This window comes from Pinus tabuliformis, chromosome 2_1 (genome assembly GCF_031772625.1).
Source record: "Pinus tabuliformis cultivar Carrire ecotype Pingquan chromosome 2_1, CPIR1, whole genome shotgun sequence".
Lineage (NCBI taxonomy): Eukaryota > Viridiplantae > Streptophyta > Pinopsida > Pinales > Pinaceae > Pinus > Pinus tabuliformis.
The window spans coordinates 572,480,479-572,768,836 of NC_142299.1; the positions used below are offsets into that span (position 1 = coordinate 572,480,479).

At 35.3% G+C, this 288,358-nt stretch overlaps 2 protein-coding genes and 1 pseudogene across 2 annotated transcripts; all 3 read right to left on the reverse strand.

Moving 5' to 3' along the window:
- Positions 1 to 15,229: 15,229 nt before the first annotated feature.
- Positions 15,230 to 234,506, reverse strand: LOC149201741 (beta-glucosidase 22-like; annotated as a pseudogene).
- LOC149201742 (uncharacterized) lies at positions 194,060 to 195,677 on the reverse strand. Its single transcript, XM_089403667.1, has one exon. The coding sequence runs from the start codon at positions 194,975 to 194,977 to the stop codon at positions 194,060 to 194,062; it is 918 nt and encodes a 305-aa protein (XP_089259793.1). The 5' UTR covers positions 194,978 to 195,677.
- Positions 234,507 to 253,891: 19,385 nt separating the features above from the next.
- Positions 253,892 to 258,735, reverse strand: LOC149201743 (beta-glucosidase 22-like). The gene is made up of 13 exons (XM_089399809.1): positions 258,564 to 258,735; positions 258,400 to 258,463; positions 258,256 to 258,314; positions 258,030 to 258,105; positions 257,868 to 257,939; positions 257,672 to 257,759; positions 256,075 to 256,336; positions 255,601 to 255,716; positions 255,290 to 255,510; positions 255,057 to 255,085; positions 254,859 to 254,961; positions 254,674 to 254,782; positions 253,892 to 254,489 (listed from the first exon to the last, which is right to left on the reverse strand). Exons 1-13 carry the CDS (start codon positions 258,705 to 258,707, stop codon positions 254,204 to 254,206), a joined length of 1,629 nt encoding a protein of 542 aa, XP_089255935.1. The 5' UTR covers positions 258,708 to 258,735; the 3' UTR covers positions 253,892 to 254,203.
- Between the last annotated feature and the right edge of the window lie 29,623 nt (positions 258,736 to 288,358).

Below are 288,358 nucleotides of genomic sequence, written 5' to 3' on the forward strand. Positions count from 1 at the left end.
AAAGTTATCGCTGTAGTGTTGGGTTTGTGGGGAACCCCACTAGTATCAGAATTGCCCTCATCGCACTAAAAACTAGGCTCACTGTAAGCATTCAAGAAGCCTCTATGGTAGGGGAAGTGGCCACAAATATACCAAAGATTAATGCTTCTCTGGAAGATCATCAGGCGGAATATCAGGCCACCATGATAGAATTTGAAGGTAAGATAGCTAACCAAATTGTGTCTATTTTAATTGATCCACAGCAAGTCTTAGTTATGTTAGTCCAAGAATAGTTGAGTTGTGTCACTTGTTAAGTACTAAGTTTAAAAATGCATGGTTGTTGCAATTGACCACTAGGGAGAAACAGAAGGTGACAACCAAGGTGGAGAGTTGTCCTGTGGAGATTGGAGGGAAATAGCTTAAGGTAAACCTGAATATATTACCTTTATGATATTATGATGTGTTAATAAGAATGGATTGGATGGAAGGACATTGGTCCCTAGTAAAATGTACAAACAAAACCATCAGTTTCCTCACAAATGAAGGAAGTAGACAAGAAATTCAAGGAATTAAAAGGAATGTTAAGTTGTTGTCCATCTCCTCTAATCAGCTGAATAAATGCGCCAGAAAAGGCTACCAATTTTTTTCTATTCAAGTGGGGTAGGCTAACACCAAGGATAAGTTAGTTGCTTTAGAAAACATACTCTTCATTCAGGAAATTGTTGATGTATTTCCTGAAGAGATACCAGGACTACCCCAAAAAAGAAGCATCGAATTTACTATATAACTCATTCCTGGAGCTACCCTGGTGTCAAAAGAACCGTAACGTTTGAGTATGCCTGAGATGACTTAGCTTAATTTACATCTATATGAATTATTAGACAAAGGCTATATCCGATCGAGTGTATATCCATGGGGAGCACCAATTTTATTTGTGAAAAAGAATGACAAAACAATGCATCTATGTATTGATTATAGATAGCTAAATAAACTAACTATCAAGAATAAATACCCTTTGTCGCTAATAGATGACTTATTTGATCAAGTTAAAGGTGCTTTGGTATTCTCTAAGATCGATTTACGATTAGGTTACCATCAAATCAAAATTAAGGACGAGGATGTTTGTAAGACTACCTTTAGGACACATTACGGCCATTATGAATTCATTGTGTTTCCTTTTGGGCTTACCAACACGCCTGCAAACTTTATGAGTTTAATGAATGGGATTTTTCATCCCTATTTGGATAAGTTTTTTCTGATTTTTATTGATGATATTCTCATATATTCGAAAAATGTTGAAGAGCATAAGGAACATTTGAGAATAGTCCCGCAAACCTTAAGAGAAAATTAGCTATTTGACAAATTTAGTAAATTTGATTTTTTTAAGGAACAAATCCAGTACTTAGGACATGTAATACCCTCTGAAGGGATTTTGTTTGATCCATAAAAGATCAAAACTATCCTAGAATGGTCTATTCCTAGAAATGTTGCAGATATACACTCCTTTATGGGTTTGGCTAGTTATTATCAACGTTTCATTGAAGGATTTTCTAGAATTTCTTATCCCATGATGTCTCTGCAAAAGAAAGGAAGAAATTTTAAATGGAAAGTGTGAACATTGTTTTGATCAATTAAAAAATTTATTGACGACTTTCCCTGTGTTAAAAGTTGCAGAACCAGAGAGGGAATTTATAGTGTGTACAAAACGCTTGTCAGGAAGGGGTGGGAGGTGTCTTAATGTAGGTTGGTAAAGTGGTCACCTATGAATCATGAACATCAAAGGAACAAGAGAAAATGTATTCATCATAAGACCTAGAACTCAATGTTGTAGTACATGCTTTGAAGTTTTAGCGCCACTACTTCTTGGGTAAGAGGTTTCTATTAATGATGGATCATAGTAGTCTAACCAGTTTTTTAAACAACCTAATCTGAATGCCCGAAAAACCAGGTGGACTGATTTCCTGAGTGAATTCGATTTTGATATAAAACATCTTAAAGGAAAAGAGAACTGTGTGGCTAATGCCTTAAGCCGAAAGCTACATTATGTGTATGAAATTAGGTACCATCAAATTGAATTTCATATATCTGAGCAACTTAAGGAAGCTACATTTAAGGACCCCGAATATAAATTCTAGTGGAAGCAAACTAAATAGACACAAAATTTTGGAAACCAATTCAAATATGGTATGAATGAGAAGGGTTTATTAACTTTCAATGGAAGGCTCTATGTACCTAATCCAGTAACCCTTAAGCAAATGTTATTGGATGAATTTCATCGTAGTCTTTATGCTACCCATACTGGGTATCAAAAGTTATTTATTGTAGTCAAAAGAGGATACTTTTGGCCTGGGATGAGGAAACATGTCACAAAATATCTAGCCAATTGTTTAGAATGTCATCAAGTTAAGGTTGAACATCAACACCGTGTTGGTTTACTCCATCCACTTCCTATCCCTAAATGGAAGTGGGAGATAATTACACCAGACTTTATAACTGGATTACCTAAAACCTAGAAACAACATGACTCCATCATGGTGGTGGTGGAAGAATTAAATAAAAACTCTCACTTCATTCATGTTAAATCTACTTATAAAACTATGGAAATTGCAGATATTTTTATGAAAGAAATATTTTGGCTACATGGCATGCCAAAAATGGTGATTTCAGATAGGGATGTAAAGTTTACATCTACATTTTGGAAATCCTTCTTTAGAGGATTATGTATTCAAATTAATTTTAGTACCTCCTATCACCCTCAAATAAACAGACAAACTGAGTGAGTAAATCAATTTTTGGACGATATGCTATGAATGTACGTAATGCAACAACCAACCAAATGGGAGGACTACCTCCATTTGGTTGAATTTTCCTATAACAACAACTACCAAGAATCATTGGAAATGAGCCCATATGAGGTATTATATGGAACTAAGTGTTGAATACCTACTAACTAGAGTAGTCCAAAAGATAAAATGGTATTGGGACCCAACATGTTAGTAGAATTGGAGTTGGAGGTAAAGAACGTCCATCAGAATTTGAAGGCACTTAGGATAGGCAGAAAGTGTATGTAGACAAAAGAAAACTTACAAATAATTCCATATAAGAGATCACGTCTATGTTCGAATAAAACCCAAGAAGAGCACCCTATAATGGGGTAGCTGCTCTAAGGTAGCACCTTGCTATTTTGGACCTTTCTAGGACTTAGAAAGAATAGGTACAGTGGCCTATTAGCTTGCTCTTTCAAGTTATATAAAGGTTCATAATGTGTTTCACATTTCCATGTTAAAGAAGTATGTGTATGATTCCAGACACGTTATTAACTACAAAGATATAAAAGTAAGTATAAATGAATTCTGAAAATGCATATATTGATGATTCAAAACATGCAAACTAATGATTTGAATGATGCCGACAAGTCAAACCGGATGGGGAATTTCTAGTAGAGCCTCTGCATATTCTCGATTGGAGAGAAACCACCATGTGGAAGCGAGTTATCACCCAGGCTAAAGTGCAATGGAATCACTTTAGCCCAGAAGAGGCCACCTGCAAGGATGAGGTTGTCATGCAACAAGAATATCCCAACTTGTTTCAAGGGCAAGAATGAACATCAAGGATAATGTTCTGCACGAGGGGGAAGATGTAACACCCTCAGATGCTGAAGTAAATTCCAGAATTACTGCTAATATTTTTATTACTGTTAGTTGCAAGTAAAAGAAGGAAAACAATTTATGAAAAACAATAATAAATTTTATTATGTGATAATTCTAAAGAAAATATATTAAGAAGTGGAACAAGGATGAGGACACATTAACTAATTAAAAACTTCCAAGAAACAGTTGAGGATAGTTGTTCCTTTCATTTTGAATCTTGGAGATAAAAGATCTGTTAAGGAATTATGGGGTTAGCCATTTGAAGGAGGCGTAACCGCCTGAGGAAGGAAGAGAATGAATGTGAATGCTACTGGAGCATTGTCTTGAGCTGGTTCTGGGCTAGTGTAAACTCTCTAGTCAGAGGAAAATTTGAATGTTCTTGGCTAGACTAGGAAGTCCTGAGGTATGAGAACTTAACATGTAGAGTTTAATATTCAAATGTGTTCAAAAGTGAAAGTTGGGGGGGAACCTGGACGTAATTGACGGTTCCATTGGATGGGAGCGTACTCGTCCTAAATACACTTTCTTAAAAAAATGAAGAAATCAAAGATAAGTATGCCATTTTTGTGTTCAAATTATTTTGTGATCATATACTTTATTATCTACTGTACAATTTTATAGGAATTTAAATCTTAGTAGGGAAGCATTTTCTATTGAGTAAAGAAGCATCCCTGTTGCTTAATGGTTTTTTATTATTGAAAGAATATATTTTCTTAATATGAATTCTGTCAGATTATGTGAGTTTTGTGCTTAATGGTAAACGTGTAGAAGGAAAATGAGACAGGGACCTAAAAAAGTTATTATGCATGAGTCATGATTACATAATGGTGTGAACAACCGATAGAAAAGTAAAGCAGTAATATAAACAGTGACCCTTGGATCAAATGTTGCTAATAACTAGAATTGCTTAAAGAAATGGTGCAATGTTAAAATACAACAACTATTGGTGTGAATCTGATAGAATACAAGTCCCAATGAAAAGGATAATTTTGGGATTGTTTCTACAACCCATAGATTTCCCTGTTACCAAGGAGAAGAGAGTTTTAACTGTAGGAGATGAAACATATTAAGGAACTAGAACTTAGTGTAAATCTAGCTTCATAAGCAAAGGAAGAAAACCCTTGAGATAATAGTATGTAAAGTAATGGGGGTTATGACTTGAAACTCCATCCAGGTATTACAGAAGACGAGACGACACACCTTAGTAGACGGAAAGGAAAGGAAATAACATACTCTAGCTTTATTGTTATATATTTCTAGAAGGGCACTGTGTAAAATATCTGATCCGTCCAACGTTTCAAATGGGAACCCCATCCATCATCAGGGACCAAAGAGAAATCCTGAGAGTGAATGAGTGCTAGAGCACATTTTTATAGTTGTTTTCTAAGTCTGAGCATAATGGGTTTGGTGGTTACGTCTGCCACCTGGGTTAGCTCAGAGGATAAGCTATTTCCAGTAGCCTCACACACATTCCCAAGATTGAGACCAACCCTATAATGATTAATGAACTGCTAATTTGAAATAGAAACCTTTCTCCCATAAAAATTAAATTGTGTACTCGCAATCCCTACTAAATAAATTAACTGACAATTCGCAGTAAATCCGGACAACTCAGGTTGGTATAAAACGCATAAATCACCGGAAAACTTGGTTAATGATTATGGCATGGAAAAGAACACCTTGGGCTAATAATTGACTAAGGAATAGAAATTTATTATAACATGGAACAGTTAACTACATGAGCACTAATACCCTGGAAAGGGTGAGTGGATATGTTCACTCAAAACCTCAGCAAAATAAATGTATATTGTTAACCTAATACATAAATATTAGATAGCGAAACTCTGTAGTGAAAGCATACAGTAATTATCAAATTCTAAATGAACTAAACCTATAGTGAGAGCCTGTCATTAATTAACCAAACTTTATTCTCACAGGGTTGTAAATAAAAATTACACAGAGAAGGATGTAAATAAAACAACCCGAAAACCTGTTACTATAATAATCCTCATGCTCTTAAAGCAGTATAGACAACACACATCTGGTGCAGAGAATTAACATAAAAGAAGCAAATTTGTGTAAACTAAGTTTATACCATATAAGTTAATTAGTTAACGATGGCATAGTAGAACATGGAACCAACTCGAACTGAGAATCAAAAATAGAGATATGCACAAATATATCATTAACTTGAAAACGAGAAAAAACAAAGATAAACCCTCGGTGCATAATAGTTTAGAGCAGGGAAATTGCAAAGGATTGCATAGACCTTGGGCCAAACCAGCAAGCGAAGAACAAAGGGGTCTCAGGACTGCCCAGTCCTTTCATAACCGACAAGATTTATACATTTATTTAATAGTAAACCAGGTGAATCCCTTAACATTATTGAGTGGTATTATGACCATACAAAACCAAAGAATGCTTATAATGTAGCCAGAAGCCAACCTGGTCATTCCTGAGGTTGGTCGCAACCAAAATCTTCAAACCAGCTACCATCGCAAAACCCCTAGATGTTGTCTGACTTCCCTGTAATGGAGAACCCAAAACCCTAATTAGTTGTTCCAGAGAAAAAATTAACAATTGAAGTGCATATAAATTATGACTTGATAAAAACCCTTGTTACCTGAGTCTGCTGTAAGGAAGACAACTCCAATTCATGGCCCGAGCAACTACAAGAGAGGAACCAAACATTCTGAGCTATGACAGTCACCAGTCGATTTGGGATGGGAGAAGGGACAAAGGACAACCTTCTGTCATGATAAGCCTAGGGAAAATACTAGTAAACATGTCAAACCGCCAAGTAAGACTAAGAAACTCTATGGCGGTGGTATTGGTGAAATACTGTGACGAAATCTGGCTAGTTTTCAAGCTGGGGAAGCAGGAGAGAAAAGGGGTTGTAGAGCCATTTTCTTGATGGAGCACGCAGAAAATGATCACCCTCAACCATCCGTTTGGAGGCAGCTACCCTAACTCCAATTCGAGACACATGAGACGTTAGATCCTCCAAATCAACAACAACCATAGGATAGCTTCCATGTGGTAGTCCACGTTGAGCGCACCAGGAGGGCATGAGGAAGGCCTTGAGAACCATCTTCACTCGATCATTAAATATATTTATGAATCATAAATATCAAACTGTAATAACCAATACACTTAGCCTTAATGAATAACAGTTTTCGCATGAGCGATTGATAATCAATGTACTTAGTTTGCTAATGAGCGATTATATGATTTGACTATTTCATCAATACAATAATGGAGTTATGGCTATATATAGTATGCAATCTAATACTGATGATGGTTAGTGATTAGGTAGCCTTTTACAAAAAAAAATTGACCTTGGGTAATCAGTTAGTTGTTACGATTTCATATTAAATAATAGATTTTTATATAGAGAGAAAAATAAAGTAATTCGATTAAAAAAATTCTTACATTTTTATTTTTCATAATGATGGTTATGTGTAATTTATTCTATTCTTAATATGGAGTTGATATGAGAAATTAAAATATATATTAATAACAAAAAAAATAATGTAGGTTATAAATCAAATATTTGGAGATGCATGTTTGAACAAAAGATTGTAACTTCAAAATATATATAGAGAAAGAGATACACATTTCTTATTCTATTAATAGGTTCTTTTAATTCAATGTATGAAGGAGATTTGCAATTTTTCAATGCTTAATATGTACACTTTAAAAATATTAATTTCACACTAAATAATAAAATTTTATATCAAATTTATATAGAGAAAAATAAAGTAAATTAGATTACAAAATTTATTATATTTGTATCTTTCATTGTAAGAAAGATATGTAATTTATTCCATTATTAATATGAAGTTGATATGTAAGATTTAAAAAAATATGATACAAAATGAAAAATTTTCCATAAAGTAATTTTGGTATTGGGAGCGATGGCTGGGTTTTGGGCGCTTAGGGTTTCCGCAGAACTATTTGCCGCCGTCGACGCCTCCACAGCTTTGGATGATGCCGGATCGGATTGGAGACCGGCTGCGAGACACACAGCGCTGGAAGATTTCTTCAAGTTGTGGCCTGGATCCCTTAACGGAAAAGAGCAACAGTTTTCGAACCATATTAAACAGGTATCTGTGGTTTTTCCCCCCTCCTCGGCACTTTTCGTTTTCCACAGGGCGACTCTGCACACCCCTCTTCTTCGTTCGGGGTTTTACGCTTCAAATCTATCGATCCACACACTGCCACAGGTTGTTTCGCCCTCCTCAACGGGTGTTTCTCCCTGGATAGTTAGCCCTGACTGCGGAAATGGGAAACAGAGTAGACTGCCAAATCCTCTGCCCCTTCTTGTTTTTCTGGGACGGCTTGGAACAGATTCGCCCTCCCCTGTTCTCAAAGAAAGCAGATCTGGCTCGTATATAACAGATCTGGACAAAAAACAAAAGACGAGCCTTCTCGTGAGTTCAGATCTTATGCCTCCCATCGGCCCAATGAGGGGCGGCATCAAACGACCGATCGGCCTAACAGCGCATGGCGGGACAGAGCCCCAAATAGCAGTAGTTTCAGGGGGTAGTAAATCTATTCCAGCCCTCCAGGACCCAGAACAGGATCGAACTCAAATTTTCATCAGGATCCTGTCAGGAAAAACTATTTGCAAGCAAATTTGGACAGGATCATTGATAAAAAATATAAAAGAGGAAATACAAGCAGATACAGGCATCCCATCAAATCTGCTAAGCTTGATACATGCAGGCAAAATCCTGCAGGATATTTTTACAGTACAGCACTATGGTATTGATCGAGATTCAACTATCATTGTAAGCACAAGGCTGAGAGGAGGAAGCTCTGGCCCAGGCCCAAAAGGTATAGGTTCTTTTAAAGATGCTGTCAAAGGGAAGGGGGAAGTCAAAAACAAGCCATCATCAACTCCAGATCTTCCTGGTCCCTACATTGTGGAGCAAAGACCACAGATTCCTGTTCTGCAAGTCGACATGCCTGAGGTAAAAAAATTTCATTCTGATCTTTCTTCAACGGCTGTCATATGCAGATTTAACGGGTTTTGGCCTAAAACAGATGCTTTAAGACAATGGATCTTCGCCACATGGACCCCAAACTGTGACATCCATTTGTGCTCCAAGGGCTTTTTTATTGTAAAATTCGACTCGGATAAGGAGAAAGATTTTGCCCTCCACGAGGGGCCATGGTTCTGGGGCAATGCTGGTCTATTCATGACCCCCTGGTTCCCGGGTTTTGACCCCTCCACTATGGTGGTCTCCAAAATGCCGGTTTGGGTTAGGCTCCATAACTTACCTTTACATTTCTGGTTTCCTAATGTTTTTGCAGCAATAGGGAATGCCATAGGTTCTTTCATCAAGCAAGATGTGGAAAGAATAGAAAGAGGCATCCACACCTTTGCCAGAATCTGTGTGGAGGTTGATCTTAGTCAAGGGCTTCCTGACAAAATAATTCTGAACTACAACAACTCTCAGTGGAAACAGCCTCTTGATTATGAAAACACGGCTTTCAGATGTCGAGGCTGTCAACAAACAGGACATCTACATAATAACTGTCCGCAAAACAAAAGAGAAAACAGAAGGAATAAGAAACAAGTCCACAAACCAAGAGGCTGGCAATGCACAGTGAATCCAGAAGAAGAAATAGAGGATGAGGGGGAGCCGGACCCCCCATCCGAACAACATGATGATCCTATTGGGGAGAATACCGCGGCTGCCACACCCACGGCAAATAATCAGGAACATCTGTCCTCAGATTCCGGAAAATTTACTACATCAGTAAACAAGAACTCAAAGACACCCCAAAATCAGGGAGAGATGACAAGCACGGATCCAAGCATGGGAGGCACCAAACGGCATCATCTCTCAGATACTTCAGACTCAGACAAAGAAACAGGCTTTCAGACTGCAGAAACTCAGTTAGTCATTGCTTCAACCGAGCCCACTCAAGGAGAATGGCGCAAGGTTGAAAAGAAAAAGGGGCGAAAGACTTGAAGCCGCCGGCAGTCAGTTTTTTTCCCTCTCTCTCCCCCCTCTCTTTCTTTCTCTCTTTATTCTTTGTGCACGTTAGTCCTCTAATGTTGCGTGGGGTGCGAAAGCACTCGAGCCCTTGTGGCAGCCTACGGGAAGCTTCTATGTTTCTGGAAATGCTCAGCATATGCAATGTAACTTTTTATTTTTATTAATAAAAAGTTCGGCTTTTCTTCGGAAAAAAAAGATTTAAAAAAATATTAATAACAAAAAGAAGTTTAATGTGGGTAATAAATCAAATATTTCAATATGCATGTTAACTAAATATTTTAACATCAAAATATATATAAAGAAGAGCTAAAAAGTTATTTATGTTAATAGATTCTTTTTAATTCAAGGTAGGAAGGATATAATATGTAGAGTGTTAAATTTTAATCATAAATAACATATTTTAATGTCAACCATGTATACATTGTATAAACAAGTGAAAAATAAAAAAATTAGTTATAGGTAAAATATTTTATTAATGTGTTGCTCAAAACAAGCATAGATTCATCTTAGCTCTACATTTACCAATATCCTAGAGGAATAAAATATCTAAAGTGAAAAAATTCCTCAATTTTTCTAATCAAAAAGAGGTTTGTATTTTATGATGGATCTATGGTTCTATGCAAATGAAATACAATAGCCTTAGGCACAAATGGAATATTTTAGTGTCCATATTAAATAAAATACTTTATGTGAGAGAAATAAACCAATTTAAATTATCATTATTATTATTATTATTATATTTTCGCTTTCCATTGTGAGAGATATGTAGTTTATATATAATATTTAAAAAATATACTAATAACAATAAAATGTTTAATGTGGGTTATAAATCAAATATTAGTAACCATAAAAAGTTTAATGTGAATTATAAATCAAATATTTAATTGGCTAAGAGGCATTCTACAAATGAGTATGAGATATATGTTGTAGTGTCCATAAATCAATAAAATCATTTAAATATTGGCTCAACTTTTAGGTTCCATAGTTATGTTCTAGTTTTCCATTGACACTTTAGTATAATTTGTATTTACATTTTTAATATTTGTAAATAAAATGTATCCATAAATCAGTGTAAATATTTAAATATTAGCTCAATTTTCAGACTCTATCATTATGTTTTAGTTTTTCACCTAACATTTTAGTATACTTTGTATTTACAGTAACATTTTAGTATACTTTGTATTTACATTTTCTATGTTTGAAAATAAAACCAGTATAATATATTTTGAATATATCAAAACTTAGAACTTATTATTATTATTTCTCAGGAGGTAAGAACTTGAATTCACATAATGTCACGACACGGCACATTGAATGATATTGAAAGGAGAAGATTCGAATCACGTATTATAGATCAGTCGACTTTGAACATTCAGGCCTCCGTTTAGGCTTTGGTGGGTAGTTTTTTATCCTATATATTTAAAATTGGTAAAGTTAAATTCTTTTGATATTTTTATTTTTTCTAAATTGTATTTTTAAATTTAAAAATAATGGACTCATATTCGTTTTTTTTTAATATTGGAAATTGTGCACACTCATTGTATATACAAATTTAACCATTTAAAATTGTTAAAACAATTTTTCAATATAACAATTTTTTAATAGAATTTTAACTTGATGTAAATTCCACAAGAAAATCTATTATAAAAAAATTTTAAATCTGTCCACTTAAAAAATAGAGATTTAAAATTTAGTATATAACTTTTTTTTAAATGAAATTTATATTAAAAAAAAATACAAAAATATAAAATATATTAAAAAATTTCATCATAAATAAATAATTTTTCTTTTTTATTTTAATAAGTAAATTATATATGTTTATGAGAGAATATATATGTATATATATTTAATATTTAAAATAGAAAATTAAATTTGGTTTTAGATAAAGATCAAATCATAATTAAAAGTATTTAAAAGTTATATATAATTAAATTATGATTATATATATAAAAGAGAGTAGTTTTTTGTTTTAGGTATGGAATCAAATATTAAATATTATTAAAAATATTTTTTTTTAGAGACAATCTCACTAATTATTATAGGTAATATGAGTTGTTTAAGTTTTTTTTATATTATTTATATTGTAATTTTTTTAATTCTAAAATAAAATTTAAGATTGTTTTTATCAGTTAAGAAATTATTTTCTTTGATAGTAAACTTTCCAAATTATTCATGGGTTATTTTAAATGGTGTGGTTTTCTTTGAATAAAGATAATGAGTCAACTCACTAAGTGGTCACTAGAGGCTATACAAGAATATCAGCGAACCATTAATCAAAGAAAACCATGCCCCCTAAAAGAAAATGTTTTTTCCTTCTTTTTTTTAAATGGTATTGCATTGGATAAGAGTTAATTTCTGTCAAATGTAGAAAAACAAGTTAATGGCCCGAGTTATGTGGAACGAGTGAAACTCTAGGGCTTTGTAGATTATCTACCGATGAATTCAAGCAGCATGATTTTCTTTGAATAAAGATGTTGTGTCAACCTTAATATTAATAGGTAACATTAAGACTTTAACATTACTAGGTAACATTAAGCGATAAGTGGCAAAATCTATTTAATTCATTTGTCACCAAATAATTTTCACTAATGTAACCTAATTCAATACCATTATTTAAGAAAAACCACACCACCTAAAACTATTTTTTTTTTTTTTGGAAAGTGATAAAAATTATCAAAACTTAGTGATCAACCAACAATTACAATTACTAGATGCTATATTTTAATGTATATTAACTTATCCCAAAAAACAATCACTTTTTATTAAATAATATCATTCTTAAAAATGTTTAATTTTAATCTCTTATATATAATTTAAAAATGTGAGGATTGAAATATGGAAGGGGAGGGAAGAAATACAAGGATTAAGAGGGACTAGTAGAGATTCATCTCACCCAACCCATTTGACGCACACAACTGAATAGGTATGGGAGGTAGAGCAATGATACCATCATTTGCAATTTAAGGAAGCTCAACAATATATGCTGACATTCGAAATAAAGGTGGTAATAATCAAATAATAACACTCTCTATAGATTATCTTAAAGGAGATGTAGGATTAGATCACAAACTTGATGCACTTGTAAATAAGGAACACAAAATTATGCAAGTTCATGGAATTGAGGTGGACTGTGAAGATGATTGTGGCTCTGATTTTCAAAAAAACCTAAAATTCCCAATAGGAAACCAACCAAACTCTTAAGATATTTGAAGCCAAGTTTGATCTCCTATGTACAAGACTCTTTAGAGTGGATTTCGTAGTTGCTCTAATGACAAAGGATGACCTAAAAAATGGTCACTGAATCAAGTTTTGGAGGGTCACCACATAATCCCATTCTCTTGGATGAGGAGGAATCATATTCAAGCCCAGTAGTAGCAACAAAGGAACCTATGAAACTATTTAAGGCACACCACATAGAGGAGACAACCCCAATAAATATGGACCTTTAGCCTTATGTGGGATTTACTTTCTTTTTTATATTCTTCTTAATATCCAATATGATGTGTAGTGATAGGCATGTGGTTGGGTATCACCTCAATATCCTCTCTTTTTTTGGACATATGTGATGATTATTAGTGCTTCCCAAAAGTCATTTTGAAAAATAGGGACCCATTTAAAGAAATTGGAGGCTTACCACATAAACTTGTTCTTTTGGATGAGAAAGAACCATATTTAAGCTCGGTGGTAGTAATGAGGGAACATGTGAAATTGTTAAGGCACAAGACAATGGAGAAAACGATGATAAATACAAATCTTTAGCTTAATGTGGGCTCAACTTTATTTTTTTTGTTCTCCTTAATGGTTAGTATGATGCATAGTGATAGTTGGGTATCAATCTCGATCTTTTATTTTTTGTATGGATATATGTGATGATTACTTGTGCTTCATGAAACTCAATTTGAAAAATAATCAGTTGAGGAGTGACTTGTTTCCCTACTTACAATAACCCTAGAGCACTATGATTATATCTCTTTAGGTTTGTATAATGTCAAATGTAATACAATGTTAGCTCTCTCTCTCTTGCTATATATATATAGACACACACACACTCTATTCATTGTAATAATTATCTTATTAGATTTGATTTCAATACATAAAATAATAATATGATTACTTGTATCATCATAAGAATTATTTTATCAAAAGATTATTAGCTTCATTGGTTGTGAGAAAAAGTTGCTATAGGTTCATTTATAAACTAGACTCATGAACACCATGCTTTTTTTAAAGGTATTTGTATTTTGATAATGGACATCATTAATGAAGATTGAGCGTTCTTGAATCCATACTCAACTTGTATCCAAGGGTGACATCCATGAAGGTCAAAAGATGTACGACAAATTGTGGATGTCACTAAATGAGTTGTATGTTCTTGGGGCTATTTAACTAAGTTGAGGGTGAATAGTGGAATAAGTGAGACAAAAGAGGGATAAATGATGTACTAAAAATTGTGAAACCAAATGGAGACTTGTATCTAGTAAGAGGTGAGACCAAGGAGGTGTGTAAGATGTAGAAAACCAAGATTGAGTCCAAGGGATGGGATGAAGAAGAGACAAGATTTGTAGGAGAAATTGTGGAGATCATTACATGAGTATTCGAACTGTCAAAATCATCTTGGGTACATGCATCCAACAAGGAGGAGGCTAAAGAAGGTTAGAAATGTTAAGGGGGGATTATGGAGGCCATTACACGAGGCTTGCATGTTGTTGATACCAGATTGAGATCTATATCATATAATGGGCAACTTAACTAAAACAGTGTGGAACATGTAAGGAAGATTGTAAAAATAGCTATACAAAATTTTCACTGTTAAAACTAATTAAAATTTGTATCTATAAATATGTATAAAAAAAGTTGTGAAGATATTGTATAAAAATTGTGTATTGTTAAATTGAAAAATAAAGCTTTTATAGATTTAAAAAAAAAAAAAGTTAAAATATGTTAAAAAAATTATAATTGTATAAAAATTATATATTTTTGAATTCAAATAAAAAATTATAAAAAAACTCAACATTAAATTACTTACTCCATAATACATCTCATATTGGTAAAATTTTAAAAATCATAAAACCTAACAAAATTATGACTTTATTTTAAATTATTATTATTAATGTTATCTGTAAAAAATTAATTAAATTATTATTATTAATGTTATCTATAAAAAAATAATATATAAGTTACACATATACACATTAGAAAAACATGGAACAAGATTATTAACCATAGAGATTTACCATGGAAATTCTTAATTTGTAAATGAGTTTTGTTATAATATTATATCTTAATACCATAACTTATCAATCCAGTATGTTCCAAAAAATCATAACTCAGTTCACACTTGTTTATATAATATTTTGATAAAAAACCATAAATATTTTAGAAATAAATCTCAACCTCTAATTTATGTATATTAATATAAATATTTTACAAAATCAAATTACATATTTCCTAATCGGATTAAGAAACGTATGACTAATTGAAATTATTGCAACCCAACCATCTGTCCATTCTGAAACATATGGCAGAGATATCGTTATGTGTTGTATTATTCACAGGATTCGTATCCATTGTAATCTATATCGTTGAAGCTCACATTCTAAATTGCTTAAGGAGTGGTTGTTCTTTCCTAGAGGAGTGGACGTTGAAAGAACTGTTGGAACAAGATGGTACGACAAGCCGATGATCTGTGTATCTCTTTAAGAGATGAGTGTACCAGCGAACAGAAAGAGTTCCGTACCGTTTTCAATCTCTATCATTGAAATCCACGTAATACACCACCGTCAATGAAACTCCACACAAAGTATCCACGGGCGTTCGACCCATTCCTTCACAGACTTCCACTCCAATTTGGTAAGCACTCAGTCATCACATCTTATGTTGTCAAACAATTTCATAAAATAAATATAAATTTTTATCTTAAACAGTATTTTATCCAGCAGGGAGATGAATAAAAAATATTGTTTTAATATATTTAAAGAAAAAAATTAAGTAAAATTAGAGAAAATTCCCTAAGATGAATTTATACTCTTACAAATTTAATAAAGAGACTTGTCTCCTTAATATGTTGTAAAAACAAAAATGAACAAAATTTTGAGTTGGAATGTGATATGGTAATTCGTTATTGTACCGGACAGCTGCAAGCAAGCTTTCAACGTAACCATGGAGGTAGGCTACCCTTGGCTTATCGTTTAATGCGTCCACAAGTGGAAGAGATTCATTGTTGGGCCGCCCATATCCTACTCATGGATGTGAACACAATTTAGAACATGATCATAGAATTTTCGGGACTGCGGTATAAGCACAAGAACATACCGTTTTCATAAATTATTAGTGGAGGATTATCATAGTGTATGTATTCCAATAATGTTTGTTCTTAAAATAAGATAATTATTCCTATATAAGGAGTTAGCTAAACATAGAGAGTTAGTTAACTGAGTGATTGAGTATTTGAGTGTTAGTCAAGTCGAGTTAAGTGATAGATGTGTGGTTGCATGTGGATGCATGTCAAGGTGAGTAGCTAGTTAGAAAAGGATAAATACCCTTCACTGGGTTCATTGTAAGCATCATGTTTTGTGTGATCAATAGAAGAGCAGGAGCTCGTGTTTTATGTGTGAATAATTTATGCTTTGCCTCCTACGCCTTTCCAACAAATTGGTATCAGAGCGAGGTTATCAAAACCAAGAAGAACAGATTTGTAGTAGTCTGTGTGAGAGAAAAAATATATTTTTTCTCTCATTGTTTGAGGGTTAACGCACTTTATAGTGGCATACAGGGCACTATAACGCTCTCAAGCTTAGAAAAAAGCCGCATTAACAGTAAAAAACTTTAATAGACTCTATTGTTGGATTAAAGACCCACCATATTCCAAATATCAATATGAGGAAGTTTTATGGCAAGAATCTCTTAACATGAATATTACAAATGGAGCAATATTTTGATCTCCATAATATGCAAAACACACAAAAGGTACGTATTGCAGCATTATATTTAAAACCCAATCAATTTGTATGGTATCAATGGATTTTTTCTCGTAAGCCATTTTCCACTTGGTCAATTTTTAGGGAGGAAATGATAGCACATTATAAGGATACAAAGAGAAACTCCTTCTTTAGCCAATTGATAAATCTCAAACAAAAGGGTTCAATGGCATAGCACATTAAATATTTCCAAAAATTGAATATAAGAGTAAATGATATTCCAGATGAGCAAAGGATTGATGTCTTTATAGGGACTTTAAAGGATAACATCCAACATGAGGTCCGCCATTGGGAACCTAATTCATTGGAGAAGACATTCAGGTTAGCAAGAAAAATTTAAAGAAAAAATATGGAAACAAGGAAGCCTACCACTCACAACTATAAAGATGGAAGTGTTATTGCTCTTAGCCTTCCACAACTTACAAGGTTTACACCACAACAATTGGAAGAAAAAGGATCAAAATGGCTTTGTTACAGTTGTTATAGAAAATACACTAAAGGTCATAAGTGTATTGAGAAAAAATTAATTTACATAGATTCGAAAGAGGAGGAAGAAAAGGAACAAGAAATGTTAAAAGAAGAGGATATACACCAAGAACCAACCCTAGAGAAATAATAAATGAATCCAATCATATCTTGTAATGCATTGACGGGAATTACCACTCCTCAAACTCTCAATATAAAACGACATATCAAGAAGAAAATAGTAATAATGTTGATTGATTCAGGTAGTACCCATAATTTTATTCATTGTAAGATAGCCAAGGAATTGAATTGCTTCCTATATCCAACACTAGAGTGTCAAGTGATGGTTGCAAATGGAGGAACCATAAATTTCTCTAGCTATAAAGTGCCATAATCTCAAGTTATCCATGGGAGAATATGTATTGAATAGTCCATTTCTTTCCATTCCAATGGGTGGTGTTGATGTTGTAATAGGAGTCCAATGGCTACAATCTTTGGATATGGTAGCTTTTAATTTTCAAGAACTTTTCTTGAATTTTTTTGGGAATGCAAGGAAGTTGAATTAAGGGGTATCGTAGGGAAACCATGAAATATAATTAGCTCTAATGGACTGACAAAGCTTCTAAAGAATTATGTCCACTAGAGGTTCTAACATTGGGGGTGTAATTGCAGAATTATATCCACTAGACATTCAAACATCGAAACTATCTATTTCTCTAGATCTCCAAAAAGTCTTAGATAATCATTCTAACATTCAAGCAGCAGAAGATTACATCTAGCATCAACAACAAGTTCTCCAACTCTTAAAAGATAAACTCATTTTCGCACAAGATAGAATGAAACAATAGGCAGATCAACATCACAACGAAAGAAGTTTTGATGTAGGTGACTGGGTATATTTATGACTACAACCATATAAACAAATGTCCCTCAAGCAAACTAAGAAGGATAATAAATTATCACCAAAGTATTATGGTCCTTACAAAGCGTTGTAAAATATTGGTACTATGGCATACAAATTGGAGCTTCTTGCATCTTCCCGAGTGCACCTATTTTTCTATGTTTCGTGCTTAAGGAAGGTTATAGGTTAAGAGCTCCCAGTTCAAACAATATTTTTAGAACTTGATGAGGAAGGAAAAATCATATTGGAACCTGAAGCAGTCACATAAACAAGAACTTGATAGCTACGAAATCGATCAATTTCAGAGTATCTCATCAAGTGAAAGGACTTACCCGCTGAATATTCCAAATAGGAGGATGAAAATTTTATACAGAAGCATCCAGAACTACTCAAGCGTTGAGGACAACACCTTGTTGAAGGAGAAGTGCATGTCAGCTCCCTATAATACTAGTGTATTACCTCATTTTTATTGTCATTGTAGCCCCTTTATTGTTATTTTTGTTCCCATATAGTTCCCATATTGTTATTATTGTGCCCCATAGAAACCCACTATTGTTATTTTTGTACCCTTACATTATTATTGTTATGTCAGCTCTGATTATATTGTGACCCTTTAGACTCCTATATATAAAAAGGAGGTTTTGTCATTTGAATCATCCAAGAATTGTTCATTTGTGTAATGTAAAGAAGGTTTCCCCTTTGAAGAGGCTAATTGTGAAGTCGTTGATCTATCTCTTCTTCTATTTTGTGAGTTGGTTGCATAACACCATTGGTGCTTGCTTACAAAAAAAGAGAGCAATATCTAGATATTATATTTTAATGTACATAAACTTATCATTTAATAATTATTATTCGAGGAAAATGATCACATGATGTGTACTAATGGTCTATTAAACTATTATTTATGTCTGAAAGAATGATAAACACTTAAAAATGTTTAATTTTAATCTTATATATATGAAAAAAAAAAAAACACATAACTATATATCTTTCCAAATTTTTATAATTATGTAATAGTATGATTGAAAATAAAAGATGTTAGCATATTATGATCTTCTCTTTTGAATCAACACATGAAGTTTGAAGTAATAACTTTGAAATAATAACTTCTTTTCCTATCTAAATAATGATTTGTTTAAACCATATTTTTATTAAAAATTTATAAAATATAATTAAAAATTTATTATTCCATTTATAATTAACCATATATAAAGATTAATAAAATTAATATTTTTTGCATGGCTTTGTAAAATGTGCATACAATTTAAATACATGGATTTATACACACACATATTAATGAGAAGTGGATTCAAGGAATTACTTACAAAACCTCTCATGAAACCTCGCTTCACTCTTAAAAGATACATTGGATTATGAAACGTTGGCTCCGGCCACATGTTTTTTCATTTCCATATAGCAATAAAATGATAGGGTTTCGCTCTCATATGATTAAGCACGGTATAATTTAACATTTTGTTTCCAAATAATTTTGTTAAATGTAGTTTATAGTAATTAATATTGTATTTTATGATGTAGTATAGATATCCACTTCTCCATTTACAAAAAGGAAAGATTACCTAGAAGCAGTAATCTTTTACTTTTAGCTGTAACTTTGAAGTGAAGAGGTAGGTATGGGAGGAGGAATTTTCCTCACATAGTTCATTTTATCTGTTTAGTGATTGGAAACTAGATACTAGCCTAGATTTTGATTGGAAACTATATACCAGCATAGATCCATCTTAACTCTAGATTTATCAAGCTCTCTTCTCTAGTGATTGGAAACTATATACTAGCTTAGATCCTTCTTAAATCTGGATCTATCAAGCGCAGAGAGGGATCAAATCCATGAGGTGCAAACCTCTTTTTTGAGTGAAAAAATGGAATAAAGATTTACACCTCAAGAGATTTGATCCCTCTCAGAGCTTCATATATCCGGAGTAAAGATGGATCTAGGATGGTTTAATTATTAATTTTATTTTTTGTTTAATTTTTATTTTTATGTAATTTCACTAAGTCAAAATGTTGTAAGTAATTTTTTTTTTTTCTTTTTTTTTTTAATGTAATTTGAGTGAGTCAAAATGTTTAGATAAAATAATATAATAGTACATTACAACATCTCTTCCGTAGTGGGATGCAGAGTGTCTTTGGGCCCAAAAATGTAACTAGCAATTGCACCACATGTTGCAAAGGAAACGACAAAAGGCGGTAGGATAGTGAAGAGTAGATCCTTGTTATCAACCTAACACGGTCATTGATCATGCATCACATGCCTTAAACATTTATTAGAAGCAATTTAAGAAATCAAGGGCCACTTGTTATTTTAATGGAGTTGCATTCTCCTTCGCTTTTTATCCTTAGCAGTTTTGTTTAAGTCGAACCTATGTCGCTTCTAAAGCTAGATGTTTTTTTCCATTTTCTTCAATCCCTTCATATTTTGGGCATGTGTTTGTTTCTGGAAAGAATCTTCTTCACTTTTAAATCATCATCTACATGTTCTCTGCATAAATATGCCTCATTACTTAAGTCTGATATAATTGTTTTTCAGTCTGAATAGATTTCATTTTTTTGGGACGAAATTTCTTTTATTTGACACATATCATAGTTATTTTGCAAATATGGCTCTATTATAAGCTAACACATTTCTGTTATTTTCATGTTGCAAGTCGAGGGAGTTGCATATACCAATTCATTTGACTGATCTATATGGAATGTGGAGTAGACATTTTTATGTATCTAACCTATTTGTAAAATTGTCTCCATATGGATGTGCTTTTTTGAAAAGCTAATAGTAGCAGTGTTTTTCTTAGTTATAGTCATAAGGAAGATTACACTTTTGATTCAATTCATTGTAAAGGCACTAAATTTTTTATCTTAAAAGAACTTGTTACATAGCATTCTTGTAATTGATATTCTATAGTTATCTATCAGTTTGTAGATCCCATATTTCTAGGGATCTCTATATCTATTGTTCTATCTATTATTGTACCTCTTTGCAATGGTCTAATGAATGATAAATTATTTTGAGCTTTCTCCATCCATGTGTTGATATGCAAGGAAGCATCTATGTGTTGACTGATGATTTTGTGCCTGATGGATCTCTTTGGCTTCATGGTTAGTTGGATTTGTGTGTGTTTTGTGGTATGAAATATGGGATCACATATTGCAGGAGTGTGCTATCTTGTGTTAATTCTTAGAGAAACAATGCTCTCCTCCCCATCATTAATTCTCCATCATCTTTAGGTTGTTTTTCCCACCTTATGTTGGTTGTCGGTGTTGTTGCAAACACAAAATTTGAACAAAAAGCATGTCCATAATATGTTGGCTGGTATGTTGCTTGTGTTGAAGCCTTGAAGATAAGTATTTTTAAGATGGGTTGGAGTTTCAAGTAGGCAGTGGTGAAGATTTAAGAATATTAGGTATGAACTTGAACATAATTTTGCTGGGAGTGTTCATAGGTTTGGGAAGGTTGAGCCCAAAACATTTTGGAGGCTTAAGGTCTAGGACATTTAAATTATTCAGTTGTAGCCAATTTCTTTCAAGTTATCGCTTAGCATTTTTAAGTTTTTGGAACCATTTCCTTTTTATTGGAAATCACTTTGTCTTCCACATTCTTGACTATAATTTTGAATTATATTTCTCTTTCTTAGCCAAAACATTTTGAAATGAAGGAAATAAATTATTCTGCCCTGAAATGAGTTTCTATATTGAAATTCAAAGTCAATTAATGTTTAAAACCTTTACTCCATTATGTGAAACAAGTCACAAAGAATATGAAAAATACTTGTGGTGTCCATAATTGGTATGCAATCTTTGTACTGAAGTATACAAACATATTTTGGCCATACCTCTGCTGAAAACAAGAATTAGTAATGATGGCGCTTCACATGGTTGTTGAAATTGCTAGTGTCTAGTATGCATATGTCAACTTATAAGAAATTATCTATCATACCTAGTGATATAGCTTGTTGTACAACAAATTAAGTATGATATTTTTAAATATCAAACAACCATTATAATGATAGATGATTGGATTGATATTAGGAAGAGACCCTCTGACAAACATTATTTGAGGGTCTTAACAAGGCCTTTGGTTTTGAGCTGCTAAATATTCAAAAGAGACACAAATGTCTTATGGAATCCTTGTTTTGTGTAGACATAATTTTGGACCCCTTGGATCATTATAATTCAAAAGGCAAGAAATTTTATTTGCAACCACCATGAACTGATATAGAGATATCTTAATGCCCACTGATCCATGTTATGGAATCTTCATTCATTTTCAGTGTATGATAGGGGTGTTATAGTTCCTGACCCATGTATGCCATCCTCTTCATTCTTTTTGAGTGTATGATTGAGTTGCAAGAGTGAATTAAGATTATTTCTAGTGACCAGTTGAAATGGTGCTAGCAAAAAATGGAATAGGGAAATATGAAAACATAGGATTTCGGATGTTATTTGGTGGAATGATTGTAATTACATTGTTTCGTGACGTTTCTAGTAATGGAGATGGTGCATTATGAAATTCTAGATTACCCAAGTTTTGGGGAGATATATGAGGCGTCCATTAGGAGGTGGCCCTAAAACTGCATGTAAAGAGCTTGTAGACGTTGCAGTATCCAAAAATTCTCAAGGTGATGTTACTGTGATGATAGCACAACTTCTAGATTTTTGCATTAAAGTTGCATGTAAAAAACTTGTAGAGGTTGCACACTTCAAGAAATTGGAAACTAGTTGGGTAAATGGTGCAACCTGCTCCATGTTATTGGTGGCTTGTTGGTTATACAGGGGTAGAATATTCTAACTCACGAAAAGTTAGAAAGGAATTTGATCAACCAAACTTTAGAAATCATATCAAATCGTTACCATAGAACTTGTTTCTTCTTGCAACAAACTGTGAAGCTTTCAATAACCAATTGAGAAAAGTGACCTCTCTCTTTATCCATATAGTCAATGCACATTTGTCTCTTGAAATCATAGAAATCATGCACCTCCATTAACTGGATAAGTCTATAGCCAAAATAGAGGGTTGTATGGAAAAGTGAAGACATCTTCATTTTCATATAGAAGGGTGTTTGGAAAAGTGAAGACATATTCATTTTCATATAGTAATAGTATGTGCATTAATGGGGAAGTTAAGAATGATGTCCATTGCCAATGTTAGTTCTCTTACATTTATCAAGAAGTATGAACTATAATGATGGAACCAATGAAAATGAGGGGAATCACAAAAACCAACAACATAAATACATATATACATTGAACCTTGTAGTTTCAAATAGAAGTAGAAACAAAAATACATTTCAATGAAATTGGAAGTAGACTGTCACTGACACTATTGGAGTAACATATTACTTTTTCTTCGGAATTGTTTTATTCCAGAATCTGCAATGAAAATAAATATGACCTTTCAAACAATCCAATCCAGTATTCTCAAGGTAATCTTATTTGGATTGTAGATTGCAAAATAATCTTGAAAATGTTGAGGCAAGTAGTTGTCTTCACTCTTGTCTAACAAGATAAAGATGATGCTTGCCTAAGCCAGTGTTCTCTTATTAACCTTATTTGAATTGTGAATTACCAATTAATACTGAAATCTAATATGAAGTCAAGTAATTGACTTAACTTATGTCTAACAGAGTTCTAAAATATTCCTCAAATTATTTGAACCCATATTCCAATTTCTTCTTACACCTGTTTCTAAGAAGCAGTAGTCCAATTTCTTCTGACACCTGTTTCAAAAAGCTGAAGGGAATGAAATAAAAGCACCATAGTCCAATTTCTTCTTACACCTGTTTCAAAGGAGTCGTAGCCCAATTTCTTCTGACACCTGTTTCAAAAAGATGAAGGGAATGAAATAAAATATCATGTTATAATTACCACAACCATAGTGCCAAAAGGAATAGCAGTCATCTAGGGATTGATAAAAATGCAGCCATTATGTCTAATGTGAAGCCAATTCCAAGACATACAAAAGGAAAAAGCGATGTTGTAAGTATCATTGACTTCATCAGATGTTTACCATCATTGGGCGAGTACAGGTCTCTGCTCATGTAACAAAAGATAAATGATGGAAGAACATATCAAACAATTAATGTTGTGATAATTGATGCACAAGGAATATATAACATGCAAACTTCCTTTCCTGCATGATGACAAGAAGCACAAGCATAGCAGGTTGTGCACAGTACGCACAATACTCACTAGTAGTGACAAGAAGACCAGATTTTGAGGTGACAGGGGAATGTCTCCATGAACACGCTTCCAACCTGATTATTCACTGTCATTTCTTTCAAAGATTTCTGGATCAGGATGGGAAAAGTGTACATTATGAATCAAGGATATAATTTAACTGGAAAATTGCCTATGGTGATTTCCCAAAATACAACCATTTTTTTCCTAATGGTCAAATTTTTTTATTAAAATGATGAAAATGTACACTAAAATATTAAAATGATGAAAATTCATACTAAAATGGCAGAATTGCATAAATTTAGGGGTGTTCCAGATTTGAAATTCCTACCATTATCATGATCAACAAGACATTATCATGATCAACAAGACAAAACCAGTGAGAAAAATAAGCACCATGAAGAAATTGAATATTGAAAACCAGTGAATCTGGTGTCAATTTCAAAGTGTCATTTTCTTTTAGCATCATCATAAGATCCAAAACAGGGAGGGTTCAAATCACACAGTTCATTTCAACTACCACTACGGTGCAACTCAAAATAATGCCCGATGACATTAACAACTCACCAAATATCTGTGCTGTGTGCATTGATTCCCTCATTGATAGAACCTTGGCAAAGCCAGAAGGGTACCACCTTCCAATGAAGCTTGTCATAACATTTTTTCAGCACTGTCAGTGTTTGATGATACATGGAGTGTCGACTCAAAACGCGTTAAAAACAGGTTAAATGACTACAAATCCTTACATAGTAATTAAGATTGACTTTGTTGATTCATTACGATGCCTATTTTGAGACTTTTATGGTTCTGCCAGACCTCTACGATGTCATTGTATAATGATCACAAGAAATGAAAATGCTTCACGTTCTTTTCTCTTTTCTGAAAAAACCATCGACTGCGGAGCACAATTGTGTTCTATTTTTAATCCATTTGCGCCTCCGCAATCTTGAATCTACCTCAATCTCTGATGCACTTTTCTAAACCACCTCTAAATTTGTGGCATTTTTCAAAATGAAATGCGGAGATATAAAGTGAATTACATTTTTCGAAACCACATCTGAATTTGTGGCATTTTTAAAATGAAATGCATAGATATGAAGTGAATTATTGTTTGAGCGGTTCAAATGGCCAAAACTTGTGTTTTCTCTTAAATCATAAACTCATATTTATTGTACACGGGCGATATCCTGCGTGGCTGGGACCGGGCGTTGTTTGCCTTCCCACCCGGTTTCGACCAGCCATTACATGACGCGTTGCTACAGCTTTGTAATCTTCTAATTGTGTATATTGTGATTTGTAATCTTCGGATATTGTGTATATTGTAATATGGGTTAATATTGTGTATATTGTAATATGGGTTAATATAAAGTTTCTACTGAGGGACTTACCCATCATAAAAAAACTCATATCTTTAAAAAATCAAAATTATTATTTAAATTTTTTCGAAACTACTACTAATTTGTGGTGTTTTTTTTAATGAAATGCAAAGATATAAAGTAAATTAAAATTTCCCAAACCACCTATAAACTTGTAGTGTATTTTCAGTGAAATGAAAAGATATAAAGTGAATTACTGTATGAGTAATTTAAAGGGAAGAATATGCATTTTTTCTTTTTAAATCTATAAAGTAAAAATTATTTTTCTTTTATAGTGTGAAAATTTATTATAATTCAGTTGTTAAGAAGTGGGACAATTATCCATGGTCTATATTTATTATTCATGGAAAACCAGTCTACCTAAAGTTAAATAGTGGGATAACTTATAATAATTTGGTGGTCAAACTAGTAGTGAGACAAACATCACTAGCTGATATCTGCCAATGCAGACCTACTCATGACTGTTATTCAAGGAAAATTACACCACCTGAAATTACTAATGGTGGTCCATAAGGAGGTAGGATTTCTTTCCTACTATATACCTCTGGGTCTTGGACCATTAACATGTTTCCTTCACTCAAACCATAACATGTTTCTTTAACTCAAACTAAAACAATTTTAAGATATCGACAAAAATATATCTCAAATATACTTTTTAATTATATTATTATAATAATAACTAGCCATTGCACCACAATCCCCAAGTTTTGGAGAGATATATGAAGGGCCATTAAGAGGCGGCCCTAAATTTGCATGTAAAAATAATGTAGAGGTTGCAGTATCTAGAAAATCTCAATATGATGTTACTGTGATGATAGTACAACTCCCACATTTTTGCATTAAAGAGAATGAGACTGTAAGGTGATGAAGAAATGTGTTCAAAAGGGTCTTCACTAACAACCATCTAACCCTACCTAGGTGTTGGAACTTAAAAATTACCATACCCTATATTATACCCAGCCGACATGTTGGACCTTAAAGTTACCACACCCTATAATATTGATCATCAGGTAGTGGGAACTTGGGGAAGGGGAGTGGGGAGATGAGTTTTGGACATTAAAATGGGCATACTTGATATTTTATCCAGCCTGGGTGTTGGACCTTAAAAAAATAATTCCCTATAATATTAATAATTACGCAGTGGGAAATTGGAGTTTGATATTTTCGTTCTTTTACGTAAAAATGGCAGACACCGACATCCATTCTGCAAAATTAGTAGCTCTGTTCTGCATCATATTAGAGTGATTGTACAATAAATTTGGATAAAAATGTCAATAAAAAGAGCACCTCATGATTTTTACACAATGATATTATTCAATTTCATAACGCTAGAAAACTAACAAATAATGAACCCTGGAAACACGGGGAAGTCTGTTAATCCCGTAGAAGTGAAGTTAACAATTAACTTTGCTCATACCCTGCAATCAACAACATAAAGATAAATATTGATCCCAAAACATTTTGTAAAAGAAAACTAATTAATACAGTGAAATTGCTTTTATTTAATTTTCATTTTCAAAATGTTCCCATAACAATCTCTACAAAGTTACATATTAGTTAAAAGGAATTGATTCTTCATTGGCTAGTTAAAAATAGCCATAAAACCTTTGTTCTGCATCATATTAGAGCGATTGTACAATAAATTTGGATAGAAATGTCAAGAAAAAGAGCATCTCACAGATTGTTACACAATTAACGATGATGGACACTAACATTTAAAAGACATACTATTCATAGCAAAGAATTATGAATACTTTGGAAAGAATGAAAGCATGACAGAGGCCATTGCAAAAATGAAAATAATGTGGCTTGTGTTCCCATAGCTTTCTGTAATATGCCTCGTGTTTCCAATAACTATCCTGACTGTAGATGGTTAGGATCCCCCGGTTGTCTCTAATGTATTTATGTTGTTTAAAATCACACCTATATGTGCCCAGTTAGCATAATTCCAAATCTGAATTTAAAGATAATAGTTGGTTGCTTATGAGTTTATGAAGTGCTGAGGTTTTTGTTGTGCCTACCCTATGTTGTCTGCATCAAACTCACTGTGCGAAATTAATTCAAAGGAATATGTCCCGTAACTACTTTGTTTTTGTCTATATCAAACTCACTGTAGATGATATTTGACTACAAAGAGGAATCTGATAGAATATATCAAACAACTGAAGATGACCCAACAAAATGGAAATTGACAAGAGTAAGGAGTAACGACATAAAAGATGCAAAGATATGAATCATAGTGTAAGCTACCAAAATTATGAGTCCACCATCAACTTCATTTGGCATAAATCAAGAACGATAAAGTTATGAAGGGTACATATAATAAACCCTAAATTTGTATGTACAAGAAAATTGAAAAAATATCACAACAATCTAAAGGGAAGGAGGAATCACTGTGCTTTGAGTGCCATAGCATAGATATATGAGTTAAATGGCTGTGACGAATTTCGAAAACTAAAACCAACCTGAATTTGAGAAGGGGTTATGTCCCACGACTACATTAGTTGGTTTCTTGTGAGTTTAATTAGTTGGTTTCTTGTGAGTTTGTGAGTTTATGAAGTGTTGAGGCCTTTGTTGCGCTTGCATCAAACTCACCGTGCATGAATTAATTCAACGGAATTTTTCCTGCAACTACTTTGTTTCTGTATGCATCAAAATCATTGCAGATGATATTTGACTACACAAAGGAATCTGATGGAATCTATCAAACAACTGAAGATTACCCAACAAGATGGAAATCGACAAGAATAAGGAGTAATGACATAAAATATGCAAAGATATGAATCACATAATGTAAGCTACCAACAAGAATAAGGAGTAATGACATAAAATATGCAAAGATATGAATCACATAATGTAAGCTACCAAAAGTATGAGTCCACCTCCGACTTCATTTGGCATAAATCAAGAACAAAAAAGTTATGAAGGCAACGTATAATAAACCCTAAATCTCTATGTACAAGAAAATTGAAAAAAACTGACAACAATCTTAAGGGCAAGAGGAATGACTATGCTTTGAGTGTTATAGCATAGATATATGAGTTAAATGGAGGTGGCGGATTCTGAAAACTAAAACCAACCTGAATCTGAGAAAGGGTTACGTCCCACGACTATGTTAGTTGGTTCCTTATGAGTTTATGAAGTGCAGAGGTTTATGTTGTGGCTGCCCTGTTTTCTCTGCATCAAATTCATTGTGCATGAATTAATTCAAAGGAATTTGTCCTGCAACTACTTTGTTTATATCTGCATCAAACTCACTGCATATGATATTTGACTATAGAAAGGAATCTGACAGAATCTATCAAACAATAATCTCACAACAATATGAAGGGAAGGAGGACAGTGTTGATCATATCGTCCTTGTCCTCCTCGTCGAGCTTATCCTCTCCTTGTAAGTACAGCGAAACATCAACAAAATATTGATTGTCGCTTTCTCTACGCGCATTGGAGAGTAAGCTTTTGATTTATTTCATCTCTTTCTGAATTTGTTGCCAAGAAGCTTACATTAATTTCGAATAATTCGAAGGATAACAATGCTGGAAACGAAGAGGTTGGCTGCTAACTTCCCTAGCTACTAACTTCCCCACCTACGCCCAAGCTCCTAACTTCCCCACCTACGCCCACTTATTGGACAGTGTGCTACAGGACAAGCGCCGCAGAGGAATTTCACAACACAAGAAAAATGCTTCACTAGGTTTTTTTATTCTACTATTTCAATTTTTTAGATTTGATTATCCATTCTGAATTGTAATTGTAATACAGGTCTTCAATCCAATGATTGAGGTTACTTCAATGGTCTCACACTAAAATCAATGATGTACAATGGCATGGTATGGGAGGGGAATTGGGTAATAAAATAAAATTATATATGTATATATGGGAGGTGGTTTTTCAACATGTGGTATTAATGAGAAATGGTATTGGTCCATGGTATGGTATGGTTAAGAATATCCATTGTAAAGTGGGGTGAGTATTCATGGTTAAAAATATTGTTATATTGTAAGTTTATATTGTCATTAATTATAATCTTTTTTCTTTTAAATTTAATCTTTTTCTTTTTTATTTTTGAATGTGAAATGAGAGATGGTTTTTGGGCATGTTGTATTGATGGTCCATGGTATTGCCCCATGGTACTGTAACAAAGCCTACTTAAAAGTTAATAATATCTATGGCAAAGTGGATGTGAATATTCATAGTTAAATATATTGTTATATTGTAAGTTTAATTAAGTATTAAAGTTTTTATGTGTTTATTAATTAAATTTAAATATAATTATAGAATAATTATTATATTTTATAAGGTAAAATGGATCTTAACTTATTGTTGCTACTTATAAGTTATATATTTTAATTTAATATGTATGTTATTATTTTCATTTATTTTTATTAGTAAAAATAAATTTACAATGTAAAAAATTGAATTTAATTATTTTTATTACTTTTAACTTTTTATGGATAATACAACATCTCCCCATACTAGGATTAGTTAATAAAAGTATAATTATTTAATTCAAAGTTAAATTTAATAATATTATTATGTTTAATATTTAATTTTATATAATATTTAATTATATGATAATTAAATATATTATATGTAAAATATAATAATAATAATAATAATAATAATAATATTATTATTATTATTAATTTATAATATTAATAATCTTAAAAATATTGCTATTATTAATGTTAACAATAATAATATCAATAACAAGACTTTAACATTAATATTAATAGCAACATTATTAATACTATTGTTTATAAATCTTATAAATTGATATATTATCAATATTAATAATATTAATGTAATAATTAGATAAAATTATATTATTATATTATTATTATATTTAATCATTTTTTAATGTTATTATATTATAATAATTATTTATCAATATTATTAACAAATTGTTATTAGTAAAATTTAATTACATTAATATTAATTTCATAATAATAAAAATAAGAATGACTAAAAGTAATGCCATTCATTTTATAAGATCATTTAATAATATCATTTTATAACGTTAAGTAACATTAACAACAACAATAATAATAATATTAACAACAATATTAATAATAATCATCATTGAATTTTGAAAGGTATGAACCCACTGCCACATTTGAAGAAGGGCTACATTGTGCATACTCTCACCCATTTTAAATATAATTAAGTTAGAGTCAAAAAATAAACTTTCATTATCGGGGATGATTGATAAAGATGTAACCATAATAATGGGCAAAGTATATGTCTTTGTTTCTAATTGTGTGTTGAGTTTGATTGCATTAACCTTTAGTTAATCATCTTTTTGAGTTTTTTCTTTCATAGCTAATATTATTTGGACCAAATTATTTTACAAAATCTAATATTATTTGGACCAAATTATTTTACAAAATCACAAAGTTTGAGGTAGAACAATTATGGTGTAAAATTATGATGTTGTTAAATTGAAACATTTTCATACTTGTATTTAATGTGGTAAAACCAAGTGTCTAGCACAGTTACAAAAATGTCTAATGTCTAAGTTGGAACAGCTAACTCTTAGTTGTAATGTTTGAGCTCTTAGTTGTAATGTAACACTCGCTTAGTTGTAATGTAACAATAGAGTGGTGAGTTTATTTTTCATGTTTATTTATAATTTAATTTATATAATTATAAAAATTAATAAAGTTTGAATCAATAATTATTTAAAAAACTTGAATCAAAGTAACTATTTTCTACAGCAAATTCCAAGCATAAAAATTAAAGATAATAAAATTATAGTATGGATTTTGTTCAATTTTTGTCAACAATTCAAAGGAGTCATGATTCAGTTTTTGTAGTAGTGAATAGGTTTTCTAAAATGGCTCATTTCATACCTTATTATGCTTCTCATATTGTAAATTTATTTTTCCAGGAAGTAGTGAGGCTACATGGACTACCTAGGAGCATTGTTTCATATCTAGACACCAAGTTTATTGAACATTTTTGGATAACTTTATGGAAGTAATTAAGGACAAACTTATCTACAACTTAACCTATCATTCCCAAACATATGGAAGTGGTTAATCAAAGTTGAATAGCAAACATGACATGTGAAAGTACATATGATTACTAGAGACCTATAAACCAATTAGAGCCAAAATAAATAAAATAAAAAAGTTTTAATAAATAAATTATTTTTTTTGTAATGTCCACTTTACAAATTGTTTGTTTAATTTTTAGTCAATAGTGAATTAATTGAAGGGTGAGCAATAAAATTATTTTATTTAATTTTTAGTCAATAGTGAATTAATTGAAGGGTGAGCAATAAAATTATTTTTAATGATATTGTTAGGTTACTTCAAACAGGATATATGATGAGATATTTATTTTAATTTGATTATTAAAATTTATAAGAATGTAAATATATTATTTTTATAAGTTTATTGGTTTGTGTAGGGTTTATTCTCTACCAAATTTTAGGTTCAAATTTCATGAGAGGTATTGAGGATGGAAGTCATCTTTGGAGAAATTAACCAATCCAAGAGACGTTTAAGTTTGATTGAACTTTATACAATCAATAAATATAATAGCATCCCCTATATTAAACCTACTCAACTTTTTAAATCAATAAATATATATTTATATGTTTTTAAAATCATCCTAAATTGAGATTTTTATATATAAGTATAATTATTTTTTAATATATTTAAATTTTTTATTTAATAAATATAAAAAATAAAATAAATAAAAACAAAAAATTCATTTTTTTTGTATATAAATAATTTTTTTTTAATTTTTAGCCAAGAGTGGATTAATGGAAGGGTCACCACATATGGAATGCATTATACCCTCACAACGAGGATAATAACAAAATTATTTTTAAAGATTTGAATGTACGAGAGATTTATCTTGATTTGATTATTAAAATATATATACTATTTATATAAGCTAATGGATTTTGTAGGGTTTATTCTCTACCAAATCTTAGGTTCAAACCTTATGGGTAGTGTTGAGGATGGAAGCCACTTTGGAAAAATTAAACAATCTAAAAGAGCATCTAAGTCTGATTGAACTTTAGCATCCTACATGTATTAAACCTACTCAATCTATTACCTCAATAAATATATATTTATATATTTTAAAAATAATATTAAATTGATATTTTTTATCTATAAATATAATTTAATTTTTTTAATATAATATTAATTTTGTGTTTAATAAATATAAAAAATATAAAATAAATAAAAATAAAAAATTTGCTTTTATATATTTAAAGATTTTATTTTATTTTTAATTTAATTTATTAATATTATAAATATAAAATATTTATCTAAATTACAAATATACTTAATTACTTATATGCAACAATTTACTTATTCTATTGCTTTTACTTTTGCTTTACTATTGTGTTTTTATCATCATATGTTTGATGGAAACACCAAAGAACTGTGGCTGAGTTGGCCAAAACAATTTATGAGTAATACATAATAAGAACTAAAGTATTTTCAACAATAGGAAACAGTTGTTAAACAAAGTTAACATGGTTACTCACCTTTTTCCTCAAAAGAAGAATTCAAGGAAGGCCTAGGGGGCTCCGGAATTTGAAAGAGGAAAATAATAGATTTGGTTAAAAAGCATAATCTTGCCATTAGAAACTCTTTGAGCTGGGTGAAATAATAGATTTGGTTAAAAAGCATAATCTTGCCATTAGAAACTCCTTGAGTTCGGTGAGACAAACCAGTGGGAGATCTGGAGAGAATCTATGAGGGTACTATTGGTCTTGACATTTCAAGATACCCAAATTGAATACAGATTTTATAAATATTGTTTGGAGAGAATGTATAAGGGTATGTTACTTGAGGCTGGACTATTGGTCTTGACATTTCAAGATACCCAAATTGAATATAGATTTTATAAATATTGTTTGGAGGGGAAGTGCTCAGGGAGGGGTGGGGGGTTTGGGGTTTGGACATCATTGCCAGATTTGAGGCTGGGTGGTGAGATCTTCCAATTCAAAGTAGAAGAGAAAATAGATAAGTACCTAAATGTACTTGTTGGTGATTTTGTTTAAATAAATATATTTAACCTGCAAAATGTGGTGTAATTTACACTTCTACAAGTACAATTTAGGGAATTTGTTCAATATGAATTGTTTTATGAAAAAGAATTTGTTATTATGGAAAGTATGGTTGCGAGAAAACAATTTTAGTAGTCATTTAAGGACTTGAACATTATTTTGACAGAATATGAAGGAAAATCCTGAGAACGATCATAAATAAGGTGGGGTAACTGAATGTAGAGGTTGGCCATAAACCAGGTAGCTAAATACATTACAGGAAAAATGTGAAAGAAACCACTGAAAATAATTAGATAGAGACTGCAATACAAATACCAAGCAAAACTGTTGCAAACTCAAAGGTTATTTCTTGTGCCTCTCAGGCTAAAAATATATATCTATAGCCATGAAAGTAATTAGTATGGCCACCAATTGCAACAAAGGAAACAAGTAGCAATGCACAAATTAAAAGCGAGCCCATTAACACTGGTAATGAAACATAAATACTTTACCAAAACAAAATATCATTTATGTGCGACGGGGTGTAAAACCCATATTGTCATTTGAGAGATATTCACACATCATACAGGAAACCCTTACAGAATTAATATTCTAAATAAATTATCTGGAGCATACTTCCAGTCACGCCGATAACATATATTCATAGATAGAAAAATAAAGAGGAGACCCAGTTTCTTTTAAAAAATGATACAATACATTAAACCCTGCTTCGTAAAGGAGAAGAAAGCAGTATACTCTGTTTTGGACTCCGCCGAGTTTTCATACCCACAGTGAATAAAACCCCAAACCTTGACTGAGCATTAGTTGGTGTCTTAAGGGTTTCAACCCATTTAACAGAAAAATAACCCTAATCATGGTTGTGGAGATCTACTATAACCATTCGAACAGTATCCAATGTCGCATGAAGAAATTGCAGCTGGAAGAATATAACCTTATGAATAAATTGCAGCTGGAAGAATATAACCTTACTAAAGAGTGGGGAAACCAACCTGGACAAATTCTGGGCGTTAGAGGAGGGTTAACGGTAACCAAACACATGACAATAGGAAGTGAGACCAGGTAAAACCCTTACCTGCGAATTAACCAAACAAACAGTGGGTTAATTAGCGAAAGGGATCGTAATGAAATAAGAAGGTATGATGAAACCGGTAGTAAATTAGGAATTCCTTACCTCCGACGGCCCCCTGAGGTCTCGGCACCATGAGTGCCCAACTGTTGCACCAGCAAGAGCAGAAATGTCAAATTTTGCATAAAGAAACCCTTGTAGCGATAAAGAAAATGAAATGGTGTCCCTGTAAGCCAAAGAGGTCAATACCTTGCATTGCGTGGCTGATAATACTCCAACGATGCGGTAGCCATGAGGAAAGAGCGCCACCATCAAACGTTGCATCCAAACAATAGTTGGAAAAAAAACTGAGAACCAGGAAATGGTGTAGAAAGTTGGCGTAAGGTATAATCATACCAGCAGCTAATATCCTCATCTTCTCAGGAAATCCCGTGTTCTTGCAGAGCACCTTCAATGCGAACATCACCATCCAAATGATGTTGAATGCAGAGCTTGGGAGAAATCGGTTACCTCAAAACCCTTCATTGAACCCTGATCATTGGATTGGAAATTTGTGATCAAACGACAAGAAATCGAACACGTTTCTACGGTAAATGATTCCAACAAAGCTTCCATAGGATTAACAATGTATTCATTTAATTTGATACCTGCTAATCCCTGAGAATATTCATTGATATCATATTTAGGACTCAATATTTGCTATGTACGAAGTAATAAAAACATTCAATATCCAACATATATATATATATAGTCTATGAATCATGATGTGAGACCAATTTCTCGAACTCGGTGAAATTATTATTATGTTTTGAAGAAAAGATTAATAATTGGAAAGTAAGTAATTTGTTTTTAATGGTATATATGTTACATTATATTAACAGGCTGAAGTCACATGCCTACAAAATAGCTGATTGGACATGGTTAATCTCAAAGCTGGAAAGAAGGGTTAATATCTGGTATCATAAGTATTTTTCCACGGCAGGAAAACTAGTTCTCATCAAATATGTTCTTGAAGCCATTCTGGTGTATTCGATGTCCCTATCTTGGATACTTAGAGGAATCCTCTCTAGAATACAAAACCTTTGTTGTAGGTTCCTCTCGAAAGGTAAGCAAGTGGGAAGGATTTTTTCATGGTCAAAATGGGATCTACTCACCCTCCCAAAGAAGTGGGGAGACTGGGGAATCAAAAAACTAGAAGACTTCTCCTCTACATTGGTGACCAAGCTGGGCTGGCAACTAATCACTACAAATAGCCTCTGGACTATGGTGGCCTCCTCCAAGTACATAGCTCCCCTTAACATGATCGATTGGCTGAGATAGACAAGCTGGAACAAAACAGGGATCTCAGTCATTTGGAAAGTAGTACTAAACTCCTTGCCTCTTATTCGAGATGGGCTCACTTGGAGAATTCAAGATGACAAATTTGTTCGCATTGCGTTGGACCCCTAGATTGGGTGTGGAAATGCCCACAAGTTACTTGAAGAACTCAAGCTCCAACTTATCAACATTGGCATTACACACATCAATCACATTGCTGACATGGAGAGATCCACCTTTCTTCATCAAGCATGGAAATCTCCCCACAGTCTGCTCATTCCTCAACAATGGCACCATCACTGGGAAGACTACACAACTACTTTAGTCAAATATCATATCAGAATAATTGAAGGGGAGGATGAGATTATTTGGGCACATGCAAAAAATGGTTGATATTCACCCAAAGAGGGATATAATTGCCTTGAAAACATACACAAACCACAACCTATAGATTTACGATGGAAGGGCATGTGGAAACTCAAAGAACTGCCTAGAACCAGACTACTCATGTGGTCAATTTTGAAAAACAAGATTCCCACCAGAGACAACCTGATCAAGAGAGGACAGCATGGACCCTTCTAGTGCTGCCTATGCAAAGACTGTATAGAATCGGTGGACCACCTTTTCCTCACCTGCCCCATCACTGCTGATATTTGGAGAACTGTCCTCCCAATCACCCCTTCTCAGACCACATGGAGGGGACAGTCTATCAGGGATGTTTGGACCAATTGGTGGACATCTGCATCCCCATCAAAAGCCAGGAACCTCCCCCTCCTCATCTGCTGGGAAATTTGGATTGCCCACAACCGCCTCATCTTTCAAGATACCACTCCTCACTAGCCCACCATCTCTGCCCGACTTCTGGCAGATTACAACAACATACCAGAAGATGACGAAAATCCACCCTCCAGACATATCATTTCGGAGACCATTGATCACACCCAACCATGGGCTTATTTTGACAGATCAGCGCAAGAAGCAGGGTGTGGGGGTGGTGTCGTACTATATCTAACTGCTTCCCATCACTTTCAAATACAAATGGGGCTAGGAATGGGCACAAATAATTATGCAGAGCTCATTACAGCCAAACACCTCATACAGTTTGCTATTGAAAAACATTGCAGGAACCTACAAATGTTTGGGGACTCAAAAATTGTTTGCAATTGGATCAATAAAACATCAATATGTCATGCATACACTCTGAGGCCTATCTTGGATGAGGTCCATCGACACATTTCTTTTTTTGACAACTTTGCATGTCGTCATATATATAGGGAACACAACACACTTGCTGACAAGCTTTCCAAGGAGGCAGCGGTCCGGCCACGCGACACATGGATGATTCAGGAGCAGAGGAATGGAGACCATTATCAATATTATCATCGCCCTTTTATGGACCATGCAATTTAGGCTCAATTGGAGCCTTTTTTTTATGATATGCATATTATAATACTACAAGTCTATATATTTTACAGATGCATCTATAGACACATATACTCTCTGTGCAGAGTATTTTTATTTTTTGAAAAACAATACATGAACATATCTGAAGACAAAGTCTCCCTGCGTGGAGAACTTATATATTATGTATTTTTCTTTACTTGACAGGCTTACAGCCTCTTTTTTTTTTGCATATGTAAACAATATTTACAACATGTAATTTTCCTTAATATAATGAAAATGACGTTTTTTTTCCAAGGGGAAAAAATGTTACATTATATTAAAAAATCTATTATATGAAATTTTTTACACCCTTATAATCATATAAATGATTTTTAAGTAAATAGTCATTTTTAGATTATGAACTTTAAGTTCATCTACCATTTTTAATTTTCATGGTTAAAAATATTAAATAATTAAATATACATTTTTAATATAAATATAATAATATGTTGTAACCATTTTTTTGAAAATATAATTAATAAAAAATGAATGAAAAAAATTATATAGATAAATAAAATATTCAAATAAAGTCATCTATTTACTATAAAAATAATAATTTAAATGAAACAATATATCTTTAATTTTTATAATATTTATAAATATGGTTTATTTATTATATCTTTAATAATATTTGTATATTAAAAATATAATATTTTTATTTTAAATATATTTTTTACATATTATATATTTTATAATATTTCTAAAGATAGTCTATTTTCTATATCTTTAGTATTTTATAATATTTATAAGTTTATAAATATTTTTTTGTTTATTATGTTTACGATTTTTAAATTTGACTATTTTTTCTATTTATTTAATTTAATTTAAAAGAAATTAATATGAAATGTTTGATTTTTATTAATCAATTGGGAAAGCCATTATAACTTGATTTCGATATTCATATAACTTTATCTTTTTTCCAATTCTAAATTTTTTTTTTAAATACAAATTTTAACTTCATTCGAGACTTCTCCTACAAAGTTGTTTCTCTTCTGTACAATTGAAAATAGCCTTACTTATAAAATTAAGGAAAAAATAATTATTATTATTAATTTTTTAATATTTTTTCATTATTATATTAATTACGATATTATGATTATAATATAATTAAAATATTATGATTTATATTTATAAAGCATTGAAAGAGTCGTGCTTTGAGGCTTTAGTTAAATGAATGCACAAGGAAGGGGTCTGACCTCCCAACCCTAATCTTGAGTAGGCCTAGTCGGGCAATCAAGCATGAGAATCAGTCGGGGCTGAGGTAAGTCCGCATGATTGACAATTTTAGTTAATGTATTTCAAAGAGGTAAGTCCTTATGTATATATTTTCATGTTTAAGAATAAATGTTGTTTTTGGAATTTCTCTGTATATTAAGGAATAAGCTCTCTATGTAGGATATTTATAGATTACAATTTATTTGTTACTCAGTGAATAATTAGCAATGAAATCATGTGGTGGTCTTGGAAATTACATATGATAGGTTACCGAATGAAGGAATAAATATATGTTTTTATATGAGTAATTATTGTATTTAATCTCTGTTTAATTAGGCGAAATTATGTGCATACATTGCCTTCTATTTCGTCCAAAATTTCATATGGTTTTAGTTGTGAAGGATAAATACTAACTCCAAATTAGAATAGCGAACAAGTACCCAAAGTTTTATAATTCTCCAATTGTGCCGATGGATCAAGTTAGAAGTGTGATGTAACACACCTCCTCTCATATCTACCCACTTTCACCAGCTTTCTCAGGGTAAGCATGAGCTGAGGGGCTACTATGATAAGACTCAACCTCCTAGATGACCTTAAGGAAATGGAGTCGACACAACCAGACCTTACTAACCTCTTCTTGATCCCACAGGCCACCCAAGGGTTGACCCACCCTTCCTGGACTATGTCCTTGAGACAACTCACATTTTTGTTGAACTGGATCCCGAGTCACTCCCTTGCCAACCCCTCTAAGTGACTAGGATTCCCTAGTCGCTCACATGAGCCTGCCTAAGTGCAACTGTAGCCTTTTTGTGCTAGTGTTATGCCAACAACTGTGAGATTTAAGGATATTTTCTAGTGTTGGGGCTTAACCTCTTCCCATAACTCTATGAAACTTTCAGAACTCATAACAGATATGAAGACAATGCTTTTGATAACAAACTTGATCAAAGAATTGACCTACTCTGGTCCAATCATGGTTGATATTCAATCAAACACTTGGTAAATATCCAACCTACAAGTCATTAATGCAAGTCTAAACAAAGGGACTGAAAACTTAGTTGAGGTTTAACAATAAGGTTCGATTTCTTCTCACATTAGTTTTTATAACACCAATTAGGTCTTGCATTCATTATTCATTCAGTTTTAAATAAAAACGAGAAAAAAGCCATGACTGAGAATTGTCATATAACTAGCATATAACCAAATAAATAGCAATTAGAGAACAACAATTAAAGTCACGTAATAACAAGTAGATTTATCAATCAAAAGAAAGGGAAACTTAGCTCTTATTAAGCATAGGCACAATCTAACCAAGTTCGAGACTTCCACGAACCACCCAACCATAAATAGGATGAACTAGATCTTTCTTTCAACCAATCACCCATGTGCCATATTCCAAGCATGAATGTGGGATCTCATGGGATAAAACAATCCATAATCAACAAAGGGAATCCAGAGGTTAAACAACCTCTACCCTCACCATACCGTGACTTCACCTGAACCAGTGTCGAGATCACAAAACCACATCGACCTTGGATGCCTTGAAATTTCTTCTCCAATACCTTGAGGAATTATCCTGTCTCCACCCTTACGCTCTGCCGTGTATCCCACCATTACCGGTCAAGGGATTCCTAGGCCTTTGGGAATTTTCCTAAGAGCACCTTACCTGAATCCAAAATCTTCTAGCAATCCAAAGTTCCAATAGAGAAAAGTCCTATCACATCGTGGCTATCAGGAAATGACAAGGCAAGGCTAAAATCCACTGTCAAACCCAGCAAAACCCATGCCAATGACAATAAGAGAACCAAATACCAACATGCACATACCATGCATGTCAAAATGAGTTAGGAAATCATACATGCAGTCTTTTACTTGTAAGTATTCCTATTGAAGTTGCTTGATCCAACTTTTCCATACTTGATCCTTGCTTTCCTTTTCTTTCCTTGTCCTTCCTTTGATTGCCTACTTTCCTTCACCTATTGGTGCTCTTTTCCTCTTTGAGACTAATTCCAAAACTTAACTGACAAAAGGCAACCAACTAATTCTCTGATGTCTTTTTATTAATGATGCCTCTAGTTTCTTCAATTTTCCATTATTTTCCTTCATTTTCCTCCTCACATGTAAGTTGTTACCTTTCACCTCCATTTTCTCCTAATTTCCTTTATTTTCATAAATAAAATTTCCAAAATACATTTTTTCCTTTTCAAATCCTTAATCATTTCCTTTTCCAATTCCCCCTTAGGCATAAACACATCAAGTGATGTCCACTAGAATATTTTCCCCAACATCCATCTTGGAATAAGTGTCCCTTAACCATGGTCTTATTTTTCCTTTATTAACTTTTATTACATGAAATTTTAATTTGAGTTTCTTACAGAACCCTCCCCCTTAGGGGAACACCATCCTTGGTGTTCTATGACACCTAGAACTAGAAAAATTGTTGAAAAGAAAAACATACTACCCATGGAGATTTATAACCCAACTTGTTATAGTATTTACAATAACAACCTGCTTAAATCAAAACCATCATGACAAACATGACAACATGACATCCATACCGCTTATTAGAGCTTTATAACACAACTCATGGTGGTATTTACAATAGCAAGCATACATAATATGTACAATACCAAAAACTCATTTTCCTCCACCAGCAAACAATGAAGGATACATAGCCTGCATCTGATCATTCATCTCCCATGTAGTGTCATCAGGCTCAAAGTGCTTCCACTGCACTTTAACTTTCTTAATTGCTTTGTTCTTGAGCATGAGATGTTTATGTTGCGATATTCCCTAAGGTTCTTACTGGAATTCTCCTTCTTGCTCCACCTGAAATACAGACCAATCAATAACGTGATCAACATCCTTTACATATATTTTAAGCAATGAAACATGAAAAACATCACATACTTTCACTATCAGAGGTAGTGCAAGTTTGTAGGCCATTGTTCCAATCCTCTCAAGGATCTCAAAATGCCCACAATACCATGGTGACAACTTGGCACATGATCCAATCCTCAAGGATATCTTCTTGGGGTTGATGCGAAAATGCACATGCTTCCCAACTTGAAACTCCTTAAATGCCCTGTGCTAGTTTGCATAACTATTTTTCTTACCCTATTGCCTTTATATTCTTCCTTATAACCTGCATTTATTGTTTCATGTCTTCCAACTGGATCACTCCAAATGATGGGAGTTTTACAACTCTTCTCATATAGTGCTTCAAATGGACTCATCCTCAATGAATCCTGATAACCTTTATTGTAAGAAAACTCAACCAATGGAAGGTAATCCTCTCATCTCCTCTGTTGGTGCATCGCATACATCCTTAACATATCCTCTAGTATCATGTTTACCTTCTTTGTTTTTCCATCTGTCTGTGAATGATAAGTTGTAATAAAGGCCAAATTTGTCACCAAACCTACAAACAACTCCTTCCAAAACCTGGAAGTGAAATTTCCATCCCTGTTTGATAAAATATTCTTTAGAACACCATGAAATCTCATGACCTCTCTGATGAAGACATGTGCTACCTCACTAGTTGAATAGGTAGTCTTTACTCGAATGAAGTGAGATGCCTTACTCAACATGTCTACCATAACCATGATAGAATCATGTCACCTCAATGTCCTCAAAAGACTTGTAATGAAATCCATGGAAATGACTTTCCATTTCCATTATGGAATAGGAATAAGCTAAAGAATCCACTTGGACGCTTACACTCTGCTTTCACCTGCTGACAGTCCAAACATCTAGCCATGAATTCTGCCACTTCCTTCTTCATATTCGGCCAATAGTAGAACTTCTTCATTGTTGTCAATTTCTTCCGGTATCCTCGGTGACCTAATTAGGGCTTTACATGAAATTCCCTCAAGATAAGCTTCTTGAGTTCACTTTCATCTAGCACATAAATTTGATCCCTGAATCTCACCAAGCCATTTTCTGTGAGACGGTAATCTACATCCTTATCACATGTACCTTGTTGTAACATGTGCATAAGTTCCATGTACCTTTCATCCTATTGTCCTACCTGTAAGATCTGATCCTGTAAATTTTCCCCATATTAGCTCATTGTTGCAACATGGTTCAACTACACTTTCCTGCTAAGAGCATCTGCAACCATGTTCTCCTTACCTTTGATGTATTTGATCTCCAATTCAAACTCATTGATTGTGGCCAACCATCTAGGTTTCCTGGCATTCAGATTCGGTTGGTCAAACAGATATCTCAACCCACTGTGATCGCTTATCAACACAAACCTCTTGACAAGAATATATTGCCTCCACATCTTCAAGACATTAATAATAGCTACCAACTCAAGATAATGAGTCAGATAATTCTTCACGTGCTCATTCAATTTCCTGGACTCATAGCATATCACATGTCCCTCTTGCATAAGGACTCTACCAAGCCCTCTCTTGCAAACATATGTGCACACTATGAACTCTTTATCTGGATCCGCAATATTTAACACTGGAGCATTCGTCAACAATTGCTTTAACTATTCAAAAATAGTTGCACACTCCTCTTTCCATTTGAACTTCTTACCTTTCCTCTACAATGATGTAATAGGGTAGGCAATGTGTGAGAAGTTCTTGATGAACCTCCTATAGTAACTTTCTAATCACATGAATGATTTGAGTTCATCCACATTGCTAGGATTTTCCCACTCCATGATAGCTCTTACCTTTTCTGGATCTACAGTTATGCCTTCCTTGGAGACAACATGTCCTAAGTAGTGAAACTTTTTCTGAAAGAAACTCCACTTTCTAAGCTTGGCATACAACTGATGTTCTCTTAGGAACCTCAACATTGCTGCCAAAATTCTTTTCATGCTCTTCCTCATTCTTAGAATATATTAAGATGTCATCAATGAATGAAATTAAAAACTTGTCCAGATAAGGATGCAACACACTATTCATCAAACACATAAAATTAGCTGGAGCATTAGTCAAACTCAATGGAAATACAACAAACTCATAATTCCCATACCTAGTCTTGAAGGAAGTCTTGCATATGTCATCTTCTTGATGTGTACCTGATCATATCCTGATATCAAGTCAATCTTTGAGAACACAACTTCTCCCTTCAACTGATCAAACAAGTCATCAATCCTTGGCAACAGATACCTTTTCTTGATCATCACCTTGTTCAATTTCTTGTAATCAATGCACAACTGAGCATACCATCCTTCTTCTTCACGAACAATATTGGTGCACCCTAAGGTGATGCACTTGGCTTAATGTATCCATTATCAAGCATTTCCTTCAACTGAAACTTCAACTCTACTAACTCTTTTGTGCTCATCCTGTAAGGTAATTTTGATGTTGGTGTTGCCCCTGCTACCAACTCAATAGAAAAATCCACTTCCATGTTGGAAGGCAACCCTGGAATATCTACTTGAAACACAGCCTGAAAGCATTGTAGAACAATGCATCTCTTGAATATTTATGCATCCTCAACATCCTTACCCTTGTTATCAGAAATATGAACTGCAAACATTTCACACCATTTCCTGCAACTGCGCTTAGCCTGCATAGTTGTGATCATCCTCACTGATGTAGGATTTTTCTTTCCTTGCAAAATTTTATTTTCCCCATTATCATCTAGGCATTCAATAGCCTTGTTATAACAATCTACTTTGGTCCTGTGAATATACAACCAATCCATACCAAAAATCATATTATATGATCCCAATGGAATTACATTCAAATGTGTTATTGTATACGTACCATTCAATGAAAATGCACAAAATCTTACCCAGTGATGCACTCTCTTCTTAGTACTTGTAGCCAATTGCACCAACCAAGTCTCTCCATGCACTTATTTTCTCAAGCCACACTTATCCATCAAGGAAAGATTAACATAGCTATAATTAGATTTGGGATCAATAAAAATAGAAATAAATTGACCATAGAGCTTACCTTCCATCTCAATAATGGATGCCTCGTGATCTGCTTGCTTGTTTTCCACAACTACATAGATCTGAGGAATACTATGACCAACATCCCCAATTGTTTGCGCCTCTTGAGAACTATATATCTGAGGCCTACCTCCATGGTATAATCGACAATCCTTCTTGCGATGATCTTTGCCACATATCCAACACTACAATGATCCTCTACCATCACCTCTAGTCAGCTGCTCTCTAGGCTACAACCCATGCCCCTTCTTAATTGTATTGAAATTCTTGTAAGGAGCCGCATTTTCTTTCTCACCTGCATCCTCAAGTATTCCCTACTTCAGTAGCCACTTCCCTTTAACTTTCTCATTTCCCTTCAAGTCGCGTTTAGGCTCAACTTTTCACTTTGACTACTCATAATAATGCTTCAATTTCCATATGGCTTCCTCTAGCGATCTAGGCTCGTCAAACTTATTCTGTTATCTATATGTTGTTGGAAACCCATTGATTAGCCTTTGAATCTTAGCCTTCTCATCCTTGAGATAAGGCACATACATCAATAGCTCTAGCAACGTGCTAGGGTACTCATCATCTATCATAGAGCCCATCTACAGCTCATAAAACTCATTATCTTTGTCATCATAGCACCTCTCCGACACGTACTTCTTCTTGAAGAGTCTTTCAAACTCCTGTGGAAAATAAAATTGTCTTCCCAAATTCCCTTGAAATTCTTCACATATTCCCACCAAATATTTGCTTTCCCTTTAAGACTAAAGGTGGCTACCTTTGGTTTCATGTTCTCTAAGTGGCTATGTAATATAAAGAATTTCTTCATCCCAAGAAACCATGCCTATGCATCTTATGCCTTCTTCATCTATCCATCAAATGTATGAGGCTTGAATTTCTTGAAATCCTAAGGTAAATACTCGCCCCTCCTATAAGGATGATGATGATGATGACTTTGATAATGTCTCCTAGATGAGGAACTAGAATGATGCCCATAGATAGCATTCCTCCTGTCATACGTATCTAGTGATTTACCACCTCTAACTGTGTCCCCTATATCCAACCTACCTGTATTTGGACTAAGACCTTCTACCATAGACTCCATTATTTTTCTCTTCCTTCTCTTGACTGATACTCAATTATCCATGTCTTTGTAACCCTGGAAAGATCTAAAGAATCGCGGCATTAACCTCTACCTGCATATCCTGAGCCCTTGCAAGTATTTACTAAGCCTCAACCAACTTTTCATTGTCTGCTTTGCAAATTTTGAAATTTTCCCTCAATCTCCTCATTATATCTACTATACCAAGACAATACTCTTCTCCTTGCTACCCAACTGACCTGTAGGGAGAGTCACGGGAACTATAGTCTACCATTTTTCTCGTCATCTTTGAATCTCTTCTTCCTGCAAGTGTACCATGTCAGATAAACCAAATAGATACCAAAACCAAATGTATACCTTAGTGAAGTCCAGGGGAGGCTTATCTCATATACAAGATCAGTCCACATTAGCACGCACATGTATAATCATAATCATATCCATATAATCATATCAACACATCAGCATAACGACATAGCAACATGATGCATGACCATACAAATTGTATACGATAACCCCATGCATGACAACCATAACCTTGACAACATCATAATTTACACAAAGAGAGCACAACCTGCTCTTATAACCTTGTAACACATCTCCTGTCATATCTACCCACTTTCACTAGCTTGCCCGGGGTAAGCATGAGCTGAGGGGATACTACGATAAGACTCAAACTCCTCGATGACCTTAAAGAAATGGAGTCGACACAAGTAGAACTTACTAGCCTCTTCATAATGCCACAGGGCCCCTAAGGGTTGACCCACCCTTCCCGGACCTTTTTCCTTGAGACAACTTACCTTTTTTCTAAATTGGAGCCCTAGCCGATCGCACAATCCTGCCTCATGTTGGTAGGGAAAGTTCCCTAAGGTAAGGATTGACAACCTCAACAAAGCAGAACAAGATAATTAACAAAGAGCACTCAAGCAAGCATGCCAAACATGTGAATTATTAAATGTGGACTTGGAAACATACTCGGAGGTCCTACATTTGATGATGTTCCGATAGGGTCCAAACCCTCTTCTTCCTCCATAATCGAGCAAGCCTGAAAATCAATTCAAAGAAGCATATACATGATATATAATTCAATTTTCATACATAAATATATGTTAGATCATCATATATAAACATATAAATTTATATTCATGAGACAATAACATATCAGGAACAAGACATGAGCTTCTTTATTGATAATCAACAATAGGTACAGGAAAGGTACAACCTAATCCAAGCCAAAGCACCGATGAAGACTGCCTCCATATACATCTAGCCCGATCCATGAAGACAGCCTCTCTAAAAAATGAAAGGAGATGTTATAAATAGGATGAACATCTTTGCAAAGGAAATTAGGGTTTCCACAAAGACTGGGAGTGCAGGAGGCATGGGAAAATTAGACTTGATCTGGGATAAAAATGGGTATAATGTCGATAGCCCTTATCTTATGTCTTTTAGGCCTACCCAAGGTGTGTATATATACCACCTAAAATTAGTTAATTCAATTGTGTTATGGGCTCCTGTAGGTGGCCTCTTGGTAAAACCTATGAACCCCGCTAAAAAAATAACATATTATTTTATTTTTTCATATTTAAAAAGATATACATGGATATGCAGTTATAGAACCTGCATATGTATGTGCTTTTTAATGGACATACTCACGTATGGAATTTAAAATATTATTTTTTAATATAAGATCAAGTTTTCATGGGAAAAGGCTGCCCAAGGCCATACAAGAGCATCAAGTCTATAGGAGTGCTAAATGATGCTATAATATATGCCCCCTAATATATGAGGTCAGAAGGGGTACATGATGGCCAAAATATATTAAGTATAGAGAGATGAGTCATTCAAAAACCTGGGAGGAGATCACCAAATTCCAACTCATCGAATACCTATGGAAGGAGTCAGAAAGAAAACTCATGTATGAGGTGGGCATACCCATGCTCAGAAGTAATAAATCATGTCTGTTGATCAAGTATAAAGTGGATCTAGAATGTATACATAAGTGAACAAAAGGAGTTGTAGAATACATAATGGATCATCATATCATAGCCACAAAAGAACACAGTGGAGTTATGTCTCAATATCACATATAGAATAATATCCTATCAATGATGAAAGAAGATTGTTTGATCAATGATGCTACGTAACTGATCCCCATAAAAGTACCAAGTCATAAAGGTGGAATAGTGGTACTACATAAACTTGGGAGCCAACATATAGGATGTTTCTATGAAGGACTACAACATATAATGGTGGGAGGTGTCATTGGCAAAAAACAGAAGGAGTTGTCAACAGAGCCAAAATGCTGACACAACTCAAGGTCTTCACCGACCACAGATGGTAAATTTCTACACTATGAGAATAAATGAGTTGAAGTCGACCATGTGATAAATCGTTTGATTACCGATCATTGATGTATATCATTAACAAATGGAAGACAAATCACCAGTAAAGATAATGAGTGTCAAGGTACCCTATTACAATGTAACAAGTGTGAATAAATGTGTTGAAGTTGAACACTTGAAATGATCTATCAATCAGGACACATTAATGTATTCTCATTATCAATAGTGAAGGAGTCTACCACTAATTACTACAAACCCTAAGGTATTGAGAAAAGGACTCTAGACCTTATTCCTAGAGCAATGAGTCGAAGTCGATGGGAAAATATCCACTCGAAGGATGGCATGAAGGAAACCCACATCAACCAGTGCAAGGGTAACCCGCGGGCCAATAATTTGGAAGAACCTGAATGAAGAGAGATGAATTAACTGTTCTAAAGTACATTTCTGGCATACATGAGATTTGGCTAGCACACAGTAGAAATCCTTTGAACCAACCAATAATAAATGCTGACATAGAGGAGAGGAATCTACCAATAGGGTCAAATAGTAACCAAGGTATTGCACGAATCCCAACAAGTGATAATGGAATTTGATGTCAAACACAAGAGAAACCACTTATCTAAAGACCCATGATACTAATCGATGTTTAGCACAAGCTCACCTATCAATGATGTAAATACCGCCAGGGTGTGACTCTAGGTTTACTCTCAGGGAAATTTGTCGACATCGATACGAGCAAATCTTTCAATAAGAATTCAATGGGGACCTCCTTAACCAGCATGAGTGAAGGACCAAATAGATGATGTGATACTAAATATAACTTGACAGACTAGGTATGGCTAACAGAAATGAGTCAAGAGACACTGTAGAATGGCCAACAACAGGTTTACTTCCCTTGAAAAAAATCACGACTCAATGTGACTTTATGGCAGCATAAATAAATTTGTACAAGTTTGCAATGCAAGAGGCATTAACAAACTATCCATGTGATTAGAAGAGATAACCAACCTAAGGAGGACTGACTCATGAACAAGGTTATGGCTTCCCTAAAGCCAGACTAAGTCCCATCCCAATGGAGGAAAGACTAATTTTAAGTTATTTTTTCAAGGGTGACATAACTGACTCTAGTTGCCATAAAATTATGAAGAAACTATCTTGTTCCCACTCTTTTTCGAATATTTTATTTTTTTGTCTTTTTCGTATTTAAAAACCTAAAAAACAATAAAATAATTCCTATAATACAGTGGAGAGAATGAGTTTCAAGGGAAAGTTCATTAGTTTCTGGGACTGTAACAATCTTATGCTCAATGCAAGGTGGCAAATACTGGTCATCGACACAAAGGCTAATGAATGCATGGTTTGAAATTGCAAAAGGTCATGGTCAAAAGTGGCTTATACATGAGTCTAAATGAAATCGGCTTAAGTCCAAAAGGGTACAAGTAGTCAAAACTCAATGCACTAGTACAACTTAACACATGGGATCCTCTAGGGTACAAGGCCAAAAAATAGTGAAGAAGAAGAAGAATGAAACTTCAACGCAAAGTCATGGTAGGACTAAAGAGGACTCCTAAACCTATACAATACTTGACACATGGGCAACATATGTCAGCGAGGATCTAACTAGGAAGCCCATGGAAGGAAAGGATCTACCACTATGTTTCGACTTTATAAGATGGCAAGTGTGATTTTATCCTTTTTATGCCTGTGCTATTCTAGCGATTGCGAGATTTAAGGCTATTTTCTAGGGTTGGGGCTTAACCTCTGCCCAGAACTCTATGATACTTTTAGAACTCATAGCCGATATCAAGGCAATGCATTTGATAAAAAACTTGATCAAATAATTGACCTACCTTGATCTAATCATGACTAACATTCCATCAAAAACTTGGTAAATATGAAACCTACATGTCATGAATGTAAGTCTGAACAAAGGGGATTAAACTTATAAGAGGTTTAACAAGAAGGGTCACTTCCTTCTCACATTAGTTGTTATAACACCAGTTAGGTCTTGTATTCATTATTCATTCAGTTTCAAATAAAAACATGAAAAAAGACATGACTCAGAATTGTCATATAACCATGCTTATAACCAGCATATAACTAGATAAGTAACAATGAGAGAAAAACCATTAAATCCACATAATAAAAAATGCATTTACTCATAAAAATTAAGGTAAACTTAGCTCTTATTAAAAATAGGAAAAACCAACCAGGTTCGAGACTTCCACGAACCACCTGACCATAGATTGGATGAACCAGATGTTTCTTTCATCTAGTCACCCCCGTGTCATATTCCAAGTATGAATGTGGGATCTCATAGGATAAACCAATCCATAAACAACTAGGGGATTCAAGAGGTTAAACCACATCCACCCTCACCATATCGTGACCTCACCTAAATTGGTGTCGAGATCACAAAACCAAACCGACCTTAGATGCCTCATAATTTCTTTTCCAATACCTTGAGAAATTTTCCCATCTCCACCCTCAAGATTTATCGTGTATCCTGCCATTACCAGTGTAGGGATCCCTAGGCCTTTCGGAATTTTCCTAAGACCACCTCACCCAGATCCAAAATCTTCTGGTAATCCAAATATCCAATCAAGAAAATTCGTATCACATCATGGCTATCCAGAAATGGAAAGGTAAGGCTAAAATCCATTGTCAAGCCCATCAAAACCCATACCAATGATAGCAAGAGAACCAAATACCAACATTCACATACCATGCATGTCAAAACCAGCTGGGATATCATACATGCAACATGTTACCTGCAAGTATTCCTGTTAAAGCTACTTGATCCAACTTTTCCTTTCTTAATCCTTTTTTTCTTTTCTTTCCTTGTCCTTCCTTTGCTTTCCTTTTCCTTCATTTTCTTGCCTACTTTCCTTCTCCTCTTGGTATTCTTCTCCTCTATGAGACTAATTCTGAAACTGAACTGAAAAAGGCTACCAACTGATGCTCTGTTGTATTTTTCTTAATGATGCCTCTAATTTCTTCAATTTTCCATTATTTTCCTTTATTTTCCTCCTCACATTAAAGTTGTGACCTTTCAACTCCCTTTTCTCCCAATTTCCTTTATTTTAATAAATAAAATGTCCAAAACACATTTTTTCCTTTTCAAAGCCTTAGGCATAACCAGATAAGTGATGCCCACGAGGATATTTTGCCCAACATCCAGCTTGGAATAAGTGTCCCTTAACTGTAGTCTTATTTTTCCTTTATTAACTTTTATTACATGAAATTTTAACCTGGGTCTGTTACATGTGAGATAGCCATGTGTATGTTTAAATAGTTTTTATCCAACTGTGAAAATTTTTGGAAGGGAGGAGCAGCACTAATGGTAATTGAGCTCTGATAAAATTCGTTGGATATTCATATCTATTGGTAAAAGGTGTAGAGAGCCTAGCTTGATAGAAATCCATTGACTAGTTGCCTAACAAAGGAATTGACTTCTATGGATTAGTGTTTTGAAGTGATCCCAAGAATTGACTTTTGGGGATTAGTGTTTTTGAAGTGATCCCAAGAATTGAAGTCCTCAACAAGTTGTTGAGAATTTTGTGGAATAGAATTTTGTTGCAGCAACAAAGCATTAGAGGGCCAAGGTGTTGGGTGTGTGTTATCTTCTTTCAATGACTAGCTCCATGCACTGTACGTTGCGCCAGGCGTAGCAGGGGGGTCAGAAGGGGGTGGTACACCCCCTGCACAAGGTTCGGGGTAGCGCCCCGGGTAATATTTTTCATGTGGACACAATAATAGTTAGGCAGACCCAATGATGGTACGTGGACCTACCCATGGGTTTTGCACATGGTTTTGGGCATGATGGTTTTCTGCCCATACTGTTTTGCAGATTCAGTCAAGGGAACTACGGTTATGTTCTAATCCATGGTTAATTGATTTGGGTTTATGAATGCTTCGACATGTATTTATATGTATTGTGTAATTGAAAGGAACATAATGAAAAATTAATCTAGTAGTCCCAGTTTTGGGGTCCAAGGAAAAATCCTTGTGCACATTTTTTTTTTGTTCTCGCCATTCTATACATTTTGTTGTAAAAATTCATTTGTAGGTAATTTTTGTATAGGGTTAAAACCTACACTTGGCAATGGTACCTTCAATGATGTAACACCCTCCTCCCACATTTACCCAAGTTAACCGGTCCACTAGGGTAAACATGTGACGAGAGGCTACTATGATGTGATTCAAATCCCCAAGTACAATTAAGGAAGTGGAACCAACAAACACAACCAAATTGACCTTTCCCAGGAGTTACAAACCCTTCAAGAGGTAACCAACCCTTCTAGTTTCTTAACCCCTGAGACAACTTATCTTTTTACTATCCTAGAGCCTCAGTCACTCCCATGAAAAGGCATGCATGTGAACAAATCCTTCTAGTCTCTCCCACGGCAAGGGCATGCCAACGATTGTGGAATTTTCTAGACAGTTATGCAACAATGACCCCATATTTTGTGCCACTTTTTAAGGGTCGGGACTCAAGCCACCGCCCAAAACTTCATGAAACCTTCAGAAATAATAAATGACACTGAAACAAAGGTACTAATGCAAACACTTGATCAATGACTTGACTAGGCCCCTACTATCCATGACAGGAATTTGGTCAAACATGTCACAAATATGGAATCTAATGGTCATAACAACATATCTAAGCAAAGGGTCTCATACTTACCTAAGATTCGTAAAGTAGTGTTTCCTTATCAAAAAAGTTGCATTATCATCTATTAGAACATGTATTCATTTTACTTTCAATTGCTAATCAAAACATGATGAGATCCATACATCAAGTTTCTCATAAAACATACTCATAACCAATAGAAATAACGAGGATATAATAGCCATAAAATCCACATATAAACCAATACTTTTACCATGAAATACCAAGGAGAAAGAGCTCTTATTAATGAATCCAAAATCCAACTAGGTATGGGACTTCTAGGATCCACCTCACCATAGGTTGGTTGTACCAAATATTTCTTTCAACCAATCACTCCCATGCCATATTCCAAGCATGAATGTGGGACTCAAAACTAAACCAAACGAGGTTTCCTGAGGTTTTACCACAATCCCCACCACATCACTAGGCCCTAAACAAGCATGGATGCCATTGAATTTCTCCACCTACACCGTGAGGAATTTTCCTACCTCCTAGTCTCTAGGATTTACTATATATCCCGCCATAAAATGGTCAAGGATTCCTAGGCCTAATCAAGACACCACCCTCCAATATTTATTGTATATCCTATCATTCACCGGTCAAGGATTCCTAGGCATAATCAAGGACACACACATCTAGGATTTACTATATATACCTCCATTCACTGGTCGAGGATTCCTAGGCCCACTGAGGCAAAAAAAATTGTCTTTACCACAATCCTAGTCTGGTCCAAGGATTCCTAGGCCTTGTGTTTATTCTTTTAGATACCACCTTACTCAGTTTTGAAATCATCTGGCAATCCATCTCAACCAAATACAAGAGAACCCATCACACCATTATTATCTAGAAATGGAAAGTCAAGGCTGAAGAAAATTATCACACTTGGAAAAACCCATGCCAATGATAGCAAGAGAACCAAATACACACATGCATGTACCATGCATGCTAAAACTAGAAAGGAAATCACACATGCATATCGATACCTACAAATAATCCCGATGTAGCTGGTTGATCCTGCTCTTCCTTGCTTTATATTTTCCTTTTTAGTCCTTCCTTTGTTTTCCTTGATCTAATGCTAGAGTGATCCAAGGATGCTCTAAGTATCCAATACTAAGAGAGAAAGATAATAGAGAGAGAGCTCCAAAACTAAACTAACAAAAGGTACCAACTGATCCTCAAAAGCCTTTTTATCAATGAGGGCTCTATTTTCTTCATTTTCCATTCTTTTCCTTAATTTTCCTCCTCACATGCAACGTGTGATCACCTTCCCTTTCTCCTAATTTCCACTATTTTTATAAATAAATTACCAAAAAATCCATTTTTCCTTTCAAATCCCTTTACCATTGCCTTTGCCAATTTCCTTAGCTATAATAAAATAAATGAACACCCACACTAGGATTTGTTTCCCAACACTCATCTTGGATTACGTGTCCCATGACTTTGGATATTATTTTTCCTTTATTAAATGGAATTTTTATCAAGGTAAGGTTGTTATATAACCCTCCCTATTTGGGGAACAACATCCTCAGTGTTCAATGACACCTACAACGAACAATACCACTGAGAAGAAAAACAAACTACCCATGGAGCTTTATGACTTAGCTCGATGCAGTATTTACAATGATCAACCTGCTGACACATAAAACAACATGAAAACATAGCAACATGACAATCATGATGACATGAGACCCATACCACTTATTGGAGCTTTATAACACAACTCATGGTGGTATTTACATCCATATACATATGTACATATACCAAAACATCACACCAAAACATATACCAAAAACATTTGCTCAACCAGCGAATAGAGAAGGATACATAGCCCACATCTGATCTGCCATCTCCAATGTAGCTTCATTGGGCCCAAAGTGTTTCCATTGCACTTTAACCTGGTTGATTTCTCAGTTATGAAGCATGAGCATCTTTTTGTGCAATATACAGTAAGGTTCTGGTTGGAATTCTCCATCTGGCTCCTCCTACAACACATACCATTCAATCACATGATCAACATATTTGACATACTTCTTAAGTAATGAAACATGGAAAACATCATGGAATTTCATTGTCATATGAAATGCAAGTCGATAGGCTACTGGTCCAATCCTTTCAAGAATATTGAAAGGTCCACAAAACTAAGGTTCCATCTTGGCACATGATCCAATCATTAAGGAGATCTTATTTGGCTTGATGCACAAATACACTTGTTCCCCAACCTGAAACTCCTTAAACAAATTGTTTTGATTTGCATAACTTTTCTTCCTGCCCTATGTTTCATTTAGATTCTTCTTTATTACTTTCATTTTCGGTTCCATCTCTTCCAACATATATGGTCCTATAAACACCTTATTCACTAGATCACTCCAACTTATGGGAGTATTACAACTTTGCCCATATAGTGCCTCGAATGGGCTCCTCCTTAATGACTCCTAATACCCATTTTTATAAGAAAAATCAACCAATGGGAGGTACTCATCCCATATCCTCTGTTTTTGAATCACATGCATCCTCAACATGTCCTCCAATATCATGTTGACTCTCTCTATCTATCCATCTATATGTTGATGATAAGTTGTGTTGAAGGCCAAGTCTGTCCCCAAACCTGCAAACAACTCCTTCCAAAACTTAGAAGTGAACTTAGCTTCCATGTCTCACACAATATTCCCTGGTACACCATCTAACCTCACTACATCTCTGATGAATAATTATTCCACATCACTAGCTGAATACGTAGGCTTTACTAGAATGAAGTGTGCTACCTTTGTCAACCTATCTACCACAACCATGATGGAATCATGTTTTCTAGATGTCCACCTAGATGCTTACACTCTGCCTTCACCTGTTGGCAATCCAAAAATATAGCCATAGACTCTTCCACATCCTTCTTCATATTCGTTCAGTGATAAAACTTATTTGTTGTTGTCAATGTCTTCTAGTATCTCGGGTGACCTGAATATAATTTTGCATTGAACTCTTGCAAGATAGTCTTCTTGAGCTCACTGTCATTCGACGCATATATCTTGTCCCTAAATCTGACCAAACCATCTATTGTAAGACGATAGTCCACATCCTAACCACTTGTACCCTATTGTAACCTATGCATAAGCTCCATGAACTTGTCATCCTATTTTCCTGCCTGTAAAATTTGTTCTTGCAAGTTTGTCCCATAGAATCTCATAACTTCTATATGATTTACCTGTACTCTCCATCTAAGAGCATCTACAACCATGTTCTCCTTACCCTTGATGTAACTTATATCAAAATCAAACTCATTGATCATGGTGAACCATCTAGCTTGTCTGGCATTCATATTTGATTAGAAAAACAAATATCTCAATCCACTATGATCACCCATCAATACAAACCTCCTGCCAAGAATATAATGCATGTACATCTTCAATGCATGGATGACCATTTCCACCTCAAGATCATGTGTCAGATAATTCTACTCATGTTCATTCAGTTTCTGTGAGTCATAGAATACTACCCGTCCTTCCTATATAATGACTCCACCAAGTCTCTTGCAAGCATTTGTGCATGCCACAAATTATTTTTCTGTATCTCCAATCTTTAACACTAGAGCACTCATCAACAACTACTTCAATGGTTCAAAACTTGTTGCACCTTCTTCTATCCATTCAAATTTCTTACCTTTCCTCTGTAGTGATGTAATATGATATGTAATGTGAGATAATTTCCTAATGAACCTCCTATAATAACGTGCTAGCCCCATAAATGATCTTACCTCATCCACATTTCTAGGAGCTGCCAACTCCATGATAACCCTTATCTTCTATGGATCCACTATTATGCCTTCCTTAGAAACAACATGTCCCAAGTAATGTAGCTATGTCTGAAAGAAACTACATTTTCTAAGCTTGGCATACAAATTATGCTCTCTCATAAATATGAATAATGTTGCTAAGTGTTCGGAATGTTATTCCTCATTTTTAGAATATATCAAGATGTCAACAATGAATACAATAACAAAATTGTCTAGATAAGGACACAACACACTCTTCATCAAGAACATAAATTTAGTTGGAAAATTAGTCAAACCAAATGGGACTACAACAAACTCATAATGCCTATACCTGGTCTGGAAATTTGCCTTGTAAATTTCCTCTTCCTTAATGCATAGCTGATGATATCGGGATCTCAGATCGATCTTTGAAAACATTGTTTCTCCCTTCAACTGATAAAACAATTCATCAATCCTTGGCAATGGATACCTATTCTTGATGGTCAATGATTTTTCAACTACCTATAATCAATGCATAGCCTGAGAGTACCATCCTTCTTCTTCACAAACAACACCGATGCACCCCAAGGCAATACACTTAGCCTATTGTATCCCTCGTCAATCATTTCCTTCAACTACAACTTCAACTCTATTAACTATAGTGTGCTCATCATATATGGTGCTTTCGATGTTGGTGCTACCCCTAGTACCAACTCAATGGAAAATTCTACTTCTCCGTGAGGCGAAAAATCTAAAATCTCTTTTCGAAACACATCTAGAAACTACTGCAAGATCGGGTACCTTCTCAATACCTCTACATCCTCAACATCCTTACCTTTATCACTGGAAATTTGTACTACAAATAACACACACCATTTTTTGTGACTATGCTTTGCCTACATAACTGTTGCCATTCTAACTGATGTTTCCTTCTTCTTGTCGTGCAACATTCTTTGTTCTCCATTGTCATCCAAACACTTAATCACCTTATCATAACAACACACCTTAGTCATGTGAATATACAAGCAGTCCATACCCAAAAGCATACTATATGATCCCAACGACAATAGATTCAAATGTGCTAAGGTAGGCATACCATTCAACTCAAATGCACAAGCCCTTACGTAGTGATACACTCTCTTCTTTGTACCTATAGCCAACTACATTATCGAAGATTCTACATGCACTTATTTATTCAAGCCACACATATCCACCAGGTTGGGATTAACATAAATATAATTAGATCTAGGTTCAATCAAAATAGAAACAACTTGATCACAAATATTGTCGCCCATCTCAATAACAGTTGCCTAGTGATCTGCCTTCTTATTATCTAGCACTACATAAATTTGTGGAATGCTCTGCCCGATATCCCCAACTATTTGTGCTTCTTGTGCATAGTAAAGCTGAGGCCTACCACTCTGATTTTGTGGACAATCCCTCTTAATATTATCCTTACCACATGTCCAACATTGAAACCATCATGTACCATCACCTTATTTTTCTGCCCTCCATGTTATGACCCATTAAACTTCTTGTAAGGTGAAACATTTTCTTTCTCACTTGCATCCCAAGGCCTTGTTATTTTCGGCTGCCATTTACCTTTAGCCTTATCTTTCCCTTTCCAACCTTGCTGAGATTTTGTCTTGTGCTTTGACTACTCATAAAAATGCTTCAATTTCCCAAGAACTTCCTCAAGTGATCGAGGCTCATCATACTCAATCCGATCTCTAAATGTTAATGGAAATCCATGGACAAATATCTGAACTTTGGCCTTCTCATATTTAAGATACGATACATACCTCAATAACTCCAAAAACTTATTCATGTACTCTTGATATGTTATTGATCTCATCTTTAGCTCATAGAATTCCTTAGCTTTGCTGTCATAGTACCTCTCTTACAAGTACTTCTTCCTGAAAATTCTCTTGAATTCATGCCAACTCAATTCTTCTATCCTTATGTCTCTAACCCGCTTCAAATTTTCAACACCAGATGTTTGGTTTCCCTTTGAGGCTGAAGATAGCTATTTTGGCCTGCATATTCTTTGTGTGTTCATGCAACTCAAAGAATTTCTTCATCCCAAGTAACTATTCTTCTGCATCTTCCGACTTCTTCAAATCCCCATCAAATGTAGGTGGCTTAGCTTTCTTGAAATCATTTGGAAAATATTCCCTGTCACTCCTCCTGTAAGGATGATAATGATGGCAATCATAGTGCTTGTCAGAACCAAAACTAGAGTAGAACTTGTGCCCATCATGTCTCCTATCTAGAGTATCCAAAAGCCTTGCATCTCTTATCGTGTCATCCCTATCCAACCTATGCCCACCATGAGATCTACTGCTATATGCCCCATTTTTCCTATCCTCCTACCCATGGTTGATCTAATGTGGTCCTTATCTTTGAAATTTTGAAAAAACTATGAAGTATTGTTGCATTGACTTTTGCTTGTTTTTCTTGTGCTTGAATGATCCTGTCATTATCTACCTTGCAACTTCTTATTTCTACCTTCAAACTTCTCAATGTGTCTGCTAAGTCAGAAGAGGGACCAACACCACATCGCTCATCTGATCAATAAGGAGAGTCTTATGAAATGTAGTCTACCATCTTGTTATTCATCTTTGATCTCTTTCCCTCAAGTAAACTGTAGAAATTTCTCTACAAATCTCACTCTTAGACCATGTAGAAAATTTGCTTGTAGGTTAACCTGATAATGCAATATAAATCAAAGCAGAATACTGTAACCTACTTACACTATAAATTTGTGGAAGCTCAAAGATTGAGTTGAACAATATAACCAAAAGAAGAAGAATCAATCTCACAATACACATGAAAATACTTTGGGGAAAGCCTTAGCTAAAAACCCCACTATCTGTATTATCATACAAGGTGGAAATACATAGGAATTATACAAAGCCTTAGCTCTCACAGCTAGCCAGCTCTCAGTACAATCCTCATAGATGCTCATAGGCAATCTTGGCTACTCTCTAGCCTTCCTCTCTGCCCTCCAAGCTCCTATTTCCTTGCGTTGTTCCTCTGTGATGATTCTCCTTGAACCAAGTGGAACACTCTCTCACACACTCTCAGAACTGCGTAATCCTCAAGGAATGATTCCTTGACTGGATGCATGAGTTTTCTTTATAAGAAAACACATGCAACTGATAGTACAATATGCTTGAATTTAATCTCAACTGGGTCTTTCTCATAATAGACATGCATGAGTTTCTGATGAGGGAATGTTCAATTAACTGTAGTAGCACTAGTTGGATGCAAGCATGCATCAACTAACTGTTAACTCTTTATTAGTTCCTCAAACGGTTTGGAATAAATGGAGTGAACTCAGTAAACTGAGTTAACTAATTACAACTCAAATATAACTCAATCTTATCTCCTAAATTTTAGGGATAACTCTTGCATGACTTCATAAAGACTTCTAACTTGAATTTCTCCAACTAATTAATTTGAAATAAATTAATTAATTATTTCCAAGTAGTTGTTAAGACTAAATTTGATTTCAATTCACAATTTAATTCAAGGACAAATTAAATTAGAATATTCTTGTTGCCATATTTCAACATAAACCAGTTAAGCTAAACCCAAAACATAACATAATCAACATACATCAATATAGTTCATGGGAGGATATCTCATTTGCAATATCAACAAGATTAGCACAATACATGTATAATCATAATCATATCAACATATAACATCAGTTTAACCACTATCCAGTTATCAATCCCTGGTCATACCAACCACATAACATGACCTCATGCATGAAAATTACAACCATATTAATGTATGCATAACAATATATAAGCACTAACATGCATAACCAATGCATAACTGACATACACTCATTTCAACCATAGCCAACAAAACACCATCCACTTTCACATGGCGATACAAATGCAACCATGACCAACACCATGCATACACAACATGAAAATAGACCACAAGCATAGAGAACACATATATGCAACTGACATGAATGCATGACCAACACACAGCCCATATAGTCCAAGGGGTGAACCTAGCTTTGATACCACTCTATAACACCCTCCTCCCACATTTACCCAAGCTAACCGGTCCACTGGGGTAATCATGTGATGAGAGACTACTATTATGTGATTCAACTCCCCAAGTACATTTAAGGAAGTTGAATCGACAAACACAACCAAACTAACCTTTCCCAAGAGCTACAAACCCTTTTGGAGGTAACTAACCCTTCCAAGTGATTAACCTCTAGTACAACTTATCCTCTTACTATCATAGAGCCTTATTCACAACCATGAGAAGGCATGCATGCGATCGAAACCTTCTAGTCACTCCTACAACAATGGCTATGGACTTTTCTAGACAGTTCTGGGCCTGCGACCCTAGATTTTGTGCCACTTTTTCAGGGCCAGAACTCAAGCCACTGCCCACATTAGAGGAATTTTGAGGTCTAAAATGGGCCTCCTAAGAAAAATTTACTACCAAAATAAACTTTGTAAAAATCAGTAGGAGTCAAGATGATGATATCAACCATGGGGAATAGTTCACCATTTTTGGAGTAAAAAGGTTAAAAATTAATAAAATTATAAAACTACTTTTTCAACTCATATTTTCAACTTATCTCCCTAATGTTTTACTCAAATTTCAAGAGGGAGTACTCGTTGGATGAAAAATTTAATTCATCATCCAAAGAGTACCCATGTTGCATACTTTTGATGGACCCTATTACACGAAAAATGAGAAATGCATGAAAAAACTTGATTGCAATCATGTTTCTCATTTATTTCTCATTTTTCGTGTAGGAGGGTCCATCAAAAGTATGAAACATGGGTACTCCGTGGATGAGGAATCAAATTATGCATCCAACGAGTGTTCCCGCCTAAAATTTGAGTAAACCCTTAGGGAGATAAGTTGAAAATACGAGTTGAAATAGTTTTTTTTCCCTCTAAAATTTGATGATATAACCTAATCTTATTTTATTATTTTATAATTTCCTTAGGAGGCCCATTTTATACCTCAAAATTTCCCTTATGCAACTTCATGAAACATTCAAAATTTATAAATGACATTGAAAAAAAAGGTAATAATCCAAACACTTGATCAATGACTTGACTAGACCCCTACTATCCATGACAGGCATTTCATCAAACATGTCACAAATATGAAATCTACAGGTCATAACAACATATATGAGCATAGGGGTATCATACTTATCTAAGATTTGTAAAGAAGCATTGTTGCCTTATCACAATAGTTGCATTATCATCTATTAGGTCATGTATTCATTATACTTTCAATTACTAATCAAAACATGATGAGATTCATACATCGAGTATGTCATAAAACATACTCATAACCAACATATAACCAACAGAAATAAAGAGGCTATAATAGCCATAAAATCCACATATAAAACAATACATTTACATATGAAATATCAATGGGAAAGGGCTCTTATTAATGAATGCAAATGCCAACCAGGTATCGAACTTCCATGATTTACCCAATCATAAATTGGCTGAACCAAATCTTTGTTTCAGCCAATCAACCCCTTGCCATACTCCAAGCATGAATGTGGGACTCAAAACCAAACTAAACCAGGTTTCCTTAGGATTTACCATAATCCCCATCAGATCAGTAAGCCCTAAACAAGCATGGATGTCATTGGATTTCCCCACCTACTCCATGAGGAATTTTCTTTCCTCCTCGTCTTTAGGATTTATCGTATATCCTGCCATAAAACAGTCGACGATTCCTAGGCTCAATGAAGAATCCACCCTACAGAATTTACCATATATCTCGCCATTCACCAGTGAAGGATTCCTAGGCCTAATCGATTGCACACACTTGTAGGAATTACCATATAGCTCTCCATTCACCGGTCGAGGATTCCTAGACCCACCAAGGAACATAAAATTTGGATTTACCGCAATCCCCGTCTGATCCAGGGATTCCTAGGCCTTGTGTTCTTTCTTTTAGAGACCACCTCACTCATTTTTTAAACCATCCAGCAATCCAGCTCAACCAAATACAAGAGAACCCATCACGTCATGGCTATCTAGAAATGGCAAAGGAAGGTTGAATAAAACTATCACACTTGGAAAAACCCATACCAATGACAACAAGAGAAATAAATCTAGACATGTGTGTACCATGCATGCAAAAAGTAACAAGGAAATCACACAGGCGAATTGATGCGTGAAAATAATCTCGTTGTAGCTACTTGATCCGGCTATTCCTTGCTTGATCTTTGCCTTCTTGGTCTTTCCTTTCCTTTCCTTAATTCAATGCTAGTGTGCTCCAAGTATTTTATAAGTGTCTAAGAGTGAAAGAGAAATAGAATAGAGAGACAACTCCAAAAATGAACTGACAAAAGGTACCAACTGATCCTCATAAGCCTTTTTATCAATGAAGCCTCTATTTTCTTCATTTTTCCATTATTTTCCTTCATTTTCCTCCTCACATGCAACTTGTGACCTTTCACCTTACTTTTCTCCTAATTTTCATTATTTTCATAATAAATTGCCAAAAAACCCATTTTTCCTTTCCAAAGCCTTTGTTGATGCCTTTGCCAATTTCCTCAGCCATAGTAAACCAAATGAACACCCACACTCAGATGTTTCTCAACACTTAGATTTGAATACATGTCTCATGACCTTAGTTATTATTTTGCCTTTATTACCTTTATTATATGGAATTTTGGCCAGGGTTGTTACAGATGACTCGAGCATTGTTAGTTGGTTCTATTAGGGTCAAGAAGGAGGACTCAAAGTAGTGATGAAAAGAAGAAATGATATCGACTTTGACTTATGGAAGAGACCCTAACTAGTTGGAGGTAAACTTGGGGTTCTTTTACACATTGTGTGGAGGGGAAAATAAACCTGACTCTTGATATCATTTTTGGGTTGACCTTCTAATTTCCACCAACGAAACCCACAACCTGGAAATTACAAAGGGCCACAATAATATAATATCCATAGGTTGGTTTAATTTGTTAAATGAAAATTAAAGGAATCAAAGAGGGTCAATTCAATTTTGAAATTGCGCCAACATTTGAACTGAGAAGAGAAGTTCCATAGTCTATGTTTGGAAGAGTTGAGGCGCAAAATAGAAAGCGCAAAAAGAGGAAGGGCTTGACCTTCGACCTCAAACTGAGACACAACCTCCCAATTGCTCCATCTCTCATATACTTGTTATTTAAATTGATCTTCCATGAATACAAACGTGATGAATTCAATTTCATTATAAATATGTTTGTAATGGTCTCTTGTTGTATAATTCTAATAAATTGTACCAATTTCAAATATACACCCTTATTCAATGGGACTACAAATATCAACTTTGTTAAATAAATCCAAATATAATAAATAAATGGTATTCTTATTATTATAATAATAGTTTTTACGAATAATTGTTTTATAAAAGACGGAATCTTATTTAATAAAATCATTTTCCATGGTATTCGTTATTTAAATTCATCTACTAGATTTTAGCATGATATATCTTAAAACCATACTCTCTCTTTCTTATGCAATAGTGGATAGCTAAATAACTTTTCAAGAGTAAAATTAATTTCGTTAATCTTTAAATCCCACCGTGCAAACTTTCGACACGGTGCTCATGGAATCAAAAACTCAATTCAAAGTTTACGAAGAGTGGCTCCATACGACTCCATTAATTTTTCATGAGGCATGAAGCATATGCATATTAGGTCTAGGGATGTGTTGAACTAAATAAGAGAGGTCACTTAAAGGAAGATATTTTGCCAAAGTTATGGATAATTAAGCTCCATAGTTGACATTTGGAAGAGTCAATGTGTGAAGTAGAAAATGAAAAAGGAGGGGCTCGAGCTCTGAACATAAATTCAGACCCGACCTACTAATCACTCCATTTAGACCCACTTATATTGAAAATAAACTTGATAAGTATGATTTCATTATTATGCAAAAAATTTTAAATAATTTTATTTTTTCAATACATTGAATTGTTAGATATCATTTTTTGGGATTCAATTGCGTTAAGTAAGTCATTCATCTATGACCATTTCCATGAGAGGTAGTCGTAACTGACTAATTTCTCATGATTTTTGAATAGTCCACTTAGCACTCATTGCATCAGGTGATGGTCACAAGGGTGAAGAAGTGGGATTGAAACTAGTGAAATAAATCACATAGCGTCAATCATCACTTCTGGGGCTTGCACCCAGTAACCAGGACTTCTCAGGAGGTCACCCATCCCAGATTACGTCTGGCTCAAGCGCGCTTAACTGTGGAGTTTTCCCGACAATCAAGCCCACTTAGCTTGCTTGAATTGTTGTAACGCTTATGTGTGTGCATTTACTAATTATTTAAATTCAAATAATATTATGATTTTAGGGCGATATGTACGTCTACAAAGTTCAAAAATAATGGATGGAAGCTTTTAATGATGACAGAGGGGTGAATTCATGAAAATGGGTTAAACTTTTGGGCCAAAGTGGCAATGAAATTTCAAGTTTCCCTCTTTTACTGAATTGAAGCCCACAAACTTCATACAGACATTGTGAATTTTGATTCGGAGTACAAATACAATATGCGAAGAATTATGTTGTTGTCCTAATGATATTTTTTGCAAAAAAAGTTAGTGTCGTATAGTCTCTCAATTTTCCATTAAATGCAATACATGTCCTTGCAAATTTCTACACATCTTAAGAGATATGTGTGTGTTCACGTAGCATAACTTAGTATAAAGTGTGTGTGTGTGTGTGTGTGTGTTTGCATATAGATAAGCATGAGCTGCATAGAGAGAATTGAATTTTCATATTAGAATTTATTTTTTATACAAAATTGTATCTTTTAATTCCTTTTCGAAGTTGGAAAAGTAATATTTCAATTTCATTTTGAAAACATGTGTTTGTGTAAGGTTTTTTCAACTATTTAAATCAAATGAAAAACCAGGAGTACCCTTTTGAAGAGGACTCACAAATGTAGATAGTGGTATTTTTGAAATTTGTTCGTTGTGTATATTTTATGTTATTGATTTTTTGTTTAGCCTCCTTAAAACTGTCAAAAAATAATTCAAGCATTACGTTTAAAATAAATTAAATGAAAAATATCATATGAATTCAAAAATGTCAAACTCATATGCCATTGGATAGAGGATTCCTTCATGAATCCAACATGATCAACTCCATCACCTAAGGAAAAATTTTGACCTATGTCTGATATGGTACAAAATGGTGTTGCAGAAAAGTTCTTAGAGCGGGTGCTAAGATTGTGGTTTTTAGGACCTCAAAGGCTTGATCGAGCACTTAAAATGCTTGATCAAATGTTTGAATTTTAAATTCAAATAACTTGATCGAAGTTTTACTAAATGCCCAATCAAGTCTCTGTAAAAAAATTTCAAATCATCATGTGAATCCCATAATTTCGTAATTTAAAATTTAAAATCAATAAATATCTAAAATTTAATCCTTTAATAATTTAGCCAAATCGATGTAATATTATTTTACTAAAATAACAATTAAACTGGGTCTATGTTATGAACAACATTAAAAAATTTATGCTATTGCACTAAGAGGCTCATTCCTACAACTTGGTATGTGTGTAAGTATGTTTGTCCATGCTCAAAATATACCTTATCATATACCTTGAATTTCAATGGATCATAAATTTTCCTTCCATAAAAGTTTTTACCAGATTAAAATTGTAAATTAAAATTAAAGTTTAAAGATCACATTGAAATTCTAAAATTTATTATAATTTTTGTTATCATGTCATGTAGAATCCTTATTAAATATAATATTAATATTAAAAAAGTATTATTACTATTAATACTAAATTATGAAATCTAATGTTAATATTAAATTTATTAATTTTGGATTAATATAATATTAACTTTAATATAATATAAAATTTGTTATATTATAATATATATTAATATATTAGGATGTATATTGGCACCAAATATATATGGGAGGGACTTGAAAAATACCTAGTAGTAGAGGTGGAGACATAGAGTGAGTGACAAGGGAGAGATGGAGAGAGAGTGTATATGTGTGGGGGTGAGATAGAAAGACAAGGAAGGAGAGATGGAGAGAAAGGGGGGAGAGAATAAGAGAGGGAGGGAGATAGTGACATAGTTGGATAATGAAGAGAGAGAGTGAGTGATGAGGGGGAGATAAAGAGTGAGTTTGGAGAGAAAGGGAGAGAGATGAAGGAAGAGAGAGAGGACTTGCGAAGGAGGGAAAGACAGAGATGGAGTCGTAGGGGGAGAGAGAGGGAGCTAAGAAGAAATACAGAGAGAGAAATGTGGAGATTAGAGAGAGAGGAAGTGACAAGGGAGATGGAGACAGAGGGAGAGAGCAGAGTAGGAGGGAAAAGAAATAGAAGGGGAGATAGGGGGAGAGAAGGGGAAGAGATAAAGAGAGAGGGAGAGAAGGGGAAGAGAGAGAGAGGGAGAAGTGGAGGGAGAGAGGGAGATATATATATATAGATATTGAGAAACAATGTGTATGTTTGTGGGGTGATATGGAGAGATGAACAAGGAGAGATAGAGGGAGATAGAGATATAGATGGAAGGGGGAGAAAGGGAGGAAGAGAGAGATAGAGAGAGGGAGGGAGGGAAGGACAGATAGATATGAAGAGAGAGAGTGTGTGTGCTTGGGGGGTGAGATATACAGACGAAGAAGGGGAGATGGAGGGAGATATTGATATATATGGAGGAGGGAGAGAAAGGGAAAAAAAAATTGCACTAGATGCATTGATTTCAGTGTAGATGTTGATTTCTAATCCTATTTGATTTCTTGCATTAGATGCATTGATTTCCGTGTATATGTTGATTTCTAATTCTATTTGATTTATTAAATTAGATGCATTGGTTTCATTAACTTAGATTTTAATTTCTAATCCTTTTTTATTGAGCTTGCATGAGATGCATTTATTTCAGCTTAGATGTTGATTCCTAATCCTATTTGATTGTTAGCACTAGATGGATTAATTTCAGTGTAGACGTTGATTTCTAATCCTATTTGATTCCTTGCATTAAATTCATTGATTTCAGTGCAGATATTGATTTCTAATCCTCTTTTATTGTTTTCATTAGATGCATTGATTTTAGCGTAGATGTTGATTTCTCATCCTATTTGATTGTTTGCATTAGCTACATTGATATCAATTAGGATGTTTATTTTTTATTTGATGTAACTAGATGTATAGTGTACATTAATTTCAAGGTAATTATATTGATATTGTGCATTGATTTCCATATAAGCACAAAAAAAAATTATTGACGGTGTGCAATATGACTAAGCTATTGTAGATGACCTCAAATGAAATAAAATAGAATGAAACTTATTTGAATAGAACTTATTTATTTCATATTTGAGATTTTTGAAATTGAATAAAACTTATTTCAATCATAAGGAATTGATTGAAATACTTAGATAGCTAAGTAAATTTAGGAAAGTTGATAACATTATATAAAATTATAGAAATATTATCATATATTATTTTTTGACCTATATTAAATTCCAATATGATTGACTTATATCATGTTATGACTAAGCTCTTGTAGATAATCTCAAAAAAAAAATTGAATAAAACTTATTTGTTGTTTACATGACATCTTTTAAAATTGAATAAAATTTATTTCAATCCTATTTGTATTTTTTAATTGAACCTTGAGATAAGAAACTGATTGGAATACTTAAAAAGTTGAACATGCAATGGTATATGGGTAGGTCACAAAAAAAATCACATACAATTTTTTTATTATAATATCGATGACTTTAATAAACAATGTAAACTTTGAAACGGGAACTGATACTGTTACCCGTTTCATAGAGATAGCAAAAAAGTGACCCAATTTCGAAAAGAGGCAATGTAGAACACACATATTTTTTTTACAACATATTTTTTGGCACTTTAATTTTTTTTTTTAATGTACAATACGTTTTAGAATGTTAGTGACTTGCATGCTGATTTAAAAAGGTGGAAATTCGGCATCATGCCCTATTTTTAAAAGACCTATTTTTTTATTTTAAATTTTCTAATATATGAAATGTAAATAATTATTTTCTAAATTTAACATTTTTTGACACTTTAAATTTTTTAATGTATTAAGTGTGGATATTGTTTTTAAAAGTTTCATTTTTTTACACTTTAAAATTTTTTATGTCAAATTTTTGGACATAAAAGAAACAAATATATATATATATATATATAAGAGACAAAAAAAATATAAAAAAACATAAATATATATATATATATATATATATATATATATAATTAAATAAGTAAAAATAGAAAAAAAAAAAAAAAACAATAACAAAAACTAAAAAAATATTAAAAACAAACTAGATTTAAAATATATATATATATATATATATATATATATATATATATATATATATATTTACGAAAATTAACAATTTTTTTTTAAAGTACTAAAATTAAGATTAAAAGGATTAAAAAAAACAAAAAATATACACAAATAAAAAATTAAAAACCAAAAAAAAAAAATTTAAAAATATATATTTTTTTCAAATTTAAAAATAAAATTAAAAAACATTTAAAATTAAAAAAATTAAAATTAAAATTAAAAAATTAAAAAATTAAAAATTATTACTAAGAAAATTTATTTAAAAAAAGTATCAATTCCCAAATACGACTTATTATTTTCACCATTCAATATTTCTCATTATTATTAACAATAACATGTGAAAGCATATGCACATGCTGTAATTTCAATGATTCATTTATTAGGGCTTATATTTTAATCGTTCATTTATTCTTTACTACCTATGTTACTTAAGATAAATTTAAAAATTAATCTAAAAAGACCATAATATTTAGATGGCAAAATAATATTTTTTTGTTTTCTAAACAAATAATTTTAAAAAAACACATCAATCTCTTTAAACAATACAAATTTATAACAATTTAAAAAATCATAATTATTAAATATTCAATACATTTCAAATCTATTATAAAAATATTTTATTTAAAACAATTAATTATAAAATCAAATAAATTACACTCCAAACGGATTTCACTATACCCTTCTCTACCAAAAAAAGGAAAGCATAAAAATCAAATATATTTTTCTTAGAAATTAAGTCAATGCTGTAAGAATAATTTAAATCAACGTCGTTTACATAGAATGTTTATGGTAATAACAAAAAAAATTCCCATGCGCAACATTTCAGCTACTAACAATATTTAAATATAAATAAGTTTGACTGCAATTTAAAAAAAGGAAACTACATCATCATCTTGAAAGTAAGAGGTACGTTGATGGTACACCCAAATTGAAAACAAGCAGAGATAATGCGTTGTATTCGAGCCATGCTCGTGGTAATCTAATTAACACGCTCATGGTAATCTACCATGCCTACCATTCTGTCTGTACTCAGTCGTCATTGATATTTATTGCACATCACTCCATCATTAACATTCCCGAATCTTTTTTTACTGATCAAGGAGCCTCCCGCGGATTCTTCACTCTTTATATTTTCCTGTTCATAGCTTTGTATGGGAAACAAAGAAGCATAAGATGGGCACAATGAACATTCTTAGAGAATTTTAACCATCAAGGGAGGAAAATTCCAGATTTTTGTCTGTCTTCTCATGCTGGCTTGCAGGTTGCAGGGTTTCTGGTGTTTTTCTAGCTATTTTTGGAAGAGTTTGGGGATTACTATATTTTATTTCATAAGAGAAAATATGATTGCTATTCTTATGACATTGTTCAAATGATTGTGCATTGAAGTTCATTGAAATTTTCCATGGTTTTTCTTGGAAGTTCATGAAGTGTTTCATAAAATGTTTTCGAGTGGGTTTTCTTGGAAGTTCAAGAAATGTTTCATTGAATTTGCATAGAATACTAATCACTGGTAAATGGCTAATGCACTTTCCAGTGGGGAGAATTCATCGTGAAATAAAGACTCGTGCGCATGCAAGTATCAGAGTGGGGAGCGACTGCAGCTGTGTACATGGCGGCCATTATGGAGTATGTTACTGCAGAGGTATTGAAATTGGCAGGGAAAGCTAGCAAAGATCTTCAGTTGAAACACATTACACCCACGCATCTGCATCTTTCCATTAGGGGAGACTAGCAAAGATCTTAAGGTGAAACACATTACACCCAGACATCTGCAGCTTTCCATTAGGGGATACCAGGATCTGGACACGATGATTAAAGGCACAATTGCAGGTGGCGATGTCATTCCTCACATTAAAAAAACATTGTTTCAAAATCTCAAGCTTTCCCAATTAAGGTTTTGGACGCTGGGCGATTCTTGGAATCACCCAGCTTCTAAAACCTTAATTGAAAAAAGAGACCAAGATCTGGACACGCTGATTAAAGGCACAATTGCAGGTGGCGGTGTCATTTCTCGCATTAACAAAGCATTGTCTCAAAATCTAAAGCTTTCCCAACCTTTTTCAATTAAGGTTTTGTAAGCTGGGTGATTCCTGCAGCTTTCCATTAGGGGATACCAGGATCTGGACACGATGATTAAAGGCACAATTGCAGGTGGTGGTGTCATTCCTCACATTAAAAAAAACATTGTTTCAAAATCTCAATCTTTCCCAATTAAGGTTTTGGACGCTGGGCGATTCTCGAAATCACCCAGCTTCTAAAACCTTAATTGAAAAAAGAGACCAAGATCTGGACACGCTGATTAAAGGCACAATTGCAGGTGGCAGTGTCATTTCTCACATTAACAAAGCATTGTCTCAAAATCTCAAGTTTTCCCAACCTTTTTCAATTCAGGTTTTGGAAGCTGGGTGATTCCAGGAATCACCCAGCCATCCCCTGGCCACCCCCATAGGTGACAAGGCAGTGGCTGGGCGATTCTCAAAATCGCCCAGCTTCCAAAACCTTAATTGAAAAAGAGGGGAGACTAGGATTTGGACACGTTGATTAAAGGCACGCTGATTTGGTGTATCTTCTTGCTGTAGTCGGTACGCCCATCTGTGTCTGGATTTTCCTGATCCACTGCCCAAATCGCCCAGCTTCCAAAACCTTAATTGAAAAAGAGGGGAGACCAGGATTTGGACACGCTGATTTGGTGTATCTTCTTGCTGTAGTCGGTACGCCCATCTGTGTCTGGATTTTCCTAATCCACTGCCCATTCTTCATTGTCTTGGTGCTAATCACAACCATATTCTGCTTCAGATTCTATTGGATTTGGATAACTTGGGTCGCTTATATAAGCCCCCTTCAGGTCATATTTGGTTGTAAAGCCCGTTATCTATTGGGGGTTTGCTTGTGGGTAAACTCCTGAAGGGTATTCTATTTCAAGGCTTTTTATAACAGTTTTAGGGAGGATTGATATCTGAGTATGTTGGGCAGGAACAAGTTTGGATTTGCTTGATCAATAGTAATAGAAGGCTTCCTGATGGAAAAACAGACAAGTATTCTGGACAGAGATGTAACTTACAACTTTGGATCTAGTGGATATCCTTTGAATTTGACCTCCTCAAATCGGAACACATGATTAAAGGCACAATTGCAAGTGACGATGTCATTCCTCACATTAACAAAGCATTGTTTCAAAATCTCAAGCTTTCCCAAAGCACACCAACCTTTTTCAGTGAAGGTTTTGGAAGCTGGGCGAATCGCCCAGCGTCCAAAACCTTCATTGAAAAACGTGATTCGCCCAGCTTCCAAAACCTTCATTGAAAAAGGTTGGCGTGCTGTGGGAAAGCTTCAGATTTTCAAAATAATGCTTATTATACAAATTTATATACTTAAAATGATATATCTTATGTAATGGATCTTTTTAGCTTTCAAATATACTTTTTATGTTTTAATTTTCTTACATTAAATTATAAAAAAGTGTCAAAATATCTTCCTACATATTTATGGAAAAAAAAAATTAATATATTTTTATTTGTTTTGAGTTTTTTTTTTATGGAAAACACAAAATTACTATATTTTTATTCATTTTTAGTTTTAAAATGTCTTAATGTAGATTTATTGAATCCATTTTCTTTTAAATATAGCTTTATTTGATTTGATTTTATTATATTGAATTATAAAAAACAAATCTATAGAGTAAAAATAAAAATAAAAAAATATACTTCTTAGAAAATATATATATATATATATATATATAGGATTATATTAAATTTTAAAAAAAATAATCAATACAATTTTGTTGGTATGCTTTATTGAAACTCATTTAAATTCAACATTATTACTTTTTCCACTTAAATTTATTTGTTACCCTTAACCTCTTAACACAAGTTTAAACTAAGTTACGAATCGATATGAATAATAAAAATTTCCATTCCAAGAATTGCTACCTTGGCTTCAAAAGGAAGAAAGGAAGTCATGAAAAAATTAATAAGAAACACAATCGAAATTATATAAAAAATAAATATTTTTTTTTTGAAAATATGTTTTTCTTATTATTTAATTCGTTATATTTTTTTAATTCTTCTCTTTTATAAGTTTTTTAAGTGTTTTTTTTTTTTTTTAACATTTTTGTGATTGATTTTTTTTTTTTTGTCTTTTTTGTAAGTTTGATTTTTTCTTTCTTATTTTTAATATTATGTTTTGTTTTTAATATATATTTTTATTTACCTTTTGTTATTTTTTTTACTTTTTATTTTTATTTTTTTCATTGTTTTAATTTTGTTTTATTTTTAATTTTATGTTTTCATTATACTTTTGAAATTTTAATGTTTTTCGGAGTCATGATAAAATCTTTTACACGATTATTTCAAAATGTTGTAAATTTACCCTAGGAAAAAAAATGTTATTCCAACATCAACATTTTTCGTTTTGAGGGTGGTTTTTGCAAAAATTTTGCACCAAAAATTCTTTTTCACTGCCATTTTTAAAACCTGTTCAAAATTGGCTCTAAAAAAAATTGTCCTTATAGTATACACACTTTTCGTTTTTAGCACCGTTTTTCATGTTTTTTCAGGGTTTTTTGGCGAGAGTTCCCATTTTAAGTTTATAGCTCCTGTTTCAAAGTTTACATTGTTAATAATTTATTTTTAAAATTGAATTGTAATAGCATACATGTTGATTGCACTAAAAGGCACTTTCTACTTGTAGCCAATACGAAGCATGACTGTACTTCTTTCCATGCTCAATATTAAATAGATACATGATACATTTTAGTTCATTTTAAGTATCAAGTCACTTGCATGATACTAAGATTGTACTTATATCATATTATGACTAAGCTCTTGTAGATGACCACAAAATAAATAAATTTGAATAAAACTTATTTTTTGTTTACCAAAGATCTTTTAAAATTGATTTTAAAACTTATTTCAATCCTATTTGTGTTTTTTAATTCAACCATCATATATTTTATTTCATTTTAAGTATGAAAGTGACTTGCATCATAACTTAATATTGTACTTATTTTCTTAGTCTATGAAAGTAGAAATCCAACTTGTTATGTTTTTTAATAAAAGATATATATATATATATATATATATATATATATATATATATATATATATATATATATATATAACTAGAAAAATAATTTTAACAAATCCATAAACTTAAAAAATTAATGAACATCCATAAACAATATTAATACAAATCCATAAACTGAAATAATGAATTTATCAATAAACTATCCATTTGAAAATATATACAAATTACAAATATCACATGAACATCCATAAACTGAAATAATATGCATCCATAAACTATCCATGTATAAAAATATACAAAGTTTTTATCACATGTGAATGTGTCACATATGAAATGGGCCTAAAAATATACAAACTATCCACTCTAAGTACCACCATAACTCCTACGTGAGTTTTGTTGTGTAAATTGAGTGTCCATAATCTAGCACTCCAATATAACACATTCAAATTCAAACTAATTAGATCATTATTTGTACAAAATAAAAAAATATGGAAATAAATGATTTTGAACGACATTTTTAATTACATATATGAATGTACTAACCTCACTCGAGTCCAAATGCAAGTCACGTAGGATGGGGCTTTAATGAATTTAGGTTTGGTGCTCCCTTACTTGTGGCTCAATGATTGGGGCCTACATCGATCGACCTGCATCACAAATGCCTCTATACCAAGCATCCCAGCCACGAGTCCACATAATTGTGACATCAAAAACACTATGCATATTAGATTATGTAGATAATGGTAAGGACAAATTATAAATAGTCTACGAATTAATTAGACTAAGCATAACTTAAAAACAAACAAACAAACAAAAATGAAACCTTAAGAATAAAAAAGCTTACCCCATCTATTGGTCCATATAGTTATACGTAGTGACTCTCCTCCACATGAGTGTTATGACGTGGGGTTGGAGGTGGAGCAGAATCCATGGAAACATTCTCTGGTGGAGGATGGTCTAGCTTATCAACTTCCCCCTTGGATGACCTCATAAGCTCATCCATGTTGTTGGGTTGTGTCCACATTTTATCATGAACTTATTAATATAAATGAAATCTAATGTGAACTAGAAATTAATATAAATAATAATGCATAATTTGATAATAAGAGCAAAAAAAATTGCATATATATTTACTTGGTTTGTGTCACGCAGGTCGTGTACCCTCTAAGTGTCACTGATGGCATCATGTTACATACATGCATATGGAAAAAAATTCTCAGCAGGTAAACTCGCAAGCAATGAATCATCACATAAAGGAACCAACGAGTCATGAGGCAATGGTGGTGGTCTACTAATCTCTCCATGCAATGCAATATGCACCCTAACCAATGACGTCTACATGATATCTGCAATGGTATCCCTGGTCTCAGCACCGAGCTACCACGACTCCTATAGCTCTATCGTAAATACCACGCTTTGAGACGGTAGTGGAAACGATCTCAGAGGTGATGGTAAATGTCCAGGGCCCCTACAAGCCCCCTTGCAATCATATGTAAGTCCCTATTGGGTTGTGTTCTATTCTTTCCATGACTACCCCACGCACGGGGGGAGTCAACCTCCCTTGTATGTTGTGCTAGGTGCTACCTAGGGGTCACAGGAGAGGTGGCTACCCCCTTTGTCGGGGGGTATGCAAGGGGACGTAGACCCCCAGGGAAAAAAAATTGGACCCTATATTAGGTGGGCAGACCTACCTATGGTTTTGTGCATTCATTTCACACATGGTTTTGGGCATGATGGTTTTCTGTCCATGGTATTTTTTAGATCCAGTCAAGGGAACTACTGTTATATTCTAATCTAGGCTTAATGGATTGGAGTTTATGGATGATTCGACATGTATATATATGTATTGTAACATTGAAAGGAATATAATGAAAAATCAATTTGGTAGTCCCGGTTTTGGGATCCAGCAGAAAATATTTGTGTATATATGTTTAATGTTTTATGCTCTCGCCATTGTTTATTTTTTGTTTTTTAGAATTCGTATGCAGGTAATTTATGTACGAGGTTAAAACCTACATTTGGTATCAGAGTTGTTTTGGCTTCAAGGGGACGCCTTTATTACTGAGGGGTTTTTTTGTTGGGCCTGTGGTAGACTCTGTTCAATGGGATATCTACGACATCGATTCTTGTGGTGAAAGAAGATGGCGAGCATTAGAAAGATAGAGATCGAGAAATTTAATGGTCAGAGTTTTGAGTTGTGGAAACTCAAGCTGGAGGATCTGCTTTTGGATAAAGATCAGTGGCTTCTGGTAGATCCGGGTATTAAACCAACAACAATTTCAGCTGAAGACTAGGCGAAGTTGGATTAGAAGGCAAAGAGCCCAATATGATTGTGTGTCTCAGATTTAGTATTGTTGAATGTATCAGGGGAAGCTTCGGTGAAGCATTTGCAAGACAAGTTAGGGACTTTGTACCAATCTAAGTCTACGGTGAATAAATTGTTCCTACGAAAAAAGTTGTATAACCTGACGATGAAAGATGGAGAATCGGTGACAGAGCATCTTAACGCATTTAATATTGTGATAAGCCAAATATTATCTGTTCATATAAAATTTCAGATGAAGATAAATGCATCAGTTTATTGTGTTCTCTACCAAATTCGTGGGATAGTCTGGTTGTTGCAATAGGTAGCAATGCAGCCTTACAGTTTGATGAAATAGTCTCATCCTTACTGTCGGAGGAGATGAGATGGAAAAATATGAAGGACCAGAGTGGTGATGCATTTTATGTATGAGGAAGGTCCCAGAACATAAACAAAAATAAGTCCTCGAGTGGGAGATCTAAATCTCTAGGAAAACTTATAAAGGTGTGCTAGAAATGCGGAAAGGAATGGCACTAAAAAACAGACTATAAATTTAAAGCTCCTGAGAAAGGAAAGGGATTTGATGATACTCCTTTTGTAGAGGTGAAAACAACCTCAAATGAATGTGGGATGTGTACTTGGATTCTTCTTCAAGTACACATGTAGATCATGAGGCATAGTTGATTGACTCAAGTGCATCCTTTCACTTCACTCCCCATAGAGAGTGGTTCTACGAGTATGGGAAATATAATGGTGGTGATGTCTTATTAAGGGATGATAGGAAGGCTAGAATCATTGATCATGAAAAATTCAAGTTGAAGTTGCAAGGTGGAAGGATTAGAACACTTTCAGGTGTTCTTCATATTCCTGCATTGGCTAGAAATCTAATTTCTGTAAGCAAGTTGGATGATGCAGGTGTAAAAACAGTGTTCAAGAAAGATACCTGCAAGATGGTTCATGGAGCACTGGTATTGATGTGGGGAGTTTAGAATGGAACTCTGTACAAGCTTCAAGGTAGCATTGTTATTGATGGGTGCAACAGTTCTATGGTTCTTAAAAGTGGAGCAAAAAATATAGTGGTCTATGGAGAAAATACTATGTGATGGCATCAAAGGCTTAGACATATTGGAGAGAAGGGCCTTCGAATACTTCATGGTAAAGTTATGATAGAAGGTATGTTTAATATATCTCTAGATTTTGATTTTGTGAAAATTGTGTATATGGAAAGTAGAATCGGGTAAGTTTCCCCTCTGGTGCTAAGAGGGCGAAACGAATATTAGAACTTGTGCACAGTGATGTGTTTGGCCCTGTGAAGGTTCCATCGCTGGGTAAGTCTTTGTACTATGTAGCATTTATATATGACTTTGTTGAAGCCTCAAAAATCGCTGCGACAACATGGGGGATGACCACCCGGTCTAGACCTTAAAGCAACTCCTTTTCTGTTTGGAATGGTGGTTCCGACAGGTTCAACTAGGTCCAGTTACCTTCTCTCAATCTCCCATGGATTTAAAATATGAATTTCATTCACCAATGTAGAAGAGACATCATATCAACCCTCTTGCTGATGAGGCAAGAAAGTGATCATTAAGTTGATTTGGGGCTCAGCCAAGCCACTACTAAATTTTGCTTGTTTGGGAAGAGGACTTAAAAGAATGTAGAAATTAATCTAAATGCAAACTTATTCTAAGATGCAAGCGAAATGAACTATCTTAATCCTATCTCAATTAGGCAGATATAGATCTAACCCAACCAAGAGCAAGATATTTAAAGTATTGAGATTTAGATATGTCTGGTTTATAATGAATATCAAGCTAATGAAGTAGTTCAATTAACTGACATTATGAATACCGCACACATCCTATTAAGACCTCTTAACTGAAATAATCAATCAACAACACTTAGGAAGAAGTTCTCAGAATGATTTTGATCATTTAATCAGTAACTTGAATTATTAAACAATAATATGCGGAAGAAGTTCACAACATATCACTACTTATTAAACTAGTATTAAAAGATGGATTTATGAGTAAATAGTTACTCAGAAATCAAAATTCAGCCCATAAGAGCAAAGATAAATAATAACATAAAATAGAGACAAATTACCCATACCAACAAAAGTGCACAAATATGTAAGTAAATTAACACAATTCTATCATCATAAAATGAAACCAGCATTTAAAACAATAGTATTCAAAATACCAATTTATTGAATCCATTTCTCCAGCTCTGGTCTCTAATAGTCCTTTACAATGCCTGAGCTTTTTCTTTCAAAACCAGAGCTACAATAGTGAAAACTCTGTTCATTATACATAACTCAAAATGTAAAAGAAAAACCTCAATAATCTCCAGATCTGAGATTCCACTCCTCCCACCTACAACTCTAAATCCTTATTACAAAAGTGCTTTTAGAATTCCAGAATTGCAGAGGAGAGAAGCCCTTATTACATTTTGCAATCTGCTATTTATAATATTTGCAAAGGAATTCTTTACAAAAAAAATTGTTGAAGAAGAGATTTTCTCAATCAATTTTCATCTGCTGAAAATTTCATTCTTTAATTGCTGGAGCATTCTCATTGATTGAGATCTTGTTCTCCTCATATTTTCAACTGTTTTCCTGCAAAAACAAATCAAAACAAAATTAAAATGTAAAAATAAAATCAAAATGCCAAATCTGGAATTAAAACAAATCTAATCAAATTTAATTAAATAAATAATTGAAAGGAAATCCAAGCTTTCTATTGATTCATGTGACGATTTAAATAGCCAAGGATATCATTGACAAATGGATTTGCATTCAGAAGAGGCTTGGGCAAATGAAAATGCAGAAAATAAAGCTCAGGAAAATTAGTTTTATTCAAAATTCGGAGCTTGATCTTCTGCTGGATTTTAGACCTAATTAATAATCAAATCTGTTAATGAAATCTCCTTAGAAATGTTCTCCATGATCTTTTCTTTCCAATGAGTTGTCATGGGCCTCATTTGGCCAAGTAAAACTTAATCTATGAGCCTCCAAAGTTGATGAGTCAAGACTCCCAAAATTATGGAAATTCTGTTGCCTAGGCCAAAAATCAAGATTTGTTAATTAAATTCTAGTCGTAAATTAGATTTTGATTATTTAATAATTAATTCTAAATTAATTATTAACTAACTAATAATTAATTTTAATTAATTATTAACTAACTAATAATTAATTTTAATTAATTCTCATTTAATTAAAAATTAATTAAGTTACAATTAAGTTTAGTTAATGCTAATCTGATATTAATCTAAATTATTTATAGAATCATTATTAACAGAGTTAAATAAAATTTAAAAATTAATTAAAATATTCTCATATTATATTTATATTATAATTTAAGTTATATCAGAATTATAATATAAATTATAATTATGATATAATAATATTATAATGTAAATATAATATTTTAACAAACCATTAGAATCAATCTATTATATAAATAAACCATTAAAATCAATCCAAAGTCCAAACCATACAAACCACTAGAATCAATCATTCCTTATTTATTCATCCACGTGAGTTTATGGAGGGATATGGTGAGTGGAGTGTGACGTGAGGGTGAGTGAGGTGGAGGTACGGGAGGCATAAGGAGTAAAACAAAAAAACTTTATACTAAATTTTTGTACCCATCGCATTTGGCCTCATCGCGTATCACATTTTGATTTGTAAAAATTTTAAGGCTTTTAAAAATTTGCGATAAGACTTTGCGAGAAATTTATTTTCTGCGAGAAATGTTTTTTTATAAGTTTTTTGTGTTCTGGGTCTCGGGGGCTATTAAATTAATGAAGACGAGTGGGGCCCGCATGATTTATTAATCTCACAAATTGAACTATAGCTATTTTGCATTTTTGAGAACCTGGTCTTAGCAATTTGTCTTAAAATAATAAATTGGAATAAATTACGAAGATCTTGAAACATGATTTCATCCGTTGTATGATTTAGATGGGTCATTTTGTAGGACCATTTAGTGAAAAATGAAAAATTAATAAAAGTTAACTAAAAGTCAATATTTACAATGAATGACTATTTAGCTATGAAAGTTGAAATTTTTTACAGTTATTTACATTTTTAGTCCAGGCGAGAAAATGATCAAACTTCAAAGGAGTGCCATTTACAACCCAATTGACCAAATGAGGCGAAACAAGTATCATTGGAAAGCTTGTGAAAAATAAGATTTAATGAAACAATCAAAATGGAAATCTAACAAAAATGAAAAAATAACAAAATTGCAAGATAATTAACTTAATAGAAATCGTAGAAGGTGTTTTAGCCAAAAATTAATAGAAAGGGTCCCCATTATTTTAAGTGAACAAATAAAAAATGGGGGGTTATGTTTTACCACAATAGACATCTCAAGGAATACATGGATATATTTCCTTAGGAAGAAATTTGAACTCTTTGACAGGTTTAAAGAATTTAAGGCTCTGATGGAAAACCACAAAGAGAAGAAAATAAAGATGTTGATGACAGATAACGGTGGAAAGTTTTGCAATAAGAAATCTGAAGAATTATATAAGAAGTGTGGTATAGCACGATAGAAGACTACTCCATACACACCTGATAAAAATTGAGTTGCGGAAATAATGAACAAAATGTTGATGGAAAGGGCAAGAAACATGCTCAGTGGTGTCGGGTTAGGACAGGAATTCTTGGTAGAAGCGGTGGAAACTGTATGTTACTTGGTTAACAGATCACCTTCATCAACGTTGGAGGATAAGACTCCACAAGAGGTATGGATTGGTAAGAAAACTTCTCTTTTACATCTAAGGGTATTTGGATGTGATGCATATGTACATGTTCCAAAGGAGAAAAGAACAAATTTGGATAGTAAATCTGAAAAGTGCATTTCTATTAGGTATAAGGATGGTTTAAAAGGTTATAAGACTTGGAACCCAGAAACAAGGAAGGTTGTGTACAACCGAGATTTTGTGTTTAGAGAGGTGAAATATGTTATTAAATATGAAGTCTTGCCTAAGGAACCTAAGAAGATAGAGTTTGAACTAAAGGAGGAAGAATCAAACTCTACAATAGAAGGGGAATCAAAATATGAAGAGCCATAAACTTTGGTTGTGAGAAGACCAGTTTCAGAAAGAAGGCAGCCAGAAAGGTATAGTCCATCTGATTTCTGTTTAAATTTTTATTTATCTATTACTGATGATGATCCCAAAACTGTGAGGGAAGTAGTAGATTCAGAGGATGGAAAATTCTGGAAAGAGGCCATGGTTGATGAAATGGAATCTTTGCACAAAAATGAGGCTCAGGATCTAGTGGAGTTTCCGTCTGGAAGGAAATCCATTGGTAGACAATTGGTGTTGAAAAATGGCAACAAGAAATGCTAAAAATAGAAGTGCTAAAAATAGCAGTTTGGGTACTAGTGTTGGATTGAGAAACAGGGAATGAAAACTGGAAGTGCTAAAAATAGCATTGCTATTTTTAGTAGTTCAGGATGGCTTCCAATTTTAGTCAATCCCTAGACTAAAAATAGGAAGTAAAATTCGAATTTGATATTAACAGCAGTTTGTAAATTAATTAATTAATTCATCTTGAGTTAATTAGTTAAGGAAAATCAAACATGAAGTCTATGTGGGGACATGCAATAGTTTCTCTATTAATTGAGGAATTTATCCATCAATTAAAGAGATAAGGATGAATTCTCATTTGAGTAGTAATTAGCTGGCTCAGTTAACTGAGTCAAGTCCAGTTATATTAGATTTAAACAATTCGTTTAAATTAAGTAAGTTCAGTTAGTTAATGCATGCTAGCATATAATTGTTGTACTTCAGATAACTGAAGATTCTCTCATGAATAACTCATGCATGTCAGTTCAGACAGAGACCCAGTTGAGATCAGAGAAGGGATAGTGTACTATTAGTTGGATGAATATTTTTCCTATAAAGGAAGCTCATCCATGATGAGGATTTATCTCCTTCAGGACTGCGTAGTTGGATCAGAGGTTAGTGAGTGTGTGAAGAGGCCAATTCACACAAGTGGCTACACTGGACCCCAATTAGAATTGTGCAAAGAAATAGGAGGCTTGGAGGGCAGATCAGGAGGTTTGAGAGAGGCCTTTGACTGTCTATGAGCAACAGAGGTATTGTAGAGAAAGCAGGATAGATTTTGAGTTGATTCTTTTTGTAATACTGGCTATATTTCCACTTGTATGATAATACAAAGTTGGGGTTTTAGGCTGAAGCTTTCCCCGGGTTATATCTTCTGTGTTATGTGTGATTGATTCATTCTTATCAGTTATATGTGTTCTTATTGATATTTCTCATGTTCGATTAAGCTTCCGCTAAATTGGTTGTAGAAGTAGATCAAGTATTTTGCTTTAGTATATTGCATTATCAGGTGATCTATAGGTGGGAATTTCTACAATTGGGTGTTCAATAAGAATATGAATGCAGAAGAAAAGGTGGAGAAATGCGAAGTTCGGTTAGTAGAAAAAGGTGATTCCTAGGTGTCGGGAATTGATTTTGGTGATATTTTTTCTCATGTTTCCATGGTTGCTTCTATTACATTACTTTTATTTGTTGTTTCTTATTTTGATTTTGAGGTAGAATAGATGGACGTGAAGACAACATTTCTTCACGGGGATCTAGAAGAAGAGATCTACATGAAGCAACTTGAAGGCTTTGTGGTAAATGGTAAGAAAGCACTAGTATGCAAGTCAAAAAAGTCTTTGTATGGGTTAAAATAGTCACCAAGGATGTGGTATCAAAAATTTGATACATTTATACGGGGACTTGGCTTCACCAGAAGCAAAGCAGATCATTGTGTGTGTTTTGAATTAATTGGTGACTGTGTTATTTATCTGGTCTTGTATGCGGATGATATTTTGCTGGTTGGAATGACAAAGAAATTATCTAGGATTTGAAGACCCAATTTTCCTTCAAATTCGACATGAAAGACCTTGGTACATTGCAAACTATATTTTGGGCATGGAAATTAAACGAGATCGGGCAAAGAGGAATCTTTGGTTAAACCAGCGGAAGTATGTCAAAACAATATTGTAGAGGTTTAATATGCAAGATAATAAACCAGTGAAGTTTCCTATTCTTGTAGGTGTAAAGCTATCTGCTAAATAGTGTCCCAAGGCACAAGAAGAGGAAGAGGACATGTCTTGTGTTCCATATGAAATTGTAATCGGTAGGCTGAGGTATGCAATGGTTTGTACTAGACTAGACATTGCACATGCAGTGGGAGTATTGAGTAGGTTTATGTCAAAACTAGGGAAGGAGCATTGGATAGCAGTGAAGAAGGTTTTTAGGTATTTCCATGGCACTACTGATTATGGTTCGTGCTACAAAGGAAAACCAAAATTGGATAGAGTTTTTGACATCTATGGCTTTGTTGATGCAGACTAGGCTAGAGATCTGGATCAGAGAATATCTACAAGTGGGTATGTGTTAAGTTATGGTATGTTCTATGCTTATAACAGTTTACTTCTTTTTCTTATTATATTTCACCGATTAGCAATCACATGTACATAAAGTAAAGTGCAGATAGAACATTAAACGATCGACAGAAAACAAACCAAGACAAGAGACACAAGATGTGGCGGCTAGCCAGGGACAAACCCCACAATGTGTGGGGAAACCCTTAGATCAAATCTTCTTTTATCTTCAATAATTTAGCAGAGAGAAATAGTACAATAAATCTGATTCATATCAGCGGTAGCAAACCCTAGATCAGTAGCATCAGCATTAGCGGCTTCATTATCAAACTAGGGCAGACCATATCTCACAAATCGACAATCGGATTGACTTCATTCCACCACCAAAAGTTTTAGCTTCCAGAGGAGGTTCAGATGAACCTACAGCGCAGTTCAGATGAGGAGATCTTCTAGGCCACGCAAGTCAATCTTTGCTTCTGCAGTTGCAGCTTCAGTTTCAGCAGTTTCCGGCTTCAAACTAGGGCAGTCGATATCTTGCAAACCGTTCGTCGGATTGACTTCATTCCACCACCAAAAGTTGCGGCTTTCAAAGGAGGTTCAGATGAACCTACAGTGCAGTTCCAAAGAGGAGATCTTCTAGGTCACGCAAGTCAATCTTTGCTTCTGCAGTTGCAGCTTTAGTTTCAGCAGTTTCCGGCTTCAAACTAGGGCAGTCGATATCTTGCAAACCGTTCGTCGGATTGACTTCATTCCACCACCAAAAGTTGCAAATTTCAAAGGAGGTTCAGATGAACCTACAGCGCAGTTCCAAAGAGGAGATCTTCTAGGCCACGCAAGTCAATCTTTACTTCTGCAGTTGCAGCTTCAAATTCAACAGCTTCCGGCTTCTCATGTGTGGGAGAGAGAGACCCATTTCAGCACAGTAGAGAAGAGACTCATATCTGTGCAGTAGAGAGAGAGAGATCTGATGAGATGAGTGAGTCTAAATGAGGAAAAGTCCTCTTATATTTATACACAACGTTGGTGGGTGAATAGATGCGACTGTTGGGCTTCTGAGCCTACATGAGTTGTAGGTCGGCTTGATAATAATTCCATAATCAAAATAAATTCATATCTCCATGAATACTTATCGGAATTGGATGATCTTCATCAATCATACACCTCTCGACGAGAGGAATCTAATAAAAATATTATTAGCCATGAATAAGATGACCCACATGAAGTTTTTCCCTGGTTGCCAATTTTAACACTCCCTCTCAACCATGGAGAACTTCATCTGCAATCTGTCTATCGGTCGTTACTATTCATCCATCAAATGCACTGCCTTGTACAGCCTGACCCTTGCCCTGCTCTGCTCTATTTTGTCTGTTCTGCTTTGTCTTGTTCTGCCCTGCACTGATCTGTACTGTTTTGTTCTGTTCTGCTCTGCTCTTGCATTGTTATGTTCTACTCCGCTTTTTTCCGAATTATGAAGAAGAAGAAATGATCGAGGATGTATCATACTGACTCAAAGTTAGTCTCAGAGTATGTACCACTAGTCCCAGACCAGTATCAACCAACCCAAAGTCAGCGTCATAGTGAGTACAACTCCAATGGTCCCAGACCAATATCATCCTCCACTGACTCAAAGTCAGTCTCAGAGTATGTACCACTGATCCCAGACCAGTCCCAACCGACCCGAAGTCAGCGTCATAGTATGGTACAACTCCTACCACTGGTCCCAGACCAGTATCATTGATCCCAGATCAATGGAGGTCATCCTAGCGTAGGGAGTACGGTATTTACAACGATGCGTCCATCGGTACTACTATGGTCCCTAACTTCATTTCCCTGCTCATTGATCAGATGAGAGGTACTTCCCATGAGTCCCAGACTGCATGGGTAGGATGCCTCGACAGGAGAACTAATCAATCTTGTCCTCACAGGAGAACACATCAATCCTGCTACAATTTGCCATGGAGAACACATCAATCCAGGCCGCCAAGGAGAACACATCAATCCAAGCCTCACAGTAGAACACATCAATCCTGCTACAATCGCCATGGAGAACACATCAATCCAGGCCTCACACGAGAACACATCAATCCTGCTACAATTGCCATGGAGAACACATCAATCCAGGCCTCACAGGAGAACTAATCATCCTGCTACACAGGAGAGCGAATCATCCTGTTCCACAAGAGAGCGAATCATCTTGTCCCACAAGAGAGCGAATCATCTTGTTCCAGTGTGCACCACCAGGGGAGGGTGAGTCACCCTGTGGTCGTATGTTGCTCCAGTAATAACCGCAAGCCCTCAGAGCTCCCAGAGCTCAATGTATGCAACATGCAGGACCCTTGTACAAGGGTTTCTTACCAACTACAAGTCGTTTGGGAAAATCACAGATTAGATCTTTCCTCGGGGCTTTGACAAGGTGTATCAACCTGTACATCATCTTAATGTGATGGAGCTTCCTTGCTCATCGACTTACCATATCCCAGATGATGTCTATCTGCTGGAGCTACGGGATTCCTCAATAATCGAATCCCACCTCTGGTTGTTACAGAGAATCACAGTGGTATCCAATGTAAATCCAAACAGCTCACTGAATAGCTTTCGCAACCAGACTACCTCACACGAGGTTATGCTAGCAACAAATATCCTGCTTCGGCGGTGCTCAAAGCCATCAACTTCTGCTTCCTGCTCATCTAGGATATTGAAGCAGATCCCAAGGTGAAACAGTACCTAAAAGTGCTCTTACGGTCCACCACACTGCCTGCCCAATCAACATTAGTATATCCAAGTAGTCTCACATCTTCGGCAGTGTATCTTAATCCATGAGAGATTGTGTCCTGAAGACATCTCAGAAGATTCCTGGCATCAATCCAGTGAGGCTCAACCAAATATGAGCTCACAATGCTAACTGCAAAACATATGTTTGGACGGAGGTTCACCAAGAACATCAATTCGAATGAGTTTTTGAAACTCAGAGGCATTTCCCAAGTCTGGTCCAACATCACTACCATATAACTTCTAAAAGTTAAGATCCTCGAGGTAGTCACAGGCTTGCAGTCCATCATACTGAATCTTTCCAATATATTTACCACATATTTTCCTTGAGATAGGAAAATTTCCCTGGCTTTTGCCACACTTCAAGTCCTAGGAAGTAGTGCATCAGTCCTAGGTCTTTCATTTCAAATTCAAAGGCCAGCGCCCTCTTACATTTGTGAATGAGAGGGTCTGCACCTGTTAGAAAGAGGTCATCCACATACAACACCAGTATGAGAGGCTTGTCATCTTCAACCTTAAAGTAAAGGTTAGGATCGGCTTCACTCCTAGTGAATCCCAGCTTCATCAAGTAGCTATCGATCCTCTCATACCATGCTCGGGGTGCTTGCTTCAGCCCATAGAGAGCTTTCTTCAACCTGCATACATGAGATTTTCGATCATAAATCTCAAATCCTACGAGTTGCTCCACGTAGACCTCTTCTTTGATCGAGCCATGCAAGAACGCAGTCTTGACATCCATCTGATGTAGGTTCCATCCTTGTGAAGCGGCAAGGGCTATGATCGAGCGGATGGTCGTATATCTGGCAACAGGTGCAAATATCTCATCATAGTCTATACCTTCCTTTTGGGAGAAACCTCGAGCAACAAAACGAGCCTTATACTTTTCCGTGCTTCCATCTGCTGCATGCTTTATCTTGTAAAGCCATTTTGAAGTAACAATTGTCTTGTCCAGGGTTTGGGAACTACTTCCCAGACATCATTCTCCATAATAGACTCATATTCTACGGTCATAGCATCCTTCCATACTTGATGCTTGACGGCATCTGAGAATGACGAAGGCTCATTTTGTATGATCATGCTCATGATGGTCAGGTATCCTTGATAGCTATTAAGTTTCTTACTTTGACGGAAGGTTCCTCAGGGTGCAGCATGTCCTTTAGCATCATCAAGTATCCCCCTAAGCCATGAAGGCCTCTTCCTAGAAGAGGAAGGCTCATGTGGATGAGAATCTATCAGATCCATGGGTTCTTCTACATCAGGCATTGATTCATCATCCTTTTCTTTCGGTTCCCCGGTGTTGGTTTCTTGAGAGCTCCTCAAAGTCGAAAGATTGTTCACCTTGCGATGAACTTTTCTTTAGGAGTCTTGGAACCCAATGCTTGATGAGGGCATCAATTTTGTACATATATGACGGTGATTGTAGTTTCAGCCCATAGAAACATCAGAAGTCTTTGATCATGTAGCATGGCCCAGACAGCTTCCATCATCGTGCGGTTCTTCCTTCCCACCACACCATTCTGCTCAAGAGTATGTGGTGTAGTAGTCTCCCTCTTAATGCCAACCTCAGGTATGCCTGAGTGAACCAATTGTAATATATCAGAGGTCTTGCTTTGGCTTGAGGGGAATGGTCCCCTTTTGAGCTTTCCTTCAGCACATCCTGGACATACACCTGTTCAGAATTCGGGCATCCCTATCACCATTTGTCTTACACCGAGTATAGCTTTATAATGAAGGGGGGAAAACCTCTAATGCCAAAGTTCGGACTGAAGAGATGTGTCATAAGACATGACACCTAGCAGACTTCCATTGACCTGATATAATGAATCAACACTAAACCCAAGAGTAAAGGCATCTTTAACATTATTTTTCCATATACATACCTTGCCATTGCTGAAGGTTACCTTGTAGCCTTTGTCTTCCGTTCCCGAGATGGACACTAGGTTCTTTTTGAGGTCAGGTGCATTTAATACATCCTGGAATTTCTGGCCTTCTTGAATGCTTGTCCTCTTCCTTGATTCCCAACTCTCCTCTTACCTTTGCTGTTGAATTTGTCATTCCTTTGATTGCCATCAGAGGGATTTTGATCATCGTCCTAGAGTGAGTCCTTTCTATCAGGGCACTCCCTTGCATAGTGACTTGCTTTATCGCAAATGTAACATCGTCATTTTCTTCTAGCCTTAGGTCCAGCCTTTCCTTTTGATTTAGTCAGTTTGTCGTAGATTTCCTTGGAGGTGTCTAGATCAAAGATGTAGGCCACCAAGCGCTTGTCAATAGAGTCTCGGATGATCTTCTTTGTTTTGACTTCTCCATTTTTCCATTTGTTCCAGGCAGCAGCAAATGCATTTGATGAAGGCTCAACAATATTGCCTCTTACATGGTCCAGCACTCCTTGATCTTCAAGGGTTAGATCGATAGACATCTTTCATCCATGATAGTCAGCTTTCTAACGGAGCTTGTCTTCGGCAGGAAAGAGTGTTGAGGACCCCATAGTTCTTTTAGGATAGCCTTGCCAATCTTCTCTTCAATGATTGCTCTTGCTCTTGCTCTTGCTCGGGCTTTGTCTTCACCTCAGCTCTGATACCATGTTAAGTTATGGTATGTTCTATGCTTATAACAGTTTACTTCTTTTTCTTATTATATTTCACCGATTAGCAATCACATGTACATAAAGTAAAGTGCAGATAGAACATTAAACGATCGACAGAAAACAAGCCAAGACAAGAGACACAAGATGTGGCGGCTAGCCAGGGACAAACCCCACAATGTGTGGGGAAACCCTTTGATCAAATCTTCTTTTATCTTCAATATTTCAGCAGAGAGAAATAGTACAATAAATCTTATTCATATCAGCAGTAGCAAACCCTAGATCAGTAGCATCAGCATTAGCGGCTTCATTATCAAACTAGGGCAAACCATATCTCACAAACCGACAGTCGGATTGACTTCATTCCACCACCAAAAGTTTTGGCTTCCAGAGGAGTTTCAGATGAACCTACAGCGTAGTTCAGATGAGGAGATCTTCTAGGCCACGCAAGTCAATCTTTGCTTCTGCAGTTTCAGCTTCAGTTTCAGCAGTTTCTGGCTTCAAACTAGGGCAGTCGATATCTTGCAAACCGTTCGTCGGATTGACTTCATTCCACCACCAAAAGTTGCGGCTTTCAAAGGAGGTTCAGATGAACCTACAGTGCAGTTCCAAAGAGGAGATATTCTAGGTCACGCAAGTCAATCTTTGCTTCTGCAGTTGCAGCTTTAGTTTCAGCCGTTTCCGGCTTCAAACTAGGGCAGTCGATATCTTGCAAATCGTTCGTCGGATTGACTTCATTCCACCACCAAAAGTTGCGGCTTTCAAAGGAGGTTCAGATGAACCTACAGCGCAGTTCCAAAGAGGAGATCTTCTAGGCCACGCAAGTCAATCTTTATTTCTGCAGTTGCAGCTTCAAATTCAACAGCTTCCGGCTTCTCATGTGTGGGAGAGAGAGACCCATTTCAGTGCAGTAGAGAAGAGACTCATATCTGTGCAGTAGAGAGAGAGAGATGTGATGAGATGAGTGAGTCTAAATGAGGAAAAGTCCTCTTATATTTATACACAACGTTGGTGGGTGAATAGATGCAACTGTTGGGCTTCTGAGCCTACATGAGTTGTAGGTCGGCTTGATAATAATTCCATAATCAAAATAAATTCATATCTCCATGAATACTTATCGGAATTGGATGATATTTATATCAATCCTACACCTCTCGACGAGAGGAATCTAATAAAAATATTATTAGCCATGAATAAGATGACCCACATGAAGTTTTGCCCTGGTTTCCAATTTTAACAGTATGTGTTTAACCTATTTGGAGGTGCAATCAGTTGGATGAGTAAGAGACAATCTGTAGTGTCACTTTCAACTACAGAGGCAGAATACATGGCAACCACTCATGCAAGCAAGGAAGCAGTTTGGTTTTAGAGATTATGTTTAAGTATGGGGTTAGTACAATGAGCTATAAGGATAGACTGTGACAGCCAAAGTGAAATTTTCTTGGCAAAGAACTCTGCTTATCATTCAAAGACAAAGCACATTGCTATTCAGTATCACTTTGTGAGGGATATGGTTGAGGATAAAAAGGTGTTACTGGTAAAGGAAGACACATCGACGAATACTCCAGATGCATTGACAAAGTTTGTGAGTGCTGATAAGTTCTCTTCGTGTAGAGAAACAATGGGTGTTGTTGGGTTGGATCAATGACTAAGCTCTCCTATGGCTCCCTATGGAAAGAAAAAAACAAGTGGGAGAATTTTGGGTTGTGTTATATTCTTTCCACGATTACCCCACGCCTGGGGGGGTAGCCCCCCTACACAGGGTCCAGGGAAGCGCCCTGGGAAAATTTGTTTGGACCCTATATTAGGTGGGAAAACCTACCTATGGTTTTGTGCATGGATTTTGCACATGGTTTTGGGAATGATGGTTTTATTTCCATGGTATTTTGTAGATCCGATCAAGGAAACTACGGTTATGTTTTAATCCAGGGTTAATGGATTGGGGTTTATGGATGCTTTGGCATGTATATATACTTTGGTAGTCCCAGTTTTGGGTTCCAGGGGAAAATCTTTGTGTATATATGTTTTATGTTTTATGCTCTTGCCATTGTTTATTTTTTGTTTTTTAGAATTCATATACAGGTAATTTATGTATGGGGTTAAAACCTATAGTCCCAATCCAACTCCATAATAATGAGATCCAGGATCAGTTTAATCTGGCCTCATACGTAACACGAACTCTACATATATGTGCTTCGAAAAATAAACGACAACATGCTCATGGTGTGGGAACTAGCCCCAAACTCTAATGAATCAATCATACACAAAAGGGGTTGCATCAACATTTTTAAAATATTTGAGTGGAATCATACCTTTATATCTAACAAGGAGATTTGGAGGGATGTCGAACAACTCCCCACAAAAATTAATGTTCTTGGTGGTCTATTTCACCACCTCCCAAGTATGTGGGCCTCTAACCTCATGCCTCCTAATCTTATGTATGGATTGTAGGAGGTAGCTCAGTGGGCTCTACCTCTGGTATGTCTCGATCAATCTATTGATGCTTTCTAACATCAAATTCAAACTATGACTATTAGGTGAACTAACAGGGAGGTTAAATAGCTCTTGCGTGATCCATGTATGTTGGGTTGTAACATCCTCCAATTATATATGAGTTGTAGCCTCCTCCCACGGAGAGATTGATGTTGCACTATGATCCTTAGCTTCACCCTGCTAAGGGTCTGAAAATCATAAACATTATTTAACATATATATTTAAAAAATTAGAATCATAATAACATACACATCAAATTTAAACACATCAGTTGAAGATGATTTAAAAATTAAAGACAATTTCAAGAAATAAATGCATAAAGTTTAAAAATGATTTATAAATGTAGGAAGTGTACCTGAAATAGGTGAAGAGGGTGCATTGGAGGTAGCATGAACATCAAAAGAGACATAAACAGTGCCTCTGACACTGAGATTAGCGTCAGAAGTAGTATCTATGAGTGGAACGTGCACTCTACAAGGGTTATGTGATCTATCACGATCCCAACCGTGTATAGCAGATCCCCTGAGGGTGCATTGGTGGTAGCATGAACATCAGAAGAGACATAAACACTGCCTATGACACTGAGATTAGTGTCAGAAGCAGGAGCTATGAGTGGAACGTGCACTCTAGGAGGGTTATGTGATCTATCACGATCCCAACCGTGTATAGCAGATCCCCTCACGATCAGACAGCTTGTATTTGGGGCACATATAGGAGATGTCTCTTCATATTACATATAATACATATAAACTAATACAAGAAAAAAATGTTAACTAAACTATTACATGTAATACATATAAATTAATAAAAAAAAAAATGTTAACTTAGAAAAAATCTTGACAAGAAAACCATTTATAAACTCAAGTTGAACAATCTAGCCTAAAATCCTAAGCTTTAGAGTTCATTTTTTGATAATGTATCAACCAAAGTACTGAGTTCCATGTAAACAAAAGCCAAAGAAGTGATCAAATCTACCTTCACATTTTTTACCATTTCTAAATAATGCATTTTATTCATAGGGCATAAATATGTAAATATATATGTAAAAATTTGAAATAAACCTTGCAAAACTAATAAAATTTCATGCCAACCAAATACTCCAATAGACTTTAAGTTTTTATAATGTTTGACTTTGACACATTAGATGTACTAGGTGCAAGCACATAAAGACAATGTTTCCTATCCAACGCACTACAAAATGAAACAATATAGTACAAATTAGAAAAGAGTTAAAATGTTTTTATTCACTTTAAATGCACTTTTTCATGATGGATTTAATGTACCTATCAATGATGCATTATTGAAAATTAAACTTTTATATATATAATATTTTATTTATATAGTTATGTTATGTTAAATGTTATAGTCATGTTCTACATGTTATGCTATGTTATATTATAGTTATAGTATTATGTTATACATAATTTACAGTTATTTATAGTCATATGCTTTATGTTATATATATATATATATATATAGAGCTATGTGATGTTATAATTATAATAGTTAAATATATATAGTTATATAATTATGTTATGAATTATAGTTATAGTTATGGCACATGCTATGTTATAGTTATAATGTATGTGTGTATTATGTTAAATAGTTATGAAATATATATCTATATATATATATATATATATATATATATATATATATATATATATATATATATAATGTTATATCTTCATATAATTTTTTTTATATAGTTATAGAACTATGTTATGCTATATTTTAAATATATAACTATAATATTTAGATATGTTCATTTAAAAAATTAAAATATATAAATTAATTTATATTTAAAATAATAAAATAAAATAAAATTTATTATTTGATAAATAGAGTTTCATCATGAAAAACTATATTTATCATGTCAATCTCAATCTCCTAATTTATATATTTATTTATTAGTTATAGTTTGATTGTTTTCTGCTTTGAAGTTTTTTGGGGTATATTTTTGGTCAAATTTATTGGAAATCAAAATTGCATTTTAAATAACAAAAAAAAATAAAAATTATTACAGAAAATTCCTAACGAAAAAATTTAAAACCTAAAATAATTAGAAAATAATGTTTTAATCATTCAAAATAAAAAAATTATGTATAATAAGCGTGCTATCATTGCAAGTAAGAAAAAATTTAAAACTTAAATTATAGTTCTTTTGGTGGTTTTGAACTATTTTCTAGGTTTTTTTTTTGTGGTTTTCTAAGTTGCTTTTTGTGATTTTCTAAGTTTTTTTTTTTCGATTTTCTAGGTAGGTCTTGTGGTTTTCTAAGTTTTTTTTGTGGTTTTTTAGGTTTTTCTTTTCTATTTTTTGGTTTTCTAGGTTGGTTTTGAGGTTTTCTAAGTTGTTTTTTTGTTGTTTTGAAAGGTTTTTTGGGTGGTTTTCATTGTTTTGTATGGTAAGATTTTTTTCTTTTCAAATTAATGTATTTAATTTTGTAAGAAAAATGAAATACAAAAGACAAAAAGGAGAGGAAACCTACATTCGCTTAAGTCTCTAGGAAGTTGGCGGGGTTGTTGGAAAGGTTAGTTGGGTTGCTCCATTATCCAATTGCTCGATCGAGCTCCAAATATCTTAGTCGAGCTCCCGTTTGTCCGTGGTTTGTGCAAAAATGACTTGCGCAAACCGTGGGCATGCATTTTAATAGAAAACAAGAGCTCGATCTCTAACTCTCAATCAAGCCCTAAAGGTCGATCACGCGTTGGAACTTGATTTAGCGTTGGGGCTCAATCATTCAATAATGCTTGATCGAGGGTTAGTTTTAGACCCTCGATCGAGCAATTGTTTTAGCACTCAAGGGGCTCCGTCGAGTAGGAAAAAGTGCTCAATCGAGCCCTTAATATGCTTTATCAAGCTCTCCTTTTTTCACCTACATGCACCCTCTCTTTCTAAAAAGTGTAACCCAACTCCATGCTAGCACCTAGAGAATAATGACCGTGACACAACTAATAAAATTCAAACCATTGATTTTGTTGATGTCATTGTTGCAGTGTTTTCTCATGTCATACCTATAACTTAGTAAATTTTCCATGATTATGCCTCTATCGCTGGCTAATATCAAGATGAGAACCCAGGCGTAAAGGTGTAAAAGTTGATAAATACGATTCCATTATTGTGTAAAAAATTGTTAAGTAATTTTATTTTTTCCATATACTAAATTGTTGCAAGGATTATGTGTGTGGATTTACTAATTATTTAAATTTGAATCATATTATGATTTTAGGGCGTCATGTTCATCTGCAAAGTTCAGCGATAATGGACCGAAGCATTTAATGATCACAGATAATAATGGACGGAAGCTTTTAATGATCCATGTACTACAATTCAAACCATGTATGTTCTTGGTGTCATAGTTGCAGTCATGTCGTACCTGTAACTTTGAAAAATTTTCAGGATTGCAATGATGACAAAATAAGACCCAAGCCATTTCATCCAATGAAATGAATGAAAATTAAAATTAAAAGAATTTCAAAAAATAAATTATTTCTTTTTATAAGGTAAATTTTGCATAATACATTTTAATTTTTTGTCAAACACAAAACTAATTCGTATGCAACACATTATCGAATGTGTTATATCTTGCTAGCAGTAGGGATAATAATGTTATTATAGTATATTAATATTATTATCAAAATTAATATTATTGATATTAGTAAAATTTAAGTAAGCACTACATTAATATTAATTGTATAATAATAAAAATAAAAATAAGAATAACTAAAAGTAATATTATTCATTTAATAACATTAAGTATCATTATTGATATTATTTACATAACAACAACAACATTGTTGTTGTTGGCCCTGTTGTCATTGAAAAATTCTCTACAATCTAGCGCGAGGAAGATATGGTCACATAATGTTACATTTAAAATAATAATAATAAAATACTTAAATTAACATATTAAAAAATAGTAATAAAAAAAATTCAATGTTGCCATAAATAAAATAATTCAATTTCCATCTTAATTTTACATCAATTTAATATAGATAATTAAGTATGTATATATATATATATATATATATATATATATATATATATATATATATATCGAGAGAGAGATGCAATACCTTAGCTACTTAACATGGAGTTGATATATGGAATGTAAAATAATATTATTGATATTACATTATGTGTAATTCATTCTATGTTCAATGTACTTGTAAAATTTGAAACAAAAATATATTAATAATAAAAAAATATTTTAATTTTGGTATTAAATAATAGAATTTATATCACTTTTATATAGATAAAAATAAAGTAATTTAGACTAAATTTTTCTTATATTTGTATTTTTAATTGTGACACAGATGCGTAACTTATTCCATTCTTAATATGGCGCTGATATGTAACATTTAAAATATAATAATAACATAAAAAGTTTAATGTGAATTATAAATCAAATATTTCAATATGCATGTTGAGTATAAGGTTTTAACATCAAAATATATGTATAGAGACAAAGAGCAAGAGAGTTCATATTCTATTAATAGGTTCTTTTTAATTCTTTCAATATTTAATATAGACTTGACATTTAACATTTTTTTAAATATAAATTTCGTATTAGATAATAGAATTTTATATAGAGATAAAAATAAGGTAATTTAGATTTTAAAAATTCTTATATTTTTAATTTTCATTGTGACAGAAATGTGTAATTTATTTCATTCTTAATATGGAGTTTATATGTAATATTTAAAAAATATCATTAATAAAAAAAGTTTAATGTGGGTTATAAATCAGGTATGGGGATATGCATGTTGAATAAAAGTTTGTAACATCAAAATATATAGTGAGAGAAAGAGCTAGAGAGTTCTTACTCTATTAATAGGTTCTTTTATTTTTAATTCAAGATATAAGGAAGATTCGAAATTTCTTCAATGCTTAATACACACTTGACATGTACCACTTTAAAAAATATTTTTTTATTATTATTAAATAATAGACTTTCATATGAAATTTATAAAGAGAAAAATAAAGTAAATTATATATATATATATATATATATATATATATAGATATATAATTTTATTTTTCATTGTGAGGGAGATGTGTAATTTATTCCATTCTTACTATGGAATTGATATGTAAAATTTAAAAAATATTAATAACAAAAAGGAAGTTTAAAGTGGGTTATAAATCAGATATTTCAATATGCATGTTGTGTAAATATTTTAACATCAAAATATATATAGAGAGAGAAAGAGCTAGAGAGTTTCAGAGTTTAGACTTTTATGAGATGAGCAATTTTGATATGAAACCTCTGGATCCATCACATTATGTTTTCGAGCCAATTTTTTGAATCAACAAGTGTGGCTTATAATCAGGATGAGAAATATGAACAATTTTCATTATATAAATAGGTGAGAGATGCGGAGAGAGAAAATATGTAGTATCCTGAAGTCAGTCAAAGATCATCTTGACCCATCAAGCATGATAGGAGTGCACTTAATTTCATGCTCATGTGGTGCTCCCTATGTTGGTGAAAAGGGTCAATCAGTTAAGTCGAGGATTTAAGAGCATGTCGCAGACATTAAATTTTGTCAGTCCTACTCCTCAACTCTAACTAAGCATCCTGAGAAAACCAAACACCACATATGCATCAAAAACTTCAGGATCCTAGCAAAACTTGGACACTGTCATCATAGGAAATTTAGAAAAGTCGTTGAAATTGAAAAGTGCTTGGGAATTTTCAATAGAGATGACAGATGAAAAATCAGCAAATTGGGTTCATGTCCTTGCTTTTAGTTTTGATTCCTCCTAAAACAATTCCTAATGTTATTTTTATTTCGAGTTTGATTATGTATTTTTATGTTTTTCTTTTTTTTCCCTCATTTCTCCCTTTATTTAAATAATTTCTCCCTTTATTTAATTTATTTAGCTAGGTAATAATCCTTTTTTTGGCATCGTCACTTTTATTCTATCACTTCCTTTTACTTAAATACATTTATTCCTTTATTTATCAATTATATCATTATATGATTGTTTATATTATATTTATTTATTTTTATTAATCGATATTTATATTTCACGTTTATTTTTCTAGTTTATAACCTTTATATAAGTTATACTATAGTTTCTTATTATTATTTATTTTATTTTATTTTTCTTATTCTTTGACTCATATTAATGTTAATTATTCTTCTAGCATTAGGGTTGTGATAATGTTACCTAACTTGTTGAATATATATATATATATATATATATATATATATTATTTTGTTACTTATATTTAGTACTATATACATATTTATTAAGTTAGCGTAATTTTATTAATGAAAACAAAATCACATGTTGTATATGCTTAAAATACATTCAATCATTCCATTCTAAACTGGTGTTCACATAGCCAAAAGAATTAACTTCGATATGGAGATAAGCATTATCCTTTTCTCCATTTCTTCTTTTCTACCTTTCACCATTCTCCTTGGGACGGAGTGGTCGTTACAAGTGCTAGCTGGGATCCTTCATTCTTTCTTCTATTTTCCTTATCTAAATCTGAGCTATCATGTGCATTATGATGTTTAGAGCCCCCTGTCTCCTTTACTTCAATAATGGTCACTTGCCTTGATGTGTGTGTTGGGGTTCCTGAGTCTTCTTGATTTACTCCTCCCTTTTCTATGTTGTCTTATGGATTATGGGTTTCTTCAGTGGTAGCGGGCACCATTTGTTCTTCATCCACTTCTTCTTCAGGCTATTGTTGTGGGAATTTCCATCACTTGGGTTGGTTTTCTAGTTTCTTCTTCCTTCGAGCCACTTTTTGGCTTTCAGGACATGTGCTTTGTAAATGTCTTGTTTGCTGGCATGCTCGACATCTAAATTTCATGTTCTCAAAATCTAGAAATTGTGTCCAACATTGCTTGTTATGTGTAAGGAGAATACAATCCGACAATCCTTTGCTAAGATCCACCTCCACACAAATTCTGGAAAAAGTGAATATTCGTTCTTCGATTCTTTGTGTGTTTGTCTTAATGTATCTCCCTAGGAGGTTCCCAATGCAATCTTACCCATACTGGCATTCTTGATACCAACATTGTATTGGAATCAAAATCGAGGAACCATGGGGTGAAAAAAAGTCATGCAGAACCCCAAAACCATGAGCCTTCTCACAATACATATTCACATTCCTTAGATGATGTAAACTTTACTATGAAAAATCCCTTGGAACAGAGGTGAATCTCACAATTTATTGACCAAGTTGTGAGAATCCAGTGAAAAAGATCCACTAGTTTTGGCCAAAAACCATTGAACCTGCATATAACAGCTTGTGATTCATAGGTGGTGCATAGATCAATTGTTTCTGTAAGATCTATAGTCATAGCTGGTATTTGATTCAGTTGCTCCACTATGTAGGGACTGGGTAGATTGTGTGCTTGTTCTGGTTTTGCTGAAACTCCATATTTCCCTTTTAGGATGTCTTTGAACGAAAGACCTCCATATATTGGTCCTTGATTTGATTCTAATCCTTTGGGGAGACTAGATCTAGATACTCCTTTTGTTCTTTTTTTATTGTTTGGACCAAGGGAACATCCTTGAAGCCTCAAATTTCATATGATGGTGGATGACAGAAGAATGTTGTACTCTTGTATTCTCAGCTCATCCTGCATAGGTTTGCCTTCATAGATCAGGCTTTAAAAGTGCACCAGAATACCCAGAAAGTGCAGAATACTTTGCTTCAGATGGAAAACATTCTCAGAGGCCCAAACCCAAAATATAATTATTTTTCCTTCTGGGGTTTTAATAAATATTTTTAATGGTGTGTTGTTTCCCCGATCTGGTTCCCATTTATGAGATACACACAGAGTTTCAGTCATATCATAAGCGATACAGGGACCCGTGAGATGCGTTAGGGATTGATATGGAGAAAAAGCATACTGCCGAAAATCCCAGGCACCAGCCATCACTACCCAATCCTTCAAATAAGACCCCCCATTGTGATTTACCTATGAGACATCAGGTCGATAGAGAGCCATGCCAGATAGAGAAAGGACTTCTGGATCTAGTCAAAGTAGAGGTTGATATACTGATTTGATGGCTATATCTGATAAATGATTGCCCAATCTATGTAAGACGCCTCAAATCAAGAAGGAAGATGCCAACTCTGGCCAAAATTGAGGTTGATCAACCATTAGGGGATCGTAATCTACAACATGGTGAATCAAATCAATTAATTGATTTGCAAAAGTCGTGAGCACATCTTCAGACCTTCAGTGGAGACGCTAATCTCCCATCCTGCATTCTCCATTGACAACCAGAGCATGCTTAGGTTGGAGTGCAACATTGTCATAGAACTCTCTCTCAGAAACCCTCGCCATTTCATCTGATATTATACTACATTGACATACATAATGTTTTGTAGTTTCCTTTAGTGAGTTATATATATATATATATATATATATATATATATATATATATATATATATATATATTTTGTAAATTGTAGCTTTTTATTAATCAAAATTCAGATATCAAATATAATTTTTTCTCCATATTTCTCTTTGAGGATTTGGATTTCCTCATTTTACATCACAAAACAAGCCTAGGATAGAGAATCTCATTCTGAACAAAACCTATAAGTCCATTCAAATTTGATAATTAAGACCAACATTTACCCCATAGTTGCGCACCAAAATAGGAACATAGGTCTATCGAGAAAAATATCACATATATTAAATTCAAGATATAGGTGACCGTAAAAATACATCCAGGAATATCAAATAACCAACAGAGGACTAAAAACATTATCAAATGGATGAGGACCCCATTGACCAGGCTAGAGACCAACCACAGAGTCGTCAAACTGAACTGCCGACCATTTGAAACTTTATTCATTCTCAGAAGAGGAAATTTTGGCCAACACTCTCACACTTGAACCCAAAGGTTCCATAATATCTTCAATGTCAGACTCACATGAGATGTGGCCCTCCAAGTGCACCAAGAAGGAATCGGTCCTATCTAGACAAAACCTATGATTTATGAGCATTTGTTTGATGTCTTCCAAGGTGGAGAAGACATTACATCTCTCCAATTGCTTATCCTTAAGAACTAAAACCATAAAAAAAAAAACAAATATATATATATATATATATATATATATATATATATATATATATATATATATATATATAGATATATAAATAATAATAATAATAATAATAATAATAATAATAATAATAATAAAATCATTTTCCAGTATAGAGAAATTGAATTTAGGTATTTCTTCCTTCTTCCTTCCTTTAGTGTGACTAAGGTTAGGAACCCAAGTAGACATATCCTCTAGGAGTTATGAATTATAATGGGATTCATGCTCAATCCCTGCTTGAGTCTCTAAATTATGGATTTCCTTTCTTGTCTCCGGCGAAGCAACATTCGAGTAGGTAGCAGCCGAATCATGGGAAAAAAATTCTTTCCCTTATCTTCCCTTGTGGGGCGATTCCACCACCCCCCCATATAAAATGCATTCTTTGTCTTAGATGCATAATTGTGATGTTGGGGGTACACCTGGACCATCTACTAAATATCTTGTGGCCTGCAAAGTAGCAAGAGAAGGAATTGGATGAACCCACTTCAAGACTAGGCCTTAAGCTAATTATGTCATCCCCATATTGCCAAACATATGTTTCAAACTCAAGCACATTAGCAGAAGAGACAATAAAGGACACACCACCATTGACAAACGTCCCACTCCCCAAAACCATGAGACAATGAAATATGCTCAAATATAACACAAGAACTAGACATAGACAAGACGATTCGATAGCCAATTACCAAGATTCCCAACACAGTACTAAAATATTTGACACATAAATTCCCTTGATCTTTCAATGAAATAGCCACCTCTTGCTCCAAAGCACCCAAAAGATAAAGACCCTGGAAACATTTACACTAGTAGACAACCAAGGTTCGTTGAGTTGTTACAGCCACTAAGGACTACACTGCAATAGATACACACATTAATCCTAAAAGGAGAGACTCGAGTAGCAAGCTTATAAAAGAAAAGCTAACCAAATAAAAAAGGGGAATGACCTAATAATTCGCACAAGAATAAAAATTTGGCAACCTCACCAACTAAACACAATGTCTGGTAACTCATAGCCATAAACAATCCCCAACACTAGGAAAGCTCCGTTGCATCACCCAAATTGCATTCAAGCCATCAACTTATCCACTTCCTGCTTCAATTACACACTCATGCTAAAGCCCAAAGCTCACCACTGACTCAAGTAGGACAAATAACCAACAAAGGGGTGCCAAATACTAGCCCTCACCTCCTCTCCAACCTTCACCAGCGTGCTCCCAAAAACTTCATATTGTCGTAAATATATAGAAACTACCAATTTTGGTAATTCATACCACTACATGTGGGTACAGGTTGCACCCATTGAAGCTTTAAATTCACCTTACGTCTAGGGTGTGGTGGGCACTACCCCTAAATCCCTCATCTCTTCAATATCAACACCCAAATCAAGTGTTATATTATTTATAATATATTAATTAATATTATGTTGTATATTCAGTACGTTTGATTCTAGTTTATTATTTTATTTTAATGATTACTCTTCCTCTAATTTTTATCTGATTTAGCATCTCTTGTTTGATTTTGAACCTCTTTAATTTTCTCTCCTTGCATCTCTAACCTATTTGTCTAATTAATTTTGTTTAGATTTCTCATAAAATTTTGCTGAAGACGAGCTACACTTGTTGGCTCGACTGTCGACTCAAAAACATATCGTAATGGATCCAGAAGTATCATATCAACAAAATCTAGAGAGTTCTTATTCTATTAATAGTTTTTTTTCTAATTCAAGGTACAAAGGAGATAATATGTAGAATATCAATCATAAATAATATACTTTAATGTCACCCATTGATATATTGTATAAAACAAGTGAAAATAAAAAAGTACTTAATAGTTAAAACATTTTATTAATGTGTTGCTAAAAAAAACATAGATTCATCTTAACTCTATGTTTACCAATAGCCAAGAGGAATCAAATCTCTCAAAGTGCAACATTTTCCTCAAGATTTTACTCTAAAAGAAGTTTTCATTTTAAGATGGATCTATGTTGATTCTATATAAATGAAATAGTGTTAGCCATAAATGAAATATTTCAGTGTCCATATTAAATAAGGTATTTTATATGAGAAAGATAAATTAATAATATTAATAATTAATAATAATAATAATTATTATTATTAATATTATTTCACTTCCCATCATGAAGGACATGTAGTTGATACATAATATTTAAAAAATATTAATAACAATAAAATGTCTAATGGATTATAAATCAAATATTAATAAAGATAAAACGTTTAATGTGGGTTATGAATCAAATGTTTTTGCTGCTTAGTATGGGAGAGATGTTGTAGTGTCCATAAATCACTCTAAACATTTAAATATTGGCTCAAATTTTTGGCTCAATGGTTATGTTTGAGTTTTTTATTGACATTTTAGTATAGTTCGTATTTGCATTTTTTTTTATATTTGCAAAGAAAATATGTCCATAGATGAGTGTAAATATTTAATAATTGGCTCATTTTTTAGGCTCCATGGTTATGTTTTGGTTTTCCAATGAAATTTTAGTATATTTTTTATTCACATTTTCTATATTTGTAAATAAAATAAGTATTGTATTTTAATGTATCAAAACTTTGAATTTATAATAGTTACATATAATTTTTATTTTATAAATTTTTATTTCAATAGTTATTATAATTAATTCAATAATTTTTTTTTGTATGATGCAAGAGCTTGGAATTTAGAATGGAATATCTTCTCACATAAGGTTACATGTAATAATAATAAAATAACACTTATATTAACAAATTAAAAAATAGTAGTTAAAAAAAAAAACCACATTTTTTTATCACAAAGAACATAATTCAATTTCCATCTTAATTTTACATCAAGATAATATAGAGAGTTAAGTAATTGAAATTATAAATAAATAAATAAAGAGATTACTTTATAGTATGAGAGAGATATGTAATACCTTCACTACTTAATACAAAGTTGACATGTGGCATGTAAAATAATATTATTGACACTACATGATGTGTAATTCATTCTATTTTAGTTGACTTCTAGTATTTGAAAAAACCATATATAAATAATAAAAATATTTGAATCTATATGAACTTTATATAGAGAAAAATAAAGTAATTTAGATTAAAAAAAATATTATATTTTTATTTTTCATTGTGAGGGAATTGTGTGATTTATTCCATTCTTAATATGGAGTTGAGATTAATATTTCTAAAAATTCATTGCCACTATTTGAGCTTGTTCTTACCTAAGAGAAGCTTAAAGATGGGTGTAGCCCTCCTATTGGGGCTTGGCATCTTGGGGAAGAACTTGTTGGATGTAATAAAAGTGAACATGTTAGGAGTATCCTTTCAATTAGTGAAATACTTTGGAGGAAACGAAATGAGATATTGTGAAATCCATCGCACAATTTATAAGTTAAATATCTAGCTTCAAGAGTAAGTCATCCTCCACTGGTATATTTCACCATACACTCTCTTCTTAAATGAAGATTTGTGTCTTAACATTTCTAAATATTTGAATCTTACCTCAAGATAAGAAGAAGTATATGATCATGTGATTGTTTTCTCCTATAAATATGCTTATCATAATAGCCTAATAATTTGAGGTGCTTTCGAGGTCACTGAAACTTCAAAGGGACATGACCTTGATAAATTTGAACTAAGTCATGTCTTACCATCACCATGCTTCCTAGTTTCATACTTACTTGATTAGTGCAAGGCTTACATCTCATATATGTATGGTGAAGAATTTGATAAGATATGCAACCAATGTTATGGGATCAAGACACACCACATGAGATAGGAAAAGATAGGTCAGTGCACTTGGAATTAATGGAGAAATGTAGAATTTTCTAGAATATTTTATTATTAGATATTGGTTGTGATATGTGTCTTAATTAGTTCTTAGATCCTATTTTGAGGAAGTTGTTCCAAATATGTAATCTTATATGTGTACGAGATTCCTTGCTGGTGAATTGAAGTACTCTGTGCAAGAAATCTCATGGTGAACTAGCCTCACCTGGGAGCTGACCATTTCCTTCATAATTTGTCCATTACTAATTTTGACTTGGTATTAGAGCTTGTGTTACAACTCATTGAGTCTTAAAGCTTGTGGTTTAGCCACATCTTGGAAAGTGACAAAATTGTGAGAGATGAAGTTTATTTCTTATTGAAGTTATTGTGTGTTGGAGGAATTGATTTATAAAGCTCTTGGAGTCTGAAGGAGAACAAAGCCTGTATTGGTGAACCCGAGGTGAAGTCGAGGCTTGAGCTTCACACTCAAATTATGTGTGGATTGCGGGTGATAGTGATGGATTGAGTGCTCACCTTGTTTTCTGTTGAAGTGGCCAGTGTGCATGGTTAAGGACCAACCAACTTATGTGAAGTGTTTTTCGCCGACTGTAAAGTGAAGTTGCATGTACTGATATGGCATGTGTTGAGCATTGTGTGAATACGTTATGAGTGGCATATTTGATCCACGTATTAGATTTATTTATCTCGTTCTATGAGGTACCCTGTGAAGCATGTGCATAGTGTGCTACGAATTAGGGCAGATCAGGGGAAGAGAAGGAGCTTTATCACTGAAGGCCATTGAAGCTTGGATGGCAGATGTTGTGGATGGCATCAACAAAGCATAGGGATATGTACCTATCAACATATGTTGAATTGTTGTGAAGGAGACATCACAATTGTTATGAGAGCTATTTTGAAGACATCATTGATTAATTAGTTTTTTGAAGCCATGAAGAGCTACAAGAGGCCACCTGGAGGATAGTGTGTCTGTGTGGATTTCAACCCTTGGTTGTAGACACAGTGAAAATGTGACCAGTAGATCAAATGTTGCTGCAAGTGCTGTAGTGAGCATGGAGTGCTTCTTGAACTACATGTTGTGCGTATTTGACCAGTCTAGCATGAAAAGGAGTGTGCACTAGCCATTTGATACTATTTTATTCAAGTTGTGAGGAGTTGTTCTAGATGTTTGAATAGATACTTGTTAAAAGAGATCACAAATATTCCATCTTACTAACTGGTGAAAATATAGCGTGAAGTATGTGAAGCAGTTTGAGAGCGAAAGAGTTGACGAAGCATTGTTAGAGTGTGAAGGATTTAATAACTGAGCATTTGTAAGTGTTGTTGGATTGTTGAATAATTTGTGGTAGAATTCTAAGAAGCCTTACATTCTTTAGGCTATTGGGTAATATAGGAGTTGTTTCTGTGAACTCCAGTGCTGGACAAGGTTGTTTGAAGAGTCGTTGGTTAGTTAGTGTGAGCCATGGGAGTTAGAAAGATTGTGTGTGAAGCCATATTTCTTATTGTGGAAAGGAACGAAACATGTGCGTGGCTCGCCCTACTGTGGCCGAAACCTGTGCATGGCTCGTTGTGCTAGAGTCGATAGTTTCACATCGTGACCTATTGTGCTAAAAACACAACCCACTCATTATTCACTTAATTATCATTATGGGGACCCTTTGATTCAATCTTGATTATGTCACTTTCTGATTTCTGAGTTTGGATTGCTTCAATGAGTTTGATTTGTTATTATCTTCCTATCATAACTCATTTGATAGCATTTGGTTTTTTGGTTTCTAAATAGCACCTAATTAAATAGGATATTTTTCATTGTCTTGGCCTTATAGGATGTAAATAATGTATATTACCTTTTTTTTATAAGTTATAGTTCTTTGCAAATATTTATTTTATTATTTAAATATTTTATTTAATTCATTACATAGCCCCTGAGACAAAGAACAAGTCTTATATTACGAATTGGCTTATTGAGAAAAGCAGTGAAAGACCTATTGAAAAGAATGCATATATCAAATCTAATATCAGAGTTTTGAGTCATTAGGACTTTGACATCGAAAGAATCCTTTTGATAATCCCTGATATCAAAGTTCGAACCATATTATGAAGAGGCTTAATAAAATATTTATCCAAAGTTTCGAACCCATTTAATAAAGTGGTTGTAATTCTTTGAATTACACATATCGGAATCCATGGATATTGTAATATTAAATATCTTTGATATAAGCCCCTTTAATATGCAAACTTTGGTTCATAAAACCAAAATCTTTGACATATCTTTTCACCCACTTGCCACATCAGTACTTCTGCTCCCGAATATTGGCGATCGGAGATTTTTAACTGAGCAATATTTTAAAAAATCTAATAGTCATATCCCGTCGATATTCTGAAATGGAAATCCGCTAATATTCTGATAACAAATCCTTCTGATCTTTGATAATCATCTCCCTTCGCTCTCAAATCTTCGATCATCATACCCCTCTGACTTTCGACTTCTGATAGTCCGCTCACCTCCGATATCCAAACCTAATACACTATTTAAAAGGAGTTCAATAAGATATCGTGTCCGCTCCATATCGCAGCCTCCCAATATCGGCGTTTTTCGTTTGTGTGAATTGTTAAAAGTTCCAATATACATTTCTCTTATACCACTCATCTCTTGCCACTTGTCACTTCTAGGGGCCATTGTCATATTAATGGAAAAATGCGCTTGATTCTTATATTGGTTTTGGGCATAATTAGATTTTGTTTATAAAGTTTGTTTTACACCATGGCTAATTTTTTTTTTGTTATAATAGAGATTCCCAATTAATGCCAGTATTGAAATAGATCCAGTCTATCACCAACAAAATTCCTCTAGATGGTAAAGGGATATTGTAATAAAAGAAAGTTGTTGCTCCTCACATGTAATTTCACCTATCGGTTTGAAACAAGCAGGAGACAAGTGGGATCATCCTTATTTGCACAAACCAAACCGGGAAATCCATTCCACTGTGCTTATCTATATTTTGGCTGGAATTCCAATTAAATTCATCTATGTTATAATTAACTCTGCTTTTGAGATATTTGGGGACTGTTAATATTTCCACTATGTATAAATACCCATATCTGTTTGTATAGGAGGGGATTCGAATCATGGAAAAATGCCTTCTCTACTCTACGATTTGGGATTCTAAAAGAACTACTATAATATGGATTAGGGTTGTAGAGGAGAGAAGAATCCCATAACTAAGGAATAGAGAGATTTGTCTTTTACATATATAAATTGTGTATGATGGGCAAAGCTTCCACTATTGCAACTCATGTTTCATTAATGGAGTGTATGAGTTGTAGAGGACTGTTGGAGATGAGAGCAAGGGAATTGGACTTAATAAATTGGTATCCAAGATACTATTGTTTTAATACGGGTTTCATTTTATAATAGCAAAGACTTGTGATTTTCAGTCATATTTGTGCACTATTGTCCATGTGGGTGATTTATTGCAATTCTATGTTGTTTATCTCTGCTCTTATGTGTTTAACTATGATTTCTGAGTGACTACTTACTTAGAGATAAATATTTTAACTCTATCTTAACAAACAACAATATTATGTGAACTATTTCCTTGCATTATTGTTTTATCAGTCAAGTTGTTGGATTACAAATCTTCATCATTTTTGTGAACTACTTCCTAAATGTTGTTGATTAATAATTTTGGTTAAAGGATCTAAACAGGATATGTTTGGTAATCATAATATCAACTAATTGAACTGCTTCATTAACTTGATATTTACTATAAGCCATACATATTTAAATCTCAATTCAATTAGTTATATTTCTCTCGGTTGGGTAAGATTTACATCTTCCTAATCAAGATAGGCTTAGGATTTCTTTTCTTGTCTTACATTCTAGGATTAATTGGTATTTAGATTTAATTCTACATTCCTAGAATTCCCCTCATGCAAGGGCAATCTTTAGAGTGGTTTGGTTGGGCCATAAAGTCAGCTTAAGGATCATTTTCTTGCCTGATCAACAAGAAGATTTGATATGATGTATCTTCTCTATCGGTAGGTTAAATTCATACTTTAAGCTAGTAGAGATAAAAAGAGGGTAACTAGACCCAATTGAACCATTCGAAACCACCATTTCAACGGAAAAGGAATTGTTTTAAGTTCTTGACCAAGTGGTCTTCCTTAAAATGTTGAAAGGCCATTTTTGCCAAACAACATTTTTGGTGCTAGAACGAGGGCCTATTTTAAATTGTTTTCTAGATTTTATTGCATAATTCTAAACTTTGAATTATGGGTTCCTCCAAAAAACCTCCTTGGAGATGCTTTAGTGTATCACAATCAAACACTACTCCAATCAAGGGATTTAAAACATTTTCAAAGGTAAAGTTCAATGGTAAGTCTTCTGCCTTTAATCACATTTTTCAATTCAATTAAAATTCTCAAAAATTTAATATTGATGAGGTTGATCTTGGCAGGATTTTCACATATACTTTGATAGTTCAAGAAAAACAATGGTGTCTTTCACTTCCAGTTGCCTCAGTACATAGCTGGGATGAGTTTGCGGCAATGTCCCTTCAGGCTTTTCAACAATACAACTACAAAAAGGTGTGCAAAAAATTACTTGAATTGTGTAGGAATGAAGGGTGAGCCCTTGGATCAAGTTTTAGTTAAATTTAAATTGATATTAGTGCTCTTTAAATCCAATGACTTACCTCCTAAAAATAAATTAATGTGTTGGTTTAAGTATTTAATTTCTCTTCCTTGTAATTCTAATGAAGAATCATATACCAAGGAAGACACTAATAAAGTCATTTATGACAATCAAAATATTGAACTTGGTTCTTTTTCATCTTCAAAAACTTTTTTAATTGATTCCCAATCCTCAAATGGATCTGATTTTTAAAGTGAAAAAGATAATAGTTCAAACACTTCCTCTCATAGTCATAATGATTTCAATGATTATAAATCAACTCTAATTTCTCAATCCTACAATGATAATATACCTTCTTGCAATTTTAATCTTGAGGATAATAATGATTTTAAATTCATAATCATTTGTAAAAAGGAAATCTCTGTAAACAAACTTCCACTATGTTGTAACATAATTTGTAACATAGATGTATATTACAAATTACCTTTCTCTCATTCTTTTCAATTTCTTTCTTTGTTCAATTTTATTTTTTATTTTTTCCACATATTATGCAGGCATATTGAGCAACAAAGTTCCACACTTTCATCAAATGCATTAATTAGTACATGCAATAATCAATTTCAAAATTTCAATCATCTATTTCAATTTCTTCTTAGGTTGAGGTTCTATCTTATGATTGGACAGTTGATTTCATATTTCCAAATTCATTTTACACGAATGATAACACTCGAGAGTACATATTTACATTTTGACCAGCCATGCATTCTTTTTAGAAATATTCCTCGTTGTTATCCACTTGATTCTTTTGAAAAGATGATTTCTTATTTTCCTCTTTCTTTGAATTCTTTTCAAAGATCTGAATCACAACCTTAGCTTGATGATCCTATAGATAGATGTTTGGAAGAATTTCAGGGAAGGGATTTGTAAATAAGTTGCTTCGCATACATACATTAACATTAGATGTACACAATATATTCAGTTTAATTTTTGTTGGTATATTTATGATTTTGTTACTGATGTTTTATTTACACATTCATCCAGATACTAAGATGCTTGAATGGTTACATTGGAAGCATGACTTTTCTTAGTCTTAGTCTACTTTTTAGATTAGGATTAGGTGTAGTTTAGCAGATAATTTAAATTAAATAATATGTTTTTGAACTTTGATAAATACATGGTAAAATATGAAGATTCATCAAGTAAATCCATGATCAAATTCTCCTGGGTGCAAATTTACATGTTCATTTCCATATGTTCATAGTTTTCTAGAATTTCTTTGTGCTTTTAATCATTGTTTCTTTCTTATATTGTGTTGTTCTTTTGGAATGTATTGGCTTGAGTTAGAAGATCAACTTTTACCAAAAAAGTAGTCGTGATAAATCTTAATGCTAAAAGGAGCAATTTTTAAAACTCATTCAAGGAGATTTTCTTTACTTCTGATTTTTTCTTATCATCCTACTTATTCTCTTTCGATATATGTTTATTCAAAGTTACATGTTTTAAAGAAACATTTAATAAAGGGAATAACATTCCTATTAAATTATCATATGCAAACTTTAATCACAACTCTCCATTTAGTTAGAGAATTTATTTAAATAAAAGTTTTGAATAACAAACTCACCAAGTGAGACAACATTTCATATGCTTGACATAATGCAAAGAAGCATAACAAGATATTTATTGCTTATATCAAGATATTGTTTTTATCTTGTTTCACTCAAGTTTTGCTTATTTAATGATTTTGCTTACAGTAGGTTTGCTTCTATTTTAATTCCCTTTTTATTTGGATTGCTTTTCTCTTGTCTCTTGGTTGGATTTGTTTCCACAATATTTCTTGGTCCCTTTTGCAATCCCCTTGTGTGCAGATTTGACCTTTGCCTTAGATTGATTTAAGTAATATTACCAAGCCTTTTTAAAGAGTTCTTTTTAACCCAACTTTGATTAATACTTGGGAACTTTTTACTCTTATCTAATGGAATCAATTAGTAAAAGGACGAAAAAAAGTAAGATCATTAAATTGTTATTTTTTAGGCTTATATTGAAGTTCTGACATCGTTATCTTCTATTAGTATTTGAATTCTCTCTTACCTTAATACACATAAAGAAATTTATTTATAATAAGCCATATCCTAAAACAGATACTAAGGTTACAAAAGATGCACATCAGTTTAGTATTCTATAACTCTTCCATGTCATCCCCATCCTTAAGGAGAGGAATTATCTCCCCATCTATTAGCACAAATTATCAGAGTATAAATTAAAAGTTGTGTGAAAATCCAGAAATATAGGGGGTCTCTGTAATGATCTAACTTACCATGATCGTGGGTTTTGATTTTTATGACATTATCATATATGGTCGCCAAGCCAGGACAATGGCTCACAGCACTTTGTTGTAAGACAAGAGGTATTATCACGATCCGACTTGTTCGTGACTATCAACACTTGTGAATGGCATTTTCATATCTGGTCACCAATCTAGGACAATGGTTTTCGGAGTTATTAATGAAATATTTTTTCTCTGAAATACTAAATAGTAGATGGGATACAGACATTCCTTTGGGTTAAAAAGGCAACCTTGTCGAAGCTATGGATGCATGCTGGCACTGGTGGCTCTACCTGTGACAATGAGATTTCATATTTCTTACTAAACATAATTCTAAACTTGTGTCCTTTAGTTTATGTTCATTAATTAATGCTTATTGTAAACATGATCTTACTCTTATGATTTCTACAAGAGATGTTCCAAATGATTAAACTCTGATTTGAGGGATTTCATAGAGTGTGAATCTTAACATTTTGATTTTATTCAATCTTGCTCCTTTTCCTTTTAGGATTTCATTAATAATAAACCAAGGATAATTGGTTCTTCCCATTGTGTTTCCATTATTGTGGTAAAAACACAACTTATTCACTTAATTCTCATTATGGGGACCCTTTGATTGAATCTTGGTCATGTTGCTTTATGATTTTCTGAGTTTGGATTGCTTGAATGAGTTTGATCTATTTTTATCTTCCTATCATAAATTGTTTGATCTCATTTGGTTGTTTGGTTTCTAAATAGCGCCTAATTAAATTGGATACTTTTCACTGCCTTGGCCTTGTAGGATGTATATAATGCATATTACCTTTTGTTTTATAAGTTATAATTTCTTTGTATATATATATATATATATATATATATATATATATATATATCTATATATATATATATATATATATATATCTATATATATATATAAAATTTTACTTAATTCATTACATAGCCCCCGAGACCATGACCAAGTCTTATAATACAAAGTGGCTTTTATATTATGAATTGGCTTATTGATAAAAACAATGAAAGACCTATTGAAAAGAATGCACATATCAAATCTAATATCATATTTTTGAGTCATTGGGACTTTGAAATTGGAAGAATCCTTTTGAGAATCCCTAATATCAAAGTCCGAACCATATTATTAAAAGGCTTAATAAAACATTTATCCAAATTTTTGAATCCATTTAATAAAGTGGTTGTAATTCTTTGCATTACACATATTGGAATCCATGGATATTGAAATATTAAAGGTCTCTAATATAATCCCCTTTAATATGAAAACTTTGGTTCATAAAATCAAAATCTCCTATATATCTTTGCACCCACCTGCCACATCAATACTTCCACTGCTGAATATCGGCAATCAGATATTTTCAACTGAGAAAAAATTTCAAAAACTCTGATATTCATATCCCTTCTATATTCTGATAACCAATCCTTCCAATCTCCAATAATCATCTCCCTCTGATCTCTGATCTTTTATCATCATACCCCTCTGACTTCTGACTTCCGATAATCCACTCATCACTGATATCCAGACCCGATACACTATTTAAAAGGAGTTCAATAAGATATCATGTCCGCTCCATATTGCATCCTCCCAATATCGGTATTTTTCGTTTGTGCCCATTGTTAAAAGTTCTAATATCTATTTCTATGATACCACTCAGCTCTTGTCACTTGTCACTTCTAGGGGTCGTTGTCATATTAATTGAAAAACCTGCTTGATTTTTCTATTGGCTTTGTGCATAATTAGAGTTTGTTTAGAAAGGTTTTTTTTACACTATGGATAATTTTGTTTTCTGTTATAACATATATTCCTGATTAAGGCTAGTATTGAAATAGATCCAGTCTATCACCAACGAAATTTCTCCAGTTGGTAAAGGGATATTGTAATGAAAGAAATTTGTTGTTCCTCACATTTAATTTCACCTATCGGTTCGAAACAAGCAAGAGACAATCGAGATCATCCTTATTTGCGAAACAAAAATTGGCAATCCATTCCATTATGTTCATCTACATTTTGGCCAGAATTCCAAATAAATCCATCTATGTTATAATTAACTCTACTTTTGAGATATTTGGGGATGTTAATATTTCCACTATGTATAAATACCCATATCTATTTGTATAGAAGGGGATTCAAATCATGGAAAAAGGCCTTCTCTACTCTATAATTTAGGATTCTAAAATCATTAATGTAATAGGGATTTAGGGTTTTAGAGGAGAGGAGATTTTAATCTTAGATCTAAGGAATAGAGATATTTATCTTTAACATATCTAAACTTTGTATGATGAGCAGAGATTGCACTATTATAGCTCCTATTTCGTTAAAAGAGTGTATGAGTTGTAGAGGATTATTGGAGATCAGAGCAAGGGAATTGGACTTAATAAATTGGTATTCAAGATACTATTGTTTAACAATAATTTCATTTTATAATAGGAGATACTTGTGATTTTCAGTCATATTTGTGCACTATTGTCTATGTGAGTGATTTATTGAAATTATTTGTTGTTTATCTATGCTCTTATGTGCTGAACTCTTATTTCTGGGTAACTACTTAATCAAAGATGAACCTTTTAGTGATATATTAACAAATAGTAATATTATGTGAATTATTTCCTTGCAGTATTGTTTAATCAGTCAAGTTGTTGGATAACTAGTCATCATCATTTTTGTGAACTACTTCCTAAATGATGTTGATTAATAATTTTGTTTAAAGGATCTCTAAACAAGATATTTTTGGTAATCATAATATCAACTAATTGAACTACTTCGTTAACTTGATATTTACTATAAGCCAAACATTTTTAAATCTCAATTAAATTAGTTATCTTGCTCTCAGTTGGGCTAGATCTACATCTTCCTAATCAAGATAGGCTTAGGATTTATTTTATTTGCTTTCATTCTAGGATTAATTAGAATTTAGATTTAATTCTACATTTCTAGAAGTCCCCTCATGCAGGGGAAGTCTTTAGAGTGGTTTGGCTGGGCCATAAATTCAGCTTAAGGATCACTTTCTTGTGTGGTCAGCAACAAGAGTTGATCTCATGTCTCTTCTCTATTGGTAGGTGAAAGTCATACTTTAAGCTAGTAGAGATAGAGAGAGGGTAACTCAATCCAATTGAACTAGTCAAAACCACCATTTTAACAGAAAAGGAATTGTTTTAAGTTCCTGACTAGCTGGCTTCCTTTAAAATGTTGAAAGGTCATTTTAGTCAATCACCATGACCATAACAAATTTATCTAATATCCTGCTTGTGTTTTACAGTAGACAAAAGCGACGAATGGATAAAATAAGTGTCTGAGTTAGCTATTGTATTGGCAAGGTTGTGCCTCCCTATAGTTTATGAGTGTTGTTTAATTAAGAGTTGTTGTAGCATATCAAAAGCATGGTGCAGTTCAGAGTGATATGGTGAGAGAGGTTGGATTCTCAACCTCAACAAATGATTATTATTTTGTGGACCTCTGGTTGTTGTGGACATGTCCAATTTGGGAAGAGTCCGTGAAGATATGGGAATATTCACTTCTAAAAGGGAGGAAAGTGTCAGTTGTGTGGTCATTGTGTGCTCGGTGTTGAACTTGTGAGGTGCGGGCGAAGACCTAATTCCTGTAGTCACCCTTCTTCCACCAATATAATTAATGTATACGCCGTTTGTAATCTATTTTGATAATGGATATTTGTGTTATGAAAATGAATTGCAGGTTATTTCTAAAAAGACGAAGATTAATAAATTGTTGTTTTCTTTTGATGATCAAGTGGAAGAACAGATGAGAAAATCATAACATCGATTAAATGAATAAAGAAATTTGAATATTCCAAGCTTGATTATGATGCAAATATAAAACTTATTGTATAATGGCTTGAAATTTCCTTTGAACATATTGATGAAGTTCTAAAAGAAGTAGTTGGTGTTACAGTGAAGACTCTTGAAAATGAGAAAAATGAAGAATCCATGAATGATGCAGGTGACATGGAGATTGAAATAATAATTGATCCATCTTAAGAAGTTCATGGGATTATGATGTAGTAGAGTCTTGAATAAAGTAGGCATTACTATAGGCTAATGTGGAAACAATCCACTGAACAAGTAATAGACGAAGGTAATGTCAAAGCACGTTGCACAACAACCCACTTATGTATGTATTGAAGAATCTGCAACTATTGAAGACAAATCCTGGCCTCAAGAATGTGATGAAGTATTGCTATAGCCAAGTTGTATCATGCAATCAAAGAGAAACAAATAAAGGAAGAAGTATTATTACTATTTAACAGCAAGAAAGGTAAAAATGAAAGTGTTTAGGTCAAATTGTAAACCTAGATGAGACTCAAACCAGCATGCATGCTTTCTATGTTATGCTTTGATCCATTTCTCCATTAAGGGGGAGGCTTGGAATTAATGGAGAAATGTACAATTTTTTATAATATCTTATTATTATATATTAGTTGTGATACATGTCTTAATTAGTTCTTAGATCCTATTTTTGAGGAAGTTATTCCAACTCGTCAATATACATGTAATCTTATATATGTATGATCTTTCTTGTTGGTGAATAGAAGTGCTCTATGCATGCACTCTCATGGTGAGCTAGCCTCACCTAGGAACTTATTATTTCCTTCATAATATTTCCATTATTAATGTTGACAGGTGCCATATCATTGACTATCTCACAACACCATGTCGTAGGGACACGTGTTTAGGAACCAAGGCATTAGAACTAGGAAGGAAAATAGAAATTGTCGTTACACATTAGGAAGCTAATAACACCAAGGAAGTGTTATTCTTGCACTTGACAATGAAGAAGCAATATTTTATCTTCCAAAGGGAGAATATATAGAGGGAGTTCAATGTTAGAGTGAATAGTAGTAAGCCACATCTCCATGACATGTATCAATATAGTAATGAGTTGGGGATTCAAATATCGGAGATTGGAGAGTGAAGAAATACTTAAGGAACTTCAATCATTGAAATGTTGTCAACCATACACATGGATGACTAGTAGGTAATCGCAGATCAATATAATCAATTTGAGCAGTAGAAAACTACCTAACCACAAGAACTCCACAAACCCTACACATGGATGGCCAGTGGAACATTAACAAAATAATATCATGATATTACTACTTGGGGTAGTAGAAGATAAATTAACAATCGAATCATTGCAATCCATACACATGGATGGATAGTGGGGACCTAGACAAATGACTTATTGGAGGATAAATGATATGGGCAAGGGAAAACATTGTGATAAAGGGCTCGCTAGTCATATAGATGAATTACTGGTAGAAATTCAAGGATGGAAGCATCAAAAGATAGATATTAAAAATGATAAAGGAATTCCCAACAACATGATATCTCTTGACCATCCACGTGGGTGACTAGCAGATAGTTAGGGGAAAGGCTCATCGGATGTTTGAATGTGCCTAAAGAGAGGTTGGATAGAGGAAACTCCATTGACGGGATATATGTGGACAATCAATGGTATTAATTTTCTCAAATAGGACTAAGGAAAGGTATCATAATAGGGGGTTTCTTAGTTGACCAATGAATGGTTGAAATAGCATGAATGTTTAGGTAAAAATCAACGATTTCCATTGATTCTATGTTAGAGTGCTTGGAGACAAAAATGGGCAACATATAGAACAAGTCCGCACGGGGGAAACAAATGTAACACATTGACAATGTAGTGATGAGAACTTGAAAGTTAGTTCAAAAATTAAATGAAAAATTAAAAATTAAAAAGGTGGTACCCAAGAAAATCTAGATGTTACACATTTTCTTGGGTTGGTCGAGGTTTCAATAGATTCAAGTTGATCTTGCCTTCATGAATTTATACCAATGCATTAATTAGTCTCTTATATAAGATTATTATAAGCCCTAATTATAGTGTTAAATTGGTGGCTATAAGATATTATATTTCTATCTCTACAAATCATTATTTTTTAATTATTGTAACAATTCCTTGGATGAGGACCAATATGTTTTAGCTAAAGGAATGTTATTAAAGGTGAGACAAGGTGCTATCTTAGGGTGAAACGATTTCATAACAATTTAAGAGAAACTTATGAGAAGTGTACACATCAAGTATTTAAAGTGTTGTTAGGTGTAGGAGATTGAGATATTATAAATGCTATAGTATCAACCATACTTGTCCCTTTATTGAGTAGAGGTATAATGATTCAGATCGCTTTAGCTGCCAAAATTAACCATGATCTGTTACTTTTGTGATGTTAGAAGAATTTCATGTGAAAAAGTATGAAAAACCATATATTCATACTTTAAAGAAGAGGAAACATAATTACAACCATAAAATCAAAGGACACACACACATTCATAATGGAATTCACCCAGTGTGGGTTACAACTCCAGGCCCAGTGTCAAGAGCTGGGAGGCTACTTCATTAAATGTTGAAAGATGATGATGATGTACATGGTATATTCTTTGTCATTAAAGGGATAAACTCCCTCAATAAGAGTGGTAGGTCTCTCCACGAGACCATCAGCTATAGGAAATCTCACTCATATGGGCCCTCCTTTGACATGACAAGATAATTAATTCTCACTTGACTTAGCATACAAGTATCCTTAAACATAATGGTAACAAGGATCTCAACAACAAAATCATCATCTCAGTGAATCAAACGAAAGGCATGGCATCACTGCATCATATACCTCCACTTCTAGGGATGGCTTGAAAATGCAAAGCTCAGCTGCAGAAACAAATTGTCGTTGAGTTCTTGGCGCGAAATCGTGTCGAATGATTGTAAACTTGACCCCTTTCTGACACCATAAAAATATGGACCCTCGGGAATCTTCAAGATTCCCCAAATATTCCTTACTGCTGACTGTCTGAAATTTTGTTTCTCAGATGATAAACTAATGGCACCATTATATTCCTTGTAGAAAACTGATAAAAATGAGTATAAAGTTGACATACATATGTTACCTTCAAAAATTACCCTCTAGGGAATCTCCAAGATTCCTTAAATAATCTGGATAAAGAGAATACTATACAATATTCCCCTGTAATATACTGTGGAATATTCCTCAAAATATTCCTGCATCTAAATATTTTCCAGGTGGACCCCTCTGGTCTCGAATCTTACTCATGCTCACTGGCCTTTTGTTGCTCCCCAGGAAAATGAAATTTCGGGTTTAATAAAGAAAAGGTGGGTGTGAAACCCAAAACCCATGACTGGGTGGCTTGGTTGGTAGAATTCATTTAGAAATTATTTTCCATGTGATTGGGGGTTCCAAACCCCACCCGACCCACTTGGTGTCTTGTTTTGAATGGTGCTTTATTTTTTTGTGGCAATTTGTTTAAGGTTGGAGGGTCACCTGTTAGCGGTTCAGGTGGGTTTGAATCCTACCAACCCTATTATTATGTATAGTGGTTATGGGTTGGATGGTTTTTACCACCCACCAACCATACAATATATTTATATATGCAATGGTGTGGGTTGGTGAGGGTGGTGGCCCGCCACCCCTTTTTTAATATATATTTTTTTTTGTTAAAACAAACTATTTAAAAATTTTCCGCCCATTTTAAAGGGTCGCTGGAAAAATTAATGAGGTGAGAAATTAGCCAGTTATGGAAGTTGGAATCCATGCGCAAGTAAATTCCAAAATTTTGCCTCTTGAGTGGCTTCCATTGGACCTAGTTTGACCAAAACTTTGACTGACCATAACTTTCACATATGAACTCAGATTGAGGTGTCATTCATGTCATTGGAATGCTTGCGTCGAGATATTAAATATGGATCTGGTTCCACTTCAATATAGGGACTTTTATTTTTTATTTTTTCCAAAGCCACTTCTGAATCTAAAGCATTTCTAGAGCCACCTGGATCATATAACTATCAACTCAAGTTCTCAAATTAGAGGAAGGTTAATTTGTAAGTTATAAATAAAGTAAGAGTATCATATACCCTTATTTTGGCACTAGATAAGTTGATGAAAGGAAGAGAATATTTGGATGAAATTATAATGGTTAAAATGAAAATAAGGAATGACACATGTAGTTAGAGGTCAAATAGCCTAAGGACATAATAGGTGGGAAGTGATATCTATAGGCATCATATGTTCATTACTATACCATTTTGAATTGGAGAAATAGGTATAGAGTAAGTTCAAAAAAGCTCATAAGATATTTGTACTTAGGAGTGATATCCATATTCAACTCTCAATGAAAGCTTAAGGCCATGTAGGGTGACTAGGAACTACTAGATTCATAGTAAGAATTTTTAAAAGAGAAATAATAAGCATGGCGATAGTAGAAGATACCATCAACTATATCAGTTGGTGGAATGACAGTTGAATATATAACTAAAATAGTTGCACATTGCATCATTATCGTGTATGACACATTTAGTCTACATCAAAGAAATATATTTTCTTTTAGTAATATTGCATCCTTATCTTGCATGACACAATTACTCTAAATAAAAGTAAAAATATGTATCAATATAAATTGAATTATAGGCTTGATAAACAATTTTGGTTGTGTTCCATTTGTTTCTCAATCTTGTTTTCATTAGATTTTTCTAGTTTGGCTTACGTAGGTTATCATGACCAAGAATTGGGTGTTATTTTCCATATTACCATTTCATTATAGAGCTTGGTTTTCATAAATTGAACCCCTAGTACGTGAGGCCCAATACCATACATAAAATATCAACTAGTTCATACAAAGGATTTATTGATGTATTCATGTCCTCTTTTAGCATGCACGATGTACATATGACTAACAAGATGATATATTTTGAGTCACATTCACTAAGGAAATATAGCCATTTATATTTTCAATTACTAAGTTGAGGCGAGGTGAATGTATACTTCAAGTTTTCATGGTTTGTATGTAATTCAAATCTCTTTTTGAGAAAACACATCTTTCTTTCTTTTTGACATAATTGTTTCATTTGTCATTAAGTATTAGTGTAGCTTCCATTGTTATTTAAGTCTTATTTTCAGTTTTATCACAAAATAAAATAAAAATCAAAATAAATGAAAAATCAAACCATTTTCTAAAGGTCATGCAAGTTTAAGAGGCGCGATCAAGTGATAGCTTGATGAGTACGATGAGGTGTGTTGCGGGGAAAAAATAAGCACGAAGGTGAATTAAGGCTCAACCCTCGCAGTTGACTGTGACGTTAGCATGGTTGACCACAATGTGTGGCCTAAAATTACTATGGGGGTTCAACCTCAATGAAGCTCCCGTATATTCTTTACCCCCGCAAAGTTTAAAAGAAATAAAGTGTTTTGTTTGATTGGATTTTGAATGTGAACCTGCGAGAAGATCTGGGCCGTTTGATCAACAAGCCACAGATCCAATGGTAATCGCATAAGTTAACTAGAATGGGTTCATTTCGGAGATCAGATGCGACGGTGTACCTGTGAGAAGATTTGGGTTGTCCGATCAATAGTCCATAGATTCGACAACAACCGAGTGGGTAACTAATCGGACGTGATGGCATATCAAACACAGTTTAAGTTTTCTAAAGTTTGGGCTAATCTCAGATGTCCATCCAAAGAGACGGGATCTGACAAATATCAGGTGAAAATGTAATCAGGTTTTAGCATTAAAATCCGACCCGATAGATCATTAACTGGCGATTTATATTTCCCATCGGGTCTGTATGGCAGTCAACTGAGCATTGAAAAGGCAGACTCGATAAGGTTTATTTCAAACAAGTTTCAAGTCTAGTGAGTTCTGAAGGATCAGACCATTTATAGGATGAGTGAATGGACGGTTCACGTACAGCTAAAGCGGACCCGATAGGTTTATGAATCAGATTGTTAATCCTTTTTAGTTCCACGGTAAACTAATATTCTGCGTAAATTAGCCGATTCTGTTGTTTAAGCAAAATAATCAAAATTAGAGGGAGATGATCAAAACTTCAAAGGATCGGTGATTGGTCGGGCTTCCCTGTGTTTTGGCCAATTAAAACACTCCCAATACATATGTGGGCCCAGGTCCATGCACGGGGTTTTGTCAAATACAGTTTATTATGATTAAAACAATTTAATCATTATTAAAGCATTTACAGAAAAACTTCATCAGCAGCCAAGCAATAGAGCCGAAAAGCTAACAGTCATCATCATTTTCTAAATTTTGTTACTTCTTGTTATTTTATTTACGAGGTGTCTTTTATCTTCTATGTAATATTCTGTAATAACTTTTACTTTAGACAGTTAGGAGAATAGTTAAGCAGTTTGACAGTTTTGGTGATCACCAACTATCTCATAATGTATAAAAAGAGGAAAATTTACAGAGAAGGGGTTCGAATTTTGGAGAACCTGGAGACTAAGCTACTGAATTCCTGATACAACTGTTGATTAATGAAAGAATCAGAAGTTTTCCATACATTGTTGGGTATGATTTTGTGTCTTCTCTGTTATGTGTCATCTTATGTTTTCTTCCTTTAAGTATGGTAATGAAGTTGCAGGTCTTTATTTGCTTGTGTAAATAAAGTTAAAATCCCTTAAAGAGAGCTCCTATACTTGAAGTTCACACCTCTGCAATTCTTCTAAGTTACAAATAGTAGTTTCTGTGTAAGACAACATATTATCTATAACTTCTCCAAGTGTCACAAATAGTAGATCCTGTGTAAAACAACATATTGTCTATGACTTATTCAAGCTTTCTTCATTCATCATTTATATTCAACAATCAAATGGCATTCTGATATTTTCTTGTCACCTAAGTATTGAGGGTTAAGAACCAGATTTCCCAGGTCCTTCATTTGAGAACACAACATATAATTAAGTGACAAACAAGTGACAATCATTATAATCATTAATGTCTTAAGCAAAATTTCTACACAGCCAGGAAATTGGTTTCTTAAGGTACACCAAGTATCATGAATGAATATTTATATGTTTAGTGGTTAAGTTAAGTTTACATAAACATTATTTCACATATTTGCATCTTTGTTTTCATGTTGCTTTTAATGCATACCAATGTCAATAGTGATGGTGTAATTCCTTTATTTGTTTATATGTTATTATGTTGACCAGAGGGAGCCTAACAGTCTCTCTATATGAATCCTTCTTCCCCAAGAATTTATATTTTATATTTTCCATATTTTCGTGGTGTATTCAGTTCAGGCATTTTCATCAACATTCTTATGATTAGGTTCATGGAAGATTTGTTTGTTCTCTCATCCTCTCTTGGCATTCAATCCATATGGATATCATCCCCCAATATCTAGATAATTTTGGGTTCTGTCAGAGCTATTGATCTTGCAAGCCTAGGTAATTCAATCAAAGAGGCTTTCACACCTACTTTTCATGCTCAAATTTCATGGTCTCCATATAGATGATTCATCATGGAGATGACTAGTCATATCCATTAGGGAAGAGGTCATATTAGACTAGGAAGAATCTTACTTAGCCCACTGTTTGATATTTCATTTCAAAATAAGTGTATTATTTAGATAAAAGTTGTTTATCAAAGTAAACCTCTCAAATTTTTGAATAAGAGAAATGAATTTGGATATTATAACTTGTTCATATGTTGTTGACTCTTCTGTTATTTTTATTATAACTATTTTTTCTATGTATTAAAGGAAGTAACTATTTGTACAATGTATTAAAGGAATTAAAAGCTAGAGGCCTAACTTATCGTGGGCCTTATAATTTTATGACTTAAGCATTACTTTATGCTTTTAATTATTTAAAGTGTATAAGGTCTATTTCCAATCCCACAAAATTTTACTTGCGACTAGATTTATGTCATGGTAAAGTCTTTAAAAAAGTTGGCTATTGTGTAAACTTTTGTCCATCAAAGTATGACTCTCAAATTTTGGGATTAAATCAATGAACATGGCCGCTACTAATTCTTTTTGTTGTTCTTGATTCTTCCATTTCTTTGCACATGTCTTAGAAGAAGTGGAATTTGGACACCTACTTTGTTATAAAAACTTAGATGGATCTTTAACTTAATGAACTTTTCCTTTTTCTTTTAAATTTTTGCAGTGTATATGGTTTTTTGAATTGTAATTATCCTCTCTAGAATCTTCCTTCGTGCCACAAACCCACTTATTATTGAGAAATAGTTGTGCTTAATGTTTCTTTTATTTTATTTGCCATGGCTTTAGAGATTATTTTCTAACTAGTGTAAACATGGATATTGGCTAAACATTTTCCATTGAACGGGGCTTTTCAATCATCTCAATTAGCGCAATGATGGTGGAGGTAAGTAACTAATGTTTGAACATTTTGGACTCATCCACTAATTTCTACAAATCAATATTAAATATTCCCCAAAAGAAGCTAGAAAAATAAACGAAAAATACTTTTGGGTTTGAAATTATGTTCTCTAAATTAAGGAAATTGACTTTTGGATTTCTTTAAGGGAAACTTTTCTTTACAGCCTCAAATATGGATTTTGGGTCACCAATCTAGGGATTTTTTGGATTACCCTTTTTATTTCTTTTTGATTCAGTATCAGATCCTAGAGAATATGATATAAGCATAGGTTTAATATTTCCTTCATAATATTTGGAGCTTCTTGTGGAACACCTTTAAAATTCTGGATGTAAGAAATTTGATTACTACTTATATTACGTAAAGTATTTTCACAAAAGAAGCTTGTTTCGATTATTACAAATGGGGCTTATTTCTTTACTTCCATAGTCTAATATATAGATTCTATGTGGTATTCCTTAAATGATCTTGGTTATGAATCTCTTAATGCAATCTTAGTAGGATACTATAGATGTCTTTAATAGCTTCTATTAAAGAGATACCCATGGTTCTTTCCTTTATTACTAGCCTAAGGCTATGGCACTACTTAGCATTATAATTAATTACCTCATTACTTTTCTCAAGGTTCTAGGACATATTAACTTGTTTCTTTATGTCACAACTCAAATTTATACTTGTTATATTGTTAAAACATAATTTTAACATTGAATAATGATATTTGGTCTTTCCCATAACTTTTATTATGGGATGCTCACCATTTAAGGTGATAAGTTATCTTTGTTATATTGATGTAACTTTTCACAATTTATTAGATTATTTATAGCAATTTTGGGATTACCTTACATCATGAACGTACAAAGGTTTTGTGTTTTGGGTGAACCTATCACCAAAAATATGAATGATATCTTCGATATATTTCTACAATTTATCTATTCACCATTTATTGTTAAACATTGTAAAAGTGTAATATTGAGTACATTAGTATATAACTATTCACCACACATTACATTTTGTTTTTACATTAAATTACACCAAATAATTTTTGTGTTAATGTAAATAATTCTACCATAAAAAACTATGGTTTGCTCGAGTCCCGCAATTCCTTACTTTAATGTTCATGATCCTAGCACCTTGACTAATATAAATTTAACCATGATATACTTTCCTCTAAGTAATCCATATTTTTAACAATATTTTAGTCTTAGCTACTCGCATTAAAACATTTTTCATTGACTCTTATAAGTTATTTCTCTAATGTGAAACAAATTTATCCATATTGATTGACATCAATATCCTTTGTGATTGACATCCTTTTCAGTTTTCCCTTTTATCAAACCAATTTCCTCAATATGGGTGAAGGTTGAAGATTATTTCTCATGTATTTCATATTCTTCTGTTGAGTCACTTTCTCCATTTTCCAACTTAAATTGTATCTTTTCTAGTTATTCCTCTCTTAGTTGTTCTTCCTAATTTAGAGGTTTTTTTAATCTCTCTAAATATTACACGATGGCTATAAACAATCTTATTTATTTTAGGATTCCAAAGCTTTGAGCCATTTACACCACTTATATATCCAATAAAGATATATGTCTCTTCTTTATAGTCCATGTTATTCTTTTTTTCTTTGGAACTTACACATGAGCATCGCGACCAAAAAATATAATATGTTCAAGAGAGGTTTTCTTATTATCTTATGCCTCATGTGGTTTTTTATCAACCAAATATGCTGTAGATGATCGATTGATTAGGTAACACACAATTCCTACTACTTCTGCCTAGAATCTTTACCCTAAGCATGTGTGACAAAACATACTTCTTTCATTTTCCATTGACATCTTATTCATTCTCTCTATAACGGCATTTTATTGAAGTACCTATGGAGTTATATTTTGTCTTTCTATTCTTCATTTCTTTCAAAAACACTCAAACTCATTTGAGAAAATTTATTCATCAGTATCTGTTCTCAACACTTGTTTTTTTTGTTCTCTGTCTAGTTTTCTACAAGAGGTGTAAACCCTTTGAATTTACAAAAATATTGGACTTCTATCATAGGAATATCCATATTTTCCTTAAGAAATAATCTATAAAAGAAACATAATACAAATATTTTCTTAAATATAGTACTGGAAAGGGTCCACACGTGTTGTTATGTACCCATTGTAAAATCACATCTACTCCGATAGCACCAATTGAAAATTTTACCTAAATATGTTTACAATATAATTAATGTTCACAAAAATCAAAATCTAAGGAGAAATCATAAATTACTCCAGCGAGACCTTTAGTGTCCATATCTAAATCTCTCTTTAATGCCAAAGCATGGCCTTCTCTATAAAAAACATAAGAGATTTTCTCCATTCATTGTTAACCTCAAGAGCAAGAAAACTATCACATCCATTAGCCATTGTTCTTTCTTAAAGCTTGAACAAAGTTTTAATAAAAAATATATTTTACCAATGTTATTGTTCCTCAAATCATCTTGTAATTATATTTGTTCAATTTACCTAGAAACCTACATGACTCATTTTACTAACACATGTCATATATCTAGCTAAACCTAGAATATGTAGAATTTAAGGAGATTTTTAGCCCTTCCATCTTTAAGTAATATCTTCATTCTTCCACATCTTGTAATGTCCCAAATCAATTAATTTTGGAACAAACACTTCATATTAAACTATCATGCATTTTCCAGAAGATTTCCATGTAAAACCAGAACCATAAATCTATAAATTGCACAAAATATCATTAAAAGATCACAACATGAGAAACAATGAGAAATGCAGCAACCAATACCCAGCTTTATTCTATATATATATATATATATATATATGCCAATACAATAGTTGGGAATGACCCTACGGTCTCCAAACTGAAACAGAAAAACGATCTCTACACCTATGGATTCTGAATGAATCCACCAAGGGGAGATGGGTGCTCGCCCAATCTCTCTAAATCACCCGAGGGTTTCTGTCCTGGGGCTACCATTGGAGTAGAGAACTGGGTTCTCAACCTCTCATACAAGAAACAATACTCAATCCAAGATGTCCTCCAATGGTCTCATCCTCCTCTTTTATAGATTCAATGGACTCCTCTATAACCTTATATTTTATTATTATTTTAATCATGGAGCACTTTTCCCTCTTTTATTTCAATTAAAATATTCTTTTAATGCCGAGAAAAGGTTAAATTGGCCACCATGTCCCCTAAGGCCACTGAAACTCATATCTAATGATCCCATCCTATAGATCTTCTCGTTTCGGTTTCAACGAGCTATTACACCGAGGTGTCCCATCAATCAATCTCCTTAGAATGCCACCTTGAGCATAATTAATTAAGTTATGCTGAATAATAATGTTGATTTCTGAAAGTTGTCAAAACGCGAAGGAACGAAAGGCAAAGTGTGCGAATGGTGGAATAGGCCAAGCGAATGCCATCAAATCCCATAATAACTCCTCAAAACTCCATTGGAACCCCTGATGACATAAACCTGCTCCACTGACCTAGACACCTCCTGCCCTGGAAATCGACCCTAGCTGCACTATAAAGAAGGATAAAAATGGGGACATGACAGTCCTCCCACCCCAAGATTTCTTGCCCTCAAGCAATCCAAATATGTGGACCAATCTGGTGGTCTGACGCAACTGAGACCCAATGCCAGGATCCCATACGAACCATTGGGTGACGCTTTGCTCTTGTTTCAACCCACCATGAATGGACTCCTCAATGCTTGGATCCCAGATCATTCTTTGACAAAACCTGTCATCAGCAAATCCTCATGGATCCACATGCCACCAATAAGGAGCATCAATGCTCCATGGCTCCTATTGTGCTATAACTTTGGTTGTGAATGTTGGTCCACCTGTTGCGTACCAACTCATCACCTCTCTCTAATCCAACCCTTGGTCTAGACCAAGGTCAATCTCATCATGTTGAATCCATGCTGAAATATTGATGGGTGGCCAGCCTACATCATGCTGCCAATCGAAGCATGCAATATCCCTCACCTTGGAGGGCTCATGTAATACAATGCCTCTGAATAAAAATGATACTCCATCAATAGGGTACCAACTCATGATCTTTTTCCAATCCAATGCAGGGATTCTTGTGCAAGGAATACATTTGCTATGCTGACAATGATCCATGCTCAACTCATGATGCTCCACCTGGACAATCAAAACATGTCCAATAAATCCTACCTCTCTCCCTCTAATGGGAAAAACTCGGCAAACTGTGCTGCAAGCCCTATTTATGAACTCCTAGAGAGGACTACTGCCTGAATATGTTGTAGCTTTGCTAGTCGCCGCTATATTTGTTTGAACCTCATCAATGGGTAGACCCAAGGATGGATGCACCACCATCTCCAACTCTTGCCACCTACTAGCCTCCTGCAAAACTACCTCGTCAATCTCCAACACCTCCTGACGAAAGATGTATGCATTTCTCTTCTTCATAATTTATGTATTTGCATTTTAACATCAATCAACGATATCTAATTAAGTGCAATGTTTGCAATGTCAAAGAAATTAGAATGCTCTCCTAAAAAATTGTTATCAATCATTTTTTTAAAAATGAATTAGCTTATTTTTTTCTTCTTTATGTTTTGCCTTACCATTTAGGTATATGAAAAAAATATTGTAATTACCAACTTAACAATTATTAGTCCATGAGTTACTAGTCAAACTATTATTTTGACTATATAATACTTTAGTTGTAGGTTTTAACCCCGTACATAAATTACCTGCATACGAATTCTAAAACACAGAAAGTAAACAATGCGATAGCATAACACATAAAACACATATACATAGAGATTTCCCCTGGATCCCAAAACCGGGACTACCAGCTTGATTTTTCATTATATTCCTTTCAATGTTATAATACATATTTATACATGCTGAAGCATCCAATACCATGGACCAAAAACCATCACGTCCAATACCATGGATCGTAAACCATCGCGTCCAAAAAACATGTGCGAAAATCATGCACAAAACCATAGGTGGATCCGCCCAACCTAACATAGGGTCCAAAACCAAAATTTTCCGGGGCGCTACCCCGGACCCCATAAAATGGGGTTACGGGTATGCCTCAAACCCCATGTGACCCCCCCCCCACCCCGTACACAATCGTCGCAACGAAGGGGGGCTACCCCCCGGTTAACTACGTGGGCTAGTCGTGGAAAGAATATAACACAACCCAACATTCTCCCACTTGTTGTTTTCTTTCCACAGGGGGCCACAAGAGAGCTTAGTAATTTTTCCAGCCCTGAAATCCCCATTGTCTCTCTACACTAAGAGAACTTCTCAGAGCTCACAGATTTTGTCAATGCATCTGTAGTATTCTTCAAAGTGTCCACCTTTACCAGCAACACCTTTTTGTCTTCTATCATATCCCTCACAAAGTGATACTGAACATCAATGTGTTTTTTCTTTGAATGATATGCGGGGTTCTTTGCCAAGAAAATTGCACTTGGGCTGTCACAATCTATCCTTATAGCTCCCTGACTAACCCCATACTTGAACACAATCTCTACAACCAAACTGCTTCCTTGCTTGCATGAGTGGCTGACATGTATTCTACCTCTGTAGTTGATAGTGCCACTACAGATTGTTTCTTACTCATCCAACTCACTACACCTCCAAATAGGTTAAACAAATAGCCACTTGTAGATCTTCTCTGATCCAGATCTCCAGTCCAATCTGCATCAACAAAGCCACGAATATCCAACATTTTGTCCAATCCTGATCTTCCTTGGTAGCACAAACCATAATCACTAGTGCCATGCAAATACCTGAAAACCGGCTTCACTGTTGTCTAGTGCTCCTTCCCTGGTTTTGAAATAAACCTTCTCAATACTCCCACTACATGTGCAATGTCTAGTCTAGTACAGACCATTGCATACATCAGGCTACCGACTACACTTGCATATGGAACACGGGACATGTCCTCTTCCTCTTCTTGTGTCTTGGGACACTGTTCAACTGATAACCTCACACCTACAAGAATAAGAACCTTCACCGGTTTACTATCTTGCATATTAAACCTCTACAGTATTGTCTCGACATACTTCCTCTGGTTTAACCAAAGCTTCCTCTTTGCCTGATCTCTTTTAATTTCCATGCCCAAAATATAGTTTGCAGGACCAAGATCTTTCATGTCGAATTTGGAGGACAATTGTGTCTTCAAATCCTGGATAATTTATTTGTCATTTCCAACCATCAACATATCATCCACATACAAGACCAGATAAATAACATAGCCACCAATTAATTTAAAATACACACAGTGACCTTCTTTGCTTCTGGTGAAGCCAAGTCTCCGTATAAATCTATCAAATTTCGAATACCACATCCTTGGTGACTGTTTTAACCCATACAGATACTTCTTTAACTTGCATACCAGTTCTTTCTTACCCTTCACCACAAAGCCTTCAGGTTGCTTCATGTATATTTCCTCTTCCAGATCCTCGTGAAGAAATTTTGTCTTCACATCCATCTATTCTACCTCAAAATAAAAAGTAGCAGCAATAGATAAAAGTAATCTAATAGAAGTTACCTTGGCAACAAGAGAAAAAATATCACCAAAATCAATTCTTGGCACGTTGGAATAACTTTTTGCTACCAACCGAGCTTTGTATTTCTCCACTTTTCCTTCTGCATTTGTCTTCTTTTTGAACACCCATTAGCTGACAATGGGCTTCCTTCCAACCGGCAACTCCACCAGATCCCAAGCCTCATTTTTGTGGAAAGATGCCATTTCATCAACAATGGCCTCTTTCCATAGTTTTCCATCCTCTGAATCCACTGCTTCATTCATAGTTCTGGGATCAGTAACAAACAAAGAAAAATTTGAACAGAAAGTAGATTGACTGTACCTTTCTAGCTGCCTTCTTTCTCGAACTGATCATCTCATAGCCGGAGTTTGCGACTCTTCATCTTCTGATTCCTCCTCTGTTGTAGAGTCTGATTCTTCCTCCTTTAGCTCAAACTCTATCTTCTCAGGTTCCTTTGGTTGGACTTCATGTTTAATAACATCTTTCACCTCTTTGAGCACCACATCTTGGTTGTACACAACCTTCCTTGTTATTGGGTTCCAAAGCTTAGAACCCTTTAAACCATCCTTATACCCAATAAAGATGCACTTTTTAGATTTACTATCCAACTTGGTTCGTTTCTCCTTTGGAACATGTACATATGCATCACATCCAAATACCCTTAGATGTGAAAGAGAGGGTTTCTTACCAGTCCATACCTCTTGTGGAGTCTTATCCTCCAACGCTGATGAAGGTGACCTATTGAACAGGTAACATGCATTATCCACCACCTCTGCCTAGAATTCCTATCCTAACCTGGTACCACTAAGCATGCTTCTTGCCCTTTCCATCAATGTCTTGTTCATTCTTTCTGCAGCTCCATTTTGTTGAGGTGTATATGGAGTAGTCTTCTGTCGTGCTATACCACACTTCTTACAGAATTCTTCAAATTCCTTACTGTAAAACTCTCCACCATTATCTATCCTCAGTACCTTTATCTTCTTCTCTGTCTGGTTTTCCACTAGAGCCTTAAATTCTTTAAACCCATCAAAGACTTCAAATTTCTTCTTAAGGAAATATATCCATGTATTCCTTGAGAAGTCATCTATAAATGATACATAGTACATAGAGTTACCCAGTGATGGAACCTTCATAGGTCCAAACACATCACTGTGCACAAGCTCTAATATATGTTTCGCCCTCTTACCACCAGAGGGGAAACTCACCTGATTCTGCTTTCCATATACACAATTTTCACAGAAATCAAAATCTAGAGAGCTATTACTCATACCTTCTACCATACCTTTACCATGAAGTATTCAAAGGCCCTTCTCTCCAATATGTCCAAGCCTTTGATGCCACAACATGGTCTTTTCTCCAAAGACCACTAGATTTTCTGCTTCACTTTCAAGAACCATGAAACTGTTGCACCCATCAACAACAATGCTACCTTGCAACTTATACAGAGTTCCAATACAAACTCTCCGCATCAATACTAGTGCTCCCCAAACCATCTTGTAGGTATCCTTCTCGAACACTATTTTTACACATGCATCATCCAGCTTGCTAACAGAAATCAGATTTATGGCTAATGCAGGAATATGCAGAACACCCGAAAGTGTTCTAATCCTTCCACCTTGTAGCTTCAACTTTACTTTTCCATGATTCTAGCCTTCCTATCATCCCCCAAGAAGACATCACCACCATCATATTTCTCATACTCACAGAACCACTCTCTATGGGGAGTGAAGTGAAAGGATGCGCCTGAGTCAATCAACCATGCCTCATGATCTACATGTGTACTTGAAGAATCCAAGTACACATCCCCACCTTCATCTGAGGTGGTTTTCACCTCTGCAGAAGGAGCCTCATCAGATCCCTTTCCTTTTTCATAAGCTTTAGATTTACAGTCCCTTTTGAAGTGGCCTTCCTTTCCGCATTTCCAGCACACCACCTTTACAGGTTTTCCTGGAGATTTAGATCTCCCACTCGATGACTTATTTTTGTTTTTGTTCTGGGACTGTCTCATACAGACAAGGCATCACCATTTTGGCTCTCCATATTTTTCCGTCTCATCTCCTCCGTCAACAAGGCTGAGACTATTTCATCAAACTGCAAGGCAGTTGCATTGCTACCTATTGCAATAACCAGACTATCCCACGAATATGGTAGAGAACACAAAAACTAATGCACTTATCTTCATCTGAAATTTTAATATCAACATATGCTAACTGACTTACCACAGTATTAAATACGTTCATATGCTCTATCACCGAGTCTCCATCTTTTATCCTTGGGTTATACAACTTTTTCCGTAGGAACAGTTTATTCACCAGAGACTTAGATTGGTACAAAGTCCCTAACTTGTCCCACAAAGCCTTTGTTGTAGCTTCCCCTGATACATTCAGCAATACTGAATCTGAGACACACAATCGTATTGTGCTCTTTGCCTTCCGATCCAACTTCTTCCATTCTTCATCAAACACTCCCATTGGTTTAGTACCCGGATCTACTGCAATCCACTGATCTTTATCCACCAACAAATCGTCCATCTTGAGTTTCCACAACTCAAAACTCTAACCATTAAATTTCTCGATCTCTATCTTTCCACTGCTTGCCATCTTCTTTCACCACCAGAATCAATCTCGCAGATCTCCCACTGAACAGGGTCTACCACAGGCCCAAGCGAAACCCCTCAACAACAAAGGCGCCCCCTTGATGCCAAATCTTCTCTGATAGCAAATGTAGGTTTTAATCCCATACAAAAATTACCTGCATATGAATTCTAAAACACAGAAAATAAACAATGCAATAGCATAACACATATACATAGAGATTTCCCCTGGATCCCAAAATAGGGACTACCAGCTTGATTTTTCATTATGTTCCTTTCAATGTTATAATACATATTTATACATGCCGAAGCATCCAATACCATGGACTGAAAACCATCACATCCAATACCATGGACTGAGAACCATCACGTCCAAAAAACATGTGCGAAAATCATGCACAAAACCATAGGTGGGTCCGCCCAACCTAACATAGGGTCCAAAAATAAAATTTTCCGGGGTGCTGCCCTGGACCCCATAAAGTGGGGTTACGGGTACGCTTCAAACCCCCTGTGACCCCCCACCCCCCACTACACTATCGGCACAACGAAGGGGGGCTTTGCCCCCCCTCTAACCCCCCGGTTAACTATGTGGGCTAGTCGTGGAAAGAATATAACACAACCCAACATTAGTGGTATTTGAATTTATAAACGTATGGTTGATTTTTTTTAATAAATTAAAATTAATTTAGTGATTTTGAATTTATAGAGGGATATTTGAATTTATAAAGTTTTAAATGAAATTGGTGTTAGTTAAAAATTTTAAAATTAAATTTGTTTTTTATTAGGTTAATGAGTGAGTTTATTTTGGAATAAGATTTTTATAGTTCAAATTTAATTATAAATAATTATTAAGTGTATGGTTAAGCTTTAGATGGTGTAACTAATGTGATGAAGGAGGAGATGGGACACCAAATCTGAAAACACGTTGGGGATGTTGGGGATGTGGCAACAACCCTAGTGAGGTTTAATGTCAAAGGTAACACTTTCAATAGTCTCTACGCACGAATTTGTGGAAGCAATGGTGAAGAAGAGTATGCAAGTTGCGGATAGTTTGTAGTACCGATACCATCGTGTGAGTTTTGAAGGTGAAATTTATCATGTCATTAAAGAGTTTGGTAATAATTATATAATACATGCATCTCCAAGCAGATATATAGTTTTGAAACTATTGTGAACTATTTTTCTAATTTCTTTTATTTTATTTTAAATTTAATTTCAAGTATCGTCTACCATGGCTTTTAAAGGAAAGCTCTCCTATATGATACCAGAACTATTGACGTGTATTCATCAAATCGTATGATATGGAGGAAGTTATAGTGAATTGATTCTAATGTAACAAAAGTCTATATTCTGTGTTAGTGGTTGGTCCCTTAATCTTCAGTGCTCTATACCAAGTACTGTTTAGCTTGGAAGCAATGCCTATATTTTCTTAGAATGTTGATTTTTGTAGTTGGACATATTGTTCTTCTAAGTAATTAAGTAAAAGAGTGAGAAGTATAACTCATCTAAAGATATTGTATTAAGAATGGAAGTGACGGCCATTTTTTAGGTTGTTCTCTTTATTATGGTGAGTTTCCACAAAAATCTCATTGTCAACTACTAAGATCATTTTTTCAATATGGAGAATGAAAGTTTTTTTTGGATGGATACAATTGAAGTGATTATAGATATGTTCAATTTGGTCGAGGGTTTGTTTGATATCTTCTTGAAAAAAATCAAAGTGATTATAGATATGTTCGATTTGGTCAAGGGTTTGTTTGACATCTTCTTAAAAATAATTATTTTTTTCCCTTTAGGTGATCTCATTTCATTTAAGTGATAATATTTATCTGTTTTTGTGGATATGGAAGTGTTTTATATTCCTATATCCAATGAGCTTCTTCTTATATTTGAGATTTGGTAGATTTTTATTTTCTTTCTTTCTTCCCAAAGAGAGAGTAACTCAAATCCTTCATCTGAGTTTCAAAAAGGGGATGTTTGTTTTCACAACAAAGCCTCTTGGGCGATGGACCAATATTTAATATTAGTGTTCAAATGAAACCTTTATAGAAAATAAATTTAGAGGCAACAGTTAGGTCGTTAAAATATGATCATCAAACCTCTGGAGAAAATAAATATAGAGGCAACAATTAGGTCATTAAAATATGATCATCAAAAACTACAAAATGTGTCCAAACAGGGAAAATTTGATTTTAAGATATGGGATTCACGTCTTTATTAAATTTTAAAGATAAACTCATTTCCAATTTTATCATTGATTATGAGCTTCCAAACAATTAAAGTGGTATCCTCCTTGTTGAGAAAATCGTTCCACATTGTGACCATCTACATTAGTAAAGTTAGGAGTGAAGAGTTTGTTACATTTTATATTAGTGTTATTTTTTTGCTACGTAATCATCATTTTTCAAATCAATAAAATTGAATGCTATGACAATAATAAGGAGGGTAAGGATTTTTTTATGAAAAAGGAAGGCATCATATTTAATGTTTCAACCACATATATTATAAAATTTGGCATATAGAAAGTGCACATTGGAAACAAATGTTAGGTTGATGTTTATTTGACTCCATAATTGTTGGACGCAACCCATCTTGGCCATATTTTGGGCAAGGAATCTGAATTTTGTGGGTAGAGCGCGTAGTAGAAAGGATGTCGCGGAGTGCGAAGTGGACCGTGCAGCAGAGCAGTGGAGCACCAGAGCACAACGAGGACCACACAATAAACTCACCGCATAGTAAAGGGGCTTCACGACAAAGCCCCTCCCTTTTTGTAAAAGCATATAATATTATAAAAGTTGAATGGTTTTGGACCATAGTCCCTTGTATTTTGGAAACCATCTCCATGGTAATATAGCACGATGTAATCCCTCAATCTAATAGTATATACAGGGATGAATAATAAAGATGGCATGATTTGGATCAAAATATATGTTTATGGTTGTATTTGTGTGACCTGTACTTTGGAGAAAGGGCCAAGGCTCCACAGTTAAGTGTCGGGAGGCCTAGCTCTACAACTTAGTATGTGGACAACCTGCAGCTGTGTGCGCGGGTGAAAATTTGTTTTTTGTACCAAATTCTCTATTATAAGCAACAGTTCTTGTGGATGTAGTCCTACATTGGGATGAACCACGGTAAAATATATCTTCATGTGTTTATTTTCTTATTATCTGCATGTTATTTCAGTACTTATAAGTTTATGGAGGTTTACAATATGTTTAAGTGATGAATGTAATTCTGCAAAGTAATATATAAGTGTGAAGTAGTTCATGAATTCAAAGTAGTTTATAAGTGTTAAAGCATAATAAAATACAAATTTAGCACATCATAATATTCCTTAAGGCTGCAAAAACCTAGTTCTGCAACCTCCCATAATCACTTCAGGTGAGACTACCGTCTACTTGCAAGTTGTTGTTGAAAGGGCCAGTGATTGAGGGTTTCATTGGTGTGCAGTAAAATCTGAACTTAGGTCAGTCCAACATAAACCAACAAATGGTTCTATTGTCGAGACTGGGATATGTTTACATAGGATCTATCGAAGAAATAAATCCAAGAGTGGGTAGAACAAAAGGAACAAGAATTTGCAGAAAAAGCGAATAGAAGCCCTCATCTGTCATCTAAAAGGTGGTTGGGGAAGTATATTTTTGAAGATCAATACAAAATATTCTTCGCTTTGTTTTATTTTGAGCTATACAAGTGGATATCAAGGTTGACTGAGAGAAACAACTATTTTAAAGGAGACGAACCTAAGGAATGGACTCCTAAACTGATATAGCGACTCAAGAATACTGAAAATAAGATCTCAAGAGCTGTTGATTTCTGGATTGATACCATTTTGGGAGGATTCATTACTGAGTTCGCGGTAGGCTTGATTGTGTCCTACAGTGAAGCAGAATGGAAAATTTTCAAAGGACTGCAAGGTAAGTTCTTGAGATGTCTCAAACTCTAGATTAAGATGCTTTTGTGTGAAAAGTAGATTTTACGAATGCAGTCATATTATTAGTTACTTATGTTTGGAAGAAGATCCGAAGAAGAAACTAGAACTATGCGAAGTGGAAAAATATATATAATAGATACTATAAAGAGATTTCGTGGCCAAGATCCAAATACTTTTATAGAAACTGATTATAACCCTCTGTTAAGTGAGTCTGAAAGTGAAGAAAACTACCCTTAAGACCCTGAAGTAACTCTGCAGTATTCACCCTTCTAGCCTGAAAGTTCGGCGAAGCCAAAATCAAGTAGTAATCAGGGTGCTTTTGGTTTTCCCCATCCTTCTATCCCCCCTATCCCCCCTCATTAGGGGAGTTTTGAGGTCTAAAATGGGCCTCCTAAGAAAAATGTACAACCAAAATAAAATGTATAAGAACCAATAGGACTTAAGATGATGATGTCAACAATGGGGGATGATTCACCATTTTTGGAGTAAAAAAGTAAAATGATTAAAAAATAATAAAATATAAAACTATTTTTTCAACTCATATTTTCAACTTATCTCCCTAAGTTTTTACTCAAATTTCGAGCGGGAGTACTCATTGGATGAAAAACTTAATTCCTCATCCAAGGAGTACCCATGTTGCATACTTTCGATGGACCCTTCTATACAAAAAATGAGAAATACATGAAAAAACGTGATTGCAATCACGTTTTTCATGTATTTCTCATTTTTCATGTAGTAGGGTCCATAAAAAGTATGCAACATGTACTTCTTGGATGAAGAATCAAATTCTGCATCCAACGAGTGTTTCTTCTTGAAATTTGAGTAAACGCATAAGGAGATAAGTTGAAAATACAAGTTGAAAAAATAGTTTTTTTCTTTTTTCCCTCTAGAATTTGGTGATGTAATCTAATGTTATTTTATCATTTCCACTATTATTTTATAATTTCCTTAGGATGCCCATTTTAGACCTCAAAATTCCCCTAGTGTACCCCCCATCCCCCTCCCCTTACGAATCCCCATCCCCCACCCCCTCTCCATCCCCCTCCGAGAAGAACTATGGTCAATGATATTAAGCTACATGTCTTTAAAGGGACTGGATCAGAGGATCCAGAGTAGTTTTGGTTCTTATGTGAAGTAGTATGGACAACAAATCAAGTCCATGATGAAAATATAAAGAAAGCGTAGCTTGTCACGACATTCCAAGATAGAGCGTTGATGTGGTACATGAAGTATTCAAACAATCATATCATATCATTTGCAAACATTAAAACAACGTTGTTAAAAGAATTTAAGAAACCGAAGTCTGAGTTGTAGTGTATCACAGAGTTAAAAGAAATAAAATAGAAGCCTACTAAGTCTATTTGGGAATTTGATCAAAGATTCAAGATATTATTAGATCATGTGAGTTTCGAAATAGCTCCGCAGCAACATAAAGAATGGTTTATAGTTGTGTTGCTTCCACATATAAGATTTCCTTTGTTGCAATAGAAGATAGAAACTTAAGCCGAAGCTTTAGAATGTGTGATGAAATTAAAAGCTTCGCCTATAGGGAATACCAATGCAAGTTTGCAGCAGATCCAGAGTTAGCTAGAAAATTTGACTTTACAGATACAAGATATGAAAAAAAGTAAGGAAGTCGGAGAAGAAGTGTGGTGTACAAATTGTAAAGAAGAAGTCCATTCTAAAGAGTAATGCTCTCTCTTTAGAAACTACATGGCTAGTGGAGCACTAAATCCTTTGAATCCCGGATCCAACTTATGGTGAGAGATATGTAAAACTAGAGGCGAACATCAACCAGAAGATTGTTATTTGTTACAAAAATATGTGCAAACCCCCAGGAACTTTAACTGCAAGTTCTTCAAATCAATGGGACATGATGAAAACAATTGTCGAGCTTATGAACTGATGATGGAACAAAGTGTCGATGCATATAGAATGCAAGTGTTATGAAACCAGCTCAAGAAAAGATAGATCAACGCCTTAGAATTCAGCCTCTTCGAGGGGGAAACCTCCTTTACATTACATAAATGAGCAATTCTTGGATGATACAAATGAAAAGACCTCATTTCTATATATAGGAGTCTAAGGGGTCATAACATAATCAGAGCCGACATAACAATAATAATGTAAGGGCACAATAATAACAATAGTGGGCTTCTATGGGGCACAATAGTAACAATATGGGCACTACATGGGTACATCAATATAATAAGTGGGTTGTACTAATAACAATAAGGGGTTACACTAGTAGTATAGGGGCCTAACATGCCCCTCTCCTTCAAAAAGCGTTGTCCTCAACGCTTGAGTAGTTCTTGATGCTTCTGTATAAAATTCTTGTCCTCCCATGTGGAATCTTTAGCGGGTAAGTTCTTCCACTTGATGAGATACTCTGAAATTGATCGATTTCGTAGTTGTCGGGTTCTTGTTTCTATGACTGTTCCAGGTTCCAATATGATTTTTCCTTCCTCTTCAATTTTTGGCAATATTGTTTGAATTGGGATACTTTGCAACTTTTGAATAAGTGGCCATACTTCTTCGTCCTTCTTCCATTCATCCCTTGCTTCATTTATCTAATCTGGTTGGATAATAGAAATAGTACAAAACAATGCTTCCACATCCTCATCCTTGAAGAGTCTTCCCATTCGGTAAGGTCGCCATTTTTTAAGTGCATGTAGTGTTGCCAACATTTCCTTCTCATAAATAACTTGCTTGAGATGTAGTAGTAAAATTACCCAATCACCTACATCAAAAAAAATTTCACTACGATGTTGATCTACCTGTTGTTTCATTTGATTTTGCATTGAGGTGGCGTTATCCTTTAAAAGTTGGAGAACTTGTTGTTGATGCTCGATGTGATCTTTCACTGCTTGAACCTTTTTCTTCTTGATATGTCCTTCTATTTCTAGAGTTTGAGGAGTGGCAATTTCTTCCAATCCTTTACAAGATATGGTCGGATTCATTTCTTGATGCTCAATGTGATCTTTCACTTCTTGAACATTTTTCTTCTTGATATGTCCTTCTATCTTGATAGTTTGAGGAGTGGTAATTTCGACCAATGAACTACAAGATATGGTTGGATTTATTTCTTCTTTCTCGATGTGATCTTTCACTTCTTGCACCTTTTTCTTCTTGATATGTCCTTCTATATTGAGAGTTTGAGGAGTGGTAATTCTTTCCAATGCTTTACAAGATATGGTCTGATTCATTTCTTCTTTCTCTGGGTGGGGTCCTGGCGTATATCCTCTTCTTTTGATGTTTCTTGATCCTTTTCTTCCTACTCTTCATATTCTATGTAAAATAATTTCTTCTCAGCACACTTATGACCTTTAGTGCATTTGCTATCACAATTATAACAAAGCCCTTTTCCTCTTTTTTCTTCCAATTGTTGTGGTGTAACCCTTGTAGGTTGTGGAAGGCTAGGAGAAACAACACTTCCATCTTTATAGTTGTGAGGGGTATGCTTCCTGGTTTCCATAATTTTGCTTTCCACTATGTCACAAAGCCCTTTTACCATTTCCAATTGTTGTGGTGTTGCTCTAAAGAAGGTGTTGCTCTTTGTATCCTCATAATGTGCTACCATTTCCTCCGTGAAAATTGACCATGTAACAAGTTGTTTACGATAACAAAGCCCTTCATACCATAAAAATTGATCTAGTTCTAAAAATGAGGATGCAATGCATACCTTTTGTAATAGTGGTACACCATGTAGATCAAAATATTGCTCCATCTGAAGTATCCAATTTACCGGATCCTTGCCATCAAATTTCCTCATCTTGCTTTTTCTTGATTTTAGGAGCTCGATCTTGAAACGACTGTAACTCTGTAATTTCGGATCTTTAAGTTTTGAAATTGCGACCTACAGTAGCCCTTTGTGTCATCTTTCCAATGCCACCAGTCTGACCCAAATTGGATTCTCCAAGGAAGAGTTATGCGAAATCTCCCACAATGACCTGATTATAGACTAGTTCAGTAGAGCGAACTTGTACGACGTGCCACGAGTCACTGTTTCGTCCTTTGGCTCTAAAAAATATATACAAGAAACTACAGTCCGTCCTCTTTCTGTACCTTCTTATGAAATTTCAATCCAATGCTCAGGGAAAAAGTTATGATGATTTTCCCCAGGTCACCTGTTTGGAATGTAATTTAGGAGTCTGCAAAAAGACCAACTTCCTCATATCATATCTCCGCAAATATAGCGCAAAAAGCTCTGAAATTCGGACCCGAGATTTAGCGCGATGTCTTCTCAAATGGGTTTTTTTTTTTTAGCTTCTGAAATGTCACAAAAAAAGAGTTATAGCAAAAATGCCACGATGACCTGTTGGGAGCAGCAAAACCCTAGAATCCAAAGCTCTGATACCAAATGTTATGAAACCAGCTCAAGAAAAGATAGAAAAGATAGATCAACGCCTTAGAATTCAGCCTCTTCGAGGGGGAAACCTCCTTTACATTACATAAATGAACAATTCTTGGATGATACAAATGAAAAGACCTCGTTTCTATATATAGGAGTCTAAGGGGTCATAACATAACCAGAGCCGACATAACAATAATAATGTAAGGGCACAATAATAACAATAGTGGGCTTCTATAGGGCACAATAGTAACAATATGGGCACTACATGGGTACATCAATATAATAAGTGGGTTGTACTAATAATAATAAGGGGTTACACTAGTAGTATAGGGGCCTAACAGCAAGTGGAAGAACATGGACACAAAGACAATGGATAGTGCAGTGGTCGCGGTGCTTATCAAGGAAGAGGTTGAGGTGGAGGCATTGGTCGAGGACGAGGACATATTATTTGATATAATTGTGGCTAGAAAGGACACTTTGTGAGAGAATATAAGAATCCCACCACCACATGTAAGAATTGCAAATCCTTTGATCATGTAATTGAAGAGTATCTGGTACTTATGGATAGAATGCAAGAAAAAAGAAACCAACAGTTGACACAAAAAATCCAAATGATATTGTGGATCTGAGGACTGATGAACCTCGCGTTAGTATTGTAACAAGGAGTGGAATTGTGACTAGAGGTGATAAAGTAGATGGAAACAAAGAAGCTAAAGCTACATGGGTGAGAAAGACTACTGAGAAAGCCCCTGTATTTGATATTCAAAAGGAAAAAAAAAGTCTTTATAGAAGTGAAGTGAAGCTTTATGGATGCAAGAGATTCAACATCTAGCGTGTAGGAGAATTAGAAGAATAGTTGTATTATATCATATTTTACACAAGGCCAAGCTCTGACAATACATGAACAGGATGTTGCATATAAGGTAGATACTTTAAAATATTTTCTTCAAACTTGTATGAAATTGTTGTGAGATCAAAGAGTTGTAGAAGGACTTTAGGAATTGATAAATTCCTATGCATCTAAAGAAGTACTGCAGAGTGAGATGCGTGAAGTTAACAATTTACATAGATAGAAGAGAACTGGAAAGGAAATGAGGCTTAGTGCACAAATAGGAGAATATGACATGGACCAAGTTATTTTAGATCTGGGATTTGAAGCTAATGTCTTGACAAATCAAACATGGGAGTTAATGGGTAAACTGAAGTTGCAATGGTCACCTATTTAGCTAAGAATGGTGAATCAACAAAATATTGTTCCTCTAGGAAGATTATCAAGCATTACAGTGGACATTGAAGGGGTGTGCACTACTACTAATTTTGAAGTAATAGAAATTATGGATGACAGTAACCCCTATCCTGCATTACTTGGACTGGATTTGACATTTTCCAACGTGGCTATAATCAACTTAAACAAGAGGCAAATGATATTTGAAAGCAATAATATGAGAGTGATCATTCCCTTAGATCCATCAAAAGGATCAAGGTATACTTGACCAATTAAAGAGGAGTACATCGCAGCTGATATAGATAACATCTATTAGATGATAGCAAAAGAAAAAGACTGTGTTAACCCTACTGAAGGTAAGTTGAGTTGGGAGCATGACAGTTTATGTGCTTCAGATTCAGAAGAAGGATTAGAAAATTGGCAAAATAGGTTACATGAAGTGTCTCTAAGGCTATGTGCACGAGTTACTAAAGTAGTTTGTTGTATGACAACTAAGGTATGTGTCTTACCTTTTTATGGTGGTTTGGGTGGTATAAATACTTTTCCTAAAGAATATGAAGAATGGGTACCAGAGTGTCAACTATTATTAGCTCTGGATATAGCCCTAATAACTACTCCTCCTAGATGGTGGGGTACACATAAGAAGAATATAGGAACTTGGAAGAATGTCGAAGGTTGATATGGATAAGGTTTGGTCAGGTAGAAAAAGAGTTGGCAGATAAATATGATGGTCAATCTGATCCTAGAGAGCACATCGAGCTTTGAATGAGAGCATGGAAGGATATTCCATGAGAAGAATGGGTGCATGGGTTCATCCATACATTGGAGACAAGTCCTCAAGACTAGTACCTAGAAACATAAATTTGACATGGTATTGTGAAATGAGCAGAGATGGTTAATGGGTTTATATTGACATTTAGCTTTCAAGATGATTGTCCATTTATAGATTTAGCCCTTTAGATATTTAAAAAGAATATTTTTGAGAATTAAATTCCACTCACTTGGCAGCCTGATTGGGTTGCTTAGCTACATAATGTAATGGAGTTCTATAACATCACTACAGAAGAAGATGAAGACCATCACAATATTGACATAGCATAATCTGAAGGCTACCAAGAAGTGAATGGACCTGAGTTATAAATGCCTGATATAACAAAATCATTCAATTCAAATAAGGAAAATATAAGATCAGAAGAGGAGTTGAAGTTTGCAATGATAGGATATTATTGGGATGAAGAAACAGTCAGCAAAGTGATAGATCTTCTGCATGAATACCAGGAGTTATTTCCCACTAATTTTTCAGATATGAAGGGCATAGTAGGAGATTTAGGAGTTATGAAGATTCCTCTAAAGCTTGATGTAAGCCAGTTAAGCAAAGGCCTTATAGATTGAATCCAAAGTACAAAGAAAAAATGAAGAAAGAACTTGAAAAAATGATAGCAGCTAGAATCATTGAACCTGTGGAAGAATCAGAGTGGGTAAGTCCTATGGTGGTACAAGAAAAGAAAACACAAGGAGAAATCAAGATTTGTGTTGATTTAAGGAAGTTAAATGATGCATGTCTACATGACCCATTCCCTACTCCTTTCACTTATGAAGTATTGGACAATGTAGGAGGTCAGAAAGTGTATTCATTTACAGATGGATTTTCAAGGTACCATCATATTATAATTATACCAGAGGATCGACATAAGACTACCTTCGCTATGGAATGGGGTTCATATCAGTATACAGTGATTCCTTTTGGACTGAAGAATGCCCCTGCCATATTTTCAAAAGTGGTGGTTGCATATTTCAAAGAATATATTCACAAGTTTTTAGAAGTATACTTTGATGATTGGACAGTATTTGGGTTATTGAAGAAACATGTTGTGAGCTTAAGACTGATGCTCGACACATGCATGTAGTATCATATTTCTTTGAATATCAAGAAGTGCATATTATATGTACCTTTTGGTATATTGCTAGGACATATTGTTTGTAAGCAAGGATTGATGGTGGATCCTGTGAATATTGCTATTATTGTGAATTTATCTCCACCAAAGACAATGAGACAGTTTCGCACCACATTGGGACATACATGATATTACAGAAAATTTATCAAAGGATATGCACATACCACTGTGCCTATGGAGAAACTATTGAAGAAAGATATGACTTTTCAATGGAATGAAGAATGACATAAAAGTCTTGATATATTAAAGGAAAATATGGGAACTATGCCTATCTTGGTTTTCCTGAATTGGAAAAAGGAGTTTCATGTTCATGTGGATGCTTCATGCATAGCTTTAGGAGTGGTATTGGCATAGCCTGGTGCAGGAGAAATTGATCACCCTATAGATTTTGCAAGTAGGAAACTGTCTAAAATAGATAAGAACTATACAACTACAGAAAGGGAAGGACTAGCTATGGTATATGCTTTACAGAAGTTTAGACATTATTTGTTGGGATCGCATCTCAAGATATTTATAGATCACTCTACACTAAAGTATTTGGTCAATAAGCCTATTTTAGGAGGAAATATTTGCAGATGGCTATTATTATTTCAGGAGTATGAATTTGAAGTTATTGTTAAGCCAGGAAGACTAAATGTTGGACCTGATCATTTGTCAAGGTTGGAAATAGGAGAAGAACCAATGAATATAGAGGATAATCTTCTTGATGCGCAACTGTTTGCGATCAGAATAGTGGATGATCACTTTGCTAATATTATTCAATTCTTAACCACAGGGATGGCTCCTTCATAATACACTACGCAATAGAAGAAAGAATTGGTGGTTAAGGCAACAGATTTTTCACTAATAGTAGGACATTTGTATAATATGGGACCAGATGAAATATTGCGTAGGTATGTTCCTAAGCACAAAAGACAGATAATTTTAACATAAGCTCATAGTGGCACAGTTGGTGGATATTATGCAGGGAAAGCTACTTCTCATAAAAATTTAAGAGCGGGATTATGGTGGCATACACTATACAAAGACGCAAACGAGTATTGTCAAGCTTGTGATGTTTTCCAAAGAACGGGAAAACCTTTAAGAAGAGATGAAATTCCACTAGTGCCACAAGTAACATTGCAAGCTTTCGATAAATGGGTTATTGATTTAATGGACCTATCAATCCACCAAGAAAAAGGACTGGTGTGAGGTATATAATCACTGCGATTGATTACTTGACAAGGTGGGTCAAAGCATAGCCAATGAAGGATTGCAGTGTAGAAACTGCTGTGAAGTTCATATTTGAATACATATTGTCTAGATTTGGGTGTCCAAAGATATTGATAAGTGACCAAGGGTCACATTTCTTGAATAAGACCATTGAAGCATTAACTGAGTAATTTCAAGTTTACTACCAAAAGAGCAGTCTTTATCATCCTCGGATGAATGGAACTCTAGAAGCATTCTATAAAGTTTTTGAGAATGCATTGACCAAGGTATGTAATGTAAACATGGATGACTTGGATCTTAGGATTCCGGCAATATTATGGACTTATAAGACTACATACAAAATTTTGATAGTTCAGACACCACTTAGGTTGGTTTATGGGAAAGAAGTTGTGATGCCCATGGAATATATTGTCCCTAGCCTAAGGATTACAACTTTTAAAAATATGTCAGACCCCGACATAATGGAAGAAAGGATGTCGTAGTTAATTTCTCTGGAAGAGGACAAGTTTATAGCAGGATTTCATCAACAAGTACAAAAGGCGAGAGAAAAGGCTTGGCATGACAGGAACATTAACAAAAAGAAGTTTCAGGTAGGAGACCTTGTTCTCCTCTATGACAATAATTTGGCAAAATTTCCATGGAAATTAAAAACACACTTGTTAGGCCCATATGTTACTAAGTATATTACTAACGGAGGTGCAATGTAGTTAGCGAAGTTAAATGGAGAATTAATTCAGGGAAAAGTAAATGGCAGTAGGTTGAAGTTGTATAGGGACAACCCTACCCCTACAACTTCACCTTAAAGAAGAAAGAAGGAAAATATTAGTGTCACATGCAGTTGAAAGTGGGCACTAGACTATAAACTATGCTATAGAGAGAGCTTCAATGAAGAAAGTGATTCGCTGCAATGAGGAATATGTCAAATTTTAGAGGTGCACTACAACAGGGAACATGTCAAAGTTTGCCGGAAAGTGGAAATATCATTGTTAAAAGAGAAAAGACATGCGTAAAGTTGCATTTAAGATGACAAATTGACAGAATTTAAGGATAGATACGTATTTAATGACGAAATCCAAAAAAAAGGAAAAAATAAAATCGAATGATGAGGTTCGAAGGTCGGAATTGTTATAAATAGCTTACTCTTGCTCATATTAAGAACTTTGTTGAATCAAGATCTCGAGTGATTAATAGTTCGAAACTTGCCAAAATATCCCAATTCAAAATATCCCAATTCAACAATTGAAACACCTGTAGTAGCATCACTCACAGTAGCAAAACCGTAGCCATAGAAACAGCGGAAATTACCAAGGAAGAAGCCAACCAAGGAATAAAGAACCAAGGAAAAACAAGACAAGAAGCCTGTCAAACCTGTGAAACCTCATAAGCAACCTGAGCAGGTCAATATTGGTGAAGAAGAACTGTAGGAAATATAGGCAAAGGAAGGTGGCGCAATTTTCATCTCGTATCTTCCCTTATACATCCCGCCAAGGAAGTCAAGTGCCAAACTAGTAAATAATTCCAAAGATGCAAAGTATGGGACATTTACACCACTATTGTTGGAAATTGTGCCATTTTTAGGAGAGATTTTAGGGAAAATTTCATAGCTCAAATTTACATATTATGATTTTAATGACCGGAAGAAGTACCCTTAGTTCGCACTAGACCAGTACTTGAAGCAGGTTCACTACCCAGAGAGAAGAGTGACGAGATTGGAACCACAATGGTGGGTGAATGGGTTAGTGCAGTCAAGACTGCTCAATATGTTTCATGTGGCGCACTTCGGCAGAAGTTTGGCAAACATAGTGTGTGTGCGACATTTTTTGGTATTAATACATGATGGACACTTTTGGATGGGGAATAAGATCCCCATATACCAAATGTTGATTTGGAGGATCACAAGATTAACATACCAAGGGCGAAACCCTGCGGAGGAGTTCATGGAAAAAGATTAGGATCACACTTTGGCGGACAATATGAAGAAGAAGTATGGGTTGATCAAAGGAAAAAGGGGCTACGACATCAACTCGATCGGTAACCAAGCAGTCTGCTTCACTACACATAGTTTTTCTGGAAATATTATGAGGAAGTGTCATGCAAATGAAGTTCCTGCATTGGTGGTGTCTTTAGCCATGCAGTACGCAAATGGAATCCAGTATAACTAGGCTGGATACTTATGTAATGAATTCCTTGATGATTTCTGCAAGGTCTAGGAGAAAGGTACATCTTTCCACTATACCTAATTAATATTGATCATTTCTATGTTAGTGTGGAAAGAGCCGGAGGACACACAGTTCCCTTCAGTGCCTTCAAATGTATGTGAGGCCGCAAGGTATGCTTCACTGTGGCATACCACTCAAGCATTGTGAGCGTAGGAGAATAGAATATTTTTCATATTATATCAAATGGATTTGCACATGTTAGTAAATCGGCATCCGCTCCTTTAGCTGAGTTTTCACAAACAATACAGCCTTGTGGTGAGGTTCAAGGTAGATTTTCATAAATTGTACATACAGGCATGCAGAGACATGAAGAATAAATGGCATTCATTTCCATATATGGTCACAAAAGATGATCTCGTATAATTAGTACAGAAATGGCCCATAAAATGGATGACTCTGCTGGAAGAAGCAGGAGACAGTGCGATAGAAGAAGAAGAGTTGGAATCTTCGCAGCATGGCGAAGCCAGTGAAAAAGATAAGGAGCAGGAATCAAAGGAAGAGGAAGAGGAAGAAGGACATCATGAATAATAACACCATGAGGAGGACCCCCAAGGAGGCGAGGATATGACTAAGGAGACAAAAAGGAAGAAATAGAGAAAATTGTCATGGAGAAAAGAAAGATCCAAGGAGAAGCTACCATTAAGAGCATAAAGAAGCATAAGGCAGATAAAACAAAAGAAATCACACCAATTTTTCTCACTGAGGGTGACCTGGATCAAATCGGAGATAACGTTCATGAGATGACAATGGAATCATGGGATAGGGTGGAGGATCGTTATGGCGAGATTATCACACATGTGCAGGTGAGGATTGTGGAGTTAAATATTTTGGCATTATCAGTTAGAAAACATGTACAAATAGAGGAAAGGGTTATAGAAGGAAGGTTGATAGAGCTTACCCTTCAAGCAAGGCTAACACAGATGCCTATAGGGGCTCTACAATTTGAATCAGCAGAAATCCAGCAGCAGGCCAAGGAGTGGACGCATATCAACATGAACATCACAGTAGTGCCACTGCCAAGACTACACAAGCTGCACGAGGAGATTATAGAAGAACTAAAGCTAAGGGAACAACAGACGTTGCAGCTTAATATACAGGTGGAAAAGGAGCGGGTTGCGCTGTGGCAGAAGCTTGAGTAGACAATACAAGAAAAAGAGAAGATAGAAAAAGAGTATCAGAAGCTCAAGGACGTAGTGGAAACAACATGTAAGGGAATTTTGTACCTTGATGTCCACGAATAAAATCCAGTAGGATACAAAGTTGCAAAGCTCGACCTTGCAGTCAAGGAGTAAAAGGATAAAATTTCCGCAGTGCAATTCAAGTATGAGATGCAGATCAGTGAACTGCAACTATGTCGCAGGAGGTAAGAGACTAGAGAGAGATTGACTTAAATATCGGGATGGCCAGCATTTGCACAACATTGGAAGATTGTGGAAAATTGTTGGATGAGAGCATTCAAATTTGGACTTCGCTGCAGGAAGATCGAAATGTTCAAAAACTACAAGAGGAAATGTAGCAAAAGTAGCATCAATTGGAGGAGAGTCGAGTAGCCGCGAATACTTTTCCAATCTCGTAGAGGCTCGCAAAAATTAATGAGTCAAAGGAGCTGCAAAATAAAATTGAAGAGTTGAGAAGGAGAAGAAAATTTTGATAGAAAGGACTTAGCCTTGGTAGGATGAGGCCCTCCAGCTATCACAGGTAGTGGATGAGAAGCTTCAGCAGCTTCGACGAAGGGAGACAGAATTGGCAAAGAAGGTTGTAGAACATGTCATAGAAGTATTATTAGAAGAAGTGCACAACGAGGAAACGCAGTTGGTAGAGATTATGCAATAGTTTAATAAGACATACAACATTATTGCAAACAATATCAGAGGCAAAGCAGCGGAGTGATTCAGGACAAGTCACATGTGAGTGTTGGGGGTTTGTTGGCAGCAACCCAACTTGGCTAAATTTTGGGCAAGGAATCTGAATTTTGTGGGTAGAGCGCGTAGTAGAAAGGATGTCGCGGAGTATGAAGTGGACCACATAGCAATGTAGTGGAGCACAACAAGGACTAAATAGCAAACTCACCATGCAGTAAAGGGGCTTCCGATCGAAGCCCCTCCCTTTTTGTAAAAGCATATAATATTGTAAAAGTTGAATGGTTTTGGACCATAGTCCCTTGTATTTTGGAAACCATGGTATTGGGTCCATGGTAATGTAGCAATGTAATCTCTCAATGTAATAGTATATATAGGGATGAATAATAAAGAAGGAAGGCATGAATTGGATCAAAATCTATGTTTATGGTTATATTTTTGTGATATGTACTTCGGAGAAAGGGGCAAGGCTCCGCAGCTGAGTGCGTGGAGGCCTTGGTATGTAGTTGTATGCATAGGTGAAGAACTATTTGTTGTACCAAATTCTTTATTATAGGCAATATTTCTTGTGGAATTAGTCCCACATTGGGATGAACCATGGTAAAATCTATGTGTTCACGTGTTTATTTGCTTATTATATGCACATTATTTCAGTACTGAGAAGTTTATGGATGTTTATGATATGTTTAAGTGATGAATGTAATTCTACGAAGTAATATATAAGTGTGAAGTATTTCATGAATGTGAAGTAGTTTATAAGTGTTAAAGCATAAGAAAATACAACTTTACCACATCGTAGTATCCCTCAAGGCTCCAAAAACCTTTCTCTACAACCTCCCATAATCACTTTGGGTTAGACTATGATCTACTTGTAGGACGTTGCTGAAAGGGCTAGTGATTGAGGGTTTTGTTGGTGCGCAGTAAAATCTGAACCTGGGTCAGCCCAACCTAAACCAACAATAATGAAAATACACATACATAATAAACTTTTGCAAGAACCATTTTCCATGGTTGACAGAGATCTAGAACATTATTAACCAGCACAAATGAAACTAGAATAACATCCATATATATCTATATATGATCTATTAAATAGTAGTTCATCATAATATTCATTAGCATATGATCTATATGGACCCAAAGAGATGCATATAACTTTATCCAACACCTTTGATATTGACTTGTAGATCACAAACTCAGAGGTGAGGTGGTGTTGTTCATTGTAGACATATAAGTATCAATGTTACGCTTTTTGTTATGAAACCAGCTCAAGAAAAGATAGATCAACGCCTTAGAATTCAGCCTCTTCGAGGGGGCAACCTCCTTTACATTACATAAATGAACAATTCTTGGATGATACAAATGAAAAGACCTCCTTTCTATATATAGGAGTCTAAGGGGTTATAACATAATCAGAGCCGACATAACAATAATAATGTAAGGGCACAATAATAACAATAGTGGGCTTCTATGGGGCACAATAGTAACAATAAGGGCACTACATGGGTACATCAATATAATAAGTGGGTTATACTAATAACAATAAGGGGTTACACTAGTAGTATAGGGGCCTAACATGCCCCTCTCCTTCAAAAAGCGTTGTCCTCAACGCTTGAGTAGTTCTTGATGCTTTTGTATAAAATTATTGTCCTCCCATGTGGAATATTCAGCGGGTAAGTTCTTCCACTTGATGAGATACTCTGAAATTGATCGATTTCATAGCTGTCGGGTTCTTGTTTCTGTGACTGCTCCAGGTTCCAATATGATTTTTCCTTCTTCTTCAATTTCTGGCAATATTGCTTGAATTGGGATCTTTTTCAACTTTTGAATAAGTGGCCATACTTCTTTGTCCTTCTTCCATTCATCTCTTGCTTCGTTTATCCAATCTGGTTGGATAATATAAATAGCACAAAGCAATGCTTCCACATCCTCATCCTTGAAGAGTCTTCCCATTCGGTAAGGTCACCATTTTTTAAGTGCATGTAGTATTGCCAACATTTCCTTCTCATAAATAGCTTGCTTGAGATGTAGCAGTAAAAATACCCAATCACCTACATCAAAACATTTTTCACTACGATGTTGATATACCTGTTGTTTCGTTTGATTTTGCACCGAAGTGGTGTTATCCTTTAAAAGTTGGAGAACTTGTTGTTGATGCTCGATGTGATCTTTCTCTGCTTGAACCTTTTTCTTCTTGATATGTCCTTCTATCTTTTGAGGAGTGGTAGTTTCTTCCAATCCTTTACAAGATATGGTCAGATTCATTTCTTGACGCTCGATGTGATCTTTCACTTCTTGAATATTTTTCTTCTTGATATGTCCTTCTGTCTCGCTAGTTTGAGGAGTGGTAATTCCGACCAGTGAATTACAAGATATGGTTGGATTCATTTCTTCTTTCTTGATGTGATCTTTCACTTCTTGCACCTTTTTCTTCTTGATATCTCCTTCTATCTTGAGAGTTTGAGGAGTGGTCATTCTTGCCAATAGTTTACAAGATATGTTCTGATTCATTTCTTCTTTCTCTAGGCTTTGTTCCTGGAGTATATCCTCTTCTTTTGACCTTTCTTGCTCCTTTTCTTCTTCCTCTTCACAATCTATGTAGAATAATTTCTTCTCAGCACACTTATGACCTTTAGTGTATTTGCTATCACAACTGTAACAAAGCCCTTTTGCTCTTTTTTCTTCCAATTGGTGTGGTGTCAACCTTATAGGTTGTGGAAGACTAGCGGCAACAACACTTCCGTCTTTATAGTTGTGAGTGGTATACTTCCTGGTTGCCATAATTTTGCTTTCCATTTTTCTTGCTAACCTAAATGCCTTCTCTAATGAATCAGGTTCCCAAAGGCGAACATCATGTTGAGTATTATCCTTTAAAGACCCTATGAACACATCAATCCTATGCTCCTCTAGAATATCTTTTACCCTTATGTTCAATTTTTGGAACTCCTCAATGTCTCCATTATTGAACCCTTTTGTTTGAGACTTATCAATTGGCTAAAAAAAGTGTTGCTTTTTCTATCCTCATAATGTGCTATCAATTCTTCCGTAAAAATTGCCCAAGTGATAAATTGTTTACGAGAGCAAAGCCATTGATACCATACAAACTGATTTGGTTCCAAATATAAAGTTGCCATACATACCTTTTGTGTGTTTTGCACATTATTGAGATCGAAGAATTGCTCCATCTGTAATATCCATGTGGCGGGATCCCTGCCATCAAACTTCCTCATATCGATTTTTGGAATATGGTGAGTCTTCGATCCAACATTAGAGTCTATGGAATCATGATTAACATTTCTTTTGTTCTCATCATGAGTTTCCTTTAGTACCCTTTCACCCTTAGTGACCATTTCTTGTAGCAACTTATTCATATTTATCTTCAATTCTTCCATCTTATCATCCATGCCATCAATTTTAGCGTCCATGGCATTCACCTTAGCTTCCACGCCATCCATCTTAGCTTCTACACCTTTCTTTAAACAATCCATCTTAGCTTCTACACCCTTCTTTAAACCATCCATCTTAGCTTCTACATCTTTCCTTAAACCATCCATCTTAGATTCTGTTGCTTTTTGTGCAAGTGACACTTGTTGCACTTGTTCTTGTAATTTTGATATATCATATAGCATTTCTTCTTCTTCTTCATGATTCATGCTAGAGCTTTCAGGTTCCTTACTAGGTGTTTGCATTTTCTTTCCTCGGGGCATCAATTACCGATAATAATTCTCTAATATTCCCTTTGAATTCCTTCAAAATAAATTTTCAAACCAAGCTTAAGCAAAAATTAAAGAAAATCTACACACCTTTTTTCACTTTGTAGGAGCTCGATATTGCCTCTGATGTATCTCTGTACTTTCTGATTATCTAGTTCTAAATTTGTGACCTGTAGTAGCCCTTTGTGTCCTCTTTCCAATGCCACAAGTCTGACCCAAATTGGATTCTCCAAGGAAGATTTATGCGAAATCTCCCACAGTGACTTGATTATAGACTAGTTCAGTAGAGCGAACTTGTACGATGTACCACGAGTCACTGTTTCGACCTTTGGATCTGAAAAACACCCAAAAGAAACTATTGTTTGTCCTCTTTCTGTACCTTCTTACGAAACTTCAATCCGATACCCAGAGAGAAAGTTATGACGATTTTCCCCAGGTCACCTGTTTTGAATGTAATTCAGGAGTCTGCAAAAAGACCAACTTCCTCAGATCATATCTCCGCGAATATCCCGCAAAAAGCTCTGAAATTCGGACCCAAGGTTCGGCGCGATTTCTTCTCAAATGGGTTTTTTTTGCGACTTCTGAAATGTCACAAAAAAAAATTTATAGCGAAAATGCCACGATGACCTGTTTGGAGCAGCGAAACCCTAGAATCCAAAGCTCTCATACCAAATGTTATGAAACCAGCTCAAGAAAAGATAGAAAAGATAGATCAACGCCTTAGAATTCAGCCTCTTCGAGGGGGCAACCTCCTTTACATTACATAAATGAACAATTCTTGGATGATACAAATGAAAAGACCTTCTTTCTAAATATAGGAGTCTAAGGGGTTATAACATAATCAGAGCTGACATAACAATAATAATGTAAGGGCACAATAATAACAATAGTGGGCTTCTATGGGGCACAATAGTAACAATAAGGGCACTACATGGGTACATCAATATAATAAGTGGGTTATACTAATAACAATAAGGGGTTACACTAGTAGTATAGGGGCCTAACACTTTTTTAATAAAAAGGATGCATATAACTTTGTCCAAAACTTTCAATATTGACATGTAGATGGCAAACATGGAGGTATCAATGTTCTCTTTTTTTTAAACATGTCTCTAAAATCATGTTTACAAAGTGCTTGATTTATTAAGCAGTGGTTTATAGTAATATTCATTGGCATATGATCTATATGGACCAAAAGGGATGCATATAACCTTGTCCAATGCCTTAGATATCCACGTGTAGATGGAAAATTTAGAAATGTTTTTCATTGAAGACATATAAGTAACGATGTTATTTCTTAGAGCGCATTATGAAAAGCATGTTTAAGGGTTGTAACCATTGTTGTATACTATTAAAGGCAGGGACTAGCTGCTTTGCAACTATCTCCTTTGTTTATTCTTGTAGAAAATCCATTGATTTGGATAGTTAATTGAAAGCTTGAACATATATTTAAGTATTTAAGTATGCACATCATTAGTTATACTTCCATGTATTCGCTTATTGTTATCTTATTTTTCCTTCTTTTGATAATGATTTTGTGGTTCAAATTTAAAGAGTTTTGGGGTCATTCTAATTTGTGTTCTAGAATGAGTATTTCTTTGAAAGTATGTCTATCTTCCATGTTTTATAACTTTATATTCAATTTCTCATTTTATTTGAATTAAATATAAATTTTCAAAATAGAATTTCAATAAGAATATAATTCATGATGTCCTTACCAATATTTCCCTTACTATATGTGGTGTTATCACACAAAGATGACGACACGGGTAGGAAATCAACCACTCATGCATGTTGCTTACCCACTTCCCGAATGACAATGTAATGGAATTTTTGGGAGGATAATCAAAGTCTATGCTTTGTTCTGAAGCGAATTATGAGAGTTATCGCAAGGAGTGGGAACTCACTCCTAGTAACAAATGGTACCATATGGAGGATGTAAGGCTTTCGAAGTTGGATTGATCGATCTATTGGAATAATCTCTAGGCATTATGAAAATTGATAGAGAAGGACACCTGCTTGGAATCTAAAAAATGGTTGCAACACAGAGGATCGAGGTGAGGTCATGAAGAGAGATTGGACGTGATGTAATAGGAAATGAGGCCTTGGAAAGGATGATGGGGTTATGCAAGTATCATGATTCCTAAATTGCATTTAAAAAATGGTTGGCTTGGTTGAAATTTCAATCTGGTCTTGCTATCTACTCTTTGACTTGTCTAGTCGACTCCCTTGATTTTAAGCCTTGGGAAAGAATAAATTGCCACACACACACACATGATAGGACAAATCCCTGGGGGAAAGTGTATTTCAAAGGGTTATTGGCATATGTTATGGCAAAGTGCGTTACAGTTTGAGACAATAGAACATGAAGAGTGAGATAGGGGATAGGAGGGAAGAAATAAAAGGGCTTAAGAGGAACTTCAATGTACTCCCACCTAACCCATTTGGTGCACATAATTAAATAGGCATGGGAGCTAGAGAAATGATAACACCATTTGCACCTTGAGTAAGCTAAACAACATATGGTGACATTAGAAATAGAGGTGGTGACAATCAAGCAATAAATCTCTCCCAATATTAACTTGAAGGAGATGTAGGATTAGGTCACAAACCTCATGTACTCATAAATAAGGGACACACAATTCCACAAGCTCATGGAAGTGAGGTGGACTGTGAAGATCATTGTGGCTATAATTTTCAAAAAACCTTGGAATTACTAGGAGGAAACCAAGCAATCTCTCAATATGTTTGAGCTCCTACATAATGGAGTATTTAGAGTGGAGTTTGTAGTTTCTCTAATGGAAGAGGATGACTAGAACAAGGCCACCCAATCAAGGTGTTTGGAGGCTCACCACATAATCCCATTCTCTTGGATGAGGAGGAACTGTATCCAAGCCTAGTGGTAGCAATGGAGGAACCTACAAAACAACTAAGGCACATCACATAGAGGAGACATCCTCAATAAATATGGACATTTAGCCTAATGTTGTCTCTTCTTTCTTTTTTACATTCTCCTTAATATTTAATATGATGTGTAGTGATAGGCATGTAGTTTGGTATCAACCTCAGTCTCCTCTCTTTTATATGGACATATGTGATAATTATTAGTGCTTCCCGAAGCTCATTTTGAAAATAGGACCCAATCAAAGCAATTAGAGGCTTACAACATAATCCCATTCTTTTGGACAAGGAAAAAATATATTCAGGCCCAACAATAGTAACGATGGAACATGTGAAACTAGTTAAGGCACAACACATAGTAGAGACAACCCCGATAAATATGGATATTTAGCCTAATGTGGGATCAAATTTATTTTTTGTAAATAAATTAGATTTCATTTCAATACATAAAATCATAAAATAATATTATTATTAGTACCATCATAAGAATTATTTTACCAAAAGTATTGGCTTGAGTTGTTGTTAGAAAAATGTATTTCCTTATCCACCCATGCCCAAATCCCCCTTTGTGACATGTTTTCTATTAGTGATAGAAAAAAAATGGATTTAACAACCAAAGGAAATGGGTTACTAAACCTTGTCACATGAAGATTGCATGTTGTTGAAGCCATACTAAACTTGTATACAAGAAGGAGTGAAACTAAGGAGGGAAAAAAGAAGTAGATTTTTTTTAAGGATAATTATATGGGGAGTGCATGCCTATAACAACCAAAATATGTATAGTAAATTGTGGATATAACGAAATGAGGATTGTATGTTGTTGAAACTATTGGGGATTATATTTAAGAAAAAAAATTGGCATGACTGCATGAGGATTACATCTTAAAACTAAATTGAGGGTGAATAGAGGAAGAAGTGAGACAAATGAGGGATAAATCATGCAGGAAAATTTGTGAAACCAATTTGAGAATTGTACCTCAGAAGGGGTGAGACCAAGGAATGGTGTAAGATGTATAAAAACAAGATTGTATGCAACAATGGATGGGATAAGGAAGAGGTAAGAGTTGTAGGAGAAATTATGGAGATCATTACATGAGGATTGAAATTGTCTAAACCATGTTTTTTTTTTTATCGATAATACTACTCTAGGAAATTATATTATGTACATAGAGAAATTACATGCAGTGAAACAAGTTTTCCAGGCCAGCGATGGCACTATGACATTGCAGCCAACAGAGGCGTGCATTGAGCGCTGGATACCCCAAAACCTCAACAAAAAGCCCTTGTTTTAACATAGACAGTGCCCACGCAGGGGCTGAGACACTGAAACACTACCCACGCAGGGGCTGAGATCCAAAAACACTACCCACGCAGGGGCGACCCTGTAAGTTACCAGACTTCCATAATAAACTTGATGATGAAATTTAAAACAGAGCAGGATCAAAATTGAAAACAGAGCAGGACCATACATAATCAGCGTCCAGAACGAGACCAAGCTAACATGCGACCAAGACATAAGACCAAGTGACCAAGACAGAAGACCAAACATGATCAGACAACCAAGACCGGGTGCATCAAAAAAGGACCTGAAGGGCGGGCAGATGATAGAGTTATTCGTCTGGCTCCAAGTCGGCCAGGTCCATCTCCACGATCGGGTAGCCTTCAAAGGTGTCATCCTGGTCCTTGTTCGCGCCCGCTCTGGACGATGACGCCTCCTGCGTCTGAGTCTGGATAGGCGCCTTCCCTCTTGCATCTTCTGCTTGAGCCACGCCTTGGTCCAGCGGATTCGCGGGAGGCAATTCCTGATTGCTTGCCCCCTCGAGGTCCGGCTCTGCCTCTCTGACAAAGAGGATGGAAACATGGGCATTGAAGTTGCCCAACTTGAATACCGCAGTGCCGATTGCTGGGATTTCAGGCTGCCTTGGCGGTCTCTCATTCGGGTCGGAGGTATCCACGAATTGAGATACTTGCAGGTGGGGGATTCCAGCCCGACGTAAACTACAACAGCAACAGCACTGGTGATACCCTTCTGCCACTGCTTGAGGGCGAGAAGGTGCCCCACGACCAGGCCCTCTTCGACATGGCTGTCTTTCTCTAGTTCTTGCCATATGAACAGAGAAGCTGCCCAGAATGTCCGCTCTACAAAACAAATGCCAAATCTCCAGAAGCGTCCAAGTGCAGAGAATGTTCTCACTCGTCTGCAGAACCAGAACTCGCCAAGAATGTCGCTGCAACATTCTTGCTCCATCCTTAACCTCCGCGGCCTTCCCTCGGAACCAGAGCGCCATGAATGCGCTTCTCCCTCGCCGTCAGCCAGCATTAATGCGCATTAAGGTGTTTTGGAGCGGAGGCTTATGGTATTAAAGCCTTCGTCCTCTTCACGTGGCATCGTCCTCTTGGCATGTGGCACCATGCCATCTACCACCTCTTCACCCGCATCCGGGGATTGTCTAAACCATGTTAGGGTACATGTATTTAACAATTGGAGAGGCTAAGGAAGGCTAGAAAATGTTAAGGGAAAATTATGGAGATCATTACATGAGGCTTGCATGTTGACACTAGACTGAGATTTATATCCACTAATGGGAAAGTTGACTAAAAATGCGTAGAAGATGTAAGGAAGATTCTAAAAATAACTACATAAATATTCCATAGTGTTAAAAGTAATTTAAAATTTCTATATAAGAAGATGTAGAAAAAAATTGTGAAGATTGTTACATAAAAATTATATATTGTTAAAATTAAAAATGAAACTGATATATATATTATTTTTAAAATAAAATACAATATTTTTCAAATCATATTAAATTTTAATTTTTTAAGTTTTAAAGTTGTTAAAATTTAGAAAATATTAAAAATTAATTAAATTATAATTTTATTATTATTATTATTATTATTATTATTTATAAAAGAATTAGTATATAAGTTAAACATATATACATTTAAAAATATATAGAAAAATATTTCTAACCATGCAGATTTATTCTCATTTTATCATAGAGATTATTAATTTGTATATAAGTTTTGTTAAAATACCATGTGTGAATACCATAGCTTATTAATACCATATGTCCAAAAATTTATATCTGATTTCAAATGGCACTTTTTCATATGACATTTTTTAATTAATCAATTTAATTAAAATGACCAAAAAAACATAATTAATTTGAATATAAACCTCAATTTTAGTTTGTGTATAACACTGTGAATATTTTAAAATATTTAGTAAAAAATAATTATTTACTATCCATATTAAAAATTAAATTAAAATTGTGAAAATAATATTCCAAAATAAACACACATAATCTCTAATCATGAAAAACATGAAATCATTACAAAATGCAGCATGCCTCTCCTACCATGAACTCAAAACAAAATCAAATTGCATATTTCTTGACCATGACGCTAACTAAGAAACATATGATTCTAATTCCATAAAATGAAAATATTTCTATGTTATTGCAACAGGGTTGGAATTTGGATTTCTCTTTACCCTTTGTACAAAAAAAAAAATGACGCTTTGGGTCCTTATGCTTACCTTAAAGAAACGTTATATTTAAAATTTTTCCCTTCAAAAGTGATGTTCTCATAATAAATTAACCCTTCACCAATAAAAGTTTAATTAAAAAATTACCCTTCAATAACATAATTATTTTTAAAAATTTCACATATATATCACAACGGAAAAATAAAATTAACATACCACACAAATGATTTATTAAATCCTAAATCTTGGTTTGAAATTGCATAGAACACTCACAATAAAATATTTGGAACCTGAAATCAAATGTCCTTGACCCTCAATGCCATTGCATTTGTATATATGACATATGACTAAGGAGATCTTATGGGACATATAAGATGACTAACAGAGTAAAACTATTGAATGTTATCAATAAAAACTCAAAAGTAGATTAATTAATATGGTTTATGTTATGGTTTACATAATCTAATATATATTATTGGATCTAAAGATAAAATATACATTTTACCATATATATTTTAGCATTGCTTTGGATCATGGGATATACACTAATATTAATAAGATTGAATGCATAGTATCTGAACCTTTTAAAAATTTAAAAAATAAACTTATAATAAATGGACATTGTGGATCTCTTAACATCATGTTATAGGATTATGTTATGATTTCCTCCTTCATTATTACATTCTCAGAGAGCATTGAAGCTTGAACATGTGTGAAGTACTAAAGGAAAATTGAAATAATAATTTGGTTGGTGTTTTTTTTTTACCCTACTCCAATGTGCCTCATATTCCAATGCATTAGCACATTGATAGGTATGGGGCACACTGCTAACATGTTTTCCTTTATAAAATATCTTAATCTGCCTTGTTACATATGTTTGTGTTATGCACCAATGTATAGCTATGTTTAGTACACTTCAAAATCCATTTTCTAAATAGAAATATTTTATGGTACCTTGATGCAATGCTCCTTGTATAAAGATACATCAATGCAATGGTCTATTTAGAGCACACTAGAGGAATGGTATGTTTAGTGCACATTGCAAAACAATCCTTTTAAAACTTATTATACTACACATTGCATCGTTATTCACAAAGATTAAAAGTAATAAGTTTTATAACTAATAATAATTTAAATATGAGGCACTAACAAATTTAAGATCGCTACAATTATATTAATAAAGATGATTGATATAGGTTAATTATTATTTTTTACCTTTTAAAATTAATGGGTTGATTCATATGGTGTTATTTGTTATTTGTTAATTTTTGTGGTGATTTCATTATCGTATTAGATAAATGTAAGAAGGTAAATAATGATAACCAAAATAGTAGATAACCAGAATATATCAATATCTTTCATTATTCACCAAAATAGACAAAATATGTATAACAAATTGTGGATATCATGAAATGAGGATTGTATGTTGTTGAAACTATTTGGGATTGTATTTAAGCAAAAAGAATTGACATGACTGCATGAGGATTACATCTTAAAACTAAATTGAGGGTGAATAGAGTAAGAAGTAAGACAAACTAGGGATAAATCATGGAAGAAAATTTGTGCAACCAAATTGAGAGTTGTACCTAGGAAGGGGTGAGACCAATGAATGGTGTAACATGTATAAAGTCAAGATTGTATGCAATAAGGGATGTAATAAGGAAGAGGCAAGAGTTGTAGGATAAATTGTAGAGATCATTACATGATGATTGCAATTGTCAAAACCATGTTAAGGTATATGTATTTAACAATACGAGAGGCTAAGGAAGAGGGAAAATTATAGAAATCGTTACATGAGGCTTGCATGTTGTTGACACCAGATTGAGATCTATATCCAATAATGGGTGAATTGACTAAAAAAAGGTAGAAGATGTAAAGAAGATTCTAAAAATAACTATATAAAATTTTCAATGTTAAAAATAGTTTAAAATCTGTATCTAAAAAGATGTAGAAAAAAATTGTGAAAATTATTATATAAAAATTATGTATTGTTAAAATTAAAAATAAAACTTATAAGCCTAGAAAAATGTTATATATATATATATTGCATTTTTAATTAGTTACAAGTTTTAATTTAAATTCAATATAGAGCAAGGAGAGAGCTTTGCTACGCTCTGCGACCTAGGGTTTTTGTAATTCCCTGCAACGGAGAAGTCTGGCCATCTCTGTCGCCGCCCTCCGTTCGCCCTCCACACTGTAGCAGAAGACAGCCTACAAAGCCAAATCGGCAATGGATCACCCTTGGGGGGGCTTCAAAGCCCTCCCCGTCACCCGTAAAGGAGCCGCCACTGAAGAATACGACAACGACAAGGGATCCAGATGAAGACACTAATGATAAAGATACCCCTATGCAAGAGACGACAAAAGCCTCTGCAGAACAGTCAGACAAATGCGGTGCAGAACCAGAAGAACAACAAAGGCAACAGATACTGCCCAATGTCACCTCAGTGACATGCAAGCCCATAGCAACTGAAAGACCCAAAATAGAACTTCCCAACCATAGAATCAATGAATGCATCCAGTACATGAGAGACCATGTGCTCATTGGAAAATATATTGGATTTTGGCCTACTAAAAAATCTCTGCAAGGATGGATCTCTGCCAAATGGAAACCCAAGGGACACGTCTCCCTATAGCTAGGACCAAAAGGGTTCTTCACAGCAATATTCTTCTGCATCGAAGATCGGAACAGGATCATGGATGAAGGTCCCTATTTCTTCAACTCAGTTGGTTTGTACTTAAGGTCTTGGGTAGAGAGATTTAACCCTGACAAGGAGGATCTCAGTTGGGCACCAGTATGGATTAGGATGTACTCGCTCCCATCAGAATACTGGGACGAAGAATCGCTAAGAGAAATAAGCAAGGGGCTGGGGGAGTTTGTAAAAAGGCTGGGGGAGTTTGTAAAAAATCGCTGAAGAAACGAAGCTGAGTAGATACACATCATATGCACTTATCTGTGTCTTCATGCACCTGGATCAAGCCCTCTCGGATTCGTTAAGTCTCTTCCATGATGACTATGAATGGACACAACCTTTGGATTTTGAACATGTTCCCTTCTGTTGTCGTAAATTTCATGCCCACGGGCATCTGTTCCGAGACTTCCCTCTAAATGTCAAGCCCCAAGCCGCTGACCCCTCAGATAATTCGGCTCAGGATGGATTCACCAAAGTTGTCCATCACAAGAGATCGCACAAAAGACCTACCACTGGGAAGAAGCCCCAGCTGAATGCAGCCTCCATCCCCTCTACAAGCAACAGCTTTGAGGTTCTAGCCAAATCTTTTGAAGATAATCCTCAGATCTCTCAGCCAAACCTCTTGTTGATCATCCCATCCTCATCCCATCCACCATCAAGTTCCTCTCCCAAACCCCTGCCCCAAAAAGAGATTCCTAAAACTCCTGAGACAGCCTGCAAGGATCCTGATCGAAAACTTATTGAGATGGATGTTGACGGAATCCCCAACCAACTCCTGCCCCTACCTCTCACCTCTGCAGAATGTAGTCAGACGCAACACATGGATGAAGAGCCAGAAAGCATAGATCTGCGAGGACTTGACATCTTTGAGCTCGAGCAAGCTTGTAAAGAGAAAGACTATGACAAGATACAAGAGCGCCATATCAGTACACTGGAAGTCATTATCTTAAGGGCTTACTAGCAACATCAACTAGGCATACATCCAGGCAGTCAGTGGGATGGAAGCTTCCTTCCTAAAGACTCCAAAAAACGCGGAAGAAAGACGGATCTTCAAAGAACTATAGCAATAGGGAAAATCCTGGTAGACTCAGGCAGATATGCTAAGCTGACTAAGTACTACAAATCCACCACCAATAGTGAACCATGAAGCTCACCTCATGGAACATAAGAGGGCTCAATAGCCCCGGGAAACTCAGGATGATAAAAAACATGATAAAACAGGAGCAACCCCAAATTTTCTTCTTGCAGGAAACAAAATGTAACAGCAACACTTTGGGCAACATTCTTTCCAGAGCTTGGCCAAGTTGTCACTGAAAAAGATAAGGAGTAGGAATCAAAGGAAGAGGAAGAGGAAGAAGGACACCATGAATAATAACACCATGATGAAGAACACCATGAGGAGGACCCCCAAGGAGGCGAGGATATGACTAAGGAGACAAAAAGGGAAGAAATAGAGAAAATTGTCATGGAGAAAAGAAAGATCCAAGGAGAAGCTACCATTAAGAGCATAAAGAAGCATAAGGCAGATAAAACAAAAGAAATCACACCAATTTTTCTCACTGAGGGTGACCTGCATCAAATCGGAGATAACGTTCATGAGATGACAATGGAATCATGGGATAGGGTGGAGGATCGTTATGACGAGATTATCACACGTGTGCAGGTGAGGATTGTGGAGTTAAATATTTTGGCATTATTAGTTAGAAAACGTGTACAAATAGAGGAAAGGGTTATAGAAGGAAGGTTGATAGAGCTTACCCTTCAAGCAAGGCTAACACAGATACCTATAGGGGCTCTACAATTTGAATCAGCAGAAATCCAGCAGCAAGCCAAGGAGTGGACGCATATCAACATGAACATCACAGTGGTACCACTGCCAAGACTACACAAGCTGCACGAGAATATTATAGATGAACTAAAGCTAAGGGAACAACAGACGTTGCAGCTTAATATACAGGTGGAAAAAGAGCGGGTTGCACTGTGGCAGAAGCTTGAGCAAACAATACAAGAAAAAGAGAAGATAGAAAAACAGTATCAGAAGCTCAAGGATGTAGTGGAAACAACATGTAAGGGAATTTTGTACCTTGATGTCCACGAATAAAATCTAGTAGGATACAAAGTTGCAAAGCTCGACCTTGCAGTCAAGGAGCAAAATGATAAAATTTCCGCAGTGCAATTCAAGTATGAGATGCAGATCAGTGAACTGCAACTATGTCGCAGGAGGTAAGAGACTAGAGAGAGATTGACTTAAATATCGGGATGGCTAGCATTTGCACAACATTGGAAGATTGTGGAAAATTGTTGGATGAGAGCATTCAAATTTGGACTTTGCTGCAGGAAGATTGAAATGTTCAAAAACTACAAGAGGAAATGTAGCAGAAGTAGCATCAATTGGTCTAGGAGAGTCGAGCAGCCGCGAATACTTTTCCAATCTCGTAGAGGCTCACAAAAATTAATGAGTCAAAGGAGCTGCAAAATAAAATCGAAGAGTTGAGAAGGAGAAGAAAATTTTGATAGAAAGGACTTAGCCTTGGTAGGATGAGGCCCTCCAGCTATCACCGGTAGTGGATGAGAAGCTTCAGCAACTTCGACAAAGGGAGACAGAATTGGCAAAGAAGGTTGTAGAACATGTCATAGAAGTATTATTAGAAGAAGTGCACAACGAGGAAACGCAGTTGGCAGAGATTATGCAATAGTTTAATAAGACATACAACATTATTGCAAACAATATCAGAGGCAAAGCAGCTGAGTGATTCAGGACGAGTCACATGTGAGTGTTGGGGGTTTGTTGGCAGCAACCCAACTTGGCTAAATTTTGGGCAAGGAATCTGAATTTTGTGGGTAGAGCGCGTAGTAGAAAGGATGTCGCGGAGTATGAAGTGGACCACATAGCAATGTAGTGGACCCCTCAGATAATTCAGCTCAGGATGGATTCCCCAAAGTTGTCCATCACAAGAGATCGCACAAAAGACCTACCACTGGGAAGAAGCCCCAGCTGAATGCAGCCTCCATCCCCTCTACAAGCAACAGCTTTGAGGTTCTAGCCAAATCTTCTAAAGATAATCCTCAGATCTCTCAGCCAAACCTCCTATTTATCATCCCATCCTCATCCCATCCACCATCGAGTTCCTCTCCCAAACCCCTGCCCCGAAAAGAGATTCCTAAAACTCCTGAGACAGCCCGCAAGGATCCTGATCGAAAACTTATTGAGATGGATGTTGACGGAATCCCCAACCAACTCCTACCCCTAACTCTCACCTCCGCAGAAAGTAGTCAGACGCAACACATGGGTGAAGAGCCAGAAAGCATAGATCTGCGAGGACTTGACATCTTTGAGCTCGAGCAAGCTTGTAAAAAGAAAGACTACGACAAGATACAAGAGCACCATATCAGTACACTGGAAGTCATTATCTCAAGGGCTTACTAGCAACATCAACTAGGCATACATCCAGGTAGTCAGTGGGATGGAAGCTTCCTTCCTAAAGACTCCAAAAAATGCGGAAGAAAGACGGATCTTCAAAGAACTATAGCAATAGGGAAAATCCTGGTAGACTCATGTAGATATGCTAAGCTGACTAAGTATTACAAATCCACCACCAATAGTGAACCATGAAGCTCACCTCATGGAAAATAAGAGGGCTCAACAGCCCCAGGAAACTCAGGATGATAAAAAACATGATAAAACAGGAGCAGCCCCAAATTTTCTTCTTGCAGGAAACAAAATGTAACAGCAACACTTTGGGCAACATTCTTTCCAGAGCTTGGGCAAGTTGTCACTTAGTAGCGGTGGATGCTTTGGGGGCCTCCGGATTACTGGCTATCACTTGGAACACACAAGCTATTACGCTTTCAGATTTTCATGCTTCCCATCATATCATTCAGGCTACCTTTCATATAATTGGCACCAACATTCACGGTCATCTAACAAATGTTTACTTCCCACAAGAGACAGGAAAAAAAATTTCTCTTCTAGATACAATACAAGCGCTAAATCTCAATAGAAACCATCCACTGTGGATCATGAGTGGTGACTATAACATGATCACCAAATTGGAGGAAAAGTGGGGAGGACATGCCAAGCTGGACCTGGAAAATCAACACTTTAAAGAATTCATCCAAAATAATCTGCTAATTGATCTACAATTTTGCAACGGAATGCACACATGGAGCAATCGCAGGGCGGGCAAGCATCAAATTGCTTCCAAACTAGACAGATTTCTCACTTCTAACAACGTTGTGCATCTGGGGGGCGACATCACGGCTTCAATTCTTCCATTCGCAGGCTCTGACCATTGGCCCATCGCCATTCAATGGAAAAGACAAGGAAACTCGATCAGGCGTCCATTCCAATTCGAAGCGTTATGGCTCACACACCCCGTTTTCAAAGACTTCATCAATACAACTTGGAATAATTTCCATGCGCCTCAAGGTTTCAAAATGTTCCAGTTTCAACAGAAACTCAAATTCCTGAAATCCTGAATCAAACAATGGAATCAAGAGATTTTCGGCAACATATTCCAGGCTCAACAAGATCTAAACAAAGATATGAAAGATCTACAGCAACAAATTATAACAGAGGGATACAAGGAGGGGATTTTGGAGCAAGAGAAGCACATTCACAATCAACTGGAGGAGAGAAGATGGTAGGAAGAAATCCTATGGAAGTAAAAATCAAGGATTAGATGGCTGAAAGAAGGAGAAAGGAACACCAAATACTTCCACAGAACTACGATTCAAAGAAGAATGCATAATACAATCTCTTTCATTCAAAAACCAGGAGGGGAAAGAGTGGAAAACCATGCAGAGATCGAACAGGAGTTCATCAATCACTTCCAGGAAGTCCATCAGGAACCCCAGATTGATAGACTTCCTGCTATAGAAAGGATCACCCAAAATGTGCCGAAAATTGTCACAGAAGAACACAACCAACTCCTTTTGTGACTAGTCATGCCTCAGGAGGTGGACATGGCAATGAAACAGCTCAAGGAGGGCAAAGCCCCTGGGCCGAATGGATTCACCACTACTTTCTTCCACACTTTCTGGGACCTCATAAAAGAAGAAGTATGGCAAGTGGTGGAAGAATCACGGTCCTTTCATTGGCTTCTGCCTTCCCTAAACTCAACTTTCATCGCCCTCATACTGAAAGAAGAGAACATTAGCACTCCGATAAATTTTGACCAATTGTGTTTTGCAATGTCATTTACAAGGTGATATCTAAAGTCATTGCCAATGGGTTGAAGCCGCTTCTGCCCCTGCTCACATCGCCTGAACAAGTTGGATACGTAGAAGGAAGACAAATCTTGGATGGCATCATTCTCACGCATGAAATCATACACTCCCTCAAGCACTCCAAACAGGCAGGTATGATTCTTAAGATTGATCTTTCCAAAGCCTTTGATAAGTTGAGTTGGTCTTACATTCAAGAAATGTTAACTACCTTTGGTTTCTCCCCTACTTGGACTCGTTGGGTTCTGAGTCTAATCTCATCTACTTTCTTCTCCATTCTCATTAATGGCATTCCCTCTCGTCCTTTCAGTCCCTCTAGAGGTATTAGACAGGGGGACCCCCTCTCCCCCTTTCTATTTGTTCTAATGGCAGAAGGTTTGGGATGCCATATCAAGCAAGCCCTCATCTCCCAACACCTCAAAGGTTTATCCATTCACAACTTTTCGGACATTAATCATCAACAGTTCGTTGATGACAACATTCTTTTTGGGTACCCCTCTATTCAGGAAGCCTCCCTTTACAAATCCTTTCTGAATGACTTCTCTGAAGCTTCAGGAATGAATGTAAACATGTCCAAATCGCAAATCTTCTTCTATCACACTCCCCCTTCCATTGCTTGTATCTTGGGCTTCTCCATAGCCTCCCTTCCTTCCAAATACCTTGGAGCCCCCCTCACAGACTATGCCATCAAGAACGCCTCATGGCGTACGCTCCTTGAAAAACTGGAATCTCGCCTCTCCTTATGGACGCACAGGACCCTGAACATTGCCAGTAGATTAGTGCTGATCAAAGCAGTGCTTCAGGCAATGCCTCTCTACCTCTTCTCAATCTTGGCAGCGCCTAAATGCATCCTCAAAAAAATCAAAGCTCTTCAACGCAATTTTCTCTGGGGCGCAACAGGTACAAATCGCAAGTGGGCCTTAGTAAAATGGACCACTGTTTGCAAACCAAAAGAACAAGGGGGAATAGGGCTGCGAGACCCTAGTCAAAGCAACGCAATCATGGGCGCAAAAATATGGTGGCAATGGCTCTCCGATCCCACTAAGCCATGGGCAGCAATATGGACAGCGAAATATGCTAACCACAGACCATCAGAGGAGCTCATAAGATTCATTCCGCATGACAAAGGTTCACTAATATGGAACGCCACGAAACAACATTATCAGCTGATCCAACAACATAGTTTTTGGGAAATAAAAAATGGCAGCACAGCCAGATTCTGGACGGATGCATGGAATCAACTTCCAAAGCTTAGTGGCCTCCTTAGTCAGCCTCCTTGCCAAGATTGGGAAGAGCAGCAAAAGGCAACCGTCAAGCAACAATAGAATCCGGAGACAGATCAGGGATACAGACAATGGAAGCGGATTGATAGGTTGATCAGGAACGCAGATGTCCAAATTAAGGAGAACTTGGAAAGGGAGCTACTAAATCGCTGCATCAGACTTTCAAAAGGCAGAGACATATTAAGATGGGGATACACCCCCAGAGGCACGTTCACCACCAAAGAGGCCTACAACATTGTGAGCAAAGATACAGCGCCTCTGGATCCGATCTGGGACAGAATATGGACACAGGGTACTTGGCCCAAAGTCTCTCTCTTTCTCTGGCTAGTTGGGCACAGGAAAATACTTACATGGGACAATCTCAGAAAAAAAAAACTATCATGGGCCCTCTAGGTGTCCCAATTGTAATTCTCAGGAGGAAACGCTACAACATCTCCTGGACTCTTGCACTCTTGCCAATCAAATGTGGGAGAAAGCCAGCTTCCGATGCCAAAAAAGATGCAGAGGATCCGAAGATATCATCCATTCCATTCGTCATTGGCCTCAGCATCCATATAAAAGCAAGCTCCTAAACCACCTATGGAATTTGATTCCCGGCCTCCTTCTATGGACAACTTGGAAGGAACGGAACAAACGCATATTCAAAGATCAAAGCACTCCTTCAGAAATCCTTTGGAGCAACTTCTGCATCAATCTTAAAGAAACCCTGGCGCTCCAAATTTGGACCCCAGATGATTTCCCCTCCAACGCAAAAGAGAAAGCCATATGGGAAAACTAGAACATTCAACTCCCACAAAATACTCACAATCTCAGACAGTCAGAAGGCAAGGGCAAAAATAAGCACCCATGGACCCCCCCTCCAAAGCACACTTTCAAACTCAACTTTAACGGGGCTTCAAAGGGCAACCCTGGGAAGGCTGGATTTGGAGGCATTTTAAGAGATCATCAGGGCTTGCCCCTCCTAATATACTATGGAAACATTGGTTGGGACACCAACAACTCAGCTGAACTGGAGGGACTCTAGCAAGGCCTCCTCCTATCTCAACGACATGGCTTTCAGCCGCTGGAAATTGAAGGTGACTCCCTATTACTCATCACCATGGTCAATCAACTTCTCAACGGGGATCATGCGCATAAAATAGCCAACAACTGGAGACTCGAAGACAGATTGAATGCAATCAAACAACTACTTCACACTAATCGGGCCCTCATCTGCAACCATGTTAAACGGGAAGGCAACAAGGTCGCTGATCTTCTAGCCAACCTCAGGGTGGAAAATGGATATACTATGATCACTGGAGCTCTGGACATAATCCAAAATCATGATCAAAAACAGGAATGCAAAACTCAAGTCCAACAGGATGCAGATACCCCGAATATGGGTGTTTAAACAACTAACACTCTGGATGGGACAGAGGTGGTGCCAGGAGGCACGACACCTGCCCACACAGTACAGCATAATCAACCGGCTAATAAATGAAGGGTTTGGGAATTCGCTAAATGTTGAGTTCACTTGCTAGCTGTTCATCGGCTCTGATCCACCATCCCTGTCTGGCACCATGGTTCATGTGCTCGCACGCGCTGGCTCGATTCAAACCTTGGCTACATTTACTGCGGTAGTTATGTTGGATGATTCTCGAGACCTGAAGGAGATTGATGTTTTAAAGCTCAATTATGAGCCGACGGAGGAGCAAATCCTGGTGACTCAGTCGCAGAATTCTCCAAAACCTGGTTGGAGCTCTGATTTTGGCATAGTTTATACAAGTCTCATCCTCACTAATGAATATGGTGGCATAAACGGAGAGGCGACTCTGTTTCCAAGCTCTGGTCTCACGGCAGAGCTGCCTCTGTCCTCCTTTTGGTTTCTTTCTTGGGCACCAGACCTGCGAATTGTAGTGTCCATATTATCCGCTAGCGTGGTCTTTGTGGTCATGCGCTCCGTTGGCTCTATCTTCATCGCTACATCGCCTCGATCTCCTACCACTTCATTGGTCATCTGGATGCCTAATCGTCACCATCGTATGAGGTCTCGTCAGGGTCATCTTAGGAGGGTACCTTCCAGCCCTTCCACTGAGTCGACCTCCCCTTCTAGCGACTTCTCTGTTGGGCACTACCCGCGCACGCGAAGTGGAAGAGGGCGTCCCTCATATGGCTCTGCGCTCTTCACCTTCTGCAGCACGTTGAATCGACCAAGAATCACGACGCATATTTTAGTGGTTTTCCACGAAGAAGCCCAAGAGGGCGAACCGAGTGCTCATCGGGGGGCCTGGAACCTGTTTCTGTTCCGACATCGAATATCCAGTTGGAGATTGGCAGAGAGCCTCTGCAGGTTCCTAAGGCACCAGCAAGCAGTGCTCCAAACGTGGATATGGCACCGGATGACCCTGGTCCATCCAACACAGCAGCAGCTCCTAAAGGAAACATGTATGATACAGGTTGGCGCCAGATTATTGAAGAACCTCCTGATGTTTAGCTTGTTTTTTCATGTCATGATAGCTTGACACTATTGGGCATGTTTTTTTTTCAGATGGTGAAATGGAATTTCAGCTCCTTTTTGTATTTTGTAAACCCAGAAAAATGTTTAAGACTGAGCTCCCTGTATTGGAGCAGTCTCATTCCATGTCTATCTTGACACCTTTGCCTCTCTTCAGGGCAATGTATGAGACTTCGGTCTCGCTGTAATTTTATCTCCTTTTTGCTAATAGTCTAATCTTACTTAGAAAAAAAAAAATTCAATATATATATATAATTTTAAAAATTAAATATAATATTTTTGATATTATATTAAATTTTAATTTTAAGTTTTAAAGTTGTTAAAATTTAGAAAATCATAAAAATTAATTAAATTATAATTTTATTATTATTATTATTTAAAAAAAATATGGAACAAGATTTTTAACCATGGAAATTTACTATTACTTTATTATGGAGATTATTAATTTGTAAATAAGTTTTGTTAAAATACCATGTGTCAATATTATGGTTTGTCAATACCACATGCCCAAAAAATCATATCACATTTCAAATGACCCTTTTTCGTATGACATTTTTAATTAATTAATTTAATTAAAATAACAAGAAAAAACATAATTGATTTAGAAATAAATTTCAATTTTGAATTGTGTAAATTATTATAAATATTTTTAAATATTTAATAAAAATTAAATCTTTACATAATTAGATTAAAATTGTAGAAACAAAATTCAGAAATAAACCGACACACCTCTCCTACCATGGAACTCAAAACAAAATCAAATTGTATATTTCCTGAGCATGACGCTAAGTAAGAAACGTATGATTTTAATTCCATAAAATGAAAATATTGCAAGCCGTATGTTCTAAAAGACATATCGTTTTTTTTTTAGAGAAAAAAACCAGCATAGATTTATATTAAGGAAATATAAAGATCCTCCATACATAAAGCTGCAGATTCAGCAGATAAAGAAACCCCCATGTTTTGAAAAGGAATCATTACGTATAGTCCGAATACTCCATATCAGAAGCAAAAAAGGGAGGCCTATACATCACCTCTAAAAAGCCCACAAGACCAGAATTGCCACAAATTAATCCAGAAGCAGGAAGAGATAGTCCACATATTGATTCCAATACATATAACCCATAGTAAAAAAGGAACAGATAGATCAACCAAAGAGCAGAGTTCCAAAAACAATCAAGAGATGATACCAGCATAACCAAAACAAAAGAAAACGACGCCAGAAACATATTTCAGGCACATTGCGGGCACATTGGCGAATCAGACGTCTTGATAAAAAGATTCATGGCAAGCCAGAATTCGTTGAAGAATGGCATGAAGGGGAATCCCCGAACCATGGAAGATATGATCATTCCGCCAAATCCACAAGAACTAGCAGGAGATTATGAACAGCGATCTCCAAGTTGAGGATTGTTTTCTCCACCAAAAAAAGGCATCCTGAACAGAAGAGAAGATAATGTGAGGAAAACCAAACTGCAAAGACAAATCATACCAGATTTTAAGAGACGAGGCACATTAAAAGAACACGTGCAAGCTTGATTCCCTGTCGATTAGGCACAAAGAACATCTGCTTGGCCCCTGCCATGATTTCCTCTGAAGGACCTCCCATGTAAGATTTTTGTTCCAAAATAGCAGCCAGGAGAACAAAATCATTTTGAGAGGACATGCAGCCTTCCAGAAACAGGTGGGAAACTGCGACTGAGAACTTCCTTCCGTGACAGAGATCAGATCAGCATAGATAGACTTTACATTCATTGACTGATTGGATCTTTTGAGACCCCAAACCAGTAGATCTTTTGTACCGAATTGCAAGATTCCAAAGCTGCATAGTCTCGCTTTTATCAAATTCCACTGGGAGAGCATCGAGAGGGGGAGATGCAAATCTTCACCCTCCTTCCAAACTGGGGATAGTCTAGATCATTCATTTATAAGCTTATCCCAAGTAAAGCATCCCATCCTATGAAAGGTGTGGAGCAACGGTTGAGGAAAAGAGAGCTCCCGGGCACCAGAAATAGAATCGTAACCAATGAGAATACTAGCTCCTGTGCAAAGATTCCAGCTGAAGTACTTCATGAAGAGGTGTTGCACTTTCCTGAGACTCTGCCAGATCGACGATCCCCTCCCGATACCAATGGACCTTCTCCTGTACCAGTAAACAATACTCTTACCTCGAAGGTATTTTGCCTTTATAATCTTACTCCATGGTCCGTTGCCAAAGATACCTCGGTGAAGTGATTTGCACAGAAGGGCATTTCCGAAGGTGCGCAAATCCACTAGGCCCCATCCACCGGCATTTTTTGGCTTGGAAATAGCCGAGAGCTTAACAAGGTGGATTTTGTTCTGAAATGAACGGCCTCCCCACAGAAAATTTGCAATCAATCTGTTCATATGGTTTATAATGCTAGCAGGGAGAAAAAAAATATGAGCCCAATAGACTGAAAGTTGTGAAAGGACGGCCTGAACAAGGATGAATCTGCCAGCCAGAGAAAGGAGTTTTAACTCCCATGATGAAATCCTTTTATAAAACCGATCTATTAGCCATAGCCAGTCCATATATGAGTTCCATTTTTCCTTTAAGGAAAACCCCAAGTATTTAACCCCATGCTCTATAGGAAGAGGAGTGATACTCATCAGATCAGATATCCAAAGAACAATCTCCATATTTGATTCATTATGAAACAGGAAGGATTTTTTCTTATTGATAAACAGACCTGTAGCTTTCTGGAATTTGGTGAGGATATCATTTATACAGATCCATGAAGCCTTACAAAGCATGGCAAAGATAAGGACATCATCCACAAAGAGATTATGAGACAGAGAGACATCTTTACAGATCTTAACCGGTCGGCATCGCTGCTCCACAACTGCTTTATTTATCTGCAAACTGAGAGAGTTCATTACCAGAATGAAGAGCAGATGGGAAAGGGGGCATCCCTGTCGAAGTCCTCTCTCTGCTTGGAAGAAAGGCGAAGGAATTCCATTGACTAATATCGAATATTTGACATTCTCAACGCAGCCCATAACCCAATTAACACATTGAGTCTTCAGTCCAATTTTTGCCAGAAGGATTCTTAAAAAACCCCAATCCACACAGTCATATGCTTTTTGCAAGTCGATCTTGAGGATGGCCGCGTCCCTATTTTTTGACAGCATTGAGAACAGAGCTTCCTGTGTCATAGCAACCGCATCCAAGATAAAACGACCCTTTAAAAAAGCATGTTGGTCTCCCGTAATAAAGGAATTTAAGATTGGCTTCATCCTTTCCGCAATGATTTTTGAGGATATTTTAAACATGATGTTGCAAAGCGATATAGGCTTGAAATCATGAAAGGTTTCAGACCTCTTTTTTTTTGGAATTAGAGCTATAAAAGTTGAAGTAGTGGCCGAATGTATGCTTCCAGACATCCGGGAAGCTTTGACCATGCGCAGTAAGTCTGATTTGAGAAGATCAAAGAAGTGGGAAAAGAATTCAATAGGCCAACCATCCGGCCCCGAACTTTTATCCTTTTTAAAGGATTTTATAGCTTTTAAAAGTTCATCTTCAGTAATTGGCTTAATAAACTCATCATTTGCGGCTTCATCAAACATTTCCGGAACCATCTCGATACCCCACATAGCATCTTGAAAGAGAACCTCCCTTCTTCTATATTGATTTTGGAAAAATCTCATGGCCTCCATCGTGATCTCATGGTGTGATATGTGAACATTTCCAGCTCTGTCTTTTATGCTCCAAATGTAGTTCCTTTCTCTCCTAGCATTAGCATATTTGTGAAAAAATCTTGTGTTCCTGTCTCCCTCATTGAGCCATATGGCTCTGCTTTTAAGGCGCCATGTAGTCTCCTCTCTTAGCAGGATCATTTGTTTCCTTTTCTAGAGTTTCCTTATCATGCTTTTTAGTTCTAAAGAGAGATTATTGGGATTAGCTATCTGTAGAAGGGAATCCAGTTCCTTTCGTATATTTCCCAGCTCTTGTTTCTCCATTCTTCTTTTAAGATTTTGCCAATCCTTTGTCAGAGCCCGCAAGCTTTCCATTTTAACACGAAAAGGCATATAAGGCGCCATTTCAGATTCAATGAGACTCTTCCACTTGCTAGAGATTATATCATTATAAGAAGAGTCTATTAAATGAATCCTATTGAATTTAAAAGGATAGCCAAGTCTGATAGAATTTTCCCTCCATTTTAGGAAAATGGGTCTATGGTCTGAAGAGTGATCTTTTCCAATGGATAATAGCGGCAGTCCCATTTTTGCAATAATGCTGGCATGCATAATGGCTCTGTCAATTCTCTTTGCTATGTAGGCATGTCCCGTCCTGCTGTTGTCCCATGTAGGTCCCATTTTATCGGGGACAATGTCCACTAGATCCCTATTTAGTAGTTCTTTCCTCATTCTATCAGCCAGTGGATCCTTTTCCCTGCAATTGCCCCAGCTTTCGTTAGGACTGAGAATCAGGTTGAAATCACCCACCATCAATAGAGAGTCTAGCTCAAAGATGCGGGACTGAAAGAGCCTTTCCCAGAAGGAAAGTCTATTTTTGTATGGTGCATAGATATTTATCAAATTGAGAACAAAAGCTTGTCCCCTGATATATGCAGTTATAAGAATTCTTGCGCTACACCTGAATGCTTTTGCCCTTATCGACCCTGGGTCCCATAAAACAACAAGGCCTCCTGACTGGCCGTTTGCCTCAGTGGCTACGATATACCAATGCGGAAACATTCTCCTAAAGTAGGCAATTGACACATTACTTGGATGCATGGTTTCTTGGACAAAAATGATCTTTGGATGGGCCCTGAAAAAAACATCTTTTAGCACATTAAATTTTGGAGCTGCGCCTAGGCCCCTGATGTTCATAGAAACAAGGAAAGTCATTTTGATGATTCCCCAGCCATACATGCTCTAAGAGGCTGAAACTCAGGGGAATCGAAGACAGGAACTTCCACAAGTGATAAATTCCTTACTCCATGTTCAGTAGCAATAGATCTTCCTCTAAAATGACGACTTCCTCCTTTTGATTTCTTTCTAACCGTTATATTTTTTGCCGAATTTGGACTTATATAATGAATGGGAGAGTTGATCGGCTTGTGGATCGTCAGAGGTTCAAAATCCAGAGATGTTCTATTAAGAAGATGGTCAATGTCACTATCAGGATTGTTAACAGGGGAATCAACGGGCGATTTATCTGGGGAAATCACATGATAATGATCATTCCTTTTTGGATTCTTTCCTTTAGAGACATCAGAATGAGATTTTACAGGTGTAGGAGAGGATGAGGATATCTGGATAGGGAGAGAACCAACAACAAAGTCGCTTTGATTCATGAGCGGGGGAGAGGGAACCGGGATATCCTCACGGGGTTCTGGAATTTGGGCAAGAATAGGAGGCGAGAAATATGCATCCACCTGACCAAGAGAGTCATGTAAGGAGCAACTTGGATCCAGCTGAGATATAGATTCGTGGATTTGATTCTTCTTTATAGCATGAGCCCCGAGTTTTTGTTCCACCTGTAGGGAGGGATCCCTAACCTCTAGAGATTCCAGGGAGTGGTCGGAATCAGACCTCCTATCAAGATTGAAAGTGGATTTTTTAATTTTTCTGGATGCACGATGACAACAATTTTTTATTAGGTGACCAGTTTTATGACACCAGGAGCATCTGAAGGGTATGCCCCAAAAATCTAATCTTTGATGAATTTTTGAGCTGCCCCAGGCAATCTCCAGATGATCAGGGTATCCTCCTTTGTAAGGTCTCTCGATGAGGATCCAAGCAATTCGCTTGTCCTTCTCTCCTCTGCACCAGGGATCTACATACACGAACCTTCCAATCGAATTGCCAATTGTAGAGAGAGTTTCTTCTGACCATAGTTCCAGCGGCAAATTCGGGAGTTTCACCCAAATTAAACTGTTCGATGGGGTGTTCTTTAGAGGATCGAAGCCTATATACCATCGAGAAAGAGCCAGGAAACTTCTACCAGAAACCCAGGGGATGTTTAGAATCATCTCTAGATCAGATACTTTTAAGAAATGGAATGAGTACCATTCTTTCATGAGCCGGGAGATGATGGGGGTATACCCTATCAGAGGAGACCATTTTTCCGATAACCATTTCCTCATGACCAAGTCATCCATTTCTGGGAAATTCCACTTCCCGACCAGAGCTAAGTTCTTCAGACTATCAATTCTTTCTGAGAGGGTGGCACCATCCAGAGAAACAGCTTCCGGGGGAGGAACTGTTTTTACAGGATTCTTGGATTTGTTAAAAAAGAGGGAAGGAGAGTCGCCTTTTCTAGATTTATCCTTTTTTTATTTATGAGATACTTTACAGGCTGGATTAATTATCATGTCCTCCACTGTTGCTTGCCAGCCTGTAAGGTTTGATCCTTTTTCCCTCGCCTCCTCTGCTTGAATGGTGGCCTGTACAAGCGCTCTCGTGGCTGATGAGTCAGACTCGTCCACCATCATTTATGAATGATAAGACACAGACAGGGCTAAGATAAGAGGTATGGGAACTATTACCACGGAAGAAGTACGAGCAATATCTCGCCCGTAGATCTTTTAGTGAAGACACCCCAGATAGAGTAATGCCTGGAGGATATGAAATTTAATAAGACAGATCAGGAAAGATCTATCCGTGGAAGCGATCCTGACAAAAGTACGCAACTAGATAGGAATATTTAAGAGCTTCTGCAAAGAATGGATCGGGCTAGAAGGAAGAAAACTCCAGAACAGGAGAATGGAGGCGGAACAGATGGCAGACTAATAAAAGTTTACTGATGATAAGACAGCGTCAGAAATGTACGAGGGGGGGGGTGTAATTCGGGAAAATTTTGAATTTTCCGGTCATCGGAAGGATAGGGAGGCCATCAACCTGATTCTGGTATATCGTCAGTCGGTTGAAACCACCTTAGGAACCAGAGAGGAAATTGAAGCTAATTGCAGGAGGTTAAACATGACAGTCTATGCAACAACAGATGGGCTGAAAAACACACCACCAATCCCCTATTCTAATGCGGATATCAGTACAGGGGCTGTAGAAGACTATGGAGTTCTTTATCTTTGTAAGAATAGCCTTCAACATCTTTATATTATGAGCCACTACATAACCTATATCTATACCATATTTTGTAAAAACAGAATACTATCATCCTCGTATCAGAAAATTTACAGAAACTATGATGTGAAAAGAGATACTAACCTCCTTGAGCAATGGCCGGAGAAGCGGGAGAGAACGTCCAAACCGGTCCAGAGAGAGCCAAGCAGAAGTGGGCGAGAGCCCCGAATAATCTGAGTCCCTTCCTGATCCCAGCGACCTTCCACTCAGTCTAGTATCCCTAGACGTGTCCAGAGGAGGGAAAGGAATGTCATGCATGAACCATATCCTATACGCAGAGTGGCAAGATCTTAGGACCTAACAGACACGGAATCTTAGAGATGACACCTGTAACAATTATGCTAAGCCTATCAGCTGCAATTCTACCAAGAGAATAACTGTCTTAATCTATAACAGGTGGCTAATGCCCGTGAATACATGCAGAATAACCCACGCTAATCCATTTGCTGCACAAGTGTTTAAAATTTCCAGGATTTTTCTGCCTTGAAGCTTCACAGGTGGCCAATACCCGAGAAACACACACAGCCAACAACAAATTGACACAGGGTGGCCCAAAGCCTTGCGAGCCACAATAACCAGTAGAAACTCTCGCCAGATGTCTATGACCTGACTAGATGCCAAAGCCTGTGCCTGTGCTTGGACTTCAGAAACTCTCTGGATACCGCTTGAAGCTCACATTCTATATTGCTTCAAGGAGTGGCTATTGTTTCCTAAACGAGTGGATAACTTTATCAATTTTATTGTGTATGCAGTGTGATTTTTGTTTTAAAAGTGTTTTTTTTTTATATTATCTAATTGAGTTTAGAGGTTTTTTGAGTCCGGAGATTTATTCTAAGTTCAATATAATGTGTAATATTATTGATCTGTTATTAAAATTGAAATTTTGTTTATATTAACATACATATATATACATATATAATATTGAAAAAATTAAAACTTTAAAAGAAAAAATTAAAATTAAATAACTATATAAAATATTTAAATAATGTTTTCTTATAAAAAGAATTTACACTTCAAAAAAATAGATTTTTTTTATCCGTATTTAAAATAAATCTATATTTGACAAAATATATTTTATTATGACAAAGTAAGATATGCATGGATGCGGCGCTCTGGTTCTAGGGTTTAACGAAACTAGTGGCAGAGAGTACCAAGCATCCATGGAGACACAGGGAGGAGGGAGCTCCACTCCCTCCTACAGTTACATGGTAGCAAACAGAGGAAGAGGAGGGAAAAAGAACAAACCTCCACAGCCCTTGGAGGTCAAGACAAAAGACACAAAAACTCAGAAGGCGGAAGGTAGTAAAACCAATGCAGATCAAGGGGCCCACGAAGAAGACTGTTGGGAGGAGAAAGAGGAAGACAGAGGTCAAGGGTCAGAGAACAGAGCTAAGATGGGGCCCTGTAAACCCAAGACCACAACTAAACCTCGGGTTATTCTGAACGATTCAGCTCTGCAAGCGCACAGGGATCACATAGCTAACTATGCCATCATATGTAAATTTATGGGAATCTGGCCATCAAAGAAAGCGTTGTACACCTGGATAAAATACAACTGGAAACCAAAGGGGGAGTTAAATATTCATCTTGGATCCAAAGGTTTTTTCACTGTGGTGTTTACGAACATGGAAGACAGAGACAGAATCTTTGAAGGAGGGCCATACTTCTTTGCAGCTGCTAGACTCTATATGAGGCCATGGATGATGAACTTTGTGCCAGAACGAGAAACCTTCACTTCAGTACCGGTATGGATTCGACTATACTCCTTACCTTTAGATTACTGGATGCCATAGTCTTTAAAATCTATAGGCAATAAATTAGGTCATTTCTTAAAACTTTCAGAGGCAACTCTAAGGGGAAAATATACATCCTATGCCCATATATGTGTGGAGATGGACCTATCAGGAGCCCTTCCAGATGAGGTCATTCTAGAAGTCTATGATGAGGAATGGGTTCAAACAGTTGACTATGAACATATCTCATTCAGATGTCACAAATGTCATGAGCATGGGCATTTATCCAAAGATTGTCATCTCAATCGAAGGGAGGAAAACCTAAATACCAACAAAGGAAAAGACTAGACAGGTTTCACCAAAGTAGGAGGAAAAGGAAAAGGAGGAGTAAGGAAGACACAAAAGAACCATAGTGTGAATGATAAAACAAAAAGTTACAACAGTTTTGAGATCTTAGGAGAAAAAGAAGCTGAGGGAGAGGATAAAGAGAGTACAAAGAATCAGACAGCAAGGGGGAAAGAAAAAGAGACCAGCATGGAGTACATTCAGGAACAGAATGAACACACAATGGACCCTTTGAGTACCATGGAAGTAGAAAAAGACTAGGAAATGACTCAAAGTGAAAGTGGTACAGAGAATCAAGATTTACAAGTGATTCTGGAAAGGGAGAACCTAGAGTTGGAAAAGTATTTAGAACGGGGCGACAACCTGTGAATAAACTCCATCCATCAGGAGGACGTGGACAAAGTCCAACAAATATTCCTTAACAAGGCACATCAAACAGCTGCAGGAGTCAAAAGAGGACATGACAACCAGGAAAACAAAGGAACTTCCTCAATAGGATTAATAACAGGAAAATTATCTAAGAATCCAGGCAAAAGGAGGGGAAGAAAAAGACAGAAAGAATTATTGCTGGAGTGTGGCAAGCTCCTGATTGATTCAGGAAGGATGAAAGACCTTTCTAGTTACTCCTTTATAGCCCCACCTCAATGAAGATCACAACCTGGAACATTAGAGCACCAGGGAGTAGAAAAAAACAGAGGAATCTTGGTAAAAGGATTACAGAGGAAAAACCTGACATAGTATTCATACAAGAAACAAAATGCTCAGTGGAGAGGATCCGTGAAAAACATAGAAAATGGGTAAATAGATATGAATATCTTGAAGTTAAGGAAAATAAATCTGCTGGTGGTATTCTCAGTCTCTGGGATCCACATAAATTTGGTGTGATTGATGCGGAGGCATCCAGACATCACCTTTCTCTTATTTTCCAATCGGTGGGTGACAGGCAATGTTACTTGATCACTAATGTCTATGGTCCACAAGCAATGGAGGACAAACTTCGACTCCTCACAACACTGGAGGATATGAAAAAGAGATACTCAGCTCTACCATGGATTCTTGGAGGTGATTTTAACATAACAAAATCACTCATGGAGAAGAAAGGAGGAACTAGAATACTTGGGAGAGATTCAATTGCCTTCCAGTACTTCATCACCAATATGAAATTGGTTAATATGGAAACAAACAATGGAATCTTTACCTAGAATAACAAAAGAGGAGGTCCTACCCAAGTGGCCTCAAAATTAGACAGATTTATGGTTTCAGAGGAAATTCTTCTCAAGGGAAGCAGCACTACTGCACACATATTACCTTTTGGAGGTTCAGATCACTAGCCTATCCAATTGGAAGCTTCCCTTTTTGGCAAATCAAGGAACACCCCCTTCAGGTTTGAGAATGCTTGGCTCACACACTTAGATTTCCTCACAAATATTGAACAATGGTGGAAGGAAGATCTTCACCTTCAAGGCACAAAGATGTTCCTGCTTCACTGCAGGCTCAAACACATTAAAGGCAGACTCAAAGAGTGGAACAAAAAGGAATTTGGTAACATCTTCAAAGCTAAAGGAGAGGTGGAAAAGAAACTAAAGGAAATAAACCAGATTCTTATCACAGAAGGCTGCACAGATGAAAGGAAAGAGATGGCAGAGTCACTCTAGCAGGAGTGGGACAACAGATGCCTTCAAGAGGAAATACTCTGGAGACAGAAATCCAAAGTACAATGGATTAAAGAAGGGGAGAGAAACACCAAATTCTTTCACAGATCCACCATAGCTCACCGAAACAACAATAGAATTGGGAAACTTATAGATCAGCATGGTATAGAGAGAGACACTCATGAAGAGATGGAGAAGGTTCTACTCCAGCATTTTCAGAAAATTGTTGAGGAAACCTCGGAAGATAGATACCAATTTACGGAAAAATTCACTCAGTACATCCCTAAATTGGTCACTAGAAAAGATAATTTCAATATCAATAGACCAGTAACAGTGGAAGAAATTGAGGAAGCCGTGAAAGGGATGCAAAATGGGAAAGCACAAGGCCCGGATGGCTTTAATGTGGACTTTTTCAAAGCCTGTTGGAAGATAGTGAAACAGGACATCTTGGAGGTAGTGGAAGACTCTCGAAGATTTAAGAAAGTCTTAAAGGCACTCAATGAATCTTTCATAGCCTTAATCCCCAAACAGGAGAAGGCCACCTCTCCCGACAGATTTCGACCTATAGAATTATGCAATGTGATCTAAAAAATTATATCCAAAGTCATTGCCAACCATCTCAAACCTCTCCTCCCAACCCTAGTGTCAGAGGAACAAACAGGCTATGTGGAAGGAAGACAAATTCTAGATAATATAATTCAAGTCCATGAAATGGTTCATTCACTCATTACCAACAAATAGGCGGGAATGATAATGCAACTGGACATAGCAAAGGCCTATGACAAACTTAGCTAGTCGTACATAAGAGCAATTTTAAAAGCCTATGTCTTTGATCACAATTGGATTAAATGGGTTATGGCGCTAGTTACCACAGCCAGTTGTTCAATTCTTCTCAATGGCGCTCCTTCCAAAACCTTCAAGCCTTCTAGAGGTCTCAGACAAGGAGACCCTCTTTCTCCTTTCCTCTTCATTCTAATGAAGGGAAGGGTTAGGAAGAGCTATCAGAGCTGCTAAGGAGAAAGGGAGAATTCAGGGTCTGAGACTCACTCATGGTGGGGACACGGTGACACATCAGCAATTTGTGGATGACACTATGCTTCAAGGCACACCCACTGTTAAGGAAGCCAAAGCATTCAAATAGATTCTAAGTGAGTTTGCTGGGGTGGCAGGCACTGAGGTAAGTCTCACTAAATCAAAAATCTTCTTTTTCAATACAGATATTTCAATTCAAAGAAATATTTCCAGAATTTTGGGCTTTCAAAGGGAGACACTTCCTGTGAAGTACCTGGGAGTTCCTCTCACTGACAAACCGCTTCACAAGGATATCTGGGAGCCTGTTCTTAATAAGCTAAAAGATAAGATCAGTAAATGGACAAACAGAGCACTAAATCTAGCAAGGAGACTAGTTCTCACTAAGGCTGTCCTACAAAGTATCCCTATTTATATGCTATCTGCCATTCCAGCACTAGCCTATGTAATGACAAATATAAGAAATATTCAGAGAGACTTTCTATGGGGGAAAGGTGAAGAAAAGAAGAAATGGGCCCTTGTGGCATCGAACAGAGTATGCAAACCTAAGTCCCATGGTGGCTTGGGTCTTTATGACCTAGGAATTCTAAAAAGAGTTCTTGGCGCCAAAATTTGGTGGAGATGGCTGAAAGAAATTCAAGCCCCTTGGGAAAAACTCTGGAAGCACAAATATGCTAGTGAATGGTAGGAGGAAAATCTCATCAGAATGACAGGACAGGTAAAAGGTTTTGCAATTTGGAATAGGGCATAGGAGAACAAAGCCCTTGTTCAAAACCATAGTTTTTGGGAGATCAGAAATGGGAACCTGGGTTGGTTCTAGAAAGACAATTGGCAGTAGGAGAACAATCTTCGAAGTGAAGAATTAGCAGACATTCACATCGATACCAACAACAAAGGACTAAGGTGTGTAAGTGACTATTGGGATCAAGCAAGGAATGATAAGAAATAGAGAAGTTGGAAACTTCCAAATTATAGTGGAATGGGCTTGTTGCATACGCAAACTACAACCCTTCAAGGTCTTTTAGACAAGAGACAAATCTTAAACTCAAACTTGAATGATCAACTGAGATGGGGAAAGAACAAGACAGGTCTTTTCAACCTTAAGGAAGCCAAAAGAATAGTTGCAGGGCTAGACCTTCCTAACACTAATAAGACGTGGAAAGAAATCTGGGAAAATCCTCATTGGATGAAAGTAAAATTGTTTAAGTGGCTGGTTCAACAGGGCAAGATTCTGACATCGGATAACCCAAGAAAAAGATGCTTTGTTGGCCCCTCAAGATGTCATTTATGCAGACAACAAGAAGAAACTACAAATCATCTACTGAATAGATGCACTTTTACCACAATACTTTGGAATTGGGTTGGAGAAGTCTTTGAGCATACAGACAGAAATGTTAATGATATCACTATATTGAAGAATTGGCGGAAATTTTTTTTGGACAATGAGATCATTAACTCTGTATGGATTCTGACCCCAGGATTCATAATCTAGAATGTCTGGAAGGAGCACAACAACAAGATTTTCAAGGAGAAAATGAGCCTGGTGAGCAACGTCCTAAAGCTAATCCTTAAACAACTTAAAGACACTGTTCATATCATGGGAGATATAGCTACTGGCAAACCCATCGATCAAAGAGAAGCCAGAATTATGGAGAAATTAGAGCTCAAGGTTCATCCCCCTCAGGGTTCTATACAGTTTAACAAGAAGACCTCAATAGAAAAGTCTTCTTGGCAACCCCCTTCTCATGGATTTTTAAAATTCAACATAGACGAGGCTTCAAAAGTGAATCTAGGAGAAGCTGGTTATGGAGGGGTCTTCAGAGATGAAGAAGGAAACATACGAATCATCTTCCATAGTTATCTAGGAGTAGCAACCAACAATGTGGCTGAGCTCATGGCGATGGAATCATGTCTGGGAATACTGCTCAAGCACAACATTCACAATGTCATCATTGAAGCTGACTCGAAATTAGTCATCAACTCAGTAACAAGGATAAATGTTGGCGCTACTCCTGAGAAAATCTCAGAACACTGGTGGCTTCTGCAAGTCTACCAAAAAATCCAAGTGCACTTATGAAGGCTGAGAACTCTGAGGTTGGTGCATGTTCGCAAGGAATCCAACAAAGTTGCGGACTGGCTTGCAAATGAAGGAGTGCAAAACAAGCATACCGACTTGTGTTGCTGGTGGACGAAGATTATGGATGACAGGTTGAAGGAGGGATGCTCATCTAGGGCCATCAACGACCAACAACAGCATCAGGAAAAATCAAGAGACAGAATTTCCGAAGCAAAGCTACACAAAAGGGGTCTCGTCGATTTGGATTCATTATGAAATGCTATGACATATGGAAGGTCCTTTTTCGAATGTGGGTCTATGTCACTCTCCTTAACCTAGGTAACAGCAAACCAACAGTCTCAGAGGGATGGCTGGAAGGAGGGATCCTCATCTTCCTTTGGCCCTTGTGCTGGAATCCAGACTTTCTCGATTGGCACAAAACCCCTGTTTCTCCAGTGATCGCTTTTCTACCCTCTGGGCGGTTTCCGAGTTATCGTGAGTTCTTTAGGCCAGAAGAGGTTTTCACAATCAGGAGCGATTCCACTCACCACGCGACACGTGGCTTTGAGTGGGGAGAAATTACCGCCCTCTTCGCGTGCTGACCATCGGTGCTTTTACTCTGCGCGATATGAGCCTGAACCGTTGGATCAAGCAAGGGCATTCAACGGCCAGGATTGAACGTGCATGTTGGTGGGACCACTACAACAGTTAATGTTTCGAGTTGTTTGCATGACCTCATGGGAGTCGCGTGCAAATGGTGGATTTCGAGCGGTAAAAGTGATCGTTGGTTATGCAAAAAATGGACCCGATGTGATTATAAATTATGGTTTATAGGATGCATCGGGGCCAATGTGTTGGTTAAGTGGTGTGCATGTTGGCCACCCAATATGGTTTTCATCCACTAGATCTTTAGCTTAAGATCCAAAAGTCAATTTTGGATTGCTGGTTTGTTTGGCTGCGTCCCTAGGTTCATTTTGTCATTTAGTGACTGGGGATTGGGGTAGGCCTGTCCTTTTGGTGAGCCCCACCGCCGTGATTGCTGATTGTACACTATTTCTCTTTTAATTGAATAAAAAAGATCTGCACTTACCTTAGCAAAAAAATAAAATAAAATAAATCTATATTTAAAATAGATCTATATTAACTTATTAAAATTTTTTATATATAATACTAAACACACTAGGCTTGTGAATATTAAAAAAATAATAATAATAAGACATTACATTGTCAGAAAAGTACAGTAATATTGTATCTTGATTCACCATATGTCAAATGGTTTGTGAACATTATAAAAATATTTAAAAATAACAAACCATTACACTATATCCGGATTGAGCCATCCGCCATAAGCATCCTCCAAACTTTGAGGCAGATCGAAGTGATACAATGTGATATGTGGCTCAACACCTGCAAGATTTGTACCAATCATTCACAATGCAATGACAGCGTTGGCACTACTTGCATTTTACTGAAAGGCTGAAAAGCTCAAACTCATCATGAGGCTCTTCTCAATGATCATATTACCATGACGGATAAGTTCGTTGATAAGATTATTGTAGTATTCAACCCCCTTGGGATTGACGACTCCCCTTCCATCTGCAGTAATGAGTTAAAAATAATTATATTAACAATATACTCCTAGTTTTCTCGATTGTATACTAAGAAACATATGTGTATGTGTGTTACCAGGTATAAGTCGAGACCAGGAGATAGAAAATCTGTAAGCGTCTAACCCCATTTCACTCATGAGAGCAACATCCTCGTGGCAAGTAATTTCATCATCATCCATGAAAGAAAACACTAGTTATAGATAAATAATAAGCTCTATGGCATCTCCTCCTATACAAAATTTGAAGTAGTTAATTATCACAATCACATCTTTCTTTCAACAAAGGGAGGAGTAGTAGAAGTTGTTACTTTATACTGGTGATATTGATCTGCTGCTACATCTCCTGTGCTTTTATCGGGCATGTTACCTGTAGATCATTCAATGCTTGATATTAATGTCCAAAAATGAATTATGGAAACTACATGGTTAAAGGGCGACCTGCGTGGGTGAAACTATCCCAAATGCTGGGTTTCCGGCCATCCAATGCTGCAGCGCCTTCAACGTGTGCATAGCCAGGCAAAACTTAGCATTAATTACATACACATTGTATATGTAATGTACAAAGAAGAATCATGAGAAGAAGCTAGGGAATAAGTGAAGTAAGGATTGGGGAACCTGGTACGCAGAAGTGCCTGCTCCAAAAATAAAATCTGAAGGAAAGCCATGTCTGGTGATCATCGACTTACACTCCACTCCTTAAATGCGAGTAGTGAGAAAGTAGAATCCACTTAACGCCCAACAGACCAGTGCCGATGTGTCTGCCATGCTAATAATCACATACCAAATATTTCGTGGAACTCTGACAACGAAAGAGCGAGGCTCGATTTCGCGTATAGTAATAACAGCATGGAATGAGATATAACACGACACGGCACATTGAATGATATTGAAAGGAGAAGATTCGAACCTGCGTTTATGGATCAGTTGACTTTGAACATTCAGGCCTGCGGTTAGGCATGGGTTCCGTGACACTTCATCAGGGCATTGATGTATGTCACATGTTACGTGTATTTTTTAGCTTATTCGTGAGAATTTGATAAAAAAGTGATATTGTTATTATTTTAAATATATTCTTAAATTTAAAAGGAGTAGACTACCTAGGCGGTAGAATGCCTTGTTTTCCGGCACTGGCCGGAAAATCGTTCGGCTCCGGTCACTGGCAATCTCTCCGCCCTTCGCCATCATCCGCTAGCTCCGCCACCCTCTTTCTCCGCCACCCTCCCCTGACAGTCCTGACATTCCCTGACAAAAGTATTATGGCCGGTTCGAAATGGTCACCTGCGCGCTGCTCACTCACATTACTCTTCGACCCAGCGCTTCCCGCTTTGCGATTCCGCTCTGCAGCTCGCCACCCAGGTACTCTTCAGCTCGCTCATTACTCTTCAGCTCGCTCGTTCAAGTATCCCTCGGCTTGTTTTTAATTGCGATTAGAACAACGCACCCTGCTCGTCGTCGCCTTCCCGCAATTTCGCTGAAAAACTAAATATGCAGAGATGGCCGGTGCCAGAAAACGGGCCATTCTACAGCCCAGGTAGACAAAGCTCTGGAGTGGGTTCTTCTTCGATTCTCCATTTTCTACACCATTACATGACTGGGTCGCTTTATTCTTTCAATTTGCTATCAAACAACCCTTACATTGAAGGCGCTGAGCCATATTCTGACCATATTAAGAAGTTGAGTTATTTGCATTTTAATTTCGGCGATCTACACGGAACGTTTCGCTTTGAAGCTCGACAAGGTCGGATATCCGTGGTCGATTTCGTCATTTCTCTGGTTGGATGTGTGCAGACATGAGGATTTTAGGCCTGATGTCCTAAAGGTCACAAATTAGTTTCTGATTTTTTATTTCAGGACGTTTTGCGGTTTGATTGTGGGTGAAAAACGTGTTTACGCGTTAAATGCTGTGGAAATTGAAAAATTAGGAGCTGTTAATCGTTTAATCCTTTAAGTCAGAGAGATATCACTCTGGCATTAGTTGACGATTCAGGTTGAATACTTCTCAGGGAGTCGACCGCTTTTCACTGCTCGTGTTGTGCGGCATTTCATTCGGCAATCGAAGCTGCAGGATGTCTATGTTGACGGTTTAAGTCGTCCTCTTAACAGAAACTGCAGGAGTCACGGTAAGCCTGCATTTCGTAAATTTTTATGTCTACTCTCGCATACGCTGGAAGAGACTATTTTAGCTTTTGTTTTTTTAATGTTAGCAGTCTTTGCCGGAAAGTTTGTAAATGAGAAATCGTTGAGAGAAAGCTTGATTGTATAAGTTTTCGTGTCCGCAAATCTGAATAATTTGTGTTTTAGGAAAACGCTTGAGGACATTTCAGAGAGATACGTTTTGGCTAATTCAGGATTTGGTTTGCAGTTTTCGTTACATTCATGCCGAGAAAAAACAAGGGGCTTAAAGAAAGCAACAATTGTTATATTTAACTCGTTCTGTTTGTTATATTTAACTCGTTCTGTTTCTTGTCCATAATAGGAGGCTTTCCGATGTGTTCAGAATTTTATCACATCAACAACCACAGTGCCCTCAGCTATACATTTACAGTTCTGCTGATAGGGTTATTCCTGCTGACTCTGTAGAGGCATTCATTGCACAGCAAAAGAAAGCAGGATACAAAGTTAGGGCTTGTAATTTTGTATTGTCACCCCATGTGGACCATTTTCGAAAATTCCCAGATCTATATAGTGCTCAGCTAGGCAGCTTCTTGGAGGAATGCCTGCCTTGTTATGAACAGCAAAAGATAAATGCGTGATACAAGACCATCACAGAAGTGATATAAATCATTAACAGGTCTCAAGGATATCAGGCCCCCGACAGAATGAATTGTTGGAAGAATCACAAAATCGATTTTCACATTTAGCATGGTGCTCTGTCAAGGCATCAGGAATTGGCAGTGGATCTGTATGCACCTTGGATGCGTTTGACAGCACGAAGCAAATGTGGTCCAGTTAGTATCACAATACGCCTTGTATACAATTTATTGCATTCTTTAATTCAATTGTAAGAGACTAAGAGTGAGGTCTCCATCCATTTCAATTGTTCAAATTTGAGGTCCTACTATTCATATAACAAACAACTGTAAAGGTATTGAAAACCAAAATCAAGTTGGTTGATATTGTTTTGCTGGCGAGTTCATTGTTGCAAAGGACCAAATCATTTTGTTTATTTGATGTGCCCATGAAGTTGGCTTGTTTTGCCTACACAAGGAAGTGATTTTGCCTCTCAATATATTATTCAATACACAAACTTGCAAATCAATTCAAATTTATGATTAACACATTTTTCAAATAAAACATAATAGAAAAGATAAACAGCATCTGCTTAAGCCAAATATTTACATCCTATTTGATGAAAATACTATAACACGACTGTGAACTTGAACTTGAAACTTTGCATTTTCGAATTTAGCAGGCAGTTCATGTTTTTGGGACTTGGATCAGTTGGGATTTCAGAATGCAAATGCAAAATTTCGTTAACATGGATGATTTTATTCGGAGCCATGAGTTGAAAATTTGGGTGAAGTGATAAACACTATTCAAAATACATACAAAGCCAAAATCAAAATCAAAACCTAGTGTAAGCCAAAGTACAGGCAAGCTCAGCGGAAAATATAGTGTGATGTTTCCAATGAAGCACTATGGTAACACTAGGTGGAAGGCCTAAGCTTGAGTGTTTGGACAGGAATTGGAGTTGCCCCTAATCAGGAAAACTGGAAAAGGGAGTGGAGTGATCCAGGGCTCTGGTTTATTGGACTAGATGTCAAGTTCGATTAGGTCTTAAGTTTCTCTAAAGACTGATAACTAAGTAGCAAATGAAATAGCATAAAGGAAGTAAAGTTGATTTGTTCTTTTACGAGAACTAAATAGCTAAACGCTTTTAAACCAAAGAGAGTTGAAAAGAAAGGGTATGTAACTTAGCCAACGCTTGGATCGTGTAAACACATTAAAAAAGCAAACTTCTGGTGAGTACTGAGGAATAAGATGGGACCTAGGGCTTATAGAAACCCTAAGGAAGCCAAAACTCTTTCTATTTATGCCCAGCAATGGAAGAGGCTCTAGGGTTTATTAGTCACTCTAAGGAAACCAAAGCCCTTTTTACTTATAGTGAGAAGAGTCCGTAGGGTTATTAGTCACCCTAAGGAAGCCAAACCTCTTAGCTACATTTTGTAACAAAAATGAACTAATTAGCAAATGGAACTTTATTTGGGCCAATGGACCAGAAGACACCCAAACAAGAATGAACTAATTAGCAAATGGAACTTTATTTGGGCCAATGGACCTGAAGACACCCAAACAAGAATGAACTAATTAGCAAATGGAACTTTACTTGGGCCAATGGAAGAGAAGACACCCAAAAAAAAAAGGCTAAGGAAGGTGAGAAAGTGGAAATGCCATCTTCACAAATTAAATGAAATGAACCACACAAACAATGATGATAAATCTTTGTCCTTAACGAGTCCCAACCAGGCTTGCCAGCGTGGTGCCTTTTGAGCACCACATTGGGGACTTATGTTGAGATGCTAGTTGCGCTAAGATGTGCATTCTGCAGTCCAATGTGAGGGTGATGTGTGATTCCATATATGCTCAACGTGAAGTTGACACGTGTCCCTTTTAAAATAAAAATAAAATATTATCTAAAAATAAATAAACAATGTTGGCTATATTATAAAAAAAATGATTATACATATTTGGTTAGTGTTGACCAAAACCCACACTTGGTTGGTTTGTTTTTTATATTAGAACACAACAGGAAGGAGATGTAGTAAATATATTTCACATTCTCAATCATAAATAAAAAGTCTCAATGTCCCTGTGAAGTAACATTATTTTATTTCAACTTTAGAGAGAGAGAACTTGCTTATTAACTTCCCCTTGAGGGTCAAACATAGGGGAGTTGCCATGCAACCCCTCATCTACATCAAATCCATTTATGTGAGACCATAAATTCCCATGTTCCTCAATGTAATCCTCCATAACTTCATTTGTAGGGTGAGAGATGAACCATGCATTTTTCATGATTGAAGCCAAGAACATCGTCGTGCCAATTGACAGAGTGAGTATAAACAACGACCTCACAACTACCAGTTGATTCCATCCCATGATTCCACTTGTCATTTTGTTAAGGGAATCTTAAGACATGATATTTGGTCATTAACCTTCTAGAGATCGGCTTCATAATTAGTTTCCCAATTAGCTAGGAAATCTTCCTTAACATTATGTTGTCATAGGATATGTTTTGCTTGAAATTCCACTAGAGATACCAAGCTGGAGTGGACATTTTCGAAAATTGCATTGAGTTTCAAAGCTAACAAGGAGGAGCCCAAATGAAGATGATGAATGATGACTGAAGAATCCCCCAAAATGATCAATTTATGGATTTGGAGATAGACAACATGTGACATTCCTTGAAGATGAGAGCAGACCTTTACCTAATTATTGGATGTCTTACCTAGACTCCAAGAGTAGGATAATTCAAGTTGTCCTCTAGGATGCACTCGCACCCCACCCATACTTTCCACCCCTAAGGTTAAAAATATTGTTAATACTTATTGTTCTGTCATGTTTTTTCTTTTTTGTTACTCGAAATATTTGTACATAGGCAAGGAAGGAAAAACAAAAAACAACTACTTCCTCTAGATCCCCAGTGGAGCTACAATTAAAGCACATAGATTAAACACAATATTTATTTGTATGTTTTAACCATCATCAACACTATTTACCAATGTTATGTGATCTTTTAGGTTTCGAAAAAATAAAAGAATATGCATACTCCCATGGACATGAGGGAACTATAACTTTGCAAGGGTTGTAATCCTTTTTATTTATTTTTTGGTATGCTATTTGTTTACATTTAATTTTTGTTATACTCATTACACCTAAATAACAATTAATGTTATATAGGCTAGAAGTTGGGATTTTGTAGGGTTTAAGTCGAATTTATGCTTACTTTGTTGGCATTATCACTTTTAACCTACCTTTGTTTGTTTGCAAGAGACATGCACAATAGGTTTTGTATGTTGATATAGATGATTGTGTCAATGATTTTGTAGTAGAGATGTTTAGAGGAACAACAAACAATTTAAATATTTGACGCAAATTACAAGCAACGTTTTTTTTGTAGGAATGTTCGTCTTTATTCATTTCTAGTTATGATAATAAGGTCATGATTACACAGTGTAGGTTAGCCTTGCTACCCATGTGGGATTTTAAAAAGGGCTCTAATCTTCCTCTCACATTGATGAAGACATGAGACAGGATCATCTTAATCTAAAGAGTTTCATTCATCTTTTCAATTGTAAATATGAAGATGAAGATGATGATATAGTTTATAAATCCATAAGGGATTCATTGACAGTAAGTTTGCACCCAATAACAATTCCCATTTTTTATTGATTCGACATTATAATTGATATTATTTGTCATCTGCATGAGGAAGAAAACAAGACATTATCAACTTGAATTATACTATAAAACGGAATTGGGAACAAATAGTGAAGTTACCCTTCATGACAATGCTACCCATGTGATGTTAGGGAAAAGGGCTAGGAACCAAATGTAAAACAAAAAAATTGTGCATTCTGAGCATAGCCCACCACATGGTAAAAGAAAGAAATCACTAGAAGGCATATCACATGGCAAGTTGTGTGCGAGGTAAGTAGTAATGGTAGTACAATACTATGAAAATGGGTACCATTTCCATAAGAAAGAACATGCACACCACAACTCTATTTAATGATTTCATCAAGTTATCTCAAATAAATCCTCATACCCTCGAGAAGCACAAGCAAAATGTCCTCTTAGGGAGAACGGGGGCACATGAATAACATTTTTTATTATTTTATGTCAAGATTAAGTGAGAGGTTTTTTGTAATAGGTTAGTTTGGAACTTATATATAAAATTTCTACTATTATTTATACACATAACATAGAATTTTGGTATCACTGTAATATTTGTCCATTTGTTTCGTTTTGATTCTATGTTATAAAGCATTTAGTTTTGGCGTTTCATATTTTGTGTATCACTGTAATATTTGTCCATTTGTTTCGTTTTGATTCTATGTTATAAAGCATTTAGTTTTGGCGTTTCATATTTTGTGTTGTTTCAATATTATGTAATAGATTGTGTTTTTGTTATGTTATAAATTAATGATTAAAATTTTTATTCCAACAATTTAGGTAAATTAATTATTTATGATTTCTTTACTAAAAAAATAATTTAGATTGAATTTTTTATCTTATAAAATAAAATATCATTGTTGGAAATTTAATTGGAAATAAAAAAAAAATTACAGGAAACCAATCTCCAAAAAAAAAAAAAAAAATCTTTCAAATGTCAACTTTTCATTAAAAATACTCCAACGAGGGCCCCCAAATTGGGAAAATATCTCATTGAGAAAACAAGAAAAAATTACAAAAAAACGTGGTTGTTTTGGTGCATCGTACAACTTGTATGGCCCTACCTAAACCTGTTAGCAAGATGTGTTACAAGCAAATCAAGTTGCTGCTCTGCTTTTCCTCCTGGCCTGAAACTGGCAATGTCCTTCATAGGAACTGTGAAAGTAATTGCGTGAATTCCCCTAGACGTGTACCAATCTGCATACTTTTTAAGATGCTTTTGCCCAGATCCCAACCATCCAAGCAAAACCACTGCGACTGCTGGCTTCTTATGCTCAAGCAGGCACTCTGAAGAATTTGTAAAACCATATGTCTCCTGCTTTGGTAAATGCCAAATATGGAAATATCTTGAATGCGGAGACAAATCTGAATGCTTACGAGGACTGCTTTCAGATGTAGATTTTGAAGTTTGAGATGACGAAAATGAATTTGGGAAACCATATGACAAATTTGCAGACTTATACAGCGTGAAGAGAATAGGAACAGAAGCAAATGAAGAGGAATGCCCGCTGTAGTGCTGATTGAGGATAGGGTATGGGAAGAGTAGACTGGAAGGACTATACACAAACTTATGATTGAAAGCAAGTCCACCAAACTTGTCTTTATTGCATGCCAAGTTATAAGCTGAAGGGCTCAATGACCCATTCAAGAGAGGCGTTTCTACAACCTGATGGTGTGGCATTGTTCCTTCAACGGGAGAAACTTTTGAGAGAATTGAGTATTTTTTAATTGTTGATATATTCGATGGTGTAAAAACAGATACATAGGAAAACCAGGAAGATGTAGTGCAGTCAGAGAGGGATGAGGTTTCATGAACTGGCGGTGAAGATTGAATTTGAAGAGACGGCTGACCTGAATCCTGCAAAGTAGGAGCACTTCTTTTGTGCAATTTATCTGGCACGTCTGCATACAGTGCAGCTGCAACGGTAGCTGTCATGGCTGCAAATGGCCTCTGTAGGAGCCCAGATAAGGACGCCATATCCCAATAGAGGAAATCTTTCGCGCAAAGTCCAAGTCCCCTGCTGCTTCAACTATGGCAATCTGGCTAAAGCGAAATCGCAAACTTCAGACAGGCCTTATGAAACTAACAATTGCCCGTTTCCTCTCCACAATATCCTGATGCTTCCCAACTCAGGATCGCCTGTAAGTTATCTCAGAAAAATCTTCAACCCCCAAATTCTACACCTGAAATTAGGGCCCAAATATTCAAATCCTTCCAACAAGGCCTTTGTTCACAGACGAGATCGAGGGAATGAACCTCGGGCGTGTTTCTGAACCAACTTCCCTCGAAGAAATCCTTAAATTCAGCTCCAGAAATTGTATATGCCTTCCATACAACTTTGCCTAATTATACAAAACCTGCCAGGCCAAATTTATAAAAATAAATAAAAATAAAGGTTCTTATAATCGTTCCCTCAACTGAAGTTTAACTTTCCGTGTCGGCTATTTTTGGCTCGTAAACGTCATGCAATTGTTGCTTTCTTTAAGCCCCTTGTTTTTTCTCGGCATGCCATACATGCACAAGATCCATCAAAATGTAACGAAAACTGCAAACCAAATCCTGAATTAGCCAAAACGTATCTCTCTGAAATGTCCTCTCAAGCGTTTTCCTAAAACACAAATTATTCAGATTTGCGGACACGAAAACTTATACAATCAAGCTTTCTCTCAACGATTTCTCATTTACAAACTTTCCAGCAAAGACTGCTAACATTAAAAAAACAAAAGCTAAAATAGTCTCTTCCAGCGTATGCGAGAGTAGACATAAAAATTTACAAAATGCAGGCTTACCGTGACTCCTGCAGTTTCTGTTAAGAGGACGACTTAAACCGTCAACATAGACATCCTGCAGCTTCGATTGCCGAATGAAATGCCGCACAACACGAGCAGTGAAAAGCGGTCGACTCCCTGAGAAGTATTCAACCTGAATCGTCAACTAATGCCAGAGCAATATCTCTCTAACTTAAAGGATTAAACGATTAACAGCTCCTAATTTTTCAATTTCCACAGCATTTAACGCGTAAACGTGTTTTTCACCCACAATCAAACCGCAAAACATCCTGAAATAAAAAATCATAAACTAATTTGTGACCTTTAGGACATCAGGCCTAAAATCCTCATGTCTGCACACATCCAACCAGAGAAATGACGAAATCAACCACGGATATTTGACCTTGTCGAGCTTCAAAGCGAACCGAAATTAAAATGCAAATAACTCAACTTCTTAATATGGTCAGAATATGGCTCAGCGCCTTCAATGTAAGGGTTGTTTGATATCAAATTGAAAGAATAAAGCGACCCAGTCATGTAATGGTGTACAAAACGGAGAATCAAAGAAGAACCCGCTCCAGAGCTTTGTCTACCTGGGCTGTAGAATGGCTCGTTTTCCGGCACCGGCCATCTCTGCATATTTAGTTTTTCAACAAAATTGAGGGAAGGCGACGACGAGTAGGGTGCGTTGTTCTAATCACAATTAAAAACAAGCCGAGGGATACTTGAACGAGCGAGCTGAAGAGTACCTGGGTGGCGAGCTGCAGAGCGGAATCGCAGAGCGGGAAGCGCCGGGTCGAAGAGTAATGTGAGTGAGCAGCGCGTGGGTGACCATTTCGAACCGGCCATAATACTTTTGTCAGGGAATGGCAGGGAATGTCAGGACTGTCAGGGGAGGGTGGCGGAGAAAGAGGGTGGCGGAGCTAGGGGATGGTGGCAGAGGGCGGAGAGATTTCCGGTGACCGGAGCCGGACGATTTTCCGGCCAGTGCCGAAAAACAGGGCATTCTACCGCCTAGGTAGACTAATCCAATTTAAAAAATGATTCAGAGTCATGATTTTTTTTTAATAAATATCATGAGTCATGTGAACACTCGTATCCTCAAATTTAGCAATTTAAGATGGTCAATTTTATATAATTTTTTTAAATAAAATTGTTTATAAATAAACAAAATTCAGAGAAAAAAACAAGAAATATTTAAACTATATTAATAAATTTCATGATAATTATTTTTCTTTATTTTTTTCCGAAGGTGGTAAAACCTATCAACTCAGGTGTCAAACCAACAGTGAGGACAGCCATCTCTGGCTGCTATCCGCGAACGCTGGGTTTGACTCATCACTGTTAAATAGGAAAACCACGCCACCTGGCATAACCCTGCTGGTGGTCCGTAATCGGGAGCAGGCTCTCACTCCTGCCAGATGCCTCTGGGTCTTGGGCCGTTAACCTGTTTCCTTACGTCCGAGGACGACGAGCTCTTAGCCAAGCAGAAGCAGTTTTAGTAAGTAAATATTATAATTATAATTTTATATATATATATATATATAATATATGTTAAATTTGGTTTTTCTCAATAGAGTTATACTTTAATTAAAAGTATTTAAAAAATTTATATAAAATTTAAAAATTATATATCATATATATAGAATATGTTAATAGTTGTTTTTATTTTTAATATTTAGTTTTAGATATATAATTAGATTATAATTTGAAGTAATATTTGGTTTTAGATATAGAATAAGATTAAATATTATTAAAGTGTATTATTTTTTATTATTAATTTAAATTATTTTTATTGGTTAAAAAAAACTTTAATGGTAAGGAGTTAAAGTTTCTTTTTTTTCAAATTATTTTTAGGTTATTTTAAATGGTGTGGTTTTCTTTGAATAACGATGATGAGTCAACTGACACTAGTGGATAAAGATTAGTGTATTCCTAGGTTATTTTAAATGGTGTGGCTTTTTTTGAACAAGGATGATGAGTCAATTGACACTAGTCGATAGAGACTAGTGATAGTGGTCACTAGAGGCTATGCAAGAAAATGGGCTAACCATTAATGAAAGAAAACCATGCCTCCCAAAAGAAAATAATTTCTTTTTCTTTTTTTTCTTTTTTTTGAAGGTGTCAAAACCAGATTGGTTAAGAGTTCATTTTTGTCAGATGTAGGAAAAGAAGTTAATGGCCTACTGTATTTGGAAGCAATGGAACTCTAGAACTTTGTTCATCATCCACCAATCATTTCAAATGGAGTGATTTCTCTTGGATAAAAATGATGATTCAACCTAATATTCATAATTAAATCTATCTTAATTCAATTATCATTAGATGATTTTCACTGATGAAACCAACCACATTCAACACCATTATTTAACTAAAAACATACCACCTAAAAAGAAAACTAATTTTTTCTTTTCTATTTTCAGGAAAGTGAAAAACTTATCAAAACTTAGTGATCGAGGAGAAATTTCTAAATTGTTAAGGGACTCCTTACAATAGGTTAAGTGTTCCAATCCCCATGGGTGCTTACTTACAAAAAAAAAGAAGTAATTTCTAGATATTATATTTTAATGTACATTAACTTATCATTGAATAATTATTATTCAACGAAAACCGATCACATATCATGTGTATTAGTGGTCTATTAAACTATTTAACTATTTAGGGAAGCCATTGAAATTGAGAGGAGATCGAGTAATATTAACAGGTAAATTGAGAAGAGATCAAGTAATCTTAACCGGGATGACAGGTGGAAAATTAGTAGTTGTTGGATCCCTGCCCTTTCCTCTTAGTTATTTCCCCTTCTTGGTCTAGTGCGGAATCTACGTTTTTTCCCTTTTTCCTTGGCTTTGGTTTCCTCGTTTTTCCTTTTCCTTTTTATTTTACATTTTATATATCATCATTTGATCTTAGTTTACTTTATATTCTCCTCGTTTTCTTAGGTTTTTATTTTTAAGTAAAATTTCTTTATCTTTGTTATCAAAGTTATTTCCCTCTTTTTGACTATTATCCCTGGCCTCTTTTTATGGAATTTGTTTTCTTTTTTCAAGCTTTATATATATATACCTTTTTATTTACCCAAGAATATTTTATTTCTCTAGTAATTTTTTTTTTTTAAACAAGGTCGGGTAGTTGATATATTATCAAAAGCTTTGTTGGAGCAAGCTCCTATTACAAACAACTGCAAAAAGATAAACATCTAAGCCAGGAGATAGGAACGTAGTCTCTTCTCCTAGGCTAGTGTTCAAAACTTCATGTATTTTTATGGGTATTCTAGTGTACTGCCTAACAAACTGACCTATTAGAAAGAGAAATTTACATGCCATGGGTTCTCTGACAGTTTTTTAAGGCTTATAGACTATTTGCTCCTGAGTTGGTTGTTTCTTCTTTTCATATTTGACTGAGTTCTCTCCTTCATTGCTTGTGCTACTGATTTTGTAATGTGCCACTGTGGTTCCATTTGAGTTGATTTCTTGTTCTTCCTTTGGCTTTGCATTCTTCTCCTTGTTTGTTGTGTTTCCTTGGATTTGTAATGCCTGAGGTGCTTTTTCTTCTTCTGGTGTCGAACGCTTCCCTTTTGTTGGGCACGAGGGCCATTGGAATCGACGAACGGGGTTTTCAGTTTAATAACTGCCCAGAATAAGTTGCAAAGTTTGGAATCATGGGATGGATGGTAGAGATTATCCAGAGGTGCTGCATTCTGGAGGAATCATCGTTACCGTCGATGAATCAAATCAACGGTCATCAGGCACGAAAAGGTTCAAACGATAATCAATGAGAAAGGTGGGTTTAAAGGCGAAGGTGGTATTTTGAGCGGATAAGAAACCTTGAGTGGTAAAAAGGGGAGGGTGCCCGATTCCATTGACTGGGCAACACGTAGCAGCAGAGGAGAGAGAGAAAACCGCTTTTCGGGCGGGTAATCTCCGAGCATGTTGTCGGCCCGATATCGATAAGAACCATCAGATCCGATGGGGACAGATCGACGGTGAGAGAAAGTCGCACAAGTTTGGATGGGAGGGTTAATCGCCAATCGTCGGATCAGACGCCAGATCGACGATCCAGCTTTGATCGAAGATTGGAGAGGGGAGAGAAAAGTGATGTGGTGAAAGCTTGGGGGGCGGACCCGGCGATATATTTAGGTGCGAATGAAAGCTTATTTGAAGTCCGAGTTAAGCACTCAGTCATGGTTTTCCATTGTATTTCGGTAATAATGAGGTCCCAGAGAGAGGACCGAAATCTGGACATAACAGAGGCTTTATGCTCCGATGGGGCGTTGGGTGGAGGGAGTGGAGGGGATGGGGGGATATGGGGTGAACGAGCTAGGTAAGAAGAGGGGAGAGGGCTTAATATGAAGTCTGCTCGCTTAGTCTTCTCATTGAGATTGCTTCTGCGATGATTGCAATCTTCCTTCCTGTTGTTTCTCATGCTAGAGTCTAAAGTTTCATAGATTTTCTTATGCATTTCCGTGACTTCCTGGCTGTTACTACAGTGATGAGCCCTCTGTTGCTTTTTTACTGTTGTTTTTTGATTTATTGCTTTTATCCTTGTGGTTTTTCCTTGATTTTGGTGATCTTTATACTTGTGCTTTTTGCTGCTCATTAAGGAACAGAGTTATGATATTCTTCCTGGTTTTCACGAACATGCCTTTCATTTTTTTCCACTGCTTGGTTTGCAAAATAATCCGCCTGTTGATTGTGAATTCTCAAGACATGTCTAAAGATTACATTGCCAAAGCCTTCTAAGTTCTTCCTTATTCTTCTAAGAATTCTATTCATGAACTCATTGCTTGGTTTTTTGTTTCTTACCATTGCCTCTATTATTATGGCTGAGTCACCTATTATGAGAGGATTTTGAATTTCTCTTTTTTTATTATTCTTGTTCCCATCAACAAGCTATATGCTTCTGCCTTATTATTTGAAATTTGTCCCAATCCCCATTCATATGTAACATTTTCTTTCCCATCATGATCTAGGATTATTTCCCCTACCCCTACCTTTCTCAGGTTATGCTTTGAGGCCCCATCAAAGTATAGACAGTATTTGTTCTAATTTTTCCTCCAGTTTGTCAGTTCCTCTTCACTCATTCTTATTTTCCAAATATTTCCTGAGTTTATCTTCCTGTTTCTTTTTGTCCATTATTGTTTATTATGGCTTTGCTGAGCTAATCTTGCTCTTCCTGCTGAAGAGTGTTGTAATCTGTTGGTGTTGTTCCTTTGACATTGAGGATTTTAGAAGTTAAACCCCACGTTTTTTAGAGGGTCTTCCTTATCCTTGGAATTTGATTTTTGAAAATGCACTTATTTCATGTCAACCAAATTTTCCAACATAGAACTACTCGGATGCACTTCCATATTCTCTAAATTGTGAATTTCTTCTTTATTGTGTATGGATAGGCCTTCTCGAGAGTCTGAAGAAAATCTGGCAAGAACTGTTCAAAATTTATTCTTATTTCCAAAGGACTTATCAGTTTTTGCCAACATTCTTTGGCAAAGGTGCATTCTTGGAATAAGTGTTGAATATTTTCTTCAACCTGCATGCATAATGGGCATCGTGTTGGGCCTTGAAAGCCCTTTTGTTTTAGGTTGTCACTAGTCAATATTCTCCCTTTTAGTAGAGTCCAAATGAATATTTTGATCTTAGGTAGACTTTCTGACTTCCAAGCTATTCTCCAAGAATCCCAATCATATTGATTTGATTGTTCCTAAAGGATTTTATATCCATTCCTAACTATGTAGTGTCCACTGCTTGGGTCCTAAAGATAAGCATCTTCCTCATCAAAGTGGATTGGCATTGCCCCTTTTAAGAGCTGCCTGATTTTTCTCCATTGCCCTTCCAAATCTGTCGGGATTGCTAAGCTTTTCCAATCTTGCCACTCCTTTTGATTCCAAAGAGATATAGAGTGTAAGGTGTTGAAACCTTTATCTTTCATCCACTCTTGTATGTCTTCAGTTTCTAGATGAGTCTGTAATGGTTCTTTTCCCATGATTCTATCCTCCCAAATTGAAATTGTTTTTCCATTGCTTGGGATTTTAGAAATATATCTACTCATTAATGGAATTGTTTTTTTAACCAGCTTCCATACTTGGGTACATGGTCTTATTGGGATATTTCCATTGAGTAGTCTTTTCCTGGTGCCATTCATATATTTTGTTATAAGAGTCTTTTTCCACCAGCTCTCTTTTCCTGTAATTAGTCTCCATAATATTTTCATTCCCAGTGTTGCATTCACGAGCCCAGGCATCCGTATTGATAAGCCTCCTTGTTCATAAGGTAGTACTACTTGCTCCCACCTGACCAGGCTAAATTTTTTGTTTTCTTGCTTCCCCCCTTGCCACAGAAAGCTTCTTAAGATAAGCTCCATTTGTTTGTGGGCACTTGCTAGGGCCATGATTATGGCATATTGGTAGATAGGTAGTGCTGCAAGGAGTGATTTGATTAGAATTACCCTTCCTACCATATTTAGCCACTTCATACCCCAGCGTTGTATTTTGTTTTTCATTTTTTCAATTTATTTAGTCCATATTTTTGTCTTCATGTTCTCTTTTGAGATTGGAAGTCCCAGATAAAATAAGTGTGTCCATTTTTCCTGTGCAGGGATGTCTAAGATTTGTGAGATCCTTTGCATAGTTCTTGGGGGGGTATTCCATCCATATATCCTGCATTTTGTATTGTTTAATAGCCCACCTGAAACTTGTAAAAAGTCATCCAGGAATTTTTTGAACCTCCTTGCTATTATTGTTGATGCCCCTCTCAGTAGCAATGTGTCATCAACAAAGAGCGAGTGGTTTATTTTTTTTACTCCTTTTTCTATTCTAATCCTTGTGATACTTCTTTCCTTTCTTTTATTTTCCAGAGCACTGCTTAATGTTTCCGCCATTATAATGTATAGGAAGGGGGAGAGAGGACAACCTTGCCTAAGGCCTCTTGTGCTTTGAAAGAAATCATTGGGCCTACCATTTATGAGGGGGCAATCCATGGAGTAGAGATGCATGCATGTATGACTTCCACTATTTCTCTTGAGAATCCAAATTTCTGGAGGACAACCATTAGATATGGATGACTGACCTTGTCAAATGCATTTGCGATATCTAGTTTGATTATGAGGCCTTTTTCTTGCTTTAGCATACTGGAGTGAACCACTTCCTGTACAATAATTACATTATCTATGATTTGCCTATTGGGCATGAATCCTCCTTGATTTTCAGATATGATTATTGGAAGTACTTCCTTGATTCTATTTGCAATTATTTTTGTTATTATCTTATACGATGAATTGCAGAGAGAGATAGGGTGAAACCTGTTGAAAGTTGAGGGGTTTGCTTCTTTTGGGATAAGAGCAAGATAGGAGGATTTGGTGTTGCCTCCTATTTTTTTTTTTTTGAAAACATTCTTCACCATTCTTAAAAAATCCTTTCTAATGGTATACCAATGAAATTTGTAGAATGCTATTGTGAAGCCATCTGGCCCTGGGGCTTTGTCCGGATGCAGGCTCCATATGGCCGTCACTACCTCTTCTTCTGTGGGATCCTTGCACATTGCTGCATTTTGTTCTTTTTTTATTTTTATTTTTGTGTGCTTTAAGAAGTCTTCACTTTCAACCATTTCTTCGTTGGCTGACAGTAGGTTTTTAAAATGTTGATAGGCTGCTTTTTTTAGTTCCTCCACTCCTTTGACCTCTTGGCTTTCAACTTGAATTTTTTCTATTTGGTTTCTTGCTCTTCTTATCTTCATTGTGTTGTGGAAGAATGATGTGTTTTTGTCCCCTGCCTTGAGCCACAAACTTCTTGATTTCAATCTTGCCTCTTCTTCTTCTTTCATGTTTTTCCTATATATTTCCCAAAAGATTTCCTTCTCTCTTAGATAATCTTGCTTGCTTTCTTCTTTGTTTTCTTTTTCAATTTGCATGCTGTCCATTTTCTGTTGTAACTCTTTTCTCTTTCTTTTTTTTTTTTTTTTTTTTTTTAATTCATTTGCTCTTGCCCATTCCTTTAATTTGTTTCTTGCAGTTTTTAATTTTGTTTCCCAAATATAATGTGGTGATCCTATTACTCTTGTCTCCCATGCTTCCTTGACTAATTCATTGATTTCTCTGTTGTTGTCCCAAATTGAGTTGTATCTAAATGGGAGCGGACCCTGATTTTCCATTTTGCCCATGACTATTATCACCGGTTTATGATCAGACGTTGTGGTATGTAAAATTTTTGATTTTATGGAGTTGTACACTGTTGCTATATTTTCTTGTATCAGAATTCTATCCAGCCTTTCTTTTATGTTACTTTTGCCCACTCTTTTATTGCTCCAAGTGTATTTCCCATTGTTTGGCGGGATATCTATCAAGTTGTGTTGTTCCATTAATTCTCCTAGAGTATCCCTGGATGGGTCTATGTGATACGTTCCTCCAAACTTTTCTTCTATGCTTCTTACCAAATTTAAATCTCTTCCTAGTATTATTTTCCCATCTTGCACTTCTTTTAATACTTCTTTTAAGGTGTCCTAGCATTGCTCTTTTTCCTTGTAATGATTTGGGGCATATATATTTATGACATTGTACTTCTCTTTTGTATTGATTTGCATTAGATCCGTTTGGATCCAGTGCTAATCTTTTTTTTATTTTATTAATTCCCAAGTTCCTTTTTTCCATATTGTGAATATGCCTCCAGATGCTCTTGTCGCTTGTATTGCTTCCCCTTCATAATTTCTGATTTTTTTTTTATTTTTTTTTTTTGAGTTTCTTGGTTGTTTGTTTTTGTCTCTTGAATCATAAGGATGTCTAGGTTTTATTTTTCCAGAATGTTTCTTGTGGCATTTTCCTTGATGGGCGATCCCATTCCTCTACAATTCAAGGAAACCACTATCATTATTTGCTTGATGGGTGGTGCATGGCTCCTTTCCCTCTTGGCTGAATTTTTTCGTTGTTTCCTGAACTTTTTCCTCAGAAGGTTTCCATAGGTTACTGTGTTCCTAATGTCATTTCCTTTGCTACTACTTCATCCCTAATTTCTTTGTTTGTCTTTCTTCCTGATTGTTTTTGGTATTCTACATTTGGGGGTACTTCCTTTGACTGCTTTCTGGTTATGATTTTGTCTACTAATGGGGGCGAGGGGTATGAGTGTTTGAAACCGGAGGGGATGAGGGGGGATTGGGGGTATGTTGTGGGGATCTGGATCTGGATTTGGATCTGGATCTTGGTCTAGGGGATGGGGGGGCTAAAGGATCCAGAGGTTCAAAAGGGATAGGGCTAGCAAGAATGTTAACTTTTGGTGATGGAAGATGGGGGTAAGAGGATGTGGAGGGCTGCGAGGAAGAGAGATTTGGTTGTTTGTGGACTGTCTTCTTTCTTTTTACCTGTTCCCATTTGTTTTCCGGTTCTTCAATCTTTTCATTTTCTTTTTCTTTTTCTTTTTTTGTAAATCTATTTGCAAAATGATCGTATTTGTGACATACCTTGCATTTGAAGGGGATTTGTTCATAATTCAGTTGTTATATGTGCATCCACTGGTCCACTTTGATTTTGATGGCTTCTGGTAGGCCTTTCCCAAAATCCACTTCTACACATATTCTGGCACATGCATGCATATTTTCCTTTGGCTCATACCTGTCTATATATTTCCCAACTGTGTTTCCTATTGCTTTCACTGAATCATCCCCCAGCAGTGAGGGGGAAGGTGTGGCAGTTTGACCCAAACGGTGATGACATTGGGGACATCCATTTCTGGGTCGAAATCCGGTGTCCATCTGTTTAGATACAAACCCCTAATATCCATAAAATAAGGTCCATTCCTAAATATCAGATCTCGATCCTCCTTGTTTTGAAAGTGGAAGGTGAAGTAACCTCTTCCACAAAACCTGATTGAGATTTTCCCATCTATTGACGCAGTCCAGATCATTTCTACCCATTTTTGCATAGTTTTGGGTGATGGCCATAAACCAATGAACTGCCTCACTAATCCACGCTCCACCAGAGAAAGTGTTGCTCTGTGGAGAAGGGCATGAGGGAGTGAGATTTCAGGATTATCTTCTAGTCTTTTAACAAACTTGGTGACTGATGGTCTGTTCTTTGACAAGCCCATTGTAGAAATGAGAGAGGCAAAAGCTTTTGTTGTTCCTTCATTTTCTTGTTGCTGATCTGAAGGAAGCTCTTCGTCCTCTAATGCTGGAGATCAAGCCCCAGTAGCACGGGGCCATTGGGGCGCAGTTGCGTGCTGCTGCGTGCTTCTTGATGCGATCATTGGCTAGGGTTGCGCAGCTCCTTCAGCAAGCATGCGTTTTTGAATTCAACTTCTTATTTCTCTGGTAATTCTTAGTCAAGTCCAAAATTAGCTAATTATGGGATTTTAGGTTGATTTTTTCTTTTTTAAGTTTTTAATTATTTAATTTTTATTATTTACTAAACTTGGATTTTGATTTTATTCTTATTTATAATATTTAACTTATTATTAAATAATTATTTCTTTAGATTTATAAAAAATAATATTAATTTCTATGGTTATAACTTTGACTTTATCAGTTATATCATTATTCCCCTTCTTCTTGACCCAATCAAAAGTAGTCATTTTATAGTCGTTACCTTATAGCTCTTGGAATGATCCATTCATATTCTCCTCTTTTTCTTAGGTTTTTATTTTTATTTTTTTAATAAAATTTCTTTATCTTTATTATAAAAGTTATTTCCCCTTTCTTTTTCTTTTTCTTTTTCTTTTTTTTTTACTATATATCCCTCTTTTCTTTCTTCATGCTTTATATATATATATATATAGATAGATAGATAGATAGATACACCAGGGAATATTTTATTTCTTTAGCAATTCTTAGTCAAGTCCAAAATTAGTTAATTATAGGATTCCAGGTTGATTTCTTCTTTTTTAAGTTTTTAATTATTTAATTTTTATTATTTACTAAATTTGGATTTGGATTTTATTCTTATTTATAATATTTAACTTAATATGAAATAATTACTTCTTTAGATTTATAAAAATTAATATTAATTTATATTGTTATAACTTTGACTTTATTAGTTATATCATTATTCCTTTTTTTCTTAACCCAGTTAAAAGTAGTAGTTTTTATAATCGTTACTTTATAACTCTTGGAAGGATCTTCATCTTGTCCCAACAATGAACCACAAATACTCATTGATGTGATTATTTCCAAAATATTTTCTTATAATTTATTATATTCTTTATAAAAAAAATAGTTTTAATCTTTCATATATAATTATTTTTAAACACATAATTATATATCTTTCCAAATTTTATAAATTTTATAATTATATCATAGTATGATTAAAAATGAAAGATGCTAACATATTTTCATTCTCTCCTTAAATTAATAGATAAATTTGAACTATTAACTTCTTTGCATATCTAAATAATGATATATTTAAACCATATCTAATTATTGTTCCATTTATGATTGACCAACTATATATGAAGATTAATAAAAAATTAAATTTATTTGCATTAAAACATGGCTTTGTAAAATGTGCATACTATTGGATTCAAAACATTACTTATAAAACCTTTCTTAAAACCTGGCTTCACTCTTAAAAGATATGTTAGATTATGAACATCGGCTCTCGCGACATGTTTGACCATTGCTATATAACATTAAAATGATAGGATTTAGCCCCCATGTCGGACCTGATCATTTGTCAAGGTTGGAAACAGGAGAAGAACCAATGAATATAGAGGATAATCTTCTTGATGTGCAACTCTTTGCGATTAAAATAGCGGATGATCACTTCGTTGATATTATTCAGTTCTTAACCATAGGGATGGCTCCTTCATAATACACTATGAAACAGAAGAAATAATTGGTGGTTAAGGAAGCAGACTTTTCATTAATAGTAGAACATTTGTATAATATGGGACCAGATGAAATACTACGCAGGTATGTTCCTAAGCACAAAAGACAGATAATTTTAACATAAGCTCATAGTGGCGCAATTGGTGGACATTATGCAGGGAAAGCTACTGCACAGAAAATTTTAAGAGCGGGATTATGGTGGCCTACACTATACAAAGATGCAAAGGAGTATTGTCAAGCTTGTGATGTCTGCCAAAGAACAGGAAAATCTTCAAGAAGAGATGAAATTCCACTAGTGCCACAAGTAACATTGCAGGCTTTTGATAAATGGGTTAATGATTTAATGGACCTATCAATCCACCAAGAAAAAGGACTGGTGTGATGTATATAATCACTGCGACTGATTACTTGACAAGGTGGGTCAAAGCATAGCCAGTGAAGGATTGCAGCGCAGAAACTGCTGCAAAGTTCATCTTTGAATACATATTGTCCAGATTTGGGTGTCCAAAGATATTGATAAGTTAGCAAGGGTCACATTATTGAATAAGACCATTGAAGCATTAACTGAGTAATTTCAAGTTTACCACCAAAAGAGCACTCCTTACCATCCTCAGAAGAATGGAACTATGGAAGCATTCTATAAATTTTTTGAGAATGCATTGACCAAGGTATGTAATGTAAACATGGATGATTTGGATCTTAGGATTCCAGCAATATTATGGGCTTATAAGACTACATACAAAAATTTGATAGTTCAGACACCCCTTAGGTTGGTTTATGGGAAAGAAGTTGTGATGCCCATGAAATACATTGTCCCTAGCCTAAGGATTACAACTTTTACAAATATGGCAGACCCCGACATAATGGAAGAAAGGATGTCGCAATTACTTTCTCTAGAAGAAGACAGGTTTATAGCAGGATTTCATCAACAAGTACACAAGGCGAGAGAAAAGGCTTGGCATGACAGGAACATTAACAAAAAGAAGTTTTAGGTAGGAGAGCTTGTTCTCCTCTATGACAATAATTTGGTGAAATTTCCATGGAAATTCAAAACACACTTTTTAGCCCCATATGTTATTAAGTATATTACTAATGGAGGCGCAATGCAGTTAGCAAAGTTAAACGGAGAACTTATTCAAGGAAAAGTAAATGGCAGTAGTTTGAAGTTGTACAGGGACAACCCTGCCCCTACAACTTCACCTTAAAGAAGAAAGAAGGAAAATGTTAGTGTCACATGCAGTTGAAATTGCGCACTAGACTATAAACTACGCTCTAAAGAGAGCTTCGACAAAGAAAGTAATTCGCTACGGGAATATGTCAAATTTTAGAGATGCACTACAATAGGGAACATGTCAAAGTTTGCCGGAAAGTAGAAATATGATTGTTAAAAGGGAAAAGGCACGTGTAAAGTTGCATTTAAGAGGACATATTGGCAAAATTTAAGGATAGATATGCATTTAATGATGAAATCCGAAAAAAATGAGAACAAAATAAAATCTAATGATGAGGTTGGAAGGTTGGAATTGTTATAAATAGCTTACTCTTGCTCCTATTAATAACTTTGTTGAATCAATAGCTCGAGTGATTAATAGTGTGAAGAAGTTGTAGGAGACTTCACTCTGTATGTCGTCTGAGAGATCTTGGGAGGAGATTGTACGAAATTTTTGTAAGAAGGGATTGTCTGGAGTCATGGAAACTATTGATATGTCTCCGCCAACAATTGAAACACCCGCAATAACATCACCCACAGTGGCGAAACCGTAGCCACAGAAATAGCGGAAATCACCAAGGAAAAAGCCAACCAAGGAATAAAGAACCAAGGAAAAACAAGACAAGAAGCCTGCCAAACCTATGAAACCTCATAAGCAACCTGAGCAGGTCAATATTGGTGAAGAAGAAGTGCAGGAAATATAAGCGCAGGAAGGTGGCACAGTTTTCATCTCGTATCTTCCCTTATACATCTCGGCAAGGAAGCCAAGTGCCAAACCAGTAAAATATTCCAAAGATGCAAAGTATGGGACATTTACACCACTCTTGTTGGAAGTTGTGCCATTTCTAGGAGAGATTTTAGGGAAAATTTCACAGATCAAATTTACATATTATGATTTTAATGACCAGAAGAAGTACCCTCAGTTCGCACTAGACCAGTACTTGAAGCAGGTTCACTACCCAGAGAGCAGAGTGACGAGATTGGAACCACAACAGTGGGTGAATGGGTTGGCGCAGTCAGGACTGCTCAATATGTTGAATGTGTCACACTTTGGCAGAAGTTCAGCAAACATAGCGTGTGTGCAACAATTGTTGGTATTAATACATGATGGACACTTGTGGATGGGGAATAAGATCCCCATAGACCAAATGTTGATCTGGAGGATCACAATATTACCATACCAAGGGCAGAACCCCACGGAGGAGTTCATGGGAAAGGATTAGGATTGCACTTTGGTGGACAATATGAAGAAGAAGTATGGGTTAATCAAAGGAAAAAGGTTCTATGACATAAACTTGATCAGCGACCAAGCAATCTGCTTTGCTACACACATTTTTTCTAGAAATATTATGGGGAAGTGTTGTGCAAATGAAGTTCCTGCGTCGGTGGTTCCTTTAGCCATGCAGTACGCAAATGGAATCCAGTATAACTAGGCTGGATACTTATGTAAGGAATTTATGGATGATTGTCGCAAGGTCCAGGAGAAAGGTACATCTTTCCACCATACCTGGTTAATGTTGATCACTGCTATGTTAATGTGGAAAGAATCGAAGGAAACACAGTTCCCTTTAGTGCCTTCAGATGTATGTGAGTCCGCAAGGTATGCTTCACTGTGGCATACCACTCAAGCATTGTGAGTGTAGGAGAATAGAATATTTTTCATATTATATCAAATGGATCTACACATGTTAGTAAATCGGCATCTGCAGCTTTCGCTGAGTTTGCACAAACAATATAGCCTTCTCGTGAGGTTCAAGGTAGATTTTCATAAATTGTACATACAGGCGTGCAGAGACACGAATAATAAATGACATTCATTTCCATATATGGTCACAAAATATGATCTCATAGAATGAGTACAGACATGGCCCATAGAATGGATGACTCCACTAGAGGAAGCAGGAGATAGTGCGACAAAAGAAGAAGAGTTGGACTCTTCGCAGCATGGCGAAGCTAGTGAAAAATATGAGCAAGAATCAAAGAAGAGGAAGAGGAAGAAGGACACCATGAAGAATAAAACCATGATGAAGAACACCATGAGGAGGACCCTCAAGGAGGCGAGGATACAACTAAGGAGACAAAAAAAGCAGAAACAAAGAAAATTGTCACAGAGGAAAGATAGATCCAAGGAGAAGCTACCATTAAGAGCTTAAAGAAGCATAAGGCAGATAAAAAAAAAGAAATCACGCCAATTTTTGTCACTGAGGGTGACCTGGATCAAATCAAAGACAAAATTCAGGAGATGACACCAGAATCCTAGGATAGGGTGGAGGATCATTATGGTGAGCTTATCACACGTGTGCAAGAGAGGGTGGTGGAGTTAAATATTTTGGCATTATCAGTTAGACAACATGCACAAATAGAGGAAAGGGTTACAGAAGGAAGGTTGATAGAGCCTACCCTTCAAGTAAGGCTAACACAAATACCTACAGGGGCTCTACAATTTGAATCAGCAGAAACCTAGCAGCAAGCCAAGGAGTGGACGCATATCAACATGAACATCATAATGGTGCCACTGCCAAGATTTCACAAAATGCACGAGGATATCATATATGAACTAAATCTAAGGGAACAACAGACATTGCAGCTTAATATACAGGTGGAAAAAGAGTGGATTGCACTGTGGCAAAAGCTTGAGTAGACAATACAAGAAAAAGAGAAGATATCAAAACAGTATCAGAAGCTCAAGGACGTAGTGGAAACAACATGTAAGGGAATTTTGTACCTTGATGTCAACGAATAAAAGCCAGTAGGAGACAAGGTTGCAAAGCTCGACCTTACAGTCAAGGAGTAGAAGGATAAAATTTCCGCAGTGCAATTCAAGTATGAGATATAGATCAGCAAACTGCAAATGAAGTTGTAGCCAGCTGTGCCACAGGAGGTAAGAGACTAGAGGGAGATTGACTTAAAGACCGTGATGGAAAGAATTTCCACAGCATTGGAAGATTGTGGAAAATTGTTAGATGAGAGCATGCAAATTTGGACTTCGCTGCAGGAAGATCCAAATGTTCAGAAACTACAAGAGGAAATGTAGCAGAAGCAGCATCAATTGGTCTAGGAGAGTCAGGAAGCCACGAATACTTTTCCAATCTCGCAGAGGCTCACAAATATTAATGATTCAAAGGAGCTACAAAATAAAAATGAAGATTTGAGAAGGAGGAGAAAATTTTGATAGAAAGGACTCAGCCTTGGTAGGATGAGGCCCTCTAGCTATCATAGGCAGTGGATGAGAAGCTTCAATAGCTTCGACAAAGGGAGACAGAATTAGCAAAGAAGGTTGCATAACATGTCACAGAAGCATTATTAGAAGAAGTGCACAACGAGGAAACACAGCAGGTAGAGATTATGCAATAGTTCAACAAGACATACAACATTACTGCAAATAATATTAGAGGAAAAGCAGTTGAGTGACTCAGGACAAGTCACATGTGAGTCTTGGGGGTTTGTTGGGCAAAACCCAATTTGGCCAAATTTTGGGCAAGGAATCTGAATTTTGTGGGTAGAGCACGTAGTAGAAAGGATGTCGGAAAGTACGAAGTTGACGCCATAGCAAAGTAGTGGAGCATAATGAGGACTGCATAGCAAACTCACCATGCAGTAAAGGGGCTTTCGAGCGAAGCCCCTCCCATTTTGTAAAAGCATATAATATTGTAAAAGTGGAATGGTTTTGGACCATAGTCCCTTGTATTTTAGAAACCATGGTATTGGGTCCATGGTAATGTAGCAATGTAATCACTCAATGTACTAGTATATATAAGGATGAATAATAAAAAAGGAAGGCATGAATTGGATCAAAATATATGTTTATGGTTATATTTTTGTGATATGTACTTTGCAGAAAGGTGCAAGGCTCCGCAGCTAAGTGTGTGGAGGCTTTGTTATGTAGTTGTGTGCGCAGGTGAAGAACTATTTGTTGTACCAAATTCTCTATTATAAGTAATAGTTCTGTGGACGTAGTCCCACATTGGGATGAACCATAGTAAAATCTATGTCTTCATGTTTTTATTTGCTTATTATCTGCACATTATTTCAGTATTGAGAAGTTTATGGATGTTTATGATATGCTTAAGTGATGAATGTAATTCAGCGAAGTAATATATAAGTGTGAAGTATTTCATGAATGCAAAATAGTTTATAAGTGTTAAAGCATAAGAAAATACAAATTTACCACATCGCAGTATCCCTCAAGGCTGCAAAAACCTTGCCCTACAACATCCCATAATCACTTTGGGTGAGACTGCGATCTACTTGCAGGTCATTGCTGAAAGGGTCAGTGATTGAGGGTTTTGTTGGTGCGCAGTAAAATCTGAACCTGGGTCAACCCAACCTAAACCAACAATAATGAAAAGAAACATACATAATAAACTTTTGCAAGAACCATTTTCCATGGTTGACAGAGATCTAGAACATTATTAACCAGCACAAATGAAATTGATCTATAATAATGGACCCAAAGGGATGCATATAACTTTATCCAACACCTTTGATATTGACTTGTAGATCACATACTCAGAGGTGCGGTGGTGTTGTTCATTGTATACATATAAGCATCAATGTTAAGCTTTTTTAATAAAAAGGATGCATATAACTTTGTCCAAAATTTTCAATATTGACATGTAGATGGCAAACATTGAGGTATCAATGTTCTATTTTTTAAACAAGTCTCTAAAATCATGTTTATAATGTGTTTGATTGATTGGGTAGTGGTTTATAGTAATATTCATTGGCATATGATCTATATGGACCAAATGGGATGCATATAACCTTGTCCAATACCTTAGATATCCACCTGTAGATGGAAAATTTAGAAATGTTTTTCATTGAAGACATATATGTAACGATGTTATTTCTTAGAGAACATTAAGAAAAGCTTGTTTAAGTTTTGTAACCATTGTTGTATACTATTAAAAGCAAGGACTAGTTGCTTTGTAACTATCTCCTTTGTTTGTTCTTATAGAAAATCCATTGATTTGGATAGTTAATTGAAATCTTGAACATATATTTAAGCATTTAAGTATGCACATCATTAGTTATACTTTCATGTATTCACTTATTGTTATCTTATTTTTCCTTCTTTTGATAATGATTTTCTGGTTCAAATTTAAAGAGTTTTGGGGTCATTCTAATTTGTGTTCTAAAATGAGTATTTCTTTGAAAGTATGTCTATATTCCTATTTTTAAAACTTTATATTCAATTTCTCATTTTATTTGAATTAAATATAAATTTTCAGAATAGAACTTAAATAACAACATAATTCATGATGTCCTTACCAATATTTCCCTTACTATATGTGGTGTTATCATACAAAGATGACGACACGGGTAGGAAATCAACCACTCATGCATGTTGCATAACCACTTCCCGAATGACAATGTAATGGAGTTTTTGGGAGGATAATCAAAGTCTATACTTTGTTCTGAAGCTAATTATGAGAGTTATTGCAAGGAGTGGGAACTCACTCCTAGCAACAAATGGTACCATATGGAGGATGTAAGGCTTTCAAAGTTGGATTGATCGATCTATTGGAGTAATCTCTAGGCATTATGACAATTGATAGAGAAGGACACCAGCTTGGAATCTAAAAAATGGTTGCAACACAAAGGATTGAGGTGATGTCATGAAGAGAGATTAGATGTGATGTAATAAGAAATGAGGCCTTCGAAAGGATGATGGGGTTATGTAGGTATCATGATTCCTAAATTGCATTTAAAAAATGGTTGGCTTGGTTGAAATTCTAATCTGGTCTTGCTATCTACTCTTTGACTTGTCTAGTCAACTCCCTTGATTTTAAGCCTTGGGAAAGAAAAAATTGTCACACACACACACACACACATATGATAGGATAACTCCCTGGGGGAAAATGTATTTCGAAGGGTTATTGGCATATGTTATGGCAAAGTCCGTTACAGATTGAGACAATATAACATGAAGAGTGAAATATGGGATAAGAGGGAAGAAATAAAAGGGCTTAATAGGAGCTTCAACATCCTCCCGCCTAACCCATTTGGTGCACATAATTAAATAGGCATGGGAGCTAGAGAAATGATAACACCATTTGCACTTTGAGTAAGCTCAACAACATATGGTGACGTTAGAAATAGAGGTGGTGACAATCAAGCAATAAATCTCTCCCAATATTAACTTGAAGAAGATGTAGGATTAGGTCACAAACCTCATGTACTCATAAATAAGGGACACACAATTCCAATAGCTCATGGAAGTGAGGTGGACTATGAAGACCATTGTGGCTTTAATTTTCAAAAAACCTTGGAATTACCAAGAGGAAACCAAGCAATCTCTCAAGATGTTTGAAGCCAAGTTCGATCTCCTACATAAAGGAGTATCTAGAGTGGAGTTTGTAGTTTCTCTAGTGGAAGAGGATGACTACAACAAGGTCACCCAATCAAGGTGTTTGGAGGCTCACCACACAATCCCATTCTCTTGGATGAGGAGGAACCGTATTCAAGCCCAGTGGTAGCAATGGAGGAACCTACAAAACTAGTTAAGGCACATCACATAGAGGAGACATCCTCAATAAATATGGACATTTAGCCTAATGTTGGCTCTTCTTTCTTTTTTACATTCTCCTTAATATTTAATATGATGTGTAGTGATAGGCATGTAGTTTGGTATCAACCTCAGCCTCCTCTCTTTTATATGGACATATGTGATAATTATTAGTGCTTCCCGAAGCTCATCTTGAAAAATATGGACCCAATCAAAGCAGTTAGAGGCTTACCACATAATCCCATTCTTTGGACAGGGAAAAAATATATTCAGGCCTGAAAATAGTAACGAGGGAACATGTGAAACTAGTTAAGGCACAACACATAGTGGAGACAACCCTGATAAATATGGATATTTAGCCTAATGTGGGATCAAATTTATTTTTTGTGTTCTCCTTATTGGTTAGTACAATGCTTAGTGATATGCTTGTAGTTGGGTATCAACCTTGGTCTTCTATTTTTTGTATGGATAGATGTGATGATTATTTGTGCTTCTCGAAACACATTTTGAAAAAATAATCAGCTAAACAGTGATTGGTTTCCCTACTGGAATAACACTATGATTGTGTTTATAATGTGAAATAATAGAATTTTAGCTCTCTCTCTCTCTCTCTCTCTCTCTCTCTCTCTCTCATTTTGAAAAAAATAAAAATAATCAACTAAATAGTGATTGGTTTCCCTAGTGGAATAACACTATGATTGTGTATATAATGTGAAATAATAGAATTTTAGCTCGCTCTCTCTCTCTCTCATTATAAGAATTATCATATTTCCCTAGTGGAATATCACTATGATTGTGTATATAATGTGAAATAAAAGAATTTTAGCTCTCTCTCTCTCTCTCTCTCTCTCTCTCTTATTTTGAAAAAAAAAACAACTAAACAGTGCTTGATTTCCCTAGCGGAATAGCGCTATGATTGTGTATATAATGTGAAATAATAGAATTTTAGCTCTCTCTCTCTCTCCCTCTCTCCCTCTCTCTCTCTAAATAATAGAATTTTAGCTCTCTCTCTCTCTCTCTCTCTCTCTCTCTCTCTCACATTATAAGAATTATCATATTTCCCTAGTGGAATAGCACTATGATTGTGTATATAATGTGAAATAATAGACTCTCTCTCTCTCTCTCTCATTTTGAAAAAGTAATCAGCTAAACAGTGATTGGTTTCCCTAGAGGAATAGCAATATGATTGTGTATATAATGTGAAATAATAGAATTTTAGCTCTCTCTCTCTCTATCTCTCTCTCATTTTGAAAAAATAATCAGCTAAACAGTGATTGGTTTCCCTAGCGGAATAGCACTATGATTGTGTATATAATGTGAAATAATAGAATTTTATCTCGCTCTCTCTCTCTCTCTCTCTCTCTCTCTCTCTCTCACACACACATTTTGAAACAATAATCAGCTAAACAGTGATTGGTTTCCCTAGTGGAATAGCACTATGATTGTGTATATAATGTGAAATAATAGAATTTTAGCTCGCTCTCTCTCTCTCTCTCTCTCTCTCTCCCTCCCACATTTTGAAAAAATAATCAGCTAAACAGTGATTGGTTTCCCTAGTGGAATAGCACTATGATTGTGTATATAATGTAAAATAATAGAATCTTAGCGCTCTCTCTCTCTCTCTCTCTCTCTCTCTCTCTCTCACGTTATAAGAATTATCATATTAGATTTCATTTCAATACATAAAATCATAAAATAATAATAGCACTATGATTGTGTATATAATGTGAAATAATATTTCTCTCTCTCTCTCTCTCTCTCTCTCTCATTATAAGAATTATCATATTAGATTTCATTTCAATACATAAAAACATAAAATAATAATAGCACTATGATTTTGTATATAATGTGAAATAATATTTCTCTCTCTCTCTCTCTCTCTCTCTCTCTCTCTCTCTCTCTCATTATAAGAATTATCATATTAGGTTTCATTTCAATGCATAAAATCATAAAATAATAATAGCACTATGATTGTGTATATAATGTGAAATAATATTTATCTCTGTCTCTCTCTCTCTCTCTCTCTCTCTCTCTCTCTCTCTCACATTATAAGAATTATCATATTAGATTTCATTTCAATACATAAAATCATAAAATCATAAAATAATAATAGCACTATGATTGTGTATATAATGTGAAATAATATCTATCTCTCTCTCCGCCGCACCCCCCCCCCCCCCTATAACGACCAAAATATGTGTAATAAATTGTGGATATGATGAAATGAGGATTGTATGTTAACTATCAGGGATTGTATTTAAGAAAAAAGAAATTGACATGACTACATGAGGATTACATCTTAAAACTAAATTGAGGGTGAATAGAGGAAGAAGTGAGACAAATGAGGGATAAATCATGCAATAAAATTTGTGAAACCAATTTGAGAATTATACCTCGGAAAGGGTGAGACCAAGGAATGGTGTAAGATGTATAAAAACAAGATTGTATGCAACAAGGGATGGGATAAAGAAGAGGTAAGAGTTGTAGGAGAAATTGTGGAGATCATTACATGAGGATTGAAATTGTCAAAACCATGTTAGGGTACATGTATTTAACAATTGGAGAGGCTAAGGAAGGCTAGAAAATGTTAAGGGAAAATTATGGATATCATTACATGAGGCTTTCATGTTGTTGACACTAGACTAAGATTTATATCCACTAATGGGCAAGTTGACTAAAAATGCGGAGAAGATGTAAGGAAGATTCTAAAAATAACTATATAAATATTCCATAGTGTTAAAAGTAATTTAAAAATTCTATCTAAGAAGATGTAGAAAAAAATTGTGAAGATTGTTACATAAAAATTATATATTGTTAAAATTAAAAATGAAACTTTTTTTTTTAACAAAGTCGGTTGTTGTATTATAATTCCAGAATGAGAGAGGAGGTTGAGCTCCTGAAGTACAATATGCTATGCCAAGAGGTGCAAGGAGAGAAGGAGTTACAGGTTAAGCAAAATTCCTCCTTGATCCTGCCTTTTGGGCTTTTGTAGAAAACTGACCAGAAGTAAATCCTAACAAACTGATGCAACAGAAAACAGCATTTACAAAACATATTTAATCAATATTGATGTGGCTGATATGCCGAGCAGTGGACTCTTCAGGCTTGTCGTCGACTCCAGCTTGTTTAATGCTTGAAGAACTTGTTGGATCTCAATGGATTCTTCAGCATGGCTACACCTATTAGAAATATGGTTAAACTGCTCATGTAGTGAAGAGATTCAATGAAGAACAATTTGATGTAAGTTGCATGTTTTTCGTTGATCAGGCGGTTCTGGCTATCAATCTTAGCGTCCAAGATCTTTTGGTGGGCACGTATTTGCTCCATCTTTCCCTGGAGATTAGCGTAATGGAGATAGTCCTTGCTCCTCACCATTGGTGTGGAAGAAGAGTGATGTTGAAAGAGCTGTTGAGTCCTGGGAACGAACGAAAAGACTTGTTTTTGGGGTTGATCTGAGAGGAAAGGCATAGAAGCAATAGGGCGAGGAGCCTGTAGAGCTCTGGGAACGAACCAAAGGCACTGCTCTTGGAGGCAATCTGAGAAGAGAAGCACAATAGCAGTAGAAAGAGGGACCCGAAGTGCGGGAAGTAACTATTTGGATATAGCGTAGAACGCGGGCAGCAAGGAAGGAGGAGAGTACTAGAGTCTCAGATAAACATGAAAGGGAGAAAGAAAAGTGCGGAAGAGGAAGAAGGGGAGGGCGAATAAGAAGGGAGAGGAACTCAGGGAGGCCATCAGGGGAGAGTGGGAAAAAACAGAGGGGAAGCATGGGAAAACACAGACGGGAGACAGCAAGGTCAGGGAGGGATGGATGATATGAAACATGACGGTTGAACGAATGATTTCAAGGCTGATAATGTGATTTCCTAGGGAATGCCAGATCCCTATGCGGATATTGTTCTTGGGGCAGGTCTACAAAATCTTTGACCATTCCCTAATGTCAGATTGCTCAGATTCGTTGCGGATTTGAATGTCACGATAATAATTCTTGGTCATGGGAAAAAGGAAGAGGATCCTTGAGAGAATTCAAGGGAGGTGATGATGGCGTTCCACATTATTACAAAGGATATTCCCTTTGGTCCTGCTACACGCTTGACTGGCACATTTATCGGCTTCTTTGTTGAAGGCACAGAGAATATGGAAGAATCGAAGGTCCCAATTTTTGCTGATTAAAGCTTGGCATCTACTTATTGTTTGTTGGATGAATAAATTAGAAGCTTTATGTTGGCTGATCATAAGGCTAATAATGGCAGCAGAGTCTCCAAAAACCATAGCGTTGTGGATACCGAGTTCTTGGAGCTGGATGAGACCTTGGTAGAGAGCAAGTGCCTTTTCTCTATTATTAGATAGGGTTCCCAATCCCCACTCAAAGGAAACTATAAGATCACCATTGGGGTTATATATGACTCCCCCTACCCTTGCAACTCTTGAATTGGATTTTGAAGCACCATCAAATAAGAGGGAATGGGAATTGCTGAGCCCGAGCCAATCTGAGAATTCATCCTGCTTAACTCTGATTTTCCAGCTGTGACTAGGAGTGTTGGAATGATGACTATAGAAGTTTTTTCTTGTATGTGCCTGTTGCTGTCTATTAAGTTGCTGATAAAATCTCTTTCTTCTATACAAAGTCCGGCCATGTCAATTTTCTTGGTATTCTTAACCACAATGGTTTCTAATGTAAGACTTTTAGCTTTGCTACATAATTTCCTAGTAATGGTTTCCTGATTTCTGAAAATCTTGCGATTCCTAGTGAGCCAAATTTTCCATATGAGGGCATAGGGAAAAGCGTTCCATACCCTTTTTGCTACGTTGTTTTTCTTATGTTGCCAGGGGTAGATTTTCTTCCAATTGTTAAGGAGCTCCCCAATGGAATGTTGAGGGTTCCAAGTGAGAGTGCTAGAGGGGGAGATGCCATTCCAATAAGAGATTGCAAAGGGACAAGAGATAAACAAGTGTTGGATCGTTTCTTCAGCCTCTTGGAAATTTGGGCATCAGGAGTGTCAGGCTATACCCACCTTTTGCAGATTGTCTAAGGTTAGGATTTTCCCTTTTAGGATGGTCCATATGAAAAAATTTGCTTTGGGGATGGCCTCAAACTTCCAAACGTTTTTCCAGTACATCCAAGGAGGGGCAGGACAGTCCCTACTACACAAAAAATGATGACCAGCTTGTATTGTATAGCTAGAACCAGAGGGGTCCCACCGAAAGCCATCGATGCCATTTTTGATAACTGGTGCAATGTTGTGAGGATGAACATGAAGATCATCAATGTCCTTTTTTAGGTTTCTAGGGATGGAGGGGAAGCTCCATCCTTTCCAGGCCTGAGTATTTATGTCCCATTATGAAATCTGATCCAAATATTGAATTCCTTTGTAATGAAGAGAAAGGAGAATATGATCTATACCTGGCTGGTTGCTAATTGGCCGGTTTCCCATGATCTTGTCTGCTCCAATATTGATTTTGCTGCCACCTTTGGGAACCTTAGAAATATTTTGCGCCATAACTTTAAAAATTAAAATTGAAACTTATATGTTTAGAAAAAAGTTATATATATATATATATATATAAACTTGTAACTAATTAAAAAAAAGGAATTAAAAAAAAAATTACAGGTTTATTTATATTATTTTAAAAATAATATATATTTTTGAAATCCTATTAAATTTAAATTATTTAAGTTTTAAAGTTGTTAAAATTTAGAAAATATTAAAAATTAATTAAATTATTATTATTATTATTATTATTATTATTTATAAAAGAATTAACATATAGGTTAAACATATATACATTTAAAAATATATGGAAAAGAGATTATTAATTTGTATATAAGTTTTGTTAAAATACCATGTGTGAATGGTGGCTTATAAATACCATATGTCCAAAAATTTATATCTGATTTCAAATGGCACTTTTTCATATGACAATTTTTAATTAACCAATTTAATTAAAATGACCAAAAAACCTAATTAATTTGAATATAAACCTCAATTTTAGTTTGTGTATAATACTGTGAATATTTTAAAATATTTAGTAAAAAATAATTATTTACTATCCATATTAAAAATTAAATTAAAACTATGAAAATAATATTCCAAAATAAACTCACATAATCTCCAATCATGAAAAACATGAAACCATTACATAATGTGGGATGCCTCTCCTACCATGGAACTCAAAACAAAATCAAATTGCATATTTCTTGACCATGACACTAACTAAGAAACATAGGGTTCTAATTCCATAAAATGAAAATATTGCTATGTTATTGCAACAGGGTTGGAATTTGGATTTCTCTTTACCCTTTGTACAAAAGAAAAATTGACACTTTGGGTCCTTATGCTTACCTTAAAGAAATGTTATATTTAAAATCTTTCCCTTCAAAAGTGATGTTCTCATAATAAATTAACCCTTCACCAATAAAATTTTAATTAAAAAATTATCCTTCAATAACATAATTATGTTAAAAAATTTCACATATATATCACAAGGGAAAAACAAAATTAACATAACACACAAATGATTTATTAAATCTTGAATCTTGGTTTAAAATTGCATAGAACACTCACAATAAAATATTTAGAACCTGAAATCAAATGTCCTTGACCCTGACATGCCATTGCATTTGAATTGATGACATATGACTAAGGAGATCTTATGGGACATATAAGATGACTAAGTCCTTGACCTTGACATGTCATTGCATTTGAATTTATGACATATGACTAAGGAGATCTTATGGGACATATAAGATGACTAACAGAGTAAAACTATTGAATGTTATCATTAAAAACTTAAAAGTAGATTAATTAATATGGTTTGTGTTATGGTTTACATAATCTAATATATAATATTGGATCTAAAGATAAAATATATATTTTACCATATATGTTTTAGCATTTCTTTGGATCATGACATATAGACTAATATTAATAAGATTGAATGCATAGTATCTGAACCTTTTAAAATTAAAAAAAATAAACTTATAATAAATTGACATTGTGGATCTCCTAACATCATTTTATAGGATTATGTTATGTTTTCCTCCTTCATTATCACATTCTCAGACAACATTGAAGCTTTAACATGTGTGAAGTACTAAAGGAAAATTGAAATAATAATTTGGTTGGTGCCTTTTTTTTACCCTACTCCAATGTGCCCCATATTCCAATGCATTGGCGCATTGATAGGTATAGGGCACATTGCTAACATGTTTTCCTCTATAAAATATCTTAAACTACCTTGTTACATATGTTTGTGTTATGCACCAATGTGTAGCTATGTTTAGTACACTTCAAAATTCATTTTCTAAATAAAAATATTTTATGGTACCTTGATGCAATGTTCCTTGTATAAAGATACATCAATGCAATGGTCTATTTAGAGCACACTAGAGCAATGGTATGTTTAGTGCACATTGCACAGCAATCCTTTTAAAACGTATTATACCACACATTGTATCACTTGAATCAATGTAGTTATTTTATTTAATGCAATAACTTTTTTTTAATCAAATGTTAGCCTATTGTAGTACGCATGGTATGCATGGGTGCCTCTTCTTTTTAAATTGTCATTTTAGCAAAATTAGGTTTCATATTAACCATAAAACTAGTATGTCTGGTAACATGATGTACATGTGTGTTGTACTTAATAAAAATCATCTAGAAAATTATATGTTTTCCTTACTATGTTGCATCTTTTTCAATGTATGTATTTTACAAAAATTGAGCATGGGAGGACATATAGCTCCAGAGAGAGCGTTGTTATGAAAATGTTATTGTCAAGACTTTAAAGGTTTATGTGCTCAAAAAATACTCTGCACTTTTCCTTGTCTATTCACCTCCACTAAAAAGAAAACAAGAACAAGCATGTTTGTTAAAAGTTTTATTAATTAGTGTTTTCTCTGTAGTGATTGGAGCCATCACACCCTATGTTGTCAAACAATTTCATAAAAAATATCTATAGATTTTATCTTAACCAGTATTTTACTAAGCGGGGAGATGAATAAAAACAAAAACAAAAGTTGGAATGTGATATGGTAATTGGTTAACGTACCTGACAACTGCAAGCAAGCTTTGAAGATAATCATGGAGGTAGGCTGCCCTTGGCTTATCATTTAATGCGTCCGCAAGTGGAAGAGATTCATCGTTGGACGCACCATATCCTACTCGTGGATGTGAACACAATTTAAAACAGAGTCATAGAATTTTCAACACTGTAGTAGAAGCACAAGAACATACCATTCTCGTAAATCATTAGTGGAGGATTATGATAGTGCCCCTTGAAGTATTCCAGTAACGCTTGCATTCCCCATGGGACAACAGGAAGTCCAGATGGTGCCAACTTCAATCCATGGATTTAAAACAATAATATGAAGATATTAGTCCACCCTCCATCCAGATGAACGTATATATGATATGAATATATGATATGCTTGCAGCTTACCTCACCAATGGGGATACCGTTCCGATACACTGCAGTTATAAAATTCTAGACGGGTTAGAGTCGGCATATATATAGTAGAATATAATATAATATTTCTACTTACTTACAAGTAACGTAAAACTTTATACATATATTTATAAAGAACAGACCAACATCTAGTGGGTGAGTTTTGAACATCTAACAACATAACAGTTTTATTTGTTTGTAGAGCATTCCCTCAAAAGAGTAATATGGATATTAGAGGCAGGAATATACCTGAAGTGGTTGTCAACGAATCTTCTAGAAAGTCCCTTGGGGTTAAATCCCTGTAACTAGAAGCATCCGAAACCTAATTAGTAGTATAATGGATGAGACCAATGAAATCGAAGGAGCCTCTTAGCTTTTCGGATTCTTGTTTGGTGAAGGAAGGCAATCTGGAGCCTACAATCTTCTTCATAGAAGAAGGGTAATCTCCATAAATAACAGGCTCTATTATCCTGCTCAATCAGAGAATGAATTCACACAACTTAATAATGAAATTTAGTAAGAAAAACGGTAAGTGAATTTATCAAAAAAAGAAAATATTGTATTTTCTGGTTCTTCGATTACCAGCCATTTAAGAAATCTATAACTCTTTGAGTAGCAGCGATGTCTTCGGAAGAGTTTGTCATTGGTACAAACCAGCCGGCATAGATGGAGATGCCGATGGAGCCCTTTTGCTTCTTCTGCAAATATGTTAAACGAAATCAGAAGAAAAGTGTAATACTTCGAACTTGTTGTAAAACCTTCAAGACTCAATGGCATAGTCGTTAATAAATAGAAGGTTTATTATTTTGGATTTTAAATATATGTGGTTTATTATTATTATTTAATTTTAAGGTTATTTTTAAGTAGATATTAAATTGGTATATAAAATTTTTTAGCAAGGGACTCATGTTTTTTTAGCTATTTGATTAATAAGTTTAGGAAAACATACATACTCTACCCTTCTAACTTAAGAAAAACACATGCTCCTAACCATTAAACCCACTAAAAACTATTTTAATATATAAAAAATCTTCAATTAACCTCTGGCGGATTAAAAAATATAGGAGCTGGAATTTCTCCCTGTAAATCTGTACGGTCGCCGCATGGGATAACAAAACATGATGACCAACAATGTATGGTTCCACTGTGGAGTTTCCAGCACTACACTTGCCAAACGGGTAAGAACATCGTTGAGGTGGGAATACACCAAGATCATAACCCATGAAAGGAAATGCATTCGCTTCGTTAAAAGTAGTCCAATACTTGACCCTGTCACCAAAATTCTCTAAAGCAAACTTCCGCATATGCTTGGAAGTCCTTCCTGCACACAGCACCTGATTAGGTCATTAATTGCGAGGAGGCCTGTTTTACAGCACACTATGAAGTGGGTTTTTTTTTACAAACACATACAACTTTCATGGATTAAAAAATGTTACTAATAGGCTAGAGGCATATGCTTTACAGCCCTCGTGAACACAAAACATGATTAGGTCGTTAATTGCGTACTCGAGGCCTATTAGCACACAATAAAGCAATGTGTAACATTAAGGTATATCTATGAGAGAGGAATATGATTTGGCACACTCATTTATGATGGATTTGATCTTTCAAAGATACTCGATAGATTTGAAGTGTCTAATTCATGGTATTCATTTAAATGGAGTATGTTTTTAATTTTGAGAGTTTGAAGAGAATTGAATCTGTGATTTCGTAATAATAAGATATTTTTGTAATGGAATTTTAACAAAACTTCCATCAACTAAACTAATTTTACTTAAAAATTTATATTTATATATAAATAAAAAAATAAAAATACTTTAAAAACTTTGTAATTTATTAAACCAGCAAATTATATGAAAAAATACCCTTATCAAAAGAAGAAGAATTAAATGAAACTGCTGCCGACCAAAAAAAAAACCTTTTCAATGTTAGAAGGTGTACTGATAGCCACTTATCAATGTTAAAAGGTGTACTGATAGCCACTTAAAAGAAATGGAAGATCTCTTCCTATAAAAATCTACAGTGCAGATCAAAAGGGAGGAGGATAATGATAACAACCTTTTCTGTTTATTTGAAACACAGCAACAAGCTCCATAAGTTCACAATGACAGCGTAAACAATCTCAGGGTATCTTCCAGAAGGGATCTCTTTACTATACTAATCTGTTTCATTGGAGTGTTTTAGGTTCGACAGAGTTTATAAATTTTATTCTGTATGCAGTGTGATTTTTGTTTTAAAAGTGTTTTTTTTTTATATTTTCTAATTGAGTTTAGAGGTTTCTTGAGTTTAGAGATTTATTCTAATATTATCTATCCGTTATCAAAATTGAAATTTTGTTTATATATATATATAAAATATTGAAAAAATTAAAACTTTAAAAATTAAAATTAAAATTAAATAACTATATAAAATATTTAAATAATGTTTGCTTATAAAAAGAATTTACACTTCAAAAAATTAGATTTTTTATCCATATTTAAAATAAATCTATATTCGACAAAATAGATTTTATTATGACAAAGTAAGAAATGCATGGATGGAGCTCCACTCTCTCCTACAGTTACATGGTAGCAAAGAGAGGAAGAGGAGGGAAAAACAAATAACAAACCTCCACAACCCTTGGAGGTTAAGACAAAAGACACAGAAACTCAGAAGGCGGAAGGTAGTAAAACTAATGTAGATCAAGGGGCCCACGAAGAAGACTGTCGGGAGGACAAAAAGGAAGACAGAGGTCAAGGGTCAGAGAACAGAGCTAAGATGGGGACCTGTAAACCCAAGACCACAACTAAACCTCAGGTTATTCTGAACGATTCAGCTCTGCAAGCACACAGGGATCACATGGCTAACTATGCCATCATATGTAAATTTATGGAAATCTGGCCATTAGAGAAAGGGTTGTACAGCTGGATAAAATACAATTGGAAACCAAAGGGGGAGTTAAATATTCATCTTGGATCCAAAGGTTTTTTCACTGTGGTGTATATGAACATGGAAGACAAAGACAGAATCTTTGAAGGAGGGCCATACTTATTTGCAGCTGCTAGACTTTATATGAGGCCATGGACGATGAACTTTGTGCCAGAATGAGAAACCTTCACTTTGGTACCGGTATGGATTCGACTATACTCCTTACCTTTAGATTACTGGATGCTAGAGTCTTTAAAAGCTATAGGCGATAAATTAGGTCATTTCTTAAAAATTTCAAAGGCAACTCTAAGCAGAAAATATACATCCTATGTCCGTATATGTGTGGAGATGGACCTATCAGGAGCCCTTCTAGATGAGGTCATTCTAGAGGTCTATGATGAGGAATGGGTTCAAACAGTTGACTATGAACATATCTCGTTCAGATGTCACAAATGTCATGAGCATGGGCATTTATCCAGAGACTCTCCTCTTAATTGAAGGGAGGAAAACCTAAATACCAACAAAGGAAAAGACCAGACAGGTTTCACCAAAGTAGGAGGAAAAGGAAAAGGAGGAAGGAAGACACAAAAGAACCCTAATGCGAATGATAAAACAAAAAGTTACCACAGTTTTCAAATCTTATGAGAAAAAGAAGTTGAGGGAGAGGATAAAGAGAGTACAAAGAATCAGACAGCAAGGGGGAAAGAAAAAGAGACTAGCATGGAGTACATTCAGGAACAGAATGAACACACAATGGGCCCTTTGAGTACCATGGAAGTAGAAAAAGACCAAGAAATGACTCAAAGTGAAAGTGGTACAGAGGATCAAGATTTACAGGAGATCCTGGAAAGGGAGAACCTAGAGTTGGAAAAGTTTTTAGAACGGGGTGGCAACCTATGAATAAACTCCATCCCTCAGGAGGACATGGACAAAGTCCAACAGATATTCCTTAACAAGGCACATCAAATAGCTGCAGGAGTCAAAATAGGACATGACAACCAGGAAAACAAAGGAACTTCCTCAATAGGATTAATAACAGGAAAATTATCTAAGAATCTAGGCAAAAGGAGGGGAATAAAAAGACAGAAAGAATTACTATCGGAGTGTGGCAAGTTCATGATTGATTCAAGAAGGATGAAAGACCTTTCTAGTTACTCCTTTACAACCCCACCTCAATGAAGATCACAACCTGGAACATTAGAGGACTTGGGAGTAGAAGAAAACAGAGGAATCTTGGTAAAAGGATTAGAGAGGAAAAACCTGACATAGTATTCATACAGGAAACAAAATGATCAGCAGAGAAGATCCGTGAAAAACATAGCAAATGGGTAAATAGATATGAATACATTGAAGTTAAGGAAAATAAATCTGCTAGTGGTATTCTCACTCTCTGGGATCCATAGAAATTTGGTGTGATTGATGCAGAGGCATCTAGACATCACCTTTCTCTGTTTTTCCAACCGGTGGGTGACAAGCAATGTTACATGATCACCAATGTCTATGGTCCACAACCAATGGAGTACAAACTTCAACTCCTCACAACACTATAGGATATGAAAAAGAGATACCCAACTCTACCATGGATTCTTGGAGGTGATTTTAACATAACAAAATCACGCATGGAGAAGAAAGGAGGAACTAGAATACTTGGGAGAGATTCAATTGCCTTCCAACACTTCATCACCAATATGAAATTGGTTGATATGGAAACAAACAATGGAATCTTTACTTGGAATAACAAAAGAGGAGGTCCTACCCAAGTGGCCTCAAAATTGGACAGATTTATGGTTTCAGAGGAACTTCTTCTCAGGGGAAGCAGCATTACTGCACACATACTACCTTTTGGGGGTTTAGATCACTGGCCTATCCAATTGAAAGCTTCCCTTTTTGGCAAATCAAGGAACACCCCCTTCAAGTTTGAGAATGCTTGGCTCACACACTTAGATTTCCTCACAAATATTGAACAATGGTGGAAGGAAGATCTTCACCTTCAAGGCACAAAGATGTTCCTACTTCACTGCAGGCTCAAACACATTAAAGGCAGACTCAAAGAGTGGAACAAAAAGGAATTTGGTAACATCTTCAAAGCTAAAGGAGAGGTGGAAAAGAAACTTAAGGAAATAAACTAGATTCTTATCATAGAAGGCTGCACAGATGAAAGGAAAGAGATGGCAGAGTCACTCCAGCAGGAGTGGGACAACAGATTCCTTCAAGAGGAAATATTTTGGAGACAGAAATCTAGAGTCCAATGGATTAAAGAAGAGGAGAGAAACACCAAATTCTTTCACAGATCCACCATAGCTCACCGAAACAACAATAGAATTTTGAAACTTACAGATCAACATGGTATAGAGAGATACTCATGAAGAGATGGAGAAGGTTCTACTCCAGCATTTTCAGAGAATTTCTTAGGAGACCTCAGAAGATAGATACCAGTTTATGGAAAAAATCACTCAGTACATCCCTAAATTGGTCACTAGAGAAGATAATTTCAATCTGAATAGACCAGTAATAGTGGAAGAAATTGAGGACGCTGTGAAAGAGATGCAAAATGGGAAAGCACCAGGCCCGGATGGATTTAATGTGGACTTTTTCAAAGCCTGTTGGAAAATAGTGAAACAGGACATCCTGGAGGTAGTGGAAGACTCTCAAAGATTTAAGAAAGTCTTAAAGGTGCTCAATGAATCTTTCATAGCCTTAATCCCCAAACAGGAGAAGCAACCTCTCTCGACAGATTTTGACCTATAGCACTATGCAATGTGATCTACAAAATTATATCCAAAGTCATTGCCAACCGTCTCAAACCTCTCCTCCCATCCCTAGTGTTGGAGGAACAAACAGGCTATGTGGAAGGAAGACAAATTCTAGATAATGTAATTCAAGCTCATGAAACAGCTCATTCACTCATTACCAACAAACAGGCAGGAATGATAATGCAGCTGGAAATAGCAAAGGCCTGTGACAAACTTAGTTGGTCGTATAAGAGCAATTTTAAAAGCCTATGACTTTGATCACAATTGGATTAAATGGGTTATGGTGCTAGTTACCACAGCTAGTTGTTCAATTCTTCTCAATGGCACTCCTTCCAAAACCTTCAAGCCTTCTAGAGGTCTTAGACAAGGAGACCCTCTTTCTCCTTTCCTCTTCATTCTAATAATGGAAGGGTTAGGAAGAGCTATTAGAGCTGCTAAGGAGGAAGGGATAATTCAAGGCCTGAGACTCACTCATGGTGGGGACACGGTGACACATCAGCAATTTGTGGATGACACTATGCTTCAAGGCACACCCACTGTTAAGGAAGTCAAAGCATTCAAACAGATTATGAGTGAGTTTTCTAGGGCAGCAGGCACTAAGGTAAGTCTCACTAAATCAAAAATCTTCTTTTTCAATACAGATATTTCAATTCAAAGAAATCTTTCCAGAATTTTGGGATTTCAAAGGGAGACACTGCCTATGAAGTACCTGGGAGTTACTCTCAATGACAAACCGCTTCACAAGGATATCTGGGAGCCTGTTCTTAATAAGCTAAAAGATAAAATCAGTAAATGGACAAACATAGCACTAAATCTAGCGGGGAGACTAGTTCCCACTAAGACTGTCCTACAAAGTATCCCTATTTATATGTTATCTTCCATTCCAACACCAGTCGGTGTAATGACCAATATAAGAAACATTCAAAGAGACTTTCTCTTGGGGAAAGGTGAAGAAAAGAAGAAATGGGCCCTTGTGGCATGCGACAGAGTATGCAAACCTAAGTCCCATGTGGCTTGGGTCTTTATGACCTAAGAATTCTAAACAGAGTTCTTGGCGCCAAAATCTGGTGGAGATGGTTGAAAGAAATTCAAAGCCCTTGGGCAAAACTCTAGAAGCACAAATATGCTAGTGAATGGCAGGAGGAATATCTCATCAGAATGACAAGATAGGTAAAAGGTTCTGCAATTTGTAACAGGGCATGGGAGAACATAGCCCTTGTTCAAAACCATAGTTTTTGGGAGATCCGAAATGGGAACCTGGCTTGGTTCTGGGAGGACAATTGGCAGCAGTAGGACAATCTCCGAAGTGAAGAATTAGCAGACATTCACATCGATACCATCAACAAAGGACTAAGGTGGGTAAGTGACTATTGGGATCAAGCAAGGAATGATAAGAAATGGAGAAGTTGGAAACTTCCAAATTATAGTGGAATGGGCTTGTTGCATATGCAAGCTACAGCCCTTCAAGGTCTTTTAGACAAGAGACAAATCTTGAACTCAAACTTGAATGATCAACTGAAAGGGGAAAGAACAAGATAGGTTTTTTCAACCTTAAGGAAGCCAAAAGAATAGTTGCAAGGCTAGACCTTCCTAACACTGATAAGACGTGGAAAGAAATCTCAAAAAATCCTAATTGTATGAAAGTAAAATTGTTCAAGTGGCATATTCAACAGGGCAAGATTCTGACATGGGATAACCTAAGAAAAAGAGGCTTTGTTGGCCCCTCAAGATGTCATTTATGTTGACAACAAGAAGAAACTACAAATCATCCACTGAATAGATACACTTTTACCACAATACTTTGGAATTGGGTTGGAGAAGTCTTTGAGCAGATAGACAAAAATGTTAATGATATCTCTACTACATTGAAGAATTGAGGGAAAAACATTTCGAACAATGAGATCATTAACTCCGCATGGATGCTGACCCCAAGATTCATAATCTAGAATGTCTGGAAGGAGCGCAACAATAGGATTTTCAAGGAGAAAATGAGCCTGGTGAGCAGCATCCTAAAGCTAATCCTTAAACAACTTAAAGAGATTGTTCATATCATGGGAGGTGCAGCTACTGGCAAACCCATCGGTCAAAGAGAAGCCAGAATTTTGGAGAAGTTAGAGCTCAAGGTTCATCCCCCTCAGGGTTCTATACAGTTTAACAAGAAGACCTCAACAGACAAGTCTTCTTGGCAACCCCCTTCTCATGGCTTTTTAAAATTCAACATAGATGGGGCTTCAAAAGGGAATCCGAGAGAAGCTGGTTATGGAGGGGTCTTGAGAGATGAAGAAGGAAACATACAAATCATCTTCTACAGTTATCTAGGAGTAGCAACCAACAATATGGCTAAGCTCATGGCGATGGAATCATGTCTGGAAATACTGCTCAAGCACAACATTCACAATGTCATCATTGAAGGTGACTCGGAATTAGTCATCAACTCAATAACAAGGATAAATGTTAGCGCTACTCCTGAGAAAATCTCAGAACACTGGCGGCTTCTGCAAGTCTACCAAAGAATCCAAGTGCACCTACGAAGGCTGAGAACTCTGAGGTTGGTGCATATTCGCAGGGAAGCCAACAAAGTTGCGGACTGGCTTGCAAATGAGGGAGTACAAAACAAGCATACCGACTTGTGCTGCTGATGGATGGAGATTACGAATGACAGGTTGAAGGAGGGATGCTCATCCAGGGCCATCAACGACCGACAGCAGCATCAGGAAAAATCAAGAGACAGAATTTCCAAAGCAGAGCTACACGGAAGGGGTCTCATCAATTTGGATTCATTATGAAATGCTATGACATATGGAAGGTCCTTTTTCGAATGTAGGTCTATGTCGCTCTCCTTAACCTAGGTAACAGCAAACCAGCAGTCTCAGAGGGATGGCCGGAAGGAGAGATCCTCATCTTCCTTTGGCCCTTGTGTCGGAATCTAGACTTTCTCGGTTGGCGCAAAACCCCTATTTCTCCAATGATCGCTTTTCTACCATCTGGGCAGTTTCCGGGTTATCGCAAGCTCTTTAGGCCAGAAGCAGTTTTTCACAATCGAGAGCGATTCCACTCACCACGCGACATGTGGCTTTGAGTGGGGAGAAATTACCGCCCTCATCACGCGCTAACTATCGGTGCTTTTAGTCTGCACGATATGAGCCTGAACCGTTGGATCAAGCGAGGGCATTCAACAGTCAGGATTGAACGTGCATGTTGGTGGGACCACTACAACGGTTATGTTTCAAGTTGTTTGCATGACCTCATGGGAATCGCGCGCAAATGGTGGATTTCGGGTGGTAAAAGTGATCACTAGTTATGCCAAAAATGGACCCAATATGATTATAAACTATGGTTTACAGGATGCATCGGGGCCAATGTGTTGATTAAGTGGTGCGCATGTTGGCCACCCGATATGGTTTTCATCTGCTAGATCTTTAGCTTAAGATCAAATGGTCAATTTTGGATTGTTGGTTTGTTTGGCCGCGTCCCTAGGTTCATTTTGTCGTTTAGTGACTGGGGATTGGGGTCGGCCTGTCCTTTTGTTGAGCCCCACTGCCGTGGTTGCTGATTGTACACTATTTCTCTTTTAATTGAATAAGAAGGATCCACTCTTGCCTTAACAAATAATAAAAAAAAAAATCTATATTTAAAATAGATCTATATTAACTTATTAAAAAAACATTATATATAATACTAAACATTATATATAATACTAAACACACTAGCCTTATGAATATTAAATAATAATAATAATAATAATAATAAAACATTACACGGTCAGAAAAGTACAGTAACACTGTATCTTAGATTCACCATACTCAATTCACCATATGTCAAATGATTTGTGAACATTATAAAAATATTTAAAAATAATAAAGCATTACACTATATGGGGATTGAGCCATCCGCCATAAGCATCCTCCAAACTTTGAGGCAGATCGAAGTGATACAATGTGATATGTGGCTCAACACCTGCAAGATTTGTACCAATCATTCACAATGCAATGACAGCGTTGGCACTATTTGCATTTTACTGAAAGGCTGAAAAGTTCAAGCTCATCATGAGGCTCTTCTCAATGATCATATTACTATGGCGGATAAGTTCGTTGATAAGATTATTGTAATATTCAACCCCCTTAGGATTGACGACTCCCCTTCCATCTGCAGTAATGAGTTAAAAATAATTATATTAACAATATACTCCTAGTTTTCTCGATTGTATACTAAGAAACATATGTGTATGTGTGTTACCAGGTATAAGTCGAGACCAGGAGATAGAAAATCTGTAAGCGTCTAACCCCATTTCACTCATGAGAGCAACATCCTCCTGGCAAGTAATTTCATCATCATCCATGAAAGAAAACACTAATTATAGATAAATAATAAGCTCTATGGCATCTCCTTCTATCACAATCACATCTTTCTTTCAACAAAGAGAGGAGTAGTAGAAGTTGTTACTTTATAATGGTGATATTGATCTGCTGCAACATCTCCTGTGCTTTTATCGGCCATGTTACCTGTAGATCATTCGATGCTTGATATTAATATCCAAAAATGAACTATGGAAAAAAATATTGTTGAGTGAAGGGTAAGGGGCCACCTGCGTGGGTGAAAGTATCCCAAATGCTGGGTTTCCGGCCATCCAATGCTGCAGCGCCTTCAACCTGTGCATAGCCAGGCAAAACTTAGCATTAATTACATACACATTGTATATGTAATGTACAAAGAAGAATCATGAGAAGAAGCTAGGGAATAAGTGAAGTAAGGATTGGGGAACCTGGTACGCAGAAGTGCCTGCTCCAAAAATAAAATCTCAAGGAAAGTCATGTCTGGTGATCATCGACTTACACTCCACTCCATAAATGCGAGTAGTGAGAAAGTAGAATCCACTTAACGCCCAACAGACCAGTGCCGATGTGTCTGCAATGCTAATAATGACATACCAAATACTTCGTGGAACTCTGATAACGGAAGAGCGAGGCTAGATTTCGCGTATAGTAATAACAGCATGGAAATGAGATATAACACGACACGACACGGCACATTGAATGATATTGAAAGGAGAAGATTCGAACCTGCGTTTATGGATCAGTTGACTTTGAACATTCAGGCCTGCGGTTAGGCATGGGTTCCGTGACACTTCATCAGGGCATTGATGTATGTCACATGTTACGTGTATTTTTTAAGCTTATTCGTGAGAATTTGATAAAAAAGTGATATTGTTATTATTTTAAATATATTCTTAAATTTAAAAAATGATTCAGAGTCATGATTTTTTTTTAATAAATATCACGAGTCATGTGGACACTCGTATCTTCAAGTTTAGCAATTTAAGATGATCAATTTTACATGATTTTTTTAAATAAAATTGTTTATAAATAAACAAAATTCAGAGAAAAAAACAAGAAATATTTAAAATATATTAATAAATTTCATGATAATTATTTTTCTTCATTATTTTAGTAAGTAAATATTATATATATATATATATATATAAAATGTTAAATTTGGTTTTCTCAATAGGGTTATACTTTAATTAAAAGTATTTAAAAATTTTATATAAATTTTAAAAATTATATATCATATATATAGAATTTGTTAATGGTTGTTTTTATTTTTAATATTTAGTTTTAGATATATAATTAAATTATAATTTGAAGTAATATTTGGTTTTAGATATAGAATAAGATTAAATATTATTAAAGTGTATTATTTTTATTATTAATTTAAATTATTTTTATTGGTTAAAAAAAAAACTTTAATGGTAAGGAGTTAAAGTTTACTTTTTTCAAATTATTTTTAGGTTATTTTAAGTGGTGTGGTTTTCTTTGAACAAGGATGATGAGTCAATTGACACTAGTGGATAAAGACTAGTGTATTATTTTAAATGGTGTGGCTTTTTTTGAACAAGGATGATGAGTCAATTGACACTAGTGGATAGAGACTAGTGATAGTGGTCACTAGAGGCTATGCAAGAAAATGGACTAACCATTAATGAAAGAAAACCATGCCTCCCAAAAGAAAATAATTTCTTTTTCTTTTTTCCTTTTTTTTTGAAGGTGTCAAAACCAGATTGGTTAAGAGTTCATTTTTGTCAGATGTAGGAAAAGAAGTTAATGGCCTACTGGATTTGGAAGCAATGGAACTCTAGAACTTTGTTCATCATCCACCAATCATTTCAAATGGAGTGATTTTTCTTGGATAAAAATGATGATTCAACCTAATATTCATAATTAAATCTATCTTAATTCAGTGATCATTAGATGATTTTCACTGATGCAACCAACCACATTCAACACCATTATTCAACTAAAAACATACCACCTAAAAAGAAAACTAATTTTTTCTTTTCTATTTTCAGGAAAGTGAAAAACTTATCAAAACTTAGTGATCAAGGAGACATTTCTAGATTGTTAAGGGACTCCTTGCAATAGGTTAAGTGTTCCAATCCCCATGGGTTCTTACTTACAAAAAAAAGAAGTAATTTCTAGATATTATATTTTAATGTACATTAACTTATCATTGAATAATTATTATTCAACGAAAACGATCACATATCATGTGTTTTAGTGGTATATTAAACTATTTAACTATTTAGGGAAGCCATTGAAATTGAGAGGAGATGGAGTAATCTTAACAGGTAAATTGAGAAGAGATCGAGTAATCTTAACCGGGATGACAGGTAAATTGGGAAGAGATTGAGTAATCTTAATCGGGATGACAGGTGGAAAATTAGTAGTTGTTGGATCCCTGCCCTTTCCTCTTAGTTTTTTCCCCTTCTTGGTCTAGTGAGGATTCTATGTTTTTTCCCTTTTTCCTTGGCTTTCATTTCCTCGTTTTTCCTTTTCCTTTTTATTTTACATTTTATATATCATCATTTGATCTTAGTTTACTTTATATTCTCCTCGTTTTCTTAGGTTTTCATTTTTAAGTAAAATTTCTTTATCTTTTTTATAAAAGTTATTTCCCTCTTTTTGACTATTATCCCTGGCCTCTTTTTATGGAATTTGTTTTCTTTCTTCAGGCTTTATATATATATTCTTTTTTTTTCTTTTTTTTTTTCTTTCTTCAGGCTATATATATATATATATATATATATATATATATATATATATATATTCTTTTTTTTTCTTTTTTTTTTTCTTTCTTCAGGCTATATATATATATATATATATATATATATATATATATATATATTTCTTTCTTTCTTTCTTTCTTCAAGCTTTATATATATATATATATATAGATATATATATACATATACCTTTCTATTTACCCAAGAATATTTTATTTCTCTGGTAATTCATTTTTTTAACAAGGTCGGGTTGTTGATATATTATCAAAAACTTTGTTGGAGCAAGCTCCTATTACAAATGACTACAAAAAGATAAACATCTAATCTAGGAGATAGGAACATAGTCTCTTCTCCTAGGGTAGTGTTCAAAACTTCATGTATTTTTATGGGTATTCTAGTGTACTGCCTAACAAACTGACATATTAGAAAGAAAAATTTACATGCCATGGGTTCTCTGACAGTTTTTTAAGGCTTATAGACTGTTTTCTCCTGAGTTGGTTGTTTCTTCTTTTCATATTTGACCGAGTTCTCTCCTTCATTGCTTGTGCTATTGATTTTGTAATGTGCCACTGTGGTTCCATTTGAGTTGATTTCCTGTTCTTCCTTTGGCTTTACATTCTTCTCCTTGTTTTTTGTGCTTCCTTGGATTTGTAATGCTTGAGGTGCTTTTTCTTATTCTGGTGTTGATCGCTTCCCTTTTGTTGGGCACGGGGGCCATTGGAATCGATGAACGGGGTTTTCAGTTTAATAACTGCCCAAAATAGGTCGCAAAGTTCGGAATCATGGGATGGACAGTAGAGATTATCCAGAGATGTTGCATTCTGGAGGAATCATCGTTGCCATCAATGAATCAAATTAACAGTCATCGAGCATGAAAAGGTTCAAACGATAATCAATGAGAAAGGTGGGTTTAAAGGTGAAGGTGGTATTTCGAGTGGATAAGAAACCTTTAGTGGTAAAAAGGGGAGGGTGCCCGATCCCATTGACCGGGCGACACGTAGCAACGGAGGAGAGAGAGAAAACCGCTTTTCAGGCGGGTAATCTCCGAGCATGTTGTTGGCCCGATATTGATAAGAACCGTCGGATCTGATGGGGACAGATCGATAGTGAGAGAAAGTCGCACAAGTTTGGATGGGAGGGTTGATCGCCAACCGTTGCATCAGATGCCAGATCGATGATTTAGCTTTGATTGAAGATGGAGAGGGGAGAGAAAAGCGATGTGGTGAAGGCTTGGGGGGCGGACTCGGTGATATATTTAGGTGCGAATAAAAGCTTATTTGAAGTCCGAGTTAAGCACTCAGTGATGGTTTTCCATTGTATTTCGGTAATAATGAGGTCCCAGAGAGAGGACCGAAATCTGGACATAACAGAGGCTTTACGCTACGATGGGGCGCTGGGTGGAGGGAGTGGAGGGGATGGGGGGATATGGGGTGAATGAGCTAGGTAAGAAGAGGGGAGAGGGCTTAATATGAAGTCTACTCTCTTAGTCTACTCATTGAGATTGCTTCTGCGATGATTGCAATCTTCCTTCCTGTTGTTTCTCATGCTAGAGTCTAAAGTTTCATAGATTTTCTTATGCATTTCTATGACTTCCCAGCTGTTACTGCAGTGATGAGTCCTTTGTTGCTTTTTGACTGTTGTTTTTTGATTTATTACTTTTATCCTTGTGGATTTTCCTTGATTTTGGTGATCTTTATACTTGTGCTTTTTGCTGCTCATTAAGGAACAATGTTATGATATTATTCTTGGTTTTCACAAACATGCCCTTCATTTTTTTCCACTGCTTGGTTTGCAAAATAACCCGCCTATTGATTGTGAATTCTCAAGACATGTCTAAAGATTACATTGCCATAGCCTTCTAAGTTCTTCCGTATTCTTGTAAGAATTATGTTCATGAACTCATTGCTTGGGTTTTTGTTTCTTTCCATTGCCTCTATTATTATGGCTGAGTCACCTATTATGATAGGATTTTGAATATCTTTTCTTTTTTTCCTTTTTTTTATTCTTGTTCCCATCAGCAAGTTGTATGCTTCTGCCTTATTATTTGAGATTTGTCCCAATCCCCATTCATATGTGACATTTTCTTTCCCATCAGGATCTAGGATTATTCCCCCTGCCCCTGCCTTTCCTGGGTTATGCTTTGAGGCCCCATCAAAGTATAGACAGTATTTGTTCTGATTTTTCCTCCAGTTTGTCAGTTCCTCTTCACTCATTCTTATTTTCCAAATATTTCCTGAGTTTATCTTCTTGTTTCCTTTTTGTCCATTATTGTTTATTATGGCTTTGTTGAGCCAATCTCGCTCTTCCTGCTGAAGAGTGCTATAATCTGTTGGTGTTGTTCCTTTGACATTGAGGATTTCAGAAGTTAAACCCCACGTTTTTTAGAGGGTCTTCCCTATCCTTGGAATTTGATTTTTGAAAATGCACTTATTTCATGTCAACCAAATTTGCCAACATAGAACTACTGGGATGCACTTCCATATTCTCTGAATTGTGACTTTCTTCTTTATTGTGTATGGATAGGCCTTCTCGAGGGTCTGAAGAAAATCCAGCAAGGACTGTTCAAAATTTATTCTTATTTCCAAAGGACTTATTAGTTGCTGCCAACATTCTTTGGCAAAGGTGCATTCTTGGAATAAGTGTTGAATATTTTCTTCAACCTGCATGCATAATGGGCATCGTGTTGGGCCTTGAAAGCCCTTTTTTTTAGGTTGTCACTGGTCAATATTCTCCCTTTTAGTAGAGTCCAGATGAACATTTTGATCTTAGGCAGACTTTCTGATTTCCAAGCTATTTTCCAAGAATCCCAGTCATGTTGATTTGATTGTTCCTAAAGGATTTTATATCCAGTCCTAACTGTGTAGTGTCCACCGCTTGGGTCCCAAAGATAAGCATCTTCCTCATCAAAGTGGATTGGTGTTGCCCCTTTTAAGAGCTGCCTGATTTTTCTCCATTGCCCTTCCAGATCTGTCGGGATTGCTAAGCTTTTCCAATCTTGCCACTCCTTTTGATTCCAAAGAGATATAGAGTGTAAGGTGTTGAAACCTTTATCTTTCATCCACTCTTGTATGTCTTCAGTTTCTGGATGAGTTTGTAATGGTTATTTTCCCATGATTTTGTCCTCCCAAATTGAAATTGTTTTTCCATTGCCTGGGATTTTAGAAATATATCTACTCATTAATGGAATTGTTTTTTTAACCAGCTTCCATACTTGGGTACATGGTCTTATTGGGATATTTCCATTGAGTAGTCTTTTCCTGGTGCCATCCATATATTTTGTTATAAGAGTCTTTTTCCACCAGCTCTCTTTTCCTGTAATTAGTCTCCATAATATTTTCATTCCCAGTGCTGCATTCATGAACCCAAGCATCCATATTGATAGGCCTCCTTGTTCATAAGGTAGTACTACTTGCTCCCACTTGACCAGGCTAAAATTTTTGTTTTCTTGCTTCCCCCCTTACCACAAAAAGCTTCTTAAGATAAGCTCCATTTGTTTGTGGGCACTTGTTGGGGCCATGATTATGGCATATTGGTAGATAGGTAGTGATGCAAGGAGTGCTTTGATTAGAATTACCCTTCCTGCCATATTTAGCCACATCAGACCCCAGCTTTGTATTTTTTTTTTCATTTTTTAAATTTGTTTAGTCCATATTTTTGTCTTCATGTTCACTTTTGATATTGGAAGTCCCAAATAAAATAAGTGTGTCCATTTTTCTTGTACATGGATGTCTAAGATTTGTGAGATCCTTTGCATAGTTTTCTTTTTTTTTTTTGGGGGGGGGGGGGGGGGGGGGGGGGGGTGGTATTCCATCCATATATCTTGGATTTTGTATTGTTTAATAGCCTACCCGTAACTTGTAAAAATTCATCTAGAACTTTTTTGAACCTCCTTGCCATTATTGTTGATGCCCCTCCCAGCAACAGTGTGTCATTAGCAAAGAGTGAGTGGTTTATTGTTTTTACTCCTTTTGCTATTCTGATCCCTGTGATATTTATTTCCTTTCTTTGATTTTCCAGAGCCTTGCTTAATGTTTCCGCCATTATAATGTATAGGAAGGGGGAGAGAGGACAACCTTCCCTAAGGCCTCTTGTGCTTTGAAAGAAATCACTGGGCCTACCATTTATGATGGGGGCAATCCATGGAGTAGAGATGCATGCCTGTATGGCTTCCACTATTTCTCTTGAGAAACCAAGTTTCTGGAGGATAGCCATTAGATATGGATGACTGACCCTGTCAAAAGAATTTGCGATATCTAGTTTGATTATGAGGCCTTTTTCTTGCTTTAGCATACTGGAGTGAACCGCTTCCTATACAATAATTACATTATCTATGATTTTCCTGTTGGGCACGAATCCTCCTTGATTTTCAAATATGATTATTGGAAGTACTTCCTTGATTATATTTGAAATTATTTTTGTTATTATATTATACGATGAATTGCAGAGAGATAGGGCGAAACCTATTGAAAGTTGAGGGGTTTTCTTCTTTTGGGATAAGAGCAAGATAGGAGGATTTGGTGTTGCCTCTTATTTTTCTTTTTGAAAACATTCTTCACCATTCTTAAAAAAATCCTTTCTAATGGTATACCAATGAAATCCGTAGAATGCTATTGTGAAGCCATCTGGCCCTGGGGCTTTGTCCGAAGGCAGGCTCCATATGGCCGTCACTACCTCTTCTTCTGTGGGATCCTTGCACATTGCTGCATTTTGTTCTTTTTTTATTTTTCTTTTTGTGTGCTTTAAGAAGTCTTCACTTTCAACCATATCTTTGTTGGCTGAAGTAGGGTTCTAAAATGTTGATAGGCTACTTTTTTTAGTTCCTCCACTCCTTTGACCTCTTGGCTTTCAACTTGATTTTTTTCTATTTGGTTTCTTGTTCTTCTTATCTTCATTATGTTGTGGAAGAATGACGTGTTTTTGTCCCCTGCCTTGAGCCACAAACTTCTTGATTTCAATCTTGCCTCTTCCTCTTCTTTCATGTTTTCCCTATATATTTCCCAAAAGATTTCCTTCTCTCTTAGATAATCTTGCTTGCTTTCTCCTTTGTTTTATTTTTCAGTTTGCATGCTGTCCATTTTCTAATGTAACTCTTTTCTCTTTTCTTTTTCTTTTTTAATTCATTTGCTCTTGCCGATTCCTTTAATTTGTTTCTTGCAGATTTTAATTTTGTTTCCCAAATATAATGTGGTGATCATATTACTCTTGTCTCCCATGCTTCCTTGACTAATTCATTGATTTCTCTGTTGCTGTCCCAAATTGAGCTGTATCTAAATGGGAGCGAACCTTGATTTTCCATTTTGCCCATGACTATTATCACCGGTTTATGATCAGATGTTGTGGTATGTAAAATATTTTATGTTATGGAGTTGTACACTGCTGCTATATTTTCTTGTATCATAATTCTATCCAGCCTTTCTTTTATGTTACTTTTGCCCACTCTTTTATTGCTCCAAGTGTATTTCCCATTGTTTGGCGAGATATCTATCAAGTTATGTTGTTCCATTAATTCTTCTATTCCCTGGATGGGTCTGTGTGATATGTTCCTCCAAACTTTTCTTCTATGCTTCTTACCAAATTTAAATCTCCTCCTAGAATTATTTTCCCATCTTGCACTTCTTTTAATGCTTCTTTTAAGTTGTCCTAGCATTCCTCTTTTTCCTTGTAATGATTTGGGGCATATATATTTATGACATTGTGCTTCTCTTTTGTACTGATTTGCATTAGATCCGTTTGGATCTAATGCTGATCTTTTTTGAATTTTATTAATTCCCAAGTTCCTTTTTTCCTATTGTGCATATGCCTCCAGACACTCATGTTGCCTGTATTGCTCCCCCTTCATAATTTCTGATATTTTTTTTTTAATTTTCAGTTTCTTGGTTGTTTTTTTTTGTCTCCTGAATCATAAGGATGTCTGGGTTTTCTTTTGCCAGAATGTTTCTTGTGGCATTTTCCTTGATGGGCGATCCCATTCCTCTACAATTCCAGGAGACCACTATCATTATTTGCTTGTTGGGTGGTGCATGGCTCCTTTCCCTCTTGGATGAATTTTTTCGTTGTTTCATGAACTCTTTCCTAAGAAGGTTTCCATAGGTTGTTGTGTTCCTAATGTCATTTCCTTTATTGTTGCTTCATCCATGATTTCTTTGTTTGTCTTTCTTCCTTATTTTTTTTGGTATTCTACATTTGGGGGTACTTTCTTTGACTGCTTTCTGGTTAGGATTCTGTCTACTGATAGGGGGAGGGGTATGAGTGTTTGAAACCAGAGGGGATGAGGGGGGATTTGGGGTATGTTGTGGGGATCTGGATCTGGATCTTGGTCTAGGGGATGTGGGGGCTAAAGGATCCAGAGGTTCAAAAGGGTTAGGGCTATCAAGAATGTTAACTTTTGGTGATGGAGGATGGGGGTCAAAGGATGTGGAGGGTTGTGAGGAAGAGAGATTTGGTTGTTTGTGGACTGTCTTCTTTCTTTTTACCTATTCCCATTTGTTTTCTGGTTCTTCACTCTTTTCATTTTCATTTTCTTTTTTTTTTGTACATCTATTTGCAAAATGATCATATTCATGACATACCTTGCATTTGAAGGGGATTTGTTCATAATCCAGCTGTTGTATGTGCGTCCACTAGTCCACTTTGATTTTGATGGCTTCTGGTAGCCCTTTCCCAAGATCCACTTCTACACATATTCTGGCGCATGCATGCATATTTTCCTTTGGCTCACACCTATCTATATATTTCCCAACTGCATTTCCTATTGCTTTGACTGAATCATCCCCCCAGCAGTGAAGGGGAAGGTGTGGCAGTCTGACCCAAACGGGGACAACATTGGGAACATCCATTTCTAGGTCGAAATCTGGCATCCATCTGTTTAGATACAAACCCCTAGTATCCATAAAATAAGGTCCATTCCTAAATATCAGATCTCGATCCTCCTTGGTTTCAAAGTGGAAGGTGAAGTAACCTCTTCCACAAAACCTGATTGATATTTTCCCATCTATTGACGCAATCTAGATCCTTTCTACCCATTTTTGCATAGTTTTGGGTGATGGGCCATAACCCAGTGAACTGCCCCACTAATCCACACTCCACCAGAGAAAGTGTTGCTCTGTGGGGAAGGGCGGGAGAGAATGAGATTTTAGGAATATCTTCTAGTTTTTTAACAAACTTGGTGACTGATGGTCTGTTCTTTAACGGGCCCATTGCAGAAATGAGAGAGGCAAAAGCTTTTGATGTTCCTTCATTTTCTTGTTGCTGATCTGAAGGAAGCTCTCCGTCTTCTAATGTTGGAGCTCAAGCCCCAGCAGCAGGTGGCCGTTGGGGGGCAACTGCGTGCTGTTGTGTGCTTCTTACTGCGATCGTTGGCTAGGGTTGTGCAACTCCTTCAACAAGCGCGTGTTTTTGAATTCAACTTCTTATTTATCTGGTAATTCTTATTCAAGTCCAAAATTAGCTAATTATGGGATTTTAGGTTGATTTTTTATTTTTTAAGTTTTTAATTATTTAATTTTTATTATTTACTAATCTTGGATTTTGATTTCATTCTTATTTATGATATTTAACTTATTATTAAATAATTATTCCTTTAGATTTATAAAAAATAATATTAATTTCTATGGTTGTAACTTTGACTTTATCAGTTATATCATTATTTCCCTTCTTCTTGACCCAATCAAAAGTAGTCGTTTTTATGGTCGTTACCTTATAGCTCTTGGAATGGTCTATTCATATTCTCCTCTTTTTCTTAGGTTTTTATTTTTATTTTTTTAGTAAAAATTATTTATCTTTATTATAAAAGTTATTTCCCATTTCTTTTTTTCTTTTTTTCTTTTTTTTGGGACTATTATCCCTCTTTTCTTTCTTCACGCTTTATATATATATATATATATATATCTATATATATATATATATATATATATATATATAGATATAGATATACACACGTGGGAATATTTTATTTCTTTAGCAATTCTTAGTCAAGTCCAAAATTAGTTAATTATGGGATTCGAGGTTGATTTTTTCTTTTTCAAGTTTTTAATTATTTAATTTTTATTATTTACTAAATTTGGATTTTAATTTTATTGTTATTTATAATTTTTAACTTAATATTAAATAATTATTTCTTTAGATTATAAAAATTAACATTAATTTATATTGTTATAACTTTGATTTTTATTAGTTATATCATTATTCCCTTTTTTCTTAACCCAGTCAAAAGTAGTTGTTTTTATAATCGTTACTTTATAACTCTTGGAAAGATCTATCCATCTATTTAACCGGTTGCCATGGTCTGAATCTTCATCTTGTTCCGACAATGAACCACAGATACTCATTGATGTGATTATTTCCAAAATATTTTCTTATAATTTATTATATCCTTTATAAAAAATTAGTTTTAATCTTTCATATATAATTATTTTTAAACACATAATTATATATCTTTCCAAATTTTATAAATTTTATAATTATATAATAGTATGATTAAAAATGAAAGATGCTAACATATTTTCATTCTCTCCTTAAATTAATAGATAAATTTGAACTAATAACTTCTTTGCATATCTAAATAATGATTTTACTAAATAGGATTGAAAAATTATTGTTCCATTTATGATTGACCAACCATATATGAAGATTAATAAAAAATTAAATTTATTTCCATTTAAACATGGCTTTGTAAAATGTGCATACTATTGGATTCAAAACATTACTTATAAAACCTCTCTTAAAACCTGGCTTCACTCTTAAAAGATACGTTAGATTATGAACATCGGCTCTCGCGACATGTTTGACCATTGCCATATAACATTAAAATGATAGGATTTAGCCCTCATAAGATTGAGCACTGTATAATTTAACGTTTTGTTTCCAAATAGTTGTGTTAAATGTCGTGTATAATAATTAATATAGATATCCGCTTCTCCATTTACAGAAAGGAAAGATCACTGAGAGGCACTAATCTCCTACTTTTAGCCGTAACCTTGAGTGTTAAATGGAATGTATAATAAATAATATTGTATTTTTATGACCTAATATAGATATCCGCTTCTCCATTTATAGAAAGGAAAGATCACTAGGCAGTAATCTCCTACTTTTAGCCGTAACGTTGCAAATGTAGGTATGGGAGGAGGGCCTTCCCTCACATCGTTCACTCTTCACTTTACCGGCCTAGTGATTGTAAATATTATATCTCAATTAATAAAAGTATAATTAACCACTGTATTTACTTTTCATTTTATTTGTTTGGTGATTGTAAATTATATATCATATTGTTAATAAGAGTTTTTGGATAATTGTGTGACATGATTGAAGAATTCAACATTTTGGGTAAACACTTCACTCATCTTCAAGGACAGGAAGCAAATTGATGGTAGGAGTGCATGACCACAATATATAGAGAATGAAGTTAATAAAAGTATAACTAACAATTGCACTGAGAAGTGTAAAGGAACCTCGATAGGAGGAGTGGAGAGAATGTGGAAGAAAGTAATGAATTGAATTTAGAATAATTGTCTTTTAGAAAGAAATTGAGGGAACATAGCTTCTTAAGTTGTCTAGACTATATTTATAATGGAAGGAAACAATGCATAAGGAAAAGATATATATCCTTTATAATGGAAGGAAACAATGCATAAGGAAAAGATATATATCCTCAAAAAATTTGTTGTATATGTATGTCAAACAACCCAAACTAAAAAAAATACCAATATTGTAGAAGTTTGATGCATGTATACATTTTTTTTTCTAGTTGTATTGCTTCCACAATATTTAGAAACAAAATTACGAATATGGTAGAAATTATGATCCATTGAAATCTGGGCAACCCCAATGAAAGCAATGACTAAATGATGAAAGATTAGCAAAGTAAAAAAGTTGTCATACCTTAAAAGTGTAAAAAAAATCAGCTAAAATCATTTGGAGAGCAAAAAGGCATGACCACTCTCATAACTATGTCCCAAACCTTCTTCTATAGTCGAAGAAATATCAAATAGGCATTCTCATCAAGTGAAAGGAAGCATTGCAGCAAGTGCAACGAGTCCTTTATACATCTTTGTCAAAAAGTTTTCACATGATATTTTACAATTTTGTAGAAGTTTTACACATAATTCATCTTTTAAATTGTGCACATCAGAGACATCATTATCCTTAATAGCTATGTAGAATAACCCTAGAACAAGTTCTCATCATTCGTCGCCAAATTTACCCCATTCTATAAACACTGAAATTTAGTTTCTCTCTCTTTGTCAAGAAGAAAATCCTAATTAAGGAGGCAAGTACCATAATTGTTAAATCAATCTTTGAGCATATACATTATTATGAATGTAAAGGCGAAGAAATTGAAATATCATAAATTCAAACCAACAAAACCTAATTAATAAGACAATCCTCAAATCAGGCCTTCTTGATGGATATAGTTAGATTACTAAAGGCAACATTTAGGACCGAAAGTGACGAATATTCTAGCTTTGTCCTCTCAAAACTCCCTAGTTCGTCAAAGTCCATCAATACATAAAAGCACATTAAATCCATCCCAACTGTCATTTACACCCCATCAGTGCACCTCCCCTTGGCTACATTAAGGACAGAGCGAGAAAAGTAACTTAGTATGTATGACTTACCACTATTTTGTTTTCCCACTTATGAGACTACCTTGATTTTACCATCCCACTGACTCAAAACAACATCGTTTTCAAAGTGAAACAAAGTTGCTAGTGATATGTTATATGCATAAGTGAGGTATGTATTTAAAGTCAAGAAAGCAAGCGCTATAGTCTAGTGTTTTCATTGTGAGTTATTTCAATGGGCTCAAAACATATAAGTTGACAGACCCACTTTCCAAAGGAAATTCAGCTTCCCCAGAACACCCTCAATCCATTTTATATATTTGCTTCCAAAAAATAATTTGAGAATGATTTCAACACCTGTCCAATCCATATTCTAATATGATTCATAAAACCTTAGGTAGCACCTTAGATACCTAAGCATCATATAAAGCTAGAATCTGGTTTTTTCATCAAATGCTACCAAATCAAAACCCCTTTCAAATGTGTGAATAATATTGCTCCCATGTAGAAATGGTCCTATCTTTTGGGACATGTATAAGTTCATCCTATTAAGTACTTTTCCATGGAAAAAAACTAACAACTCGCCAGATCTCAGAAATGCAACTATTTTTAGATCTTTTGTCTCGGGATCACAAGATTCACAAATGGTACCCAATAAGAGGGTACAATCCAATGCATGAGTTGGAATTTAAATCATATAAGTCCTTTTTATTTTCTTCCAAATCTACAATCATCTATTAGAAAATTTTGCAATTTTGCAACAAAGCCACCTTTCAACATAATCACATTGTCTATCAGCTAATGCCACTAAAATGTCCTGAAATTAAGAATGCCAAAAATCACCATTTTTAGCTCCTCTTTCCAAATATCTTGTAGAATATCTAACATGAGAACATTTTATCATATTTTAGTGTCCTATAAATCAATGAGGATATCATTGAGTTCTAATGGAGCAACTCCTACTTCTTCTAGAGAGTCAAAATTCATAAGCACAGTTGCTACTATATAGGCATTAATAAGCTTCACATCCGTCAAAAAGGCATGAACACTTTCATAACTACCTCCCAATTCTTCTTCTATGGTTGAAGAAATATCAGATAGGAATTCCCATCGAGTGAAAGGAAGCATGCAATGAGACCAACCTTTTCTCCATACATCTTTGTCAGAAAGTTTTCACAAGATATTTTACAATTTTGTAAAAGTTTTACATAGAATTCATCTTTTAAATCATCCTCATCATAGACATCAATATCCTTAATATTTATGTAGAATAACCCCTCGAACAAGTTTTCATCATTCTTCACCAAGTTTATCCCACTCTGTAAACACTGAAATTTAGTTTTTTCCTCTTTTTCAAGATGAAAATCTTGATTAAGGAGGCAAGTGTCACAATTGTTAAAAAAAAAATGAGCATCTACATTATTATAAATGTAAAGGTGAATAAATTGAAATATAAAAAATCCAAACCATAAAAATCTAACTAATAAGAATGTCCTCAAATCAACACTTATTGTTGGTTATTGTTAGATTACTCAAGGCAACATTTAGGACAGAAAGTGATGAATATTCTAGCTTTATCCTCTCAAAACTCCCTAGGTTTGTCAAAGTCCATCAATACATAAAAGCACTTTAAATACATCCAAACTATCATGCACACACCATCAATGCATCTCCCCCTGGCTACATCAAGGAGGGAGCCATATTGATAGTTTAGTATGTATGAATTACCACTATTTTGTTTTCCCACTAATGCGACTACCTTGATTTTACCATCCCACAAACTCAAAACAACATCATACAAGTCAAAGTGCAACAAAGTTGCTAGTGATATACTATATGCATAAGTGAGGTATGAATGTATTTGAAGTTGAGAATGCAAATATTATAGTCCATTGTTTTCATCATGAGTTATTTTGATGGGATCAAAACATAAAGGTTGACAAACCAAGTTTCCAAAGGAAATTCAACTTTCCCTGGAACACCCTGCATCCATTTTATATTTGTGCTTCTAGAAAACAATTTGAGGATGATTTCAACACTTGTCCAATCCATATTCGAAAATAATTCATAAAAGATGTATGTAGAACCTCAGAAAGTTTCTCCATACATCTTCGCCAAAAAGTTTCCACAAGATCTTTTACAATTTTGTAGAAGTTTTACATAGAATTCACCTTTTAAATCATCCTCATCATGTAGACATCAATATCCTTAATAGTTATGTAGAATAACCCATGGAACAAGTTTTCATCATTCTTCACCAAGTTTATCCCACTCTGTAAACACTGAAATTTATTTTTTTCCTCTTTTCAAGATAAAAATCTTGATTAAGGAGGCAAGTGTCACAATTGTTAAAAAAAAATAAGCATCTACATTATTATAAATGTAAAGGCGAATAAATTGAAATATAAAAAATCCAAACCATAAAAATCTAACTAATAAGAATGTCCTCAAATCAACACTTATTGTTGGTTATTGTTAGATTACTCAAGGCAACATTTAGGACAGAAAGTGATGAATATTCTTGCTTTATCCTCTCAAAACTCCCTAGGTCTGTCAAAGTCCATCAATACATAAAAGCACTTTAAATACATCCAAACTATCATGCACACACCATCAATGCATCTCCCCCTGGCTACATCAAGGAGGGAGCCAGATTGATAGTTTAGTATGTATAAATTACCACTATTTTATTATCCCACTAATGAGACTACCTTGATTTTACCATCCCACAAACTCAAAACAACATCATACAAGTCAAAGTGCAACAAAGTTGCTAGTGATATGCTATATGCATAAGTGAGGTATGGATGTATTTGAAGTCAAGAATGCAAATATTATAGTCCATTGTTTTCATCATGAGTTATTTCGATGGGATCATAACATAAAGGTTGACAAACCGAGTTTCCAAAGGAAATTCAACTTTACCTAGAACACCCTGCATCCATTTTATATTTGTGCTTCTAGAAAATAATTTGAGGATGATTTCAACACTTGTCCAATCCATATTTGGAAATTATTCATAAAACATGTATGTAGAACCTTGTACAAGTTCAACATATTAAGTACTCTTCCATGGACAAAAACCAACAAATCGCCAGATCTCACAAATGCAATTGTTTTTAGGTCTACAATCTCGGGATCACAAGAGTCACAAATGGTTCCTAGTAGGAGGGTACAATGCAATTCATGAGTTTGAATTTAACTCGTTAAAGTTCTTATTTGGTGCCAAGTCTACAAGCATTCATTGTATACTACGGTTATCTTCATCTTCACTTGAAATTGTGCCTCTGTACTTCCCTCTGAACTTCCAAAACCCAAAAATGGCCTTGTGTACACCTCAATTATTCCAAGACCATATGATGTCTTCTGAATGAAGTGACAACTTTCCATATACATAAGCCTTCCAAGTGCACTTTAGGATATTGTTTTCTTTGCATGAGTCAGAAATTTTTCCCTTTCATTCTTGGATTTTTTCTCCTAAAGCTTTTTCGTGACTGTTTTTCAGAATGAATTTGTTCCTAAAGTAGAGTGAGCATATCCTTTCTAATTAATGCAAGGTCATTTTCCCTTAATTATTCATTCCCTTCACCGTAGAATATATATAGATGAAAAAATGTGATCTCCCCATGTGTTAATGGGAAAGACATAACTACTAAGAGTCTCATCAAGTTTAAAATCTGAGAACTTTCTTTGCCATTGTAGATAAAACCTTGCAACTATGTTGAAAGATCTGTTTTTTCTAGTTTTTTTTGCTAGAAATTAAAATAATATCGAAGCTACCACAACTCATAAACTCCTTTATGTCAGAGATAATGAAATTATTTCCTAGGTCAAAATTGTCATTACTCATGAGGAAAGCCAAGACAAGTTGTTTTTCAATTAAATATCCCTCAGTTGGTTTTGGTTTCTTCTGGTGATCTGAATTGGATCATTATACTGTTTATCATCCATCTCAATACATTTGGACTGGAAAAAGTGGACAATATGTTGTCATCAAGAACCGCCTCCATGTGATCCTTCCATGCAATGAAATTCGAGCTTCCTTCCAAGGCATACTCTAATCTCAGTCTATTGAAGGTCATATTCCCAACTCTGTAGAGATCTTGCTACACTAAACTGGATATTTGAACCTCCTGATAAACAACTTCGAAATTATTATTCTAATGTGAATCTTTCTCTGATACCATGTAGAAATTATGGTGTAGATTTGTCCAACAACGTCTGCACCTGTTTCGTTATCTCTTCATTTTCTTGTGGAGTCATGTGGTATGCTACTTTATTCGGAAGACTTGCCCCCAAAATTAGATCTATATGATGACTAATTCTTCGAAAAGGAGGCAACTTACTTGACAACTCATCAACAATTATATTTGAAAACTCATCCAACATAACCTTGACTTCTTCAAGCAAATCTTTAAACTTGTGCTAGTAAGAATTATCTTGGGCTTACCAATCAAAGAAAACTGAATTTCTTCTTTCTTTTTGAGCTCTTGCAGCAGTTCCTTCCCATCCATAAGTAGCACACTAGGACCAACTTCCTCTTTCGGATCCTTATACTCCAAAGGCAATAGAAGATGTTTTTGGCCATTTTTCTCAAGAGTGTAGGTGTTTCGTCTACCATCGTGAATGGATTTCCTATCATACTATCATGGTCTTCCCAACAACACATGGCACACATCCATTGGCATTATATCACATAATACCTCATCCTTGTAATTAACAATCTGGAACTTCACTTTACACTACTCATTCACCAATATCTGATGGTCTTTTTGCAACCAAGACACCTTGTAAGGTGTGGGATTTGTTATTCTCTGCAGCCCCAACTTCTCTACCATTTTGGTGGAGACCAAGTTATCTTTGCTACCACTGTCAATCACCACTTTGCAACACTTGCCTCCTGATTTGCATGTGGTTCTAAATAAGTTTTTTCTTTGTGTTGGTTCCTTAACTTCTTTTTCATACTTAATCAAGATTCTCTTCATCAATAATGATTCTCCTACCTCTGGTGTTTCTTCATGGATAACTACAACGACATTTTCTTCTTGTGCTTCTACTATATTTTCTCCTCTTTGTCTTGTAGGATTATTTTCTGGACAATCCTATGAAATATGTCCCAATTTCCCACATTTGTAACATTGAACTTAGTAGCCTCTACCTCGACCATGTCCTCTTGAGAAAGGCCTTCTTCCTCTTGATTCACCTCCTCTTGATGGTTGATTGCTTGAACTACCTTCACCTTCTTTTGTAGACAGAGTTTCCTTCCATTAAACGATTTGTCCTCTTGCCCTCACAGGACTCCTCCCTTTATTCCTCTTCTACAATTCTAGGTGAAAATAAGCTAAACTCATCTTGAATCTCGAACCACAGCCCATTGATATATTTGGCAACCTTTTCAAGTGTTTCTTCAATGTATCCTACTCTAATATTCACCTTGTAAAAGTCTTCACTATACTCTTTAACAATCAATGACCTTTGTTTCAAATTTTTCATTTTCTTGAATAAAGACAGCTGGTAATCTTTGGGGGGAAAATTACCTTTCAGTATCGCCACCATTATGCTCCAACTTTTGATCTTGGCTTTGTTCTTTCTTCTCATTTCTTCTTGGACTCCATCCCACCAACGAGTTGTGTGTCCTTTCAATCTAGTAACAACAAACTTCACTTGTTTGTCTTCAACTACCTCCTCGTACTCAAAATGTTTATCTAAAGCATTGATCCAATCTATCTATTCTTCTGGTTCGAAGCTACCACTGTAGGTATGTATCTTTGTTTTAGGCCTTGAAATAGCCCCAATCATTGACCTCATCAATTTAATTTATGCAGGCTCTTCGACATGTTCTTCATCTTCCGTTGGAGACTCTTCATCAGATTCGTTGATGTCTCTAGTCTTTGGATCTCTTTGCTTTTTCATCTCTAAGGCTTCTAGCATTTCTTTGACACGTCTCATGTCCTCCCTATCTCCAGCATCAGTTGTTGGTCTTCCCCTTCTACCTCGTCTTCCCCCTCGAGCATGAAATGTCATTTCACACTTTTTTTCTCTATGTTGTAGCTCTGATACCAAAATTGATGCTAGATCCTGCCTCACCTGCAACAAGATTAATGACTGGAGCGTGCAAACAACATTAAATCATTCTCACTTTCAAATTACATTTTCAATTCATAGAACCTCTAACAAATTTCTAACATATATTTTTTATTTTCTTCTAAATTGCAAAACCTGATTACATACTTTCATATATAACCATATAACTAATTCTTATTCTATCATTACTAAAATTACTGAAATTTGGATGAGTTGGAATTTTCCAAAAAGGAATCCAAGCTCCCTGTTTTTCTCCAAAAAAATCTTAGCTTTCTTCAAATTTTTTTCTCTTACAAATAATCTATTTTTTAAACTTAATAAAAAAACTACTTCCATCTCTATCCACAAAAGCAATAAGATTTCTTATTTTTTTCTAACATCATTCCTATCTAAACTTTCTAATCTTTAAACTAAAACAAAACTAATTTACTAATAAAATAAAGGAATCTAATTCATTCTAATTAATTGTTTTTTTTTCTCAATTTCAAAAGTAAAATGCTAATGCGACTTTGAAATAAATCTCAACCTTTCATTTGTGTATATTACTATAAATGTTTTCAAATATTTAGTGGAACTTAAATCATTACCATCTATATAATAATTATTGATAATTAAATTAAAATCACCTTATTCCAAAATAAAAAGCTGTAATGAAATCATTACATAAAAATTTAAATATCTATAATACCTCAGTAGAGAATTTCAATTGTCATTACGATTTGTACAAGGCTTCAATTGAAAGGACAGACATACCAATATATATATGGATAGAAAATGTTGAAGAATTTTCATGGTGCAGCGTAATTTTATAATTCCCATAAAGTTTAAGAGTACCTCTTCCACATAAACCAGACATACAGTGGATTCAAATGCCATGTTAAGGTGGCACAAAGGGGGCACACTCTAGGAAAATGAGAAAATTGAGAGACACTTAATGAATGGAAGTAAGAAACGTATAATTCTAATTCCATATAAAAAAATATTGAAAGCCAACAGTCTGTCCATTCTGAAAGATATGAATGACATAGCGGTTATGCCCAAAAACCTGCATTATTCACAGGATTCGTATCATTGTAATCAATATCGGTCCGTTGAAGCTCACTTTCTATATTGCTTCAAGAAGTGGCTGTTCTCTCCTAAAGGAGTGGACGTTTAAGCTGGATGGGTGAATACAGTTTGCACGGTTGGAAAAAGATGATATGACAGGTCGATTATCTTTGTATTTCTTTAAAAAATCAGTGTAACGGCGAACAGAAAGAGTTGGGTACCTCTTCAAATCTCTATCTTTGAAATCCACGTAATACAGTCCGTAGCGGATTGTATAACCATATATAACTTCGAAACTATCCAGGAAAGTCCACACAAAGTATCCGCGGGCGTTCGATCCATTCCTGCACAAAATTCCACTCCAATTTGGAAACCAATCAGCCATCACATCTTATGTTGTCAAACAATTTCATAAAAATATATATAGATTTTTATCTTAACCAGTATTTTACTAAGCGGGGAGATGAATAAAAACAAAAATAAACAACATTTAAAGTTGGAATGTGATATGGTAATTGGTTAATGGACCTGACAGCTGCAAGCAAGCTTTCAACATATTCATGGAGGTAGGCTGCCCTTGGCTTATCGTTTAATGCGTCCGCAAGTGGAAGAGATTCATTGTTGGACAGGCCATATCCTACTCGTGGATGTAAACACAATTTAAAACGCGGTCATAGAATTTTGAATACTGTAGTAGAAGCACAAGAACATACCATTTTCGTAAACTATTAATGGAGGATTATCATAGTGCCCCTTGAAGTATTCCAGTAATGCTTGCATTCCCCATGGGACAACAGGAAGTCCAGATGGTGCCAGCTTCAAACAATGGATTTAAAACAATAATATGAAGATATTAGTCCACCCTCCATCGAGATGAACGTATATATGATATGAATATATGATATGCTTACCTCACCAATGGGGATACCGTTCCGATACACTGCAGTTATAAATTTCTAGACGGGTTAGAGTCGGCATATATATAATAGAATATAATATAATATCTCTACTTACTTTATATATATATATATAGAACAGACCAACATCTAGTGGGTGAGTTTTGGATATCTAACAACATAACAGTTTTATTTGTTTGTAGAGCATTCCCTCAAAAGAGTAATGGATATTAGAGGCAGGAATATACCTGAAGTGGTTGTCAACGAATCTTCTAGAAAGTCCCTTGCAGTTAAATCCCTGTAACTAGGAGCATCCGAAACATAATTAGTCGTATAATGGATGAGACCAATAAAATCGAAGGAACTCCTCAGCTTTTCGGATTCTTGTTTGGTGAAGGAAGGCAATCTGGAGCCTACAATCTTCTTCATAGAAGAAGGGTAATCTCCATAAATAACAGGCTCTATAATCCTGCTCAAACAGAGAATGAATTCACACATTTTAATAAAAAAAAAATGAGTCAGAGAAACGGTGAGTGAATTTATCAAGTTTTCCCATTACCAGCCATTTATGAAATCTAGGACTCTTTGAGTGGCAGCGATGTCTTCGGACGAGTTTGTCATTGGTACAAACCAGCCTGCATAGATGGAGATGCCGATGGAGCCCTTTTGCTTCTTCTGCAAGTATGTTAAAGGTTTATGTAAGGTAATGGATATTAAACACCAAGTTAATGATTAACTTACTCTTTACATACTAATGATTAACTCACTCATTTACATCCTCTTCATTAGATCAGCATAAAGTAGTATCAATCAACCGCATAAAAAAGAAGTAAGCCTCAGCCAATGATTTACGCACTGTATTTACACACTGTATGGTGCTTAATATTGGTCATAAATAAATTACTCATCATTTGTCATAGGTACACTACTCATCATCAGATCTCAACTCTATAACGCAAGAATGGAAAAACTATCTTAATATAAAAAATCTTCAGTTAACGTCTGGCAGAGGTGGATTAAAAAAATATAGGACCTGAAACTTCTCCCTGTAAAGCAGTACGGTTGCCGCATGGGATAACAAAACATGATGACCAACAATGTATGGTTCCACTGTGGAGTTTCCAGCACTACAGTTGCCCGATATGCCAAACGGATAAGAACATCGTTGAGGTGGCCATATACCAAGATCATAACCGACAAAAGGGAACGCATTCGCTTCGTTAAAAGTGGTCCAATACTTGACCCTGTCACCAAATTCTCTAAAACAAACTTCGGCGTATACTTGGAAGTCCTTCCTTCCTGCACACAGCACATGATCAGCTCATTAATTGCGTGGAGACCTGTTTTACATGGTTCTTGATCTACTAATATCCACACTTAATTACACCACGTCCTATCTATATTCTATCCTTCGTCACTGTTCTATATCTCTGTCAGTCCTTTTAACAAAATAAACATATTAAAGAAGCAAAAATAAATAACATCAAGGTAGATCCATCTGAGAGGCATATGCTTTACAGTCTTCCTGAACATAAAACATGATTAGGTTGTTAATTGCGTGGAGGCCTATTAGCACACAATGAAGCAATGTGTAAACATTAAGGTATATCTATCGGAGAGGAATTTGATTTGGCACACTCACTCATTTATGAGGGATTTGATTTTTCAAAGATGCTCCATAGATTTGAAGTGTGTTTATTTAGAGTACACACTTTGAGAATTGAACCGGTGACTTTTTAATAGGAGTTCAAAAAAATTAAATCTATAATTTTTAAATAACAAAATGTTTTAGCAATTAAACTTCAATTAATTAAACTAATCAACTAATCATATTAAGAAATTTATATTTATATTTAAATAAATAAACTTATTTTTTTTATACATTCAACAAATTATCGAAAAGAGAAAAAAAAAAAAAAAAAACAATGAAATGAAACTGCTGCTCAAATTATAGAAAAAAACACCTTATCAATGTTAGAAGGTGTACTGGTAACCACTTAAACAAATGGAAGAGGACCTCTTCATATATTGAAAGAAAAACCTACAGTGCAGATCAATAGTGAGGAGGGTAATGATAACAACCTTTTCTGTTTATTTGAAACAGAGCAACAAGTTCTATAAGTTTCGCAAGAAGGACAGCTAGTGACAGCGTAAACAATCTCAGGGGTTTCTTCCAGAAGGGATCTCTTTTCTATATCAATCTGTTTCTTCCAACCGCAGGATTTTAGATCCAGGAGCTCTGTTTTGTTTTTCTTAAACCAGTCTGCCAGCTGTTATCGTGTCTTTATTGGGAAAAACTAACGGGAAAATGGTCATGATGCAGGACTATGTCTAGTTTTGAAATTTTTTACTGGAAAAGGTCACATGTAACTCAATTTTCGAATCAAATTTATAAGAACAAGTTTGTTCGATAGACTCTGTCAATTTTATTTGGGCATGAAGTGTGACTTTTGTCTTAACGAGTGTTATAATTTTTTTAAATAAATTCTATATATAACACTCTTCTTGTGAACATTAAATAAAATAATAAAAACACATTATACTGTCAGAAAAGCATATTAATACTGTCTTAATTCACCATATGTCAAATTATTTGTGAACATTTTAAAATAATAATAATAAAGCAATACACTATCTGGGGATTGAGCCATCCGCCATAAGCGTCTTCCAAACTTTGAGGCAGATCGAAGTGATACAATGTGATATGTGGCTCAACACCTGCAAGATTTGTACCAATCAATCACAATGCAATGTTGGCACTATTTGCATTTTACTGAAAGGCTGAAAAGTTCAAGCTCACGAGGCTCTTCTCAATGATCATATTACCATGGCAGATAAGTTCGTTGATAAGATTATTGTAGTATTCGAGCCCCTTGGGATTGACGACTCCCCTTCCATCTGCAGTAATGAGTTAATAAGAATTATATTAACAATAAACTGCTAGGTTTCTCGGTTGTGCATAAAGGAACATATTTGTATGTGTGTTACCAGGTATAAGTCGAGACCAGGAGATAGAGAATCTGTAAGCGTCTAACCCCATTTCACTCATGAGAGCAACATCCTCCTGCAAGTAATATCATTATCCATGAAAGCAAACACTAAATATTATTATATATAATAAGCTCTCTGTCATTGCCTTATATACAAAATTTCAACTAGTTTATCATCACAATCGCATCTTTCTTTCAACAAAGAGAGGAGTAGCAGAAGTCACTTTATAGTGGTGATATTGATCTGCTGCAATATCTCCTGTGCTTCCATCGGGCATGTTACCTGTAAATTCTTCAATGCTAGGTATTAATGTCAAAAAATGAATTATGGAAAAAGATTGTTGAGGAAGAAGAGGGTAAGGGGCCACCTGCGTGGGTGAAAGTATCCCAAACGCTGGGTTTCCGGCCATCCACTGCTGCAGCTCCTTCGACCTGCAGATAGCCGAGAAACACTTAGAATTAATTATATACACATTGTGTATGTAATGCATAAGGCTAGCTAGGGAAGTAAGTGAAGTAGGGATTGGCGGACCTGGTAAGCAGAAGTGCCTGCGCCAAAAATAAAATATGAAGGAAAGTCATGTCGGGTGATCACCGGGTTAGACTCCACTCGATAAATGTGAGGAAAGTAGAATCCAATTAACACCCAACAGACCAGTGCCACTCTGTCTGCCATGCTAATAATAACATACCAAATATTTCGCTGAACTCTGATAAACGAAAAGTTGAGGCTAGATTTGGCGTATGGTAATAAACAGCGATAATTGAGATGTGGATTGAGGACAAACAACAACATGGACATGAAATGAAATGTAACACGACACGGCACCTTGAATGAGATAGAAAGTGAGAAGATTCGTACCACGTTATATGGATCAGGTGACTTGAACATTTAAATGCATTGATGTATGTGACATGTTTGTCCCTGGTTGTCATGGTTTATAATGTTGGGGAGATCTCAGATTATCCAGAAAATTGTATATATGTATAATTGGTGTATATATATAATTGTATATATATGTATAATTGTATATATGTATAATTTGTGTGGTTTTCTTTTCAAAGTTATGGAAATTCCAGTTATATTTTGATAAAATTTAGTAGGGATTTTGTAAATCTAAATTATAGCTGTCGAACTGTAAAATTTTAGGTGTCATAGAGGTTTTTGATGTTGCTAAATCTATTTCCAACATCAAAAACATGATCCAAACACTATCTTTTTTTTTTTTTTAATCAAATTCCAACTACTTTTGGCCGAAGCAATTCTTCTATATACTACTTATATTTTTAACTCCTCCGTTACTAATTTGATACAAAGTGATATTGTTATCTTTCTTTTTTGAAATATATTCTTAAATGGGAGAAGTCGAGGTAGTTTATTTTTCCACCTTTTGTGAGAATTTAATACAGAGTGGTAAAGTTATTTTTTAAATATATTTAAATTTATAAATAATTGAGAGCCAGGAAAAATATTGGGGATAGTCATTGTATTTATAAATTTAGCAATTTAAAATTGGTTTTTTAATAAAATTCTAATTTATTTGATAAATTGATATAGATTATTTAACAAAGTATATAAAGTCTTTTTGTATTAAAGTTAAATTTTCCAATTTTGATTTAAATCTCAATTTTTTTACAGAATTGTATTTGTGCGATTTTTTGAAGTGAAATCTTTATTTGTGTTATTTAAACTATTTTTTTACTATATATATGGATTTAACACTTTGAAAAACCCCTAAGGCACTTCCATTTTGCAGGGATTATCCATCAAACTTGTGATTTCAATAAATTCTTACTATATATATGGATTCAGCACTCTGAAAAACCCCTAAGACACTTCCATTGTGTAGGGGTTACCCATCAAGCTTGTGATTTCAATAAATTCTTGCCTAATTTGAGAGAAATTAAGATATAAATTTTAGAGAAAATTTTATATAGAAAAGAAAAATACAATTTATTAAAAAATTGAAAGACAAATATAAATATTAAAATAGATTTATCATAAATAAATAATTTTCTTTTACTAAAATAAATTATAGTAAATATATATATATATATATATGAAAATAATAAAGACCATAAAATATTTAAATAAATTTTATGATAAATAAATTATTTTTCTTTATTAAGTAAATTAGATTTTATATGAAAATAGTAAAGAGCATAAAATATATTTTATGATAAATAGATTTTTTTTATTAAGTAAATTAAATATATGTGTGAGAAGCCGATATTAATTTTATTTCTTTTAATATGTGAAATAACACATTAATTTGCAATTATTAATGTTTGAGATAACAAATTAAATTACCATCATTAATATTTGGTTTGATGTATAGAATTAAGCTGTGAGTAAAAATGTATTTAAAATTTGAAAGTATATATTAAAAAAAGCAAAAACATTTTTGAGTAAAATAATAATTTTTATAAGTAAATAGTTAGTTTATTTAATAAGTTTACTTGAAAAACTAGTGAAAATATAAAATAACAAATTATAAGTAAATAGTTAGTTTATTTAATAAGTTTACTTGAAAAACTAGTGAAAATATAAAATAACAAATTAATCTACCATTATTAATGTTTGAGATAACAAATTAAATTACAATTATTAATGTTTGGTTATATGTATAGAGTTAAGTTGTAAATAAAATTGTATTTGAAATTTTAAAGTATATATTAAAAAAGCAAAAACATAAAAATATTTTGAATAAAATAATCGATTTTATAAGTAAATAGATGATTAGTCTTTTTAATAAGTTTATTTGAAAAACTAGTGAAAATATAAAGTAAATGTAAATGTGTATAAAAGTTTTATGTTCAAATTCCAATTGCCAACTTCATGTTTTATGTTTAAAATCAACTCATTGTTAATTCTTCCTGATATCCAGGAAAGAAAAAAGATGGATTTTTTTAATATTTTAGGCAAAAGTAAATAGTTTATTTTTCTTTAATATTTTAGGTAGAGGTAAATATAAACTTTATGGATAAATAAATGATTTGTCTTTAATATTTTGGATTAAAAAAAAATTATAATTACTAGTATTTAGTTTTATGTATAAAACTAAATTGTAATAGTAAGTAGTATTTGGTTTTATGTATGGAATCGATATTAAATATTATTAAAAAGTATATCATTTTTCTAGATGTAATCTCACTAATGATTATAAGAGATGTTAGTTTTTTATTTGTTTTTTCTTTAGGATATTATTTATATTGAAAGAATCTTTAAAAGTAATTTTCATTGGCTAAAAACTCATCTTCCTTAAGGTAAGGAAGGATTTTCCTTCAAAGTAAGGAAGAGCCCAAAACTTGAGGCATTTGGCAAGACTGAATATCTACCCCTTTACAAACCATTGATGGGTTATTTAAGTAGTGAGATTTTCTTGAATAAAGATGATAAATCAGTTCATATCATAATTCTCAAAAAAAACCCATGCCACCTAAAGAATTTTTTATTTTTTATTTTTTCTTTGAAGTGGCAAAGTCCCAGTGATTTAAGATTTCATCTCTGTTAGATATAAGGAAATAAGTTAATGACACTGGTATATGTAAAGAGAGAAAACTCTTGCCCCTTTATAGATCATGGATGAGTCATTTCAAGTCCCATAATTTTCCTTGAATGAAGACAATAAATCAACCCAACATTCATAAGTAACATTCAATGATAGTTGACAAAAATTATCTTAATTCATTTGTTATTAAATGTTATTCACTAATAGATAAAAAAGCAATTGCAAGGCACCGAATCCTTGGCCATCGAGCCGAGTAACTGGACACCACCTCCGAGAGTTCCCAAAACCCACCGCACCTCGCCTGCCTTAGGGCGGGCAGCGAGCAGAACGCTATTGTTTCTTTCTGGACCAACGAAAAGCGGGGGAGTGGCCCCTTACAGTGAGTTATAGCAATCATGGGATGACCCCTGCAGCTATAAACGAGTTACTGGGCCGGGGTCCACCAGATAAAAACGAGTGCACACAGGATGAAATTACATAAGAAAATCGAGTGGACAAAGGGAGCTCAATGAAAGGATGAATAAAGAGCTCGTAGCCGAAACTAAAAACAAAGAATGCAATTGGAAGAGCTGTACTCATGCACGTACTACAACAACATAAATTAATATAGAGTTGTCTTTAGTTTGATTTTTTTGAAGTTTTTTCTCGTAGATTTTTTTGTCTAATTTTTTTTAAATCTGGCATGAATTTATTGAAATCGCAAGATTAAAGTTTTTTCTCGTGGATTTTTTGGTCTAATTTTTTAAAATCTGGCATAAATTCATTGAAATCGCAAGATTAATAGGGAAATCGCAAGATTAATAGGAAAACCCTGCACAAAAGAAGTGCTCTACCGATTTTTCATGGTGCTGAACCCTTAAATAATCAAAAAACTAGTTTAAATAACACAAATCAAGATTTCACATCAAAATTTTCGCCAAATTACTTTTTTTTGGTAGCTAAACACCCACAAGGATTTGAACCAGTGACCTATCGGAAGGAGTGCCTTGATAGTGCACTCATTCACTGTCAATCCAAAGCCCAGTGGACTATCATTTTCAATAATATTAACAATATTTACATATTAAAAAAAATTATAAATCACTTTAACTTTAAATAAATATATATTATCATTTGGGAAAGTGGAATGGGGCTCTCAGAAGGTTTAATATATTATTTATCTTAATTTTTATAAATATATATATTTTTTTTTGTGGGAGTTTAGAATTAAATGTGAGAAAAAGATTCATGTGATGTTATAATTTAAGTTTTTACATTCATAAATAAATGATGCTCTATTAAAAAAACCTTTAAGTTTTTACATTCATAAATAAATGATGCTCTATTAAAAAAACCTTTAAGTTTTTACATTCATAAATAAATGATGCTCTATTAAAAAAACTTTAAGTTTTTACATTCATAAATAAATGATGCTCTATTAAAAAAACTAAGATTTTATTAGAAATCTAGGATTTGACCCAACATAGAAAAGTTATATGGTGGAAGCAAAATCAAATAAAAGATAATAGAAATATGTTCGTATAGCTTATAAGAATAATTTTCCTTTACTTACTAAATAGTGTGATGTAGATATTTTTTAAGAATGGTTTTTCTTCACCTACCAAAGTGTGTGATGTAGACATTAATATAATTACAAGTTAACAGTAAATTTTTTTATTACTAGTAGTTTTGCTTGGCCAGGGTTTTGGGAAAGAGAAGAAGAGGTATGATTTGGGTAATGTAGACACTTTGAACTCCAATAAATGATGCAAATCAATTAGGGTTGATAGAATTTCCATTAATCTCGTATTAGTTTAATAGCTAAATCCAAATAGGAAAAAAAAAATATTAGTCCATCTATTTACATAATTTTAGTTGTTTGTTTGGGAAAGAGAAGAGGAGGTAAGATTTGAGTAATTTAGACACTTTGAACTCCAATGGATGATGCAAATCAATTAATTTTGTTAGATTTTATATTAATCTCACATCAATGCAATGACTAAATTCAAATCACTAGAAGATAAGCATTGGTCAATCTATTTACATAATCCTCATGGGATTATAGTGTGTTTCATGTCATTATACTTGGGTAGAAATAAAAATAGGTATTAAAAATGTTAAAAAACTATTGCATGCGTGGGATTTCTCGTAAAAATATGTTTTTTTTTTTTTTTTGTAAATTACAAAGTTGTATTGGGGGATTTCAACAAAGAAATTTAGGAAATAATTTTTAATATCTAGTGAAATTAGGGGTATTCTTTAATATACCATGAGCTCATGTGCTAAATCATATGTTCAACAAGTGAATCTCCATGAGTTTAGCTCCTAACTCAATCTAGGATCTTGATTATAGGTTGTTATAGAAATTATTTGAGAAAAATGAAGGCCTCAAAGATGTATATCTCATGGAAATCATAAGTTATGCGGAAACATTATTGTGTATGTGTTATATTCTTTGTATGATTAGCATTACGCACTATAAATTGCATAGGAGCAAAGGGGGCTTGTTTCATCCCCAATAGTCACAAGTTTCAAGGTGTATTCTTTAAAAATAGTGGGTTATTTTTAGTCTACTTTTAGCCTTTTTGGGCGTTTTCAGCGAATGGTTTTTCAAGGTTTTTCAATCCAGTGTAATGTAATTCTCGTTAAGGAATATAATTTGAGTTAACAAATTAAGGTTTTGAGTGCCATAGGATCTTATATATTATATTGTAAATGGTGAAGAAAATACAATGAGTGTTAGAGATGTGGCTCTAAACATTTGTTCGTTTTCTTAGTTAAGGATTTTTAGGATAAATATTTGGGTATTACAAGTCTATTTTCTATTGTTTAATTTTGTATTTATAAAGAATCTATGTATGCATTACTTTACTATAAAGGTTTACAAATTACATTTGGTATCATTGTAGTTGTTGGCTTCAATGAGACACTTTTGTTGCTAAAGGTTTAGCTATCTAGGGTCTATGAACATAGTTTGAATGGGAGCTATGTGATGGTGATTCTTGCAGTGAAAGAAAATGGAAAACAATTTGAAAATAAAGATCAAGAAATTTAATGGGCAAAGCTTTGAGCTATACAATTCCAATATGATATACATTTTAGTAGACAAAAAACAATGAGTCACGGTGGACCCTAGCACTGCACCCATGGGTATATGGGCATATGGACAAAAGATTGGACAACGTTGGATAAGAAGAGCACAATCTAGTTATGTATTTCAAATTCATTATTACTATAAGTTTTGGGAAAATTTACAACCAAGGCATTATGGGATAAGTTAGGGGCTTTGTATAAATCCAAGTCTTTGGTAAATAAAATTTTCCTTTGAAAGAAGTTGTAACAGTGCCTGGTTGATTTTCCATGTAAATAAAATAAGACCAATGTCATGGGACACATATTCCAAGTTGAATGTTGGGAAAAACATAGTGATGAGTATCACTTGTGATTAATTTATGGCTATGGAAATTGTAAAAGGCATTGGCAAAGGAAAAAAGGAAATAATTGCCATTTATTTATGAAAAATAAAGGAAAATAAGAGAAAAGGAAGGTAAAGAGAGATAGATTTGAATGAGAGAGAAATTGAAGGAAAAATGAAGGAAAACGAAGAAAATATAGGTCTCAATGATAAAAATGCTTCTGAGGATCAATTGCTAACTTTTTTATAGTTTTTGGGTTGAGCTCTCTTCCACTCTCTCATTCTCTCATACTCTTACACACTTAGAGAATTCTTGGAGCACTCTAGTATTCACTTGGATTTGGAGAAAGAAGGAAAAGGAAAGCAGGAAAGAATATGGGAACAATTGGATCAACTACAACAGCTGGATTTCTTTACTGGTAATAGGTTGCATGTGTGATTTTCTTGTTGATTTCTGGATGCATGATATATGCATGTGATTTTTGGTTATGTGTTGTATTTGGCATGGAGATTTTTCTGGATTAAAAACCTTGCTTTTCCATTTCCTGGATAGTCATGGTGTTGTGGGTTTTTCCACTTGGTTATTTTTTTGATTGGTGCTCATGTTCCTTATGGCTTTGGGTTAGAAAAAATGCTTTGTAATCCCTAGAACAACTTGGGTTGAGTTACTAGTCATGGATCCTAGGTTAGGACAAACGTTCTGGAGCCCTTGGTGAGTTGAGTTGCTAGTCCTTGGAGTCGGGTTGGAAAATTGCTATGGAGCCTTAGAAGGTTGTGGGTTGAGTTACTAGCAGTGGAGCCTAGGTTGGGATAAACGTTCTGGAGCCCTTGGTGAGTTGAGTTACTAGTCCTTGGAGTCGGGTTGGAAAAATTCTCTAGAGCCTTAGAAGGTTGTGGGTTGAGTTACTAGTTCCTAGAGCCCTCGACAGCTTGGATAGAGACTGATCTATTTGGCGTTAATGATGTTCGATCGTAGACGTGGAATCATTGTGTTTGAGGGTTGAGTTAGTATGGCCTCTGGAATCCTAGTTTCGTCCTCGTTTATTCCATGAGATCCCACATTCATGCTTGGGATATGGTGTGAGGGTGATTAGATGAAAGAGAGATTTGGTTCATCCTAATCTATGGTTGAGTGGTATGTGGAAATCCCTGATTTGGTTGGTATTTTCATATATTAATAAGAGTTATTCTTCTACTATGATTCATGTGTACTTGTAGTAATTATATTGGAGATATTATGTATGAGTTGTTATGGTTCCTATGTTGGTTCTGGTTGTATGGTGGTTATATGATGTGTACCATCTATGGATCTTGTCATGAATTATTTAGTTATTGATTGGTTGATGAATGTACAGACTAATAAGTGTTGTTGCAGCTATGTGGAGAGGGCATAGAGCCTTCTTGATGATTCTCTGGTGAGCTTATTGAATTAGTGAACATATATCTATTTTTAACCTACATGTACTATGTACACAAAGTATTTGTATAAGTGAATAATTGGGACCTCTAACTTCTTGGGGTCATAAATTTGGCATACAATCTCTATTTGACTATCATAATACCTCATTTCAAATATCTCCATGCGGAGGCTGATAAAAAATTGTGTGACTCACATTTGGGTACTTTTTCAGTCTCTTCATTTTCCTTGGAAATGTCGTTTCGGCCCTCAAAAGTTTAGAACCCGAAAACTGTCAAAAATATAAAGTTTTGTTAAATTTAAGGAAACAAAATTGAAATGAAATAGTCTTGGATCAAATTAGGCTGATAACAGTGTGATCATGTGTCACTAGGTGTTTGCAATCATTTCTAAACATGTGGACCCCATTTTCCATAAGTGCATCTTGGAAATCAGGTCTCGCACAGTAACTCTCATCTCATGTTTACCCTGGTGAGCTTATGGGTTTAGGTAAATGTGGGAAGGGTGGTATCAAAGCTTCCAAGTTCAAACACTTTGACTAGATGGGCTAGATTGTATTGTTATGTATGCATGACTGATTATCTATGTGTTTATCATGCACACATGTTGGTTATTTATCGTGAAGGTCATTGTCGCAGTTGTGTCCTCATGTAGAGTGTTAGGGACCAACCTTAACCCCTTTATTTATGTAATAGGGTTGAGTCATAGTTATATTTAGTTAAAGAGTCAATAAAGCTCATATTAATAATTGTAAGTGGTTGACCCACATTTAAGAAAGGGACCACAATTAGTTGCAAACAGGCCATGGTATTGAGAGAACCATGGTAATGACCCATGGTATTGTATGTATGAATCCTATATAAAGGATAGACACTCCCCATTGATAAATATCGAGTCTTATTTTGTAATCGAGCCCTTCTTTGCTAGAGGTTGCCCCCTCAAAGAGGCAAGTGAACATTGCTTTCATCTATGAATAATAAAATACTTATTGTTTTTCTCATTTTGTTCTATGTTTTGGGTTGTATTTCTTCGCATATTTGGTATTCTGAAATTTCTCACAGGTCAATATCATAACAAGTGGTATCAGAGCACTTTCCAGGGCTGGTGGTACCTCCATTTTTTGTAGAAATTTTTTTAGGGTAGAGACGTGTTCCGGCGTCTTTAAACCACAGGATCTGTCATTGAGCGCATAAACCTGCAGATTTCAGGAGGCATACACACAGGAAATATAAGAGGTGGTCACGCTTGTTGGACTCCCTTGTAACCCCTATGGGTACCCCTTCGAGTAGTAGTGCATTAGACAAAACCGTGCACAAACTGCCTTCCATGTACCCTCTGGGTATATCAGAAGCCCCCTAGGCTCACCTGAAACCTCGCCTTCGATAAGTTGTCAGCCATCTTGCTGCTATAGTACATTGAGAATAGCACTCGGGGAGATTAATTCCGCGTACGATAGGGTAGTTGGGTAGTACGGCTAAGGGTACGATTGATCCTCCTTATTTAGTGCCCTAAAATATTAGGCCGATTATTATTGTTGGACCGTCATGTATATTGCAATCTATAGCACCTCACACTCCTTTGAGACCATAGTTCCCTTGACTCTCTGAAGATCACCCATTATCTTATTTTCTAGATCAGATCTAGTAGTTAGGGTTCTATCACCACCGCAACAATCAAATCCACTAGTTGAGGTTCTACCACCACAGTGCCATTGAGATCTAGCAGTTGGGGTTCTGTCGCCACCACAATCCAACTCACATTCAGCAGTTGGGGTTTAGCAGGTAGATCTAACCATTTAAGCAGTGAGGCTTGTGGCTCCCATAGTCTGGGCCCGATTTTTGCCGGACATTTGGTAGGATCAATTTTTCTGGAATTTTGCCACTGCAGCATTGATCAGCGAGGAGTAAAACTCCATTCGGAGTATGTATGTATATATATATATATATGAGGATATATATATGATGCCTTCCCAGGATGCTTACAAGAGACTTAGCCCATAAGATTCAGGACGACGAGTTGAACACAGTGGTACCATTCACTTGTCAGCTTCAATTTTTTGGCGGTCCCAAAAATTTTCAAAGTGACGAATAGTTACCAAGATCTGTGTATAGTAGCAACCAGAGCTCAAGTCATGGCCAACGAGAAGATTGAGTGCGTGGAACAAAAGTTAGATTCTTTCGAGAGGCTAGCGAAACAAATGCATTAATTCATGGCACAATTCAAAATGAGCACGTCGGGGTTGCATCCGGAGGCACATGGTATTAATGAAGACCTTGAAGGAGAATATAGCCATCATATTCACTTCCATGGAAATCACCAACATTCCCACCCTCACCCACCCAAGATTGACATGTATACATTTTATGGCTCTAATCCAACAGTATGGGTAGCACAAATGGAACAATATTTCATTCTAAAGGATCTCCAAGATGATCAAACTTAACTATGTGTGGGAGCCCTTTACCTGGACCAAGAGAGATGGCAATGGTGGCAGTGGCATCGGAAATGATATCCCGGGAACATAACTTGTTAGGTGTTCTCAAAATATCTTTGTGACCACTTTGACAGAGAATCCAATTTTTTGGGTCGTCTTACTAAGCTTCAACAGATAGGCACAGTAAAAGACTACATTGCAACCTTTCAGACATTACCCATCTGCACAGAAGGTCTGGGAGATGAATTCTACTTGGAATGTTTTATAAGTGGTCTCAAAGAATCCATCCAAGCCCATGTCTGGATACACCACCCACCTACATGGATGGACTCTTGCATAAAGGCTATTAAAGTGGAATGTGCTTTAGTTTCCCAGTCGCCTCGTCCAAATTTCATAGCCAAGGGATGCCCCACCCAAGCTCAGGGCCCTACCCAAACACTTAAGGTTCAAAAGGTGTCTCCGATAGAAATGGCTGAAAGAAGAAAACAAGGATTGTGCTACTATTGTGATGACAAATACTCCCCCGGGCATAAATGCAAGGAACCCAAATTCTTTCAAATTGATGTTATTGATCACAGCTCATTTGAGTAAGCCCCGGAACTTGAGGAAACCCAGTAGGACAATGAATTCCCAGCTATGCCAAAGGAACCAGTTATCTCACTACATGATTTGGCAATCATTTCTGCGCCCCAAACTCTCAAAATCAGAGACTTTATTAAACATCGCCCTGTAGTAGTATTGATTGATAGTGGTAGCACTCATAACTTTATCCATCAGCAAGTTGTCGAAGCTATTCATTGTTTTGTCAGGGCAGTGTCTAATTTCCAGGTCCAAATTGCTGATGGGGGGGCAATGAAATGTGAAGGCTGCTGCGAAAATATCAAACTTCAGATGGGAGACTACCACCTAAAGACCCACATGTTTGCGATTAACATGGGTGGTTATGACATTGTCTTAGGTTCTGAATGGCTTCCGACACTAGGCCCAATCACCATGGATTTCCAGGAGTTATATATGAGCTTTACGCAGAATGACCACATGCATACCCTCCGTGGACTCCGGGTAGGTGCTCCTTCTATCATCAGCTCACATCGCATGGAAAAGTTGTTGAAAAAGGGCCATCATGGAGTTATCGCCCATTTTAATGCCATCCAGGCCATAGAGCCCACTACTCTTCATATTCATCCCGAGATGCAACAGGTCTTAAATTGCCACCAGCAGGTATTTGACAAACCTAAAGATCTTCCACCCTATAGAGGGGAACATGATCATAGCATCACTTTGGTCCCAAGGGCACAGCCGCCGAATGTGAGCCCATATTGATATCCTTTCGCACAAAAGAATGAAATTGAAAAAATCATCAAGGAACTCCTTGAAGTTGGTGTTATTCGTCCTAGCATCAGTCCTTATTCATCACCAATGGTCATGGTACTCAAGAAATATGGGGAATGGTGCATGTGTCTAGACTTCAGGGCCCTCAACAAGCTCACTGTCAAAGACAAATTCCCTATCCCAGTTGTTGATGATCTTCTTGATGAACTACATGGTGCTCAATTCTTTACTAAGCTAGATCTTCGTTGTGGCTATCACCAAATACGCATGAAATATGTAGACATTCCCAAGACTTCTTTCCGAACTCATGAAGGCCATTATGAATTCTTGGTCATGCCATTTGGTCTCTGTAATGCCCCATCCACTTTTCAAAGCCTCATGAATCAAATGTTGAAACCATATCTCCAAAAATTTGTCCTCTTTTTCTTCGATGACATTCTCATCTACAGCCTAACCTGGGAAAAACATCTTCAGCATGTAGACCTGCTCTTGCAACTGCTTTGGAATCACAAATTATTTGTCAAATTGTCTAAGTGCTCTTTTGGCATGGAAGAAGTCGAGTATTTGGGCCACATTATGGGTTGTGAAGCTGTTCGATTGGATCCCAAAAAGATACATGCAATGCAAGATTGGCCCCAACCAAAAACCTTGAATAGTTTGAGTGGATTCTTGGGTCTCACCAGCTACTATCACAAATTTGTCCGCAATTATGGTCACATTTCTAGACCCCTCACTAACCTTCTCAAGAAAAATTCATTCCTCTAGACTAATGCAGCACAACAGACGTTTATGGCTCTCGAATAGGCCATGTGTTCCACTCTCGTATTGGCACTACCTGACTTCACCAAATATTTTGTGATTGAATGTGATGCTTCAGGTACTAGTATTGGTCTTGTCTTAATGCAGGAAGGTTAACCCTTGGCTTTCACTAGCCAACAACTGAGTGGGAAACATCTGGGACAATCTACCTATGAGAAGGAGATGATTCCCATATTACATGCAGTAGATACCTAGCGACCATACTTATTGGGGCGGCATTTCCAAATCCGTACAGACCATCAAAGCCTCAAATATTTTTTGGAGCAACATTTATCCTCGCCCCAGCGAAATAAATGGTTGGCCAAAATGTTGGGATATGATTATGAGATAGTTTACAAGAAAGGGTGTGACAATGTAGTAGTGGATGCTTTATCACGCCAATTTGAGGATGAAAGCACCCTGCTATCAATCTCTCTTCCCATACCTGATTGGATTGAAGAAGCCTGCAAGGAATGGTTTTCACACCCCTCTTTCTCCAAACTCATTAATAACTTGAGAGAAGATCCTAATTCCTCAATTGGCTACTCTTGGAAGGATGAGATTATTTGCTACAAGGATAGAGTAGTTATATCATTGACATCCATCCTCAAAATGCACATTTTGGCAGAGATGCTCATCTCCCACTGCAAGCCATGCAGACTTTCAGAAGACTTATGCTCACACTCGTTGTTATTTATTTTGGACAGGCATGAAAACTGGCATTCTTACTTTTGTAGTTGAATGTGAGGTGTGTCAATGCCACAATGGAGAAACAGTCACAATACCGAGCACTTTACAACCATTGCTAATCCTTACCTCCATTTGGACGGATGTTTCTATGGATTTCATTACTGGTCTCCCGAAGTCAGGCAACAAATTAGTCATCATGGTGGTTGTGGACAAACTTTCTAAATATGCTCATTTTTGCTCTCTACCCCACCCATTTACCCCCACTTTGGTGGCTCAAGCTTTCATGGACCAGATCTTCAAAATGCATGGCATTCCCACTTCCATTTTGTTTGATCGTGATTCGACTTTCACCAGTAACTTTTGGCAAGAAATTTTCAAGCTACAAGGCACCCAACTCCAACTAAGTATTTCCTATCATCCCAAAACTGATGGTCAAACTGAAGTAGTCAACAAATGTTTGGAGACATACCTAAGGTGCTTCACTTCAAAAAAGCAACATCGATGGGTACAATAGCTACCTTTAGCTAAATGGTGGTATAATACTAACTATCATGCAGCCACCAAGATGACTCCATATGAAGCATGGTATGGCCAACTCCCAACTTCACCTATTTCTTATATCCCTGGATACTCTAAGGTGCAAGCAGTGGATCAACTCCTACAGAACCATGCAGCCATGATAGCTCGTCTCAAAGATAATCTCCATCAAAGCTCATAATCGAATGAAGCAACAAGTAGACCAAAATCGTTTAGAGCACACATTTCAATAAGGGGATCAGGTATTCTTGTGGCTGCAACCATATAATCAAACATCACTCAAAGAAAAGGGTTGCCAAAAATTAGCTCCAAAATTCTATGGACCTTGTCAAATACTTCAGCACACTGGCGCAGTAGCCTACAAGTTGGCCTTGCCAGCAACTTCAAAAATCCATCCAGTCTTCCATGTATCATGCCTCAAGAAAGTGGTGGGGAACAATTGTAGAATTCAAACCAGTCTACCTAAATTAGATGAAGAAGGTTCACTCTAGCTCCAACCTGAACAGGTCCTCGATACACAAGAATGACATCTGCGTGGCCACACGATCAAGGAAGTCCTTGTCAAGTGGAAAGACACCTCTCCAAAAGATGCGACTTAGGAACCAACCACTATTCTTCAGCAGTTTCCGCAGCTTCATCCTTGAGGACAAGGCTGCTTTTGATGGGGGAGGGCATGTTAGGGTCCAACCCTAACCCCTTTATTTATGTAATAGGGTCGAGTCATAGTTATAGTTAGTTAAAGAGTCAATAAAGCATGTATTAATAATTGTAAGTGGTTGACCCACATTTAAGAAAGGGACCATGGTTAGTTGCAAACGGGCCATGGTATTAGATAGATGGTATTGATAGAACCATGGTATTGTATGTATGAATCCTATATAAAGGATAGAGACTCCCCATTGAGAAATATCGAGTCTTATTTTGTAATCAAGCTCTACTCTATTGGAGGTTGCCCCCTCGAAGAGGCAAGTGAACATTGCTTTCATCTCTGAATAATAAAATACTTGTTGTTTTTCTCATTTTGTTCTGTGTTTTGCATTGTATTTCTTTGCATATTTGGTATTCTGGAATTTATCATAGGTCAAGAGCATAACATAGAGGTCGATGATATATATATATATATATATATATATATATATATATATATATATATATATATATATATATATATATATATATATATATATCATGCTAATTTGGATTGATTTGTGCAAACAAGAAAGCCTCCCATGAACTTCACCAAGGTATGTTTGAGTATGTTTATATTTGGTTATCTAACATGGTATGTTTGCAGGAAGAAGATCAAAGATGACAAGAAAAATGGTGGATTACAGTTCACGTGACTCTCCTTATAGATAAGATGAGTACTCTCTTGACATAGCATATACCTTGAGAAGTTTAAAAGCAGAAATCAGAAGTTCTAAGGCGAATAATGATAGAATCATTCAGTCACAGGAAATACTTTCCAGAGCTCAAGAAAGGAAAGCAGAGGTAAATGCAGTGATCCATTAGAGTTTATTGTAGTTGCAGAGATAGGGACATCCATGGGTCAGTTATGGATAGGAGGAAAGGAAAAATGGGGCATATGGTAGTAGGTCTCATGGAGGGCACAGATCGGACAAAGATGATATGGTCAGAGGTAGAAGATGGATGGATAAACCTAACATGAGAGGTATTGGCTATGGATTCTATTCTAGTTTTGGATCAGAGAGACAACATGGTCATCATAGCTATCATCCTTATAGGAGGAGTGAGAAGCAGTACTTGTCGGATGAGTTCAAGAAATCCAAACCTCCTACCTTTGATGGAGAGTTAAAGAAACCAAAAGACGAAGAAGCATGGTTTCATGGGATGAAGAATTTCTTCGAGATGCATAACTATACAAAGAATATGAAAGTTGGGCTAGCCATTTTTAGTCTCAAAGGGAAGGCAAACATCTGGTGGGAAGATGTGAAGCATATCAGAGGCATCAAGATAGAGGAGTTGAGTTGGCATGAATGCAAAAGACTTTTAAAAAAGAATTATTTGTTAGAGAGATACCATGACAATAAGGCTAAAGAGTTCTACAAGTTGAATATGGGATATATGACAGACGAAGAGTATATGACAATGTTTTTGGAGTTGTTGATGTTTGTGCCATATCTTAAGGATGAAAATATAAAGGTTCAAATATTCGTTAGTGTATTGTCATTAGCATTTAAGGATCAGATTGAGTATGATGAGCATCGGGCATTGGAGGAAGTATTTGGGAAGTTGAAACATTGTTATGAGTAGTCTAAGCATAAGTCGGAACCTAGGCAAGGTTGGAAAGGTAATGACAAGACTAAGGGAAAGTGGGATAAGAAGCAAGAAAGACCTCAAGATGCAAGTAACAAGGAGAATACAATGCCATACAAGAAATTCAATGTAGTTGACAGAAGATATGGATTTCAGTCTGAGGAGTAGAGCAAGTGTGATGTAAGGAAGCCTTTGCAGTTTTGAGCTTGTGGGATAGGTCATCGCAAGAGATATTGTCCACAAAATCAAGGTGGCACACCTCATATTTACAGTGCTAAGGAGGTACAAACAGTTGGGGATGTTGGACAGGGTACTCCTCATATTTATGCAGCATTGGATAATAGGCAGGTTGATCATCAGGCATCTATTATCGAGATGCAAAGTAAGCTTTGTGAAAAAGTTGTTTTTATTTTGATTAACCCTGGATATAACTACAGTTATATCATTCATGAACTAGTGGATTGATCCGACTAGAAAATGGCATCAACCCATGCTATTCATCCACCCATGGTATTCATTCACCCATGTTATTCATCCACCCATGGAATTTACTCATGGTATTGTAAGTGACATCCACCCATGGTATTCATTCACACATGGTATTTGCCCATGGTATTGTGACATCCACCCATGGTATTGTCACATCCACCCATGGTATTCATTCACCCATGGAATTGACCCGTGGTACTGTAACTGAAAAAGACTATAAGTAACAAGTCGTATTTTGTAAAAGGACAGATTGTCCGCCACAATGTAACCTTTAAAGTTTTATCGGTTTTAATAAAAAGTTTCTTTGTGGTTTTATTTACCGTGTGTTCTGTCATTTTCTTTCTAGCATTGCAATTCTTCAGATCTTGGGCGCCTACCCCACAAGATCCATTTCAATCTTTTAGATCTTGGGGCCCTCCCCCCAAGATCTGGATCAGTGGTATCAGAGCAGGTTATGATTCCATGGGAATGAGGGTTTGATGCATACTTCAGTTTCAAATTTTGTTGTAATATTCAACAAACTTCAGGCATGTGCTACGTCCTCCACAGAGCATTTTTTTAGGCCAAGCGGGAAGAATTTTTTTTTTTTCATTTTTTCGGAGGAATGTTTTTGGGAAACAAGTTTTCAAATCAGATCTGAAATTTTTGATCCAAATTTTACAAAAACAAATAACCAATCTGGATTCCTTACGAAAAATTACCCAAAAAAAAAAAAAAAATCAGCCAAATCAGAGTTCGGATGACGGAGTTATTGCTAATTTAAAATCAGCTACGTTGCAGAAATGTTTCTGATGACAATTCGAGGACAGCATCTCTCCTATCTTTTTTTTGCAATTTTGGTGCAGAATTTTAGAAAATTGATTGTAGATCTAAGCTCCTCTTGAAAAATTTCTCCATTTCAAAAGAAAAAGGGTCGAATCCGAGATTGGATGTGGGAGATATCGCTGATTTAAAATCAGCTATTTTTTCAGAACTTTTGTGATGACAGAAAAGTTGCAACATAAATATGAGATTCTAGAGTGTCCAGATAAGGATTTCCAATACATGAGAAGATGCAAAATGTTCCTTATGTTTCCAAAAACAAGTTATAATAAATATTCTTAGTTATATTGATTGAGTTATCTCCATTTTAATTGTGGAGTAGCATTCGGAGTAGTTCCCTTTGGAGACGTGACCTCCCACCCCGCTTTAGTAGGCGCCTGCTTTACATTCATCAATTTCATCATAGCAGCATTCGGCTTGGCTTCTTTGGAGATGTGCCCTCCCACCCCAGGCTATGTAGGCACCTACTACTTCATCAACAACCAACATCATAGTTATGGGTCAACCGCACAAAATCCTTGTCATCGAAGTCCATTTGCTAGGCCGCACATTGTTAGCATCGTCATGGTTATGGGTCATCCGCAAACCCACACTTCATCAAAGTCAATTTTCTAGGCCGCACATTGTCAGTATCACAGTTGGTCACAAGCATTACAGGGTATATTTATCCTCGAATCTTCATTCATCATGGTTATGGGTCAACCACAAACCCACACTTCATCAAAGTCCATTTGCTAGGCTGCACACTATCAGTATCATAGTTGGTCACAAGAATTACAGGGTATTTCTATCATCGGATCTCCGTTCATCATGGTTATGAGTTAACCACATAAAACCCTTCTCTTCAGTGACTCTTTATATTCAACAAAGGCTTCGCAAGAGGGAACTTCATGCAATGGGGACCATTACTTCTTAAGGAGGGAGGAATGATCCGAATAGAAAATGGTATCAACCCATGGTATTCATCCACCCATGTTATTCATCCACCCATGGAGTTTACCCATGGTATTGTAAGTGACATCCACCCATGGTATTCATTCACACATGGCATTTGTCCATGGTATTGTGACATCCACCCATGGTATTCATTCACCCATGGAATTGACCCATGGTATTGTGACATCCACCCATGGAATTGACCTGTGGTATTGTAACTAAAAAAGACTATAAGTAACAAGTCACATTTTGTAAAAGAACAGATTGTCTGCCACAATGTAGCCTTTATAGTTATTATCGGCTTTAATAAAAAGTTTCTTTGTGGTTTTATTTACTGTGTTCTATCATTTTCTTTCTAGCATTGCAATTCTTTAGATCTTGGGGGCTTCCCCCACATTATCCATTTCAATCTTTTAGATCTTGGGGGCCTCCCCCAAGATCCGGATCATGGATAAGTGTTGCTTTAATAAAGAAGTGCATGCAGAGTCTTGTTTGGTGCAGTTAGATATAGGTACTAAGAAAAGAGTTCATCATTGGGTAAGATCTTATGCATTTAAGTTTAACATATGTCTACATCAACGCATCTAAATGTAATTTCGTTGGGATCATATAGTATGTTGTTGGGTATGGATTGGTTGTACATTCACAGGACTAAAATGGATTGTTGTGATAAGGTTATTAAGTGTTTGGATGATGATGGAGAAAGGAGAATCTTGCAGTGTAAGAAGAATCCTACGATGGTGAGAATGGTTAAAGGTATGCAAGAAAAGCACAGTGTGTGTTGTTTGTGGAGGATGGTACTCTCAGGTTGTGCATTGATTACAAGTGGTTGAACAAGGTGACGATCAAGAACCTGGTAGCCATTGTTCACTACAACAAAAACCTGTGATTAGCGTCCCTTTTTTCTTCCTTTTTTTCTTCTAGAGCCCATTTTTGGTGCTATTTGTGTCCATTTATCAAATATGGTGCAAAACTTGATGCAAAGTTTGCACCGAGTTTTTCACCAAGTCTTACACCAAGTTTAGCACTAAGTATTGTAATAGGTTTTGCATCAGGTTTTACACCAGGTTTTATGCCAAGTTTTGTGCCATCCTTTGCACCATGTTTTGCATCAAGTTTGGCACCTAATTTTGTTTCGCCAACTTTTGTATCATTTATTGCATCCACTTTTTACGCCTACACTTGCATCAACTTTTTCATCATCTCTTGCACCCTCTTTTGCATCATTTTTTAAATCATTTTTTGCATCCATTTTTACATCATTTTTTGCATCCCCTTTGTATCAAGATTTGCATCAGGTTTTGTGTCTCATATTGCATCTACTTTTGCATCAAATTTTGTTGCATCAACTTTTTCATCATATTTTTCATCCATTGTTGCACCCATGTTTACGTCCACTTTTGCATCCATTTTTGCGTCTTATTTTTCATCTTCATTTCCTTATTTTTTGCATCTATCATTACATCCACTTTTGTTGTGACACTATTTGTACCATGTTTTGTACTTATTGTTGTACCCACGTTTGCTTCCAATTTTTCATCGACTTTTGCATCAAAATATTGCATCTATTTTTGCATCCACTTTTGTGTTGGGTTTTGCATCTCATTTTGTATATTCTTTTGCATCTACTTCCATTGCATCCATATTTTTCATCCAATTTTGTTTTTGTTGTTGCACCCATGTTTGCATCCACTTTTGCATCCCTTATTGCATCTTGTCTTGCATCCAAGTTTGCATATTTTTTTGTGTTTTTTATTACATCCACTTTCTCATCCACTTTTGTTGTGCCATATCTTGTGCCTATCATTGAAACCCACATTTTCTTCCAATTTTGCGTCCGCATTTGAATACTCTTTTGTGTCCAAGTTTGCATCAAATAATTTTTATGTTTTTTGCATCCCATTTTGCATCTACTTTTACATCCACTTCTGATGCGTCCAATTTTGAATCTAATTTTGTGTCCACTATTGCACCCATGTTTGGTCCATGTTTACATCCATTTTTTAATCCAATTTTTCCTCCTTTTTGCATCCAAGTTTGTGTCTCTTTTTTTGTTCATTGTTGTATCCCCATTTATTTCACAACAATTCATGCTAATTTTTATGCCTACTATTACACCCATGTTTTCTTCCACTTTTTCATCCATGTTTGCATCCTATTTTGTGTCCAAGTTTGCATCAACTATTGCATCTACTTTTTCATCCACTTTTGTGTCAATTTTTTTGTCTTGTTTTGCATCTACTTATGTTGTGTCCACTCTTCATCCAATTTTACGTCTATTGTTGCCCCCATTTTTTTTTTGACTTTTGCATCCATTTTCCAACACATTTTTTTTTGCATTGATGATATTTCTTATGACATTAACAATTATGAACAACTGATGACAATGTCAATAATTATGACGATGATGATAATGAAGATGATGACGATGACATGAATTATGATTATTATGATAATCAAAATGATGATAAAGATGATGGGGGTTATAATAACAATGATGATGATGACAATGATGATGGCAATGCTAATGACCTTGGGCAATCTTCCCAATTTTTAAATGTTTTCATGGTCATAATCATAATCATTATCTTTAGAGTCATCTTCCAAGTCATCATCATTTGATCATCATTATCATTATTTTCATATCGGTCATAATCAACAACAATAATGGCATGAATGATGATTATGATGTTCATGACAAAGTTGACAACAATGATGATAGAAATTACATTAATTATGATGATGGGGATGATGAAAATTATAATGACGATGATAATGGTAGTGATGATGATGATCATCGATCATCTCTAAAAAATAAAGTTGTCATTTCTCTTGCATATATCATGTGTCCTAACAACCCTTTTTGAGCACTCATAATATTTTTTAGGTTGATGATATTTCTTACAACACCTATAATTATGAAAAATTGACGAAAATGTCCATAAAGATGATGATGATGATGATGATGACATGAATGGTGATTATGACGATAACGCAATGATGAGATTGATGGTGGTGATGATGATTATAATGAAGATTATGACACTCCCTCTAAACTAGGGAGATATTCATAATGAGACAAAAAAGTACTCTCAAGTTGAAATATTCATATAAGAAGAGATTTGGATTGATAAGCATCAATGATGATTTACATCATCATAGCCAACATTATCAAAATATAAAGGCCTTGACTAACAAGTTATATCTCTCCATTAGATCATAGCACAATGTTGGGAGGCATAAATTTGGACACCACTACCTCTTTAGGCACTTACCACACTAGGATGTTCATCAGGCATGTCCTCACATGATCATTTCCTAATCCACTGTCATAATATTTGACACCAGGAAATGTTGATCCTCATGACTATTCTTATCTTGGATTAATGTACTTGACTTATGGCGGTTAGTCCTAGTCAAAGCACAAATTCTCAAAGAATATTGGTCCCAGATGTTTATCTAATCCACCATTCTCCCTACTGGTGTCTTTAGTAGGCTTATAACTGTTAGTCTTGGCCATAGTACATGACAAATGGATAATATGGTGTCAATGATCACTCCCTCTCAACCAGGGAGGAGACATCCACAAGCATAAGTGTTTCCCAAGAATAACCATCATTTTCATAGTGAATAACATCATTAATTTGTTTTCATCACATGACGCCTTTATAATTGAGCATTCATAGATTTGTGGCAAAATATTTCCCCTTTTGTCATTTGTGATGAAAGAAAATAAAAAAGTGAAAGCCAAAATCATTAAAGATACACTATAATGATTTATCTAAGTCTAAACTCTAAGGTTAAAGTGAAAATTTATGTAAATATTATATCTATGAGTTGTTCAAAACTTATGAAAACCTTATTCCCTAAGTCCTATTTATAAGAAAAATCAAAAGAAAGAAAAATAAGGCCCAATGAATGGTAACTCATGTATTCACACCCTCTTTGGAAAACATATGAATATATACACTCCTAGTCACACTTGATCATATGTTTGTGATGGTTAAATCATGAGTCCTCTTTTCCCATTTCATTTTCACTTCAACATTTAAGAACATAATTGAGGATCTAGGGAATTTTTCTTGCATAAGGGTTTCATGTCTACTCTTGGTTTACTTATGTCACACTATGGTCAATCGTGTGACGAAATGAAATACTTAAGTTTGTGGAGTTATTAGAACAGTGTATTAAGTTAGTCACCACACACACATGTATTACATGTCATTGATCCACATGTGTGGGTTGGAGACTCATTGCTTGAGAACTTTAATGGATACTACTTTAGGGCCTTGATGGTATATCTTACAAAATCTCTTGGTAAACATTGTGATTCATCCTTTCTTTTCCTCGAGACACTTGATAATATTGAAGTCACTCTCGATAATCCACGTAGATGGGGAGTATAAATTACTTGTGCTGGAAATATAATTGAGAAATATAGGTTTTCCATTTGTGATATTGGAGTCATAGACATTGGATACATGGTAGTAGTCCTAGATGTCAATTAACTAAAATTATATTGTCATAATGTGAAAAGAGGTAAACATATTGGTAACCTTGATGTCCTGATCATTCCAAATAATAGCCATTCCACCCAAGTATATCTAATCATCAATCACTACTACTTGGAAATTCCTCCCCCATTTTCTAATTATATGAGGTAGAACCTCACTTAATATTTTTATTTCTTATATCAACATTATTGATGGGTGCTTTGCATACCATTTTTATTTTAGGAGTATTTGTTTTCCTTTACTATTGAGGTCCCTCATGTTCCATGAGACTATTTTCATGGAGAATTTACACAAAAAGGAAGTATAATGTGACTAAAAAAACATGTTCCAAGATTTAAGTTATTGGACAATGCCACTTCATGACTCCTATATTTCCTTAACCTGGGACTGAATGGTGAACTTGATAGCCTTAAGGGAAATTAACCAATGAAAATCTCAAAAAGAGGTGACTTTTGACTTTATCACATACAAGTTAATATACTAAAAATAATATCCATAAAAATTTCATCAATCAATGAATCTTAAAAAAAAATATTCAAAACAATTTCATCAAGCAATGAAGCATTACATTATAAATTACAATCTATAAACCTTTTGGGAACTTTTTGCTAAACCATGTTCAAAACCAACATATTTAATATTAATATTTAACAATAATATGGAAAATAATACATTTTCATAAATTAAATAACATGTTATCAATCCTAAGAAATGCCACTAACATAAAACTAAAAAGCATGCAACTAATGGGAGTGACCACTCAAGGCCACCATAAGACAATTAATCTATTAAGGCAAGGATTTATGGGGAAAGAAATCTACAAAGGACAAAGGCAAACCTATTTTAACTTTATTGTTTTATTAGGTGCAAGTTGAACATCTCAAGATATAATGAAGAGAAGAATTAATTTTATTGCATTAAGAAAACCCAAGCACATTCTATAACTTAGCAAGGAAGAGATGTATAATACCCATCTCAGCGACACAACGCATGGCATTAAGTTACTTTTTATTTATAATTTAAACTTATATCATAAAATAACAAATTTAGCATGAATGGATGTTTAAGATCCATTTTTATAAAAAGAAAATATAATTTTTGTTATAAAAAAAAAAAACCAAGAACTAAATATATTTTTTTAGAAAATTAAAAAATACTAAACTGAATATATATTTTAAAAAAAAACTAAACTTAAGAAAATAAATAAATATATAAATATATATATATATATATATAGATATATATATATATATATATATATATATATATATATATTAATTTAAAATATTTTTTAGAATTTTTTTAAACACTTCCCTCCATTATAAGAAGCAAAAATAATAATAGAAATAAGGACGGACCAAAAATATTCCTTTCCTTGGTAAGTGTTTCCCACCATTCATTCCACTCACTCGATTTATTTCATAAAACAGAGATAAGTGTTATTTCGCACTCTTTTGGCAAAGCCTATTGAGCTTTTCTTATCATATATCTATTCCTTTGATGGAGTCCTTGATATATTGATCAAGTTTTGATTCCTTGGAGATTAATTAGAGCGAAGAAAACATGAGTACTCTTAATTCCAAGTTCAATGCCTCTAATGGTGGATACAAGGTAAGGGAGGGGTTGCTATTGTGGTCATAACTCCAAGTTCATTGTCTTTGATGGTGGATGAGGCAAGGGAGGGGGTTGCAGTCATGGTCGTGGTCCTAGAGTTTTCTCTTTTACATTATATTTAGGGAGTTCAAAGCAATTTGAATGGAATCATTGTCGTCACTAGGTATAATGGATTAAGTGTGATAATGGATAAAATGCAGTAATTATTTGTGAGAATTTGTTCTCGAACGAACATTAGGATCCATCTTATTATAGAGAAAAGTACATGCATTAAAAACAACTCAATATTTCATGTGACATTCATATTGTATGCAACTTATTTTTCATTAAAAACAATTTAATTTTTCATGTGAATTCCTTTCTTGTTAAAAATTCTTCTATTTCTAATCTAAATTACAATTGTAATTTGAAATAAAGCTTCGAGTAAATATTAATTTACCAATTCTGCATGGAAATCATAAGAAACATTCACAATATAATATGAAGAACAAATAGGTACCTACTTCATATGGATTAAAAAATGCTTCTACTACTTAATGGAATTACAAGTGTAATATTAGTTGGATCTCCAATATATCTTAAGCCATATTTTTATTTTATTTTTAGTACTATTAAATGTTATTATGTCCTACCTCATTTTATTGTTAGCATTGTAATAAAAATATGCATTTTTCTATAGAATTAGTACTAACATGTAATATTGATTTTTTTTTCCAGAACGCTATAGGTAATGACCACGAAGATGATGATATAGACTATGTTTAGATTACATCATATATCAGAGATGATGATGATGAGGATGGCGATGGCATTGGTGATGATTATGTGGATGATATTATCAGGATGGTCAAGATGATGATCATGGAAATGATCATGAGGATGAGATTGACTATGATTTTCATGGTGCTAGCTAGCCATGCATTATTTTTTATATTTAGTTGGATATCTTAATATGGTAATCATACATTTGAATTTTAGTTTATTTGAATAATGATGACGATACTATCGGTACTATCTTGTTACCTTATGAATATGTTGAAAATTGTTTCCAATTTTTTTATGAAGAATTATCGTGTATGATGAGATTCCTATTTTTTTATGGATGTTGTGAATTTACCTTAGCATAATGATATCTATGAAACATTTTTATTTGGTAATCTTACATTTACTTTTAGTTGATTTGATTAAATATGATGATGATATTATCATTTTTATCTTGTTATTTTATGTATATATTGAAAATTCTCAACATTATTTTGATGGAGAATTATTATGTACGATGATATTACTATCTTTTCATGGATGTTGTGAATTTACCTTAGAATAATGGTGTTCATGAAATATTTTGATATGATAATCACACATTTGAATCTTAGTTGATTTGATTAAATATGATGAGGATATTATTAGTATTATCTTGTTACTTTATATATGTGTTGAAACCTGTCAATGCTTTTTTATGGAGAATGATTACGTATGATGATATTACTATTTTTTGATGTAATGTTGTGAATTTACCTTGGAATAATGATATATGCGATAAATGTTGATTTAGTAGTAATATATGTATATTGAAAATTGTCAATGATTTTTTGATGGAGAATTGTTATATATGAGGATATTGCTATATTTTTTATGAATGTTGTCAATTACCCTTAAATTTGTTTACAACCACTAAGTTATGAATTTGAATTGTGATATGTTCTTAAATGTGTTATACATGAAAATACCACCTGATCATCTTGAAGGAGAATACTATGTTGTTGGCTGAAATACCCCTTTCTCCTAAACTATATAAGCCTATAATACAAGTTATGTACCATGAGGACCACAATATCCTAGTCTATAACAAGTTGTCCCCTTAATCTAACTTTTGTTACCAAAATTCTCACATTAGAGGAATTTTCAACTCAAAAAATAACCACCTAAGAAAAAATTAAGAAACTAATAAAATAATGCCATGTAGACAATTTTTTAATATATAATTTTTATTATTCTTCTACTAAAATTACCCAAATAAATGTCACATTTATCAAAATAATTGTATATGTATTTTATATTTAAATTAATATATTAGCACAAGATTTAATAAAATTTAAATTAAAAAGTAAATTTAAATTAAAAAAACAAATTCAAAATTTAAAGGAAATTTAAATTTAAATTTAAATTACCCAAATAAATGTCGCTTTTATCAAAAATAACCGTCTACGTGTATTTTATATTGAAATTAATTTATTAACACAAGATTTAAGAAAATTTAAATTTAAAAGGAAAATTTAAAGTATAAATTGAAGTTAAATTTAAATTTAAGTTGCTCAAATAAAAGCAACTTTTATCAAAATAACCATATATTTATATTTTACATCTAAATTAATTTATCAATACAAGATTTAACAAAATTTAAATTAAATTTAGGATTTAGGATTTCATATTTAAATTTATTTATTTAACACACCATGATTTACCCTTCATTAAAAATATTCTTGATATTCTAGCTTTTATAGATTAAGATATTAATTTCATTTTTAATATTTAATGTAGTTTTGGGTCAGTTGGGCACCATTCACAGTTAAATTAGGTAAGTTATATTATTAAAAAAAAAATCCACTGCCTAGTCACACCTATATGTCTTTTAAATTTGAAAGGATTTTGATTGGCTTACACATTATGACATGGAAATTCAGTGTTAACATTTTAAAATGAAAATTCCTCTAATGCGAGGAAAAAAGCTCGAGTTAACTAGAATTTGACACTCTTGTTCACTTTCGGAAACTCATATGGTGGAATGTGATCTCTTTATCCTCATCTTTAGATTTTTCCTAAAAAATAAAAGCATACAAAAGTGGGAAAGAGCCATAAAGCATGGGAAAGATTTTTCCTACTTACAAAAGCATCTAAAAAGTGGAAAATGCCATTTTTATATGAGGAATCATTATTCACCCAAAAGCTTTTGCCAAAATTGAACTAATAAGGAACTTGGGAAATCTTCGTAACCTTCACTTTCCTATATATTGGAGGCTTGGCCATTGAGGAAATGATGGGAATTCATGTATTGTCAAGCTGCTGAGATTTATCTTGAGAGGGATGGTTTTGGAGCTAGGAGTTGGTGGAGGTGTTGTTGCAACTGCATCTGATGGTTGTAATTTTCCTCCAACTCCTTTATTAATATAGATTAGTTGTTCTTCCTTCCATATGCTACTATTCATTGTTTACTTATCCTATTTAACTAATGAATGTATGGGATTTTGGTTTATATTTATTTATTCAGTAATATTTATATGTTTATGATAGTTTCAATTATCAAGATATTATGTTGTGAAGTTTTATTTGTTCTCTATCTTGAGTGTAGGATCAAGATTTGGAGCTATCTAGGAGCGCTTCCCAGCTACACTAAAAACTCCAACAAGACCTGTATGCGAGGACTCACATGAATTCATTCTTCTTTTTTTAATCTATACTCTACATCTTGATCTTCTAAGAATCCTAAGTCTTAGAACAACCTTTCTCTTAATCAGTCTATCTTAGGTTTCTAGGATAAACTGAGAGGGTTTTATGTTCATCTAACTATGCATTAAATCCTACAACAAAATGATATTTAGAAACTGTAATATATTTCACTATGTAATAAAATTAGTAAAATGGAAGTAAAAGTAAAACTCTAAACAAGAAGCCAAAAGTGGATGTAACCATCGATGCAACATTGGGAGTAGAATTGGATGTTAAACTAGCAATAAAAACAAGATGCAAACAATGAGACAAAGAACAAAATAGGGCGCAAAAGTAGATACAAAGAAGGGAACAAAATAGGGCATACAAAAAGATACCAAATTGGGCGCAAACAAGGATGCAAAAATGGACACCAAAATGAGGATGCAAAGAATGGTGTAAAATTAGGATGCAAAATTGGGTGCACAAAGGATGTAAGAAAAGACACAAAACAAGAAGCAAAATGGGACTAAAAAAGGGTGAAACTAAGGATGCCAAAAATGATGCATAACTAGATGAAAATTCAAACTAAAATCTAGGTGCAAAATGAGATGCAAATGTGGACACAAAATGTGGTAGAAAAAAGGATGCAAATTTGGATGCCAAAAAGGATGCAAAATTAGACACCAAAAAAGATGCAAAATTGGACATAAAAAATGGTGAAAATTTGGACACAAATGTAGAAAAAATGGTGCGAAAATGGGCATAAAAATGGATCAAATTTGGATGCAACATTGGATGTAAAATGAGGTGCAACAAATGATTCAAAACTTGGTCCAAAAACAAATGCAAAAGTAGACGAAAAATGGCTCAAAATTGAACGTAACATTAGACACAAAATGGGATTCAAAGGTGGACGCAACATATGGTCCAACATAGGGTGAAAATTTAGATGCTCAAAAGGATGAAAAATTGGATGCAAGAAATGTTGTTAAAAATGATGCTAAATTGGATGCAATAAATGATGCAAAATTAGCTGCAATATAGGATGCAAAAAAGGGAGACAAATGAAACGACAAAGTGGATGAAGAAATGGTGCAAAAATGGATGAAAAATTTGGCACTAAATCAGATTCAACATGTGGTGCAAAATTAGATGCAAAAAATGGTGTAAAAAAAGGAAGAAAAATTGGTGCAAAAATAGATGTAAAAATAAGTACAAAATTAGAAGCAAAAAATGGCATAAAACTAGATGCAAAAACTGGCACAAACTCGATGAAAAAAAAGGCACTAAATTAGATGCAAAAGATGGTGTAAAACTCGATGAAAATTATGACACAAAAATAGAAGCAAAGAATGGCACAAAACAGGAAGTGAAAAAGGATGCAAAAAATGGCACAAAACTAGAAGCAAACCTGTTGTAAAACCAAATACAAATCTTGGTGCAAAAAATGATGCAAAATTTCGCGTAAAATAATGATGCAAAATTTGACGCAAAAAAGGACGCTTTAAAAATTGTACAATAGAGCCAAATTTAGCGCCAGGCTGCTCATCCCAATGGATAGAAAAATACACTAAAATCTGGTGCTAAATCTGGCATAAATTGCCTGTTTTGTTGTAGTGGTTGCAGATTGATGACTTGTTTGATCAGTTTAAGAGAGAAACAATGTTCTCAATGATTAATTTGAGATCAGGATATCATCAAGTACACATCAAAGAAGAGGAAATTTACAACACTATTTTCCAAACTAGGTATGGGCATTATGAGTTTGTTGTGGTTCATTTTGGTTTGACTAATTCTCCAGCTACTTTCATGTGTTAATGAATAGTGTGTTGCGTCTTTATCTTGACCAGTTTGTGATAGTATTCATTGATGATATATTTATATATTCTAAGAAAGAGGAAGAGCATGCAGAACATTTAGCAACAGTGTAAAAATTACTAAGAGAGCATCAGTTATATGCCAAGCTTAGTAAGTTCAGTTTCTTTCATACATAAGTTCATTACTTGGGACATGTTTCCAAGGAAGGCATAACAGTGGACTCGAAAAATATTAGATCTATCATGGAATGGGAAGTGCCTAGAAATATGGATGAGGTCGGGTCATTCATGGGGTTAACAAGTTACTACAGGAGG

Bases quoted from the DNA above. Each gene is read 5' to 3' on its own strand.
- LOC149201742 (XM_089403667.1), bottom strand. From the start codon at position 194,977: ATGGCGTCCTTATCTGGGCTCCTACAGAGGCCATTTGCAGCCATGACA.
- LOC149201743 (XM_089399809.1), bottom strand. From the start codon at position 258,707: ATGGCAGACAGAGTGGCACTGGTCTGTTGGGTGTTAATTGGATTCTAC. The intron at 258,464-258,563 runs GTCCGCCAATCC...GGCTATCTGCAG, and splicing joins CAGGCACTTCTGCTTACCAG to GTCGAAGGAGCTGCAGCAGT. The intron at 258,315-258,399 runs GTGGCCCCTTAC...AAGAATTTACAG, and splicing joins GGATACTTTCACCCACGCAG to GTAACATGCCCGATGGAAGC.